This window comes from Muntiacus reevesi, chromosome 2 (assembly GCF_963930625.1).
Source record: "Muntiacus reevesi chromosome 2, mMunRee1.1, whole genome shotgun sequence".
NCBI lineage: Eukaryota > Metazoa > Chordata > Mammalia > Artiodactyla > Cervidae > Muntiacus > Muntiacus reevesi.
In genome coordinates, this window is record NC_089250.1 from 41098337 (window position 1) to 41371425 (window position 273089).

Here is a 273089-nt window from a genome sequence, read left to right on the forward strand (position 1 = left end):
TCGACGGCCACTTGAGATGGGAGATGTGGCTGCTGAAGAGATGCTGTACCCCACACTCTGCCTCCAGCGGGAGAGGTGGCCCTGGTTGTGCCAGGCTTGTACTCTGGAATGCAATCACTCCATTGGAGACGCAAGAGTAAAAAGGGTAGATGTCTGTTGGGTGTACTCAACACCTTAGTGCTGAGGGCTAAGGCAGCACAGAGAACTTGAGAAAGCAGTCCCTTGAAGGAGCATTCCCTGGCCTTTGTTACTTCTCTGGTAAACTCTGAACCTGTCTTCAGATCACCTGAGGATCTGGGCAGGCAGGGAAGGGTGTTTGGCCAGCATTGTTTATGCCAGGGAGTCTTGGGCCAGAGCCCAGCCTAGCATCAGCCATTACACAGCTTGGATATTTCAAGGAACCCTAAGAAAATCCAATTTCATGAGTAACAGAAAGTTTGGTTTCAGTTGTTACCCATTCTAAAATGTTGTGTGCTCAGTCGCATCCAACTCTTTATGACTGTGTGGACTGTAGCCCACCAGTCTCCTCTGTTCATGGGATTTCCCAGGCAAGAATACTGCAGTGGGTTGCTATTTTCTTCTCTGGGGGATATTCCCAACCCAGGGATGGAACCCATGTCTCTTGCATCTCCTGCACTGGCAGGAGGGTTCTTTACCACTAGCACCACCTGGGAAGACCCATAATGTTAGTGCTATTCTGAAGGAAACAGGGGTAGGATTTGGCTTCCCTGAGATTGAGTTCTTGTTCAGTAGATAAACCTTTATGGACGTTGCAGCCTCTGGAAGTGCGGGCTTCATGGGGCCTGGATGCTGGTGAAGAGCTCAGAGATAAGAGTGATGGACCTAGATAAGGCAGAATCTGCTCTCCTGCAATTAACATGGAGCCTGAGTGAGACAAGATAAGCCGGAGTGAGTCTTCCGCGGAAGCCTTCCTGCCACGGGCTGCAGCTGTAAGTTAGCATGGATTGGACTCGGGGACATGGTCTCCTGCAACCCAGTGCCTGGAGCACATGCACCTTCTGCATCTGACCAACCCTCTGTGCTTTTAGCAGAGAGTCAGAGAGAAGAGGAACCTCCCATCCGAAGGAGACAGGCCCCCAGAGAGTCACCTATGATGATCCTCCCCTCAACTTCCGGTTGTTGATTATGGGCAACTTCAGGACATTCAGGCCTCTCTGGACTCTCCACTCAGGTCAGGCCTGACCACACTGATTCAAAGATGCAAACCCTCTCCTGCATCCAGTCATCATTCCTGGGCTGCGATCTTTCCCACCTTAAGGCACATCCTTCTTCCTCTACTGGACAAGATCCGGAGTGCCCGGCACACAGGAAGTGCTCAGGGAATGTGAGCTGGGTGCATCGACAGATGTGGGTAGGGAACCATGTCCATTACAAACTTAGGTCAAGAATAGCAATACATTAAATGATGACTGTAACCAACGTAAAACTAAGAGGTAGGGAACCCAGGGGAGAGGGCCTTCTGAGTTCCATTAAAAAGTTGAAGATAAAAGAATACTCTGGATTGGCCCAGCTTCCTGAGTCTTGTAAACAATTTTATGGCAATTATTTGAAACTCAAAAATAATCATGTATCAAACACTAGTGAACATGATTCCTATTCATGTGTGTGTGTGTGTGCGCGCGTGCGTGCGTGTGCCTGAGCTTCTAGGATTTCAAACTGGGAGATGGGAAAGCAGAATCTTGTTTGTTCAGCAGTTACCCATTTTGGGTAAATACTGAAAACAAGCTTCTTGTTACTCATAGAAAAGTCTCTTCCTCTGACTTTTCCTGACTGTAGCAGCAGTTCTCCCAACTTGGAATCCTCTTCCATAATCTGAATGCTAGACTTTAGTGCTGTGTAGACTATGGATGGACTGATTGTGTAGGCAAGTCAGTATCAAGTTGCTCAGAAAATTGTTGATTTTTCCCTTGGGCTCAAGGTGTGTCATGTTGATTAGGATTAGGCCAGAACTATCTAGCCAGGCCACGTCTGCACTCTTGACCAGCAGAATTCATGAGACATAATAAATGATCATTGTTGTTTCAAGCCACTGAGTTTTGGGATGATTTATTAGGTGGCGTTTAGTAAGTAGGAGTTGACTAATTTTCTGATGCTGTTTCAACCACTCTGTGCTGTTCAGTGGAAGTTTATTTCTAACTCAAGAACTTTATGCTTCTTGTTTCCAAATCAAAGGAAATGTTCTAGCACTGCCATATCATGAACTCCCTCTTTGTTGCTGTATCTGTTCCAGTGTCAAATCCCAGGAGACCCCCCCTTCACTGTCCACACAGAAATGCCCCCTCTTGCCTCTACAATCATTTTCTGCCCATTTACCTTGTTATTTTTTTCACAGAACTTTACTGTATCTGAAACTACATGTCTATATATTTATTTACCTATTATCTGTCTCTCATTAGAATGTAAGCTCCATGAAGGCAACAATTTCAAAAGACTTATTCAACAGTAGGTCTTCCAAAATAGGACAATACTTAGGACATAAAAAAAAAGACTCCACCTAGTTTATATTAGATATACATTGAGATAACCCAGCTAGCTGGTCATTGTTCTCTCTCAAGATAAACAGAATTTTTCTCCAGAACATGTGAGGAATTATCTCAAATAAGAGAATGGTCATTCAGTTTTGCTTATATTTAAATATAGAGCTAGGCAATATATCTGTATCGTAGACTTAGATATATAGTATCTGACCATTATTTTAATTAAGGATTTTAAAGTATCTCCCTGGAACAAACAGGAGCAAATATAAAGACTTGACTCTAACACTTCTTGTTATCTATGAATCCCATGCAAAAGCAGACTAACTCAACCTGACCACTCCCTGAAATGACCAAGATTTTTGATGTGTCAGCTGGGAAACAGTAAGAGTTGGTCACCTGTTTATAGGGGAAATATTGCTACAGGAGAACATGCAGGATTAAAGACACCCACACACGCTTTGACCACCCCATCAGTGGGGAGGCGGAGCAAGTGTCCCTCTCTGAATTGGAGTCTGTGGACTCTTGGTTAAGAGATGATGCAGGTGTGACCCTGCATCAGGTTCTGAGGCCAGATTTTAAGAAATCGGAAGCTTCTGTTTCCCGATACCTTGAACACTTGCTCTTGGAGCCCCGAGCTCTTGCAAGAAGCCCAAATCTACTCCTACAGAGATCCCATGTGGAGATATCTGGATATGACATGAGGATGGAGAGGGATGGCTAAGCCCAGCCTCCTAGCCATCTGCACCAAAGTACCAGAGGCTGGAAAGTCACCTTGACCCTCCGGGCCAGACCAGCTGCCAGCTGAGCACCACCAAGTAGCTCTGGCCAACACCATACAGCACTGAAGAATCACCCAGCTGAGCCCAGCCAGCAGTCCCAACCCACTCATCACGAGCAAATCAGAACAACTACCTTGTCTCTATGCTTTGGGCTTATCTGTTGTGCAACAATGGCTAACACGAACCAAGGGCTTCCACCCTTCCTTTCTTAGATTAGTAGCAGATTCTCTTCCCTGAAATATCCCTACGCATTCATGCCAGGGGCCTGATGCCAAGGACATCCCCGGGAACCCCTCATAGAAGCTGCTGCTTACTGTGCCTGCCTGGGAAAAAAAACAGATACATCAAGAAATAATTAAAGTCACACTTTCAATTCTTAACTTCTTTTAATTGAGATCATCAAAGAGAAATAGATTTCATTACATACACAGCGTGAGGGCTGTACTCTCTGGAGTTCATGCTTTATTCATTCAAATGATTACATTTCACTTGTTTTGTTGCCAACAAGTGACTTAAATTGGAAAAGAAGAGAAGAGGGAATAATTTAAACTGAAAAGTAAAATTTAATACTTTGGTATGAGATGAGTCTGTCAAGAGACTCTACAACTAAATCTTTAATGACTCATGTAAAAATTTAATATACTTGTGTACCTCTGGTGGGACCACATAGTTAATTACTGTTGGGCAGTGGACAACAGTGTTCATAGTACTGATACATATCTTTCCTAAAGGAAATTTTGCCTTTGCAACATGTTTTCTCACTTTATTATTGTTTTTTTAAGCATTTTAAATTTTTTTATGTCTTTTGAGGGGATATTTCACTAATCTCTCTGGCATTTTAATTGTTAGAAATGTTGGATATTACTGAGCAGCCAAGGACAAGAGATCTGTTTATAATTCTTGAGCCAAGTGACAGCTACAGTTAGCATTTTGGTTTTTTCTTCCTGTTATATTTCTATGCCTTTTCATGTCTGTCCCTCTCCTCTTTCTAAACTGAAGCGTGTACGTGTGTTGTCTTAATTCATAAACAGCATCACTGGCTTTGCTATGATTTTTCCATTGATGAGATACATATTTATTCTATTTACACCAAAATAACTCAGGACAGGTTTCCAGCCAGGGAGATAATTTGTCCCGAGCTGGCAAATGTCAGCTGTGCCTGGGCTGCACTAGTGAACCAATACAAGGCAAGCACTGAGACATTAGTGTACTTAACACCAACTGTTGAGGTCTGTGTTCACGAGGAAATAATACAGAAAGATAGATATTTGCATAAAATCTAGCTCCTGCTAATAAAGGACTTGTGAGTCAGCAGGAAACAGACTATAATAAGAGGGTTTTATCTTAATATGATAAATGCACTAATAGACGTGTGTCCCAAGTGACTAAGGGGTGAAACAGGGGTTCATTTGCTGCCCTTGGCACAGTTAGAACATCCTGGCTTAATTATATTAATGGTCTATAATTAGAAGAAATAACTATTCCAGAAAGGGTTGAGGCTGGAAAACAAACGACTGTCAGACCAGAAAAGGAGGCAGAGATAAAACACCAGACACAGCCCACAACACTTTTAATACATGGAGGACCTGTCTTTCTGCCTGTCACCGCTCCACCTGTCGTGACCTGAGCAGCTACCAGCTCTCACATGAGGTGAGCAACAAGCAGCCCCAGAGAAATGCAGGTTTTTCTGGTCTGAGCAGGGACCACCCACTGTAATCTACAACCATCCCTCATTCAGCCCTCACCAAAATTATCTGATGGGACTCAGAATTCATAGCCCTCCACTGTGCCCTTCTGCTTTTCCTTGAAGCTGCTGCTGCTGCTGCTAAGTCGCTTCAGTCATGTCCAACTCTGTGCGACCCCACAGACGGTAGCCCACCAGGCTCCTCTGTCTCTGGGATTCTCCAGGCAAGAACACTGGAGCGGGTTGCCACTTCCTTCTCCAGTGCATGCATGCATGCTAAGTTGCTTCAGTCGTGACTGACTCTGTGTGATCCTATGGACAGCAGCCCACCTGGCTCCTCTATCCATAGGATTCTCCAGGCAAGAATACTGGAGTGGGTTGCCATTTCCCTCTCCTTGAAGCTGCTGACAGCCCCTCAAGGCCTCTCACCCATCCTCCCTCATCTTTTTCCTGACCACTGCCCTCACCCAGGGCACCCAGGAACTCAAACAGGGCAAACAACAAGGGCTTCTGCCCCCAGCTCAACCCTCTTCCCGCTGAAGCACAAAGCTATGCTTCTGTAAGTAGCTTTTGTTTCATGCCTTTTCAGTTAGATGGCAAATTCTCAAGGATAAGGATAAAGTCTCACTTCTTTTGTTTCTTCCTCAGTCCTAGAAACGTAATAAGCACTTAAAATGCAAGTAGAATGTAATAGCAAAATGAGCAGATGCATGCATTACGGGCTCAATTGGTCCTTGATAGAAATAAACTTCAATCCAAGAGTTTACTGGGATGTCAGGCCAGTGAAAAAAGATCTGTCATCAGAAAACTCAAGGCCCACTTTGGGCTTCCTTCCTGAATTATCCAACTATCAAGTGGAGGAAAGTGAAGCAGACGAGAGTCCTCGACACGTGAGAGGATGGACAGCATATCCCTGGACTGATCTCAGTGGGCGGGACTCTCATGGGAGGAAGGACTGACAGCCTGAAGCTTCTGAGCCTATAGTTTTGTAAATATTCCCTTTAACGGCCTCTCCCCAAAGGATCCTCATGTGACTATGTGTCACAACCATTCACTGCTAAGATGCTGATCTACTGACGTGAGTATGTTTTCATTCGGTGTTCTCATCCTACTTAATTACATTTAACCAATTATTTCACTGATGCATTTGATTGTTCTCATGTTTGAGATGTGTTTGTGAAGAACCTAAATGGAGACCAGCATTCCATCTTCCTCCCTGCCCTCCCTGCTCCCAGCTTCTGACACCCAGCCCATTTCCCAGCTGGGTGCTTTCCCCTGCTCTCCCGTAAAAATGGCCACCCTGCCACTGACATTAGGTAACAGTACTGACTCTCACATGCCTTCATCTTGGTCCTAAGGATTTTCTGTGTACAACAACTTAATCTTCCCAAAACAAATTGGTGGCGTGGGTCCGATTATTATCCCCATTTCACAGGTGGGAAAACTAAGTCATAAGCCATGGGATTTTTCCAAGATACCTGGCTAATTTATAGTAGAGGTGGGTTTTGAAGGTCAGTTGTTCCAGCAATGAGGACACATGTGATGAGATTTGGTGAATTCACATAGACACCCTCATCAGAGCCGCCATATACAAGGTGAAGTACCTGCTATGTATCCAGGATTGTATGAAGGATTGTCCTTGCCCTGCCCTGTTAGCAGGAAACCTAAGATTTTATCAGTAATTAAGGATATGCACAGATTAGTGAATTCCACAGATGTACTTAAATCTGATGGTATGAAGATATGATTTGTTATAAAAAAGAGAACTTATTTTGAGGTGGACAGCACAACAAGCATGATGGATGATACAGTTCTTGAGAATGAGGAACTTTTTCCTCAACAGAATAAAATCTCTTAGCTCCTAGTTACAATCTCTTGGATATCCCAATAATCAATTTGAATGTGAAAAAATTTTATATCTTGAACCACAAATTCTTAAAATATTATGTAGCAAGTAATGAAAATTTGGAGTCTTGAGCAAATCCCAAGACTGTATTTTGGGGATTGTTACAAAGTCCTTTGGCTTAGAATCTCTTTAGAAAATCACTCTGATAAATGAGGTGATGGCCAATGACTATGTTAATTCTTCCCAAAACATGAGATTCCTCATGTCTCAAACATGAGATAGTCCTACACATCCTTACTTCTCCATCAATCAGCTTAGCACATCTATGTCCTAGACATCGGGCTTCCCCTGTGGTGCTAGTGGTTAAGAACCTGCCTGTCAGTGTAGGAGACATGAGAGATCTGGGTTTGATCCCTGAGTTGGGAAAATTCCCTGGAGGAAGGGCACAGCAACCCACTCCAGTATTCTTGCCTGGAGAATCCCATGGATGGAGGAGCCTGTCAGGCTACAGTCCATGGGGTCGCACAGAGTCAACCACAACCTAAGAGTCTTAGCAAGCATGTACATCTTAGATTCCATCACCAATTGAGGAAATAAAATACACCTACAGGAACCTTGAAACCATGCATCATGCACATGAAAGAGGTGAGACCTGGACCAGAGTCTACTGCCTGGACCAGAACTTACTGACTGGACTGAACTCAGTGACCAAGTACCTTGAAGGCCAGTGTAGATGGCCCCTGAGAAGGAGGCAGTCTGTTTGTCATCTTAGAAACTAAACATTTACACTGTGGTAGTGCTGTTGGCAAATGTTCCTTTCCACAACTCCATATTTAAGAATATGACTTTGGAAGTTATAAATCGGTGGTTATTATTTGATGCTCTCAGCTTGGAGCTTGCTACATAATGACTTCCCCAGTTGGATGCTCAGCTGCTAATTCACAAACTCCTTCTCAAAAAAACTTTTCAGGAAATTTGTAACAAATCCATCAAATTAAAATGAATTTGTGCTATATTGAGAAGTAACTGAACCATAGGGGGCCAATCCAAATGATGTTCATTTTATTTATTTTCTCCAACCTAGGAGCACTCTATTTACTTATCTTCAGTGAGAGGGGCACACCCTATTCTTCTATGGTCAGGGTCCTTATGATCAGTGCAGAAGAAAATCACATCTCTTCATGGGATGCATTTGAAACTGTCCTCTTTAACTAGATATCTGTCTAGTTTCCATCTAGCTTTGTAGACAGTGGGCTGGAACTGCTTCAGAATTATAGACCTATTTCTGAGTTGGGGTTTCTACACTAAAGGACTTCCCTGGTAGCTCAGTGGTAAAGAATCCACCTGTCAATGCAGGAGACATGGGTTAAATCCCTGGGCCTGGAAGATCCCCTGGAGAAGGAAATGGCAACCCATTCCACTATTCTTGCCTGGGACACTTCATGGACAAAGGAGCCTGGCGGGCTACAGTCCATTGAGTCACGAAACAGTCAGACACAACTGAGCAACTAAACAACAACAAAGGACTGTAGTTTATAACCTTGGCTACACTTTAGAACTAAGGGAGCTTAAAAATTCAGATGCACAGGTCATGCTCCAGATCAAGTAAATCAGTGCCTAGCAGAGGACCCAGAAATTAGTAATTTTCTTAAAGAACCCCGGGTATTTCCCCATGCTGCCCAGGACAGTGGTTTTCAGTCCTGTGTGTGTGCACCAGCATCACCAGGACCATTACCCTCCCTCCCAACCCCAGGTTCTGACCCAGCAGGGCTCTGCTGGGGCTGAGAATTCCCTGTTGATCTGGGATCACACTCTCCAGAGGCAGGACTGCAGGCTTGTCCAAACCCTGGAAGTTCAAGACATCTGAGCCTCATTTCCAACATCTGCAAAATAGGCACAGTAATGAACCCTGCCAACATTTTCTGAGCAAATCCAGTGGAACATTTGTGAATAGCCTTGACAAAACCTCCCTGGTAGCTCAGCTGGTAAAGAATTCACCTGCAATGCAGGAGACCCCACTTCGATTAAGAACTTGGGTCGGGAAGATCCCCTGGAGAAGGGTTAGCCTACCCACTCCAGTATTCTTGGGCTTCCCTGGTGGTTCAAATGGTAAAGAATCCACCTGCAATGCGGAGACATGGGTTTGATCCCTGGGTTGGGAAGATCCCCTTGTTAGGTAGTTAGAATAGCGGAAAGGAGTCCAAAATGGCAGTGGCTAAAAGACAGGAAGGGAAAAGCCCATGAAAATAGAGCAGAGGAAGGTCAAAGCAAGGTCCGGGGACCAGAGTGAGGACCTCAGGTAGAACAGCGCTCCTGCCTAAGCCCAATTTGCATAGGACAGGTGCAGGGGGAAGAAAAAAACATAAAAAGAGGAGCCACAGGGTTCTCTCTCTCTCCCACGCATGCGTACGCTCTTTCTTTCTCTCTCTCTCTGTCTCTATGTGTCTCTCTATCTCTCTCTCCCCTGCACTCAATGGGGCGCTCCTCTCTTTGCGTCTTTGGGTCGACTTGCCCTCACGCCTCGAAGATGGATTTTCCTGCTATTATCTAAATAAAATAGAGCTGTAACACTGATTTATTTAAGAGCTATATCACGGTCTGTTTGAGACCTGAGAGCTATAACACGGTCTGTCCTCCGAGAGCTGTGACCCGCCAAGTGGGCTTTAATGTCTGTCACTCCAAATTTTTGTTGTGACGAGACAAAGAACCGAGGAGCATATATTCGCCTGACACCCTGGAGAAGGAAATGGCCACCTACTCCGGTTTTCTTGCCAGAATTCCATGGACAGAGGAGCCTGGCACGCTATAGTCCATGGGGTCACAAAGAGTTGAACACGACTGAGCAACTTTCACTTGGTAAAACTTAAGCTTTGCAATATCTGGGTTCTAGCTGGTGAGGAGTAGAAACTCTTAAAGGCTAGCATTCAAAAAGGTAAAGTCATGACTTTAACACTAATGTAAACATGCCTTAATAATTTTGATTCATTAGTTAATGATATAAGATACAAAAACAGGTTCCCCCCCAAAAAAGGAAACAGTATCTAAAGAACGAAATGTAATAGACAAGCAGGATGCTAAGATGAATTCACTCAAAGATGCAAAACTAGGTCATAATTCAGGCACTAAAATGTAAAGTTTGAAAAAAAGTAGAATGTTTGGATCATCCTTTATTCAGGCCGGAAATCAATTCCATTTCCACCGAGGAAAAACATTTGCATTGCTCTGAAAAGGAATCATTTGCATCACAATGGACACAAAACACCTGCCTCACCATCTGCCCTCCACAACCCACTTCTATTTTCAGGAACAGCAAACCAGCAGGAGAAAAACCACCACAGAGTCAGAAGTGCCTGGGGTGGCAGGTCCTCCACCCCATCAAGATTCCTCTGTGGACCCACCATCTCCTCTGCCCCCTTTCTAAAGATGGCCTTCAGGACAGAATCAGGTGGCTTAGATGGGTCACCAGAATCTGCCTGCAATGCCGGAGTCCTGGGTTCGATCCCTGGATCAGAAAGATTGCCTAGAGAAGGGAATGCAATCCACTCAAATATTCTTGCCTGGAGAATCCCATGGACTCAGGAGCCTGGTAGGCTGCAGTCCATGGGGTCACAAAGAGTCAGACATGACACTAACACTTTCACTTTCAGGACAGAATCAGAACATTTATACACTTGCGGATCGTGGCTCCTCCCTGGCTTCTGAGACGGTGGATGACCTTGGCTCTGTCAGAGCAGAGAACAGGTATGTGTATATGTGTACTAACCATGTGTTGTGTTGTGTGCTAAGTTGCTTCAGTTATGTCTGTCTGACCCTGCAACCCCATGGGCTATATAGCCTTCCAGGCCCCTCTGTCCATGGAATTCTCCAGGCAAGAATACTGGAGTGGGTAGCCATCCTCTTCTCCAGGGAATCTTCCCAACGCATGGATCGAACCTGGGTCTTGTGCATTACAGGCAGATTCTTTACCATCTGAGCTACTGGGAAGCCCATGTACTAACCATACATGTACATACATATATCTAGGGATACTGTTTGTATGACCACCTGCGTGTGTATTAAGTTAATCATGAGTTCACTCTGATGTCTACCTCTGAACTGATCACCCTGTGGACCACTGTTATCTCCCCCTCTGGCTTCCCTATAAGCTTGCCTCCAACAGGGAGAACTGGCTCCCACCACCCAGGGTCTGATCAGCTAATCACTCAGTTCCAGGCACATGCAAGGCATCATCAGAATGCCCACCATGCTCCCAAGGGAGTAGTCCCTTCACCTGTACTCCTAGAAATCGCTCACTTCCAATGTGACTTAGCATCTGTTCTCACCAGTCCCTTCATACATTTGTCATGCTTAGATTTTTTGTCACATCTGCATTCCATCCTAGAAATCTCCCAACCACCTAAACATTTTATTTTTCAATTTTCATACGTTGTTTCACTCTTTGGGTTTTGACAAATGCACGGGGTGGTGTAGCTACCATAGCTGTATCAAGCGAAATATTGATCGTTTTACTGCCCTAAAAATTCCCCTGTGCTTTGTCTGTTCAGCCCACGAGGAGCACGAAGGCAGGGTCTCTGGTGTGCAAGTAAGTGGTCCAGAGTCCAGAAAGGCCCCCACCAGACTCTCGGCAGAGAGAGGACAGCACAGGGGTGGCACAGCACCCACCAGAGAGGGAGGAGCCTGGCAGAAGGACAGCTTTGCCATCCTGCTGGGATGTGGATCAAGGCCACTGCACCCAAGCCGGCCTCAGTCCAGCAAAGACCTTGAGACTCGGAGGGGCACCGCAAGGTCTCCGAGAAGGATTCAAACAGAGGTCAGCTTGTTTGCAGGCTTTCGAGTTTATTTACAAAATAACCAGGCTCCTCACTTATGCTGGAGACAATGGTGGAATGTTACAAGACAATGGTGGAATGTTCTTACAAGACCATTACTTTGTAGTAAAGTCAAAAATGCTATATAATTACTTGTTTCAGCAGATTTCTTGGTGCTTTTATTAGAAAAGCTAGAAAGGAAAATACTGCCGTACTGCTGAAATTATGTGTAATCCTGTAAAAAGAATGTATGTACCGAGGTCGCTATGTTCTTGCTAAGTTCCCCCTCAATTAGTTTACAAACAAATCCTCTTTTAAATGTTCTAGAGGAACACATATTTAAAAGAAGGTCATGGCAAATTTTTTTATACAGCTAACACCTCCTTTTTAATGTGATTATTCTAAAACATATGAGAATGGAATTTAACATTTTTAGCCTGGTTCTGAATGTGTTTTTAACTTGTTGTAAACTAGGGCCTGTGACAGCATCTTCGAGCCTCCGTGTCCTCCTCTGTAAAATGGCGCCATTGGCCAGTTCACATCTCAGACACCTTCCAAAATTACCGTCCTAATGATGCTGATAAAAGCCACATGTCTTAGCCACAACTTAGAAACACTCTCCTGAGGTCCCACAGAACTATCTCTGCTACAAGTTTGTATTACTGAGCACTGAAGTGTTTGCTATATTTTCTGACACAAATAATGATCTAATCAACATCCTCAAAGATATACTGATGTCATTTGGAATTTCTTCTGGTGACTCGCAGGGACAGTTACAATATTTTCCAAAGTAAAGCAGTTGTCCTAAAGATGGTTGCTGAGCAATGTGACTTATTGAAATGCTCTCTTTATCACATGTAAGTGCTAGATCCTGGGACTTCCCTGGTGATCCAGTGGCTAAGACTCTGCACTTCCATGGTGGGGGACATGAGTTCTATCCCTGGCTGAGGAACTAGGATCCTGCATGCCATGCAGTATTGCCAAAAAAAAATTTTTTTTAATAAACACTAGATTCTGTTTCTGAATTATTCGCTCCATTAATTTCTATGTCTTATTGTGCAAATCATTATATCTTTATAACATGTCTTAATATCAGGTGGAACACACATATGATTTTAATATGATATTCTTGGTTACTTTTGTTTACTATTTAAAAGATATTGACATTACTTCAGAAAATTATCATGTGTACAATTGCAGCTCGTTGCCCAGCACCCAGCCCCAGGCAGCCCCTCTCTGTAATTCTGGATCAGCTTCTCTGTGTCGGAATTCTGTTTAGATGGAGTTACACTCTACAGCACGTACCTGTTTGGGCCAAGCTTCTGTGGCTCAACATAAGGGTACTGAAATTCATCTTTGTCATTGTGTGTATCACTACTTCACTCTGTTTTATTGATAACTTGAATTACAGTGTATGAACTTACTACAATTTTGGTGGACATTTGCCTGCTTTCCAGTTTTTTATGATTATGAGCCAAGCTGCTATCAACATTCTTAATACAAGCTTTATTATAAACATAATTTTACTTTATCTCGGAGAATATCTAGAAGGAGAAGTGCTGTGTCACAAGATACATGTATGTTTAACTTTTAACAATTTTATTGAGATATAACTCACACCCCATACAATTCATCAACACAAATGTACCCTTCAGTAAGTTTTAGAATATTCTTAGACTTTTTCAGCCACAACAACAATCAGCTGGTAGACGTTACCATCACTCCAAAGAGAAAGTCAGTCATGTTTCAGAGTCATTCCCTGCTTCCTCCTCACCCTTGCAGTTCCAGGCAATCCTAACCTACTTGATATCTCTCTAGATCTGCCTGTTCTAGAAAGAATTCACACAATATGTTTGGGAACTGGCTTCTTTTTCTTAACACAGTGTTTTCAAAGTTCATTCATATAGAAGAATGTATCAACATTATTCCTTTTTATGTGAAATAACATTCCCATGTATGGATAGACTACATGTATTTATCCATTCACCTGTTGAAGATCATTTGGTCTGATTCTACCTTTTTGGTTCCTGTGGGTAAAGCTGCTGTGAGCGTGTTTGTGTGTGTACACATCTATTTGCATTTCCCTTGGGCATCTGACAGGGAGTGGAATTGCTGGTCCTACAACAGCTCTTTGCTAAACAATTCAAGGATCTGTCTGACTAATTCCCGCCACAGCCACACTACCCACATCCCCATGAAGAACAAGAGCGAATCTCCCTCCTGCACAGTCTTGCCAACACATTCTAATGTTCATCTTTCTAATTTAGTCTTCCTAGCATGTACAAAGTAACAGCTCATTGTTCTGATTTGTATTCCTCTAAGGGACAACAAAGGGGAGCATCTTTCCAGAGGCTCCTTGGCCATTTGTGTATCTTCTTGAGAGAATTGTCTATGTGTAATAGATGCTTTGCCAGCTTTAGTTGGTTACATTTACTTTTATCATTAAGTTGTAGGAGTTCTTTATATATTCTGGATACTAAACTTGTCTTGGATGCAGTCAATCCTTATTAGTCACAGATTCTATAATTGCAAGTTCACCTACTTGCTAACATATATTTGTAACTGCAAGATCAGTAGTGTAGTGATTCACAGACATGCACGGGGAGGCAAAAAACAATTGTGTTGCCCGACGTATGTGTTCCCAGCTGAGGTCAAGTAAGACTTTCTCATTCCTGCCCTCATGCTGGAAACACGTGTCCTGTTTGTGTTTGATTAGTGTTGTGGCTTTTTTATCTTGTGAATTTGTGGGTGATTTCTCTGTTTTAAGTGGCCCTATCTTAGTGTTGGCCTTCCCTGGTGGCTCAGTGGTGAAGAATCCACCTACCAATGTAGAAGACTTGGATTCAATTCCTGAGTCAGGAAGATCTCCTGGAGAAGGAAATGACACCCCCTCCAGTATTCTTGCCTGGGAAATCCCACGGACAGCAGAGCCTGGTGGGCTACAGTCCATAGGCTCACAAAAGAGTCAGACATGACTTAGCAACTAAGCAAGAACATCAAGCCTAGTGCTTACACACTGCCTGGTGTCCCAAATGCCTCAGTGTCCAGCAGTGGAGAGATCACTGCTACTCCATGGTGTGATATGGCAACAGAGACACACAAAGTGTCATCAGTGGCTACTCCTAATCAAATGCTTACAAGAAGCAAGGAAGAGTCTGAATGACTGTGTATGATACTGTTGAACATTTTTGTCAAACTAACAAGGCAGTGAGATCAGCTGGTTGCCCCTAATGTCACTGGACAAGATAGGGAGCAATGAAATGGGCTCCAGAATCTGAAATTCCCTGACCAAGCACCATATCAGTGAGCTTCAGTGTTGCCCAGACGACACCTGTCTCCAGTAGCTGATGGGCTGAGATGGAGGAAAGGCAAACCCAGAAACCTCATCTTGGGAGAGGTGGACCCACAACACAAGTGAAGTTTCTAGTCCCACAAAGTATCTACCATTCAAATGGGGGACATTGATTGGGAAGCAATGGCATCCTGAGAATCAGAATGGGGGTGCGTGGGAAGATCATAGCCTGAAGATGAAGTTGGGAATCCTGAGCCCCTAAATTCCAATAGAAGCAACCCCTCCACACCCAGCAGAAGCAGAGTCTTCATCTCCACCTGAGGATATCAACCCCTTGTGAGGCAGATGCTTTACAAGACCCTGTTGATTCCCCCCAGGATGCTTGCCCCATCCCAGCCTCTTTCCCATCACCCTTCTTTGCTTCTAGACCCAGAACTGGACTCAAGTCCCAGCAGCCCCTAGCTGAGGGGTGACCCGGGAGCTGCCCTGATTGCTTTCTCACATGTGCAGACAGAAGGCAAGGAGTGCATGTGGTCAAGTGCACAGGGTAAGGTGGAAGGGACAAGGTCAGATCTCTCACAGCAGGGCGTGGAGAACTTTCTGCTACTTGTTGGTTTAATAGTTCACCATAATTGAATCTTTCTCCACCGAATAACTGACCACCCACAGACAAAGAAACAAAAAGCAAAAGACTGTTAGTCTTGGTGCCCCAGGGCTTTCAGAAGTTCTGTAAGTCTTTCTGGTTTAACTCAACGTGATCCCAAATGAGATGTTTGGACCAATTTTTCTTTCTCTCTCTCTAACACACTGTTTTGGCAGTCAGATGTATATCTATCAGAGTATTTTCTAAAGTAATTTAAAACCTCTTACAATCCTAGGAAATGGGGAATCACGGACCCATGAGTCTCCCTCATGCTCTCCAGCCTCAGTACCTGGCTAACTGTGACTTAAACACAATTTATGATTCCAGTCAAGAGCCTGATTGCATTTAGTTTGCTGGTGACAGGATCAATTCATTTCCTCCAGGAGAAATGATGCATTGACTGTCAGGTCCAGGGACGTCAGGTTGGTTCTCCCAGAGCCTCTGCTCTGCATCAAGGGCGCCGCCTCTGGCTCCTGCCCTTTCAAAACAGCAGCACTGGGCCCCAGCTCACCCGCATGGGGTCAGGGGCAGCGAACTGTGATCCATCATCCAGGGAGAGCCGGCAGGATGGCTCCATCAGCAGCTGAGTGGACGCCTTAAGAGGAAGCTGGGCAACCATGGAAAAAAACTGGTTTTACAGAAGTGGGGTCTGGTCAGGTTGGGATTCAGGCAGCCTGGGTGACAGGACGGTCCCCACAGCACCAAGGACAGGAGGTGGGCAGTGTGGCTGGAGGTGGGAGGTCAGGGGGGAGCACAGACAACCTGCCCTCTGCTCTTCTTAGATCCAGTCCTAAGGCAAGACCCCCATCACCACTCCTGCAATGTGTCAGCCCCCCATAGGACTCATCTGAAAACCAACCCCTCTGGATAGGAGATGAAATAGAGGAATTGCAACGTCTGGAGCTGTTAGCCCAATCATTTGCCCGCTGCTGTTTCTTGGTGCTGGTGGTCAGTTTGGTCAGAAGGCTTGTATCAGATGGAAGTCGGGGTCTGGGATTCCTGTTTTCCAGAGACAGAGAAAAAGAAAGTGTGTGAGTCGGACTTGCCAGCCAGCCACAACTTGGAGATCCAGCCCTCCTGTCTTAAGAGCTTTGCTGTAGGCTAAGGGGAGCCCATGGGCTCTCGGACGAGGGTTGATTTGGGCAGTTAATGGAGACATTTCAGTGTCCAGGTGTTAGCATCCTCTACTGTCTTCTTTCTTCGGAGTCTAACTAGGCAGAGAATCCAATTCCCCCCAGCCAGGCCGTATGCGTGGATGCCGCCTTTGTCCTGGGAGATGCCATCTTCTGTGGGGAAACAATGCTCACATCACTTCCTAAGCATCACAGGACCCAGAAATGTGATGCCCTGCTTTTCAGGAATAGTTCAGAGCACATTTAGGAGCACAGAACTCTCAGAAAGTGAGGGCGGGTGTTGGCGGCCCAGCCTCCAGGTGGCCACCAGTAGCAAGGGAGCTGCAGAGCAGGGGTGGCTTCATTTATGAACTTTGCAAAACTCACTGCTGCGGGGTTGATTTAAATTAGAAACAAGCTTCAGAGAACCTGCGTTTCTGTCTTTTCCAGGAAACCTGAGCACCCAGTGTGTGCTTAGTCACTCAGTTGTGTCCAACTCTTTGCGACCCCGTGGACTGTAACCCACCCAGCTCCTCTGTCCATGGGGATTCTCCAGGCAAGAATACTGGAATGGGTTGCCATTCCTTCCTCCAGGGGATCTTCCCAACCCAGGGATCGAGCCCAGGTCTCCTGCAATGCAGGCAGATTCTTTACTGTCTGAGCCACCTGGGAAGCCCAAGAATACTGGAGTGGGTAGCCTATCCCTTCTCCAGGGGATCTTCCCAACCCAGGGATGGAATCCAGGTTTCCTGAATTGTGAGCACCACCAGGGAAGCATCCACAGCTTGTGTGTTGGCCACTGATTTCTGTGGATTAAGAAAAACCACAGGTAATGGATTTCTGAGGATTTTATACATTCAAAAGCAGCAGAAGAATTCTCATGGACAAAGCCAGAAATTGGCTTAGTCAACCTGTTCACTGCCCGACTTGGCCATCATAAGGCCTAGTGGATTATCCCTTCTGTCCTAAAGATGAGCCTTATTCTAATGTCACCTCTGCTCCACATTCTTCCCAAGTGGCAATAGCTTGGAGGGACTCAAAAAATGACATGAGAAACATGAACTTTAGAATGGGACACACCACGAGGACCAGGCCAGCTTCTCAGAGGGGACCTGAGACCCTTGTCATGGAGACTGGCCATGGGTTCTGGTCAGTTTGATTCTAGTGGGACAGAACTGGGAGCAGGACCTCCGCTAATGGCCATCACTGGGTTTTCAGGGCTGGGACCACTGACATCCCACTCACGGAGGAGGAGACAGGACTGGAAGTGGCAGGCGGCTGCATCCTGGACTCAAGAGCAGGGGGAATGGTGGTCAGGCTCTGTTTTCTCTGCCTAGTGGGGCTCGTGGCTGTGGTTCTCACACAGATCCAGCTGTTAGATGATGGTGGGGCAGTGGAACAGTCCGCAGATAGGTAGCACTAAATACAACGAGGGAGACTGGTATTTATTCCCGGTGCATTATAGGCATGCTACATTATGTGAGCAACTTTCATTCCAAAAATCCAGGGCATTAACAGAGGCTGCAGGCTTCCCTGGTGGCTCAGTGGTTAAAGAATCCTCCAGCAATGCAGGAGGTGCAGGTTCGATCCCTGGGTCAGGAAGATCCCTTGCAGACGGGAACATCTACCCACTCCAGTTTTCTTGCCCAAGAATCCCATGGACAGAGGAGCCTGAGGGCTACAGTCCATGCTAAGAGTTGGACATGACTTAGCAACTGAACTACAATAGTAGCAGAGGTTGCACGCGTGCTGATTTTGACATTAAGACAGAGGGAGGACAGGTAACTTCTGAGTCTCAGATTATCTGAACACAATCCTGCCCTTTTTCTCTGACTTGTCTAGAATAAATACCACAAGACAGGGAAACAGGGAACTGCAGACCCTTGGTGCAAAACAGCAACAAACTCTGAAACCAGAAAGGGTATCAGAGGCCGAGCTATAATGGATCTCGAGGACACTCTGAGTTCTAGTCTTTTCTCCAAAAGTAGCCCAGGAGCTGCGGTAAGTTTATCAGCTGTGGTGACACAGTCGTGAAGCCAAGCGGCCCAACCTGTCAGGACCGGCAGGAGAGTGGGGGAAACGGAGGACTAGGACTAGAGGCATCACAGGGGAGACCAGAGGGCCAGAGACATAGACTCAAAGGAGCAGACAAAGAAGGAAGTGAATAAATCCAGGAACATCCTAGATTTTATGGTCTCAGGAATTCCCACTCCCCCTGGATAAAGACGCTCCACCCCATCCCAGGATGGGGAGCCCACGGGCTACAGACAGAGGCTGTCTCCTTGGCGCCATGGACACAAGCTCTCTGGTCACCTTTACTGACTCTTCTTATCATCTGCATGGACTCACAGTCTGGAGCAGCCTTGAACTGTCTGCTGGTCTCCAGTTCCAATGGAAATAAATCACCATAAATACGAGACCATTAGATCAGCAAAGAATGGATTTTATAGAACTGTAAAAGCTTGCTGACAGCCGTGAGCTCAAGGGTTTAGTTAAGTCAGAACATATTAGCCTCCAAGTTTTCAACAAAATCTCCCTTCTGAGTCCTCAGGAGCCCAGCTCATGTCTGGCCAAGGGGCCCTGGTAAATCCACCTGGACACCTCGACAAGGCTTCTTCACTGGAAATCAGCTCAGTTTTCAGCTCCCCAACTGCAGGTCAGTCTCCATAATCATGGGAGCCAAGTTCATTATTAATCAGTATACACATTACATTTCATATATTTCATATACATAGTTCTTATGTATACATCCTAGGAGATACACACACACACACACACACACACACACACACACACACATATATATAAGCCTGTATATAATGTAGGGAGGTTGAGACAGTCAGATTCAATGAGGCCGTGCAGTCATGTCTTTTCAGAGCCAAAGCTGACACAGGGCAAACTAGAGATGGTGATGGCTATCCCCGTGGGAGGTGGAAATGTTGGCTTTTATCGAGGAAGAGTGGCAAAAGAGATGTAAACTTGGCAGAAATTGAGACCGAGTGGTGCCTCTGGAACAGCAAAAAGGGACAAGAAGCCTAGAGTTTCCAGTTTCTGCAAGACACGCTTGCATTCCTGCAATTTCCCCATAAATCCTCCCAGGAAGCTCCCTGACCGATAGATGGCACGGTGGCTGCAGTCATCCACCTGTCCCCTGCCCTGCCTTCTGAAGCTCCTCCCGTCTCCCCATCCCTGCCATTTCAGCTCTCCTGTCATCATCTCTGGCTGCCAGAATGTGCCAGAAGCAATGCTGTCCCCCTGCACAATTCCCCTGGGACCCCAGCTCTGCCATGAGAATCAGCCAGGCATAGCTAAGGGGCCCAGCTGGGTCTAGCCAGCGACCTAGCTAGGTCAGCCCGGACCAGCAGAGCTGCCTGTGGATCCAGAGGCTGACAGCCTTGGAACTCCTATTTCGAGTTCCTGAGTTCCAGTGTGCTTGGTGATCACCGTGATGCTTCAGTAGCTCTCTGGATCTTGCATACAAGTGGTCCTTGACTACGAACTTGGTGCCCTGCTTTCTGCTCAGGAACTTCACAACTGGGTGAAGATAAGTGGGCTTTCTGATCCCATGGCCCTGTGTGGTGACACTGGCTGTTAACGTGTCCCCAAAAGACCTTAAACTGAACCCATCACCCCCCTACCCTGGGGAGAGCAATCCCACGCCTGGAAGCCCCTAGTCATCCAAAGCGCACTGTCACCACAAGCAACGACCCCAGTACGCGTGAGTCATTATTTCTTGCCTCTCTGATTGCACACACTTCTGTTCTGCCTCTATTTCTGTGACCAGAACAAGGTGGCCACAACACACCAGACTTCCCAGACAAGTCCAGCCAATTGTTGAGAAGAAGTAAACGGTCTGTCAGAGAAATCAGGTTTCTGGTTACTGGCAGTTCCTCCCCTGTGGTTCTCGTGGGTCTCACTCGACCTCCAGCTCTGATCCAGTCCTCCTGAAGAGCCAGGAACGTCTCGTTTCTTGGACTCTCCAATGAAGTCCTGAAGAGGCCGCAAGACCAGGTAACAAAAGTGATGCTTGGCCAGGGACTTCTATGGAGGTCCAGTGGCTAAGACTCCCAGCTCCCAGTGCAGGGGGCCCAGGTTCTATCCCTGGTCAGGAAACTTGATCCCACAGACCACAATCAAAAGCATTCACATGCTGCAGCTAGAGATCCAAAGTGCTGCAGTGAAGACTGAAGATCAGCGTGCTACAACTAGGACACAGTATGGCCAAGTAAATTTTTTATTTTTGAAAAAAGAGTGATGCCTGGCCAGGAACATAACACACCTCATTTGCCCATCATGTAACATGGCTCAAAATATTCTCTGCCCTGGTTACAGTGAGAAATAAATGAAAACATGCTTGTGGGAAAACCTGTAACCATACCTGGCCTACAGCAAAAGCACTTAAATCCCTTTCCAAGCAAGAAAAAATGGACAGAAAGGAGGGAAACATTAAACAGTGGACTTCACATCTTGAGAAAGAGAGAGAGGTTGGGGGGAGAGAGAGAGAAAAGTTTTTCCAAGAAGAAACTATTTCCGTGGCTTCCAAGGCTGTTCTGAGGCTGGAGGCAGGTCTTGTGCTCCAGCAGCCCATCCGTTGATCCCCACCGGTGCCCTTGGCAGCCAGGATGTGTGAGGAATCCGGGCCCAGAAGGAACGTCTGGCCAGGGGCAGCTCTTGTCCATTGAGAAGCTGTTCAGAGAACGCGAAGCCCCTGGATATAAAGGCCAAGGCCAGAGCTTCCCACACGTCTTTGTTGGTGTGCCTGCAGGACGCAGTTCCTCTTCCACAGCCCTGTAGCTTTGGGCCCTGAAGGAAGTGGATGGTGGCTGCCAGACCCCCGTCCAAAGAGGGTTAGGGAGAGAGAAAAAATGGTACGAGCCCCTCCGCTGGCCTCTGATCTTCCTGAGAGTGGGGTGTGAACGGGGAGGGCTTTGGACAGTGGGAGGCGTACCCTTTGGAGGTTAAACAACCCACATGTGCATAAGAAAGGCCCAAATATAGAAATCTGGCACCAAAGCAGAGGGTGAGTTTTCTGAGCTGCCTGTGGGCCTGTGACCCTTAAGCTGCTAGAACAGTGTCCTCACGGGGGACCCACAAGCCAGTCAGGCCTGCAGAAGACAATTTGCCTAAATATTGTCTTAATTATACTCAGGAAGGTGCAGGGCCAGTGGCAGTCTAGATGGAGAGATAAACTAGTCCTGCTTCAGCTGCAGTGGACCCTTGGGAAATCTAGGTGAGAGGGCAGGAACCCACGCAGCCACATAGGGCTGCAAAGAACAAGACGGCGCTCCTTCTCCACTGCCTTGCTGCGGGCTCATCCACCCCAGGAAGCGCAGGCGCAACTACAGGTAAAACAGTGCCCAGGAAGCCTTGTGCGGTTCATATTGCCAACTCTGGAGGCAAGCGCATCCACTTCCACGCACCCTCCTAAGTCTGAGACCTGCTGGTACATAAAACAGTGCTTTACGGTGTATCGTGACACTGTGAAGACTTTTTTTTAATCCCAATTAGCAGAGTTTATCCTGAAATATTTATGAATTTGGCAGACTCAGGGATAAAATTCTGCTGTTAATTATAATGATGGTCTCAGAGAAAGTAAATCATTGGATACCAAAGTTTAATTATTATTGTCAAAGGTGTGGCTGATTAATCACAGCCGTTCTCTCACACACAGTTGAGTGATTGTGTGTACTTGGAGCCTGGAATTTTTAATTCTACAAGACAGCTATCGAGCAGCCTGAATGCCTAACTTGTCAGAACCTTTGGAATAACCTGGGCTTGTGAGCAAGACTAACTTTGAATCACTCCACGTGTTATTTCTGCACTCCCCTTGGTGGATCTCAGAATTCAGCCAAAGCTCCCAAACCTGCAGCAGCACTCTTGAGGGGCAGCCAAGCCCCGGGGTGACCCTACATGACCTTGCATATTCCACTTCAAGTCATTTTTTTTTTCTTTCATCTGTTTCCACAGTCACCTACCTCCTCCTTTCATCTCACCTAGGACTCTGTCTAAAGTCTTTTCTTCCCCTCGTGGAAAAATGGCTCACTGCCCAGTGTCCAGGCCTCCTTCCTGCTTCTTAGCTTGCGTCTCCAAGACCACTCACCTGAGCACCTGCCCACCCCTGGGCACCCCTGCTCAACCTGAGCATGGCTCTCCACCCTCACCTGACCCAACAGCTCTTCCATCTGAGCCCCCACCTCTGCCAGAGTGGGGGAGGAGGTGGCTGGGGGCTTGGGGATCCCCCTGTTCTCTGTGAGAAGCTGATAACAGTCTAAATTAAGGTCTGCTACCCAGAGGCCAGGCTGAGTTTTTCTTTTACTTTTTTTAAAAAAAGTTTTATTGTATTTTTTAATCTATCTATTTTATAGGACCATAGTGAGAATCTGTTTATTTATTTAGTCTCACGGCTTGGCATGTGGGATCTTAGTTCCCTGACTGAGGGATCGAGCCTGCACCCCCTGCATTGCAAGTACAAAGTCTTAACCACTGGACCACCAGGGAATTTTTCCTGAGCTTTTCCGTCTCAGTGGAATCACTGACAGTCCCCTGGCCCAAATTTCAAATTTTAGAATCTGTTTCTATGCAAAGTTATGATCTGATACATAATGTTTGCTCTTTAAAAGTAGTTTTATTTCAATTTTTAAAATGACATACAGGGAAAATTAACTTTACACCACTTTTACGAAAGAGCCATCGTAGTGTCTGTTTTCACTAACAGAAAGCAGCCGCTGTTACAGGGGCAGCACACCCCAGGAGTGGGAGCGACCCCGCCAGCTCCTTCCCTGGTACCACAATCATCATCTCAACTTCAGCCATCAGAGCCGTGAGCCGTGTCTGTGGGCATCTGGGCCTGATCTCCATGCATTTTGTGCATCTGTCAGCAAAATGGGTCCTAAGGTAACTGCTTCTTGACTCTAGGCCATTTCTTCTGTGAAAGGTTTCCTAGGAACGCTCCACTTTCAGATAGCAGGGGAAGCCTGTCCATGTACACGGATTTTTCAAATGTCAACTAGAGCCCATGTGCATCCAATGGGAGGTGGTCAGCCTCTGATGGGGTTATAGGGTCCAGTCTCCTCCTCAACAGGAGTCCTGGCAGGCTTGCTTTTCTTCCTATTTCATTTTGCTTTGCTGGCTTATCTATGGAGGAATTATCTACACAGATACGTTTCTTCTTTTACACAAATGAAAATGTATTCTTTGTATTCTGCAGTTTCTTAGGCTTTAAACTACATTTTGGAGCTAATGCCATAGTGTCAAAAATAGGCAATTATTTCTATAAAAGATTCATGACATATGTTTGTGAGAACAAACCATAATTATTTAGCTGGTCCTCTATTAATAAATGTTCACTTGGGTCCAGGCTTCATCCTACAAAATCCTTACAAAGTCCTTGAATCCTTGAACTTGAGTAACTTTTTCTGCAGGTTTCATTTCCAGAATGAAAATGTCTGGGACAGAGTGTGATTCATTTTAAATTTGAACAGACATCTTCAAATTAACCTTTTGAGAGGTTGTATAAACTTGACATGGCACTAGCTACCTTATTCTTTAATTTTGCTTTTATTTATTTACTTTTTTTTGGCCATGTCATGCAACCTGTGTGATCTTAGCTCCCCAACCAGGGATCAAACCCCTGCCCCCTGCAGTGGAAGCACAGAGTCCTAACCACTGAACCGCCAGGAAAGTCCCCAAGCTACCCTATTTTGCTTTCTGGAAGGTTTTCAGCTAAACCTGAAAAATAACATTTTCTAAATATTGTTAGTAAATTCTTTTTGGTATTTTCAAATCTATAAGTCTGCCTTTTCCATTCCATGTGTTAGATGTTTTTTCTTGTCTGATATTAATGACTAGTATTTACAGAGCAATGAAAATACAAGGAAAGCTCGTGGATATTCTTGGTTCATTCTTGCCTTAAGAAGAGGAGCCAAGAGGTTCGATTTGTCTTCAGAAGTGTGTGTGTCTCTGGAGACACAGCTCTAGATCTGGATGGTCCCACCAACCACCCCTATGATCTTATGAGCCTTTCTCTAATTCACTTTTCCCCGGTGCTTTTTCAGTTACAGTCTGCATCCTTGACCCTGTATGTCCAGACACTTAAGAGATCTACAGATGCTGAAAATTCCTTAAAGTCTTGGGACGCATTGTGCCAATGGACAGTGGGTCCTATGGCTAATAACTACTCTGGACTTACCCCCAGAGGATCTGATATTTGAAAGTCCTGGACCTGGGGAGGCCAGGCCTTTTCCCCACCCCACCACTCATCACATCCCACATTGAGGGACAAGTTTACACAAGTAAGGTGCTTCCCGTGGTATGTGTGACACTCACAGTGCAGCCTGCCCCAAGGCTCCCAGTCCCAGGTCCACAGCCAGGCCTTCCTTTCTCATTTTCCAGGAAGTTAAATTGGGAGCAGACAAGCCCAGGCTTAGCCAGAGGGTCTTACTCTGACTGAAAGCACCATGAGAATGTGGACAGGCTGCAAAAACCCCATCTGCTCAGGCCTCTTTGCTCTGTATGACATGATCGATGAAGCTTTACCAACCTCTCTCTCAACGAGCAGACTCACCACCATCCTAGCCACCCTTGCAGTTGCCGACTCTTCTTTTTAATATGATTTTATTTATTTGGCTGTGCTGAGTTTTAGACACAGGATCTTTAGATGTGGCATCTGGGATCTAGTTCCCTGACCAGGGATGGAATCTGAGCCCCCTGCACCAGGAGCACAGTCCTAGGCACAGGACCACCAAAGAAGTACAAGTCAATTCTTGATCAATTGTCCCCACTTTTCAGACAGGACCTGAGGTTTGGGGGAGGGAAGTCCTCCCTCCAGTCACCACTTACATTTGTTGTGCACTTTATTTCTATTATTATTACATCAGCTTTACCTCAGATCATCAGGCGTTAGATCTCGGAGGCTTGGGGACCCCTGTCTAAAAGGGCAACAAATACATCACAAGTCAAAGAACAATCATGAGGGCAGAGCAGTCAACAGGGGTCATCCTGCCCTATTTGAGGGAATTGTTGTGTGTTATATTTTACAAAACATTTTAATATGAATGATCTAATATAAATAAACCCCAATTAATATTAAGGCACTCCTTCTTTGTTTTGGTTCTGTCTTCATTCTATAGACGTCAACGTTTTTTGATGCAACCAGTGCCTAAATAAGTGTTAAAGAATGCAACAAATAATACAGCTGCAGTTTCCATTTCAGAGTTATTTTATTCATTCGTGTGTCATTTGTCATTTCTGAATTAGAATGGACCACACCAAACTATGTGACCGTAGGCTTTACCCTTAGAACTCCAACCTGTTTAGAAAACTGCTTTCCTCAGTGCTACACTGCAGCACTTTCCCAAAGTAATTTTTTACATTGCTGTCATCATTTCCTGTGTCTTTTATATTCTTTCACATTCTTTTTCTCTTAAATATCCTCTGGCTTTCACAGTTGCACCACATTTCTTTCCATCTCTTTTTTTATCTTTAATCTCCTTCTGAAAACACCTCCATCCACGCACTGAAACATATATGAAAAAGCTTTCAGATTTGTTTTGTCCTTTTCATCTCCCTACATTTTAAAGCCAGAGTCTTCCCATTTTGATTTGTTTTTTGTACTGAAAAACTTTCCTTCATCACAGGTACCTTCTTCCTCTTTAGTCAGTTTCCTTTGGCTTTAATTTATTGGCTTTAAAGTTGGTTGTCTCAGATTTTTTGTTGGTAGTTTAATGACACTCTACATGAGAAGTCACACTATAATCTTCCAGAAGTCCTTTTCCTACAGGTTTTAATGAATTAAGGCACTTATTTTGGGTGTACAAGTAGGGTCCTGTGTTGGGGGGGAAGGTTGTGAGCCCCACCATGCCTCCAAGACTGAGAGTAGCCAGCTGGATGAATTGTTGTCTCTTCTCAAAAGCCCCTTAGCAACCTTCTCTAGTCCTGCTGCCCCTGGTCTCCTGGGAGGCAGCGTCATGGTCCCCACAGAGCATCCACGTCACGACTCCAGGGGACGTGGGCATTCTGGCATCATCAGCACCGCCCCTTGGCCTTGCTCTCCAAACCCAGGGGCTGGGCCTGAAGACACATGACTTTGTGCCCGAGACTGGAAACGGGAACTGAGTAGATAAAACCCACAACAGCACGAATAAGACTCCCACGAGGGACAGTCAGGTCCTTCTTGACACACTATAGATATGTCATACCTGACAAAGAGAATGGAGGAAATGGCAATTCATTGAGTTTTCATTCTCAGAGGCAGAGATTCAGCTCCCAGACCTGTATCTTCTACAGGTCGCTCTCCTAGCACTTGCAGCTAAGCAGCCCTTTGACCTCTGTCTGCTCCCCGCTGGTTTCATCTAGCTCAGGAAGGAAAGCAGGAGAAGTCACTTAGAGAAGACAGGAGAGGAGATGCAGTGCAGACGGAGACTCAGCCTTTGGAGAAACCACCCGCTGGGTGGGGCCCCCCATCCCTGCTCATCTGCTCCGAAGGCCTGGGGTGTGGTCACAAGTGTGCTGCACGTGAAACACAAAAGAACCCCCATCTCCACTGCCACCACTGAGAGAGCTTGTGCGGCCTCAGATATGTGACAGGGTGCAGCACAGGGAGGGGAAGAAGGATGCTGACCACTCTCTCTGCAACGATGTCCAAGTCCTCTCAGCATCCCTCCCACCCCCACCTCCACTGAAATGTTCCCACCACCATTTCATTCCTCTGGGGTTTTCACAAGCGTCCCCCGTTGAAGACTACAACCCAGGGTGAGCGAGGGGATGAGTGAACTATTAAACCCCTGCCCAGGCTTACACGGTGACTTCTGAACTAGGGACAACAAGCCACAACATCTCCCCCCCTTCTGTCTGGGCCTTAGTGTGGCCCAGCGTCCCACCTCACCCCGTTGTCCCAACCTTGCTAGTGGTAGCGTCTCTGACAGCGAAAGTGTCCTGACCTGGATGGTAATTATACAATAGTCCTACCAACCAGGGGTCTGTGCCCCTGATGCCCATCTGAGAATCCCATCTGTATTCCTAAGCCCGGCAGGCTGGGAAAAAACTCACGCATAAATAACTCGGGCTTCTCGGGTGGGTCCTCCGATGACAGTCCTGTTTCTGGAGACCATCTGTCCCCAGGCTGAAGAGCACAGAGAGTTGGGGAAGAACACCAGCTATAACACAGAAAAGTGCTCACTCACAAAAGAAAGAAAGTGAAAGTGTTAGTCGCTCAGTAGTGTCTGACTCTTAGTCCCTGGAATTCTCCAGGCCTGAATACAGGAGTGCCATTCCTTTCTCCAGGGGATCTTCCTGACCCAGGGATCAAACCTGGATCTCCTGCACTGCAGGCAGATTCTTCACCATCTGAGCCACTAGGAAGCCCTAGACCTTGTCAAAAAGAACAGACAATAACACCTGGCTTGGAAAATCGCAGCATGATTCTCCAATGTCATTTGGTTTAATCCTCACAATAACCCTATGGATGGAAATGAGCCCCCGTGGAGCTCAAGCTCCCCCACCTGTAAGTGGCTGGATGCCAGCCTTGGGCAGAGGTCACTGGACCCCTGCCTGGTCCTTCCTGCATGCTCAGCTGCTGGGCTAGACTCGGAAAGCGAGGAAGCTACAGTGCGATACCCCTCAGTCCCTCTCCTTTCTCCCCGCTGCTGTCTGACATCCAATCAATCTTCCAAATGTCTTGTTGGGGGAGGAGTGCACATGCAGAAGGCAAGGGTAACTATAATGAGGCATTAATAAAAGCCTACTTCCTCAAACACACAGCTCCCACCTTGTTTCAGGTGGGCCCATGCATCCCCGTGGCATTCCCCTGTGTGCAAACAGGAGATACTAGGAGGCAAGGTGGGCTCCGGATGTAAATTACCAAAGAGGGATTCTGCGGTCTTAATTAGTGGGCCTCACTGCAGGGAAGCAGGACTTATCTGCTTTTCTCAGCCCTGCAGGCTTTATTGGTTATGAAAAGACATTTGGCACAAATTAACTTTCTCTTATTGGAAAAATAGAGCATGGAGACAAAGCTCTTTCACGCACCTGAGAGTCAGTGTAATAGAAGTGCTGGCGGTGGCAGGGTGGGGTTAATCTATTTGGGCAGGTGTGACTGCAAACAAATGATTTTCAGAGGGGAAAATGGTCCCTGCATGCTGTGGAGTGATTTGAAAGTAAAACAAATAACTCAAACAACCCCAGTGACCCCCAAAGCTGGCAGAGCACAGAGTACCATTCTGGGAAGATGCCAACAAATGAAGTCAGCAGCTACTGGGCTGCATATGGGTTTTCCTCCAGGCTGACTGTTTTTGGAAGCTGGTGAAAATAGACTAAAGTTACAGATTATCCACCAGTCAGGCCGTTAGTCAGCGTGCACATGTGACACGCCAGCCAGTGGTCCCATACTGCACTGGGCACCATGGGAGATACACTCAGGGCTCCCAGGGCTTGAATCTGATGGCAGGAAAGTCAGGCGCAACCATCTGAGGTCCCTGAGAAACCGCTGCTGAGGGATGATGTGGTCTAGGCTCCAAGGGCTGTGGGAGGGCCAGGATCTGGGAGAAAGTCATAGAAAAGGAAAAAGCTGTGGTGGGAGCTCAAGAATAGTGTCAAATAGCACACTCAGCTGCCCCTTGAGTCCGGTAACTTGAGAAATAAAACCAACACCCTGACATCACGGGTGGGCTGCCGTCTACTCCGCAATCAGGATAAACCTCCAGAGCAGGGTAAGGTTCAGAGTAAGACAGAGGGGCCGGACCAGGCTGGAGGGGTCCTTCCTCTGGCCTGGCACTTCCTCGGGCAGGCTGCTCATCTGCTCCGTGTCCTGGCTTCCTCATCTGTCTCTGGAGAGTATTAGTATCTGCCACACAGGGTTCTCACCAGGTTAAGTGAGAAAATCCACATGAAATTCTTCAGGTAGGTCCAGATGGAGATACCACAGACAGAAGGGTGCTTGAGGGACCTAACACAGCAGCAAGCCTGGGAAGCAGGGGGCAAGAGAAGCCCTCTGGGTTTACAATAGTGAGCTCTCTTAAGACAGATGTCTCAGTGAAATGGAAGATTTTCCTGGGAAAAATCTGAAAAAAAATTTTTTTTCCCTCTGGGCTGAGAAATAAACAGGTCAGTGAGAGCAGTCCTGATTGTCCAGTGCATCAAATATCCAAGTATATGTTCATGTAAAGAAGAGTTGGGAAAAGATCCAGCAGCAGGCTAAACCAACAGGAGAAATACAGTGACAGTTTTGTGTATTATTGTTGTTCAGTCACTCAGTCGTTTCCGACTCTTTGCCACCCCACGGTCCACAGCACGTCAGGCTTCCCTGTTCTTCACCATCTCCCGGAGCTTGCTCAAACTCATGACCATTGAGTTGGTGATGTCATCCAAACATCTTATCCTCTGTTGTACCCTTCTCCTCCTGTCCTCAATCTTTCCCAGCATCAGGGTCTTTTCCAATGAGTCCGCTCTTCACATCAGGTGGCCTAAGTATTGGAGCTTCAGCTTCAGCATCAGTCCTTCCAATGAATATTCAGGACTGATTTCCTTTAGGGTTGACTGGTTTGATCTCCTTGCACTGTATAGTGGGAAAGAAGGTTTGTGCTTTTTTTTTTAATGTGAGAGACTTTGGTAAGTGTCTACATTGATGAGAAAATTCTAGTAGAGAAAAGACGTGTAAAGATTCAGGATATGAGGGCACACACTCAGAAGTCTGACAAGCTTTATCACAAAACTCCTCCCAGATCCCCATTAATCTTTTACTATTAGTTGGGAGGCGACCGACTTTAAATAATCATTGGAGAGTTTGGGCAGTTTCTTTGCTCCCTTGCAGGAAGAGCTCCAAATAGGAGGGTTATCACAGGACGGTAAAGGTCTCTGAGCAGAGGTCAGCCGGTGGAGGATCCACAACGAGCTTCTTACCAAGAGAGGCCTCCGTGGGGCATGAGGAGGGAGGGCATGGAAACTGGGCAGAGGAAGAGGACATTGGGACCCATTTCCTGGCTGCTGGGCTCTTGGAGGTGTGGTGAGTGGTCCTTGTTGTGGGTGGGCTTCAGGAGGGTGGGTGGCTCTAGCTGCTGAGACCCAGGGTCTCGTGGCTCCTGAGTGTCCAGAGGAGAGGGAGGAGTCATGCCTGGAGGGGTTTTTTTCAGAGCTCTGGGAGCAGGGAAGGCAACAACCATGGGAAGTAGGAAGAGCAGGGTGGGTGCTGGGCAGGCAAGCCTGCAGGCGAGAGGAAGGGTAGGAGCTGGCAGTTGGAGGGAAGCAGCTGGGGAGGGTAGAGAAAGCATTAGATTTGGGGTGTGCTTTGAAGGTAGAGCCAACATCACTTGCTGATGGATTGAATGTCAGCTACGAATACAAAGAATCAAGGATAACTCCATGGTTTTCAACTCAACCAACTGGAGGAAAAGAGACCCTGTGAACAGATACAAGAAGAAATGCAAGGGCAGCTGGTGTGCAGGAAGGAGCAGGCACCCTGTTTGGGGCATAGTCAGTCTTATAGTGATGGGATTTATCCCTGCAGAGGATTGGGAAGCTTTGCATAATGCTGAAATCTTCCACTTCATTCCCGAAACAGTCCCAACGTCTTGCCTTAGTTTCTTTACTTAGCTCAACATTATTCAGCTTCCTAACAATAACTCTAGGAGGTGCGTTCATATCCTGATGCGAGTCGAAATCTATTTTTCTCCTCTAAAATGATGGCCGTGAGATTCAGATCCCTCTGTGCTCCTCCTAGTATGGAGGAGATGAAGGCACTTGAGATTAAACACGTGCAGATGGGGAGGGAGCTTTGTCCCGAAGAATGTGTCCCCAGGATGGAGGGGTTTGTCCCTTAAGTGCTTGGCTTGTGACTTTACTCTGTGAAGAACGTATCATCGTTTGGATAAAAGTTGAGCTGGTAAGGCTCAGCACACCATAGAAGGTAGATGGGGTTAGAAACATCCACACACTGCCCCCACACCCGAGGAGTCTTCCCCGAGTTGGGAGCCTCGCTCATCTTTCCTTTGTCTGGTTTTCCCTGTGGGGTCAGACAGGGAGTACCTGGACCGACCTTGCAGAAACACTTAGGTCAGCTTCCCCGTGAGAGGCCCATGGTGTTCTCCACCTCCTGCTGCTGTTGCTGCTGAAGAATCAGATCCCTCAGAGGCCCCAGAGGGAGCCCAGGAGAATAATTCTGAGATTCCCTGAGTTTGCAACAGAAAAATGTAACTTTACTTTCACTTACATAACTGAAAAGGAGAATTTCCTCTTAAGCATTGGCTCAGGAATTCCCCGGTTGTTCAGGGGTTAGGACTCCTCACAGATCCTGCATGCCAGCATCATGGCCAAAAATAATAAATAAATAAACCTTAAAAGAAACTTGGCCAAAGGAAAAGAAACAACCCTGAAATATTAGCAGTACCTTTGTCTTTGTCACCCATAAAAACCACAGATATTTTCATGTCTCACCACAATTGTCATTTAATATGTTAACTTAAAATTGCATCTATTACTACACTGCAGCTTTTATAATAGTTTAGTAACAGTATCTCTACTACCATAATCCATTTTATGTTTTAATCTTATTTATTTTGTTTTATGTCTCTAAGAATACTCCTCTGAGAAAGATTGCACAGGCTTGGAAGCTCCTAGAAAACAGAGATGGTGTTTTGTTACTCTCATGACGCAGCCCAAGGACGGGGACCAACACAGTAGATGCTGAGCTAATACCATCAAATGAATAAAGGGCTGAATGGCTCTGTTACCTTAATTTTTCAAGATTGACAATTAATTTAAAAATTGAAAATTGTTGGAAACATAGAGTAGCTAAAGTAGGTCTTAAAAAGACTGAGACCTGACCATATTTTACCATTTTACTCATTATGACTTGTCAGCATCCTCGTGGCTTTAACTATAATTTCTATTTCGAGGTATGTTCCTTCCTGCCCACCACTCAGCTGAGAACTGCTCTCTACACTGAACTACACAGATTGGTTTCCTAGTCATTCTCTGCCTGGGGTGGGGAGGTAGAAAGAAGGAGGTTAATTTTCTCATTTTTTTCTCAGCTATGTGGGTTCCAATGGTGAATATCATCTCTCCTGCATACTTGACTTTATTCGCCTCTTTAAATGTCTTTCAGCTAAGATGAAATGTGCATTAATTGGTTGACATTCAAAGAGATTATGCATTTATGAAAGTAATTATGCATTCCTGAAAGTAATCTTAAATATCAATTCGTTTAGAAGAATATTTATGAAAACTGCTATTGTTTGTCTTTTGACTTGGGGAAAAAAGGGAAAACAAGACAGCCAGGGATGATTCTGTTTGCAGTGTTCATAACCAAACCTTCTTCATTAGGCAGTACACTTTCTGAGCAGGTGTCTTTTAAGGTACAAAATCACTCTGGGAGTTTCTCCTGCCAACAGGTGCAGAGACATGTGGGTAATTAATGTTGTTCAGTTTACCTGGGATGTAACTGAGGCCGCCTGCTCAAACAGTACCCAGAGCAGCAGCAACACAGAGAGACAATGGCAAGTTCCAGGGTTACAGCACTGAAAGATGAGGCAGGGCCAAGACCCCCATCACGTCTAGATGCCCAAGTGCCCATGTGTGTTCTTGGATCCACACCTTACACGCCAGGAGACAGCCCCACCATGGTCAGAGGCACAGGCAGCAGAACCAGGGATCTTGTCAAACACTTTCAATGGACTGTCTGGTGGACTGTGGCTTTGGACCCCTATCCACAGGCCGAATCCCCCCAGTCCCTGACAATCGGGGGACAAGAGCTTTAATAGACAGAGGGAGGGGGCTCCCTGTAGAAACAGCACAGTCAGCTTTGATGGTCCTCTTGCTATTGGCCATCCTTGATCTGAGCAGCAGTGTCTTGATTGTTTTAAGAACAGTTAGTCTTCAGTTCCAGAGCTGGTTTGTTCCCATTTCCTTACGGCCAGTTCTTGGAATTGCAGCAGCATATGTCCATGTCCACAGCCTGGCCATCATGTAGTTAACTTCTCCACCTGATGGGGTTTTCAGTATGTTTGAGACAGCTCACAGGATATGGCTTAGAGTGTTATGTATAACACTCGAGAAAGAAATAAATGTCCTTGATTTTGTGTACGGACTAAACTGTTATAGTTCGGTCCTGTTTGACTACTTTTCTTTGCTTCTGCGTTCTCTCACTTCTCTGGTTAAACTTATTCTTTGGCTAAAGTTTTTCCACAAATGAAAAGCAGGCAGAGGACATGGGGGGGGGGGTTGGTGGTGGTAAGGACCAGAGGGTCCTGCTCTTTTTCACTCTGACTGGATCACCTCAATATTCTCCCAAATAATTTCCCAGCCCTCAGCTCCACTCTTAATCCCCTTCTCCACCTGCATCCAGAGCTGTTTTCCCATAACAAAATCTGCTCATTTTTCTTCCAAGACTCAGTGTAGCCATCACCTCTCCAAGTCATCCCAAGGAAAGGCAAACACTTTGTGGTTCCCAGAGACCTTCTCCTCATGGCCTCATATCCTTCACTGGGCCCTTTTCTTGCTAAGTTCTGGCTCCACTGACTGTTTTTCACCCCTTATAGTCCCCACACTTTTATGGGTCTCACAGTCTCTGCATGCACTGTCCCCATTACCTGAAACCCTTCCCCTCCATCCTGCTCTTTCTTTGCAGCCCCAACTCGGCCCCTCTCCTCTGGAACTGGAGTAGTGAGGTCACCACCTTCAGTAGAAGATGGGGTTCTATTCTTCAGCCCTATAGCTCCCAGTAACATGTCTCCATGACAGTTCATACTTTGGGATCCTCACCTGTCTAACCTCTGTCCTGTTTGCTGGAGAACAAGACCCCTGAAGGCAGAGAGCACACCCGATTCCACGTCCTATTGCATCCCAACTCCTTGCACTGTTCTGGCACACAGTACGGGCTCAGCTGAGATTTGGTGAATGCAGAGATCAATAAATGGGGCACTCATGAGACCCCCGCCCCCTGCCTCCACAAGGCCATTCACAAGCGAACCCCTTTTTGCAGTGAGTCACCTGTTCTCTCTTTTGCTTCATTCCTGCCAAAGAAAAGAGAAGAGGATGAGACTGACTGTGTTGTGGATCCTTGGATGGGACCCTGTTCAACTGACACCAGGGCTTCACATAATCCACCTTCAGCTGGTTTAGAGCAGCAGCTTTGGGCTCAAGAGAATATTCCCTGGAGGACGTGGGGACACACAGGTGTCAGGGCCCCACACCCACCCAACCCTCTGACTCCGCAGGTGTGCCGGGAAGCCTGAATTTCTTCATTCCGAACAGGTTCCCCAGTGACGCTGACACTGCTGGTCTTGAGACCACAAGCTGGGAACCAGTGATTTAGGCACTATATTGAGAAGTCATTTGACCTGTACAGCCTCACTGTCCTGTCTTATCTTTAGGATTTTTTTTAGTCAAATCTTCAAAGAATAAAAAAGCTTTATTGCAACATGCTCATGTTTGACCTCCCTTGTTGATTAAGCAGGTCCTCTGTATGCTCAGCAAGGTCTATCAACAAGCCAAGGACATACTCTATGTGACCACAAAAGACAAGCTGCTAGTTCACTGCCTGGTAAGACTGTTTCACAGAACCAGGGAGAGTTGATATCAGTTTGGATTGGAACTGAATCCTTTCTGGATCCATGAGAGAAGATGAAGTCTTATCCTGTTGTTTCATAGTCATGTCTTGCTCCTTTTCCAAAGTATCTGAGGAAAAAAACAGCATACGTTTTTTGGAGTACTTTCCATATTGCTTGCAGTATTTGCTTTTTAAATTTACCTCATAGGGACAATTTGATACACTCAGTGTACAAAGCCAATCATCTTGTTAGGTTTGGGGTTTTTACTGTCATGCTGACCAGTAATTGTCTTTTAAGTGTTGCATACTGTTTACAGAATAACTACAGAACAAGTAGCATTTACCCTAAAGAAAAAATATTAGATCTAGAAAAATTTTAGGAGATGTTGGTCATTTCCTTTCTCTCTCAGTCCACAAGATTCCAAGAGATTTCAGTGTTCCTCTAACAGATGTTAAGAGCTACTAAAGGCTGAGACCTCATCTGTTAACTTATCCATTTGGCACTGATTAGAATTGGTTCACTAGTCATCCACCCATATATTCATCCATAATTCTATCATCTATCCATTCACCCATCCATCCATTCATCTACCCATGCATTCACCCATCCATCCATCCATCCATCTATCTATCCACACATTCACCCATCTATCCATCATCTACCCATCTACCCATCCATCCATCCACCCATCCATCAGCTCTAGCCATTTACCCATCAGTCACTAACAAAACACAACATAAAACTCAGTGTACCCTGTGTTGTGTGGACCAAATATCATCAATCAGAGTTATCTTAAACTCAGGGATCTTATAATTCTATGGGAAAAAGATAACACAAACCATTAGTGTCATGAAGACATATAATTAAAAAGTTAAATATGAAAAAAAAGTTAAACATGTCCAGAAGAGAGAATGTGGTGGCAGAACTTAGCTTTGAAAGCGGGAGATCTCTGCATCTGCAGTGCAGCCCTTGTCGGACAGGCAGGAGCTGGCCCTGAACTTCTGCTTCCTCATTTGTTTGAAATTTGAAAAGGAAGTGACAATATCCAGGCTTGTGTGTTTAAGGTTTAGGATGTTACAGGATGCTGCTTAGTGAGGACTACACTCTCAACACAGCTAGGTGCCGTCATCACTTTCAGAACTAAAGCTGGCAGGTCTCACTGGCAGCCTTCCTTTATCTCCCAGGATCAGGCATTTCTCTTTGCAAACCTCCCTCACACCCTCTGCCTGTGCTCACGCCTCCACCTGCATGACCTTCACAGCTGGCGAACCTCAGGAGGGCCATTGCTTCCTGGAAGAAAGGAGTAAGATAAGAAGTCCAAGTGCCCCTGGGGTCCAACTTGGACTCTCAATGCCGCCTCTTTTCCAAATGTAGAGACCAAGATCAAAGAATGTACAGGTGGACTAAGCCAGCACATGCAGTGCACACACACGTGTCCTTTGAAGGACTGAATGAGTGGGGCTTGGTGCCTCTGTGTGCTGGAAGCCACTCTGGGTTTGACAGATGCTGAGCAGAGCGCCGTCTGTTCTAGGCTGACACAGAGATGGGCAAGCCCTGCAAAGCTCAGTCTGTAGAGCTGATGGATCATCTAACCGCATGCCCAAGCTACGTCTGCCGACTCCATCTAAGAGAGGCCCCAAAACATCTGGAAATACACGCAGCATGTGGGAGGGAGCCTGTGGAGCAGGGCACTCCAACACCATGACCATCCTGGAAGATGTGCGCCCTCAGAAAGAGCTGTCAGCCAGCAGGGGAAAGCATGTCTTGATGGATTTGGGTTAGAGGAAGAGATATGAAAATGAATAACAACACACACACAAGTTGTATTTTTGTAACTGTGCAAATCCACAAAAAAGTCATATTCCCATCTGATTACAAGGAGACAGGTCTATTTCACTTAAAATGCAGGAGTCTATCTGCCCCTGTGTCAGCCACAGCGGGTGATGTGCTTGCTGCACTTTGGGGTGGTGCTAGCCTGTAAGGCATCAGAAACGACAATTAACCCACCAAGAAGTACCAGTGTGTATGGCCGCAGGTACCATCCACAGGCAATACCTCTGTCACATGTTAGGGAGTGGTGTGCAGGGGGATGATCACGCTGTTCTCAGACCACAGACAGAAGAAGCCAGCGCACAGCGGCACTCAGGGGACAGAGGAACGGACAGACCTCTTTTTGAGACCATCGTGCACAGAGAATGGGCTCGTCACCTGCCTCATCGGCTGTCCCCACATGGCCATGCTTGTCTTTCTTCTCTTTTCCATAGATATCGTGTGGGGCTTGTTTTGACCAGCATTTAAAAGTATATTAATTTCACTGATTCATTTGAAAAAAGTAAATGACATCATTTAAATTCAAAGATTTCCAAGATCCTGGAGATCCCATACCCACGCCACATCATAAAGACATTATCAGGTCAAGCGCTTCCCATTCACCTGGGGACTTCCCTGGTGGTTCAGTGGTTAAGACTCCATACTTCCAAGGCAGTGGGCATGGGTTCAATCCCTGGTCAGGGAAATAAGATCCTACATGCTGCGCAGCCCAGAAAAGAAGAAAGAAGTCAGGCATCCTATTGACTTTGTGTTCTTAGAGATGCCCAGGAGGTGCTCAGTCCAATAGGAGATACTTACCACTTGGGTTTACAAAGTGTGGGATTCACAGACTCATTGTCTGATGATTGTCCTGTCCATGACTACTGTCCATTCTATTGTCCTGCTCCTGAAGTTAAAGTGTCTCTGGTTGGAGAATCATCAGTGAAGTCAGCATTCCCAGGGGTTTTGCAAACAGTAGTGCTCAAAATCGGCAGTGTACCCCTTTTCCTCCCTGCCCCTGGGAATCAGGCCGAGTTTGGGGCTCCCCTTTCCAAAAAATAACTGCCTTCAAATGTCCACAGGGAGCAGGCATGAAAGGGTGATTCTCGGAACCCGAACTCTGAGTTCCTGGGACACATCGCCTTCTGAGTGATCAGGAAGAGAAGTTGACATTAACACAGGAGAAAACTGTTCCAGGGTGGCTTCTGGGGACAAGTTGTGAGTAGATTTGCAGGTGTCCACTTTCACTTTCCCAAGAAGAACTCAACCACTTGCAGCAATGTGACCGCCTGATGGACAAGTGCCCTCTTAGAGAACCGCGGGTCCTGGATGAGTTCACTGCATCAAGTCAGCATGCTTCTAAGTCATTTGTGTATCAACAGAGTAATAGGACACAAAATCTAATACAAACTAAGAAATTTAACAGGAATCCAAGCCTGCATGTGGAAGCACAGGATGCTCTGGCTGATGACTTCCTTGGTCCCCAGAGGAAAACCATGGCTATTTATTGGTTGGAGGGGGTTGTCACCTTGCACAGAAGGATGGATTGGGAGAGGTGTGAAAGGATGAACCCTGGTGCGAAGGGAGAAAGTCTGGCTTCATATCTGCTAGCTGCGAGTAGAGGGGCTCTGGGGAGTCATTTAACAATCTAGGATGGCCAAGACATTTGCTATAGAATTGACAAATTTATATCTTAAAAAAAATTGTTTATTTTATTTCTGTTGTGCTGGGTCTTAGTTGCTCTGCACAGGCTTTCTGTAGTTGCGGCGAGCTGGGGCTACTCTCTGTTGCAGAGCACAGGCTTCTCATTGTGGTGGCTTCTCTTGTTTCAAAGCACAGGCTCTAGTCCTGGGCTCAATATTGTGGTGCATGGGCTTCGTTGCTCCACAGCATGTGGAGTCCTCCTAGACCAGCGCTCAAACCCATGTTCTCTCCATTGGTAGGCAGACTCCCATCCACTGCACCACCAGGGAAGTCCACTAAATTTACAACTTTGTTGATATGAATTCATTAATGGAGTGGACATCGATGGAGCAACTATCACATGCTCCTATATACAGCATTTTATCTAATCTTCACTACATTTTGGGACTCAAATTTAGTAGCCCAGCATTTGTAGTCCTTGCAAGATATTAAGTCTATTCAATGATCTCATCCCAAAGTAATTTAATATAATTACTATATTCATGCATCAATATTTTATATTCTATAGATATATTATACTGAAGACATAGCGTATGTTTTTCAAAATAGGCAAAGTCATCTGCCAAATGGCTAACACTAGGGAAAAAAGAGAGAATGGGGACTTGAAGGACCTCTGATTTAAGATGAAAAATCAGAATCTTGGAAAATATTTTAATTCTAAAACCAGTACTATAGTTACTTTAGAAAATAGGATTCATAACTTTGGCAATAGAGGGTATATTAGTTAAAGGCATTAGAGTATAAAAACATCAATTAACAATTTGTTCTTTTCTAAAAGAGTTGGAGGAGATATATTGACCAGTGCATGTTTCTGGTGTAATCACATGAAAGACAAAACAAATATTAAAGGTGAGTTTCGGCCGTAAAACAGGGACTGACACTTTCCTGGAATCTCACTTGAGGCATGACACTTCACTGTAAATCTTGAAAATAGTCCCCGAGACTGTTTTTTTGTTTGTTTGTTTGTTTTTGTTTTTTGAGGTGGGGAAGAGCTGTTCTTTTTCTTCAGGGCAATGAAAATACAAATACAAACTGTACTGACTAGTTAAGGATCAACTTCATTGTCTGTTTCAAGTCAGACACATATCTGTGTTCATAGAGGGACCCACAACATGTGTCCATACTTGTCAACTTCCTGATAAATGTTGTTTACATGCAAAGAAGATTGTATTATAAATAGGGGTTTCCAGAAATAATACATTCTTCCTACTTTCTCCACCCTGCTGTGGCTTCTTGGTTCTACTCTGTAATAAATCTATACCTTCATCAGAGGGTACACAGAACTAAGTACAAGAAATGTAAGCTCAAAACCATCAGCATCTGACTGGGAACTTAGAATACGGACCTGAGATGGGAGCCCACATCCCAGGAGCTGAAATGCAGGTTCCTAGTACGCATGGGGTTTTTTGCTTTCCTGGCCCCGCCTATAACTATGGACAATCACAGCTGTGACTGCAGGGATTTATTGAATAAACACTTACCATGTTTACAAATCCAGAAAAGGCTGGTGTAACTGAGAAAGGAACTAGGGATCACATTTGAGTAGACAGGTCATATCTTCACTTGGATTGATGGTTTTTTGGAAGAGGATTTGGAGTCAATGGGGCCACAACCACCCCAAGCACCAAGCATCGTCAGTGCCTGCACTGGACCAGTCATGAGGGGTCAGAGTCAGAGTGGTCTCAGGTATCACTACAGCACAGAGAGCCTCCTGATCGACAGCATGGACCTGTTGACTCCCTCCAGCAGATTCCCAGGCCTGGTGCCCAGCTATTCCTTGATTTGTTTCTCGCCATCTTCTTTGGCAGCCCTCATTCTCATACCGCCCAGGCCTATGAGACTGTCAGTGCTCTTCTGTGACTCCATCCAGTCACCTAACTTCTCTTTTGAGTAATCTCTATGGCTAAGGTTGCAAATGGTTAAAGAAGAATACAACTGACAGTTTGTGATGGTGTGGCACCTTCAATAAACATTCTTCTCTTGATCTTTGTGAGGATGAACACTTCCCCTCGACTTCTCCATATTGTCATTTTGAAAATTGCCTTTTTGATTGAATCGGCTGCACTCACGTAAACTATGACTCATTTCGGCAATCACCAACAACGTTTATCACCGAAAACTGACAAAATTCTAAATCGACCTCAGGAAAAAAAATGTCAAGAGTCTGAACAGTGAATAGAAAATGGTAATTATGCAGTTTCTTGGACTTCTTTTAAGCTCACTGTATTGAGTCTTTTAAAAATAGATTACAAAATCTATCAGCATCGGCAAGACAAGGTCCTGATTCTGTGCCCCAAACTGAAACGTCCCTGCCTCCAGGAGGGCGGGTCAGGGTGACAGGGCCAGGCATCAGGCAGGCCCCTCCCCTGGTGATGGAGATACAGCTCCTGTAGGTGCGGGAGGCAGAAACCATAACCCTCTTCACTGCCAACCAGCAAGTGTGCTTTTAGGGCCAAGAGCAGACTCACCCGATCCCCTTTCGTGTTAAATATGCAGAAAGAAAACCCACACACCAAGACTTTGATATGAATCCATCCCATCTCATCCTGAAAATACTTATGTAAACATTTCTAAGCCTACATCTCCCAAATGTAGTGAGTGTGACTCTATGCAGTACTTTATAAAAGATCAACAGCCAAGAAGTTTCTAGTCAAGGGTTGCCATGCCTGTGTATTCGTCAATAATCGCTATAGGGAAGTGAAATTTGCCACCCCAAAATGTCTCTTCAGCATGTGGGGTATTCAGAGCTGGAAACTATCAAAGCCCAGAAAATGCAGGAAGAACCTTTGTCATTCTCCTAACTGCCTAAAGAATGCGGATGGGGCTGATTCCAAGAAAGAAGCATCACCATGGACCGCTACAGTATGAAGCAGTCATGCAGACAGGGAGGAACCCAGCATGGTGAGTCTGTTAAAAGTCCTCTCTGTGCCCCATTGTCTCTGCTGGCCCAGCAAACACTTGTTTATCAAACCTTTGCTTTCCCACCTCCACATAAATCGCCTTCTTCCCCTTTGAAGTCCCAAAACTCTATCCTCAATATCTTCCTTTCTCTTTGGCTGAAGATGACATTTAAAGGAGGACTTCAGTCATTTGCTTGCCTGGTAGCTCAGGCTGGTAAAGAATTCGCCTGCAGTGCAGGAGACCCACAGGTTTGATTCCTGGTTCAGAAAGATTCCCTGGAGAAAGGATAGGCTATCCAATGGCTCAGTTTCCCTGGGTCTCTCCAACATATGCACATTATTAAACTTTAGTCTGATTTTCTCCTGCTAATCTATCTCATGCCCCTAATTATTAGACCATCTAGAAGAACCTAGAAAGGCCAAGAAAGTTTCCTCTTCCCCGACATCTCCATGGGGATACTTTCCTGAAATGACAATTGCCTCATTGTTACATAAAGGCCCAAACCCATTATGTCCAGGCTGAAATGACCTCCTTGGTTTCCAGCAGAATGCTGTTTACCTGGGGACAGTACCGGGTTGCTGGGGATGGAAGGGTCAATGCAGCTATGGCATGGGAGCGGTCGGTCCTTCCCGCTCTTGTGTCACTGGGTAACAGCCACCACTGAGCTCTTGGGAGGTCAACATCCTCAGTAAATCATCCTCAGTAAATTATTGGGGACCAGCAATAATACTGGCCAAGAAAAAGTGCAACACACTGAGAGAAATGCATGCATCCCTCCCCCCAGACACAAGGTGGGACGTCATGGCTCTAGATCCCAACAAGATCTTGTTGTCCTGCCAATAGGCTCTTCTCCTTGACTGATTCCTGTAGGCGGCTTCAAGAGTTCCCAGGAAGGAACTTCCCTGGTGGTCCCATTGTCTAAGACTCCAAGCTGCCCCTGCACGGGGCCCAGGTTCGATCCCTGGTCAGAGAATTAGATCCCACATGCAGCAACTAAGAGTCCAAATGCTGTAACTAAAAGTCCTAAGGGCTTTAATGAAGGTCAGAGATCTCCAGTGCCACAACTAAGACCCAGTCCAGCCAAGTGAATAAATAAAACAAACATAAGAAAAAGAACTCCCAGGAAGACGAGGTATGAAGATCACCTTGCTACAGGGTCAGTGTCCACTTGGCAGTGACAAGGATGGGGCCTGGCTCCTGACTCTAAAACTGAGTCCTTACCACCAAAAGGGTCAGTCCAGTGCCTGAAATGCCGGTGCAGTCCAGGCCAAGCTGCCATCTCACAGACTAGGTAACAGCAGTATGGTCACCAAGACTTGGAGTTCCCCATGAGAGTCACTAGCAGAAAGCATTCACTCTCACACTCATCCTAACCTCAGACCCCTCATTACTACCCTGAGCCAGGTCTGAAGGCCCCTTTGTACGAGCTGCTAGGCGTGCCCCAGGGTCTCATGGAGGACAGTATGGTGGGCACATGGGGAAGCATCATGATAGGAGGGTGCCCCTTCCCCCCTCCAGGTCTGGAGGATGCTCATTTGCTGACTATCCACACTGCCCCTCTTCCTGCCTGCTGGGTGGCCAGTGGGCTGGTGTGAAAGGTCTTCAGAGAGGCCCTTCCCACACAGTCTGACGGAGCACCAGTTTCATGCTTGCAGATGTTTGTCCCAGACCAGCAAGAGAGGCTGCTGTGTCTTCTGCAACCATAGACAAACCAGCGACAACTCCGAAAGGCAGCCAGGCCCTGAAATCTGAGGAAACAAACCCCTCTCCCAGCCACAGAGTCCTGAAACAGGACATAGGTTGACTTGATCACATGAACTGGGCATCAGATTTCCTCCACGCTGCCTCCCTTTGCCCAGTGTGTCTAGACGACTTGGTCCATGACACGATAATCCGGGCTCTCGGCTCCTTTCCAACAGATAATGGTTGCCATGGAAACATGGATGGCGCCACCTTGGACAAGACTCACCGACGCTCTTTACAAAACGGAATCAAGCTTTCTCTTGGCTTGGGCAGCAGATTTGACACACATCCACCCCTGAGCGACTGAGCTGACAAGTAGCCTAAGAACCTCTGTGCTGACGTGGCATAAACACAAGGGGTCCCTCGGCTCTTAGACGGACTCCTCTGCTGCTGCCGTCCACCGTGGGAAAGCAGCCTAGGCAGAGAGTCTCCAGAGTTTTTTGTGACTCAGGAGACCTGCGAACTCAGGGGACTATTGCATTAGAGGGGAGGGGTTTCCACAGGGTGAAATGCCCCTGATTTATGATGACTTCCCACCCAAACTTAGCACAGTGCAGCCCAATCCAGGACAGCCGGAGTGAGCGTCAAGGGAGAAACCTGGACCCCTACCTACCCCAGCAAAAGTGACTCCTCCCTACCCTATGAAGGTTATTCGTCCAAGAGCAACGGGGGAAAATCTTGTCTCTTTGGAAATGTCCTTATGTATATTTGGTAAAAAATAATCCTTTCATATATACAGAAATGCTAATAACCATATCATTTTAAACTAAAACAGTTTAATTTTTTTTTTCAAGAACCTCAGATGAGTTTAGGTCTCAAAATGAGTCTGTAGTGAGACAGTGTTGTATTTCAAGGGTATGCAAAGAAAGACGTTTCTGGGGTGGGATTTACTTAGCTCCCAGCACCCTGGGTAACATCAAAGACCTGGGTCAGCCCCAAAAGGGCTGAACCAGAGGCTTCCTGAGGCCCAAGGTCATGCAAGGTCCCAGCAGCGTTGTGAGGTTGGGATGGGTATTCGAAGGCCAAGATGGGGGTTCTGGTGGGCTCTAGTGCTGCCCGGCTTTCTAGCATCAGTGATGAAGTCTCCACATGTCTGTCAGGCTCAGTTCTGTACCCACAAAAATAAGAGATCTGTATGAAATGAGTGCCAAGCCCGTTTTCAGACCTGAAATGCCAATTTGGGCCCTGCACAGAGACTCTTAATTGGGCAGGTTGGTTAAAATTGTGTTCTGTGGGTGAGCTAATCTCACCAGGGCTGATGGCGGTTGACAGGGAGGATGTCTGGGGATTCTAATTGAGTTCACTAACCTGCCGAGTGCTGCTGTGTCTCCCAGCATCCATCAATCAGCCTCGTTTGGGGGAATAAATGGCAGTGCCTGCAACAACCGAGCGATACATAATTGCTAGACTCCATGGTGCAGACTGCAAATACGGTGGCCGCAGTCAGATGGGATAAATTATCATGACAAATGGAAGTGACCACATTTTTTTTCTTTCTTTCAGATTCAGATGCTCTCACTGAGAAATGAAAGCAGATGCCCCAGGATGGCTCAGAAGTTTATTCTAAGACCCCTCTGTGTCTGATAAGCAACTTTGATGATGACCGACACTCTCTATAGCCATGAAAAGCTGTTATAGTTGGGTTTCTTAATAGAGCGACTGTATATGAAATCTAAAACAATAAAGCTATTGTTTTCATGTTAGATCCCATCTCTTCTCTCAATGGTTTTATTGAAATATAATCTACATCCCATACATTTTACCCATTTAAAGTATATGATTCAATATGTTTTAAGTTATATTCACAGGGTTGTGTAGCCACCACCTAAATTAAGTTTTGAGCATTTTCATCACCCCAGCAAGAAAGCCCATACCCGCGAGCATCACTCCCAAAGCCCTTGGGAACACTGCTCTTCTTCCTATATCTTCCTATAGATTAGCTTATTCTACACATTTCATACACACGGAATCATGCAATATGTTGTCGTTTCTGACTGGCTTATTTCACTTAGCATAATGCTTTTAAAGTTTATGTATCAGTGCTTCTTTTTCTTGTTGAATAATATTCCATTGGATGGATGCACCACACTGCTTATATCCATTCATCTGTTGATGAATATCAGAGACTTTTCACTTTTTGTTATGAAGAGTGTTGCTCTGAACATTCCTATTAAAAGATTTTGCATAGATACACATTTTCATTTCTCTTGGGTATATACCTGAAAGTGGAACTGATGAGTTATATGGTAATTCTGTTTAACCTTTTGAAGACGGGTCAGACTGTTTCCCAAAAAAATTCCACCATTTTATGTTTCCACCAGCAGTGTGTAAGTGTTCCAATGTATCCACTAAAGAAGCAGGGAGCTCAGTTTGGAGAAAGTGCAATAATCAAGGTCGAAGACAAGCATCCTGTTCAAGCCATCGTTGAGGATGGTGGGGAGGGGACACAGCCCCCAGGAGAAAGTGGGGCAGTGAGAAATATGGAGTGACAATGACTTCTGCTTCTTCATGGGTATCTTACAGGATGGTAGTCCTCTCTTTTACAAGAGGGGTTACGATGAAGTCAGTTATGAAATTCTGGAGACAGAGACAATGAGAGAGACAGAGAAGGAAGCCAGGATTCATGGATTCGTAGGGCAAAGTTCTCAGGTCTGTGTATATAAAACAAAACTTACATATAATCAAAATTACCCCAAATCCCATAAAATTCTTTTTTTTAATTTTTTAAAAAATAATATCAATCATAACAACAAATTGCAATTTTACTTTTTTGGCTATACCGCGCAACAGGTAGAATCTTAGTTCCCCAACCAGGGGTCAAATCCACGTCCCTTGCATTGGAAGTGTTGAATCTGAACCACTGAACTGCCAGGGAATATCCCATAAAACTCATAATTCACCAGAACACTGAAAAGACAACATAAATGTCTGCATCTCTCTGTATTTTATCTGCAAGCCCCTTTCTCTGGATCCTATAAAGGAATCCAGGAGTGTTTAAAATGTGAAAAGCACAAAAGAATACATGTTTCTCTTTTTTCTTCAGGATATAGTCAATTATAGTTGACTTCACGTTAGATATGATGTCATTCCTTTGCATGCCTTCAGCAGGATGCCTCGGGTGAAGGCTTGTGGGTGAACATGAAACCCTTGGTCATCTGGAGCCAACATAGTGTGGTGATGGGTTGTGGCCAGGGGCCAAGGGAGCACGTTCTGATTTTAGCTTCTTGGACATTTGTTTCTGGTCCCAGTTCCCCTGCTGACCAGGCATCTCTGGGGTCCTCTGGAATTATTGGTGTTTGAAAAGGCAGAAAAATGTGAAACCCCTCTTCTATAAACTTTCAGGAAAACAAAAGCACAGATTCCAATGCCTCCTCCAACCATCACATTCCAGCAATCGGGCTGGCCTAGGTGCAGTCACCTCTCGCCCAGCATGATGTCATCTAGGAATAAATTCAAGAAAACTTTCCTTTTCCCTTCCACTAAATGGAAGAAGTTTCCTCCCTAGATGGTGTGTGGCCTCACACGCTTCCTGCCAAGAATGTAGGAATCCCCACTTCCTTCTGAGCTTAACACATCTTGATCAGTAAAAGGACGGATCATTAGGAGTCAAACCCATAAAATTGAAGTCACTTAATTAGTACCCGACACAGTGTGCGCACTTAATTACTATGATTACCAAGCCCAAGAGTCATCGTAGTACATTTTAATGACTTGCCTTGACAGCTAATTGATGTCTCTGGATGGTTCTAGGGAGGTATGGCATTCCCCTCCCCAGAGGGTCCTCAGCGGGGTCACAGACAGAGATGCTCAGGCAGCCGGGCTGAGGAAGAGCAAAAACGACATCTCCATTTTCAGATGTGGAGACGAGCCTCCTGAGCCCCAAAAGCTGCCAGGATAGACCTCCCACTTCCAGGTCTGCATGATTCCCTGTGAGATGGCTCTGCAAAACTTTTCTCGTGTCAGATAGGTTTTTTCTCCTCAGCAGGATCTAAAGCCATCAAAAGCCAGGAACATGAGCTCTAAGCAAGACATCAAGAGGTGCCCTGGGCTTCAGGACCAGGAGAGGTTTCCAGAGCCTCTGGCAGGAGGCTCCGTTGGGCTTCCGCTGAGACTCGTAAGTTGAATTTGACGAGTGAGAAATTACAGGGTCTCACTCAAGCCTTCTCCTCCTCATCAGGTCCTTCCCAAGGACAGCACCTTTCCTCGCATCCCTTTCTCTTGATTTATTGGCTCAAACCTTAACACATTTCCACTGCCAGTATCCTCATGGCAAGTCCTAGGATGGCCAGGGCTGGGTCAGCCCAAGATTCCCGCTAAGTTAGGCTGGTCCTTCCCCTCCTGCCTTATTCTAACCCCTGAGTAAGGATCTGCCCTCCTGTCAGCTTCATCCCTCCTTCCCTGCGTTCCCCTGACAGGCTGGAAGACCCACTCAACTCACAGTCAAGGCCTTTGGAAAACTGGTAATAATGCTACACTTGTGGAAAACCATTCTAAGGGCCAGGCTTTCTCTTGTGTAACTATATCAGATCTTCCAGGGCAGACGTTATTAACCTGAGGATTTACAGAGTTCATGGATAGACTTCAAGGAGGTTCAGAAATTTTTAAATTACACTCTGCAAATAATTTAAAGTCTGTGAAGTTTTCTGGAGAGAACTTTTCCAAAGTACTGAAAGGAAAGCCTGAGTCAGGGGGAAAATATTAAGAAAAATGTCAGACACACTGTTTTAGACTAAAGCTGTCCTTGGAGCCCACATGCAGGCTCTCTAACTGCATGTTGAAGGAGCATGTGAAAGCATACGCACTCGCACGGGCAGAAGGTAGTTCTGTGACCCCAACAAAGGAGCAGTATTTGGTACCCAGTGGGCTCCCTAACCCCCTGGTCTGAGCTGCTTCTCTTTTCAAGATGACTTTCATCTTCTCCATCACTTGCAGATTTCTGGTGTCAGAAAGGGAAAAGCAAGCAACCTATGGTGGGTTGGAAAAGTTGGAGAGCACTACGGGAGATTCAATAACTTAGGCTCCAGCCTCCAGAGAGTTAAGAGTTAAAAGTGTCCATCTGTATTGGTCAGACTTGCTGCATAAGAAACCACCCCAAATGTTGTGGCTCAATGTCCATCTATTTAACTGGCTATTCTACAGGTTGGCGATGTGGTCTGCCGAGGGGTTCTGGGCTCAGTGGCCCTCAGTGAGGCCAGTGTATGCATCTGTGGTCAGCGGGTTGGGTGGCAGGGGCTCATAATGCAGGATGGCCTGGCAGGGATGGCAGGGACAACCCTGGCCTTTCTCCCTGGGGTCTCTCATCCTCCAGTAGGCTGACTCAGTACATTTGCAGGGTGAACAGCCTAAGGGCAAAGAGTAGGCGCTGCAAAGATGCTTAGACCTGGGCTTAAAACTGTCACATCCTGTTGTCCAAAGTACAAGAAGAACCCAGACTCAAAGGGTAGGAAAATAGATTCCACCCATTAAGATTCCACTTAATGGGAAGAGATACAAAATATCTTGGACCATTTTACAGTCTCCCAGACCAGGAAAAACCTTTCAGCTGAGCCCAGCACAAACCACCAAGCTGCAGAATTGTTAAGTTCAATAAACAGCAGCTGTTCTGAGCCACTAAGAGTAAGGTCATTTGTTTCACAGCCAAAATTAATGCATACTTGATCTTAAGTCAGATTTCCCTGAGGCAGATGCTGAAATAAGGGTTTATGTGGATGTGACTTGTTAGGAAGTGTGGCCAGCAAGGCAAGTGGGGGGTGGGAGATGAGGACCAGAAAGGGCCAGTGGTCCATCATGAGCTAGGTAACCAGCAAAGCCCGTAGACATGAAACCTCTGCGGAGAATCAGTCCCTCCTCTGAGTGTATCAGTCAGGGTGATGTCTCTGCACCCAGCGATCATTGATGAAGACTCAGGAGAGTGTGGCCCTCCAGTCAAGAGGCCAACCGGTTGGGAGTGACCCACATCAGGGTCTGCTCTGCACCAGGTGGCTTTAGGGACCTGTCGGGAGCAGGACGCCATCAGCCCCAGGGTCCAGGACAGGTCATTCTCCCTCCAAAGTCTGGAGTCTGCTCTTTGGAGTCTGTAGAATGATTCTAACTCTTTCACCATGTAGAAGTTCTTTCTTATCTTTCTAATGGAACATTTCTGTTGCTGCTGTTACAACGTCAGTTCATGTCTCACTGTTTGTACCTCCAGGGAGAAAGCAAATGGCTGTGAAGTGTCCTTACCACAACCTCTCAGACACTCAACGACCTTCACTAATCCACCTCCCGGACACGTTCTGCTGGAGAAGTGGCCTCAGCTCCATTAACCTCTCCCTGTAATTGCCAGACTCTCCCTTTAATCACTTGCTCCGTTCCTCTCTTAATCCTCTCTCCACTGCCCACCTCTTCCCCACACCAAGTTCTTTCTTAAAGGCAAAGACCCAAGCTAGACACTGAGCTCTCATAATTGTTTAGTCAGCGACAGGCGGTTGGAACAAGTCTGTGCATCCTGCCCTAGCGTCCCTTTCTACAAATAAGACCTTAGGCATTGGCAGGTTTGCTTTGATTTTTGAAGATGCAGTTATTTCTTCAACATACAAGTCATTAGTACTATTGTGCTTTATGAGAAACAAACATCTCAAGGGGAAAAAAATCAAAGCTCAAAAGATATATTAGGGACTTCCCCAATGATCCAATGGTTAGAAATCTGTCTGCCGACGGCAGAGACACAGATTCAATCCCTGGTCCAGGAAGATTCCAAATCCATGGGGCAACTAAGCCTGTGAGCCACAACTACTGAGGTCCATGAGCCTAGAGCCCATGAACCTAGAGCTCCACAATAAGGGAAGCCACAGCAATGAGAAGCCCAGGCCTGCTGCAACTAAAGTAGCCCCCATTTACTACAACTAGAGAAAGCCCACACATAGCAGCAAAGACCCAGTGCAGCCAACAATAAATAAATAAAGTTTTAAAAAGATATATTAGACTCCACGGACCCTTTGTGTCTGGAGGGGCTTCACTTGCCTAGTGACCCTCCCCTTGTAACTGCATTCAGGAGGTTAGAGGTTTGCTGGATACAGATACAACATTTGCATTTTCCCATGTGTTCTTTTGTGTCATTTCTAAACTTTGACTCCAAACACTCAACGTATGGGAACAAATCATAAGCCCCCTAGGAATGAATACATGTGCTTGCATATTAAGTCACTTCAGTCATGTATGACTCTTTGTGACCCCATGGACTGTAGGCCCCCAGGCTCCTCTGTCCATGGGATTCTCCAGACAAGAATACTGGAGTGAATTGCCATGCCCTCCTCTAGGGGATATTCCCAACCCAGGGATCGAACCTGCATCTCCCGCGATTCCTGCATTGCAGGCAGATTCTTTACCACTGAGCCACCAGGAAAGCCCCAGGAGTGAATATATCTCCTTCTAAAATATGACTGGGATATTTTTATTTGTAATAAGATATATATTTGGTCTTCATCCTCTGGTTCTATAAACCCTTGGAATTTCCTAAGCGTTGAGAGCCTTGAAGGTGTCTTTTGTTATGTCAACAAGGTGACGTCTGAATCCCACCTAAGGGTGGGAGCTGGCCGCCATGACAACCAACACTGAATAACAGAGGGTTAGGCCTTTCGTCTCACCCCCTTATTTCCAGGGAAGGGAGAGGAGCCAGAGGTTGAATCCAATCACCAATGGCCAATGTTTTAATCCATCATGGATCTGTAAAGAAGCCCCTGTAACAACCCAAAATGATGGAGTTTGGGGAGGTTCCAGGTTGCGGAACCAGAATGCTCCCACATGCCACCATGCTGGGCCCCAAATCCCATGGAGAAAGAAGGGACCTCATCCTATGTATCTCTTTATCTGACTATTGCTTCATACCTTTTAAAATCTTTGTAATAAGCTGGTAGACCTAGGGAATAAACTGGCTTCCTGAGCCCTGCAAGAAGCTCTAGCAAATTAATTGAAACCAAAGAGAGGGTCGTGAGAACCCAGGAATGGCCCTCAAGTTGGTGAATATCTTCTGTATGTGCCCTAGGGAGGGGGACTTGGCTTGTCCCCTTTGGTCTAGAGTTTGCCCCAGGATCAGCTGAGGAGGCCCTTTAGAGAGACAGGAGGCAATGACTGATGTTCTTCATTCAAAGGTGTTGGAAGATAGAGACAAATGCATCCTCAAAAGGGCCAGAGAACTCAGTCAGAACGTCTTCTGTGTCCCGGGGTGTGTATTACAGATACAGGTCCTGGAAAACCCTCTGCTGTGCTTACCTACAGCATCTTTTAGATGAATGGTTCCCAAACTGGCCAGCATCAGGGTCTCCAGGAAGGTTGGTGGAAGCACTCGTGATGGCCCCACCTCCCACCCCCAGGGTATGAATCTACGTTAATGCTATCTAGGTGATGCTGATACTGCTGATCCAGGAACTGGAGATGGAGGTCAGTGCTGTAGGTCACACAGTGAATTTCCTGGCGGCAAGGATGACATCTCTTATGGCTTTAATTACCCCATATTTCTTAGGATAGTGCCATTTCCTCAGCTAGGGTGCCCTAACTCTCACCACAGGAGGCAGCAAGGCTTGCACTGCCTGCAGAGGCTTAGCAAGGCCACAGTTTTTTTCTCCTTCACTCAAAATCTGAAGCAGGCAGGTAAGACTGTCCTCCATCCTATGCCTCAAGGATCCAAGCTCCCTCCACGGAGATGGGTGGCGTCCAGGTCACTGGACAGAGGAGAGCGGAAGGCTGCCCAGCAGCCCCTGAATGTTTTGGTCCAGAAGTCTCGGGCATCACTTCTGCCCACAATAAGGTGTATCTACCTTTTGGGGAGAGTCACGGACACAGCTGCTTTCTTTTGTCCCATCTCAGGGCCCTGCCGTCCTCTGGAAGTTCAAGTTCTTTACATCTTTACCTGCTAACATACCACCTTTCACCGGTGCTGGTGGACGTGAGTTTGAGCAAACTCCGGGAGATAGCTGAAGGACAGGGAAGGCTGGCGTACTGCCATTCATGGGGTCTCAAAGAGTCGGATACGACTTAGCAAATGAACAGCAACACAAATAGAGGAACAGCCATGGAGAATCTCCCATGAGGCAACTCTGACCGAGCAGGCTTAAACACGTTTCCCTGCAGTCAAAGCCGACCTGGGCTGAAGCCGTAAGAATGGGGAGGGAGAACTCCAATTAGGGGAGGATGGTCTGAGCTGTCCCCTCCTCCAGTGTACACAGTGAGTGCTGCCTTTGCAAGACAGCCATGGATTGATCCATATATCTAGGAGGATGGAGGATGAGAGTGAGTGTAAAAAGTTCTTCGCTGCTGTCTTGGGGGTGTAGCTATGGATCCTAATGTTTGTCTACTTTAACAACATCCCCAAAACATGCCAGTTGGACTGTGGACTCAGTTATAGGGGCCTTGCAAAGACAGAAAAAATATTCACCTCACTGCACTGTCTTTTCCTACTGTCCATGGGGATCTCCCATGGGAAATCAACCCTGAATATTCGTTGGCAGAACTGATGCTGAAGCTGAAGCTCCAATACTTTGGCCACCTGATGCGGAGAGCTGACTCAATGGATGGAAAAGACTCTGATGCTGGGAAAGATTGAAGGCAGGAGGAGAAGGGGGCGACAGAGGATGAGATGGATAGACGGCATCACCAACTCGATGGACATAAATTTGAGAAGTCTCCGAGAGATGGTGAAGGACAGGGAAGCCCGGCGTGCTGCAGTCCACATTCACACAGTCTGGACCAGCCACATTCTCTGGCCGGTACTACCCCCCTCCACAACCGTCACAGTGCTTGCCACCCACAGCAGTAACTGGCCACTCAGCCCTTCTTCTCATCCTGCTTGCCTTTTCTTCCTTTTGGGCAGAATCTGCTCATACTTTCTGAAAGCTTCATTTGGTTTCAGACAAATTCAGGTTGCTTCCTACTTAATTGGTCATTGGACTCCAATTAGTAGATTGTACCTAAGGAGAGAAAAGATAATAGATAAGAAAGCAGACATGTATTCATATGTTATTACTAATCAGTAGGATTTATTGACACGATTCTATCTCATCGGAGGACTTGGGCTGCACCCTTGCAGACAGAGAGCAAGAGGGCAGAGGGTGGCCCCGGGAACTTCCTGAGACCTGAGCTTAAAATCGACTCTGCAGTCACTGACTCAGCACCTGGGCTATGTCAGTGTTGCTACTCACAGAATACACAGTCCAGCCTTCAGGATATGCACTGAGGGGAGAAAACCCTGAAGACAAATCAGTATAAAACAACAGATGTGCTGAGTACTCAAACAGAACAGAATGCGGAATTACCTGTGTCCGGAGGAGGCTGGGGTGTGAAGCTCTTCCCAGGGCTGCTGACACTTGATTAGAACTTGGGGAAAGAACAAGGGCTTGTCTGGGGGCTGGGAGGTGGGGGAAAGGGGAGGCAGAATGTTCCAGAAGGGGCAGCAGAGATGCAGGACCTGGAGAAGCTGAGGGCACAGCCTCCCAAGAACTGAGAGGAAAATCTGAGACCCACCTCACTCTTCTCCTGTGATTATTGAGCTCCCAAAATGTGCAAAATTCACAATTAGAGGGACTGCTGTGTAGATGCACACTGGACTTGAATACTTAATATGAAAAAAGATGCACAATAGTTCCTTAACATCAGTTATAGATTAAAATAATAAGGTTTGGTATATTTTTTGTTCATGAAATAAAGTGCTACTTGCTCAGTCATGTCTGACACTTTGCGCCCCCATAGACTGAAGCCTGCCAGACTCCTCTGTCCAGGGAATTCTCCAGGTAAGTATACTGGAGTGGGTAGCCATTCCCTTCTCCAAGGGAGCTTCCAAACCCAGAGATCAAATCCAGGTATCCTGCATTGCAGACAGATTCTATACCATCTGAGCCACCAAGAAAGCCCCTTTCTGGGTTAATGTTACTAGAATTAATTTCATTTTTTTCTCTTTTTTTAGTGTAGCTGCTAGAAAATTTCAAGTTACATATGTAGCTTGTGTTAGATGTCCAGTGTTGGACAGCACTGCTGGCCTTACAGTGTATCCTCCAAGATTGATTTGAAAAAATCTATATTTTGGTCCCATCTTTAATGCAGGGTACTTTGTGTTCTTTAAAGAACATCACTCATTAATCTGCAAAAGTCCCCTCAGAGAAGCAGCAGAGTTTAGATCAAGTATGATGAGGTCAATGGAGCATTTGTCTCATGATTTGTTTTGCAGGAATGAAAGAGGATATCTTATTATAAAAAATCCTCATGAATTATTCTTGGAGAAGAGATGAAGTTACAGTTCCTTATTTCCAATCTTTGTTACCAACTTGCAAACATTTGATTCTAATAATTAAACAGCTGTTTGGAAAAGATTGAACATAATCTGGTCCAACAGTCTGATTTTCCTTGTAGCTATGACTTGTGCAAAGTGGTCATGGCTTAGGCCACACGGCTCAAATATGGGTCAAGTTCAGCCTGCAGTGTCTGCTGGCATATTTCCAGCTAAAGTGCTTGAGATAAAACAGGGAGGCTTCAACAGAACAGGACGTTTTCTTGTGACTCAAGACCTGGGATGCCCTCCAACCACACGTCCTCATGGGGCAGGTGTGGTAACTCATGTCTCAGGCGTCAGTCTTAATTCCAAGGTGGACAGGAACCTACATTGTCTTCAGAAAATCACTGCCTCTCCCACATAAACAACCACCATTCCTGCAGCCTCTGTGGGTACCAATCACAGCATCTCCCAGGGCCAGCAGCCCCTCCCACAAAAGAGCAACTCTGAATATCACTTAGTCCTAGGGATGGGGGAGTTGGGAGCTCTGAATGGTCCTGATTTTGATTAAATCCTCTTGAACAATGTCTTTGTCTCTTCCTGAAAAAAAAAGAGCTGACTTTCCAATATGTATGGTCCCCTTTGCCCCCGATTATAAAACCTCGGTGGGTGGACCCTCGCCACCACAAGCTAAGATGTAATGTGTAGACAGATATGGAACCTACTATTGGTCTATTAGTGCTATCGGTCATGACACAAAACAATTGTTGTGTCCCATTCTGTGCTGGGCACCCCGTCCCATTGGCTTATTTATCCCTGAAAACACAGGTACTGTCACGTCCTGCATCTTACTGACAACAAAACAGACACTGAGGAGTCCAGTCGCTCCTCCCACCTCCCCCCACGGCATCCCACAACCAACCAACCAGATTTAGTCTAAAGAGAGCAGAATTGAAGGTAGCAAGAAGAAAATATGAAAGTCAATATGTCAACAAAAACCAAGGCCGGTGACTGTCAGAAACTTCAGGCCCCACCAAGAGCGAAGGTCGTGGCGATGGTCCTCCAGCGCCAGCCGCCCCAAAGCCCCTTGCCCCCAAGAGTGCAGTGCCTGCTCGAGTCACAGGACTGCTCCGTTAGGAGGAGGCAAATTCTAGAAGCATAGACATAGCTTCACAGAGAGCCAGGCAGGTTAGGAGGGATTGTTTGGGGTAGTTGAGGGAAAAGCTTAATTCTAAAGTTTTCCGTGTTCATGTACCAACAGCTATATGCAAGGCACTCTCCTGTGTATCTCCACTGAAGCAGCATTTAGGTTTTAGCTGGACAGTTGTCTAATCCACACCTGCTCTAAGCCTGCACTGGCCTGGAGGGGGCTGGTAGAGTGTGGTCTTGTTGAGGGGGCACGGTAAGGAGACAAGGCTCTATTCTTCTGCCCTCCTGTGGCCCTCCTTTCAGGGGCGGGGGCGGGGGCACCTGGTGAGGGGCCAGACCCGCTTAGCAGAGAAAATCTGCAAACAGTGGTCGACGGCCTATAGGGCACAGACCGTCCCCCTCAGAGCTGAGACAGGACGGGAGGTGAGTTAGCTAAGGGCCCAAGGGACACTGCGGAAAGGACAAGCCTGCTGCTGGTGCGGGCCGGGGGATTCTTGGCACCCAGAACAAGCTGCAAAGAGTGCACATGTGTGTGATGCAGGAGGGGCATCGGCTCTGCCCTTAGACTTGGCACTGGGGCTGTGCCACCATCCCCTGCAGAGCTCAGGGGCTCCACACGGCACCAGGTGGTATTCCCCCCAATTCTGTGGGTCACAGCTTTGGGCAGGAGTGGAATAGGTGCCACCCGCTCTTTGTGGCTCGAGCTGGGACCGCTCACTTGGCTGCACTCAGTTGGCTGAAGGCCTGAGAAGACCCCCACGCCTGCCTGTCCCCTCCCTTGTCCTTTCCCCAAAGATCCTCTCATTCAGTCATCCAGTCAAGAGGTCCTGAAGGCATGGGGCTTGGGGTCCCCACAGGGTGTGAGCGTGGCTGCTGCCAGGCCTAAGACTGATGCCCAGAGACTTTGTTGGTCAAAGCAAGAGGAAAACGAGGATGAAACTTTGAAACTCAGAAATTTTGATAATAGGCCCAAGTGTGTGCGTGTGTGTATATGTTTGTGCATATATGCGTATATGCATATGTAAGTGTATGTGTGTGTGTCAGTGTATATGTGTACGTATGTGATATGTGAATGTATGTATATATGTATGGGTGATATATGTGTGTATGTATGCATGTGTATATATGTATATATATGTGATGTATGTATGTGTATATATGTGTATATGCATAGGTAAGTGTATGTATGTATATAAGTGTATATGTGTATGTATGTGATGTGTGAATGTATGTATATATGTGTGTGTATGTGTGTGTGTGTGTGTGTATGTGTGTGTTTGTGTGTGTGTGTGTTTTAAAAAGCAGTTTTTCCCACAAATAGAGGCACACTTGTCAGGATTCTGTTCAATTTCAATAAGCAAAGCCTTCAGCATTTCTAAAGTCAGGCAAGCTTTAAGCTGACACGGTTTTGGTTGCCTGGAGATTATCTTGGTGATATGCTGACTGGTTTTTCTATTTCTAAAGGAACTTATTCCGCTGCTCTTTTTGTAAAATACTGAGAGCTCTCTACTTCTTCACAAATTTCCACTTTGCTTTTCAAATGTGCCTGAATCACAGCTTATGCAGTAGCTACGACTGGCCTCTGATCTTCACCACTGGTGTCCAGGGCATGTAGAGCAGACACTTCTTTCCCTTCTTCTGCCTTCTGTGTTTCAAGATATGTGTATGCATCTACAGAAAGAAAAAAAAAAAAAAAGGAAAATAAATTCCCTCTCCTTAAAAAATAACCTTGAAAGAAAACTTTCAGAAAATAAGGTAGGAGAGTATTTTAAGGATTTCTTGAACATGAACAAAAACACATCTAGCAATAAAGAAAGGGACTGCCACATCAGACTGTTCCTTTAGCAGTTTGTTCATCAAAAAACACCACTGGATAAGTGAAAGGCAAATGACAGAGCAGGAAAATAAGGACAGAGGAGTGGACCACTAACATCTATAAATCAACAAAAGAGAGGCAACCCGAAGGAAAGTGGGTGGAAGGTGGAACAGGCTCTGGATAAGAGCGGTGAGCCAGGGGCTCATGAACGGGGGCTAGATGGCTCAGTCCTCGAGGAGGCGCAGACGAACATAGAGGAGAGGGGCCATTAGACACACCACAGAATGGCTGAAACGGAGCAGAATGAGTCCTGTAAGACTAGTGTCTGCAAGCAGGCAGCAACTCAAAAATACATTGCCGTGTGTGTGCTGGTGAGTGTTTTGGAAAACTGTCAGACACCATTGATTAATCTGACCACGTGTGCCTCTCATGATACAGCAGCTTATTTTCCAGGCATTTAGGACATGCACAAGAATGTTCACAGAAGCCCTGATAATAACAGCAAGAAAATGAGAAAATCCCCACACACATCATCGACACTAGAATGGATGAAAAGTATTGCTCACACAATGGGAAGCTGGCCCAGCACATAAAAGGATACACCACTGCTCTTCATGCCAACGAGATCAACTTCACAGACACAGGGAAGCCAGATTCAAAAGAACACATTTCAAATGGACTCCACTTACAGGAAGTTTACAAACACTGGTTTACAGTGAAGGAACTGGGAAAACTGATTGCCTCTGCGGAGGAAGAGGGTGATTGGGGAGTGCTTTCCTTGTCCATTCTCATCCAGAGGATTAGTGAACCAAGAAAACGTTTGACTCGGAGGGAAAGCACAGAGAATAATCCGAGGAGACAAACGCGAGGTAGCAGCTGCTCCTGGCTGCAGGGACGAGAGCGTCGAATAAAAACCTCCTGAAAGGCATCTGGCTCTGTGTCACCAAGCAGTGTAGCCTGGGCCCCAGACTGACTCCAGCAGAGCAGACATCCTGAGAGGTGTCAGTGTGCCAACCCATTCTGCTACCGACCTTCCCATCACAAAAGTGCATCTACAAACATTCTCGTAGGTATCTTTGGTGTAAATATGGTATGACTCTGGAATGGATTTCTGTGTCGTAGATTGTGGGTATGTCATATCTTGGTAGACACTCCTAAGCACGTTTCCAAGTAGTTTCACAGATTAAAATTCCCATTAGAAATGTGTCAGAATTCAATTTGCTTCACATGTTTTTCAACAACTGGCTGAAATACCACCATATTAGTCACTAAGGAAATGCAAATATAAATGGAATGTGATATATAGAGAAATATAATATATAGGTACAGAAATGCAATATATAGAGAGAAATGCTTAATATATATGTGTTTCCTTGGTGGTCAAAGTGGCAGTTTATCTTTTCATACGTTTATTGGTCACTAAAATATTCCCCTTAAAGAGGTACTTTTTCTAGGCTTCTATGTTTTTTATTCAGTTGTCTGTCTTTATCTTTTATAAAAAACACTTTTGGGGATCGGGATGGGGAATACATGTAACTCTATGGCTGATTCATGTCAATGTATGACAAAGCCCACTGAAATGTGAAGTAATTAGCCTCCAACTAATAAAAAAACTTTTTTAAAAAAAGAATTATAGATTTGAGGGAAGTTGCAAAGCTAGTACAAAGAGGTCCCATGTGCCCTTTACCCAGCTATCCCCAAGGGTTACATCAGATACAATTATAATACAAAATCAAAATCAGAAGAGGAAGACTGGCTCTTATTATTCAGCATAACTCTCTGCAGATTGATTCAGGATGCTTCTGTATCACATTCATTCTGTTTTATTGTTGAATTGAAGTCCATGGTATGGCTGTACCATCATTTATTTAACAACCATCTATTAGAAAAGGCAGAGGAACCAGAGATCAAATTTCCAACATCCGCTGGATCATTGAAAAAGCAAGAGAGTTCCAGAAAAACATCTATTTCTGCTTTATTGACTATGTCAAAGCCTTTGACTGTGTGGATCACAATAAACTGTAGAAAACTCTTCAGGAGATGGGAATACCAGACCACCTGACCTGCCTCTTGAGAAACCTGTATGCAGGTCAGGAAGCAACAGTTAGAACTGGATATGGAACTGGTTCCAAATAGGAAAAGGAGTACGTCAAGGCTGTATATTGTCACCCTGCTTATTGAACTTATATGCAGAGTACATCATGAGAAACGCTGGGCTGGAGGAAGCACAAGCTGGAGTCAAGATTGCTGGGAGAAATATCAATAACCTCAGATATGCAGATGACACCACCCTTATGGCAGAAAGTGAAGAGGAAATTAAAAGCCTCTTGATGAAAGTGAAAGAGCAGAGTGAAAAAGTTGGCTTAAAGCTCAACATTCAGAAAACTAAGATCATGGCATCCAGTCCCATCACTTCATGGCAAATAGATGGGGAAATAGTGTAAACAGTAGCTGACTTTATTTTTCTGAGCTCCAAAGTCACTGCAGATGGTGATTGCAGCCATGAAATTAAAAGACGCTTACTCCTTGGAAGGAAAGTTATGACCAACCTAGACAGCATATTAAAAAGCAGAGACATTACTTTGTCAACAAAGGTCCACCTAGTCAAGGCTATGGTTTTTCCAGTGGTCATGTATGGATGAGAGAGTTGGACTATAAAGAAAGCTGAGTGCAGAAGAATTGATGCTTTTGAGCTGTGGTGTTGGAGAAGACTCTTGAGAGTCCCTTGGACTGCAAGGAGATCCAACCAGTCCATCCTAAAGCTGGGTTGAAGCTGAAACTCCAATACTTTGGCCACCTGATGTGAAGAGCTAGCTCATTTGAAAAGACCCTCATGCTGGGAAAGATTGAGGGCAGGGGGAGAAGGGGACGACAGAGGATAAGATGGTTGGATGGCATCACTGACTCAATGGACATGGGTTTGGGTGGACTCCAGGAGTTGGTGATGGACAGGGAGGCCTGGCGAACTGAGGTTCATGGGGTCGCAAAAAGTCAGACACAACTGAGAGACTGAACTGGACTGAATTAGGGATATTTTTAGTATTTTCAGTTTTTAGCTACTACAAACAAAACTGCCATGAACAATTGTGTACAGGTTTTTCTGCTGACCTAGTTTTCATGTCTCTGGAATAAATGCCCAGGAATGCCATTAATGGGTTACATGGTAAGTGTATATTTAGTTTGGTTGGGTTTTGTTTTTTTTTTTAAGAAACTGCCAAACTGTTGATATTTCCCAGAGTGTCTGCACCATTTTACATTTCTATCAACAATGTATGAATGACCCAATTTCTCTGCATCTGCAACAGCATTTAGTATTGTCAGCTGTTCTTTTTTTATATATTTTAGTTGTTCTGATGGGTGTGTAGTGATTGCTCACCGTGGTCCTAATTTGTCTCTCTAATAGTTAGTGGTGCTGAACAATTTTTCATATGCTTATTTCACATCTTCCGTGAAATGTCTCTTTGCATCTTTTACCCATTTTCCAAAGAAATTAATGTTGAGTTTTGAAAGAACATCGTATATTCTTGATATTAGACACTTGCCGTGGTCTTCAAATATTTTCTCCCAGTCTTTAGTTTGTCTATTAATTCTTTTAGCAATTGATTTTTTAGAGCAAAAGGTTTTAATTTTGGTAAAACCTGTCTTTATCTTAATAATTTTTAGTCTATTATTTGGACAAAGGTACATATCAAATGTGTGTGTGTGTGGTGCATGTGTGTTTGAGTTGACAACTCTCTGGCCCAGTAGCAAGGCAATCTATTATCTACCTTTCTGGGCATCTGAAGACCTCCTGTCACCCACACTCAGCCCTGTGTGGACCAGTTACCCCTGAGCTGGGCTCCTCCACAGATGAGCACCCTGAGCTCCACGCTGGGTACCACCAACTGCTTTGGACTGACAGACGAACAGATGAGACAGAAGTCACAACCCAAATGTGGCATCGTTTCATGCCGTGTCATGATTCTAATTCTGAGTCCGTTTTAGAGCATGACCTTTTCAAAATTTTCAGTTGTCTTAATTATTTCCTGGAGAGTCTTTCTAGTGCTTGAGTCCTGTAAAGAAATTATATCCACCCACAAACTGTAACATTAAGAAATGAATTTAAACTTAACCTATGTGAGTTATAGGCTTCTCTGGTGGCTCAGCTGATAAAGAATCCACTTGCAATGCGGGAGACGTGGGTTAGATCCCTGGGTTTAGAAGACTACCCTGGAGAAGGGAACGGCTACCAACTCCAGTATTCTGGCCTGGAGAATACCATGAACTGTATAGTTCATGGGGTTGCAAAGAGTCAGACACGATTGAGTGACTTTCACTTTAGGCTTCCCTGGTGGCTCTGATGGTAAAGAAATTGCCTGCAGTGTGGGAGACCTGGGTTAGATCCCTGTGTTGGCAAAATCCCCTGGAGGGATTGCTGGAGGAGGGCATGGCAACCCATTCCAGTATTCTCCCTTGGAGGATCCCATGGACAGAGGAGCCTGGCGGGCTACAGTCCACAGAGTCGTAAAGAGCCGGACACAAATGAGCAACGAAGACCAGCATAGCATATGTGAGTTACAGCTGGAGGAGCTTCGATGCTCCATATCCTTTCTACGGAAACATCAAACAATGAATCCTTTTGATTGTAACCATCTCTACCCATCTTCTAGCGCTCTTTCCACCCAAGTTCGGGGCAGAGCCTTGCTTGTTCCTTCTGGGGCAGGAAGGGAGCTAGTGGACGAGAGCAGACCTGAGGGGAGCTGCTGCCAGGGGAGCGGACAGGCCCTTGCTCCCTGGAAAGACAAGCCAGCGCACACCCTGTTCAAATCTCCCTCCAGCAGACACTGGGCTCGCTGCCAACCAGCTCCCAGCATCCTAATGGGAACACTTGTCTTCATCTGACCCAGCACAGCTTTCCTGCTGGTTCCCTTCAAATTTCACCTCTCCCTGAAAGACACACACACACATTCACACACACTCACACTCACACACACATCTTCCCAGCTGCAGTTCCTATATCCGCTTTCTTTTTCTCCCTCCTTTTTTAAAATTTATTTTGACGGTGTCAGGTCTTCGTTGTGGCATATGAGATCTAGTTCCCTGACCAGGGGTGGAACCCAGGGCCCCCACATTGGGATTGTGAAATCTCAGCCACTGGAACCCCCCTCCAGGGAAGTCCCCACTTTCTCTCTTAGACCAGCTCCCTGGGTTCCTGGGGGGAGGCTGTCCCTGAACCCACTCTTCACCAAGATGCCCACAGACCCCTTCTCCAGGTGAGTGATGTGGCGGAGGCGCAGTGGTGGGAGTGGGGACCCCCCGTTCATCTCCTTTGCAGACCAACAGCTCATATTGATCCTCTGTCATCCTCAGATGCCCACACAGCCGGAGAAGCTCCAGGCCACCAGGCGGGCAGCCCTGTCCCAGTGAGCAGGTGTGGGTTTCGAGGTGGGAGGGGGACTACTGGTGGCCACATCTCCTCGGCCGCCCAGGAGGGACCCTGTTTGAGGCAGGATGCCCGTGTTTTAGGACTTTACCGCCCTTCATTCTGCTCTTCCCTCTTCTGAGAATCCTCTCATTCTGTTTATTCTTTCAATAAAGTTTGATGTTTGTGGGCAGCAAAGGTCAGAGTTGACTTTTTTTGCTTTTGATTGAACTGCTTTGAGGTCACTAATTCATTTGGCTGGAGCAGCTTTGGGTCGAGACACGAATGGATTTAGAAGGACTTTCTGGAGCCTGAGCTCATCTTTCCCACTTAACTAAAGTGAAGGCTCAGGACTGAGAGAGTAGATCTCAAAAGTCTTCAGCCCAAGGAAAAAAATTGCAACTGCAGTGATGGTGCTAACTAGACTTCTCAGGGTGGTCATTTCAGGATGTATACACACTTCAAGTCACTGATGCTGAACAACTTAAACTAATATACTCATATGTCAAATGTACCTCAATTAAAAAATAATTTGGAAACTATGTTTTAAAAATGGAAGCTGAGCTATGGGGTGCAGGAGGCAAGCCCCAGCTCAGCCATCAGTTGAGGACAAGTCTCTGGCTCTGGGTCACGTGTGTGGCTCGTTCGGCAGATTTAAATGCAGCTGCTGTGGATGCAGCTGGTGGGGGAGCTGTGTGCATCCCTGGAAATTCTGGGGAGGTGGGGGTGGGGACTGTCCAGGACCGTGGCCCCATCCTTGGGGTAGGCTCTGCCGCTCCAAGGAGTAGCACTGGACTCCCCCAGTGGGCTCCCATTCCTGACCCTGGGGACACAAACTTGCCTTCCCCAGCACTGCCCTCATTCCTTGTCCTCCCCAGACACCTCCCAGGGTTTCTGCTTGCTCTCTGTCCAAAGAGGCTTATCCCTGAGGACCAGGCGACTGTCACCATGCAGCTGCCTTTCTGGTCGAGAGTGAACAGTGGGGATGGGAGGTTAGAAGTGGAAAGAAACTGGGTGCTTCTTCTCTAACATCCCCAATTCCAGCACCTTGTTCTGGCTGCAACTGTGCCACCTCCAATGACGGTGTCGCCAGATGACCTTTCTCCACACCAACATCTGAAGTCCTCACCCTCCTGTCCGCATGGTCTTCGGGACCACAGTATCCCTGCTGTGAGCTCCAGGGCCTTCGCCTCCCCTGGTCTGACCTGCAGCCCCTCCCCACCACTACTGGCCCTTCCATTGGAACCTCTTCATCTGAATTTTCCAGGGCGAGCTCTGATATGGCATCATCTCTTGGCCCCTGGTTACACCTAGCTCTACTGGTGGACCCCCTCTCAGTCACAGTCTGGCTATGGGCCCTGGGATCTACTCCAGTCAGGCACCCTTTGCATTTGACCCAATCCCTCCCACACCCCTGTCAGAGAAAAGAGCCAGAAAGAGTTGTTACATTTCTTGACCTAAAAAATGCAAACTCTTGGAAGCTTTAGGTAAGGAGGCTATCTATCTGCAACCTTCAGTTAATTGGACAGTGGATCCCATCCCACAGGTTTGGCAGGAAACACACCTCATTTCATTTCTGGATGCCTCCCACAGGAACACACTGTGTTTCTAGGGTCTGGAGTTGCACCTATCTCAAAGGGTCCAACTGGGGAGAGGTTTTTGGGCAGCAATTACCTACCTGCTCAGTACTTCTGGTCCCAGGACCATCGCAACAGTGGGGAGAGGAGCCTTCCACCCCCATGAACGCACCTTCTTGAGGTCAGTAAACTCCTGCCCTGCTTCACTGCCTCCTCCTAAGCCCTCTCCTACCCATCAGTCCAGGAAAACCTCCCTCATACCAGTTTCTTCCAGCATCACACTTCCCACTGTGCTCTTCATCAGCCCTGAGAAATCCCCAGGATCTCAGGGCTGTGGACACAAAAGCTAGGAATTCTCTCAGGCTCAGAGCCCCTCCAACACACACCACACAAGGCACAGAACCAGATCCCAGGGGTGCTAGAGGGGCCTGCAGGAAAGGGGAGCCTTTGAGAGGAGATGATCATTGGATCAAGCACCTCAGGAGGCTCCTGAGCCCCCCAAAACAGAAACTGCAACTGCTGAGCAATCCCTGTTCTTGGAAAAAAGGAACAGAGGCCTCACTCAGGTGTGGAGACTGGCTTCGGCCACCCCAGCATCAGCCTTCACTGGGCCTTTTGTCCACTTTCCCTCAGTCTGAATCTTCTGAGTGGACATCTTGCCAAGAAAGCATCCAAGGAAAGAAAGACTCACACAGTAGTCTCAGGCACCTTCTTTGGAAAACATTTACAGACACCTACAGAAGTGTCTTTTCCTTAAAAGTAAGGGGCCCCTCTTCACCATGGACCTCACCATTCCCCACACTAGCTGCCTCCTCCACCATCACCGTGGGCAGGACCCACAGACTCCCTCCTGATGGAGGCACGAGACCCAGGCTCCTGCAGCCTGGCAGCCTGGGCTGGGAAGGGGGTCCCCCAAACTGAAGAGCTCAGTGCTGACCAGGGTGCTGGCTTGGGCTCTGAAATGAGTGTACTACTGCAAGGACTGGAGAGAAATTTCTATCTGACAGCACGGGACACTGGGGAACTATAATAGAAATGGGCCACCTCCAAGAAAATGATTTGTGTTCTGATTTCTGGTCGGGGTGTGCACAGCCCTGCCAGGCTTCCAAGTGATTTACAGGGTGAGAGCTTTTTGCTTTTTCTTCTTAAGAAAGATTACTTTGTTGTTTTCTTGTAGATGTTGTTTGTGGTCCTTGGGTGGGGCTGGGGCAAGACAGAATGTGTGTGATAGTCCAGTTCATATGCTGAATGGAGAATGTTCCCTGTGGGATGAAGCAGGGAGAATCATATATTGATAAGTATGGATAACAGTCCCAGGGCATGGTTTGAGTATCTGTGAGGAACCTCTATCTTGACCTGCAATTTGAATGAATTTGGGGCCAATTTGCCTTCCCCAGCCCACAGGCTACCCAAAGTTTGTCAAATGGCATGTCACTGTGCCTGGCATTCAATGGTTTTGCGGGCTCTGATCTGATCTATCAGCTCTTGAAATGTAAACTTGCCCATCAGGATAGACCCACACTAGCAAGGCTCACAAGATACAAGTGTATAAACAAGGATACTATTGAGAAAACTGTAATGGAAAACGTACTCCTCAGGTTGACAAGATAGCTCCTCTTGACATCCTTGGCATATTCCCTTTCTATAGACAAGAGAAAATAGAATCCCTATATGATGTCTATGCAGAGTCTGTGACATCAGAAGAAAGGGTTATTTGGATCATTCAAGCTGAGTCATTAGCCAGAGACCATGTCCAGGCCTCAGGCAATTCATAAACGAATACTTTCAATGTTCATTTCTGTGATTCTTGATTCAATGTTCATATATTTTCTGATGACTGCCCTTCCCTTTCTTGACCAACTTATATGTTTTTAAAAATCTGTGTTAATATCTTAGGTCAAATTTTGCACTGACATGCAGCCAATCTGTCTCACCATCTCTCTAGAGATGCGGATTAACTTTTTCCAACATCATTCATATTGTGCTGGTTTTACTCACTGACTTTCAGAGGGGAATCTTGCGTCTCTTACAGAGAAAAGGTGTAGAAAGTCTCCTCACTGTCCCCCCAAGAGACACTCATGCCCACAACATTGTCCAAGGTTGGCATTTCTCTCTTCTCTGTCCCAGCCCTTACCAGGTATTCCATCTCCCTAGGTACCTCTACAGGGACATAAATAAATAAGCCTTCAAGATATAATATGAATTAAAAATAAACTGCAAGGTATTAGCTTATAATAAAGAAAATCACAATAGCACAAAGAAGGTAATACTCCTTGCATTATTGGACCAAGGCATAAAAATCCAGTTTAATGGTGAATCATTTGAGTCAAAAGTCAAGTCCCACACCAAATTGTTACTCCCTGCTTTAATTAAATTAGAAGTCATTTCTAGATCTTTCAGTAAACATATGGACCAGAAATTTGGGGAGATTCTGTATTGTCTACTTTGACTCAACTAGACTAGAAGATAAAAAACATTTCCCCTTTGAAGCTGGACACAGGAGCATTTCACTTTGGAAGAGCAGCAGATGATTCTAACCTACTCTTTGATTATGTTCAGTGTGGGGTACCATCTCTTTATTTTCTCTTTCAATGTTTTCATACATCAGTTGATTTCTTCACCAAATGAAGAAATTTTCTGATGTTGGGAAAGAGTTAAAAAAATCTTGGTGTTTAAGTCATGCACTCTTCTTAAGGAATTCTTGTCCTTAATACAAAAATTCTGCATCATCTAGCCTTAATGCATTGGCTTCCAGATACTGAAGAAATATACCCAGAGTGACACCACTCAAGCAAGGCACTTGAAATCGTAAGATCACCTTCATGCATTGCATGCTGGGAAGAAATGGATTTTGCTTTCATCTCAAAATCCCAGGTGAGTACCTTACTCTTGAGAGACCAGCAGTTCCACAGTGGAAAGCAGAAACGTGTCCTCACTGCCTACTGGGGCAGGGTGGAGGGTAGCCACAGAAAGAGGACTCCATGGGTACTACCTGGTGGGGTGCGTTTGCGGGAATGTGGTTGAGCTGTGAAGCCAAGTGGAGCCCCAGACATTGACCACATAAGGACCCCCAAAGGGGCCATGGGACCCAGAGACCCATAGCAGTGGTGATGCTTCCTGGATGCAGCTGAGGGTCCCCAGTCAAAGCCAGAACCACAGTGGCTGCCACCTGCTGGAGGGGGCACCCAGAGGGGTTGAGAAGTCCTTGGGGGTCCCACAGAAAGCAGAGAGAGATGAGAAACCCCAGCTCCTTCCTCCCTCCTGCCCTCCCATCTCCCATCAGAACCTTCACTGCCCAGACCAGCCGGCAAAGTGTTGTGCAAAGTGCACTCCCTGAAGGACCCAGGGAGTGAGGGAGAGCCAGGGCGGGCCTGGGCAAGTGGGGGCTGGCAGACTGCCCATCTCTTCACAGCTCTTAAAGGTGTTTCTCCTGGCTGAAGGATGACAAGTATCTCACTGTCCCTTTAAGCCAGAATCAAGACTGATTCTCACCCTGGAAGATCAACATTCTTTGAACAGGGCAGCTGATGGGGGATCGCCCAAGGACCCTCCTTTGCCCTCCGGCCTTTGCTTGTGTCTGAAGCAGCTGATTTTGAGCTTCCAGTGGACATCGGCACTCAGATACCTTGCCTCTACCTTCTACAGTAGTGTGTATTTTGAGGGAAAGAATGAGCATTTCTACCCATCCCAGCACCTCCCCTCAAGAGAAGGGTACCCTGGCTCTTCCCAGCAGCACATGGCATCTGCCAGGATGGATAAGAACCACTGCTTCCTCCTCCTTCTCCATGGGGACCATGGGACCAGGGGACCTGAGGGAGGTACAGCAGAGCCGTCACTGATGGAATTTTGCCCTCACCTGCTTTCTCATTAGTCATCGATTGGGTGGCTGGTTTTAATGCTTTTTTCTGATCAATGCCATCTCTCAATTGGACTTAGCCCTCAAGGGGTTGTTAGTGGTGGCCCACGGCCAGCTTTCTTTCCTGGAAGGTCACAGGCTGGACACCAGCCTAGTGGATGCAATGGGAACCCAAGTGTGCCTGGCATCCCAGGCCAAGGATAGAGAGCTGGAAGCATCAAACCCTCCGCCGCATTTAGTGAACTCAGAGGTAGTCATTCCCAGATCCCAGGAACCCTCCCCTTCCACCAGTGCCCAAAGAGTCCCGGCGAGGACAGGACTCCTTCTGGCCACCTGGACCCTGCCTCATTTGAGGCCTGTCCCCACTGGGGCTCCGGGGAAATCAGGAGGTTTCCAGCTCTCCTCCCATTTATCTCCCCCATGTGGGAGACCATCCAGCTCTGATGGGAGAGAGGCCGGAAGCAGAGTCATCGCTGAGGTCCCATTCAGTCCTGAGTGCAGCTCCAGGTCACACCTGCCGTGAGGTGCAGGGCTAACGGCATTTGGAGACAGAGTGTCCCTCTCTTATCTGGCCCCAGACCTCAATCCTGATCTCAGGCACAGAGGTGGGTGGGTGGAGTCTGTGCAGGGGGAACTCTTCCCCAAGGCCAAGCCCCCATCACTCAAGATCTTTTTTTTTTTTTTGGTCCGGCTAGCATCTCAAGGCTGAAAACCGGAGCCCTTAGACATGAGGGGAAAGCTAGGGGAAGGAGAGAAGGAGAGAAGGGAGAGGAGGAGGGACCACTAGAGGGAGAGGGGAGGAAGGAGGGAGCTGAGTCACAACTGGCCTCAGCTACCCGCTTCCCTGCACCCTGGACAGGACCCCACAGTCAGGGCACCTGGGCTGCCTCCTGGGGATGGGAAAGAAGTTCTGGGGACCTAACCTTGGGAGGACAATGGGCTTTATGATGATGACTCAGGAGGTCAACCCCCACCCCTCCCCAACTGTGAAAAAGAAAACGCAACAACGTGAGCACCGGATTTTCACGAACAACATCTGGGCACAGTTATGGATATGACTTAGATGTATAACCACAGAAATTAAAGCACAAATGTCAAGATCTGACTCTCTCCCATACTTTTGTGCAGCCAGCCCATAAGAGGGGGAAATGGGTGACGTTATCATTGATGTGCTTTATGGTTGCAGTCGTTTTACTTCACCCACTGCTTAGAATTACATGATTAAAAGGGAGTTGCTGTAATTAAGTCACTCAACAAATACCCACTCTGCCCTGGGCCTTTGGAGGACAAAACACAAAAAAGATAAAAAGCATATGCGTCATATTATTTTAGTTCTTCCAAAGCAGAGCTGGAGACAGATTTGGAGGCAGATACTTTATTTGGAAGCTGATCACAGGCAGCAGGAATGAGACAGAGAAAGGATAAAAGCCAAAACTAAGGATGCTTCAAAGGGCAGTCTCTGTGATGGGCTGTGGGGCTCGCCTCCCCTGGGACCCCTTGAGAAGCACGCAGAGCTCCCCACTGCAGGCCTTTGCAAGAGGAGCAGGGAGCGGGGGAGGCCTTTCTTTGTTGACCCTGAGCCCTCATTAGTTGGAGGCTCCCTGGGGTGCTGATCCTGGCAGGATGCTGCACAAACTTCTTTGGTTCCGGAGAAAGCAAAGAGTCTGGTGCCTGAATGAATGGGTTGGGTGCCAGAGATGCCCGCATCATTTCAGGGGTTCGGAGTAGTGGCAGAGGGGAGGTGGACAATGCATGGCAGCCCCTGCCCTTCCAGATCTCAGCCCCTCAACTTCATGCCTTCTGGGAGTCCCTTGGGCATGTGGCCTGGGAAGGCACAGGGTGGGTGTGCCCAGGCTGATGGCTTCTCTGCTTCCTGCCCATCCCCCAAGAGAAATAAGTAAATGACAGGGTTCAGGTCCAACAGGAGGGCCCTGGAAGGGAATGACCCCTCAGACCAGTGTTCACATTCCTAAACTGGTGCTTCCAAGTCTTGTGGCTCTGGGCAAATCTCCCCAGGTTTGTCGGTTGTAGCTTCTGCTTCTAAAGCTTTCCTCCTCTTGGGGATATGTTCAGGACCAAAGATGAGTTACGTGGACATGCCAGGTGAATTCTGCAGGGCTTTACAAAGGGAGGTGAGTCAGTGTCCTGAGCCCAGGGCTATTTCCACTGTTTTGTTTTAGTTGATGGAAGATAAAAATAAAAAAGCAAGTTTTCCATCTTCATAAAGTAAATGCCTCAGGGAAATCTGGAAAAATATCTTCATTCAATTTGGGCCAAAGTGCACGATTATCTTTTGTTTATGTGTGTGGTCAGGAGACTGGTGAAGGCTTTATCCCTGATATTTGAGGACGTGTTTTATTTGCTGTGAGTCAGGGCAGGGGGTTAAATCGTGTTGTCCACGTGGGTCCAGGAATAGTGGAAAGAACAACTCTCTTCAGGGAAGCTGTTCCCTGCATGTCAAGCTAGTTCCTGCTGGGAACACCCCTGGTTGCCTGTGACCCTCCTTGTATTTTTAACAGCTGGGATGGGCTGGAAATGGGAACAAAGAGCACTTTGGTTTCTCACTCCTAACAAGAAAGGGAAGCACTCACGGGTTCTGCCCTGGCTGCTCTGATCATCTCAGAAGCTGCCTTCCCAAAAATGCTTCTTCCCAGGAACCTCTCCCATCACTTTCCTGATGAGGACCAAGTGTGGTCCTGTGTGGAACAGGTACAAAAACGGGCAGGTGCCTGGCCGCTGGCAATTTCTGGTCACACTCAGGAGCTCGAAACAGCAGTGTTTTCAAGTTTGTAAAACTACAAAAGGAAGCACTAGGAATCCATTATTGTAGTCAGTTTGTTGAGAGTTCTTCCAGATTTTTTATGCATTTACACAGACTCTTTTGACAAATTGGAGGGGGTTGTTCATTTGGGGAGTTCTGGGAGTTGGTAATTGGTATCATAGCCAACTTACTATTTTCCATTTACTGTGTCTTTTTCATTTAATATTTGTCTTGGACTTGTGTCCACATTGTTACACAAAGATCAACCACATTCTTTTAAAGTATTGCCTTTTCCTCCCATACATCAATCTACAGAGACATTTAATAGAGTCATGTTTCCCATTTTCTTTACCATGAACTGTCTGTTAGTATCTTTCTCTATTGAATTGTTTACTTTTATGTGAAACTAATTAGAATTTTACTCTACATTCTGGACATGAACACTGTGTTATATATGCCACAAGAGCTTTTTCCCAGTCTCTCACCTTTCAAGGTATTTTATGTTGATTTTAAATATGGAGAAAATATTAATTTTGAAGTTGCCAAATTCATTTTCTAACAATTATGTTAGGTGCGCTTTTAAAGAAAGATTTCTTTACCTCCCCCCCTCCAATGATATATATGTTCTCTTATTTTGTATTTACTTAATTTTTGGCTTGAAGATAGGGTTAGACTTGTTTAATTTGTTTTCACATTTAATTATTTAATATACCTTTAATTTGCTTTTATGAGTAGTGTTACAAAGAGTCTAACAAAACAGAAACCAAATAGTCCAATATAGTTTTCATGATGGTTATTAGGTCAAACCCACAATCATATAATTTGTTAGGTCAAGGCCACAATCATTATATAGTTTAGTAGGTCAAGTCCACATTCATTATATATTACTTGAAATCTATTCTGACTATTCGTATGCATTATCTTTTCCATATGAACTCTAGGATTAGCTTGTCCAGGTCATGATAATTACTGTTGTGGTTTTAATAGGATGGTGGTGAATCTATAAACGAATCTTTGGAGAAATGACCTTGTGAAAAAAATTGAATCTTTCTATTCAAGCCCATGATAAATAACTTATTTTTTTTTTCAGACCTTCTTGGAGATTCTCCAAAAGCTTAGTAGCTCCAGAGGTATAATAATTGCACATGGTTTCTAGCTTTAGGACTACCATTTTATAATTTTGCTACTCTTATTAATGCAATCTATTTTATTATATTGTCTTTTAATTTTTTTTCTACTAGATTGTTTTTAGCAATAAAGTACTTCACGGGTGCTGAAGAGGGGGAAATGCGCAGTTCCTGTAACAAGTTGAACAATATAAATACAACAGACAGTTTGCCCTGGGGCACTTAGACAAACTCCCTTCCCAGGGAGCAAGGTGGGAGGTTTACTCTCTGCATGAGTAGCTTTCCTTGTGTGTCAGATCCTCTAATAATCAGAATTCAGTGAGCCAGCTAACTAGCAGTTTTCTATTCCTGTCTATCGACTTGGCCCCTCAGTCAGCTCTGGTGCAGGAAGAGTCCTGGTTTAACATCTGTTACAAAAGTATAAACATGATTGTACTGACAGCCTGCATACTTGGACTCCACACACAATCCCAGCAGGTTTATTTTCAACCCAGAGCTGAGTATGTGGGGAGGGCCTCATATCCTTGGGGGTCACACTCTGTGGGGCTACAGGGAAAGGTTGCGACACCCACCTGGGCAGTATTTTCCTTCCATCTGTCTTCCAGGGCCTGTTTCCCTCTGAAATGTTCCCTCTTAAATCGTTTGGGGGGTGTGTGTGTGTGTGTCTGTGTGTGAACATAAGCTCAGTCCTGCTGGCAGTGGGTAAAGGCACTTAATTCTCAAAACCAATTGTCAACATAAACCTTCATTTGTTCTTGTCGTTGTTCAGTTGCTCAGTCGTGTCCGACTCTTTGCGACCCCAAGGACCGCAGCCGCCCGGGCTTCCCTGTCCTTCATTATCTCCCAGAGTTTGCTCAAATTCATGTCCATTGAGAATGAAATCCAACCATCTCATCCTCTATCATCCCCTTCTCCTCCTGACTTCAATCTTTCCCAGCATCAGGGTCTTTTCCAATGAGTCAGTTCTTTGCAACAGGTGGTCAGAGTACTGGAGCTTCAACTTCTAGCATCAGTCCTTCCAGTGAAAATTCAGGGTTGATTTCCTTTAGGCTTGACTCATTTGATCTCCTTATTAATCTTTCATTTTTACCCATCTCATGATGCTTCAGGGCTACTGTCATTTTCTGGTGACGGTGAACCTGAGGCTGTTTCCACCTGTTTCTCAGCCTCTTGGTGTTTATTCTTCTCTGTTTCTCCCATTGACATTCTTCACACAGGTTTCATTGTCTTGATTCTTTCTCTGTCAGCCACTTTTAGATATTTATATTTTAAGAATATTATTGTCTACTGTAAGTACTGCTTTAATACTTTTTTCACATGGCATTTTGTCTCTATTTTACCAGATTTATGAAAGTATAACTTAAACACCGTAAAATTCACCCTTTGTGAAAATCAATGATTTTTAATAAGTTTACGAAGCTGTACAACCTTCACCACAAGTCAGTCTTAGAACACGTCCATCTTCATGAAAAGAACCCCCATGACTATTTTCCATCCATTCCACCCTGGTCCCTGCACCAGACAACCACCACCTCTTCTGGACATTTCATACAGTGGAGTCATTCAACATGCAGTCTTTGAAGTCCGATACCTTTCATGTCCAGGTTTATCTGTGTTAGAACGTTTGTCAGTATTTCATCCCTTTCTGTAGTCAAATAGTATTCCACTGTATGGATAGCCAACATTTTTATCTGGTCACCAGTTACTGGGCACTTGGACCATCTCTACTTTGTTTGTTACAAGCAATAGTGCGATAGAAATTTGTAAATGTGTCTTTGTGTGGACATATCTTTTCATTTTTCTTGAATTGTTGCCTAGTTATAGAATGACTGAGTCATATGTAAAATCAATATGTGACCTCTTAAGAAGCTGCCAAACTGTTTTCCAAAGTGGCTCTGCCATCTTGTAACAGAAAGTGAGCCCTGGCCCTTTGGGGTCTGCACAGACCCTGAGTAGCTGCTGTCAGAAGTGGATTGGATGGTATGATGTCTAACAGATGTCCAGAGAGTTGGAGAGTTGGTCTATGTGGGAAAACCTCACCCATTTGGTGTCATAAGTATTAGAAGTAGTTCAGAGGAGAAAATTCTTACTAGTCTCTCACCATTAAACACCATGCCAATTGTTAAGTTTTTGATTGGTTTGCTCTATCAAATTGAGAAATTCCGTCTATGTTTTACTTGTTGATTTTAATCAAAGATTTATTATTTCTTTTCCTTAAATTTTTACCAAAAAAAAATTAACTTCAGTTGTACCAAAAAAAAAAAAAAAAAATGAGGTTTCTGTTTCTTATTTACCTCTTACATCCCTTTAAAGGGTGTTGAGTCTAGTTTTACTCTTTCTGGAGTACAGCCTATAATCAGTTTAAAGAATGACTCTTTTTTTTTTTTTTAAGAGATCTTTTAAAGTGGTGATAAGTTTTCTGAATTTTTTTATTTTGAGCAAATTTTATGAACACTTCTGTTGGAGTAAGTGTTCTTACTCCAATTCCACTGAGTTACAGTATTTCAAGTTCATGGTCTTGTTTTCTTCCCCACCTTGTTTGGGTGTATTTCTCTGTTGTTTTCTTGTTGATGAGAGGGATTCTGATGGTAATCAAAGCCCCACTTGTCTCTTACCACCACCACCACACAGAGCACTTAGGGTATCTCTCTATTCCTAGTTTTCTAAACTCCTGTCCACTGTATCTTATTTCATGTCCCACACACAGCATTCAGTGGGCCGTTTTGGTCTACGTCCTACCTTGTCCAGCTCTGGAAATGTTTAATTTTGAACATTCCCCTCCATTTTTTTCTGTCCTCTTCCTGTGAATCTCCTATGGGATCATTTAACCTTAATTAACTGAAAGGTGACAGAGTAGCAAAATATTTCAAAACTCTGTGCCATGAGAAAGAACAGGCCAATATGTCTGGAATCTCTATCAATTCAAGGCAATAAGCCTCAACCAAATGTCCGGGGAAGGGTGTCAAGAAGTAATTAAATTCCCAATCATAAATTGACTTGTGGAAGATTAAACTTTCAGGGACAGCTTGAGATTGATGTTACGGTTCATAGGAAGCATGATCATTTTTTTTTCTTTCAACCATTTATAAACCACCCACTGCTTCCTGGGGCTCTTGCTCCGATAGATGAGTTTGCCACAAGGTGTGTAAGAATTCTCCAGATTATTGCAAAATTTCTTGATTACTGCCTCTTTCTTAGTATTGGTGCCTCTTTCTCTTTGTGGTGGATTTGCTTTCATTTCCTTTGTGAGATACATTCGTTGACACATGGAAATACATCACCAACATAATTCTATAACCAAGCTTCGGTGGTGAAAAACCATTTAGTCATTCTATGACATGTTTGAGGTTTCAACAAGAGGCAGCTGGAGATTTATTAAGTACATCGATTGTTCATTTATCACACTTACAGGTCCAATCTGGTTACTTTCTTTCTTTTCTCTTTTCTTTTTTTTTAGCTACATTGTGTGGCTTGCAGGGTCTTATTTCCCTGACCAGGGACGAACCCACTGCACTGAAAGTCCTAACCAGTAGACCACAAGGGAATTCCCTGCTAATTTCAATATTGCCTCTCTCTGGGGGTTGGACTGGGCTGCTTTTTACTGCATCCATTCTCACAGAGATAATGAAATGCAGCGACAGTGGTGAGGCCTCCCACCACTCATGGGTGAGCCAGGGTCCATGGTGGTCAGAAGGGCAATCCAGTCTTCCTGGCCTCTTGACAGCCCCCTTACTCCCGCCCCAGCACTTGGCCTGCAGCCCCCACCTCTGCCCCTCATGCTCCTTCTGCAACCTTTGCCTATAATTCCAACTTGATCCTGTCCTTGCTGAGCCAATGCTTCCTATAAGGCACACTTCAAAACCCTCTTGCCCAGAAAGTCTTCTCTGAGTTTGTTTCTCTGGAATTTCTCTTATCTCAACTTGCATAACATTTGCAGGCTTAAAAGCAACACAAAAACCTGATTCACAATATCTTCTCCCTGTCCACAGACAGTGGACCCAGAGATCCTCACGTGGGTCTATCACCCACTGTGTTTTCTACATAAAACATTTTGGACAGTTTCCTGTTTCCTCTCAAAGATCTTGTTTCCTTAACAGTTTACTTTTACAGGGAAGAAAGCTCAACTTTTACTTGAAAGATCTATGTCTCAAGCCCACCTCCACCCTTACTAGGTGGCAGGTTATCTGGGCCTCAGTTTTCTCATCACTTGATGAGAAAACAAGAGAAACTTCATAGGATTATTGTTAAAAATCAGAGAAAAGGATGCATGTGAAGGATCTGTGTGAGCTACAATGGGTGACACATATGGGACATCTTCAGGTCTCCTCTTACGCTGTAGAGAAAGGGCACCGGGAGTCCCATGCTTCACCACACGTCCGCATCATGTCTCCTCATCACATCTGTAGCAGTTAGTACTGCAAGGCAACGTCTCTCTCCACACAGCATTGAGCACATGCACCATGACAAAGGCTCGGGGCCCAGAGTCATCTGATGGTTCATATCTTAAATCTGCCACTTCTCCGTGTGTGATCCTGCAAAGTTGCTTGACTCACCTCAGTTGATTCATCTATAAAATGGATGTGACAGCAGCAAGGCTAAGTTGGACAAACCTAGACTGAGGACAAAGCTGCCCTCCCAGCCCCCTTGCCATGATGCAGGGACTGGCTCCTGGGAAGCAGTGAATGCTACTCTCTGGTCATATATTTTCCTCCAAGATCTCAGAACTTCCTCCTTCTCCCCCACAAAAACTGCATCAGTCAGCTTTCCCTGCGTAACAATTCACCCCAAATTCAGGGGCCAAAGTAAGTCCTGAGGCCAGCCTGGATTCAAGCCTGGGGAAGTAGTATTCTGCTACTGATGGGCAAGTGGGGAAGAATCACGACCATTTCTGCAATTGACCACAGCTTTGGGGACCGTGCATTGAAGAGGGCGGTGCCACAAGCCTCCCTGCTAATGCATTCGAGTATTGTGTGCCCGGAGGGTGGGGTTATTTGTCAGAGCATCCTAGGTCTCCTGATAACTGCGGTGTGAAGGAGAACTCTTGGCTCATAGAGCTTTCATCAGAACTGAATAAGGCAAGCTCTGGCAAGCTCTTAGCACAGTGTCCTGCTTACACGAAGGACATGGTGACTATCTGATCATTTATTTTATTCTTGCTGTTTCTATTATTAGTATTGCTATTAGAGACTTATGATAAACAGGCCCCTAACAGAGCCTTAATTATGTATCTTGATGGTCATGTGGTTCTGGGGCCCCACACCCGGCAAAGTTTACATGAGGTGCTTGATAAATGCTCTTGGGCCGGCTCTGTCTCTGCTACTTCAGGCCCAGAGGGCATCTGCACAGCAAACTTTCTCCAAAGCTGTAAGGGCTTTGTCCTTCTCTCACTACAAGCCCAAGACTCTCCCCAGGCCCCCTCAACTTTGCTGCTGACCCAGAGAAGACTTCAGCAGCAGGTTACGGAGAGGAGAAGTTAGACCACTCTTGGTGAGAATCAGCAAGATGTTGGGGCAGTAACATAATTTCTAAACCAAAAAATAAGTAATGTTGAGCAAAAGTTAAACAAGCATGCATACACAGGGAAAGACTCCAGGGGACATGCTAAATGCATCCTTTTATATAAAAGCAATCTGTGCTGTGCAGTCGAGGCTGCGATGCCTTCCTAGGAAGCAGGGAGTTGGTGGGGGGCGGGGGGCACGAAGCCTCCTGGGTGCTACTGATGTTCTGCCTCTTGATCCGGGTGCTGGTCAAGCAGCCGTGCCCTGCTTGTGAAAACTCATCAAGCTTTTCATTTACTATCTGGGCACTTGCTGTATATATAATACATATCAGTCAAATGTTGAAAAAGAATGTATGCTTTGATCATTTGTAACTCATAGAGTTATTTGTATATTAATATTAGTAATGCATTAAATAGAACTTCCCAGGGGGCTCAGTGGTAAAGACCCCGTCTGCCAATGCAGGAGACAGGTTTGATCCCTGGGTCCTAAAGATTCCCTGGAGAAGGAAATGACAACCCTCTCCAGTATTCTTCCTTGGAAATCCCATGGACAGAGGAGCCTGGTGGGCTACAGCCCATGGGGTCACAAAGAGTTGGACACAATTGAGTGACTAAACAACAATACACTAAATATGTGCATTAGTAAAATACTTGTGAAATTATATTAATTAAATCATATTTAATCCTGAATTTAATCATCATTTTTTAAAGATAGACTAATGTCCTAAGGCTTCCCTGGTGACTCAGAGGTTAAAGCGTCTGCCTGCAATGCCAGAGACCCGGGTTCGATCCCGGGGTCAGGAAGATCCCCTGGAGAAGGAAATGGCAATCCACTCCAGTACTCTTGCCTGGAGAATCCCATGGATGGAGAAGACTGGTAGGCTACATCCCAAGGGGTCACAAAGAGTCGGACACGACTGAGCGACTTCACTTTCACTTTCAACTGTCCTAGAAAACCCAGAGGGTGTGATGTTTGTTGCAGTTCACAAATCAGGTAGCTCCCTGCCAGCCGTGTCCATCCTTGTCTTCACCTGTACACAGGCAAAGTCAGGCATGACAGACAATTATTTGGAACTTTATAAATTATGGTGATTTTATTTATTTACTTTTGGCCACGCTGAGCCACTTGCAAGATCTTAGTTCCCAGACCAGGGATTGAAACCCAGGTCCCAGTAATGAAAGCACCAAGTCCTAACAACAGGACCACCAGGGAATTCTCGAAATACGGTGATTTTAAAGAGCACAATTTCTCCCAAATCCCAGCTTCTGCTTTCAGTTTTATTCCTCGATTTTTTGTCTTGTGTTTTTCTTTGCCTGAATTTGATTGATTCCGTTGTTGTGTTTGGCCTTAGCAGCATAACCCTTTCTTTTCTCAGTCCCCTTTATGATCTGGGAAGTCACCCAAAAGGCCATATTCTGGTGGATTTCTGAGCCCCGCCCCCAGCAGTGTCTGGCATGTAGCAACAAAAACAGGAGACAATCAGGCCAGCTCCTGGAGGGAGGTTCTTAAGGGAAAATTGGCACAAGCAGGCCAACACCTCAAGGTCAGCAACCTGGGACACACAGCGGGTTTGGGAATAAATCACTGTGGTAATCCTACAAGCTCCCACTTTCAGCAAGAGTGCATCTCCTCCAGCTCTTTTTCCATCACCTCGTGTGAGCAGGTGGAAGAAGCGTGTTCTTCAACATCGAGCGGTTTCTTCACCTTCAGTCTGCATCCTCCAGGGCTATGAAATCCTGGGGGTTTCCTTTCCGGGGGACAGGGGAGCCAGGTAGACATCCAATGACTCCTGGCCCTCATGGACTGAGGGTTGTCCCTGGGGGCATCAACTCCTTGGTCCTTCCTGGACGCCCCGCCGGGCTCGATCAGCTCCCCTAAAGTGGCAGGAAGCCCTGAGGCAGACCCCTGCTGGCGCGAGGGGCGATGCTCAGGACACGTGGAACCAACCGCAGCAGCGGCAGGTGAACTCGGGGTGCAGGTGGGCTCAGGACAGTTTGGCTCCAGTTCCTGAGCTGAGCACAACCTGGATGACACCCGCCTGCATATCCACATCTGCTCAGGTGCCCAGCCTGGCATAGAAAGTGCCACTGGGGCCGCAGAAACCATCTGGCAGCCGCCTCACACATCCCACTGAATGAGCCAATTATGTGGGAACCAATACTGCAAGCTGGTGGACCCGTCCCCAAGCTTTACGCAACATGTGTGTATTTACTCAGAGGACATCTGGACCCCCCTGAGTCACCGAGTCCACTCAGTTACCAGCATGAAACATCACGCCCGGGAGAACGTGAGCCTTCATATCTGAGCCAGGAAGCCAGCCTCTTCCTGGGTTTACAGGTGACAAGGGACAGGAAGAATTCTGCCCTGAGCCATGCTCTCCGGAACTGAAAAGTGATATTTATGCCAAAATAATCGATCCGAGTCCCTGCCTGTGCAGACTGGGATTTTCCCACTGGTCTCACAATCAGATTATTCATGATTTTTGGCAGCTCTCCCTGGCTGCTTTTCTAATTTTTAAAACCCAAACGTTGGCTGTCTATTTTGGGGGATAAAAGTGTGCATGAGGCGCTCAGGTCCTTTGCACTGACTCTATGTCTTCAGGCTTGATTGGCTGACAGGGACCCTGAAGTCCGAGGTGATGGGAGGAAGGAGACATGTGGGCAGTGATGAAGGAGAAGAGTAGCTGGAGACCCTCAGGCCTGGCCAAGTTCCTGCCCAGGTGCCAGGACACCTGTGGAGCTCAGGTCCTTGCCCCCAAGGCCAACCCACTCCCAGCCCATAGGACGCCCCCCTAGCCCCCAATGATTCCCAGGCATCGTTCCAGGGGCTGCATTTTAAGGCTCCTTTGTTGTCAGCTTCCAGCCTGTGCGGTCCAGAATTCCTCCAGCTCTGTGTCAACACAGCAAACAGTGGAGGGTCTACCAGCCCTGAACTACCTGTTTAAGCAGACAGATCCTTGGCTGTATCTAGGGGATGACAGAGGATGAGATGGCTGGATGGCTTCACCAACTCGATGGGCATGAGTCTGAGTAAACTCCGGGAGTTTGTGATGGACAGGGAGGCCTGGCGTGCTGCGATTCATGGGGTGGCAGAGAGTGGACACGACTGAGCGATTGAACTGAACTGAACTGAACTCCTAAAACAGCTCACGTGAAAGATGGCTCTCGGGTCAGCCCTAAGTGCAAAGGCTCGCCCAGCCCCAAGCCAGCAGCACTACCCTGGGCAGATAACCTGTCCCTCTGGAGCTGCAGGGTCCTCACTGGCAGATGGAGGGATGATAGGGTTTACCTCACCCAGCAGTTGCGAGGATTCGATGGAAGGCAGCCTGGAAGGCACGTCTGCTGAGGAATCACATGAGGCCCGGAGCGTCCACTCCCGCCTTCTTCGCAGTCCCCGGGCTGCCCACGAGGCTCCTGCACACGGGGCATCAAGGGGAGGGCCGGGCAGCCCACTCCTGTTGTGCAGCTGCCGTCCAGCCCCTCCTGGGCTGGCTGGCCTCAGGAGGATGAGTCAAGTCCACTCCTGCTCGCCGTCAGGCTGATGACCAGCTCCAGAGAAGAGGCCACGCCCCCTCAACCGCGGGTCCCACCTGCTGGGCTGAGGTCTGGACGGGGCCGGCTCTCTGGGGATTGCGGGAGAAGAAAACCACTTCCTCCTGGAACCCAAAGCCTCCCTCTGAGCATCCACGGGGCCTCGCGGGAGGCAGGAGGGGTCAGGGGCCACCTGCTCTATAAGTTCTCCTTCCACACCACTGGAAGAAAGTGGTTCTCACCCAAACGTGTTCATTAATAGAACAGAAGAGCTCTGACACAGGACAGTGTTTTTAGATGGTGAGCTCGTGACTCATGGGGGCGGGGCTCCTGTTAAAGTGCAGGTTCCGGTTCAGATGCAGGTGGGGGTGGAGCTGAGGGTCTGCTCGCCCAACGAACCCCCAGGCACTCCATCGAGGCGGGTCTGGGAACTGCACTATGACTAACGGAATTCCAAGACCCCAGAATCTAACACAGGTGAGACACTGTTATGGATGAGGACTTCACTGGGAACCTTCTGGAAGCAAGATTCCAGAAAGATTGACAAAGCTGAGTGATAATAGTATGGTGGTGGTGATTTAGTCGCTAAGTCGTATCTGACTCTTTGTGACCCCATGGACAGTAGCCCACCAGGCTCCTCTGTCCCTGGGATTTCCCAGGCAAGAACACTGGAGTGGGTTGCCATGCCCTCCTCCAGCAGATATTCCCAACCCAGGGATCGAACCCCAGTCTAGGTTAACCAAAAAGTTCGCTAGGGTTTTTGCAGTCAAAAACATGGCAACCCACTCCAGTATTCTTGCCTGGAGAATCCCATGGACAGACGCGGTGGTATGCTACAGTCCATGGGGTCACAAAAGTTGGACATAACTGAGAGAGTAAACACAGCACACAACCCAAGATTTTTAAAATCGAAGCTGGATTTGGGCTTCCCTGGTAGCTCAGCTGGTAAAGAATCTGCCTGCAATGCAGGAGACCTGGTTCAATTCCTGGGTCGGGAAGATCCCCTGGAGAAGGGATAGGCTACCCTCTCCATGGGCTTCCCTAGCGGCTCAGATGGTAAAGAATCCGCCTGCAGTTTGGGAGACCAGGGTTTGATCCCTGGGTTGGGAAGATCCCCTGGAGAAGGGCATGGCAGTTCACTCCAGAATTCTTGCCTGGAGAATTCCACGGACAGAGGCGCGTGGTATGCTACAGTCCATGGAGTCGCAGTAGTTGGACATGACTGACAGACTAAGCACAGCACACAAGCTGAATTTGGAGATCATTTCAGAAAGAGAGACCAATCGAAGCAGCATCCAGCCTTCAGAGAGAACCAAACCCTCAGGATTTACCGCGGACCCTGGCAGGGGTCCTGAGAGTCTCTTAGCAAAGACTCCAGTTGAGCCTGGGAGGGGAGCTTCTGTCCAGAGGGAGTCTTGGATTTTTCCACTGTGTCTCTGGTGGGCGCTCATCTGTTCAGTCCTAAGAAAATGCATCAACATGTGCCTTGGCAGGACAGGGTCAGGGATCAGAGGTCAAGTGAAGTTCAGAATGAGGCTCTACAGAGGTTCAGAAAAGAGATGACTAAACCTGCCAGGACCAGGAAATGGGGAGCACTTTAAAAGTGAGGGGAGAATGATGGGGGAATCTGCCAGAGAGGAAGAAACAGCGCATTACTCCCCATCTGTCTTTCAGGTCTGAGTTCTGTCCCCCAGCCTTCCGGGGTTCATATTTCTTAGGAAAAAAAATGATGACTCGCTGTGTGTTGCTTTTGTAATAAATGAGGTATGAAAGTACTTCAATAACTTTAAAATATGATGCAAATGCCAAGTGGAGCTATTTTTATTTGCCTGCATGTAACTTACAGATTGTTTGTGTTCTTCAGTAGGTAACACAGATTAAAACGCATTCCAGAAGAATTTGCACTTGTTCTTGCTAATACAGTCAATTGAGGGCCTGGGTTTATCTCAGCATCTGAGGGTGAATAAATCTTTCATTACTGTTGTTTCCATTCTCAGTCACTAGAATGGAAACAGTTCATTCCAATAGTAGAAGTCAACAGTCACTAGATGCCTGTAGCAGATGCTGCTGGGGCCCTTTAACTGAGCTTGGGCAGCCAGGTCCTAGCTGCATGAGCTTCCCTGGGGGGCGGCTCTGGGCTTAGGCAAACCTGGAGGGGCCCTGGGATGCTGCCCCAGCACCCACCAGAAGGGCCCCCAGCCCCCAACTGGCGATCTGGGGTTAGCGGCCCAGTCCCTTCCTTCTGGGTGGATGAGCTGCCTTGGAACCACTCACAGCCCAGAGTTCTGCGGGATCAGGCTGAGGTCACACCTCTCTCTCTCTTTTTTTTTTTTTTAAATTTTTACTGGAGTATAGTTGATTTACAATGTCGTATTAGTTTCAGGTGTATGGCGAAGTGAATCAGTTATACTGACACACATATCCATCTTTTTAAAATTCTTTTGCCATATAGGCCATTACAGATTATTGAGTGGAGTTCCCTGTGTTTTACAGTAAGTAGATCCTTGTTAATTATCTATTTTATACATAGTAGTGTATATATGTCAGTCCCAGTCTCCCTATCACCTGATAACCATAAAATTGTTTTTTACATTCATGCCTCTACTTCTGTTTTGTAAATAAGTTCATTTGTGCCATTTAAAAAAATATTCCACATATAAGCAATATCATGTGATACTTGTCTTTCTCTGTCTGACTTAACTTCACTCAGTATGACAATCTCTAGGTCCATCCATGTTCCTGCAAATGGCATTATTTAGACTTTGTAATTGCTGAGTAATAATCTATTGTGTTTCACATCTTCTTATCCATTCCTCTATTGTTGTACATTTAGGTTGCTTCCATGTCCTGGTCATTGTAAATAATGCTGCAGTGAACCCAGGAGGTATGTATCTTTTTTAATTATGGTTTTCTCTGGGTACATGTCCAGTAGTAGGATTGCTGAATCAAATGGTAGTTTTATTCCTAGGTTTTTAAGGAACCTGCATACTGTTTGTTCTCCATAGTGGCTGTACCAATTTACATTCCCACCCACAGTGCAGGAGGGTTCCCTTTGCCCAGAATTCCCCCTGCTTCCCTCCTCCGCTGCAGGCTTCTCCTAAGAGCCTGTGCTCCATAAACCACGTGCTCAGGCTCTGCTTCTAGGGAACCGACCTCGGGCAATTCTAAGAGACTTTACTGAAAGATCTCCTTTCATTGTGAAGTGCATACATATACATAAGGTATACATACATATATGCGTGCTGTGCTATGCTCAATCGCTCAGGCATGTCCGACTCTGCAACCCCATGGACTGTAGCCTGCCAGGCTCCTCTGTCCATGGGATTCTCCAGGCAAGAATAGTGGAGTGGGTTGCCATTCCGTTCTCCAGGGGATCTTCCCAATCCAGGGGTTGAACCCAGGTCTCCTGCATTGCAGGCAGATTCTTTACCAGCTGAGCGACCACGGAAGCCCCATTTCATATATATATATATATATTTTTTTTTTTTTTAATGGAATCTTGAATTTTAGGTTGAAAAAGATATCCTGCCTCCTCTGTGCAGTGTGCAGCATGCAGCATGGGGATTGGCTGGAAATGGTCCCACAGAATCAGAGAGCTTTTGGTAAACAGGGCCCTGGACTCCCACCAGCCCCTTTGCTGACTCTGCTGTTGTGGGAACTTGTGAACCTTCTCAGTGTTCCCCCAGCTGTTGGTAATATGACGCGAGATCTCCCACCCACAGCCCACCACCCAGAGCGCTCCCCCCGCCCCCCACCGCCAGGGGGATCAGACCCAACAGAACAGTTTCTCTCAAATCTCTGAAGCCTGTGCTTTAGGCCTTGCAAGTGACAGCAATGGAATTCCAAGCTCTCCATTTAAGTGAATGGTAACAGAATCACTGTTTGCTTTTCCTTGGGCTCCTTCACAATGCACTCGTCCCAGGACTCAGAAAAGGGGGTCTCTTTCTTTTCTCCTCAATTCCCAGGCCACATCTGCAAACTTTGCCACAATTCTCCTGACTTCACACATGACAGATTGTCCTCAAATCTTCCAAATATGACTCCAGAAGGTGGATGGGGAGTCCACGCCTGGTCAGAGTGATCGCAGGGACAGTGACTGTCTGGGTAACCCCAGGCTGCAGCTCCAACGCTCTTGGGAAAACCTTTCCATCTCCTCCCACTCAAGGGAGCCCTGTGGGAGTGCCCAGTCCTCAGTCCTGATGACCCTTTTGGGAGTTTAAGGCACCACCGGATAATGCTGCCAGCAACTGGACCACTGACCTCAGCATCCTGGGCTTCCAGGATGGCGGTGGCAGACCACACTTCACTAGCCCAGTAAAGCCGACCCCCTTGATGGAGAAACAGGACCACTCCCCAGGGACAGCCAGTGGAAGGCACTTTCAGGAGCTTCATGCCAAATGGAGGGTGAGGAAGGAAGTTGGAAAAGGGGGGAGTTGCAGGCAGTCCCGGGTGCTTTCTGACCCTGACATCTCACTCTGATTCTTCTTCTGGGAAGGGCTCCTTGTAGACAGCAAGGAGCACGAGCACCCGCCCAAGAGCAATGCGGACATTGCAAGAAGGTACTGATTGGTGCTTACCCACCAAGGGAGGTTTGGCTTCCCTTCTAGGAGCTGAGAAACCTGAAGACAATGGCCTAGCATACAATAGAAAATTATTAGATATGTGAAAAAGCAGGAAATCATGACTTAATCTAAGGGGGAAAGCAGTCAATATAAAACACCTCGAAAGCTAACACAGATGTAAAAATTAGCAATAAAAGCATTTAAGTAAAGCTTATAAAAGCACTGGAACATTTAAAAGAAAAGTTGAATTGTAATGGTGAAACAGAGAATCTCAGTAGAAACGGAAATGTAAAAGAAAACCAAATGGAAATTCTAGAACTGATCATTACAGTATATAAGTTATAAATTCCCTTGGGTTATGGAAGCAGGTTATAGATTGCAAAAGATAAAAGTCATTGACCTCAACCAAGGATCAGCAGAAATTTTGTAATCTGAAGAATAGAGAAGAAAAAAGTTTGAAAAAATATAAACGGAATACAAATGACCTCTGGCATAATATCATTTGGGTGATTGGACTTTCAGAAGGAGAATAGTGAGAATGAGGTAGAAAAATATTTGAAACCATAAGGACCAAAAAGTTCCCTAAAGATGGAAAAAAAAAAACCCCAATTTACAGATGAATGAATCTCAGCAAATCCCAATCAGAATGAAAGCAAGGAAAACCATCAGACCTTAGGTACACCTTAAAAGCATCTAGAGGAAAAAGATGTATTATTTATGACCCTAGTGGTGCAAATAATGATGACTTTTTATCATAGTCATAGATCAAAAGGCAATGCAATGGCAACTTTAAAATGCTGAAAAAATGCATCAATCTATACCCTGGTAGCTCAGTTGGTAAAGAATCCATCTGCAATGCAGGAGACCCTAGTTCTATTCCTGGATTGGGAAAATCTGCTGGAGAAGGAATAGGCTACGCACTCCAGGATTCTTGGGCTTCCCTGGTGGCTCAGCTGGTAAAGAATCCACCTGCAATGTGAGAGACCACCTACTCCAGCATTCTGGCCTAGAGAATTTCATGGACTGTATAGTTCACTGGGTCGCAAAGAGTCAGACAGAACTGAGACTTTCACTTTCACTTTCATTTTATATGTATATACGTATATATATATATATATAGCAAAAAATCCTTAAATATGAGAGTGAAATAAAAACATATGCACCTAATTAAAAATCTGAAAAAAGTTGTTAACCAACAGACTTTCACAATATTAAATAGTAAAGGAATTCTTCATTTCCCTGGTGACTCAGATGATAAAGAATCCACCTGCAATGCAGGTGGGCTTGATCCCTGGGTTGGGAAGATCCTCTGGAGGAGGGCATGGCAACCCACTCAAGTATTCTTGCCTGGAGAATCCCCACGGACAGAGGAGCCTGGTGGGGCTGCAGTCCATGGGCTTACAAAGAGTCAGACATGACTGAGTGACTAAGCACAAAGAAATTCTTCAGGCTGAAGGGAAATAATACTGAATGGATAAATGACTCCAAAGGAAGGAAAGAAAGCATTGGAAATATTAAAGGATTAATTTGAAGATCATATACTTTTTCTTCTTATAACTTTCTTAAAAGATACTTGAATGTGGGGAGGGTGCAGAATAGGTGAAGAAGAGATGCAAACTTCCAATTTAAAATAAATAAAGCTATGGGGATGTAATATATTGCCTAAGGAATACGGTCAAGAAAATTATAACTTTGTATAGGGACAGATGGTTACTAAAATTATTGTGGTGATCATTTCATTAAGTATGCAAATGTCACATCACTTGTAGTGCCCTGGAGACTAACATAATATTACGTGTCAACTGTATTTCAACTAACAAAACATACTTGAATGTTTAAAGAAAATAGAATAACATGATACTAAGGGCTATAACATATTTAAAAGGGAAAATGTGATAAAAATATGAATTATATGGTGTAACTGGACTTATTCTGCTGTAATATTAGAACATTTTCTATAAAATGATGCAAGGCTAATTATATGTAGACTGTGGCAAATGAAAATGCATAGTGAAATTTCTAGAAAAACCATTAAAAATAAAATTATAGTAGACAAAAAAATAATATACTAATAATGTGATTAGCTCAAAGGAAACTGCCTAGGAAGGAAATAAAAAATAAAAAATGAGGACCCAATAGTAAAAACACAATTAGTAAAAGTGGTTAAGGTGGATAAGTATAATATATATATTTATAGTTATAAATATGTTATACATGTATATGAATATGATAGCTTACATCATATAGTTATATATACTTATATATAAACATAATGTGTATTATACAGAAGATAATTTATGAAATATAAGACTTTGTCACTCAAAGAGAGGAATCAAGCTTCATCCAATCAACCCACTGAAACTATGTTAAATGTAGGAAAAATGCAGCCTAAAAATACTTCTAATTGGTGATCAGTGGTGAGAATAATAAAAGCATTGCATCCATAAAACAAGTACAGGCTGCTATAAAAAAGATACACTCAGAGAATAGCGGGCAGGAAAAGTTAAACCTCTATTGCTAATAGTTTATATACATGTACATATGCGTGTGTGTGTGTGAAAAGCAAAACGGACAGTAGTGAACAGGGTCACACAAACACAACCAGGAATATTCTTCTAGAAAGAAGAACATCAAGGTGAAACTGTATGTTTTCCAAGGCCCTAGAAACAGAGCTCAGTTTAACTGAGATCTTAGACTCCACCCCATCCTGCATCCTGCCACCACCTGGGAAACTGTCCTCTTTCCTCCCAAGACCCTTCCACTGGCTTTCCCTCCATGTAGATTTCCCTTAAGCAAAGTAACAGTTCTGCCCACTGACTCCTGAATAGAGCTGCAGTTTACATCCTACTAAGATGCAGGGGGTGGAGGCGGGTGCAGATAGGGGGATACCAGGGTAAAAACGCCAAGGAACTCGTGACATGGGAGTTCTTGATATTCTATTCAGATCTAAAGCAAAACAATGCACTCCATGCTTTTTCTAATCACTTCCGAGACAGGTAGAGACAGCCCAGACCCAAGAAAGGTCAGGACCCCTCCTCAAGAGCCCTGAGCTCCTAAGAACCCACAGAGAGACAGCCCTGAGCAACTGGCCTAGGAGACTGGCGAGAGGCAGAGGCGGGGGCATTGGGATCCCTGAGCAGACAGAAGAGCGTCCCCTCTGCCCCCTCCCTCACTCACCAGACTCCCCTCCCTATGGGGAGGCCCCAGTAACCCCCCCTCCCCTTCCCCACGTTCATTCTGTTTTTCTCATGAATAAATTGGGAGTGGGGTGAATGAACCTTCTTTGAAAGAAATTATTTAACTCTGCCTTTTTTTCTTGACTGCAAAAAAGCCTTAGGGCAAAATTGTACGATGAAAAGGAAATGATTAACAACCATAATTTGTGCTTCTGAATTCTAATTCCAAATATTTGTCCGCTTAAGAACTCCGATAGAATCAACAGACCGAGTGGGGGGACTAATGAGGGCACCAAAGGCAGCTTGGTAACAACTCCACACAAAACCCAGCCAAGCTGCCACTGGCAACAATCAGGAGAAAAGGAGATGGCATTCAGAGTGCAAACATAATAAAATACCCAGGAATAAGCCAATTAAGAAATGCATAGACAGCAGGTTAAAAAAATCCATACACGCATGATTTGGTCTCCCTTTACAGAAGGACAAGGACGTGAAACATGCTGATATGCCCAGTGCTATAAAAGTGGAAATACTTTTAAACCCATCAGTAAACTTACAAATTGCTATCAAAATCCTATGGTGATTTTTAATGAACCTTGGCAAGGTGTCTATAAAGTTCATATGGAAAAGAGAATATAAAAGAAGAGTAAGAATTTTTAAAACATCAATATTAATGAGATACCTGCCATACCAGATGTGAAAGCAGTCTCAGCAGTCAGAGTAGTGAAATCTGGGTGGTGCTGACACAGGTCTAGACAAATAGATGAGCCAGAGAAGACAGATATTCCAGGAAGAGATCCCTATGTGATACAGACAGGATGCGCAAAAATGGGGAAAAGATGGATCCTTCATTACATTGTATTTTGGCAAATCCATTCCGTTTGTGGTAAGCAGAATCATAGCCCCCATGCTACCCCCTATACTTTATGACCTTTCACAGCAGAAGGAACTTCAAAGATTCTATTAAGTTCATGGACCTTGAAATGGAGAGCTGACCCCAGACCCCTGGGGCTCAAACCAAACCCGAGAGCCTTTGAAAGCAAAACTGTCCTGGCTGATGTCAGCCACAGAGACACTGAAGGAGGAAAGGTCCTGAGACAGAGGAGCAGTGGCCCCTCCAGGAGCTGAAAAGGTGAGAGCTTGTCTTCCCCGAGGCCCCAGAAAGGAAAGGTTTCCCCCAACGACCTCATTTTGGTCCAGTGAGCCCTGTGGGACTTCTGGTCTACATCGCTGTGACACAGTAATTCCAGTGATGTAAGCCACAAAGTCTTTGGTAACTTGTTACAGCAGCAACAGAAAACCAATACAACTTTGAAAAAGTACGGTTTCTATCATTCTACATATAAAGGTAAATTCTAGATTCATTACTGAGTAAAACATAAGGCTTCCTTGGTAGCTCAGATGGTAGAGAATCTGCCTGCAATGCAGGAGACCCAGGTTCGATCTCTGGGTTGGAGAAGTGAATGGCAACCCACTCCAGTATTCTTGCCTGAAGAATCCCATGGACAGAGGAACCTGGTGGGCTATAGTCCACAGGGTCACAAAGAGTCAGACACAGCTGAGCGACTAACACTTTCACTTTTTCACAACAAAACATCTGGTTGGAGAGTTACAAACACACATGTCAGTGAGATGTGCACAGTGAGGCCGGAAGAGAATGAAGGCAGCTTCAGCAGAATGTGTGTACACCCTTGAGGTGAGAGAAAGCCCTCTCAGCCACACAGGAAGCAAGATATACAAAAAGATGGATAAATTTGACTTTGAAAAAAATTTTAAATGGTCTCAGGGACAAAACAAAATGAACAAGAGCAGCCTGGCATATATACTTGACAAAGTGATTTCTAGCATATGTAATTGGCATAGGAATAGTATCTTTATTATAAAAAAAATTGTATAATCTTTATCTATCTTTATAGTAAAAAAAATACTGTACTACAATATTGAAGAAAAATAATAGTAACTGGATGGAAAAAATTATAGAGTATGAGAGTAGGTAATTCCCAAAATAAGCAATTTACATAGCTAGGAAATATATAGAAAAGAATGGAATCCAGGAAATAATAATGAAATTGACAAAGAAAATCAAAAGTGCCATCAAATGGCCAAACTTTCAAATATTGATAACTGTTACTAATTGAACATTAAAGATTTTTCTTTTTTCTTTCATGGTGTGTAAATATATGAAAAGATATGAAAATGAAATAAAGTAAATCATTGTTTTATCTGGTTTATGCTATGGTTGAGTCAACCCTAATCCTTTTCCTTCTATTGTACAAGACAAACACATGTGCACATGCACGTACATGTCCGTGCACACATAGGCATGCACAGACATACACACAAAGGTCAGAGCTGCTGAGCTGAGTCTGAAGGATCTAAAATCCCAGAGGTGATAAATCAGATGCCCAAGGCTTAATTCTGCCATGTCTGCAAAGTGTGTAAGCCACCTGCCTGGACAGACCTCAGAGCACATCCAGGGGAGACCTGCTTTGATTCTTGCTGCCCACCTGCCCTTGCCCTATTGGCTGATGGGTTCTTCCAGCCACTAGTGGAAATACTTTGCTTTTGTCCTTTTCCCTTGTCCAGGGAGCTTTCAAAGGGACTTTGTGGGTGGGATAAAATAAAACTTGAAGTTTATTCAATTGAAACATTTCTTGTGAGATTCTCTGCCTGGGACACAGCACCTGAGTCTAATTAAAGGACTCAAAGTAAGAAAACCATAATTCAAAAAGACACATGCATCCCAATGTTCACTACAGCACTATTCACAATAGCCAGTATGTGGAAGCAACCTAGATGTCCATCAACAAATAAATGGATAAAGACCTTGTGATACATATATACAGTGGAATATTACTCAGCTATAAAAAGGAACAACATTGAGTCATTTGTGGTGATGTGGATGAACCTAGAGTCTCTCATACAGAGTGAAGTAAGTCGGAAGGAGAAAAACAAATATAGCATATTAATGCATACATATGGAATCTAGAAAAATGGTGCTGATGAACCTGTTTATAAGGCAGGAATAGAGGCACAGACGTAGAGAAAGGACTTGTGGACACAGTAGGGGAAGGAGAGGGTGGGACAAATTGAGAGAGTAGCATTGACATGTACACACTACTGTGTGTGAAATAGACAGCTTGTGGGAAGCTGCCATGACAGCCTAGAAGGATGGGATGGGGTGGGTGGTGGGAGGGGATATATGAAAACTTTAGAGCTGATTCATGTTGCCGTATAATAGAAACTAACACAGTACCGTAAAGCAATCACACTCCAATTAAAGAAAGAAAATAATAAAAAATAAAAAGGACTCAAAGTAAAACTTGAGAACCCAACCTCCAGCCTCTCCACACCGAAAAGAGGGAGAAGTCAGCTCCTCTGGGCAGTGTGAGTCCGCGCGGCATCTGGCAGAGTGACGGCATCCCGGCTGTTCCTGCAGGAGAAGAGAGATGTCACTGCAGCTTGGTTTATCCCAAGAAGGAGGAAACTGGAAATGAGCCAAATGTTCACGGATGCAGCGAAGGCTGAATACATGATGCTCCAGCAGTAGATCCTACATGGTGTGCATGCGCCACGGGCCTCCTTCAACAGGCTGCCCACCCGCCGTGCAAGGATGGAGGGAGGGGGCCTCCACTGCAGCCATTAAACATACTCAGTGCAGATGGCAGGGGCTTCAGCAGGTGCTGGCCCAGGGCTCCCTCACCTGCCTGCAGGTACCCTTTTCTCCTCAAGCAAAGCCATTCGTCAGCAGGTGTGTGGGAGGAACAGACAGCAGAGTCCCTTTAACAAGAAATCAGGAAGGGATCTGCTGCATTCTGTCACTTCCAAGGATGGGAAATGGGAATTTTCCCAAATGAGCAGAAGACGCAGTGTGAAGCTTCAAGCTTTGGCTTTGAACTGTTTGTTAAGCTTGCAGCACTGGATGCTGTATGTGACTCTCTGAACTTGCTGTCCATTCTACAGAAATGTGTAAATGATGAAAGTGGGTAAATACATGTGAAACACCCGATGGTGCAGAACATGCAACAAAAACCTGTTGCCTTTTCTCCCCCGGAGTCTATCTCTGGAGTCAGCCATGGGCCAAATCCCACCTACCACCTGTTTCCAATAATATTTTATTGGAACACAGCCAACCCCCTTGTTATGCGTTGTCTATAGCTGTTTTGAACTATGAGGGCAGAGCTGAGAGTTCACATCAGAGAACATCTGGCCCACCATTTCCCCCAGAAATCTTGTAGCAGCCCTTCACCTCACCTCTTGTTGGTCAGAACTGAGTTACCTGATCCCTGCTGGCTGCCAAGGGTGCTGGAAATTGGTGTCTGGGTTGAGACAGGGACTTGCCTATTTAGACGAGGATTTACCTATTTAAATAGGTATTTGCAAAAAATAAATAAACAGGTATTTGCCTATTCAGGAAGGTTTTTGAGTTTGATGACCATCTGGGTTGAGGGAGGTACAGATGCCCCTGTGAGCAAATGAGAAGAGGTCCATCCGTGTCTGCTGAGATGCTGACCTCTGGTTGGGCAACACTATGCAGGTGGACTCACATCCTGGGTTATGAGGCTGCTAACCCTCGTCTTGGTGGGTCCTAGCCTCCACTCCCCTATGCTGTCCACATGCGGTCATTGGAAAGGGGTATTTTCAAAGGTGTTTTCTTAGAAATGGAACCAACTGTGATGGTCTGTCCTGTACTCAGAAATTGGGAGCCCTTGGGTGTGCTCCATGTCCCTCCCCCTCTTTTCCCCTCAGTCCCCTGGAATGATGGAACTCCTCACCTAGTGACAGGGCCCCAGCCAGAAACCACCACACTCTGTTCCCTCCTCCTTGAGCCCAGCTTCTTCTCCAGGTCGAGGTGGACAAATGTTTCCCCTTCCCACTGAGCATCGGTCTCATCCATAAGTGAGGCTTTTATTGCTTTTGGCCAAAGGCCTGCTGCAAGATGTATCAGACTGCTTGTGTAGTCTTCAGAGCTGGAGGGAATTTCAGAGCCGGGAAGTAGCTGTATTGCAGAAGTGGTGTTGACTCATACAAGGAAACCCTGAGGTCTGGAGCCCCACTTCCCCGAGGCAGCTGGTGCATCATGTCAAGTTGCAGTCCCGATATGTGAAGAGTCCTCATTATACTGAATGTCAAGTTCCCTTTGGGGTTCCCCAGTAGCTCAGTGGTAAAGAATCCACCTGCAGTGCAGGAGACACAAGAGACACAGGTTCACTCTCTGGATCGGGAAGATCCCCTGGAGGAGGGAATGGCTACCTACTCCAGTATTCTTGCCTGGAGATTCCCATGGACAGAGGAGCCTGGTGGGCTACAGTCCATAGGGTTGCAAAGAGTTTGACATGACTGAGTATGTACTTACACACACAAGTTCCCTTCTGAACAAGTGGTTACACAGACAAGGATGACAGCCGCGCCCCAACATACATCCACAAGGAGGAGACTTATGTGATGTGAGAGTAACCTGACCTCTACCCAGGTTAGGGGAACACGCAAATTTAGAAAACAGTTTTTTCAAAGAAAGAGTCACAGAGCCTCCAGACCCCCACAAACCACTGTTATTAGATATTGATCCATCATCACTTTTACCTCCTTACTATGTGTTTCATAAGAGCATTGTGTGTGTGTATATATATATATATATATGTCTGGTACATGTATATGTTCAGTTCTGTTCAGTTCACTGCTCAATCATGCCCGACTCTATGCAATCACATGGACCGCAGCACACCAGGCCTCCCTGTCCATCACCAACTCCCAGAGTTTACTCAAACTCATGTCCATTGAGTCAGTGATACCATTCAACCATCTCATCCTCTGTCATCCGCTTCTCCTCCCACCTTCAATCTGTCCCAGCATCAGGGTCTTTTCAAAAAGTCAGCTCTTCACATCAGGTGGTCAAAGTAGTGGAGTTTCAGCCTCAAAATCAGTTCTTCCAATGAATTTTCAGGACTGTTTTCTTTAGGATGGACTGGTTCGATCTCCCTGTAGTCCGGGGACTCTCAAGAGTCTTCTCCAGCACCACAGTTCAAAAGCATCAATTCTTCAGTGCTCAGTTTTCTTTATAGTCCAACTCTCATATCCATACATGACTACTGGAAAAACCATAGCCTTGACTAGACAGACCTTTGTTGGCAAAGTAATGTCTCTGCTTTTTAATATGCTATCTAGGTTGGTCATAACTTTCCTTCCAAGGAATAAGCGTCTTTTAATTTCATGGCTGCAGTCACCATCCACAGTGATCTTGGAGCCCAGAAAAATAAAGTCAGCCACTGTTTCCACTGTTTCCCCATCTATTTCCCATGAAGTGATGGGACCATGATGCCATGATGACAGATGCCATGATCTCAGTTTTCTGAATGTTGAGTTTTAAGCCAACTTTTTCACTCTCCTCTTTCACTTTCATCAAGAGGCTCTTTAGTTCTTCACTTTCTGCCATAAGGGTGGTGTCATCTGAGGTTATTGATATTTCTCCTGGCAATCTTGATTCCAGCTTGTGCTTTATCCAGCCCAGTGTTTTTCATGATGTACTCTGCATATAAGTTAAGTAAGCAGGGTGAAAAGATATAGCCTTGACATACTCCTTTTCGTATTTGGAACCAGTCTGTTGTTCCATGTCCAGTTCTAGCTGTTGCTTCCTGACCTGCATACAGATTTCTCAAGAGGCAGGTCACGTCATCTGGTATTCCCATCTCTTGAAGAATTTCCCACAGTTTGTTGTATTTCACACAGTCAAAGGCTTTTGCATAGTTAATAAAGCAAAAAAGGTTTTCTGGAACACTCTTGCTTTTTCAATGATCCAGTGGATGTTGGCAATTTGATTTCTGGTTCCTCTGCCTTTTCTAAATCCAGCTTGAACATCTGGAAGGTAACGGTTCATGTACTCTTGAAGCCTGGCTTGGAGAATTTTGAGCATTACTTTACTAGCATGTGAGATGAGTACAATTGTGCAGTAGTTTGAGCATTCTTTGGCATTGCCTTTCTTTGGGATTGGAATGAAAACCGACCTTTTCCAGTCCTGTAGCCACTGCTGAGTTTTCCAAATTTGCTGACATACTGAGTGCAGCACTTTCACAGCATCATCTCTTAGCATTTGAAATAGCTCAACTGGAATTCCATCACCTCCACTAGCTTTGTTCGTAGTGATGATTCCTAAGGCCCACTTGACTTCACATTCCAGGATGTCTGGCTCTAGGTGAGTGATCACACCATCATGATTATCTGGGTCATGAAGATCTTTTTTGTATAGTTCTTCTGTGTATTCTTGCCACCTCTTCTTAATATCTTCTGCTTCTGTTATGTCTCTACCATTTCTGTCCTTTATTGAGCCCATCTTTGCATGAAATGTTCCCTTGGTATCTCTAATTTTCTTGAAGGGATCCCTAGTCTTTCCCATTCTATTGTTTTCCTCTATTTCTTTGCACTGATCACTAAGGAAGGCTTTCTTATCTCACCTTGATATTCTTCAGAACTCTGCATTCAAATGGATATATCTTTCCTTTTCTCCTTTACTTTTCACTTCTCTTCTTTTCACAACTGTTTGTAAGACCTCCTCAGACAGCCATGTTTCTTTTTTGCATTTCTTTTTTTGGGGGATGGTCTTGCTCCCTTTCTCCTGTACGATGTCATGAACCTTGTGAATAGTTCATCAGGCACTCTGTCCATCAGATCTAGTCCCTTAAATCTATTTCTCACTTGTAAGGGGTTTGATTTAGGTCATACCTGAATGGTCTAGTGGTTTTCCCTACTTTCTTCAATATAAGTCTGAATTTGGCAATAAGGAGTTCATGATTTGAGCCACAGTCAGTTCCTGGTCTTATTTTTGCTGACTATATAGAGCTTCTCCATCTTTGACTGCAAAGACTATAATCAATCTGATTTCGGTGTTGACCATCTGGTGATGTCCATGTGTAGAGTCTTCTCGTGTTGTTGGAAGAGGGTGTTTGCTATGACCAGTGCATTCTCTTGGCAAAATTCTATTAGTGTTTGAACAAAAACATTTTTCCATGATACATTGGGTTGGCCCAAAATTCTGTTTGGGTTTCTCTGTAACATCTTACAGAAAAAACTAACTTCTGGGTAAACCCAATATAATAAGAAGTTTCCTAACATTACTACAGAGATTGTTTGATTTCACACACCATAAGGTACTGATTCCAAATCTCTTTGGAGTTGAGGCCACCAATTTGGAACAAGCTTAGGGGAGATTGACGTTTTCCATGAGGACATAAGGCTCCCCTGTTTTGTTCAGTCCAGGCGTCCAATCTTCTGAGATGGGGTATAAAACCACACCTTGAAAAATCATTGTCCTAGAGCATTCAGTTAGTCATTTTTTCTGTTTATTTTTTATTCTCGAAACTCTCCTCTGTTTTGAATAATCAGTATGTGATGATTTGTTGGTGAAGTGATGTAGCAGAACTCAGGAACACAGGTCCTCTTTAGCCATCTCAGGTGGAACAGGAAGCAGGCAGGACAGAACTTGCCAGTAAGTGTTGCTCACAAACAGGAAAAAACAGTTTGGGAAGCCGATTCCTGGAGAAAAAAATTATGAGCTTCACCACATTTGGGATGAAACTAAGACAAAAACTAGAGAGTCTTAGTGTATTCCTCGATCCAAAAGAAACTATTTCTGCCTGAGAATCAAAACCTCTGCTCCCCCAGGTGCATCTGTATCACAGGACCTGCTGAAGCAAAATTCCATCCTATACCCATGTCAGCAAGTCTGAGCCACACACGGTTTTTACTGAATCTACCTATAGTTCAAAAAATAATCTCTCTCGTTTGCTGAGGCTTCAGCTAACACCAGGGTGATGCTTACCCTGCATCCATAGTCCTCTGTGCTTCACCCCTGGAGGTCAGATGTAAAGTAACTGACCACCAACTTGTGAGCAATTCAGCTCAGATATAATGCTTTCTCTACTTATTCCAAAACCCACGTTCTCTCCCCAAAATGCAAAGTGGGCTTTTAAGTAGCATCCCAGTAACATCTTTAAGGTGTCTCACTTTGGGGTTGAATGTCACGGATTTGGTAATAGTCAGTGTTGATTCTTTGCAGTATAAGCCAGCTTACTTGGAATAGGTGTTCTCTCCAATGCATCTGTACTATAGGTATTGCTGCATGATGTGGAGACAGGGTGTAACCAATCCCCCATTTTGCTGTGACTATCAGTGATGACAGTTATCATTTATTCACTCTTTCATTCACTCAGCAACGCTTCCACTACACCCTGCAAGGAAATCTCATGCTTCAGCAAGCTTCAGATGGCAAGGAAGATGACCATAGCCCTGGGGTCCCACTAGATTGTCAAGTTAATGTTTTCAGTTACAATGGCAAAGAAGTAGAGTTTGGTGCAGAATTCAACAAAATTGCTTTAAAATGAGACTAAGCCCTCTGAATGATGATGGCTATTTGGTCTAGTCCATGTGGATTTCCACAGATTGTGACTCTCAAAAGGTAACTTTCTGTTACATTTAATGATTAGTTTTTATTTTACTCTATCTGGAAGGATTTTTTTAATCCTTTAAAAAAGGATTTTTTAAATCATGCAATTAATCACTTCAGCGTAGAATTTGACCCCTGAATAAGCGTGAACTTGTGGAAGGTTGACTTTTTGCATCTTGGGGGATCAACTTTGGGAAGGAGGCACCTGCAACAGGGACAGCAAACCTGGGCTCCTGGTAGGACCCCGCAGGGCTGAGTGACCTCAGCCAGGTCAGGGTGGAGGCAGTCATCCTCCAACTGGCTTCTTTGCCAGCCTGGAACCCCTCCCTGTCCCCACAGCCCCACCCCAGCCTCTCTCTCTCCTTCAGCTTCAACTTTTGTTCTCACTCATCCCTAACCCCCACTAGTTGGCTCTTCCCCTTCAAGTCCCATGTGAGCCAGCGGCATCTCTCTTCCCCGCCGCACCCAAAATTCCTGTTCCCCCAAGTTTAGAATGGAAACCCTCTCCTTGGGCTGTGTCCCCACACTCCCATCACCACTGCCAGTTAAACTGTGTCTCTGGTTATGCCACCCACCTTTATTGTGGTTAACTATACATGACACAGGACTGGAAAAGGTCAGTTTTCATTCCAACCCCAAATAAAGGCAATGCCAAAGGATGCTCAAACTACCTCACAACTCCACTCATCTCACACGCTACTAAAGTAATTCTCAAAATTCTCCAAGCCAGGCATCGATAATACGTGAACCATGAACTTCCAGATGTTCAAGCTGGCTTCAGAAAAAGCAGAAGAACCAGAGATTAAACTGCCAACATCTGCTGGATCATTGAAAAAGCAATAGAGTTCCAGAAAAACATCTATTTCTGCTTTATTGACTATGCCAAAACCTTTGACTGTGTGGATCACATTAAACTGTGGAAAATTCTGAGATTCCTCTTGAGAAATCTGTATGCAGGTCAGGAAGCAACAGTTAGAACTGGACATACAACAATAGACTGGTTCCAAATAGGGAAAGGAGTATGTCAAGGCTGTATATTGTCACCCTGCTTATTGAACTTATATGCAGAGTACATCATGAGAAATGCTGGGTTGGAGGAAGCACAAACTGGAATCAAGATTGCCAAGAGAAATATCAGTAACCTCAGATATGCAGATGACATCACCCTTATGTCAGAAAGTGAAGAACTAAAGAGCCTCTTAATGAAAGTGAAAGAGGAGAGTGAAAAAGTTGGCTTAAAACTCAACATTCAGAAAACTGAGATCATGGCATCTGGTCCCATCATTTCAATAGATGGGAAACAGTGGAAACAGTGGCTGACTTTTTTGGGAGGGGGCTCCAAAATCACTGCAGATGGTGACTGCTGCCATTAAAATTAACTAAAAGACGCTCCTTGGAAGAAAAGTTATGACTAACCTAGACAGCATATTAAAAAGCAGAGACATTACTTTGCCAACAAAGGTCCATCTAGTCAATGCTATGATTTTTCCAGTAGTCATGTATGAATGTGAGAGTTGGACTATAAAGAAAGCTGACTGCACCGAAAATTGATGCTTTTGAACTGCGGTGTTGGAGAAGACTTTTGAGAGTCCCTTCGATTGCAAGGAGATCCAATCAGTCCATCCTAAAGGAGATTAGTCCTGAGTGTTCATTGGAAGGACTGATGTTGAAGCTGAAACTCCAATACTTTGGCCACCTGATGCAAAGAGTTGACTTATTGGAAAAGACCCTGATGCTGGGAAGGATTGGGGGTAGCAGGAGAAGGGGACAATAGAAGATGAGATGGCTGGATGGCATCACCGGTTCAATGGACATGAGTTTGAGTAAACTCCAGGAGTTGATGATGGACAGGGAGACCTGGTGTGCTGCGATTCATGGGGTCGCAAAGAGTCAGACACGGCTGAGCGACTGAACTGAACTGAACTGAATAAGGCGTGGATTCCTTCCAGTAAGTGGGGCTGTCCAGCTCATCAGCTGCTGGCCACTGTCAGCCCTGAGCTCCAGGAGTGGCCAAATATTCACGAGATTCCTCATGGGACATGCCTGAAGGTCCCTGTAGAGGGTGTTTTACAGGCATCAAGCACCATAAGTGACATTACTGTCCAATCAGTAGGGCCACAATGGATGAAATAAAGTTACAATCAGACAACACAATGTAGCCTGAGAATAAAGCACACGGGGAACAAGAACCAGGCCAGTTTGAAAGGGACCCTGAGACACAGAGACGGATCGTGTGGACCTGCTGTCCTGCCCTCTGTCGTCTCCCCTTCGGGTTGAGCACCCTGAGTCATGCCCCTTCCCCAGAGCCCACACGGTGCACCCTATCTATCAGGACAACACTCCCCTGCCTGGCCTCACTTCTCAGGGTGTGATAATGTGATGTTCTGGGAAAAACAAAACTACAAGTAGAAGTCTGATTTAACTTAAGAATATAAAGGCAAAAATTGTAAAAGTGCTAAGTGTGGCTCTACCTGAATTTTACTTTCTCATAATTTTCCACATTTATATAGAAAATATAAATGGCTATGCACTGATTTTCACATTAGAAACAGAAAATGTTTGTTAAAAGAATGCACCCTGCTCCTCCCCTTCCTCCTTCACCGTCCGCTCCCCTAAGGGCTGGGGCTCTGCACAGGACCTCCCGGACTCTGCAGCCCCCCCACTATAAGAAAGAGACCAAGGACCCTTCATGCAGCCCTAGAAGCTGGTGCTGTCACATTGGCAGAGACACAGAAAATGCAAGGATCTCATCCAATTTCACCAAGGAGTAGCTGTGAAAGATGTTTTAGGGGGACTTCCCTGGAAGTACAATCATTAAAACTCCATGTTTCCAATGCAGGGGAGGTGGGTTCAATCCCTGGCCAAGGAACCAAGATTGCACATGCCACGAGGTGCAGCAAAAAAAAAGTATTTAATTGCCATAAGGTATGTGCGGGTGTACTCAACCACAGCAAAAAAATAAAAAGATACAGGGTGTAAGAATAACATACTAAATGTATTTTTTTTGGGGGGGGTCCACTTATTTCTTCAGGAGTCTACCAGAAAGCTTACCTACATTTTCTTTTGTTTCCAACCCCAGCCTCCAAGTTCCCTTTTAACTACTGGAGGCTGAATAAATGCGCAGACATGTGTGGTTTTCAGACAAGAAATCCATGTCCTTGGCCCCATGCCACTCTCCTGGCCATCCCAGTTCACACCTCCTGTGATGTGACCCACTGACCCTGTGGTGTGCGCAGGCCAGCATGCCCACGGGGCCACTCGGCCTCATTTCCTCCATGCAGGACACCTGTGCCCTCCAGCCTGTGGTCCCCGCCTCAGGGAGGGTGGGCCCCTCATCCTCCCAGGTAATACAAACAATTCTGGCCTCATTACTTTCCCAGAGACTGGTTTTTGCTCCAGAACCTACCACAGGTCTTCATTTCCCTGCCATGTTTTCATGCCCTGGAATTTATGGACTGAAATGTGCATGTGATTATCGCAACTTCCCACCTGGTACCTCTCCCTCAAATGATGATTAGGGTATTAAATTGATTTGAAATGTGAATTCTTTGAAATGATGCATGCATATGAGTTGTATCATCTAGAAGCTTCATTTTACAAGGTTAGAGTGGATGTTAATTATTTTTCCTAAAAGTGATCTGAGGACCAATGCTGTTACCGAATCACCCTGACTGTCTGAATCAGTTCCCTTCCTGGGCGAGAAGTATGAGGCCTCAATTCAGCTATGTTCTCTGGGTTTCATTTACCCACAAAACGTTGAGATGCTATCCAACAGTTCAACTGGGGTATTGGTCAAAATGGTCCAGAAACCAGGAGACTGGGTCTTCCAACCAGCCATGTAAACCGGGGTCATCGGACAGCCTACAAGGCCAGCCAGGAAGCCTTACTTGCAAAGATGTAAGGTAAAGAAAGTCTAACCACCCCTTCTCTTGTCTACTATTGTGCCTGGTGGGGAGCGAAGACCCTGTCTGGAATTTTCATGGCCTTGCTGTAACCAAGCTTTTCTTCTCTCTTCTGACCTTCTTCTGCAAAAGTGCTGGAAATCACAGCCACGTCCTAGGATGAGGAAATGGAGCCACAGAGAGGTTAAGCAACTTGTCCAGAGTCACACAGCTTGGATGTGAATCCAAGACTACTCCTACTACATCCTGCCGAGGGTGCTTTCACAGGTTCCCTTTCCAGAATTCCGGCTTTCTCGCTGTGTTCAGGTGACAGTAAAGACTCTTCATGGAAGGGAGGCAGCACACTGGGCCCTCTGCCTTGCCCCGGGGTGTATGTGTGTTTGGCAGGGGGTGCAGATTATAGACCAGAGGTGCTGGGGCAGCCCCTCCCACAGGAGCTGTTCTCCCCTCACTTCAGGCACTTCTGACCCTACTGGAGACATAGAGATGGGTCCTGTGGACTTGCTGTCCTGCCCTCTGTCGTCTCTCCCTCGGGCTGAATACCCTGAGTCACGCCCCTTCCCCAGAGCCCACACGGTGCAACCCTCTCCATCTGGACAACCCTCCCCTGCCCGGCCTCACTTCTCAGGGTCCCTTTCAAACTGCTGCAGCCAGGGCCATCCTGCTGAATTTATTATTCTCAGTTTGGGGCCAGTTCCTGGCTTTCCCAGGCCATTTGGAATCCTGCAAGTTTGTTCAGAGAATCAGCAATGTCTGTCTGTCCTTGCACGCCCAGAATGTGTGTTTGGGTCTGAATGTAAGAGCAAGAGCCAAGTCGGCAACATGAGGACAAAGATCCTCCCCCCACCCCAGCTGATCCCCGCCCCCCGCCACCTGCGCACTCACACTTACACACTCACACACTCATACTTTCACACTCACACACACCACTCCCAGCACTGTCTCCCCCCACCCACTGCCCCTCCTGGACATGCCCACTCCTCCATCCTCGTGGCCACCTCTGCTCTGCCTGCTGTCCCAGGTCCTCTGCCAGCCTCACTCAGACTTATCTTGAAAAAAATCCAACACCTAACCCACTTTCCAAGGGCAGGTCTAGGAGGGAATAATTGCTGTTATATAGGGCGAGCCCCGGCGGCTCTCGGGAGATGCCCTGGTTTCCACAGAGCTGGTGCTCTGCTCACCCCCTGCATGGGTGCTCCAACCCCACCCCCACCCAGAACCCACTGTTGAGAACAAAGATAGAGTCCCCCCGGCAGGAAAGGGGACCCTCCTGGCCAGCATCAATGCTCAGAGGGCAAAGTCTGCAGACACTGCTCATTGGCAACCGGGCCCAAGTGCAGGGATTCTTGGCAAGTGTTGAAAAGTGAGGAAGTGTTGGAACTGGGCAGCACATCTGATGAAGCAGCCTTGGCTTCGGTGGACACAGCACAGGGAAGATCTCAAAGGAGTCCTGAGAGCAGAGTCTCTGTTGGGACTCACCTGCTAGGACCAGGGTCCCCCCACACCCCGGGAGCGGGTACTCTGTGTTGTTTCATCTGGTGGTTTCTGTGCTCGATTCCAGTATGGTGTAACACGGGGTCAGGAAATCCAGTTGGTTTCAGTGCTCGGTATTAATCCGAAAGAAGGCAAGCTTGAATCCATGAAAAAGAAAGTCTATTTGGGAAGAGGTAGATGACAGTCCATACGTCCACAAGGAAAGAAGGGATCAGGGATCCAGTGGTTAAGACTCTGTCTGAGCTTCTAATGGTGGGGGCACAGGTTCAATCCCTGGTCAGGGAACTCAGATCTCAGCCAAGGAAGCAAGGGGATCAGACGAGAGAAACTTAGTGGCCTCCACCGTCACAAGGGAAGCAGACCAGAAAGCATCCTGCTCCTCCAAATTAGCTACTAATTTTTATTTTAATGTTAAATCATGGCATTATTTACCATTGAATTCCACCTATTAAGCACAGTTTAATGAATCAATCCAATATTTTTACAACAAGTGAGACATACTAAGAATATGAATGTAATAGTGAATCAAATGATTTGTTCAAAATAATGCGACATGATGATGGTGCATCTAATTAGAAATTAAAATCAGGAACCTGATTAGAGGCAATTGTAAAAGTATGTAGATTTTGTTAAACAGGTAGAAGGTGGTGGGCTAGGAGAAGACACTCAAACTGTTCAGAATAGTGCTTTGCCAAAGGTGAGTAGGAGCAGGGGTGAACCTGAGGCTGTGAGCATCACCTGTGGGCCTCACATGGGCCACAACCACAAACAGCCCCAAGGCTGACCAGGAAGATGTTGATAAATGCTTTCTCCCAGTCTAGCCACCACAGCTAACTAACCACCTCACTGAGTCTGGGCACCAAATCAAGCGTCTTAATTTTCATCCCTTCCTCTGCAGATTCGTGAGGTCATAAAATAGAATCTTCTTTCTGGGGAAAAAAACAAAACAAAACTTTTGTATCATGAAAATATTTACATTGATCACAAGGTTATATGGAAATAAAATGAAAAGCAATGTGTGCAAGTACACCTAGTATTCAAGTTTTTTAGACCAAATATTTAACGTTCTTGTGAGGAGACCATTGACCTCGCCACATGGACCTGGAACTGGGCCCGAGGCCACCCCCTCGGCGGGCAGGGCCCATCACACCAGAGCTCAGATGTTCTGCAGAGTGCAGCTCTCTTCGCTTTGCACATTCTTGGTCCTGTCTCCCCAACCTCAGCCTCCTCGATTAGGAGCCCTCACCAGGCAGAGGCTGAATGAACCATGTCTGTATCCTCTGCAGCACCTAAGGAGACACCCAGAACCCCTAAATGTGTGAGGGGACCGTGTCTCCCACTGCCCGCTGGCCTAGAGGAAGGAGGGTTCAGTGGATTCAGACCCACCTCCAGTCACAGCCCGGAGGTCACTCAAGACGATGAGGACTCAGCCAGCCCTTCAGGAGGATGGCCTGACTAGGGGCTAAGAAAGGAGACAGGAAAATATAGTAGAAAAGAGCCTATGTCCCAGCCAATTGAAATTCAACAGATCCCCTGGGGATTCATTTTCTAAATGGCTTCTAATTTCCCTAAGTGTTCTGTCCTTTTCTGTCTTATATTCAGGCATCCAATGAGCAGGCCTTGGTGCCATAAATTTCTGACATTCCCTCCCTGGCAAAATCCGCTAATTATAAAGCACCGCTCGCCACCAAGAGCCTGAGGGAAGAGTAAATGACTTCACTTTTGTTTTTACCATCGACTCCAGAGATGCCTGTCTTCTCATCCCCGCAGAGCAAGGCCATCCTCCTCCTTCACTTTGTAGCCGCTGCCGGATACCTGCGCTCAGCCCACATCCCTGGCGATAGGCGGCCTGGAAACTGTCCAGCATCTCCCACTCCCAGTGACCCTCTGCAGAACGTCAGACAGTATCCCCCCAAGGATAGATCCCACCACCTTCTCTAAGCCCTGGGCAGCAGGAGAGGGGTCCTCCCAGACATAGGTACCCTCAAGGGTTATGACCTCAGCAAGACACGTATGAAGGACAGAGGGTTAAAGTGAGTTGAATGCCAGTGGGGGGTTTAAATGATGAAGACACACTGTTACTGCCCCCATTTTACAGATGAGAGCCAAGGCTTGGAGAAATTAAGTTTTCGCCCAGGGTTTGTCTTTCTCTCTCTTTCACAGACACACATCTGTGCACACAGATGTGCACACACGCATACACACACACACATGCACACACATATATACAGAGTCGCTAAGTGCCGGCACCACCTTCTGACTGGGTACCTTCCTCCTGAGCACAATGTCTTACCCCTCATAGCAGCCTCCTTTTGGGATCGTGGCCACAGAGCCTCAGGAAGTTAGAAACTCTAGTTCAAGTGAGAAATCCAAGCCTGGGAGCGGGTGGAGAGCACCAGAGGTCACTTGAAGAAGGTTTGCCAGAGAGACTATTGGGAAGGTAAGCAAGTCCTGAAACCCAGCATCTCAAGCGGGTCTCCCTGAATCAGCCCTGAGATGAGGCCCCATGGGCAAGTGACTGATAAGCACAAGGTCCCGTCAAGGGTCAGGAAGGAAGCAGGAGAAGGGGTGGGAAAGGAGGCAGGTCCACCAGGGCAGGATCTCAAGGAGGGGGAGGGCATACTGAAGCAGGGAGCCTCATTGGGACTCCTAAGGCTCTGGAGGGTGGGCAGCACCTCAGGCTTCACCCCACGTGGAAGTATGGGAGCCAGACTGTGCCTCCTTTCATCCCCACCAGCCTCCAGGGAGGACGTCGCCCTCAGGCACGTCCAGCTCTCTGCGTTTGCAGGGCAAGAAGTCCCTATGGCCTGAGTCCTCTGAAGACAGTACCCACGCTGGCTTTAGGAACGTGGTGGAGGGGGTTCTTGTTACAGCCATCTCAGTGGAGGAGCTTCAGTTCAGTTTAGTCACTCAGTTGTGTCCTACTCTTGGCAACCCCATGGACTGTAGCACACCAGGCTTCCCTGTCCATCACCAACTCCCGGAGCTTGCTCAACCTCATGTCCATGGAGTCGATGATGCCATCCAACCATCTCATCCTCTGTCATCCCCTTCTCCCCCTGTTTTCAACCTTTGGAGGGTCTTCAGTGCCTGTCTTAGACCCCTCCCACTGGGAACAGCAGCAGTCATGCGGAGCCTTGCCGTGTGTGGCAGGAACACAGATGCCATCAGAGCCCAGAGCAAACACTGGCGGGTCTACCAGGATGGCGCAAAAGGAGAAGCGCAGGCCTAGGCCCAGTGGAGGGCAGCACTCATTGCCGCTCAGAGGGATTTAAACACTTGTCTGCTCAAGCGGGAGTCATGTCGAGTCAACGCAGTGGTGTGAGGGGTCCTCCCGAGGCACCATGATGATGAACTCTACTGCTTCTGTTTCTTCCAGCCATTGGAGAGGCACCTTGATCACCTCAGGGCCGTGTGGGTCTCAGGCCCATCATTCCTCTATTGCCCTGTGGGGACGGCGGTGAGGCACAACCTGGAGACTAGCACCTCCACTTTACAGACACAGAGCCCAAGAAAGGATGGAATCGCCACTTCCTGAATCCAGAGCATGAGCAGGTTTCGCGCCTGCTCCTCGCCTCCAGTCTCACGCTTCCGCTCCACGAGCCAAGTCTCCAGGACGCTTCCCTCCTCTCCCTGTTCTGACTTTTTTCCCCTCAGACCCAGTTCTCCAAGGTCAGCGAGTCAAGGTGCAGGCCATGGTCTGGAAAAAACCCAGAGTCAGGAGGCCCAGATGCAAGCATCAATTCTGCCACTTGGTAAATGTGACCTAGGGGCCCGGCTGGGATCCTGAAGGCCACAGGGAGCTCCAAGGGTGGCCTGTCCCACTCCCAGGAAGAGGGCTGAGCCCCTAATTTGCAGGCAGGATGGTTGAGGTCCAGCCCCAGACCTGCAGTGGGAGAAGCTGAAGTCTGCAGCCAGAACACAGTTCTAGGCCAAAGACCAAGGAAAAGGTGAGATAAGTAGATGGGTGAGTTGCCAGGAGAGAGACTAGCCAAAGGAACAGGGGCCACACTGGGCCTAGGGTTGTGGTTCAAAGCCAGGTTCCTCCTCTTTGCCCCACACAACAACCCAGGAGCCAAGCCTATGCACGCAGGTCACGATGCCTGCAGAAGAGATGGCCTGAATGCAGCCACGAGATGCCCCGGAGCCCAGAGACCAGCCCGGTGCCCAGAGCAGCCCAGCGCCTTCTCCCGAAGTGGTCAGCAGATCTGCTCATCCATGTGCCCAGGGCTGGGGTTCATCCATGCCTCACAGCAATGCAGAGCCCGGGGAGGGGAGGGAAGGAGACACAACCCAGCTGACACTGCGCCCACAGCCGCTGGACCACTGCCTCGGCCAGGGTCCACCTGCCCCTGGGACAGGGATGTTATCTCGGCCTCCTCCCGATGACGGCGGGAAGACATCGGGTAATTCTCAGGTCACCATCTTGGTTTGGTGAGCAGGCTATTTATAGGAAGGTGAGGGTTCATGAATCTGAAGCCTGGGGCTGGGCAGGAACCGAGGAAATGCAGGGACGCACTGCTGGCCTGGCACCTAAACTAGCCGGGCGCTCAGTGTGGAGGGGAGGGCCGGCCCCCATCACCATGGACGCCGGAGGCAATGGGCACACCTGGGCTCCTCCCGCTCCTCCCCGCTTGAGCCGCTCGGAAGGGAAGCGGGCTGAGCTGAGGTGACCTGGGGCAGCCAGAGCCAGAGGCAGCAGAGCAGAAATAACCAGAGAGGAGATTCCAGAGGGAGACGGACTAGAACAGACTGTCTCAGCACAAGCCGCTGCTCATTCGGGAAGGACGGGCCGGCCTGTCCCGCAGAGACGGAACCTCCCTCCTCTGCCAGGTGCCACCCCCACCTCTGGCCACCCCAGCTGTGCTGGGATATCTGTCTGTGAGATTGTGGTGTCCAGTCAGTGGAAGCCATGTGACCCAAGAGCCACTGCCAAAAGCTCACAGCAATTAAAAATCTCCACAGAATGTTTCAAAATTATTGTTATGGCTAATTTAAGTTTTTAATTATCAAATGCATTTGCGTGGGAAGGAAAAAGCCCTATAATACACATAAATTCTAGGACATGCATAATTTTGCAGCAAGAACTCCCCATAGTGTTGAAATTGTGTGCACCCAGCTCTCTTCTGCTTCTCCGCTGCTACCATGGACAGCACCCGGGCAGCCACAGAGGGGAACCCTGGGGACAAACAAAGGCCAAATACCCCATGCATATGGTCCTCCCTATAAAGGCCTTCCAGGCCTGCAAACAGAGCAAGTGAGATGGATAAAGAGCAGAATAGTGCTGCAGGCAGGAGGCAGTCTGGGAAACAGACACGGAGGAAGGGGACTCTTTTCCTGAAGGGAGGACAAAGCCCCAAGGTTGTGTCCAGGAACTGGGGATATCAGCAGTGAGCCTGCCTGTGGGCGGGTGCAGCGCAGGCCGGGGGTGGGTGGAGATGCACGCCCAACCCAGAGCACAGAAGCAGCCAAGGGAACTTGAGATCTATCCTGATCTAGGGGCTCTCATCATGGCACCTGGTCCAGAGAGGACTCTTTCCTTGTGCTGCCAGCCCCAAAGTGAGTTATTGTGGCCACACTCAGCCCCTGCTGTGGGAGGAGACCCTCCTCTCCCCACATGCCCTGATATCCAGCAAAGCACGTCCAAGGCACCCCAGGAATGATCAGCTGCTGATGCGTATGACAGTCACCCAGGGGAGCAGAGCCGGGCACAGAGGGCAGGTTCCAGCGTTTTTCCGAATGAGTTCCTTTTGTTCCAGAATGGAACATTCTTTTCTTGAAAAATGAGTGATAAACTGGGAATCACAAAGATGAAATTGCTTACCTTTGTGGGTTTTCCCCTCCAGTTCCACATCCTGCAAAATTACAGAAGTGATTATTTTTGCCACAGAATTTGCTGCTTTTTCTTCTTTTCTTTCTTATTTTTTTTTGCAGGAAAAAAGCACAGGCAGCAATATATATATATATATATATATATATATATACATATATATTCTTGAACCAAAAACGAGTTTGTAGGCCTTTTAGAAATGCCAGAAACCAACAGTATTTTTCACAGAACTAGAACAAATAATTTCACAATTTGTATGGAAATACAAAAAACCTCGAATAGCCAAAGTAATCTTGAGAAAGAAGAATGGAACTGGAGGAATCAACCTGCCTGACTTCAGACTCTACTACAAAGCCACAGTCATCAAGACAGTATGGTACTGGCACAAAGACAGAAATATAGATCAATGGAACAGAATAGAAAGCCCAGAGATAAATCCACGAACCTATGGACACCTTATCTTTGACAAAGGAGGCAAGGATATACAATGGAAAAAAGACAACCTCTTTAACAAGTGGTGCTGGGAAAACTGGTCAACCACTTGTAAAAGAATGAAACTAGAACACTTTCTAACACCATACACAAAAATAAACTCAAAATGGATTAAAGATCTAAATGTAAGACCAGAAACTATAAAACTCCTAGAGGAGAACATAGGCAAAACACTCTCCAACATAAATCACAGCAAGATCCTCTATGACCCACCTCCCAGAATATTGGAAATAAAAGCAACAATAAACAAATGGGACCTAATGAAAATTAAAACCTTTTGCACAACAAAGGAAACTATAAGTAAGGTGAAAAGACAGCCCTCAGACTGGGAGAAAATAATAGCAAATGAAGAAACAGACAAAGGATTAATCTCAAAAATATACAAGCAACTCCTGAAGCTCAATTCCAGAAAAATAAATGACCCAATCAAAAAATGGGCCAAAGAACTAAACAGACATTTCTCCAAAGAAGACATACAGATGGCTAACAAACACATGAAAAGATGCTCAACATCACTCATTATCAGAGAAATGCAAATCAAAACCACAATGAGGTATCATTACACGCCAGTCAGGATGGCTGCTATCCAAAAGTCTACAAGCAATAAATGCTGGAGAGGGTGTGGAGAAAAGGGAACCCTCTTACACTGTTGGTGGGAATGCAAACTAGTACAGCCACTATGGAGAACAGTGTGGAGATTTCTTAAAAAACTGGAAATAGAACTGCCATATGACCCAGCAATACCACTTCTGGGCATACACACTGAGGAATCCAGATCTGAAAGAGACACGTGCACCCCAATGTTCATTGCAGCACTGTTTATAGTAGCCAGGACATGGAAGCAACCTAGATGCCCATCAGCAGATGAATGGATAAGGAAGCTGTGGTACATATACACCATGGAATATTACTCAGTTGTTAAAAAGAATTCATTTGAATCAGTTCTAATGAGATGGATGAAACTGGAGCCCATTATACAGAGTGAAGTAAGCCAGAAAGATAAAGAACATTACAGCATACTAACACATATATATGGAATTTAGAAAGATGGTAACGATAACCCTATATGCAAAACAGAAAAAGAGACACAGAAGTACAGAACAGACTTTTGAACTCTGTGGGAGAAGGTGAGGGTGGGATGTTTTGAAAGAACAGCATGTATATCATCTATGGTGAAACAGATCACCAGCCTAGGTGGGATGCATGAGTCAAGTGCTCGGGCCTGGTGCACTGGAAAGACCCAGAGGAATCAGGTGGAGAGGGAGGTGGGAGGGGGGATCGGGATGGGGAATACGTGCAACTCTATGGCTGATTCATATCAATGTATGACAAAACCCACTGAAAAAAAAATTAATTAATTAATTAATTTAAAAAATATATTAAAAAAGAAATGCCAGAAACCATGCTAATAATTAGTGATACATTTGTGTGCTTAGTTCTCTACCAGCAATGTTTTCAAAGACCCCAACCTCTCAGCTTTTCATTATGTTAGATCAGTACACACAGTTCTTTTGTTCTGCAAGGAAAACACAGTCTTCTTTCATCTGAGTGAAGAAGGTGCAGTGTCCACTTTGGTGCATGGATCGAAGTGGATTTATGAAGCCTCGTTTTGGGGCTAGTGTTTCTGAACACATTGATGTAAATTCTGGCCTCCCAGTCCATCCCAATAGTAAAGTTTTGTAAAGATCAGCTTTTCCTAATTATTTTTCTGTCCAACCATCCTGGAACCAATCCTATTTCCAACCTTCAGCTAGAATACATTTTCTGAAAGATACTGAGTATGCTGATACTGTCCTCTGTCATGATAACAGATATGGGTTATGGATCATTAACTGGGTCATGGAAATGAGTCCCTAGAAGAAGAAGGCACCTGCGAGGCAGATCAGGGGGAGCAGAGAGAACCAGCCCCACTGGCCACAAAGATGTGACAGGCTGGGTCATCACCTGACACCACGTATCCAGGAGAATGTGAGGCCAGATCTGTGCTCAAGTCAAGTGACAGTCCAGGAAGAACTAACCTGTCAAAATCAGGAGACAGAATGGGTGAGGGTGGGATACTCTTAGTGGAAAGGGCCCATGACATCTGCCTGGAGAAGAGGCAGGCCCTTGAACTTGACCTCTTTCCCAGTCAGTCTCTCTGCCCGGTGCATATGGGCTGTTTCCTGGGAAAGGTGTAGAATTGACCCCTGCCAGACAGTGTCACCAGGCCTGCCCCTTCATGTCCCCCCATGAGTCCCGTGTGTGTCCTGTGGTCCTAGACTCACCTGGTTATCTCTCCAGGCTCTGACTTTAAAGTCTGGAGCTGACTGGAGCAGGAGTCCACAGGTTCACACTCTGATAGGAGAAATGAAGGCCGTCCCAGGAAGAGAGACTGAGACATACGTCGGAACGAGTCCTGAGCAGCAAGGCCCATGGAGCCAGGGGTCGGCAGAGGGACCCGGGGGATCTGACAGGTGCCAGCCTTGCTCAGACTCTGTCCCCTGAAACGAAGAGGCACTTGGTTGAAAGAAAACATCAATCGCCCTCTCATGTGGCATCTGAAGGCCTTCCAGCAGCAGCATGCTTTGTGCTGAGAATCTAGATTTTGCCATTCCCCTCGACTTCCTTGAGAAAAGTCCCCAGCAGCCCTGGCAGTCTTGCCAACTGCCTTTAAGAACAATACCCCACCATCCCTGCCCACGGGACAGCTGGTGCACTCTGTACACAGCTGGGCAGCAGATACAATAACCACAATCATTAGATACAAGGAAACCAGGCTCCCTGTCTGAGGACAGGCGACAGCAGTGGCAGACACTTACTCCCAGGTTCACTGAGCCCTCACCATGGTAAACTGCCAGCCCACCATAACGCACACCCTGGGTGAAGGTTGGCTGTTCACAGAGCCAGAAACAAACCAGACCTGAGCCCCCTCTTCACTCCCTGGCCATGAGACCACCATGCCCATCACTCAGCCTCTTCCTCTCCTGGAGTCAGTTCTGCCACCCCACCAAGCTCAGATCAGGATTCAGCAGCAGCTGATTGAAAAAACGGCCTGAACGCCTCCCATCCCCATGCATCCAATCTCCAGTGGGACCTCAAGGCCCACCATCAAAGGCTTCAAGCCATCTCTTACCTCTCAACCTTGGACCATGTGATGACTTTGGTCAGGGAGACCTCACTATACAACGTGAGCTTGGAAGGCCGTGTGCACTGGGCCCAAGGGGCTGGGCACCGCCAGCCTGGACCCATCACCCCAGTCTGCAGTCACCACCCCCAGACACATGAGGAAGGCCTGGTAGGCAGCAGATCACGGATGTCTATGGGAGACCAGGCGACACCATGGGAGTCAGAGGCGCCCAGCAGTTCAGCCGGCACCGCCACCCTTAAATATGTGAGCAAATGGAGGGTTGCCATTTTCAACCACAAGGTTTGGGCTGGTTTGTTTGCAGCAGTGGGTAACTGATCCACTGGACTACAGAGGTGGCTCACGATGTATTAGCTTCCTGCCCTCCTCGATTCATTTCCAAATGATACAAGAAAATGGCATGGATAGACGGGATCGATGCAGAGTTCCCTCAAACCTTCAATTTGTAATTTAAAAAAATCTGTGAAGCACAATAAAGCTAAGCCCAATTTTTAAAAAGTGATGCAAGGGATCCAGGGGCCAGACCACAGATCTGAAAGTCAGACCTGGGTTTCACACCCCACTCAGGCCGCCTGAGGACCAGAGGCCCATACCAGGTGGGCACCAGGAACTCCATCGACTCCCATATTCTGGAGTTCTGGTGCATCTTTTCCTGGTTTAAATTCCCACTTTGACGTTGCCTCAAAATTTTGTCTAGGTTCAGAATCTCTCTCCCTTTACTTCTGATACCAAATTCACCTTTTTCTTAGAGCCTTGCCTATCATTCCTACAATACTTTGGCCACCTGATATGAAAAGCCAACCCACTGGAAAGCACACTGGTACTAGGAAAAGACTGAAGGTAAAAGGAGAAGAGGGCGGCAGAGGATGAGATGGTTAGATAGCAGCACCGACTCAATGGACACGAATTTGAGCAAACTCTGGGAGGTAGTGGAGAACAGGAGAGCCTAGAGTGCTGCAATCCAAGGAGTTGCAAAGAATCAGACATGACTTAGCAACTGAACACCTGACTGGTCATCCTTCTGTCCTTCTGAGTCCACAAGATTCTCCTGGGACAAGACATTTTCAATTCCTGGATGTCATCTATCAAGACAATTTATGTAATAACAGATTGGAGGACTGGAACAAGATGAATGACACTGCCTTAAAATTGGGTATACCTGCTCTATTGCTCTATCCTTAGTATTACAATCGGCACATAATAAGGCTGAGCACGTCACACGTTTGATCTAAAGGTGGTTTAAAAGGAGCCTGCTGAGGTGCAGGCACCATGCAGGGCACTTTGGAAGCTCTGCCCGGGGTCTGGATGCTTTCAGTTCAAGACGTGCTGAGGAGTATCTCCTATCGGTAGACCTCCAGTCGGTGCATCCTTTCATCCTCCCGCCTGCCTCTGGGCACTAACAGCTTCTCCTGAAACTCGTGCAGAGTCTGACTGCCGGCTGGCACCTGAGCGACAGTTCACAGCACAGGAACTGGCCCCCCCGACCTCTCTTAGCTCTGCAAGTTCTGTAATCTCTCCTAAGAGATAAGCCTTGTTGAGGTTATTTGATACCCAGGAGATTTGGTGACTTCTGCTGTGTCCCGCTGTTCCGTACGTGACAGTCCCTCTTGTCTTCCTATCTCAACACTCATCATGGCACTAACAGAGATGACATTCTGAGCAACACCTCGGGATCCAGGCTCAAGAGAAGCTACCCTGTAGGTGCAGCTGCCTACCATTCCAGACCAGCCAGGTGCACACCTGGCCCCTGGTGCCTTCCCCAAGCGGCCACATCTGCCCAGAGCAGGAGACACCCATCTTGTCATCTGAGATTCCTGGCCCTGGCAGGTTTTTCATGCAGTGAATGCTGACACCCAATGGAAATGCAGACAGTAAAAGATGTCTGTGCACGTGTAGGGGTGGGGTCTAGAAAAGAATATACTTCTGGAATCCTTGAAGCTATGTGAGTGGCGTGGGAGAAGTGAACAATAATAATAACTCACCACATCATCAACTTTCCCCTTTTCCTTCAAATTACCCTCTTTCCTCAGAGACATCTAATTTTATCTATACCACCCCCATCTAGTGCAGTCAATCACTATTTGTTCAGGACCTGGGATGCACTGGGACCAAGAGCCTTATGAGAATAAAACATAGTGACCTAAGGGGCCCACCGTATTCACCCCACAATAGAAGACCATTAGACTGTTTAAATGCTAAACTGAGTAAGGTGTGTTCTGAAAATGAAGCCTTGGAAAATGCTATGAAATGCACCACACTGACCCCACGTACCCACTCTCCACACGTCACCTGGAAGAGCTTGGGGACTGAGTTCCAAAGCACCAGCCTGGAATGTTCCAAAGTACCAGGGACACGACACACAGGTGGACCACAGAACTCCACATGGGAGGCCACTGAGAAGAGACTCCCTTCCCTGCTCTCTGCACCCCTCACTTCTGGAGGGAGCACCACACAGGCAGTCAGCACAGCCAGGGGTCACATGTTACACCACACTCACGAGGTGCCTGCCTGCTCTATCCAGAAAAGTCCAGTAGAAAAGACATGTCGTGCCCTAGAGGCACGGGCAGGTGCAACTGCACCCCCACGCTGGTGTTCTCTGGAGCAGAAAACAAAACAAGCCCCCAAAGTCAAGGCAAAGCCTGGACAAGTACAAGTGCAATGAGAGGTGAGAACCCAGGTCAGCTGTACTTCGGTGGCTGCAAAACTTCCAGGCGATAAACAGGAGTCATGCTTGTCCACGTCCAATGAGTCTAATAGTATCTGCTCAGCCCAGCGGTTCAGATGACAGAATGTTCTAGTCAGGAAAAGATCCACTAGGATCACTAGGCAAGTTCACTAGGGTAAGATGGCATCTTCCTCCCATCCAAGCAGTTCTTCTAGCCGGGAGGAGTGGACCCTGCCCTTTCCAGAGAGTTCCAGACCACACCCCTTGCAGGGACATGGAGGAAGAAACCTGGCTGCACTTAGCCACCCGGCAAAGATGGAGAGGGGGTGGCTTTCTGGTGGATAAAGACAGAGCACAGATGGAGCCGGGTCTGCTGACCCATGCCCCCACCCCCGTACTCACTAGGAGCCTTCTCTCTGGGCTGCCAGGGACCCAACAGGAGTCAGTCCCTCAAAGGGAACGCGGGGGAGAGACCTATGTTCTGGCCCAGCCTCCCATCCCAGCCCTCCAGAAACTCCACCCTAGGCTCCTGGCAGAGGAAGAGATGCCTTCTTGGGGGCAAAGGTTTGGTGACCAGGCAGGGACAGACAGTGCACCGTGGTGGGTCTCCTGGACGAAACAGACCATGACCACCAGCTCGAGGCCAGTGCCTGCCTGCCTGGCACCTCTGTGCCTGGGACAGAAGTGGGTTCACAGATTCTTTCCCTAAATCACTCTTTCTGGTATTTCTTTCTTCTTCTTTCTCTGTGAAATCCCAGCTGAAAACACCACTTCCCCCGCCTCCCCCAACCTTGGAAATGCAGACTATCTTGGGAGGTGCCCTCCCTCGCTCCCTCCCCACTACCCACTCTCCTCATCAGGATTATGCCCACCCACCGCCATCTCCTTCTTCACCCGCCCTAGTTTCCCCTCAATCCCCAATGCCCAGGCAGACGCTGGGCCGGACCCGAGTCTCAGCCCCGCGCAGGGTTTTGCGGGGGTGGCTGGCTGGTCAGGACTCGGGCAGATCAGGCCTGTAAAGGGGTCCTTAGGAACCTCAGAAAGAACGAACCAGAGCCTGGGGAGGCCTCTAGGACCGAGGGGAGCCATCGCTCCTCCCAGCCAGGAGGCAAATCCGCCCCACTAGTTTCCAGGGGCCTCCCCCTTCCCCCTCAGCCTCCGTCACCCACATTCCCAGACACTGGCCCGGGCCACCTGCCAGAAGCGATCCCCCGCGGGGCCCGGCCGCCCGGGGCAAAGTTGGCGGAGCCTTCACACGGAGCAGTTCCCTCCTTCCTCCTCCTCCTCCCTGCCGCCCCCCGCGCCCGTGGCCGCCGCCTCAGGCACGCGTGTCTCCAGGCTCTGCAGACGAGCCAAGCGGCGCGCCCCGGACGCCCCTCGCCCACCCGCCCGCCGGGCGCGCGCTGCGGGAGTCTCCCCGCACCCTCTTCTCCCGAGGACCGAGGGCCGGGCTCCGCCCCGCCGCCGCCGCCGCCCGCTAGCTCAAGCCGCCCGGGCCGCCGCCGCTGCCCCGCGCCCCGGCGCTCCAGGACGCGCGGGGCAGCCGGGGGCGCGGGCGGCGAGCGCAGGGCCGAGAGGCGCGGAGCTGACGGAGGGGAGGGCCGGGCGACGGAGGAGGGAGCGGGGAGCAGAGGCGGGCGCAGGATCCCCGGCGCCCCGCGCGCTCGCTCGCTGTCTCCGGAGACGCGCGGGCCGCCGCCGAGCGCACTAGCGGGTCACCTTGCCCAGGAGGTAAGTCCCGACCGCCCCGGCCGCGCGGGCAGCGGAGGGGTCGGCGGGAGTGGGGCGGGGGCCGTGGGAGGCGGGGGGGCGGGGAGGCGGCCCCAGCGCGGGAGAGAGTCCTGGCTCCGCCTCGGAGCGCGCAGACCGGCGGTAGCGCGGCTCCGGGGTGAGTCCGGGCGGTCCGGGCGGCGGGACCCGGGAGGCGCGGGGTCGCCAGGCGCCTGGGAGAATCGGAGCAAGGGAGGAAGATGAGGAGGAAGGGGCCGGGCGCCGGCAGTCCGGGCTGCAGCCTGGCGCCTCGCCACCCCAGACGCCCCGGCGGCGCCGAGGGGCCGCTGTGCAAAGTCGGAGGGAGCTGCTGATATTGAGACCCGGGAGCGAGGTGGAGCAGGGATGCCCGGGCGGTGGAGGCGCGCGGCAGGCATTGGCTCTGCGGGTCCGGGAGACCCCTTCGAGTGACTCATAGGAGACAGACCGGGGCTGGTGAGCGGGGCCGCGGCGGAGGTGGGGACCGAGGTTCATCTGGGACCGGGAAGGGAAGCGGGCTTCGCTTCACCAAGCGGAGGGAAAAAGGAAGGCGAGGGTGAGAGCGCGCTGGGGCCCGGGACGGAGACCGGGACTCCGGGAGCCCCTCGCGGCCGCTACAGCCCGCAGCCCCGGGAGCCGCCAGCCACCTCGCGGAGAGGGCAGCGAGTGGATGCATTTGGGGGTTCAAGTTGTGGTCACGATTTTCCTTGGTGCGATTTCTGTCTCTTCGTGTGCGCTCTCGGAGGTGAGGAGCGAGGGAATTGGGTTACAGGGGAAATTGGGCACTTTTCCTAGCAAAGGGGCTTTGATGGCGATGCGTTTGCAGCGGTTCCAGTGTAGTGGGCGCTTCGACTCCTGCTTTGGGAAGGCTGCCAGTGGGGTCGCTCGGCTTTTCTGAAGGACTAGAGTAAGGGGTCCTCTGGTCGCCTTCGTTTCCTGGGGTGGTCCCCGTGCACGCAGAGCCTTAGGCGCCTGTCACCCAGACTTCAGGTGCGCACAGCCCTTCTGCGGCGTCAGATGCGCTGGCGCCCGCCCGGCTGCTGGCCGGACTCCTGTCTGCGCCTTCTCGGCCGCGTCCTGGGTTCAGGTTCGGTGCGGCAGACACTGGCCGAGGGTATGGCCGATTTAGGGGCCGGGAATAGGTGGCTCCGTGCTTTAGTTAGACCCAGTCTCAGGCGGTGGGGTGAGCCCCCGGGTCTGTGGATCTTGTTGACCCCCCTCCTGCTGGCCAGTGTGTTTGGTCAGAGCCCAAAGGGAGCGGCTGCTGCGCTGCGCAGACCTGCAGCCCGTAGGGTGAGCCGCGGGTAACAACACCGGGAGCCGGCCAACTTTTCCTTGCTGAGGAGAGATCGCTGGGCAGTCAGAGTTGGTTCTGAGATGTGGTCTTCTGAGGGGCTTTGGCTCGCAAAATGCTCAGGGCAACCAGAGTGCGAAGCCTGCCCGGGGGTGGCCTGATGTCCATTCTGGCTAGGACAGGAAGTGGCTGGAGCAGGTTTGGGATGAATTATTGCATGCTGTGTGCCTGGCGGTGGTGTGGAATGTCTTTCTGGAGATCAGACCACAGGTGCTGGCCTGTGAGCCGTTTGAGGGCGAGTCCTCACCTCTCTCCCTCCCTCTCTCTCTCCAACACCCCGGGGTCCCTCTGCTCCCAGCAGAGGTTAGTCTGTCACTCATCCGCTGCCCTCTCCCACCCTGCCCCCACCTACTGCATGAAAATGGAATCGTGGTCATCAAGAAGGCCTTGTCAAATACAGAAAAAACTGGGGAAATCTATGTCTGAAGTTTTTTATGATGGAGAACATCAGTGGTTCACAGAGGGGCCGTGCCCCTCCTCCAACCCTGTTGCCTTTCCTCCTGTTTACGACTCTCCTGCGAGTTGGAGGCCATGTCTGAAAAAGGGTTTGGAAATCCATTCGCAGCTCCCTTCACTGCTCAACGCGGCCCCATGAATCTCCAGTCGATGACGTTTCATTTCATTTTCACGTAACCAGAGGCAGAAACAACTTCTTCGAATGATTCTATGAGAAATAGGTGATGATAAAATAGAAACAAAGATGTCCCCATGTCCATTTTGGGGTAGAAAAGAAACCTGCTAACCTCCTGGAGGCCCAAAGAGGGGAACTGAAGGAGGAAAGAAAAATTCAGACGCTGAGAAAAGAGACATGTAGAACAATTGCATTTGGCTTGTGCCAGTGACCGTGCAAGGGGTAAACAGATCCCAGTTTAAAACGGGATAAGCAAAAGAATATGTTTTGGTTAAAAAAAACCAAACTTGAATCATTAAGCAATTTCCCCCACATTAGAAGTGCTGCACTGACTTGGCCTGAGATCCTCATTAGCTCTAATGCATATTTTCTCAGGAGTTATTACTATTGTAATAGAATAAAAAGCTATTTCTTATGTAAGTTTTCTATGGGAGACACTAGTCGGTGCTATTCTGAGGTTCACGAGAGTGCTGACGTTTCATCTCTCAATTAGAGAGCATGTGCTGGTCACCTGGCCACATCTGGAAACTGCTCGCTCGGATGGGTTCCAAATGTGGGGTCTGTGAACTGGAGAGAGTCACCTGGGGCCAGCCTCCAGAGACCGCGGGAGGGAGCCCCCACACCTGCACACCCTTCACACTCCCTACGCCTCTGCTGACTTTAGAGAAAAGCTGCTCCTAAAAATTGCCAATAATGCGCTTGGAGGACTGGGCGGGCTTTCGGACACCTTGATAAGGTGCACTCTTGAACAGGATCCTCAGCCAACCTGCTGTGATGTGAATAACCAGCCCCTAGGCCAGCACCTTTATGTCCTCTGCCCCTAGCAGACAAAACCAGCATGACCCCCAGCGCCTCCCATTGGCCTTTTCAGGACCCACGCACAATGGGAATCCTCACAGCCACATGGGCTGATTGAAGCACTGCGACCTGTAGTCACAGCAACATCCTCGGACTGGGCAGGCAAAGGTGCAAAGATTGAAGGATGGGGTGTTGGTTTGTCAGCATCAGCACAGCCTTGAGCTAATGAGAAGCAGAAATGCCTGGTCCTTCAGTGGGAAGTCACATGAGGCTGTTTGGGGGGAAAAGGCACTAATCGGGGTCGACATTGGGGCCACAGCTTTGACCCAACATCACTACGCTGGAGGCCTTGTGCCAACACGTCAAAAATAAAAATAAAACATGAAAGGTATTCAAATATTAAATATTCCAAACATTGACCCAGTTCCTGCTTACGTCACCAGAATTGGAATAAGGCAGGTAGCACCCAGTGGTTTAAACAAATGTGATTTTTCTACATTCTCTGTGCAAGATATTAGGACATTTCACATTTTTTTCAGAGAGCTTATGTTTTAAACAGGAACAGCTGTAACTCTTTCAGGCACTGGACTACAGTTCAGGTCAGAGAGCCTGAGGACTTGGGCTGGGAGGGAGGAGGAAGGGGAAGTGGAAGGGGGAAAAAGCTGGAGGAGGTGTGGGTCTGCCCCAGGACACCTTCTGGAATTTCTGTGCTGAAACAGGCTCTGCTGCTTGTCCATTGGATGAGCTGAGCTCCCTTAACTTTCCTGAGATTCTGTTTCTTTCCCTCCGTGTTCTTCCCTGGGTTTTGAAAACAAAATATTAATGGTTGCCAGCGTTTTTAAATGGGAGTGACTCTGGTTTAGGAGTACTTCGGTTAGAGTGTTTGGTTGTCTCTCTGGGTGAAGTTTGCGTCCCCTTGGTTCTCAGGACACAGTTTGAGCCCTGGCCTATCCTTGCTCCCGCATCCTCCAACTTCTTGTTGGCAGGAGTCAGGATAAGGTTGGGGAGGGGGCCACCGATCCACAGAGACATATCCTCAAGTACGAACTGCCTGAGCACTGTCAACATTGCCGCTCTGTGGGTTCAGAGGATGTATATGGAAAAGGCTCATGAAGGATACCTCTAACACAACTGTATTTAGACTCACATCAACTTAGAAAAGTCACCTTAGAAAAGTGAAGTTTGTTCTCTAGGATGAAACATTTAAAGCAGATCATCAACCAACCATAAAGCATTGCTTATCATACACGATGATTTAGTTACAAATGTTTTGGCCAAAAGTACAAGTCATCTTCAACGATGTTATGACAGATAACCTGTTAAATTGCATGAAATGAAGTAAAATCAAATACTAAAGGAAAACAAACAAATAAGCCTTGGGACCCAAGAGAAACGTTAGAACTAAGACTAACACAACCAGGAAACAGTATGTGTGCATAGAAAATAATAAACAGAAAAGCTGCTTCTGAAAGACCAGCCCAGGGGACAACTCTGCACATTGGCTTGCTTAAAAAGATCTTACCACCCAGTTCAATTTACATTATCCTAGAAAGGTGGGAGTTTTGCTCTTAGGGGTCAAGTCAGTGTTCAATGTAAAACATTTTGAGTTTTTAGCTTCCAACTTCATCTTGTGTTCATCACAGTCATTTTTAAACATTGGTCCTAACAATGCTACAGTGACATTTTGGGGCTGTGACTCTGAGGGAGAGAACGTGGGTGTTAACTGATTGCAATCTGAGTCTTTCATCAAGGGCCTGCTTAGCTTAAATTCACATTTTTAAAACATATTACTTCTCAAACATTTGACCTGATTGAGTAATCACTTTTCAAACCTGTCTTCCATTCCTTCCTTAATCCTTTTTGTTGGGAGACATCAGTGCCCAAAACAAAACCAAAAAGCAAACAAACATTTCAGACAATTAGAGCCACAAAGGTTTTATTCCATTGCCTCAGTTTTAAACCAAAGATACTCCTGAAAGAGAAAAATCCCTTACCTCAAATATATTGAGGCTTCAGCCCTGCTCAGGAAAGCAGATAAACAAACACATGACATAAACTTAACCTTCCTGCCCTGGTACAACATGCGGTTTTTATGTGACCCTCATGATTCTGGCCTTCTCACCTTGGTGTCACGGGCTCTCAACTCTGCAATGTTTGAAATAAAAGTGTTTGCTTTTGAGGATTCCAGTGTGATTAAGTCCTAGGTCAGGGCTGGGAAGGGCTTCCCAGGTGACGCTAGTGTCAAAGACCCCACCTGCCAATGCAAAAAATGTAAGAGATATAGGTTTGATCCCTGGATTGGGAAGATCCCCTGGAAGAGGCCATGGCAACCCACTCCAGTGTTCTTGCCTGGAGAATCCCATGGGCAGAGGAGCCTGGAGGGCTACAGTCCAGGGTCTCAGAGTCAGACATGACTGAAGTGACTTAGCATACATGCATGCAGGGTTGGGAAACCCAGCGCTAAGGGCTGGGCTTAAGTTCCCTTTAGCACCAGAAGGGCTCCACAGATGTCCAAATCATGCCACCAAAGATTGCTACCCGATCTCTTGTTGGCAATGTCTCAGGTTCCCTTTATCTTTTTTTCCCCCAATTATTTTTATTAGTTGGAGGCTAATTACTTTACAATATTGTAGTGGTTTTTGCCATACATTGACATGAATCAGCCATGGATTTACATGTGTTCCCCATCCTGAACCCCCACCCACCTCCCTCCCCATCCCATCCCTCTGGGTCATCCCAATGCACCAGCCCCGAGCACTTGTCTCATGCATCCAGATTGCCTTTAAATAAAATATTCACAGGGACTTGCCTAGTGCTCCAGTGGTTAAGATTCTGTGCTCCCAGTGCGAGCACAGGTTCAATCCCTGGTTAGGAAACTAACATCCCACTTGGCAAGTGATAGGGCCAAAATAAATGTTCCCCAAAAAAAGAGTGGGGCAGAAATTTTTTAAAGATGTAATAGTAAAGGTAAAGTCTTTGCATTTCTGTAGCCAATCTTAGTATCTGAAATTTCAGCCCCGACCCCTTCCCTCAGGTTTCCTTTAGAAGGAACATTTCAGTGCCACTTGGGGTGAGGCTGCTGTGTCCTGCAGGTCAGCAGGAAAGGTGAGCTGAGGCGGGTCAACAGTGTGCTTTGGGTCTGAGACACCATCTGAGGCTGGCCCGTGCCCACGGCTCAGTCATTGGTAGACTCAAGAGCCAGGCATGTGCTCCAGACTGTGCCCAGTGGCGCGAAGACAGTGGAGAGGATCCTGCATTGGGCAAGCCCACCCCTCCCAGCCCAGCCTGGAAAGGCCTTCCAAGACCCCTGGGCTGCAAACAATCCCGTCCCATCTTCTCTCTCCCACTCTCTTCCTCTCCCCTCATGTCCTCCCTGCAAGCAGCTGCAAAACACAGGCTCCAAGCGGACGAATTAGCACGCTCACTGCCCACAGCTTTGCTTTTCTACACTGAACCCAGAGACACAGCACGCCTGGCTCAGGTCTTGGCGCAGGGCCATATCCCCAACGCCATCACTAAGGGATTCCTGTTAAACTCCACTTTTAACTAAAAGGACGTCATCTCTTTTGTTCTAAGTCCATTCTCTGCCTTTCACCCTTGATATTCTGTTGGCTGTGGATGGAAGGTCCCACCCAACACGTGGGCACCCTCTTCCTTGCCCCCTTTGCTCAGAATGAGATCTCAGGGCTCTTGCTGGCATCAGCCCTAATATCCCCCGGACTCAGCACAACACACCTGCCCAGCGGCTCAGAACACGAGGACCACCAATGTGACCGCGTCCCAGACCCTGTCGTCCCCCTTTGACCCCAGTGTTCTTGGCAGGATTGTTGATCTGAGTGTTCGGGGTATATGGTCCTTAGCTGTGAACAGGGCCACTGAGTTTATTTGAGGCCATCACAATCTGTTCTGAAGCCATGGAGGAAAATGGGCTGTGGACGAATAATGCACTTTCCTTCTCCCTTGCTGGACTCCAGCAGTGATTTTCCAAGTCCCTTTCTGGGAAGAACACGTACTTCAGGTTCTTGGGTGGTAGACATGAGATCCTGCCTGGATTCTCTTTGTCTCTGCTTGTATGTAGGACAAACCCACCCCCCAAGGTGAGTGGCTCCAGTGCAGCTGTGACCACTTGGCTGTGCCCACTGCCCATGGGTGTTTGATCCTGGTCCAAAGTAGAGAGGTTTTCATGTGTTCACGTCCTCGGCCCCCACGCTCCATCCACCAGGAGAGTGGATGCTTTGGACACACCACCGTCCCCCCTTCCTGTTCCCCTCTTTGGCCCTCGACTTAGAAGCTCCTTGGTGAGTGCAGCTTGGGGGGCTCTGAACTCGTCCTGCCCGGAGCTCTGTGGACAGACAGCAAGACAGTGGCAGCCAACCTCCCAGATGTGTGAGCAAAGGGCTTCCCAGTGACCTTGGTCAGGGTGGGCTCCGGAGCTATGGCCCGTCTAGAGCCACCTGCACGGCACCCCAGCTGCCTCAGGTTCCTGGGCTCCTACCTGGATGTCCAGTCGCTTTCAGACAGTCATCGCCTAGTCCAGTTTAGAAGTGCAGCCCCATCACACTGTGGACTGGAGAACGCTGCCCACTGGGAGTGCAACCCGTCCGTCTGCCATCAGCTCTTCTGTTCCATTCGGGCCTTGGAACACCATGGGGGATTGCTGGGGGAGGAGGGGAAGAGGGCAAATAGCTGTCTCTTCACTGGAGCTGTGGTCGTCCCCTCTCTGCTGTCAGGGAGGCACCACTGATCTGTCCCCAGGACCTTCCCAGGGCACATCTCCCTCCCCCAGGCTCAAAGGTCTCTGCTCCATCTGTGGAATGGGAGCACCATCTGTAGAGTGACCTCCACTCTTATAGCCACCCCAGCCTCAGGATCCGTGCTCCTGGCTTGTCCAGCTGGCCCCCAGGATAAAGTGTGTGACCTCTAGGGAACATGAACCCAGCCAGACCTGTGAACGTCTCTCCATCTTCAGACTGAGGGCCTGGGAGCTTGTGAACACGTGTGGGGGCTGAAGGCAGTGTGGGCCTGACATAGGGCTACTCCAGGAGGGGCTGAGCTTGAGAGGAGAGCAGCGATCGGGGTGCCCGGGGCCTTCTGAACTGTGAACCCTGATCCACAGTGAGTCCCACAGCCCTGCCCTCCTGGCTGCAGTGGATCCAAGACGCAGGGGAGCTGGCAGCCCTTCAGTGGAAATAAGGGCTACCGGGGGAGGGAGGAGGGAGGCGGGGCCCAGGGAGGCCAAGAGCCAGCCGGAAGGGCCCCTCCTCCACTTCCGGTGGCAAAGGCTGGGGGCGGGGAATCTGGAACCGCCACCGCAGGGAGTCCGCCCTTGGCTTCCCCTCCCCGGTTGGCAGCCCTGCTCTCTGTGTTTTCCCGGATGGAGCTGCTGTGCCCACCTGAGCTACGGTAGACTGGTTGCACCAAGGGGGCCCCATGGCCCAGTTGCCGAGTGAAGTAAATTGAGTTCACGCACTTGGAGGAGAAGCAGCAGCGCGCGTCTGAAGCGCCAGACGGAAGCTTTCACAGCACAGCAGCTTCTTCGGGGCTTCTTCAGGGAAACCCACCCACAGAAGCTTCTCCTGTTTGTCCCATGTTGCATCTCCCTCCCAGGCCGGGAAGAGAGACTGACCATGGGAAGTGTGTGTATCACGCGGTTTTATCTAGATCCCCTGTCTCTCACTTAGTGGGGTGAACCCCAGGGGGTTCCCAGCCCGCTCTGTGGCACTCCGGTTGCCAGAGGAAGGGCCCAGTGCATGAACCCTTCAGGGGTCTGTTCCTTTGCTGTTTGTCTCAAGGTCACGTTTGCCCACCCCCACACTCAGGTTTCTTGGTGCTGCGCTTAGTATAAAGAGCAGGACAATTGCCCATCCTGTGTCATCTTGGACTGACAGACACAGACAATTCCATTTTGTGATAAAAGCCAAGTGGGACAAGCATCACTGGGTCATCTGTCCTTCTGTGCTGGGTGGTGGTTTCCTGGGAGGAAAGTGTCCATGCGGGTGAGCAAACAGTGACCAGGGGTGAGGGGAAGGCCAGCTGTGGACTGGTCAGGGGGTGTGTGCCCACAGACCCAGGAGAACGGGTGTGTCCAGTACAACACACGACACTCGGAGGGGAAACTGCGTCCTCTATTGCGGCAGGCTCCAGATGGCACGGAGAATGTCTAAAGACATAAAACAGGGCGGGAGGTCACCTGGCGAGACCTGCTTTCTGCTCTGGCACAAGGCTTTTCCCAGAAGTTAGAAATGTCCTTAGATACTGCCCAGAAAGGCTGGTCTTCCTAGAATTTGTATTCAGAGCTTCAGATGTTTCAACAATGCATTTCAGTGAGATGGGACTCTGCTTGTTGCTTCCTTTTCTCCTTAAGACCAAGTTGGTCCCTTTCTTGGAGAATGAAACCAAGATGAGCTCAGTTGTTTCTCGGGGGCACAGATCAGAGGGCCATCGACTCTGCTGGAGTTCAGCTCAGCCTTAGAGGACATCTTGGGAACACAGTCCTGATCTACACCTCTCTTTCCTCTGAATTCTTCTTCCCCACCTTGACCTCCTTAGATTCCCCGACCAGGTCCTCTGGGCCAGGACAGGTGAGCCTGGCAGGAGCCCACTCTTTGTACCCTCCTCATACTCTGAGCAGCTGAACTGTCCTGGAAACATCACACATCTTAATTTCAAACTATACTACAAAGCTATAGTAATCGAAGCAGTATTTATTGACATAAAAACAGACACATAGATTGATGGGATAGAAGACAGAGCCCAGAAATAAGCACATGTGTATATATATGATCAATCAATGTATGACAGAGGAGACAAGGAAATGCAACGGGGAAAAGACAGTCTTTTCAGTAAATGGTGTTGGGAAAACTAAATAATCACATGCAAAAAATGAAGCTGGACCACTATTTTTTACACCACACACAAAAAGTAACTCAGGATGGGTTGAAAATTTGAATGTAAAACCTGAAACCATAAAACTCCTAGAAGAAAATGTAGGTGCTAAGCTCCATGACATCACTCTTAGTGATGGTTTTTTTGAATTTGACACTAAAAGCAAAGGCAACAAAAGCAAAAATAAGCAAGTGGGACTCCACCAAAGTTAAAAACTTCTGCACAGCAAAGCAAACCATTCATTGACAATGAAAAGGCAACTGACCTACTGATTGGGGAAAATATTTGCAAATTATGTATTGATAATGGGTCCGTATCCAAAATAGATAAATACTGTACAATTCAATAGCAAATAATAATAATGACCTTATTAAAAATGGGCAGAGAATCTGAGTAAAGATTTTTCCAAAGAAGACCTATAAATGGGCAAGTACCTGAAAAGGTGCTCTACTCACTAGTCATCAAAGAAATGCAAAAGCTAATAGAGATTTGCCAGGATAATGCACTGGTCATAGCAAACACCCTTTTCCAACAACACAAGAGAAGACTCTACACATGGACATCACCAGATGGTGAATACTGAGATCAGATTGATTATATTCTTTGCAGTCAAAGATAGAGAAGCACTATACAGTCAGCAAAAACAAGACTGGGAGCTGACTGTGGCTCAGATCATGAACTCTTTATTGCCAAATTCAGACTTAAATTGAAGAAAGTAGGGAAAACCACTAGACCATTCAGGTATGACCTAAATCAAATCCCTTACGATTATAAGGTGGAAGTGACAAATAGATTCAAGGGATTAGATCTGACAGACAGAGTGCCTGGAGAACTATGGACGGAGGCTTCTGACACTGTACAGGAGGCAGTGATCAAGACCATCCCCAAGAAAAAGAAATGCAAAAAAGCAAAATGGTTGTCTGTGAAATAATAGCTGTGAAAAGAAGTGAAAAGCAAAGGAGAAAAGGAAAGATATACCCATTTGAATGCAGAGTTCCAAAGAATATCAAGGAGAGATAAGAAAGCCTTCCTCAGTGATCAATGCAAAGGAATAGAGGAAAACAATAGAATGAGAAAGACTAGAGATCTCTTCAAGAAAATTAGAGATACAAAGGGAACATTTCATGCAAAGATGGGCTCAATAAAGGACAGAAATGGTATGGACATAACAGAAGCAGAAGACATTTAAAAGAGGTGGCAAGAATACATAGAACTATACAAAAAAGACCTTCACGACCCAGATAATCACTATGGTGTGATCACTCACCTAGAGCCAGATGTCCTGGAATGTGAAGTCAAGTGGGCCTTAGGAATCATCACTACAAACAAAGTTAGTGGAGGTGGTGGAATTCCAGTTAAAATATTTCAAATGCTAAAAGATGATGCTGTGAAAGTGCTGCACTCAGTATGCCAGCAAATTTGGAAAACTCAGCAGTGGCTACAGGACTAGAAAAGGTCAGTTTTCATTCCAACCCCAAAGAAAGGCAATGCCAAAGAATGCTCAAACTACTGCACAATTGTACTCATCTCACATGCTAGTAAAGTAAAGTAATGCTCAAAATTCTCCAAGCCAGGCTTCAAGAGTACATGAACCATTACCTTCCAGATGTTCAAGCTGGATTTAGAAAAGGCAGAGGAACCAGAAATCAAATTGCCAACGTCCATTGAATCACTGAAAATGCAAGAGGGTTCCAGAAAACCTTTTTTGCTATATTAACTATACAAAAGCCTTTGACTGTGTGAAATACAACAAACTGTGGAAAATTCTTCAAGAGATGGGAATACCAGATGACGTGACCTGCCTCTTGAGAAATCTGTATGCAGGTCAGGAAGCAACAGCTAGAACTCGACATGGAACAACAGACTGGTTCCAAATAAGAAAAGGAGTATGTCAAGGCTGTATCTTTTCACCCTGCTTACTTAACTTATATGCAGAGTACATCATGAAAAACATTGGGCTGGATGAAGCACAAGCTGGAATCAAGATTGCCAAGAGAAATATCAATAACCTCAGATAACACCACCCTTATGGCAGAAAGTGAAGAACTAAAGAGCCTCTTGATGAAAGTGAAAGAGGAGAGTGAAAAAGTTGGCTTAAAGCTCAACATTCAGAAAACTAACATCATGGCATCCAGTCCCATCACTTCATGGGAAATAGATGGGAAAACAGTGGAAACAATGGCTGACTTTATTTTGGGGGGCTCCAAAATCACAGCAGGTGGTGACTGCGGCCATGAAATTAAAAGATGCTTGCTCCTTGGAAGAAAAATTATGACCAACCTAGACAGCATATTAAAAAGCAGAGACTTACTTTGCCAACAAAGGTCCATCTAGTCAAAGCTATGATTTTTCCAGTAGTCAGGCATAGATGTGAGAGTTGGACTATAAAGAAAGCTGACTGCCGAAGAATTGATGCTTTTGAACTGTGGTGTTGGAGGAGACTCTTGAGGGTCCCTTGGACTGCAAGGAGAGCCAACCAGTCCATCCTAAAGGAAATCAGTCCTTAATATTCATTGGAAGGATTGATCCTGAAGCTGAAGCTCCAATACTTTGGCCACCTGATGCAAAGAGCCAACTCATTGAAAAAGACCCTGATGCTGGGAAAGTTTGAAGACAGGAGGAGAATCGGATGACAGAGGATGAGATGGTTGAATGACATCACCGACTCTATGGACATGAGTTTGAGTAAACTCTGGGAGTTGGTGATGGAGAGAGAGGCCTGGCTTGCTGCAGTCCATGGGGTCACAAAGAGTCGGACACGACTGAGTGACTGAACTGACTGACTGATGAAGCATCACCTCACACCTATCAGAATGGCTCTTATCAAAAAGACAGCAAATCAGTTGTTGAAGATGTGGAGAAAAGGGAACTGGTGCACTGATGGTGGAAATGTAAATTGGTACAGTTGCTATGGAAAACAGAATGGAGATTCCTAAAAACATAAAAATAGAACTACCATACATTCCAGCAATTTCACTTCTGGGTTTATCCAGAGAAAATGAACACAGTAGCTCAAAAAGATATATGCACCTCTGTATTCATTACAGCATTATCTACCATAGCCAAGATATGGGAGCAATTGACAGATGGATAAAGAAGATGTGATATATGTATAGCTATAGACACATATATAGCTATAAATATATACACACATATATACAATGAAATATTACTTAGCTATAAAAAGAAGGAAATCCTGCAGCAACTTGGATGGAACTTGAGGGCACTATGCTAAGTGAAATAAGACAGAGAAAGATAAATACCATAGGATCTCACTTGTACGTGGAATCAAAAAAAAAAAAAAAAAAAAATGAACAAACTCCAAACTCATAGATACAGTACAGACTGGTGGTTGCTACAGGCAGGCAGTGGTGGAGGGGTGGAGAAAATGGGTGAAAGGGGTCAAAAGTTACAAATTCCAGTTGTAAGAATAATGTTATGGGATGTAATGTACAGCATGGTGACTGTGGTTAACAGTACTGCATTATATATTTGCAACTTACTAAGAGAATAGATCTTAAAAGTTCTCATCACAAGAGAAATGTTGTAAGTATGCCTGTGATGGATGTCAGTTAGACCTATTGAGATCATTTCACAATATATACAAATGTTGATCATATGCTGCTCACTTGAAAGTGACATAATGTTATATGTCAATTATGCTTCAGTAAAACAAAGACACAACTGTGGCAAGGGTTGCTTGGCTGCTTCTTGTGCTCAGGAGAACCCCACTGGGCATGAGTGGGGATGGGTACCAGATGACCCAGAAGCCCAGGGGGTTCAGGTGAGGCCACCTGACTCTACCACTGCCTTCACAGATGTAAGATGAAGAAGATGCTTCCCCACTTCCTTCCTGGAATTACTGTGAAAATGCAAATAAAGGATGAAGTGGAGAGAGAACTTAGGTAGGGAACTGGGGAGGTTTGGAACTGAGGAGGTTCGATCCTAAAAAAAAAAATTTTTTTTTGAGAAATTCTAGAGATCTGTTTGACAACAGTGAGAATACCCTTAGCACTACTGAACCATACACTTGAAAGTAGTCCAGATGGTAAATTTTATGTTGTATATTTTTACCACAATAAAAAAAAGACCTATATTAATTGGAGCGCTAAGGTTCTAATTGCTAGCAAATAATTGATGTGGACTCTTCTGATATAGCCTCAGGAGTAACTCCTGCCGCATCTCATCAATTATGTGTGAGTCACAAGTCACATTGTTTCTCAAAAGTATCTTCTAGAATGTGATGCTATCTTAGGCCCATAGTCAGAAACTGGGGCAAAGATTAATAGCACTGATTTTGCACATTATGTGGGTGCATTTGTTATTATGTGATTGAATTCTTGGTGTTGGGAATTTTGTTCAATTCCATCATTCTCCAGAGATAAAAGGGAATAGGTGAGAAAAACAGAAGTTGCATGTCCTTACAAGCCTAACAACTTCTCCAAATTTATGCAAAAATCAGTGGCAACGCTGATTTGGATCCAGCCTTTTGCCTTTACATGTCTTATTTTCTCCTTTTCCTTATTTGTGTGCAAAATGAAAAGACCTGTTTAAAGAATTGTGTGAGTTCATAGGTTAGAAATGAAGCAGCAACAATAACAGAGAACCAGGGGCATGGGAGCTGAACTATAGGGGTTATTTTTCTGATGTGATATAAGCGAGGTGGGAGGTTGTGACTTGGCAACTCGGTGGGGTCAGGGCTATGTCTTTCCCACTTCTTGGTTCCCAGGCGGCTGCTTCAGCTCCAAACATCACGTCTGAGATCAAGGCAAGAGGTGGGAGAGGTAGACACAGACCCTCCAGAAGACACTTGCCCACAGCTGTCTTGGGCCTGAAGCTGTGTGTGTGGCCTCTCTCAGTTATAAGAAAGCCTGGGGTAAGGAGGAGGGTTTAACTTTTCCAGCCTCCAGGTGAAGGTGGGCAAAGGTGATATCCTGTGGTGGATTCTTCACCCAGCCAGTGACTGTCATCCACCGGTCAACAAGAAGAGTGCCAAGGGGTATTATGGGATGCAGTGGGATGGGAAGACCAGACCGTGTGTACACTAAGTTCCCTACACGTGAACAAGCTCCATTCCAAGAGTGCATTTGTAAGTCCAATATCTTCATAAGTTCAGCAAACATAGTTTAAGTACCCAACTAACACAGTCAGCTGTGCAGTCCTGTACTGTAATAGTTTATGGTGCTTTTCACACAAATAATACATAAAAAAACATTAAATCATGTTAAATCTTATAGTACAGTACCTTGAAAAGTACATCATGCTTTCATGCTTGCTTTCAGATATCCTGGACTTGAAATAAAGATATCATATTACTGTACTCTGTACGTAACATACAGTGAAACACACAAAAGCCCAACCACCTGTAGAGGATGCACGCACGTGACAATGTACAGCAGACAACGTGAAGTAACGTACGTGATTGGACATGCAAATGCACCTTTGCTTCTTTGAAAGGGAGCAATCTGAAGGTTCATATGTAGGAGACTTACTGTACGTGTGAACACAAGGGACCACGGTGGTTTGCTGGTGACAAATTGCGTGTAGTGTACAGGGGAGGGATGGCAGGCAGGTGCAGACAAGGGAGATGACAAACCTTGGGCTTGAGCCCAGCAGACAGGACCAAGGCTGAGCAGAGCTGGCTCAGCTCAGTGATCACACACATCTCCTGGGGGCTGGTAAATGCAGGCTCTGGGGCAGCAGATTGGGGCACGGGATGCTGCGTTCCCACCAGGCACCGAGCTGATGCTGTTGCCTTCTTCTGAGTGTCCCAGGTCCAGGTGATTCTCAGAGTAGTTGGCACAGTGGATTCACCAGGGGATGCTGAAAACTGTTTTATCCACTAATAATGTACAGAATACAAATTGAGTTCAATAATGTTAAAGGAGCAGCTGAGTCGGCTTTTCTTACCGAAACACCTGTTAAAGCCACACTCGCCAAACTCTAATGCACATGAAACCCTCAGGGATTTGCAGACAGCCGAGCCGGGCTCAGCAAGTCTGGGTCAGAGCTGGAGATCTGTGTTTCTAGCAAGTGCCCTCTGCTGCTGCTGCTGGTGGTCCCAGGTCACAGTTTGGGCAGGCAGGTGAAGGGCTGAGGGGGTGGGAGAGGGTGGGGGCACAGAAGAGGCGGACTGTATTCCCTGTGCCTGTTGTGAGCTGAGGAAGGGTCCCAGCTGTGTAGCAAGAGAGGCCAGCGTGCTGATGACCCTTACATGTGGGCTTATTCACCATATATAAACTTACATGGGGCTTCCCCGGTGGCTCCGTGGTAAAGAATCTGCCTGCCAAGCTAGGAGACGTGGGGTCAATCCTTGGGTCAAAGAAGGAAATGACAACCCACTCTAGTATCTTGCCTGGAAAACCCCATGGACAGAGGAGCCTGGCAGGCTACAGTCCATGGGGTCGCAAAAGAATCAGACAAAACTGAACAACTCAACAACAACAAACTTGCACAGCCTGGATTTATGGTTGAGAAGTAACATATATTTAAAATTTATCTTATGTAATATTTTTTTAAAACCAAATGCTAAAGTTGGCAATTGCTGTGCCTCTGGGTTGACCAGGATGAGTATTGCAGGTCGCATGGCTATGGCCCAAGCCCAGAGGGACTGTCCATACCATCCTACAGCCTCTAACGTCTGTGCTCTGCTCTCTCCATTTCCAAACCAGAGACCAGTGTTGTTAGTGCTAAGAACATGATAGAATATCTCACAAAGGCTCCAGAGCACTCCTTGACCGGCAGTGGGTCTAAATAAACAGAGGACTGCAAATGTGTAGACACCCACAGTGTGTATGTGTTCACATGTGCACATGTGCACATGAGTGAATCATGCATGTCTCCTTCCTTCCATATCTTGACCTGTGGGAGGTACAGTAGCTTGTTTGCAGACATGGGTTACAGCAGGGGTCCCCACCCCCAGTCCTCAGCCTGTTAGGAACTGGGCTGCCCAGTGGAAGGTGAGGGGCTGGGAAGCAAGCAAAGCTTCCCCTGTGCCTCCCCATCCCGCGCCGCCCCCCCACATTGCTCCCCATTGCCTGCTTTACTGCCTGAACCATTCCCCCTTCCCGGTTTATAGAAAAACTGTCCCACAGAGTTCAAAAGTCTGTTCTGTACTTCTATGTCTCTTTTTCTGTTTTGCATATAGAAATGGCCTCCAACTAATAAAATAAAATTAAAAAAAAAAAAAAACTATCTTCCACAAAACAGGTCCCTGGAGCCAAAATGTTGGAGACCACTGGGCTACCAATCCCTCTCCTCTCCCCACGCCCCTCCTTTGCACGGTGACACCTGTCCCTCCCACTGAGAGGAGGAGTCTCTTTCTCCACTCTAGGGTGGGGCCTGGCAGCCTGCCTGACTTTGACCCACACTGTCATGTGGAAGAATGATGTACCAGTTCTGAGAAGCCCTGGCTTCTTCTGCACTCACCCTCTGGACCTTGCCTGACTGGTGAAGGAGCCCTGGCCAGCACGAGGTCCAGCCCACAGCCACCAGGAGCCACCCCTTGCGCCGGTGGGGCTGACCAGAGCTTCCCGGTCCCAGTGGAGTCCCAGTGATCACAGCCTCTTGAGTGACCCCAGAAGAGACCAGCCAAAAACCAAGGAGCCCGGCTTAGCCCACCTGGTCACCCAGAGGACTGTGAGCAAATAGAACAGCTGCAAATAGAACAGTTAGCATTTTAACCTGCTAACTTTTGGGGTGTTTGTTACACAGCGAATAATGATTGACATCTGTGGCTAGAAAAACATGGGCTGGAAATATATCTGCATAAAAATATGTGTTTGAACTGCATTCAATACTGCAGCCCTGTTTTGTGTTTTTTAAGTTTTGGCCATGTTGCACAACTTGCAGGATCCTGGTTCCCCAACCAGGAATTGAACCCAGGCCATGGCAGTGAAAAGGCGGAATCCTAACACTGGACTACCAGGAAACTCCCAATACTGCAGCCCTTGAGCAAATGTCAGATGGGAGTTTAGCATGCCACTCGCTACCCTGCAGAGAGGAAAGGTGGGAAGTGACACAGCCGGCACCCCTGCAGAGGACCTGCCCCAACGTGAGCTGCTGCCTCCTCAGGGTGCTGGACCTAGCATCCCGGGCAGACATCACTCCTTCTTCATCCACACAAAGTGCTCAAAACTGCCGTGTGGACTGACCTCCCTGTCAGTGACCTAATTGTGGCTCCACTGCCCCAGGGTGGCTTGAGAACGGGTAGACCAGATGGATGAGCACTAGAGCGAGGTGGTGATAATCATTCCAGGTTCCAGACTGTCCCCTGGGCTCCAGAACCAGCTGAGGAGGGAACCAGTGTCCTCTGTGCTGTGACCCGAGGATGTGGGTGCAGGCAGCCCACCCCGTGGGCACACTGGCTCTGCCTAGAGAGCGGCATCCCCCCCGGTCGGCCTTCGCTGAGGGCTCTGCATCCTGGGCCCACATGCCTTACCGACGAGCTGAGATGTTCTGCAGAACAAGTGTTGAATATGGAGACACCCTCTCTGCCGGGATCCCCAGCTAGAAGCACGGCTCCAGGTTGGCCAGAACTGTGCCAGGGCTCTGCTGGCTCTGGGACAAAAGGGGGTGACATGTAAAAAGTCTCCTGTGTTGACACTGTTTCTCCGGCAGTGACTCAGCCTTGTCCATGGTCTTGGCAAGTCTGAGCTGCCTGTAGAGGCCGAGATTCCTGCTGGTGCCCTGACCTAGAACTGGATGTCCAGCTCCTCCTAGAAGACAATACGGTTGGCAGACAAAGGTCACATTCCTTCCCTGTTCCTTTATACACACACAGACTTGCATATGCACACACTGACCTATTCATACATGTGTAGACACACACGTAACGTACCAACATAAACATGGGTACATTCACTTGCAGAAACACACACACTCACACCCTGAACAGTAAACTCCACCATGTAAACGTCACTGCTGGACAGAGCTGTTTGGGCAGGGGGTGAGCCAGAGGACAGTTCTGGGGACACAGAGATGCCTCAGGGGGCTACTCAATTCCTCGTCAGGCAGCGCTCTCTCCAGGGCACCAGAGCCCCTGGCTCGTCCGGCTAGCAGATCTGAATGTGACCCCCAGGGGTGGATGCCTGCAAACAACAGCAGAGGGGTGGTGGGAGAGAGGGGGCAGTGGGAGCCTGAGAGCACATGTCAGGCAAGGATGTGGGCGGATCTGGGGCCCAGGTTTTTAGGTAAACGGATTCTCTCTGTTCTCCCCCTATGATGAGCAGTGGCAGGCAGAGTCTGCAAGGGGGTCTCTTCTGTTGTGCTTGGACCTCCTGGTGGCTGGTCTGTGTTCACATGGGTTTGGGGTTGGGGCGGAGGGAAGAGTACAGTTCCTAGAGGAGTTTATGTAAGGCTTGTCTTTGCAGCTTCTTGATTTTTATAGAGTTATTGCACCTAAAATAGCAGTCATGCTTTGCCTGTGAGCTCTTGGGATGGGGCTTGCTTGGGGTGTTTGGAAACTGGAGAGAGGCTGAGCTGGAGGGGTGGTGATGGGGAGGCGGGGGTGCGCAGGGACTGTGCTGGGGGCTCTGCAGTCCATTTGCCCAGGGCTGAGCCCTGGCTTATCCCGTGCCCTTTGCAAAGGTATTCAACCTCTCTGCCTCGGTCTTCCTATGAATGAAGAGGAGGTCCCAGTTGCCCCCGCTAGGGTTGTTACGTGAGCTGAGATGAGGCAATGCTCAGCGATGTCAGCTGAAGTCAGGGCCAGTTTGAGGGGGCATGCACTGCCTCGTATGGGGCCTTGACCAAGGGTGGGCTTTGCATGGGGGGTCAGGCCATGCTGGGAACCTGGGTAGCCAGGGCCCAGGTGGGCACAGAGGAAGGCGGGGCAGATGCCAAGTCAGCAGCCACTTCGGACGCTCTGTAAACTTGAACCGTCCATGTGGGGCCAAGCCAGGGAGGAGGCAAATCCCAAGGGATCCTGACCACCTCCCAGGCCTGGTAGGGGGTGCCCGGTCCCCTGGACTTCCTAAGAGCCTGATTGCCATGCAGGTGAGGGTGGCTGTTGAGAGCAAGTGCCAGGAGAGGGCTTCTCAGGTGGCACTAGTGGTAAAGAATCCACCTGTCAATATAGGAGATAGATCTGGGTTCGATCCCTGGGTCGGGAAGATACCCTGGAAAAGGGCACAGCAACCCACTCCAGCATTCTTGCCTGGAGAATCCCATGAACAGAGGAGCCTGGCAGGCTATAATCCATAGGGTCACAAAAAGTCGGGCAGGACTGAAGCAATTTAGCACATACACACGCCAGGAAAGGCCAGGTGGAGTCCTGTGTAACATGAGGCTATGGAGGCATAGTCCTCACAAAAGTTAGGGAAACCCTGACTAGTGTGTAAATATCATTCTGTTTCTAGTTGATGTGAAATTGGTTTTGTTGGAAAAATTAATTACACCAGCAAACCTGACCACACAATCTTCCTTGCTCAGAGAGTCTGTACATTCATAATTATCTGTAAACCTTGCTAAAGGTTAAATGAACTCACTTCCTAGGTCGAGTTCCCCTTGGGGCAAGAAGCCCACATGTGTACACACTTCTTGAAGATTGGTTCCTGATTTTAGTGTATTTATTTTAGCTGTATTTTCCTCCAACTCCAAACTATCCTTGAAGTGAAATGAAAGTCGCTCAGTTGTGTCCAACTCTTTGCAACTCCATGGACTGTACAGTCCATGGAATTCTCCAGGCCAGAATTCTGGAGTGGGTAGCCATTACTTCTCCAGGGGATCTTCCTCCAGAGGATCTCCCCAACCCAGGGATCGAACCCAGGACTCCCGCATTGCAGGCTGATTCTTTACCAGCTGAGCCACATCTCCTGTATTAATATAAGTTCTGGAAGTGTTCAGATGACCTTTCCCTAGAGTCTCCATGTGGAGCTGTGGTTGGTCTGACTTCCTCAGGCCACTCTGCTGACCAAGGACCCAGAGCTGGTGCTATTTCCTGGTCGCTGCTGAGTCCGGGATCGTGGACAGGGTGAAGCCAGAGCCTGGTAGCAGAGGCGAATTGCCCACTCACAACCAGACCAGGTCAGAGCAGGCTGAGTGTGACCAGTGCCCTCCTTCAGGCCCAGCAGTGGCTGGTCTGGTGGTGAATCATGAACAAGCAGATTCAAGCAAATTCTCGGGTGTGAGTGATCATGGACATGAAGCAGGCACCTGGAACAGTGTGAGCTGGAAGCTTCCAGAAAGACCCCTTCTCCATCCTGTGGACCACTGAGCGTTTTTATGAGCCAGGCTCATATGATGTGAGCGACCAGAGAGTGAGGCTGGCGTCAGCTACTGGGACATGCATTCCTGGGCGGCATGGGGATGGGTAGGTAGTGTAGACTGTGGAAGAAGTCTGCAGGTTCACATGACAGGTAGACAGGCCACTGCTGTTCAGTCGCAAAGTCGTGTCTGACCCTTTGCGACCCCATGTACTGCAGCACGCCAGGCTTCCCTGTCCATCACCAACTCCCAGAGCTTACTCAAACTCATGTCCATTGAGTCAGTGATGCCATCCAACCATCTCGCCCTCTGTTTCCCTCTTCTCCTGTCCTCAATCTTTGCCAGCATCAGGGTCTTTTCCAGTGAGTCAGCTCTTCACATCATGTGGCCAAAGTATTAGAGCTTCAGCTTCAGGATCAGTCTTTCCAATGAGTATTCACCGTTGATTGCCTTTAGGATAGACTGGTTTGATCTCCTTACAGTCCAAGGGACTCTCAAGAGTCTTCTCCAGCACCACAGACAGTCCATTGGAATGGTATCTATGTGGTGGCCATGGATGGTATCTATAAGAAAATGACTTTGGACCTGAGACCCTAAGGACAAGAAGGATCTGGCCAAGACCAGACGTGTGTCAAGGGTGTAGGTACAGCAGCTGAGACCGAACAGACCTCACAGAGCTAGCCTCACTGATGGAGAGGTGGGATCACGTGGCATCTCCAGGCGGACGGGCCGGAGCCAGGCTGTGTTCTGAGTCCATTAAGACCCTCACAAGTGGTTGAAGCAGGAGAGAGAGACTCTGATTCCTGAGTGGTCCAACTCTGACCATGAAGGGGAAGCAGGTAGGTGGGGCGGGGCCAAGGATGCCCGGTTGGGATTGGACTGCCAGTGTCACGGCAGGAAGAGACAAGTGGAAGATGGCTCAGGTCTGGGACCATGTGGCTATGAGACTTGGATGCCCTCGAGGCAAGGCTCCAGTCCTGTTTGCTCACTGCCCAGTGTCCAGGGCCCAAAATTCATCTGAATCCCAGAGGGTGTTCTGTGCTGTGCGGAGGTGGGGGAGGAATGCAGGGAGGGCGGGCTGATCCCATGAAGTACCAGGAGGTGTATCCAGCTGGCTGCCAGCTCAGAGGAGACATGGTGCCTGCCAGTGTGGACACCCACCAACACCACCAGGCTCAGTGGAGAGTATTGAGCCTGAGGACTGGCAGAGCCTACCCGGAGGAGAGGGAAGAAAGGAAAGATGAAGGAAGGAGTTAAGTTCACCTGGCTTGTAGAGTCTGAATCCTGAAGATCCAGGATCAGCTCAGGAAACAGAAATCAGGAGCCACAGACTCCTCAGGCTCGGCCCTTCGAGATCTAAGGCCACAGGGGCCCAGGCTGGGGGCTCAATCACCCCTTTCATTTACCGAGTGTGGGGCCAGGGAGGCTGGAGGGGAACAGAGGCTTCTCCAAGAAGGTAAGGGAATTGTGCATGTGAGTGTGGTTTGTGATGGTGCATCAGAGGTCACGCTGTGGGGTTGGGGTGTGAGGTGATCAGACAGTGAGAGACATCGGGTCCCTGGGCTGGAGTTCAGCGCTGGGGGCGATGGTGGAGGCTTGATGCTCTGGAAGGAGAATGCGGAGAAGGGAGGGAACCCCTTGAAGAAGCCAGGGAGCTGGGTGAACCCTGAAACCACAGAACAGTGATATAAGGGGTGGTTGGTGGAGTGTGTGACGTCGCCCACTTGTGAGTGGTTCCTGCAGGTGGGATGAGGGAGCAGGCAGGGGAGGGGCTGCCAGGACCAGCCACCGGGAGGACCCAGGGCTCCCGTCTGGTCACCATTCCCTCTGCTGTGCAGAAGCCCAGAGTGATTGCCCAGCGGAGTGCCTGTATGCAGAGGAGGGGACCCTGAGGAGGCACCATGTGGTTCTGGCTCTCAGGACGCCCCTGGGGTGGGAGGCACTTGGGAGCCCTCCTCCCCCTCCAAGGTGGAACCCCAGATGCCCTCTCTCCCACGGGTGGGTGTGAGGTCCCTCCCAGCACCCAGAATGTCTGTGTAGGTGTCCCTGCTAGGAACAGTTTACACTGCTCAATTCAAGGTCCCAGAAATGCCAGTTCTCATTTATTACATAGCATCAGTCAGTTAGAAAGAATTTCTATTTATTGGAACAGTCACTCTTGTACCTGCTATGATTGTGGTCATTGACACTGTACTTATTACACTTACCCTGAATAAGGTAAGGCACGGATCTTGCCTGGCAAAGAACACGTGTATCCGAGTTCCACTAAGATGGAATGTGCCAGCTCAACTCTATGACCTGAGGCCAGGGAGAGCAGGTCTCTCTAAGCCGCTTCAGGTGACAGGCCTCCATGGGCAGGAAGCATCTTTCACACCCACCTGCCTGCTGCCCCACCTTGCTGGAGGTCAGCTACATGACCACCTTTTGGGGGGTACCCTCCCCATCACTGCCTTCGGGGGAGATACAAGCACTCATCCTTTCTTGCCCTCATCCCACTTATGTCTTGAGCTTAATCCAGTTTATAATCTGAGGCCATGTCATTCCATTCCCCTGGTTACCTGGTTTACAAAGGTTGATGGCAGAGAGGCTGGAGTGTCACCTGGATTGGGACCGGAAGGCACCTCATTGACAATGCTAGCCTCTGACAGTGTTGGTTAGATTGGAATAAACACAGTAAAGAACTTTCCTTTATAACAAACCAGTGGGGTTTTACTCAGACCTAAGGTCAAATCCTAAAACTTGGCCTTCACTTTCTTCAGACATAAAATGGGAGTGATTCCCATTTTAATCCCAAACTTTTGAGGGCATTGAACAAGATCACCTGGGGGAAGTATATGAACCCCTAGACTAACAGTAGCTGCCCGATAGGTGGGACTGTTACTGTTTTGTGTTCAGTAACCATCAGGTTGCCCTATGTTGCAGGAGCAGCAGGAGAGGAACCCTATGTCTTGCATTTCTGTGTGCATTTTTCGGTCAGCCTGTCACTTTCTGCCCAAAGCCCAGCTTCATGCTGACAGGGTTGCCCAGAATCTGCTGGCTGACCTGCGGGCCCTTCCAACCATGCAGTGTGCAGTCCATGAACACACAGTCTCTGTCTTTACTTATTTCTGCAATTGCTTTAATGGTGTCTCGATAGTTTTGGGTGTACACATTTCAGCTTCTTTTGTTAAATGTATTTTATGCTTGATTCTCAAAGCATGGCATTGTGTGTGATGGTGTGAGGGTAGGCTTCCAACAAACCTGGGTGTAAGCTCTGCCTCTGTTCCTGACCAGCAGCTTGAGGCAGCTTCTCTCTCGTCTGCTTCCTCCTCCATAAAGTGAGAGTCAGGTCCATTAATAGTGGGGTCGGCAAGGTGATCACCCAGGGTAATGAACGCGAGAGTGCTCAGCACTGAGCAAGTAAATTCTAGCTGTACCCTTCCTTTACTGAGTCTGCAGTAAAAATTATGTTTTTTTTCCTACATTTGACATCTTGCCCCCATGCACTAAATTAAAAGCCCCAACAAAGTCAAAGAAAAAAAAATATGCTTTTGTACTTCAGATATTTTAAAATATTCTTTCCCTTTTTTCTTTTGAGTGATGTAATTTTTATCTATTTCTAAGGTTCGGTTTCTCTTTATCTCCCACTCCTGAAAAATTCCTTTGAGGTTTTGGTTTGTGTTTTTTTTGTTTTTTTGTTTTTGTTTTTGTTTTTGCCCTTGATCCAGCTTTTATGGTCTGATTAAAGAGTTTTCTCTCTTCCAAGTAGCACGAATACAACTTTCTCTGTTTACTACCTCCTTGCTCGCTCATGTGTTCTCAGAAGCGTGGAATTTTTACAGGACGTAAAATCCAGGGCAGCACTCGCGTCCAGGCCCCGCAGGGCGTTGTGTTTCCCACAGGGCTTCACCGTCTGGCTCCGTGAGGCGCTTGGTTAAACACGGCTTTAAAGATGCTGACACAGATCAGCGTGTCTATCTGACATCAGCGCTGCCCCGGGAGAAGCACAGGACAGAGGATGTGGGATCTGTGCTTGGAAGCTGCTGCTGGGGGAGATCCATTTCCCACAAAGCAGAATAAGCCACACCCCGGCTCTGCCACGCACAGTGGGGACCTGTGCTCAGGACCCCAGGGAGGCCCACGGGAGCATTTTCTAATTAGTGGAGAAAATTAAAATGGAAGCAGATGGTTTACCAACTCTACCATACAAACACTAAAAACACAGGGAAAAAATGAGATTTCCTCAAGCTAGCAAGCATCTGGAATAATTTGGAGTGGCTTTTAGGCAAAGAAATATATCTAGGTCTCCTGATCTAGGTACTGAGGGTATTTGCATATTTCATATATTTAAGTATGTTATTTATTTTATACTTTAAATAGTAGTATCTATGCTTTGCTTTGTATATAGTTTTATAGGTAATATACTAAAACTCTTGAAAATTCCTAGTAATGGTGGTACAGGCTGAGTGTTTGTATCCCTCCCAAAATTCATGTTTGAAGCCTCAACTTCAGATGTGATAGTATTTGTGGGTGGGGCCTTGGGGAGGTGATCAGGGAGGGATAAGGTCTTCCCCGGTGGGTCAGCGGGTAAAGAATCCACCTGCAATGCAGGAGACGCAGGAGACATGAGTTTGATCCCTCATGATGGAATTGTGTGTGCGTGCTAAGTTGCTTCAGTCATGTCCAAATCTGCAACCCTATAGACTGTAGTCTGCTGGGCTCCTCTGTCCATGGGATTCTCCAGGCAAGAATACTGGAGTGGGTTACCATTACCCTCCTCCAGGGGCATCTTCCAGATCCAGGGATTGAACCCAGGTCTCTTACGTCTCCTGCAGGTTCTTTACCAGTAATGCCGCCTGGGAAGCCCTCATGATGGGGTTAGTGGCCTTAAAAGAAGAGGAGGAGGCAGGTCTCACACTGTGTAGTACAGGCACCCAGGAAAGGTCATGGGGAGAAAGAAACCATGGCAGACAAGGAAGAGACCCTCGCTGGAAACCCACCACACTGGCCCCTTGATCTCGGCTTCCAGCCTCCAGAACTGTGAGAGGATGCGTGTCAATCACGTAGGCTGCCCTGCCTCTGGTGCTTTGATGGCAGTTCAGCTGACTTTGTACCGCCCTTGGCACCAGCCCCAGTGACAGCTAAGATGTCATCCAGCATTCATGTTTGTTCCAGGCCCCAAACAAGTCTGTGCACAGCCCAGCTTTGTCCGTGTCTGTGTCCAGCTGCCTTCCTGACATAGTAGCTGCATGGAGAAGAGGATGAAGACAGGCTCTGAGGCCACATGGGCCATTTACAGGATGTCCAGGACAGATAGGCTATGAGGAGCTTGCCCACTTACCACCCACCACACTTCAGCTGTACCCATGGAGATAAAGAAAACAACCACTCGAAGTCTCGTCCTGGAGTCTCGTGTGCAGGTGCCTTTGAACCTTCCACTCTTGTAGTCCAGGCTCCTTAGAGCAAACACCTGCCACTTCCTAGCTGTCCAGCAATAGAAGCTCTCAGCCTGCGGGTTCACAGGGCCAGGGAGCAAGGGCTGGAAGTGACCCTGGACCAGTGGTGGACGAGGGTGAGTGTGCAGAGGCCCCTCAGGTGGGATAACTCCACCTGCAGGTTTTATACCATCCCTGGACTCCCTGGTGGCATGGGATCCAACCGCCATCTGCGGGAACAGTTTAACAATGCACACCTTCTTGCCTTCTGCCTTGCTCCCCTCTACCTGCTCCACATTTCTGGAACCTCCTACCTGATATAAACCCTTTACACGCCAGTCCTTACCTGCCTGGCAGACTTGGGCATCACTGTGGACGTGGAGTTATAGCCCTACTAATATGGTGGTACTGCCAAGATTACGCTTCTCCGCTGCTCGGGAGGTGAGCTCTGTCCCGGGCCAGTGAGGGCAGGACTGGTCTGTCATGGGAGGCAGTGAACCTTGGGAAGTGGCCTTGCTTGTGCACGATGCTGTTGCTCTGATTCACAGCCTCTCAGGATGAATCATCTCCCGGGCACAGATGAGAGTGGATCTGGAGGAGACAGAACCTCTCCAGATCCCCACAAAGGAGCCTTCTCCTGCAGAGCCAGCATGACTGAAACAACCATTCCCTGGCCTCTGCAGGCATTTTAATGACTTTTAAGGGAAAGCATCAATCCATGGGTGGCCCAGCCAGAATCCCTTAAGAACACATAGCTTGCGTTTCCAGATCAAAACCGCATCCCTACCTGCAGGACCATTTGTCCTCTGGTTAGGAAGGCATGAAGGCCTGCCAAACTGTCCTAAACCATCCAAGGTGACAAAAACCAAAGGTCATAGAAGAAAAAAGAGAGTGCCAGCAACCGTGTTACAAAGCATCAGCAGACACCTGCTTCCAGCATGTCTGGAAAGCACCTCAGAGAGTTTTATCTGTATCTGTGTTTATTCCACTTTCAATTCTGACTAGTTAAGGTTGTCTCTGGATATTAACTCTGACAGATCCACTCCACACTCATTCAGAAGTCATGGCATTGAGCATGACACACCTGTGCTCCAAGTTTTGAGGTTATCCTGGATGTGTGAACCATTCTTTGCCCCAGATTTGTAGCCGGGGTCTCAGAAGCTCTGTGGCCTTGAAGCAAACCTGGTCAGTGAATCACCCTCATCCCTCCCCTGAGTTGCTCTTCCCTGTGGACCATGGAGTGGGGCTGGCTTCCCTGCTGCTGGTGGCCAGGAATCCACCAGATGGGTCATGCATGTTATCAATCACCTGGGCATGACAAAGATGCTTGGCAGTTAACAAGACTGGTTAACCAACCATCCAGCTAATCCATAGGTGATACTAATGAGTAAAGAAAAAAGATTAGGGGAAAAAATGAGACAGAGCCAGGACAGAGGTCAACGCCCCATATCCTATCATGGTGTCCAGAGTGACCGAGAGCTCACAGCCACAGTGCAAAGGAGGGAGACACTGTGAGCAGCATGACTCACGGTGTCCAAGTGGTAAAAATAGCCTGGGCTCATGCGAGGCTCATCTATTTCTGCTCCTGCAATGAGATGCATAGTTGTCCTGGAAGCAACATCACGCTGCGATGCACAGCATCTCCCAAACACCCCCGGGTGCCTCCCCACCCTGCTCCCAGGCCCCCTGCCCTACTCCACCCTGCCCACAGCTCCCAGCCTCATCACTCAAGTCTGCCTCCCACCCTCAAGTAGAGCGTGGGCTTCATAAGGATGGGGCTTCCTCACTTGGGCCCCCATGTGGCCTTCAGCACCAAGGACAGCGTCCACCCATGCATGGGTGCTCGCCGGGTGTTACTAACTGGATTGAAGAACTCCCCTTCCATCAGGTCTGACCTCGCAAAGAAGACCCCAGGCTCTATCCGGAGTGCTGTTCCCACAAACCCAAGAAGCCCTAAGCAGGACGGTCAACTAAAAGTGGTTCCTATTAAGAGCCCTGGCCTAAAGGGGGCCACTTAGGCATAAATAGAGAGAAGAGTCTGGGTCTCCCAAAGGCACAATGTGGGCTTAAATACAAAGGCCAGAAACAAAGGAAAGAAAACCCCCTAAGAAGAGAAAGAGATAAAACACTGTGGGGGCCTCCCTGGTGGTCCAGTGGCTAAGACTCTGCACTCCCAATGCAGGGTGGCTGGGTTCAATCCCTGGTCAGGAAACCAGATCCCATAAGCCACAACTAAAGAACTCAAGTGCCTCAACGAACATCGAAGATCCCAGATCCCACATACCACAGCCAAGACTTGCCACAGCCAAATAAATAAACATTTTTATAATAAATAAATAAAATCTACCTTTTGGGGAAATTTTAAAAAAATAACAAACTAAGGAAGTGGGAAGGAGGTTAAGAGGTGACTCAATATTAACAGTGGGGAAATGGAAAGTTAGAACTAGGGATGATATTTAACCATCAGATAACTTAAAGCTCCAAGAAGAAAAAAAAAATCAATGAGTTAAAAAAAAAATATTGAAAATAGATGTGAAAACAAGCAAATATAAAACATACAGGTCACAAAACTAATAAGAGGAAAACCAAAAGTTAAAGATTAAAATTTTAAATAAAAACAAAAAATAAATGAGCACACAAATGCTAAAGCAAGAATAGAAAGTGAAAGCTAAATAGATACAGTTCTTCAAAACAATAAATTTTTTTTTAAAGGACATGATTTTTCCAGCTCCCAACCCCACCTCCCTGCACCCTGGAATGATTGTGAGAAATTGAAGGGAAAAGAAAATAGAGGTAGAAATAAGGAGCCTGTAGATTAACTAAAGAGTACTACTACCAGGCCAATAAGAAATAAAAACACAATTGCCAGGATGCCAGGTCCTACAATAGAATGCATTCATTGTGATTCAAGAAAGTAACACAGCGTAAAAAGACCATAAATAAAATATATGAAGGACAGCACAGCCTTGAGGAGTAAATCTCTCTCTGGAGTGAATATCAGTTTACTCTATGATGTCACTGGGTCCCTGTAATTTTTGCAGAAACCCCTGGCACAGACACCAGTCACTCAATTTATGACCCACTGGGCTGCAGGCACGTTATACTCAGTCCCAGAGGGATTTAGCAAGTGCATGCACGTGCACACACAGACACACACAACTTCAACTCGTTGTCATTTTAAAGTAAATCTGGGTCTCTGCATTCTTGTGAACTATTTATTCTTTTCTTCCCCCCCTCAACTTATTTAGAAGGTATACGTTTTATTCACATTGCTATGTGATTCTTAAAATTTTATATGTACTCCTTAATTCGTTAGTGCTACCATGATCCTGCTCCTTAATGATGTAAGGATCTTAGAATTCTCCTCCCATCTTGCGTGATTGTTCAGGATTTCTGGCCCCTCTCACTCCTCTCAGAATCTGCCATTACTGCCGCATGGTTGTAGTCATCTTCTGGAGTCAGTTCTTATTAATGACTGACCACATTTCTCCCTTCCTTACATCTACATTTCTTTTCTTGATTCTGTGATCAGTTTTCTTTGGCTGGAGGACATGCTGCAGTAGCCCTTTCAGTAAGGGTCTGTTGTTGGTTCTCAGTGTTTGACCAAATGCAGTATGTTTTCATTTGTGAAGACTAGTTTAGGTATTGAATTCTAGGTCCAGTGTGTTTTCTCACTTTCTCTGACATCTTGTTGATTCTTTTTTTTTTTTTTTTTTTTTTACCATTTCTATGACTGTTGTTGACACATCTCCTCTTGGTTTGCCTTTTTCTTGGGGACAGTCTATATATTTTCCTCTGGTTAGGATCATCTTTCTGTGTGGTTTTTCTCTAAGATGTATAGGTGTGGAATCACCTGCATTATATGCTTCTTTCACTAGTTCTGTGAAAGTGAAAGTCACTCAGTCGTGTCCGACCCTTGCGACCCCATGGACTGTACCCTGCCAGACTCCTCTTATACATGGGATTCTCCAGGCAAGAACACTGGAGTCGGTTGCCATTTCCTTCTCCATCACTAGTTCTGAGAAAATCTCAAATCTCTTTAGACATTGCCTCCTCCTTTCTCAATATTCCCTCCTCCTGGAATCCCAATCTCTCCCTGCAGCATTTCTATCAGTTGATTAAAGGACATTCTCATTTCATCTGCCTGCCTTCTTGTGCCTCCCGTTTCCCACCGTATGCTGACTGCAGGCAGTGTCAGTACTGCCTTGTTTCTGGTCTTTAATTCTCTCATCAGATACATTCGATTTGCTCATTAACTCATCTGTCCTGTTTTAAATTCAGTGCGTATTTTTACTTTAGGAAATTCCAATTTGCCTCGTCTCTTTTGAAAGTGTGCTTCCCCCTTCATGATTTATTAATGCTTCCTCCTTGCATGCCTTGAACATCTTGAAAGAGATTTACCGAATCACTTCTTACTGTCCCAAAGTTCTTGGAAGGCAGCTCTGTCCAGAGACACAGGTACATGGTGGGTGGTTTCTTGGTAAATTGTAAATGTTTGTACTGTGATCCTTCTCTGTGGAACTCTGAAAATTCTAGCTGAGGATTTCCTGATGGGAAGGTGTGTCTGGCAGGTGCCTCAGGGATCCCTGACCTGAGACCATGTTGTTGTTTTTTTTAATGTAAATCTCTCAACTTGAGAGGTTTCCTGACCACGTGCATATTAACATTTCAGACCTCAGTTCTACATGACATGGAATTTCCTGCAGAAAACATGCCCCAGTCTCAGGTCCAGAGGATCACCCCCATTGTCCCCACTGTGCCAATGAACAGTGACTCTAGGCAGCACTTTCACTGGATATGTCATCCTTTGAGAGTCCCATCTTTATGTGGGGTGTCCGTTCCTACTCCTCCTGGAGGGACCACTACAACCCAAGCCTTGCTGACCAAGACTGACCTCTCCACAGGGAGGCAGCAGCCCCAACTCGGGTGTCTGGTTCTGTATCTCATGTCTGTCTTTAACATCTCTGCCCCGGAACGTCCCCCTTGCTCTCTCATGTGCTAGCTCTGCCTTTGGCAGCGTCTGCTGCTATGCAACGTGGTCAGAGGCTCTGTCACAGGAGGTCACACGTCACACGCATGGTCTGTCTCAAAGCAGATTTCTCCCAAGAAAAACAGTGATCTGGTGACACCAGGACTGAAATAGGCAGAAATGGGGTGGGGCAAGTGCCCTGGGTTCAGCCTCTGATTTATCACTCTGAATATGATCCTGGTCCCCGTGCTAGCGTCTGTGATCCAGCCTATTGCGGTGCCTGCTTTTCTAACTTTGAGGCTCACTATGTCCGGGTCCACCAGCTAAGGCCAGAAGGAACACAGCCTGGGATCCAATGAAATTGGCCGTATTCAGCCACGGCCACAAGTCAAGGGGGCTGCATAGACTGGTGGGGGCACGCTCAGAGGAGGAGGCTCCTGAGGACTGGGGTCGGTGCTCAGTGCTTCTCAGGAGCAACTGGGGAGGGGGCAGCGATGGATGTGACTTTGCAGAGAAGCCCAGACTGTAATCCGTGTCCAGGCAGCCGGGCTGGGTGATGGGAGAGGGCATCACTCGGAAGCAAAGCTTGAGGCAGGTTTTGGGGTTTTTTTAGGTTACATTATTATATTTTTATTGAAGTATAATTGCTTTGCAATGCTTTGTTAGTTTCAGCTGTACAGTGAAGTGAATCAGCTGTGTGTATACATATATCACCTCCCTCTGAACCTCCCCCCAACTCCACCCTCCATCCCACCCCCCTAGGTCATCACAGAGCACAGAGCCGGGCTCCCTGTGTTATATGGCAGCTTCCCACGAGCTATCCGTCTTACACACGGTAGTGTATATTTGTCCATGTTTTTAAAATTTATTTAATTGGAGGATAATTACAATATTGTGATGGTTTTTGCCATACATCAACATGAGTCAGTCATAGGCATACTGTGTCCTCTGCTTTCTGAACTACCCCCCACACCTCCCTCCTCACCCCATCCCTCCAGGTTGTCAGAAGTGCACCAGCTCAGGGTTCCCTGCATCATACATCAAACTCCCACGACTGTGTTTTACATATGATAATGTATATGTTTCAATGTTGTGTCTGCAGTGGATTTCTCATGCAGAAACAAGAATTTTTGTAGGACTTCTCCCTGTCCTAGTGGAAACATTGTTACCACCAACAGGGCTGATTTTTCCTTTTCTGGTTTCCTGGGACTTAGCTAGCCTTTCAGGGAAATGTTTTCCACAAAGAGAAACTCCTTGTTCTGAAAGAAAGCCTTGCTCTTCTGAAGTTCCCGGCCCTGCCCGTGTCCCTGCCTCTGGTTCTTGCTGCGTTATGTGTGTGACCCCACTGGGAGCTCTGCGTCTTCACTCCATATAGTCCCAGCCACCGAACTTTGAAGAATTCCCCTGGGAAATGCCAGTTCTGGTCTGCTGAAAGCTAATGAGATTGACGGCGCAGCAGGTGACCTGTGATGAGGATGTCCCCACCCCAGTCTCCTAAGATCTTCACCTTCTGTCATTGGTCCAGACCGGCCCAGCCGGTTCCCTCACTCCAGTTGTGTTTGCCAGGTCTGTGAGGATGCCAGACTGGCAGAGAGACTGAAAATACATGGCAGGGGAAAACCTGAGACATCGCCTGGGAAGGCTGGGCTGAAAGGTGGCTTGCTGTCTCTTAGGCAGCCTCTGGTAGGTGCACTTCAGCTACAGATGAGCTGGTCAGTGCTTCCCCCATGAAGGTCCGAGGCAGCATGAATGTTTACTGTGTCCATTAACTAGAAGGTGGGCCAGGGACGCAGCGTGAGATGGTGCTTCCATTTCTGAATCTTTGTAATCAAGTGTGTTTCTGAGTTGAAGAAGCCCTTCCTTCTGAGGAAAATGTAAGGGGATATCACTTTTAGTTTTTATGCTCTTAGTGTACTTTAGCAAATCTGAGGTTTAGGAAAACCTCGTACAGGAAAAAGCAAACCTCGTCTGTTTTCGTGGGTCCCTGAGATCGTGTGCTGTCCTATAGGTATCTTTTAGTAGCTGGTTTACGGTGTGAAGGAGGAGCTGGCCGTGTTCTCCTTCTGGATTTATTGCTGAGAACTTGGGAAGGTAAGAAGCATGTCATTGTTGCAGCCTTCTTTTTACCCTTTTCCATGAAATGAATCCTAGCAACAGCCAATCCACAGCCCACTTCAGTGTGTGTCTTTTCTGTGGATACGGATGGGCTGCTATGCTGCTGCTTTGATCCCTTGGTAATTTTATTCCTCGTGAAACTCTGGTCTGCTGGGTGCACGGTCGAGTTCTCTCTCCCTCTGTCTCTCTCCCCTGCGTGCATGCTCTTACACACACACACACACACACCAACACACGCACACACACACCCCTGCCACCCCTCTAAGCACAAGATGTAATTCCTGCAGGTGAAGCCCATTTATTAACCGGCCAGCGTGGAAGGATTTTCTGGGAAGATGTTGCAGTCTGAGGTTCTCTTTAATATTTTATTTCTCCAGTTCTAGCATGCACAGTCTTCACACTTTAATGTTTTTCTGAAATTCTGAAATAGGGATGCATTTTACAATCAATGGCTACTGAGACCTGCTGAGTTATGACAGGGATCTTCCCTGAGCATGTCTTTATGTATGTGGGCAAATTTAAGTGAATATTGACCTCATGAAATAGCAATAAAGTAATTTAGGGTTTAAAATATATGTACTTCATATAATTATATATTTTTAAAATAATATTTTGTATGTATTATATATACATTTTAAAATAAATGCAATAATAGTACTAAATTGGGAGGTCATAATCAGAATTAACATGTTCTAGAGTTCTTGTACTTTCCAGAAAATGATAAAAGAGATAATTTATTTTAAACTCAAATAACTTTAAATCTACCATGTCTTATTGGTTAGGACGCCAAAGTCACTGCTTCCTGTTTTGAAGAAAGCAATTTTTTAAAGTTGTTTAAAAAAATATTCGTTTATTTATTTGGGTGCATCGGATCTTCGTTGTAGCACACGGACTCTCTAGTTATGGCCCTCAGGCTCAGCAGCGGGAGGCAAGCAAGACCACGGGCTTCAGTAGTTGTGGCTCGTGGACTCTGCAGTACCCAGGCTCAGTAGTTGCGGGATAGGGGCTCTCTAGTTGTGGTACACAGGTTTAGCTGCTCCACAGTTCGTGGGATCTTAGTTCCCTCACCAGGAATTGAACCCACGTGCCCCGTACTGCAAGGGGTATTGGATGACTTAACCACTGGATGACCAGGGAAGTCCCAAAAGTCATTTTTTTTTAATATGGTAAAATGCACATTACTTAAGATTTACCATTTTGACCATTTTTAGATATGAGCTTCGTAATGTTAAGTATTTTCACATTGTTGTGCAGTCATCACCTCATCCATCTCCAGAACTTTCTCATCATCCCAAATTGAACTTACATCTATTAAATAATCATTCCTCATCCTTCTCCCCTAGCCCTTGGTAACCACCATCCTACTTTCTGTCTCAATGAGTTTGACCAAGGTATCTCATAGAAGTGGAATCATATGGTATTTGTCCTTTGGTGTCTGGCTTATTTCACTGGGCATGATGTTCTGAGGTCTCCTCCGTGTTGTTAGAATCTCCTTCCTTTTGAAGGCTGAATAATATTCCGCTATATGAACATAAAACATTTTGCTGATCCTTCATCTATTGATGGGCGCGTGGGTTGCTTCCTCTTTGTGCCTGTTGTGAATAATGCTGTTACAAACACAGTGTACAGATACCTCCTAGAGACCCTGCTGTCAGTTCTTTTGGGTAAATCCCCCAAGTGGAACTGCTGGATCATCTGCTAGTTCTAGGTTTAATTTTTGAGGAACCACCAAACTGTTTTCCACAGTGGCTGCACCATTGTACACTGCCAGCACCCATGTACAAGGGTTCCAATTCCTCCACGATAAGTGACTTGAAAATTATCTTTGTGGTTGTTTTGACTCGGATAACAAAGGCACGGCAAGATATTAAGTAGTAGACAAAGATAGCAGTGAAAAATTCAGACCTGTCACCTTGAGTCCTAGCATATCAGCCATATCCCCAACCTGCTCTCCAGAGGCCCCCTGTCCCTCTCGACAGCCAGCACCACACCTGGACTGCTGGGTGCTTCTGGTTTTTTCTTGCTCTGTTGGCTTTATATTCTGTCCAGTAAACCTCTTGTTTTGAAAGGGGAGAGTTTCACTTACTTAAGGCTAGAATGTAGATCACTAACATTACTGCCCATCTCCTTCCCCCAAGCTTTCTGGTGTGTGATTTTGAGTCCTTCCATCCATCACTATTGTATCTATAAAGGGACTGAATTAAACCCCCATCTCCCATCTTCCTACCAGGCAAGGGGAGGCGATGGGCAGTGCACTTGCCCACTCTTCCTCCCTCATACCATGTGCCTTCCCATGAGCTCAACTGTGTCCTGACTTTACACCAGAATGGATGAGTCTCGCTTAATGGCTGTGAGTCAGACCCTGAAATCAGGCTTCCTGTGATTCTGGCTCTGCTCATAGGTGACGGCGTGAAGCAAGGTACTCATCCTCTTGGTCCTTGTCAGTGGAATGAAGATAATGGTAATACTTACCTCAAAGGGGTTATTTTGAAAATTAAACAGGATAATCATTATAAATACTTTAGCACAGTGCCTGGTGTTTAGGAAATGCCCAGCATTTCTTGGCCAAAATGATGATGGTGATAACGCTGATGACAACTTTGTCAGGACTGGTAACCTTTAAAATGTGTTTTTTAATTATGTACATTCCAAATGTTGAATTATAAAAGTTATCATCATAATTCTTTAAACATCGTTGGCTGTAAACCCAAGTTGTTATGATAAAATACTATTTCCTCTACACTAGTTGCCAGTATCAGACCTTAGTACTAGGAGAAGAAATATTCTTAGTGTCCAGGTCAAACAGGATCTGCCTTTTTATATTCCATAGCTGCCCAAAATAATGGGAAGTTTAGGGGGAGTGGATTTTTGTATTTAGACTCACAGAACTCTTGCAGTTTTTCTGGTTGTGCATTTCTCCTGGAGTTTCTGAATGACCTTCTTTTAACATTGAGGGAAGAAACCTGTGCCTTCCTCCAGCATCGCTGATGCCTTCCAGGGTCGTGTTTGTTCTCTTTCCTGTTGTTCACGGAAACAACACAACGAGCACAACTTGCCTTTGTGAAGCCCACAGATGTTCGTTATAAACTGGACAGAATGCTGCAGGACAGCTGCTAGACAGGGATTTCTTTTTATCATTTCTGGATATTCACTGTTTCTTTCATCTCTGATTTCCCACTTCTTTGGTTTTCCACTGTCATTTTTTTTTTTTTTTTTTTTTTTTTTTTTTTGTGGAGTAAATTTGTGAGCTACTTATTTAGAGAGGGTGTGAGTGAGATAAATGTTCTGAGTGCTGAAAATATTTACTGTTGTTGTTTGGCTTCCTTGTTGTTTTTGCTCACACTTGAGTGATCGCTTGTGAGGTGCATAACTCAAAGTTTGTCTCCCAACTTTGAAGGCACGACCCCACTGTTCAACGTGTCCTGTCTTAATGGGAAGTCAGATGTCAGCTCGTGTGCCTGTCCCCCCGGCCGCCACTCACCTCCTCTCAGATTCCAGGCTGGGGCCACCTCGTCCCTTCCAGTACTTTCCTTCTTCAGGAAAGAAAAAGACATTTTGCTGTGGCTTTTCATCCTTTCACTATTTGCTACTATTTTCTCTTCTAGTAAGGCCTTTCTTTTTTAAATTAAATTTTTATTGGAGTATAGGTAGTTTACAGCGTTGTGTTAGTTTCGGCTGCATAGCAAAATTAATCCGTTGTACATACACGTATATCCTTTTTTAGATTCTGTTCCCATGTAGGTCATTAGAGAGTATGGACTAGAGTTCCCTGTGCTATAGAAGCAGGTCCATATTAGTTATCTATTCTATATAAGTGTGTGCATATGTAATCTCAAATTTCCCAGTTTATCCCTGCCTAGATCTTTCTCATTCTTTCAGTAGTATTTTAATGAGGTTTTCAAGACACAGAAGACAATCAACATGCCAAATCCTCCTCCCGGAGTCAGAAGCCCGGCTCCATCATAGCCTGTCATCCGGGCCACCAGAGGCTTCTTTTCCAAAGAACAGACTGGCTTTGCTGGTTCCCAGTGTCAAGTCTCCGCTTTCCATTTCACTGTTTTTGCTCTTACCTTTATTACTACCTGTCACATGTATCTTTTCACTTCATTATTATTATTTTGACTAATTTACCAATTTGGATGTTGGTTCATTTATGTTCTAACCTTTATGGTCCTCATATGTGCATATAAAGCTGTTTTGTCTAAGTACTTCTTCACCTGCACCCCTAGGTTTTGGTATGTAGTTTGCTTTAATACGTAGTTTTTTCAACAGGATTCAGTTTCTAAATAATTTCATTCTTTGGTCCAATGGTTATTAAGAAAGTGTTTGTTTTTTTTTTCCACTTCTAACTGAGAGTGGCTTTTGCTAAATGTGTTGACTTTTTTTTTTTTTTTTTTTGGCCGCACTTCATGGCTTGCAGGATCTTAGTTCCCTGAGCCGGGCCCTGAGCAGTAAAAACACAGAGTCCTAACCACTGGACCACCCTGCATGCTTGTCCAATTCTTTGCAACCCCCATGGACTGTAGCCCACCAGGCTCCTCTGTCGATGGAATTTTTCAGGCAAGAATACCTGAGTGGGTTGCCATTTCCTCCTCCAGGGGGATCTTCCCGACCCAGAGATCAAATCCACATCTCCTGGGTCAACTGCATTGGCAGGTGGATCCTTTACCACCAAACCACCTGGGAAATTTCCTAAACGTGTTGACTTCTGTATCAACCGTACTGTGGTTCCGAAACACAATCTGTAAGGTACAAAATGATGTGAGATGTGTTGGTGCTTCATGGCTTAGTTACTTGATCCACTTATGGAAGGGAGAGAGGACGCGAATGGAGAAAGAGAATGAAGGAAAGATTAGGAGAAAGAGAAGAAGACAGCATACAAGTGCCTGGAAGAATCTATAATTACTGGATGCAGAATTTTATATGTGCTCATTGCTTAAAATTGCTACTATTGCTTTTTGAATATTCCACATCTTTCTTATTCTTGGTCTGTTTATTTCTTAACATGGTTTAGAGAGTGTTTTGAAGTTTCTTGTTCTGCTGGTGAAGATATTACATTATCCCTGTAATTCTACCAGTTTTGCTTTGAGACCATGATATAAAGTGATTGTGTGCGGGGAAGTCGAGCATTGAGCCGGTTGGATTAAACCCCTTACTATGTAGCATCTATGTTACCAGGTGGTAGTTTTTTTACTCCTTGATGTCTACTTTGTTTTATTTATCTTTTTAAAGATTTTTTTGGACAGTGGACTGTTTTTGAAGTCTTTATTGAATTTGCTACAACATTGCTTCTGTTTTATATTTTGGTTTTTTGGCCTTGAGGCATGTGAGATCTTGGCTCCCTGACTAGGGATAAACCTGTATCCTCTGCATTGGAAGGCGAAATCTTGGCCACTGGACCACCAGGGAAGCCCCTTCTACTTTGTTTTAGATTCATTAAGCTGTTCCAGGTTTATTTCCTGCCTAGGATTTTTCTTGTATACATATTCTTCATCCTTCTGTTTTCAGCGCTTCCACTTCCTTATGCTTTAGGTATATCTCATAAATAACATATGTCAGGATACTGTTTTAAACCCAGAGTGAAAATTAATTTTAACTAGCAATTTCAACTAATTAATGTCTATTAGGAGTGCTAATCTATTTTCACTTGTTACCTCAATTTTTATTTTTATTTTTGTCCTGCTCTATTTTTTTTTCAGTCTTACCCCCTTTATCTCTCTCCTAATTTGAAATGTGTATAGTATTTTTATTCATTTTGTAGTTATCCTTGAAATTTACCCAGGCATATTTAACCTAAGCCTAAAACTGAATAATTTAGCACATTTCTGGAACATTGAAAAGATGTTAGTATCACCCACCTCCTGATTTACATACTATTGTTTTCCAGTGTTTAACTTCTTTAAATGAACCTCACAGTTTAGGGGCAGGGGTCATATAGCCTCATTATTTGTTTGGATTCATGAACAAGGTGTTGGTTTCTCTGTTCACCAGTTCTTGCCCCCGAAGCTGCCCACCAGCATTGTCTCTCTTCCTCCTTTAGAATTGGTTTTGGCTCAAGTCTCTTCATTTCTTAATCTATCTTATCTCACTTTGTTCATGAAAGACAACTTTCCTGTGTTCAGAGTTGGCAACTCGAGACATGGATGAACCTAGAGGCCATCATACAGAGGGGAGTAAGTCAGAAAGAAAAGCAAACACTGTACATTGATGCATATATGTGGAATATGAAAAATAAACTGGTGTAGACAATCTTATTTATAAAGCAGAAACAGAGACACAGATGTGAAGAACACCGATGTGGACACCAAGGGGGAGACAGAGGTGGGTGGATTGGGAGGCTGGGGTTGACGTGTTTATACTCTTGATACTGTGTGTAACATAACCAATGAGAACCTACTGTACAGAACTGGGGACTCTGCTCAGCACTCTGTGGTGATCTAAACAGGAAGAAAATCCAAAAACGAGGGAATCGATGTCCACAGATAAACAATTCACTTTGCCATGCAGTAGAAACTAAGATAACACTGTAAAGTAACCTTACTCCAATAAAATTTTTTTAAAGACCCACAAAAAAATAAAGTCGGCAGCTACTTTCTCTCGACACAGTGTCATTCTGATGTTTGTTGCTGAGTAGATCATCTGCCTTTTTCTTCTGACTACTTATAAAGTCTCTTTGAAGTTTACATTCATCAGCTTGACTACAGCATGTCTGTGAGGCATTCCTGTGTTTATCTCTTCTTTCTTTCTGGAACTCTTACTAGAAATGGGTTGAACCTTCTTATTCTGTACTCCACACTCTTAACCACCTTTTTATATTTTCTGTCTCTTTTTCTTTTAATAGTGCAGTCTGAATATTTTCCTCAAAAGTATCTTCTAGTTTTGTTTTTTTTTTCTTCAGCTATGTCTATTTTGCTATTTTTAATTCTGTTGAGTTTTTCTGACAACTGAAATGTTTTCACTTTTTAAAATTCAAACTTTTTATTTTTTTCTGTTTATTTCTGATAGTCTCTTGTTACTTGCTCATCTTTAAATATTTCTATTTCTTTCATAAATATTTCACAAATTATTTCTATCATTTAATTCTGTTAACTTCTATAAATATTTCCATAAATATTTTATTAACAATTGTTCTATATTCCTACTATCTAATATCTGAAGTTCTTGATTGTCCAAACCTATTTTTTTCTATTGATTCTCACTCACAAGAGCATGAAGTCTTTGTGTGGGAGGAACCTTAATTGTCAGCTTATTGTGTGGCCTTATTTTTTTAATATTTATATTTTCTGGCTGGGTCAGGTCTTAGTTGTGGCATGTGGGATTTTTGCTGCATCATGCAAGTTCTTCTGGTGCCAGGTGAGGACTTAGTTGCCCCATGAAATGTGGAATCTTAGTTCCCCGACCAGGAATCAAACCTGTGTCCCCTGCACTGCAAGGCAGATTCTTAACCACTGGACCACCAGAGAAGTCCCTATTTGATACTTTGTTGTTGTTGTCTAGTCACTAAGTGTGTCCATCTCTTTGCAACCCCATGGACTGCAGCAGACCAGGCCTCCCTGTCCTTCACCATCTCCCTGAGTTTGCTCAAACTCATGTGCATTGAGTCAGTGATGCCACCCAACCATCTCATCCTCTGTTGCCCCCTTATCCTCTTGCCCTCAGTCTTTCCCAGCATCAGGGTCTTTTCCAATCTGTGGGCTCTTCACATCAGGTGGTCAAAGTATTCGAGCTTGAGCTTCAGCACCAGTCCTTCCAATGAATATTCCGGGTTGATTTCCTTGAGACTTGCCTGGTTTAATCTCCTTGCTGTCCAAGGAACTCTCAAGAGTCTTCTCCAACACCACAGTTCGAAAGCATCAATTTTTCGACACTCAACCTTCCTTATGGTCCAACTCTCTTATATGCTTAAATTAGGAGAGCTTTCCATCCCAGAGCTTTGATTCTATTTCCGCCTGGAACCAGGGGTCATCACTTACTTGACACTACGTCAGAATTTATAGAACAGCGAGTCTCAAAGTGTGGTCCATGGATCTGCATATACACATCCCACTGGATAAGAAACTGCTGGGGGCCTGGGAATCTATGCTTGGTGATGCTAGTCCTTACACTGAGGCCACTTCCATCGAGCCTCAGCTGAGAGGTCGGGTATCAACTTCACCATCCTGTGTCTCTACCAAAGCTGTGTAACTCACTGTCACTATTATGGTTGGCATCCTACATCAGTGCAACGCTGCCCCTCCCAGTAGTTCTTCATGGAAAGGCAGTGGTCTTTGGTGATTTTCCTCCACAACCAGCATGTCTCCAGGTGTGTCCTAATCCTGGGTCTTGTTTTGCAGTAAGAGAAACCCTTGGAGCATGTTGTCAACTCTAAAGTCAGAAGGGATGGTCTATTTGTTGAGATTTTAATTTCACAAATATATTTTTTTACTTTTAAAGTTTTAAGTCCTTCATTTTTAAACACAGTAAGCATGTTTATCCTGTACCTGTATCTGACATGTGTGGCCCCAGTTCTGCAGTGTTTGCTCACTTCTGCTAAAAGTGAAAGTGAAAGTCACTCGGTCATGTCTGACACTTTGTAACGCCATGGACTATACAGTCCATGGAATTCTCCAGGCAAGAATACTGGAGTGGGTAGCCATTCCTTTCTCCAGGGGATCTTCCCAACTCAGGGATCAAACCCAGGTCTCCTGCACTGCAGGCAGGTTCTTTACCAGCTGAGCCACCCACCTCTGATGACTAGCATTTGTTTCCTCAAGTGCTTAATTCCAGACTAGAGTTCCACAGCATGACCTGTGAACATTTTCTGAGATCTGTCTTTAGCACATCCTTCCAGAGGGGATTTTCATTTGCTCCTGCCAAGAATCGGAGCAGAGGTGAGTGGGATTTCCCAGCCCTGGACACTCCAAACTGAGTGTTCAAGGCACACAAAGGGTGAGGGCTTGGGGTTCAAGTGAAAGCTTGTGGCTGCAGGTTCTCTGAGTTGAAGTTGCCCCAAGCTACAGGTCACTCGCAAGATCTAAGGAACAAGAATATTTACTTGCAAGACTGCTGTCTCTGTCACTCACTGGTGAGGAGGAAGATTCTTGCTTGAGTCTGTGTCCTCATTCACAGCCCTCTCGAGGAATTCTTTGACCGCACAGGTGGCCTCCATACCTCTGAACCACAGAGTTGTGTAGGGGGTGGGGTGTCATTGCTATTGATGGTGACGGTAGTGTCCACATCATCTTGTGCTGTTGGTGGTAGTGATGTTAGTGGTAGTGGTGGTGGTGGTATGGGAGGGGTTATGGTCAGGAATCAGCTTTTCCTTTGAAGAGCAGATAAAAGCTATTTTAGGCTTTGCAGATCATATGGCTTCTTATTACAGGTGTTTAACTGCTCTTTTAGTGCAGAACAGTTAGAAGCATATGTGAATGAACGGATGTGGATGGGGTTCAATAAAACTATATTTATGGATACTAACAGGCTTCCCTGATGACTCAGGTGGTAAAGAATCTGCCTGCAGTGCAGGATATCTGGGTTCAATCCCTGGGTTGGGAAGATCCCCTGGAGAAGGAAATGGCTACCCAATCTAGAATTCTTGCCTGGAGAATCCCATGGACAGAGGAGTTTCTAATTTCTCAGTTTTCATGTATCATGGAATATACTTCTTATCTTCAGTCATTTAAAGATGTAAAAAAATCTTTCTTGCTTGTGGGTTGAATTTGTCCGACGGGGTATAGTTTGCCAATTCCTGGTGATGGCAGTGGTGGTGGTAATGTGATGATGATGGTGAAAATGGTGATGATAGAGGTGATGGTGATGGTGGTGGTAATGATGGTAATGATGGTGGAGATGGTGGTGGTGGTGATTGTGGTGATGGTGATGATGGTGGAGATGGTGATTGTGGTGATGGTGATGATGGTGAAGATGGTGATGATAGTGGTGATGGTGATGGTGGAGATGGTGGTGATGGTGATTGTGGTGATGGTGGAGCTGGTGATGATAGTGGTGATGGTGATGGTGGAGCTGGTGATGATACTGGTGATGATGATGGTGGAGATGGTGGTGATGGTGATTGTGGTGATGGTGGAGCTGGTGATGATAGAGGTGATGGTGATGGTGGAGGTGGTAGTGGTGATGGTGGAGATGGTAATGATGGTAGTAATGGTGATGGTGGAGATGATGGTGATTAAAAGCTAGAGGTGGTGAAGGTAGACATGGAGGTACTATTGGAAAGGAAGACTCTTCCCACAACATCTTCCTTAAGACTGAGATAGAGACCCACAAAGCTAAAGGAAGTTAGCACAACTTTCACAAACAGCAGAGTCCTTGATACACAGGTTTACACACTTCCGATATCACAGCCTTGCCTCTCCACAGTCATGAATCAGGCTCAGATTCCTGTGCTCATCCCAGAGGTTCTGTGACAGAGCCTGGCTCCCCACAGGAGTCTGAATCAGCTGTGTGATCAGGAAGTCCCCAACCACCTGAAGTGATGAGTTGGGTGATGCAGCATTTTGCAATTGTAATGTGCCATTTAAACGTTAAATAACAATAACCGATCTGGTTCTAATGCTTCATTAACTTTCTCCACTGCCAAATCACAGGCTTTTCTGTGTGTTTATGCTAAAGGCAGATTTTAATTGTTTTAATGAGGATTTGCAAGCAGATCTCTTCTCTCGACACTTGGGCACTGGTGAGAATGCATCTATTATTTGCTTAGCAGGAGGGAAGTATTACTGTTGACACAAGAGGCGTCTGACAGTGTTGGGGTTTAGGGAAGACCCCGTACCTGGTACCCTCCTAACGCTTTGCTGATTGAGCCGTGTGAGGACAGATTGTGTGAGGAGCAATCCAGACCTGTCATAGGGCCCAAGCATCGTGCGAAACGAATCTGCTAATTAGTTTTGTTTTCCCCATCGACTGCCTAGTTAGTTTGTTCTGTTCTCCTTTGATTCAAAGATGCTGCTCTAAAGGTAGTTTTACGTGTTAAATGTGACTCTTGCTGCACAAAATCTGGCACAGATAAGGGTGTTAATCAGCCGCAGAGGCACAGACATCAAGTACTACTCTACGAAATTCCTTGCTCCCCCAATAGACACACATTAACAGTGCAGATGCTCCTGTCTTCCAGGAGATGCGAGAGTGAGTGAGAGGAGGTGGGGAGATAGATTTTTTTCCAAAATCTAGAATTGTTTACAGGTTCAGAGAAAAAGACAACTCATAGGAAGAAGGTTTAGTTCTTCACTTGCGTTTACTTCATTGCTCATACTTCCGGAAATTATTACACGTACTACTCTGGTTCTCAAAACTTTCTTTAGATTTTTTTTTTTTCTGAGTTACTTCCTCAGAGTAACACATTTATGAAATATTGGAAACAAGGTTGAGAGAAACACAACCTGAAATATGTAATCCCAGTTTCTCCACGGAGAGGTTCATGTATAATTCTGCCATATTCATAATTAAGGGTCCCGGTGGTGCGCGTGTGTGGTGGGGCCAGATGCAGCAGAGCTCAGCATCGCTCAGACCCTGTTTCTGGTGAGGGAGATGGAGGCTTGGGCCGCAGTCTGTGCCGCCTTGTTTGAAGCCCCTGCTGTGCTGGGGTCGAGCTTTCTGTCCAATGAGGAGGCAGGCTCAGCCCGCGGTGTGCCCTCCGTCAGCAGGTCACATGGCCTGTCTGCTCACGGGCTTTCTTTGGTCCAGCTGAGGTGGGGGAGACCCTGCCTCTGCTCTCCACACTTCTAGGGCATCTGTCACTCCATGTTCTGGGGCCAGACGTGAAATGCCTTTCTCACACTCCAGAGGCGCAGACTGAGAGTTCATTTTGCTTTGTTCTGTTTTGAAGACGTTTCCATTCTGACTTGGTTTCCCTTGTGGTTCAAACGGTAAAGAATCTGCCTGCAGTGCTTGCAGCCCAGGTTCGATCCCTGGGTCAGGAAGATCCGCTGGAGGAGGAAATAGCAACCCACTCATGTATTCCTGCCTGGAAAACCCCATGGACAGAGGAACCTGGCAGGCTACAGTCCATGGGGTCACAAAGAGTCAGACGCGACTGAGTGACTAATGCAGTCATCTCCATTCTGACTGCGCATTTTCCAGAAAGAGAAAGCTCCATTGTACTAACAATGCAACAGGAGAGGTGCGGTCGTAATTAATCCAGTATTACATAGGATCTCAAGGAGAACAACCACCCCCTCCAACAAAATGCCGTGCAGCCACACAACGGATGACCCCTCGGCCTTGGAAGGAACGAAGCACTGCCACGGACACACGAATGCACTCTGAACACATGATACTCAGTGACAGAAGCCCGTCACAGAGATCACATGCATGATTCTTTTTATGTGAAACATCCAGAGTAATCAAACCCATACACACAGCAGGCAGACTGGCAGCTGCCAGCGGCTGGGGGAGAGGGCAGTGCTTGCTGTGTAACAAGTGATGGAAATATTCTGGAAATGGATGGGGGGGGAAGACTACACACCTCTGTGAGTATGCTACAGGCCTGGGAATTGTGCACTTTAAAAGTCAGGTGGGGCCTTCCCTGGTGGTCCAGTGGTCAGGAATCCGCCTTGCGATGCAGCGGGTGTGGGTTCGATCTCTGGTCAGGGAGCTGAGATTCCACAAGCTGCGGAGCAACTAAGCCCATGTGCCACAACTACTGAGCCCGCGCTCCGGAGCCTGTGCGCCACAACTCAAGTCCGTGCACCACGACGGAAGAGCCCACTGACACTGCCAAGATCCCTCGTGCTGCAACTGAGACCTCGGGCAGCCGAATAAATCAATTATTATTTTAAAACTAGTTTTAAAAATAAAAAAGTAAAAGTCAGGTGAACATTATGATGTTGGCACGTGTGTGCTGGATCGTGTCCAACTCTCTGCAACCCCATAGGCTCCTCTGTCCATGGGATTTTCTGGGCAAAAATACTGGGGCAGGTTGCCATTTCCTCCTCCAGGGGATCTTCCTAACCCAGGGATCTTCCTGACCCAGGAATTGAACCTGTGTCTCTAGATTATATCCCAATAATGTTGTTATTTTTTTTTTTAATGAATGAAGTTACCAACTAAAATGAGAGAACAACAGAACTGGGATCTTCCTGAAACAGCACGCACCCCTCAGCTGTGAGGGCTGACAGTGGGGTCCACAGTCTGACAAGCTTCCCCAATTTTCTGGGTGACGTGTGGGTGTCACTCCAGCTGAGCGAGGAGAATGTACACCTTGGAGTCAGACATACCTAGTTCAAATCCCACCTGTTTCTCTTCCTGGCTGGAGCATCTTTTCTCTTTTTCTTTGCTTTTTAACACACTGTCTGGGTTTGTCATCACTTTCCTGCCAAGAAGCAATCATCTTCCAATTTCATGGCTGCAGTCACCATCCAACAGTGATTTTAGAGCCCAAGAAGAGGAAACCTGTCACTGCTTCCACCTTTTCCCCTCCTATTTGCCATGATGTGATGGGACCAGATGCCATGATCTTAGGTGTTTTTTTTGTTTTGTTTTGTTTTTAGTTGGAGGCTAATTACTTCACAGCATTTCAGTGGGTTTTGTCATACATTGACATGAATCAGCCATAGAGTTACACGTATTCCCCATCCCGGTCCCCCCTCCCACCTCCCTCTCCACCCGACTCCTCTGGGCCTTCCCAGTGCACCAGGCCCGAGCACTTATCTCGTGCATCCCACCTGGGCTGGTGATCTGTTTCACCATAGATAATATACATGCTGTTCTTTCGAAACATCCCACCCTCACCTTCTCCCACAGAGTTCAAAAGTCTGTTCTGTACTTGTGTCTCTTTTTCTGTTTTGCATATAGGGTTATCGTTACCATCTTTCTAAATTCCATATATATGTGTTAGTATGCTGTAATGTTCTTTATTTTTCTGACTTACTTCACTCTGTATAATGGGCTCCAGTTTCATCCATCTCATTAGAACTGATTCAAATGAATTCTTTTTAACAACTGAGTAATATTCCATGGTGTATATGTACCACAGCTTCCTTATTTTTTTTAATATTTAATTTTAGGTCAGTCTCTTCCTTCACCCTCATCAAGAGGTTCTTTAGTTCTCTTTGCTTTCTGCCATTAGAGTGGTATTATCCACATATCTGAGGTTGTTGATATTCCTCCCAGCAATTCACTAGAGAGCATTTCCTAAAAAGTGCAAAATAGCCCTTGTGTTGTTCATTCGGATCTGAGTCAGTAGCTCCAGGTGGTCAAGACTCTGTCTTCCTGACTGAATCCCAGGGGGTGCTGATGCTGCAGGTTCTCAGCCGACTCTGGGTGGTGGAGACGTAAGCTGTGCCTGCCTCCAAATGCCACGATTTCAACCGACTTCGGGATTGGTACAAGGCAAGGAGATCCCTAAGTAGGGTTAGTCCAGTCCTGTAACCCTTGAGACTGTTACTTTTGACAGACATTCACTGAACACTGGCTGTATACCAGGGCAAGAACAGGGAGGGAACTGTGGTCCTTTAGTCTCGGGCTCTGGGCAGGGCAGGGCTGAGGAGGTGGTGATGTTGAGTAGCTGTCACATTGGCAGAGAAGGATACACCAGGAGCTGTAGGAGGAACCGGAGCCCAGCGGCCGGGAACACACCAGAAAAGGGAGGGTCACACTGGCTACGCTGGAACAAGGGACTCCATCCAAGAAGAGGAATTTAAACAAATGCAACCACATGTCATTTGTAAGATACTCACTGCAGATCCTGGCAGAAGGAGCTGAGTCTGAGAAGAAGGTTTTTCTGGTCTTGGTGGCACATCCAGCCCTGCACGAGGGGCCCGTCAGCTTCTCTGTGGAAAGATGGAGATCAGAGAGGCTGGACGTTTGGACCAGAAACACCTGGAGGAGCTGGGAAGGTGACCAGGTGTGGAGGTGATGCTCACACGCAGGACGTGCTTCACAGGGGCTCAGAATTCCTGGTTTTAGCTCTTGGTTGTTACTGGGCCCCGGAGCTGAGGGCTCAGAGGCCCAGCAGCAGAGCCGGCACTGTGTTCGGACCTCTCAAACGTGTCACAGTGTCAAGTGGTGACACCCACACCTCTCAATGCATACCCTGCCCTCGACCAGTCATCTGTCGACATGATTAAACTGCTATTTTCCCATTAATCGCAAGAGTGTCTTCTTTCTCTCCTCCTCTGCTCGGTGTGAAATTGTAGATTCCTGTGCATGTGCATGCTCCGTCGCTTCAGTTGTGTCCAACTCCTTGTGACCCTGTGGACTGTAGCCCCCCAGGCTCCTCTGTCCATGGGATTCTCCAGGCAAGAATACTGGAGTGGGTTGCCATTCCCTTCTCCAGGGGATCTTCCTGACCCAGGGATTGAACCCGAGTCTCTTATGTTTCCTGCATTGGCAGGCGGGTTCTTTACCACTAGTGCCACCTTAGATTCCTGTAGCTACCCCCAAACAAAGCAGTTATAATGTAAGACAATTCTTAAATCTCCTAGAAAGCCAGAACAGCAAAAGCCTCGAGATGGAATGTTGCTACATAATAGTTATTAACTTGCAAAGAGGAAAAGCTGTCTCCCCAAAATCGTAACCTTTGGTGTCTTCTTCTTAACATTTGAAACTCTAGAAAGGAACCTGATCTGGGGGAAATAGTTTAGAATAATTCTTAATTGTATCCCAGATGCACAGGTGTTTCTGTAAGCCAAGCACCATTGAGACAGGGAAATTTTCAGTCCACTTCCTGTGACCCTGCTGAAGGCTAGTGTGAGTGTCAGAATAATTCTAACATGTGTGTAGAACATACTAAAATTTGCATGTAAGATTTCCTCAGCTGGGGAGCTTAGTCCATGTTGTACATGGACTTCTTATGTAGGTCTTCTTATCACTTACCTTCTAAATCTGTGTGGGGCATTTTTGTTTTGGTTTTTATCCTACAAAAGCATTTTATGGTAAGTTATATGCAAAAGCAACTTAGTTCTTAAGGAAAAATAAAAGATAAAATAGATCAATATTTAAGATATACTAGACAAAACATCTGAAGATATAAAGATAAAAATACATTACCCAAAAATCTTGAATTTATTAGAATATAGAGCTTTTAATCCCTCTAGTCAAAATTTCATTCACAAGAGGTTGTAGTTTGGTTGCTTGTTGAAAATCTATTTGAAAAGATCAAAAGCTAAAATAATTCTTTATTCCTTTGCTCCATTAGTACTAAGTCACAAGATCTTTGTAAGTCAGCCCTCTCTTCCTTGGTGCGAGTTTTTCTGCTGGGATGAGGAGCCTGGGAGAGTTGAATGAATGGCCCCACTCGTCCCGTGGTCAAGCTGGTGTGGATGGGCTTGCCTGTGGGTTTCAGGAGTCAGCTGAAATCCTGGGGCTCTCTGCGGCGGCAGTGGTCCTAATTCCTGCACAGCCTCCTTCATTGGGAAGCAGAGTCTGTCCAAAGATGTACAGGGTCTATCTCTGCCTCCCTCTGGCCACTGCCCCCACCGAACCTGTCTAAACCATGAGGGTAAGTGGGTTCAGATCAGCGACCGTCCACCCCAGCGACCAGGACACCCTGGGACAATCAGGGCCTGATTGATGAGCTTTTCAGGTGTGATTTCCTTGTCTCATCTCCGTTTATTCCTCCTCCAGGAGAAATGGGCCCCATCAGGCAAGCGTGACCCTCGAGTCCAGCCCGCCAGCCCGACGACCAGCCGGGAGGACAGAGCCATGGCTGGAGTCGTGGAGCAGAAGAGCGGGCTGGTGCACGGCAAACTGGGCGAGGCTGGCAAGAGGAACGGCCTCATCAACACCAGGAGCCTGGTGGCCGAGAGCCGGGATGGCCTGGTGTCCGTGTACCCCGCTCCCCAGTACCAGAGCTGCCGGGTGGTGGGCAGCGTGGCACCGGCTGGCCCAGACGGCGCCAGGAACGAGCCGCTCCAACAGCTGCTGGACCCCAGCACGCTCCAGCAGTCGGTGGAGTCCCGCTACCGGCCCAACCTCATCCTCTACTCGGAGAGCGTGCTGCGCCCCTGGGGGGACGGCGTGGCGGCCGACTGCTGTGAGACCACCTTCATCGAGGACCGCTCGCCCACCAAGGAGAGCCTGGAGTACCCCGATGGCAGGTTCATCGACCTCTCGCCCGAGGACATCAAGATCCACACGCTCTCCTACGACGTGGAGGAGGAGGAGGAGTTCCAGGAGCTGGAGGTCAGAGCGCGTGTTTGTCACGGGCCCTCGGGAGTGGGACGTGGGGCCCTGGGGGGACGAGAGCCAGGCCGGTGCAAGTCAGGACATGAAGCCAGTGAGCGAAAGTGCAAGGACACCTCAGCCTCCTGGGCGCCCTTCACTCAGAATCTGTGTGAGAGATACAGGGATGGAGAAGGAGGTGAGGACTGGGACCTAGGGCTTCAGCGGGGATTCTGCTTAGGGGACACAAGGTCGAGGCCATCAGGATGGCACTGAGACGTGTTTAAGGGCTGACCGTGCTGGCAGCTCACGGGGCTGGGGGTCTCTGCTGACCGCCCGGCCACAGGGGAGAGTGCTGTACTGTGCCAAGTGGCTTCAGCTGTGTACGGTTCTATGGATGGCAGCCCACCAGGCTCCTCTGTCCAAGGGATACTCCAGGAAAGAATGCTGGAGTGGGTTGCCATGCCCTCATCCAGGGACTCTTCCTGGCCCAGGGAACAGTGGCCACTGGCCAAAGCCCCCAGGGGAAGGGGGTTCCGCACGAGCCTGGAAGTGCACACTTTGGGACAATTTGGGATGTTTTGGTTGCCACATGTGGTTTCCTTAATTTGACATTCTGGAGTGTTTACTAAGGATTGTTGGAACAGCTGAAACCTAAAACCGGCTGGAAGAAATAGTTGAAATTGATAGCATAAGGGGCAGACAAGCTGAATTATTGTCGAGTCCCGTCTCCCGCAGGGCAGGCACGGGCGTGGGATCACACTCTTAGAAGCATGCGAGTTGGCCATGCTGTGCCGCACAGCTGCCCCCATGGCGGGGTGAGAGCAATGCCATAGGGGTCTGAGCCCAGGAGACCAGCACCTAGGCTGGGGGGCAGTCGTTTCATGGCTGTGGGGATGGCTGGAAGAAGGCTGCTCCACTGGGCTCGCCGGGTTCCCCTACTGGCCTGAGCCTGAGAATGCGGGCTGGCCACTAGCCCCGGAGACAGACCCACACACCTGTCATCACATGGCGGCCACATGAGTCCAGCAAGCCAGAGCTCTCCAAGCCTGTGCATGGAACACACGTTACATCTGACCGTCCCAAGCAAGTCATGTGGCCAAGACCAAAGTCGGTGTGCAAGGGGCTGCTCAGGGTGACAGGACAGGAACATATCAACCGGGGGCCAGGATGGCAGCAGCCCCCAGAGAGCAAGGGTGCAGACCACTGAGCATCACTCTTTAATCGTCAAACTGAATGGAATGAGACCAGTCCTGCTCCTTTTGTGAATGAAACAAAAAACAGCCCACGCTGACCTGAGGCTCTTCCCAGGAAGCGGCTCTACTTCGGACAAAAGAGAAAACATGGTTTTGCATCCTTGGGGAATGCCATAGCATCAATGGGTCTACAGCAGAGCAATTCTTTTTCCAGGAAATCGCAGTTTGCAGAGAGCTTTTCCCAGGTAGGAGCAGGGTCTGTCGCAGGAGCTTCCCCTCTGCCCTCATCTCCTGCCTGATTGGGCTCGCCCTGCACTTGCAGCAGAGTGTTCCTAGTGCAGATAGGTCTGTTCTCCGGGCACGCATCTGCAGGAGCTCATGTGGTTTCGTCCTCTGGGGTCTGGGGTCGGCGGTGTTAGCAAGCAGATCTGCAGCTCTTTGAAAGCGTCTCACGGAGGGGCCTTGGCCACAGCATCTGCCCTGCACTGTCTCACAGTGGAGAGTAGTCCTGGGGGGCTCTGGAGGTGCACAAGGATGGAGGGTGGCAGGGGCCCTGGGCATTCTCCATGTGTGTGATCACCAGGCTGGGGCCCTGCAGCCCTGGGGCCTCCTCCTGGTTCCCAGACACAACAGCTAAACCTCATCTCCAGGACCCCAACTGCTGGAAATCACATTTCCTTGTCACACAGACAAATTTAAATGGAGAGATGCAGGCACACCTAATAAAGCAGTTCTGCAAAATGTCAAATTCGGGTTTAAAGCTGTGAAAAGAAGTGGCTGCAGGTCAGGACTGGAGGGCCTCGCTGCGTGTTGAAAGGCTGATTGCCACCCCTTTGTGACAAAGCCAAGTCTGCACATCCATCAGAGAGCCCATGGAATGTCATCACTGGGAACCAGTGACGCAGGAGGAAAGGGGAAGGAGATGCACGCTTTTGGAGCATCTTCCCTCCCTCCTCTCACCATCCCGTCTGACCTCAGCAGCCACACCAGATGGCAGGCTCTGTCCCTGACACTGCACATGGGAGGCAGAAGCTTGGAGGGCTCCCAGGTGCCTCTGCTGCCTCCAGACGCCTGTGTGGTCCCCAAACGGCTGTTTCAGATACAGCCGCCTCCTCACATCTGAGCTCTCAGCTGGACCTCCCTCCCGTGAAAAACCAGAAGTCCCAGAAACCTGTCGGGAGAGATAGGATTTCACACTACAGGTAGCACCTGCAGAGGCTTCTTCACACACAGAAGAGCTGGGAGGATGCGCAAACACTGGACGAGAACCCCAAAGTGAGAATGAGATAGAACAACAAAAATAGAAGAGGGGACCCAGAGGAAACAGAAATCACTCAGAAAAAAAGCAGGCAGTGTTTTGAACACAATCTCATGTCCTGTGAGGCTGGGAGAGGCTGATCTGGGGTGGGGTGAGGAAGCAGGATGCGGTTCGGTTGGTTTGGCTGGCTGTCCCAGGCTGGACCCTCACACGCAGTGATGACAGAGATGGTGAGTGGGGGTCCTCCCTTCACTCCTGGTTCAGGGGCAGCGCTCAGACTCTCAAATGAGTGACCAAGCACTTCAGGCTCTTTATCAGATGTAGAAAGTGGCCTTTGTCAAGATGTGGTTGAACAGTTTTTTAATATAAAAAACAGGTGCTTAACTTTGCCAAATGTCCATTTAGATCATCATATGTGTTGGGGGGTTGTCTTTATCCTATTGATATGACCTATTACATTAATTGATTTTCACATGTTGGACTATCCTTTCATATACTAAGCTATCCTTTATATTTGGGGATAAATTGGCCATGGTGTTTGCGCCTCTTTAAATATTGCTGGATTCAACGTGCTAACAACTTGGTAAGGATTTTTATTTCTGTGTCCATGAGGACCCTTGGTCTTTGACAACTGCGGCTTTCTTTTCTTGTGTCTTTCTCTGGTTTTGATGTCAGGGTGACACTGGCCACAAAGGATGAGTTGGGAAGTGTTCCCTCTTCTTCTGTCCAAAAGATGCTGCCCTGCGCTGGGACTTTTTCTTCTCAGATAGTCATTCATATTCACAGTGAAGCCACCTTGGCCCGGGCTCTTCTTTGTGGGAAGATTTTTTTTTACTACTGATCAGACCTGATTTCCTTATGATTTGAAAGAAAATCTTTAGGTTTTCCTTTCATCTTGACTCAGCTTTATTTTTTTTTTTTTATTTTTTTTTTTTAAATTATTTTATTAGTTGGAGGCCAATCACTTTACAACATTTCAGTGGGTTTTGACATACATTGACATGAATCAGCCATATAGTTACACGTATTCCCCATCCCGATCCCCCCTCCCACCTCCCTCCCCACCCGACTCCTCAGGGTCCTCCCAGTGCACCAGGCCCGAGCACCTGACTCATGTATCCCACCTGGGCTGGTGGTCCGTTTCACCATAGATAGTATACATGCTGTTCTTTCAAAACATCCCACCCTCCCCTTCTCCCACAGAGTTCAAAAGTCTGTTCTGTACTTCTGTGTCTCTTTTTCTGTTTTGCATATAGGGTTATCGCCACCATCTATCTAAATTCCGTATATATGTGTTAGTATACTGTAATGTTCTTTATCTTTCTGGCTTACTTCACTCTGTATAATGGGCTCCAGTTTCATCCATCTCATTAGAACTGATTCAAATGAATTCTTTTTAACGGCTGAGTAATATTCCATGGTGTATATGTACCACAGCTTCCTTATCCATTCATCTGCTGATGGGCATCTGGGTTGCTTCCATGTCCTGGCTATTATAAACAGTGCTGCGATGAACATTGGGGTGCACGTGTCTCTTTCAGATTTGGATTCTTCAGTGTGTATGCCCAGAAGTGGTATTGCTGGGTCATATGGCAGTTCTATTTCCAGTTTTTTAAGAAATCTCCACACTGTTTTCCATAGTGGCTGTACTAGTTTGCATTCCCACCAACAGTGTAAGAGGGTTCCCTTTTCTCCACACCCTCTCCAGCATTTATTGCTTGTAGACTTTTGGATAGCAGCCATCCTGACTGGCGTGTAATGGTACCTCATTGTGGTTTTGATTTGCATTTCTCTGATGATGAGTGATGTTGAGCATCTTTTCATGTGTTTGTTAGCCATCTGTATGTCTTCTTTGGAGAAAAGTCTGTTTAGTTCTTTGGCCCATTTTTTGATTGGGTCGTTTATTTTTCTGGAATTGAGCTTCAGGAGTTGCTTGTATATTTTTGAGATTAATCCTTTGTCTGTTTCCTCATTTGTTATTATTTTCTCCCAATCTGAGGGCTGTCTTTTCACCTTACTTATAGTTTCCTTTGTTGTGCAAAAGCTTTTAAGCTTCATTAGGTCCCATTTGTTTATTTTTGCTTTTATTTCCAATATTCTGGGAGGTGGGTCATAGAAGATCTTGCTGTGATTTATGTCGGAGAGTGTTTTGCCTATGTTCTCCTCTAGGAGTTTTATAGTTTCTGGTCTTACATTTAGATCTTTAATCCATTTTGAGTTTATTTTTGTGTATGGTGTTAGGAAGTGTTCTAGTTTCATTCTTTTACAAGTGGTTGACCAGTTTTCCCAGCACCACTTGTTAAAGAGATTGTCTTTTTTCCATTGTATATCCTTGCCTCCTTTGCTTGACTCAGCTTTAGTAATTTGTGCCACTCCAGGGATTTTTTTCCCCCTTTTATCTTAGTTACCTAACTTGTCAGCATAAGGTTGTCCTAATAGTCCACTTAAATATTCTTGCTTTCTGCACAGTTGGTGATGTTTCTCTTTTTCCTGCCTAATTTGGTGATTTTCCATTTTTTCTTTGCTCAGCCTAGCCAAAGGTTTATAAATTCTGATGATCTTTCCAAATATCTGTCATCTGGTTCCATTGGTTTGTCCTTCATTTCGGTTTTCCATTTCAGTGATTTTCACTCAGATGTTTATGATATTTTCCTCTCTGTTTCCTATAGTCTAAATTTGCCCTTCTTTGTCTAGTTTCTTTAGGCTGGAGCTTAGCTGTCGCTTTGAGATTTTTCTTCCTGTATAATATATGTCTTTAAAGCTGTAACTTTCAAACACTATTTCAACTGCCTCCTATAAACTGTGATATGTTGTGTTTTCATTTCCTGTTCAGTTCAAACTGGGATGTGAGGAGAGCTTCCCAGGCACCGCGGTCCTCTCCTTTCCAGGAACTCCTTGTTAAATTCCCGGGTCATCCAGCTATCTGCCACTTGGCCCAAACAGACCAGAGCCATAAGGTGGGAGCACTGAAAGCTTGGGAATGGAGCTTCCACCCTCTGCTCCCCAGTCCACCCAGCTCCATCTAGCAGCAGAGAATCTGGTCTCCAAGAGGAGCCCCTCCCTAGCAGAAACACTTCACGGCCAAGCTGGTGGTGGGTCTGGATGAGCTCAGGGCAAGAACAACCAGACTTACACTATTCTTTTTTTTTTTTAATACTCCATGATTTTGTTTATAATATTCTTTTTTAAATTAATTTATTTATTTTAATTGGAGGCTAATTACTTTACAATATTGTAGTGGTTTTGCCATGCATTGACATGAATCAGCCATGGATGTACATGTGTCCCCCATCCCGAACCCCCCTCCCACCTCCCTCTCCATCCCATCCCTCAGGGTTGTCCCAGTGCCGGCTTTGAGTGCCCTATTTCGTGTATCAAACTTGGACTGGTCATCTGTTTCACATATGATAATATACATGTTTCAGTGCTATTCTCTCAAATCATCCCACCTTTGCCTTCTCCCACAGAGTCCACGTTCTTTATATCTGTGTCTCTTTTGCTGTCTCACATACATATACAGACTCACACTACTCTGACTCAGGATTCAGCGGTGGTTGTAAGCAAACACCCCTCCATTTATCACTGACCCGGAGTCATTGCTGAGCCCTCCAAGAAGGCTGTTTTGAAAATTCTCTTCAGTCATTTCTCAGGGACAGGATTTGCCTGCCTCCTGGCTCTGTCATACCAGAAGTCTTACAGGATATTATCTGAAGTGCTATGTGTGTTTTCCAGCAGGCGCTAGATGTGAACAAAGAATATGCCCACAGATGGCTTTTACTTAGGTTAAGAATCTTAATCAAATTAATTATCTTTAAATAATCTGACATATATCCACTTAAAGCATTAGGGAATTTAACTACTCATTTTCCTCCCTTGAGACAGTATGTTCTGTTCAGTTCAGTCACTCAGTTGTGTCCGACTCAGTTGTGCGACACCATGGACCGCAGCACACCATGCCTCCCTGTCCATCACCTACTCCTAGAGTTTACCTAAACTCATGTTCACTGAGTCGGTGATGCCATCCAGCCATCTCATGCTCTGTCGTCCCCTTCTCCTCCTGCCTTCAATCTTTCCATAAATAAAAAAATATATTTAGACATCCCAGTTTCTTATGGCTCTAAGTGCGGATCATTCACCCTTAGATGAATGATCTGAAAATCACTCAAAATGATCAGATCTGTCTTAACTCTCCTTGTAGTCACATCTGATCTAGTGCTATCCAAACTCCTCTTTCTGTAAACAGGCCTATGTGAATAACTTCCTATCTGGAAATTAAATTTACCTTTATGGAATAAATATTTTGAAGGCATCCTACATACTGACAATTTCCAAAGACAAATTCAAAAATATCATGTGCAATATAAGCATGATCGGAATAGTAGTGTGCCATTTACCGTTTTCATTTTCTGTGTCAAGGGGAACTCTCATTTAAATGTGGATTCACAGCATGTTTCTTAAAAAGTAAAAATCAATATCTTTATATTCTCATTTTACATTTGCCAGTAAAAGGCACTGGAGTGTGTAATTATAGCCATTTGATGAGGGGAGAATCTCTGAGATAATAAATCCATCTGTCATAAGAACACAAGAGGATCGTTCGTCATGTTCCTCTGAAATACTTTACAATAAGCAGAAGGATTGGGGCATCAGATTGAATCTGTATGCCAAGGAAATAAAACCTTTTTACTTTTTCAAGCTCACACTGATCAGATCTCTCATCCGTGGCTTCTGAGCCCCTGCTCAGAATCACAGTTGGGAGAAAACTGTTTATCTGTTTTGACAAAGGAAGAATCTTTCTTCATTATAAGACTACAGTTACTCTGCAACTTCCCTGGTGGTCCAGTGACTAAGACTTCACACTCGCAATGCAGGGGGCCCGGGTTTCATCCCTGGTCAGGGAATTAGATCCCGCATGCCACATCGAAGTTCAGAGATCCCACGTGCTGCAACTACGACCTAGATCAGCCAAATGAATTTTTTTAAAAAGACTACAGCTATTCTAATATTTCCAGGAGTAATATCAACAACTTCAGATATGCAGATGATACCACTCTAATGGCAGAAAGTGAAGAACTAAAGAACCTCTTGATGAAGGTGAAAGAAGGGAGTGAAAAACTGGTTTAAAACTCAACATTCAAAAAGATAACGGCATCCAGTCCCATCACTTCCTGGCAAATAGAAGGGGAAAAAGTAGAAGCAGAGACAGATTTTATTTTCTTGGGCTCCAAAATCACTGTGGATGTTGACTGCTGCCATGAAATTAAAAAACACTAGCTCGTTGGAAGGAAAGCTATGACAAACTTAGCATGTTAAAAGGCAAAGACATCACTTTGCTGACAAAGGTCAATATAGTCAAAGCTACAGTTTTTCCAATAGTCACTTATGAATATGAGAGTTGGGTGACAAAGAAGGCTGAGCACCAAAAAATTGATGCTTTCTAATTGTGGTGTTAGAGAAGACTCCTGAGGATTCCTTGGACAGCAAGAAGATCAAACCAGTCAATCCTAAAGGAAATCAACCCTGAATATTCATTGGAAGGACTGATGCTTAAGGTGAAACTCCAAAACTTTGACTACCTTATGCAAAGATCCAGCTTATTGGAAAAGACCCTGATGCTGGGAAAGATTGAAGGCAGGCGGAAAAGAGGGTGACAGAGGATGAGATGGTTAGATAACATCACCGATTCAATGAACATGCATTTGAGCAAATCCCAGGTGATGGTGAAGACAGGGAAGCCTGGTGTGCTGAAGTCCATGGGGTCACAAAGAGTCAGACACGACTTAGAGACTGAACAACAATCCTAATGAAATCAGCTCTCATAAGATTACAGATAGCTGTGAGTCAAACACTAACACAGTAAATGTGATTTGAATGACAGTGAAAGGAGAGTCCATGACTTTGGTGAATCTCTTTCATACTCAGTTTGAACAAACACCAGTGAAATTTGATTCTAAACCACCTTGGAGTTTAATAAAATTTCTCCAAGCTTAACCAAAGGTCCACCTACTTTAAGCAATCTTCATGTAACAAAACCCAGTACCAAGGGCATACTTTGAGGTCCCTGAGAGACAGATTTGCTCAATGCTTCATGAAACGTCTCTCCTCAATTCGTGCCCCTAATACCCATGTTCAGTGACTGCCATGCATGCAGAAAACACTCGTCACGGCCTGGAGCCCTGGGGAGGCCATTTAACCTTGGCCCATGTTGACAAAAACCTCATCTCCCACTTACTACAGTATAATGTTATCAGAAGAGGAAAGTGATCATAAGCATTCAAGTGTTTTAGAAGAAGCATATCCTTTGAATTTAAAGTTTTGGTGATAACAGCGTGCCCCACCCTTTTTTGGCTGGATTGCGAGGCATGCAGAACTTCCCAGACGAGAGATCAAACCCATGCCTCCTGCAGTGGAAGCTCAGAGTTTTAACCCCCGGACCACCAGGGAAGTCTGACAATGCCCTTTCTAAGGGAATCTTGGGAAGCATCACCCCTATATCATGGTCTGTTCAGCTTTTTGTCCATCGTGCTTCTGGGGAACAATGGGAGAATAACCACAGAAATCAAGCATGAGCCCAGCTTCATGATTGCCAATATTTTCCTTTTTTTTTTCCGTTGGCAAGCCATTTCACAGCATTTCCTAAAAAGATAAGGAAAAGCTCACAGGGCTGACATGCAGATGGTTGTTCACAGACATACTGTGAATTCTGAGATGCAAAAAGAAACCAACACAGGGGAAATAGTGCAGGTGGCTGACCCTCGTGTGCTGGAGTTATGCTAGATTTCTGTAACAAAGAGGCATTTGGCCAGTGCAAGGATCATCAGATCATTCTGACTATTAGCAGGTGAGAGAGACTCCATCCTTATGGACAAAGAGCCCACATGTTGTCCTTGTGGTCCCGGGCATTGGGTCCGTGGTGTTCATACTCACCAGGAGGAAACAGACACAGAGAAGGCAAGAGAGAAGCCTCACTGTGCAAAGTGCTGAGGGTTCCTGACCGGTTGGTCTCCAGGGAGGGTGCTGTCCCTATTCAGAATTGGGATGGTCCCATCTTGGCTGTCCTGGATGTCAGCTGAGGGCCCCCGAAGGAAGAATCTTTTCTCCTTGATAATGAAAACCACACCACATATCACACCCCTGTCACCAGAGAAATGTGAAACTGAGATAGGAAAGCAACCTCTGTTAAGAAAACAAATCCACACAGCAAGAGGTGCATGCTGCTGACGGCAGTGTTTGTAGGAAAACACAGGAAAATGTCCCCTTTGCATGGTTCACCCGAGGTGCCCATAAATATTCACCTGATATCTGTCAGCAAAACATCCGCCAGCCTGCAATAATGCCAAGCAGACGGCTCATCAGAAACCTCAAGCCTGGAAAAGTGAGAACCACCAGGGGGCCTGGGGGATGGCCATGTCCTCCTCAAACAGGTAGAACCTGAGAAGTCGGAAGACACTCCTCAGAGTGGAGAGAAGTATATTTAGAAACAGAACACGTTGCTTGGAACCGTAACCTTACATAAGGCGCTGCCCACAGAGGTCTACACCGTGACATACGGATTCAAGAAGGATTTAGCAGAGAAAGCAGTGGTGTTTCGGGGAGGCTTGGTGGAGGAGGGTCCGGGTTGTGAAGGGGGAGCAGCTGTAACTTGAAGTCAGATCCCAGACGACGGTGGTCTTACCAGCACACCATCCAGTGCTCTGCTGGCCCAGGCTGGGTGAAGTCTGCGCATGTTTCAGCATGGCATTGGGTGGATTTTCCTCTTGTGTTTTTTCTTCTAGGAAATAGGAGAAAGATCTAGCTTTTGATAGGTTAGCCAATTCCTGAGTCTCCTCTTCTAGTCCTTTTGTTTTTATCCCTTTTGAAATGTCAGTAAGCAGCAGATCACTGAAACAGAGTTAAATAAAGTGCGGACACTCGAGGGTCCTGTGAGCAGTCCCCTCCCCCGTCACCTCACTTCTCATTCATTCCCCCCACCCCCAGACTCCTGATCCCCTTGACTTCACAGCCCCCAATATGGCTTTGCAGCCTCTCCTGCACCCAGAATGTTCTCTCCTCCCCTTCGCTGAGCTAGTTTCTCGTCAGCATGCAGGTCACAGTGTTCGTGCCCCTGCTGACAAAGTCTCTGTGTTTGGCTTGTTTATATCCTGTCACACTGGACACCGACGAGCCATCTTAGGTTGAGTTTCCCAGAAGCGGTCAGTGATGTGAGGACTGAGAGCACCTGATTTGCTGGGAAATGCCCTCTGGAGACCAGCTCGTCAGCAGGGGGAGCAAGATGGGAGGCATCCAGGAGGCACGGGCTTCAAAGCACAGAGGCACTGGGCCTGACCGCAGGACCAGGGGTGTGAGTGATGTCCCCATGGACACCGTGGACGGAGTGGGCCATTGGTGAGTCGTGTATAGCCTCCGAGGTGAGGACCGGAGGCAGAGTTCCTGGATACATCCCCAACTCAGCGCTGAGTGGGCGCCTGATGACCCATCACGCTGATCGGTCTATCAGTGAATAAACGACTCTGTCTGAGGGCCCTCCAGGTCAGTGTCGTCCTTTTTTATAATCAAAATGCAGTCAGACTCTCCCTGTGTGAGCACCCATGCTCCTGGAGCATTTATGCTTCTGGTGAGCACTTATGTGACCTGGACTTTGTTTAATAGGTTGCTTTAAAAAGTCTCCAACATCAAGTCCACGGGGCAGACATGGGAACAGCGCTCCACAGGGCCTCCGGTGGCCCCAGGGCCTCCTGGCAGCGATTGGCTTGGTGCTGAGACACAAGAGCAAACTGTGTTTCCAGCAAATTACAAAAACAGGATGGGCTCCAAACAAGGAATAAGGAGAAAGCAGAACATGAAGACTGTTATTGGCATTTTATTAGAGAAGAGAGAAATCCCAAGGTCGTTCTAGCTAATAGACCTTCCCCGTGACTGCAGAGGAAAGAGGAGAGGGTAGGGGGGCCCCACCAACCCCACTCAGACCCCTGCCCATCCTTAGAGTGTCCATGGGATTGAGTAAGATCGAAGCTCCCAGGGACAGCCATGCAATCCCTCTGGAGGGGACGGAGTCAGAGGTGCTTCATGTGAACAAGCTTGGCAAGGCCACTGGGTCGCTGTCCCCTGCAGAAGATTGTGCATCTTGAAACAAGATGAAGAGCCTCGTGGAGGCTGAAGAATCCAGGAGAATCGAGGGCAGAGAAGAATGAGTGACGGTGGGCTTGTCATGGTTGTCGTTGCTGCATATTTGCTGAAGTAGACGTTGGTCCAGAGGTAGGTATCAGGGCAGAGAACTTGCAACATTCCTGACATGCGACGGTGAAGAGATGCCCTCAAGACAGAATCCCCGTGACTCCCCATCCAAACAGCTCTCTTGAGCCCAGCGGCCTCTGTGTAGGTAGGTCCCGGCTCTCCAGGGTGGGGCCTGGGCATCTGCATTTCTGACAGCTTCCAGTGAGGCCAATGTTGCTGCCCCTGGACCACACTGTGAGCAGGGCAGGCAGAGAGCATCACTGCTTAGTGGCCCAGGCAGCTTCTAAGCCACTTCATGGAAAAGCTACAAGAAGGTTTCTCTCGCTAAAGAGGGGCTGCCCCCAGTGCCCCCTTGGGATGCCTGAGGACCCCTCTCTCCTTCTAAGGAGGGCCCTTAACCCATCGACAGAGCTCACCCCTTGAGCCCTGCTCAAGGACCCTGCTCTTCCCAGTAAGGCATCACTTGACCCTCCTCATCATCCTGGTCGATCTGGATCCTTCTTGAGATGAGGTGAGAAGTAGATCACCCAGAGGTGATCTGCGCAGTGTGGGGCAGACTGGAGCTCCTGCCCCTCCTTCTAGAACCTCCCTCCCCGAGGCCCACCGGTACTGCCAGGCCTTTGGCGTCTGGGTGGCACTGGCCTCACTCGCTACCTCTGCCCAGGCACCTCCTCCTCAGGCTCTTTCCACAAGTCCTCACTGCCTCACACTTAGCCTCAGCGGGTAGTGAGGATGGCTAAGGATCCTCACCATATGTCTTCTAGAAACGTAGCAAGGAACTGGTGCAATCTCACGGAGGAGGCAGGTGAGCTCCTTGCCAGGCGGATGCCAGCAGCTTGGGCAAGGTCCTGGCATCGGGTAGTCTCCACTGGAGGCCAGTATGCTCCTAAGGGGTTCATGGCTCTGTCCTCTGTTCCAGCTGGAACTGCCCACCCACCTCCCTGTAACTGCCCACCCCCCATCTGCTGTCCTTAACGTGGGCTGGGGGTCAGGTGTGAGAATGTCAGACTTCTGGCAGACAGGAAAATGTCAGACAGGAGGCTGACCTCTGATCCACCAGTTCTGAGTTCCTTCCCATAACACCCGGGGTCCACCTGGCGGGTAGGACGTCTACATTTGGGAGGCAAAAGCTAAGGGAAGGATGCCAGGGACTTGGAGGAGAGTGTGGAAGGAGCCAGCTGCCACATCAAAGAGAGAACAGATGCCTCCCCAAATAGGAGATACAAATGGCAAATAAGCACAGAGAGATGTCCACATCACCACCTCGGGAAAAGTGCAAACTAAAGCCAGCACAAGCGAGTGCTTCAAGGATGCAGAAGCCAGATGGCCTCCCCGGAAGACAGTTGATCGTTTTCCTGTAAAGTTAAACACCCTGCAACCCAGCAACCTCATTCCTGGTATTCCGTAGACACGAAGTCTATGTTCAAGCAGAAACCTGCACGAGTGCATCACAGCCTTCTTTAGTAAGAATCAAAAACTGAAAATAAAAAGCCTTTGGTGGACAAACGGACGAACGCACAGCGGCACTTCCTTATCGTAGAAAATCACTCGGGAATAAAATGGAGTGAACTGCTGACACTCCCAGCAGCCTGGGTGACTTTTGGGGCCTGGTGCTGAGGGGACTGGTCAGGGGTCTTGCCCTAGGCAGAGGCTGTGTCCTAGTTTAGGCTCTGGGCCACACTTATGTAAGAGGTGCAGTCACGGGTGTGAGGCTGCGTTCTATCTTTGCAGTCCCTACAGGAACTCTGTTCTAGTTTCAACACTTTTATGTGAGTCTAAAATTGTTTCAAAGGGTATGTGTGTGTATGTCTGTTTGTGTGTGTATGCACATATACATCTCTGTGACCTAGACTTAGTTGAAGAGTTTTTAGATGCGACCTCGCACACAGACACAGTGAGTGAAATAATTTATTCATATACATACGTACACATATTGTACAAGACCATCTTCAATGAATTTTAATACTCTATAACCTTCAAACTAACTAAAATATAATTTAAATACATGCCTTCCTTTCAATAAAATGGAATATTTCAGAATAGTAAAGAAACTTGGGAAATGAGTGACTGATTTTTTTTATTTTATTTTTTAATTGAAGGATAATGGCTTTACAGAATTTTGTTGGTTTCTGCGAAACAACAACACAAATCAGCCATTGTTGTTCAGTTGCTCAGTCGTGTCCAACTCTGAGACCCCATGGACTGCAGTCCACCAGGCTTCCCCTTCCTTCACCATCTCCCAAAGTGTGCTCAAACTCACATCCATTGATTCGGCGATGCCATCCAACCATCTCATCCTCTGTCATTCCCTTCTCCTCCTGCCTTCTGTCTTTCCCAGCAAGAGGCTCTGGGGAAGCATACAGATGTCCCCTCCCTCTTGAACCTCTAGTAACTGATGACTTTGAACAGCCCAGCCAGTGCCTTGATAGGTTTACTGCGATGAGACCTTGCATAGAGGCATCCCTTGGTTTAGAAAATACTCTCATTTTACAAACTAGGGAGCCCACCTGTGCCACAGGCGCATGCAGACGAGGGGCGGTGGCCACACTCAGTATCAAGGGGTTGAGGGACACCAAGTAGGCAGGCCCTGGGGTCCCTGTTCCTAGAGAGATGGCTTTCTTGTTGCTGCAGAGGTGGGGCATGGAGCTCTGAGGACCTCGACCTGCATAGGGGCTGGTGTCCTTGGCCAATCCCTGATGCTACAGGAGGAGGAAGGAGGCATCAAACAGGCAGAGGGGCCACAGTCAGAGCCCGACAACCATGGCCCCCACTCCAGCCAGAGAGGCTTCTGGAGCCTGGCCAGGTGGGGGGTCCAGGAGGGAGGGGGCAGCTGGACTCTCAGAGGAGGGCCCTGCGGTTCTCACTGGCCCCTCCCGAGGCACAAGTAACTCTTGCACTTCCTTGGGGGGGCAGATCCTCTGTGGTGGGTGGGCAGATGGGTGAGGATGGCTGGATGGATGCTGTGTCCCCATAACTTATTCCCAGGAGGCGTGCATCCCACCTCTCTGGGCAGACAGATGGGTGAGGACAGTTGGATGGATACTGTGTCCCCATAGCTCGTTCCCAGGAGGTGAACGCTCCACCAGGGCCCCCGCTTCCCGCCCACCCTCCTCACCTCTCAGCTGAGAACATCATCTTCACGGGCCCAGGTGAGCTGTCCGCCACCAGGTTCCCCTGCGAGCCCTTTGTCACTGGCCCCGGGGGTGGACATGCAGCCACCCGTCAGCTAGGTGACCTGGCTTTGTTCCAGGAGATGCCTTAGGCTCCGCATATCTCCAAGCTCCTGAGAGAGCAGGTGTGTGACACCGACACTACTAAATGGCTTCTCTGCAGAAACACGAAAAGGACAAACTTGATGAAATGCCAAATCGCAGTGTAAAATGAATTATTCATGTGTCATAAAAAGAGTGAATTCGATATTTTTCCATTTCCCCCCCATAACTTTCACAGTGTTCCATTAAAGCGTAATGAAAAAAGAGGGAAAAGTGAATGCAATGTTTAATCCCCAAAAGAAAGAATTCGATTTAAAGTATAATTTTTTTTCCTTCTAAAATGGCACGTGTGAGGGAATTTTTGACTTTTTATTTCTGAAATAATTTCAGACAGAAGAATTGCAAGAGTGGTACGAAGAATCCCTATATGCTTGTCACCCGGTTTCCTTTGGTCTTAACCGTTTACCGTTGGGTGCGTTACTGTTCTCTCAATGTGCATATATGTTTTCCTGAGCTCTTTGCAAGAAAGTGTCAGGCAAGATGTCCTTTTATCCCTAAACAGGCCAGGTGTGTTTTCTAAAAACAAGTGCAATTATAAAAATCAGGAAATTAAAGTCATTCCAGTACTATCATCTCATCTATAGACCTTATGTACATTTTTCCAGTTCTTTCAATATTGTCCTTATAGCAAAAGGGAGAAAAATCAGACCCAGTTCTGGACCCAATCTTGCATTTTCTTGCTCTTCTCTTTTTGTTGTATAGTTGCTAAGTCGTGTCTGACTCTGCAACGCCATGGACTGGCTCCTCGGTCCATGGGATTCTCCAGGCAAGAATACTGGAGTGGGTTGCCATTCCCTTCTCCAGGGCATCTTCCCAAACCAGGGATCCAACCCACATCTCCTCCTTGGCAGGTGGATTCTTTACCACTGAACCACCAGGGAAGCCCTGAGGCTATTCTCTGATCATAGTCTTCTATAATCTGGAACCTTTCTTCTGCCATCACCTTCATGTTCTTGACATGTTTTGAGAGTCCAGGTCGGTTGTTTCAGGGTAGCCCTCCTTCTGGGTCATCTGGTGATTCCTGCTGGTTGGATTCAGGTGATGGTGCTGTGGGAAGGGCCCCCACAAGGAGACACCTGCCTCCACATGTCCTGTCACCAGCGTGGCATGTCTGTGGGACACCTGACAAGTGGTGATTCTATCCCCTTTTGCAAGTGGCATCTGCCAGGTGCCTCCCAGCCAAGCAGCATTTCTCTGGAATTAATAAGCATCTTGCGGGGAAGTGCTGTGTGAGAATGGAGCATCCCCCTTAGCACTAGTTGTTCACTTACTGGTTTTAAAACTCTTTACAAGCTCCTAACCTCATGGCTCCTTCTGTATTCATTAGCTGGGCATTCATCCATGGGATAGAGTTTTCCCTTCCTCCATATTTATTTTTTTACACATTTATTGCTTCAGACTGGCTGGACCATTGATTGTTACTCTGTGGGTTCCTGTCCGTCCTTACAGTATTCACGTTGTGTTTATGCTCACTTTGTTACGGATTAGACAGGTGCCCCTTCTGGTTAGTTCTGTGTCTCTTTGACACAATTCGTCGTCTCTTACCCGTTTTATCATCATTTTGTATGCAGCGATCTGTCCCAGGTCTGTTTTGGATTTGGCAGCCCTGACCCTGAAATCGGTCCTTTCTTCAAAGATCCCTGGTTCCACATATTGGAGAACCATGTTTAGAAACCAATGTCTAGACACTGGGTCTGCTCATCACCTGGGAGTGGGTGTGTTGTCCCAGCCCCTCTCCACAGACTGAGCTGGAAGAAACATGTAGCACATATGTACATAAACAGATCTGTGTAACTGTGTGTGTACACAGTCCGTGTGTATATGGACATACTTATTTTTTTAATCTATTTATAGATAGATGGAAACCAACATCCTCAGTCTAATCCAGTCTGCTCACATCACTGCTCACATCAGTATCAGCGGCTTTTTTCAGCTGCTCTTTATCCCATGGGGTGGACACCTCACCATTTATGTAACCACTGTCCTTTGAATGAGCGTTTAGGTCATTCCCAATATTTTGCAATTACATACAAGGCTGCAATAAATAACCTTGAGCATATATATTTTTCTATTATCGGAGGTGAATCTTCAGGATAAGTAACCTAGAAGTGAGGTTATTGGGCCAAAATTCAGCACGTATTTAATTGTGCTGCACATTGACAGATCTGCTTCCTAAGGTGGCACCAATTTGCATCTAACCAGCCGGTATCCCCACATCCTAACAGACAGGATGGCTGGTTTAGGTAGAACATGGTATCTTCTTGCGATTTTGCTTCTCCTTTCTTCAAGTGAGGGTGGACATCATCCCGCTTGGATGAGACGAGACCATCAGAGCACCCAGCCAGGAATTTCAGATGCTGACCCTGTGCCCATGTGACTCTGAGAGTCAAGTCCTAGTTCAAAGCATTCCCAGCCCACGGTGCCAAATCTACCTTGGACTTTCCACCTGCAAAGAGTAGGGAACCCAGTGGGTAAAGTGTTATATTCCCCTGACAGGTGTAACATCAAGGGGAAGAAGATCTAAAGGAATAACCATTGCTTTATACAATTACATGAAGCTCTTATGTGCAGAAAGTCAGACACAAAGAAAATCTCACTGGAAGGGAAGCTATGACAAACCTAGAGAGCATATTGTTTTTTACTTACAAAAGTTATATTTACACATCTAGTAAGTAAAGCAAGTTATACCCATTTCAAAATATATATTTAAGCACACATCTGAGTACCTTTCAAAAGGCAAGATGTTTTTAAGAGAACTTCAGTTTAATAAAGCTAAATGGGAAGAATTTAAGGTTGCATTTGACATAGTATTTAAACAAAACCAAAGTGCTAAAACTCAGTATTTAGACAAAGAATGCAATTCACTAGTCTCTAGGCAAAGAAAATGGCCCATAGCAGATGGCACACAGAATGCCCTCCAAAGAGATAGCACTCTGCCGACAAAGGTCCGTCTAGTCAAAGCTATGGTTTTTCCAGTAGTTATGTATGGATGTGAGAGTTGAATCATAAAGAAGGCTGAACACTGAAGAATTGATGCTTTTGAACTGTGGGGCTGGAGAAGACTCTTAAGAGTCCCTTGGACTGCAAGGAGATCAAACTAGTCAATCCTAAAGGAAATCAGTCCTGAATATATATTGGAAGGACTGATGCTGAAGCTGAAACTCCAATCCTTTGGCCATCTGATGTGAAGAACTGACTGATTGGAAAAGACCCTGATGCTGGGAAAGATTGAAGGTGGGAGGAGAGGGGGGCGACAGACAGTGAGATGGTTGGATGGCATCACCGACTCAATGGACATGAGTTTGAGCACACACCAGGAGATGGTGAAGGACAGAGAAATCTAGCATGTTGCAGTCCATGGGGTCGCAACGAGTCAGACACGACTGAGTGACTGGATAACAACAATAGTAGACAGTGAGGCAGTGGTGCCATGATGGTCAGTGTAGACATGGGCGCTGCGGGCAGTCTTAACCCTCCATGGCCTGGTGGGTCAGACCTGCATCTCAAGGAGCTCCAATGCTGTGCTGAGTTCTGATCTGTTCCACTGCCTGCTCCTTGGGCCCCCAATGCAGTGTCTCCAAGTGGACCGTATCCCACATGCTCCATGTGAGGATGAAGGACGGGGGAGCCCCTGTCAGCACGTCTGCTCCTTTATAAGTTTCATCACCAATAACCTTGCTTCTTGTAGGAAAAAATAGAAATGCAAAAAGAAAGAAAACATCACTGATGTGCCCCCTCATCTGGAAGCAGCTTAATTTCTGACATTTTGGAGGAAATATAACTTGTTTCACGCTCTACCTCTTTCTTTCCCTCAGTTGTTACAGGCATCTTTCCAGGGCAGTGAATAAGCACTTACATCACCATTTTCCATAACTGTGTAGAAGTCCACATAGAGTCCTCTGTGATTTTGGTTGTTTTGAAGCAGTGCTGTCGGGAGCACCATACAGGCTTCACAGGAATTCCCGATTCCTAGTGTCTCTTGGCCTTTGCCTCCCAACCCAGGCCATGCAGAGATGCTGCCCCCCAGCAGAGATGCTCCCCCCTAGCAGAGATGCTCCCCCCAGCAGAGGTGCTTCCCCCCAGCAGAGATGCTTCCCCCTAGCAGAGTTGCTTCCCCCCAGCAGAGAAAGCCAGGGGATGAGGGGGCAGTGGGGGCCCAGGGAGCTAGTGTGGGGGTGAGGCCTTGAGAGAGATGAGTGACAAGGGTTGCATCCCCCTGCACCCTTGCACCCTCCGTGGCCATGCTCACAGGGTTAATACGTATCCAACCGGGCTCTGTGATTATCCTATGAAATCTTCCCAAGGAAGATACGTGTATCTTCTATGGCTGATTCATATCAATGTATGACAAAACCCACTGAAATGTTGTGAAGTAATTAGCCTCCAACTAATAAAAAAAATAAATAAATAAAAAGAAACCTTAGGGGCGGAGAACCAGCTCTCTGCATGGAGGTCACGGCTGAAGGCAGACTGCCTGGCCACGGGGAGGGAGTCCAGACCTGCCCTGCCCATTTAAAGCATCTGTTCCTCCAACCACATGGACGGTGAATGCCTTTGGATGCTTGCATCCTGCCTTGCAGATATTCTAATCTAATGACCCATGAAGAGGATTTTCAGAAACAGTTGCTGTGTGTGGCTCGTGCCTTGGTGGTGGCAGTTGTGTCTTTTCTCTTCTTGTTTTGTTGGCGTCCCTAGCACCCCCCAAGACCCCCACCCCCATCTGATGGCACAATGTCCAGGACCAATTGTATATCCAGCACTGCTGTTGATGGGAGGGAGAATGTACCAAGAGCTGGGCTGCTTTTGTCTGCCCTGTAATTTATCTGAATTTTTAAAAATCAATCTTAATCAAAATTGACTTGTTGTTTTGATGCCATGTAGCCACAACTTTGTAGTTTACAGAAGTGGCCCCCTTATACTCTAAATAACACTCTGTGAAGATTTTGAAGAGTGACCCTTTACATGGTTGTGTCATCAGAAGCTGTTTCCAGAGAGCGGGGTCAAGGCCCAGGCATCTCTGTGGGGTCTGTGGTCACAGCTCTCACTGCAGTGCTCTTTGATTGGAGGACTTCCCAACTGACCCCTCTGGCCGCCAACCTCCCCTTCGCCACCGTGAAACTGAGCAGTCAAGAAGTGGTCATCAGAATCCCAGGGCGGAAGGGTGTGGAGAAGACACCCCAGCTTCAGATAAGAAGCCACTGAGGCCAGTGAGATTGGCAGATGACCAGACACTGGTGTTCAGACAGTGGGGAGCACAGAGGTCTAGGGTGAACTGGCCAGCTGGCCAGTTCTGTGGTTTGGGGACATTGTAGCCTCCCAGAGGCCAGGGTATCCTTTGCCAAATAGAAATAACAGGAAAAATAGCCACAGCCGCTATTTCCAGAGGGGCTGTGAGAATCCAGCCAGCCCACATACTTAAACTCTTAGAAAACTAAAACAAAACCAAAACCTCCACTGAAGCCCAAAGTCTGAACAAGTACCCACGGTCAGAGCTGTCACACAGGCGCCAGGATTCCCACCTGCATAGACTGACCTGTCACGTGACGCATATCCTCTCTGCATCTGGCCTTCGGCCCCATCCTCTGTGTCTCTCCCAGGCCCTCAGGTCCTGCCCTGACTGTGGGGTCCCTTCCCCAGACCCCATGTAGAGGGCCACTGAGGGCAGCGAGGGCAGCCCAGTGCTGAGGTTCCTGGAGACCCTACCTGGCCTCCCCATTCCAGATTGAGGGCTCTGGCCTCCCTGCAGGGGGGCACATGTGCACCTGCCCACAGCCCGCAGTCCCAGACCCCGCCATGTGAGACGCCTCCCTGGGGCTGCTGGTTCCACCTCTGCAGGAGTGAGGATGGGCGCCCCGCCTTCCCTTTATTCTTTGGGAGGCGATGCTACAGAGGAAAGACAGGAGCTCTGCAAACCTGGCCCAGTGGAGGGGAAAGGGAGGGGTGCTGGGGACCCGAGGAGGGTGTGTGTGTGTGTGCATCTGGATGTGTGTTTGGGTGTGTTTGTGTATGTATGCATGTGTCTGTGTGTATCCGTATGTGTCTGTGTGTGTTTGTGTGTCTGTAACTGTGCGTATGTGTTCGTGTGTGTGTGCATGTATCTATGTGTGTGTTTGCATGTGCATGTGTCTGTGTCTACATGTGTCTGTGTGTGTGTAACTGTGTCTCTGTGTGTCTCTGTGTGTTCAGATGTGTGTGTGCATGTGTCTGTGTGTATCTGTATGTGTCTGTGTGTATGTGTGCTTTTATGTGTAACTGTGTGTGTGCATGTGTCTATGTGTATCTGTGTCTGTGTCTACATGTGTGTGTAACTGTGTGTCTGTGTGTGTCTCTGTGTGTTTGTGTGTGTGCATGTGTCTGTGTGTCTGTGTATGTTAGTGTGTCTGTGTGTGTAACTGTGTATTTGTGTGTGTCTCTTTGTGTTTGGATGTGTATTTGTGTGTGCATGTGTCTGTGTGTATCTGTATGTGTATGTGTGTGTGTCTGTGTGTGTTTGTGTGTGTATGTCTGTGTGTGTGTCTGTGTGTGTAACTGTGTGCATGTGTTTGTGTGTGTTTGGATGTGTGTTTGTGTGTGTGCATGTGTCTGTGTATGTCTGTGTATGTTTGTGTGTCTGTGTGTGTAACTGTGTTCATGTGTTTGGCTGTGTGTTTGTGTGTGTGCTTGTGTCTGTGTATATCTGTGTGTCTATGTGTGTGTTTGCGTGTCTGTGTGTGTATGTTTGTGTGTCTGTGTGTGTAACTGTGTGTCTGTGTGTGTAACTGTGTGTGTTTGTGTGTGTGCATATGTCTGTGTGTATGTTTGTGTGTCTGTGTGTGTAACTGTGTTCATGTGTTTGGCTGTGTGTTTGTGTGTGTGCTTGTGTCTGTGTATATATGTGTGTCTGTGTGTGTGTCTGTGTGTCTGTGTGTGTGTCTGTGTGTCTGTGCATGTGTTTGTGTGTGCCCATGTGTCTGTGTGTATCTGTATGTGTCTATGTGTGTGTCTGTGTGTGTGTTTGTGTGTCTGTGCATGTGTTTGTGTGTGCCCATGTGTCTGCATACGTGGAGGCCAGCTGGGTGCTGTGTGGACAGAGTGTCACCCGCTCCCACCCTGAGGGCCCAGGAGAAGGTCACTCCTTGCCATCGGGGTGAGCCCCTCCCCGTGTGCCTGTTTTCTCCCCCAGACAAGACACAAACAGGCCAGCAGGAAGCTTCCTACGCAGGCGCAGCGGAGGCTCCAATTTGCAGTTTTATGTGCGTTTGACTAACCAAAACAGGAGGGACACCAGGGCTCAAGACCAGGCCCACGACGTCCTTATTTAGGTCACAGTCCAAGGGAAAAAGGGATTCAAGGCAGAGTCCGGGCCCCAACACCAGCCCTGCCTCGACCTGAAACCAGGTTGACATCTTAGAACGAGGAGTGGACTCCACATGCCACTGTGTGCTCCCCCCAGCCCCGTTCTCCAGTGGACACCCCGCTGTCCGCACCCATCCCAGAGGTCCACTTGTCTGTGGGTTTAATCTCCCTGGAACAGCCCAGAGCCCATCCTTGGGGTCTTTCTCTTCCTACGGGGGACAGCACTTGCTGGGCAGGCTTGCAGGGCCTGACCCCCGCGTCAGTGATGGTGGGAGACCCCTGCTGACCCTCGTCCTCCCATCCGTCTCTCCCGGCAGAGTGACTACTCCAGCGACACGGAGAGCGAGGACAACTTCCTCGTGATGCCCCCGCGGGACCACCTGGGCCTCAGCGTCTTCTCCATGCTCTGCTGCTTCTGGCCGCTGGGCATCGCCGCCTTCTACCTGTCCCACGAGGTAAGGCCTCCCGTCGGCCACACGCACGCGGCCGGTATGCCCAGGCCGGCGAGAACAGGGTGGGGATGCTGAGGGGGGAAACCTGGTCTAGGGGGCCCAGCCTTACCCCAGCAGACCCGGGCGCATCCTCAGATGGCGGCCGTGGGGAAAGCAGCAGGTTGGGAGCCGGGCCTCCGAGCAGACACTCGTGGGGTGCCAGCAGGACAGACCGTGTGTTGGGAGAGTCCGTGGAGGGTGCTGGAACAGAGGCAAAGTGGGTTCTATTTTCTTTGTAAAAGGCTCCCACATAAAATAGGGTCCCATGACATGGCGCCTGTGCCCTCATCCCAAACAGCCTGTCTTGGCCAGTAACTGGGCCCTCTGTCCAGTGGCAAGGCTCTAAGAGAGTCAGTTCCTGGCCCTTTTTCATGGCAAACCTCCTCCTTGTGTTTCATGGACCCCAGGTTTTAAATACTTCCTCTGTGTTCCTGTCATTCAGAAATTACCTATGTTCCCATTCTTATTAATCAAAGGAAGACATGTACTTGTCAATTAGAGAGAGAGTTTCAGCCTCACCCGTTATCCCCACCAGATGGAGGGAAAGGCAGCCCCTTCTGTTGCTCCAGAGCCCACAGCATCCTCAGGGCCCCTGGGGCTCCCTCTCCAGTGTCCGGGACCCTGGGGCCATCCAGCCAGGCCTTGTGCTGGAAATGTTCCTTCCTCTTGCTTTGAGAAGGACCCTGGCCTCTCACTGCTTCTTGCCATTGTCTGTCCCTATTCAGTGTGTTGGGTGAGAGTCCCCATGAGTGCTCCTGTGTCCCCTGCCCCCCTTTCCTGATCCTACAAGGAGTGAGGAGGGAGGGGAGAACCCACTAGCGGCCCTCGAGGGCAGCCCCTCTTTGCAAGAAAACCAAGAGGCCCCAGAGGCCCTTCCAGGGGGGCATGGCGTGGCCGCTTCTCTGAGATCTTGGTCCCAGAGGATGGACGGGTGTGGGGAGGGGTGATGGAGCCATCCTACTTGGCCAGAGTTGTGCCCAGTGGTTATTCCACATCCAGCTTTGGCCTGGAGGGTCTGTCTGAGCATCTCTTTGGTGAGTTGGTTCTACACACACCAGAGGCCCCTACTCTGGGGTGCACAAACCCAGGTTGTAGAACTAGACTCTGGGCCACCAGGGGCCTGGGGGTGGTGGGTGGAGCGAGGCTGGGAGCTCCTGGACACAAGCAGTGGCCATGGGGGCTGCGTGCACCCAGGATTGGGATACACAGTGGGACCTGGTCAAAGGGCACGTGGGTAGATGGGGCCCCCAGAAGACCTCAGGCTCAGACCCTACTGCTCAGTGTCAATAGCACCCTGACCCTGTGTTCCTGCAATGCTAACAGGTAAGAGGGTTCCACCAGGTGAAGGAAGGTCCAGGAGGGTGGAGTCAAGGGAAGTCGGCTGTCCGGGAGCCCGGGTATGACCTCAGCGCCCCCTGCATCCAGTCCTGACACATCCAGAGTTGAAGGCGGGCGGCCTCCTAATAGGAGGCCCACCCCCAGCCTCCTATTCTGGCCTGCTGACTCACGTCATCCCCCACAGAGGGTGCCCTCCACACTAGAGCTATGTTTTAATTGCCAAATTGTAGAACCGGACCAATATTTTCACTCTGCAAGTGGACATTGGTGTCACCTGCCAACAGGGGCTGAGTGAGCCCCGGGTAAGCAGAGGCGGGGTCCAGGACAGGTCGCCTACAGACCAGGTTGTTCCTGATCTCAGCTTCTCCCTGACCCTGGGGGAGGCCCGTCTCTGGAGCAGGGCAAGGCAGGCATAGAATCTTTGTCTGAAAGATGGTAATACAGCAAAAATCCAGCCACAATTGAGGAGACTGGCATTAGATCCTCCTTCTCGGAGAGTAATGTTATCCTTCACACCTTAAGAACCTCCTAGACTTGGGCCTGACCAGTCAGGATGTTTAATACCTTCGATGGAAAGGATTCTGATCATTTATTAACAGCAAATGAAACACCGTCTCCATGGAAGCTGCTACCCACATTCTTGGAGTGAAGAGCAAGTGTTTAGAGGCCTGTGGGATTGCCTTCACTCTTGGAATAAGAGGAGGGGTTCTGAGGTCCCCCGCTTTCAGCCCCTCTCCTATTTGTGCTATGAGCATGAATTGCCCCTTGAGGAACATGGGTCCATGGGAGCTTGTGGCTGAGACCCGGGCATTGCAGGCTTGGGAGGCAGGCAGCCCCAGGCACCCAGCGCTCCAGCCCAGCCCTGAGGCCCCCGGGCCTTCTGTCCCTGCCTCTAAAGCCCGACTGCAGACACTGGAAATGGGAATTGTCAGCACACACCTGGGTCCCCAGGTGAAGGGACAGCTGGACAGAGACGTGGGGTCTTTTCTCCAACAGATTTTATGATTCGAAATAGGCCTTAAGTAGCAGTAACAGCAGTCAAAGTATCAGGTGGGCAGCATCTTTACCTGCCGGGTCCTGGTCCAGGTTAAACACCCTACACCTGCCTTCTCAGGCAGTCCTGGCCAACAGCATCGACAGCCTCAGTGGGGTTAGAAAGTCGTGTTGTCTGGCCCCACCGACCTGCTCCATCAGAGCCACCAGAGTGGGGCGTGGAGCCTGCATTTGAACAAGCCCTCCCTCACTCCTGATGCTGCTATAGTCTGAGCTGTTGCACATGCATGTTCTCTTGGGAAGTCCGTGACAGGGCACTGCCCTCACATTGCTTGGTAGCTATGGTATCAGGGAGGGCGATGGTGTCCCGAGGCCAGACCTGACTGGCAGTGAGCCTGGCCCAGAACCACCCCCAGAAGAGGCAGCGAATTGGAGCTGACAGTGTGGAGGACTCAGCGTGGAGGCCCAAGTGTAATATTTGTCCACAACTTCATTTACTCCAATGCTCATCATTTGATCCAGCCCCCAGTGCAGGCGTGGTTTATGTACCAAAGAGAGAAGAGAGTGTTATGTGTAGTTTTGGTGGGTCCACCAAGGAACCGATGCTCTGAGTGATGATGAGGGTGGAGAAGAACCCAAATTTGCTGAGCGATGCTAAGACCTAGTTGATGTGCTCACTTTATCTTATTTCATCTTTGCAATGAGTCTGAAAGCTGGGAATTTATTATCCCCATTTTATAGATGAAAAAACTGAAGTTTCAAGGGATTAAATAATTTCTTGAAATCAGAGATGTAGCAAGTATGGTACATGATGCATATATCAATGTTTCTAACCCTCAAAATCAAATTTCCTGCAATATAGCTTTTTTAAGACTTTTTTTATTTTATTTTTTGGCCATGAGGCGTGCGGGTTACCAGCCAGGGATGAAACCCACACCCCTGAAGTAGAAGCACAGAGTCTTAACCACTGGGCCACTAGGGAAGTCCCTTCCTTCCCCTCTTGCAGTATAACTTTGACTTTTATCTGCAAACAACAAATAGAAGCACAGTTCTCATGTCTAAATCCACTCTCCCCACTTGCTTGGAGTGTGTTACAGTGAGGCAAAGAACCCTGCTAAGAAGGGACTGGGCATTTACCTAGGCGCCTTCACCTGCATGGCAGGTTCGAGCTTGAGACTGGAGCTAGAAGACCCTTCCCTCCCCCCACCGCCCAGAGGCCCTGAGTCTGGAGCCAAGGGAAGCCTGAGGGCTTCATGCGCTGTGTCTGCCTCAGGCATCGTCTACATTTGAGCATCTATCATGTCCTGATTTCATTTCATTTCACAAAATGTTTCTTTCCTTTATTAACTGCACTATTATAACAATAATTAAATGAGAAAAGGGAATTAAGAGCCAGATTATGAATTTTATGAATAGCATCAGTGCTTAAAAGTATCATTTAATATTTCATAAAGAATCTGTAGCTGTCTTCTGCAGAAGACTTGTCGCATCAGCAGAAGCAGAAATCTGTATTTCTCTCCTCCCTTAATTACTTATACAGAGAATGTGTTCCTCTTACAACAGGAATGTTTTTAATTAGCAAACTGAAGGCTTGACTGAGGAACTTAGATGATCTGTCACTTGAGTTCCATTCCTTCCGGCACCAAGTGGAACTCACCCTGGCTCTTTGGGTGAGTGGTCAAGTGCACTGGGACATACAGACCAAAGCCCATCAGAGTCTCATTCAGACTCAGAGAAGTGGCAGCGCCGTGTGAATAATGGGTGGAAAGCCCCAGGCCCAGCCCTTCGAGGGGCTTGCTGAGTCCTAGGTGCATGTGTGTCTGATGCAAACACCTGCACACCCATTTTCTGTTTGGTCGCTTCCTAAAGATGAACCACGTGGCTTATAAACGTGGCGTCTCCTGAGGGTATCCAGACACAACCAGGAGGAGTTGACATGACGAAGATCAAGTCAAGCTACCAAATACTCTGGGCACGCGCCCTACTCAGGGCTGTGGGAGCCAACACGAACCCCCCACCTCGGGCCCCCTGGAGGCAGTGCCATCCTCCGAGTTGCCCACCAAGGAGGGGCTTCCATCGGTCATAGACCGAGGGCTCCCCACTGGAGGAAGCCACAGAGACAGAGGTGATTTTAGGGCCCAGGGAGGGCAGGGCAGGGCCCAAGAGTCCTGAACGCACACTGCAGTCGGTCTGTTAACCCAGGTTTTAAACCAGAGGATGAGGATGGGAAATAAAACAGGTGGCAGAGGACACCACCCAGAAGCAAACGCTCTGTAACAGTCAACTCAGAGCAGAAAACCTTTTCACAAGAAAGCTAGCAGATGCCACCCTCCGTGGGTTTCTGCTTTGCTCTCTGGGGGTCGCCGGAGACAGATGGAGGGAGACGGGGCCCTTCACCTCCCTCCCCTCCCCGCGTCAGCCAGGAGCTTGGTTCCAGCAGACTCTTGACTGGCAGATGCCGCAGGCGTTTTGAGGAGCTGTCACCTGTCCATCTCTAGCCATTCATCTCACCAGAGGGACCGGCATTTCCATGCTCTCCCAGCTAAACCTGTCACAAACAAGGACAGGTTTCTGAAATGCTCTTGTTTGTTCAAAGCTGTGTGCTTGGAACAGGTGCATCACTAAAACTGGACCCTTGTGTCCTCCCTGCACTGAGTGCTGTGGTTTATAATCATCCACAGGTCTGGAGGTAATGTTTTATGTATGTCACCGCGTCCCTTTTTTTGTCCTCAAGTTTGTTATCCCCAAATGCCTTCTGATTTATAGGAAGTTGAGTACTGTGGTGACTGCATTGGTAAGTTCTAGCAGACTCGGAATTAGCACAAGACCCAGTTTCATATATGAGAGTCCCAGGTCTTCTAACAGAGCTACCATCTGGTTCAGCAAGGCAGCAAAGTATTGGTAACTAAATACTACAGCCATGAACCCTCTGGAGTCACAGAGAATGACCTGGCAGGACCCCCTTCCAGTCTCAGCAGGTGTGGAGAAGCAGGAGTGACCAGACCACCTGGAAAGGAAGGAGGCAGAGGGGTGGGAAGGATTTGGACAGACCAACCTCTTCCCCCACAACCGCCAAGGTTATGGTAAAGAAACTACTGGGGCTGCAAGAGTCCCACCAGGCCCAGGAATGGTGTTGACTTTGCAGAAGTGGAGTGAAAACATGACGAGAAAGATAGCCTAATATATCAGACGGATATATTTTAACCTGTATCTCCCCATCCACCCCTCCCCCTCCCCCTCCACCCCTCCACCCCTTTCCCTCTCTTCCTCTCTCCCTCCCTCTCTTCCTCCCTCCTGCCCGAGCTCTCCTCCTCCGTCTCTGTCTCTGTATGTATATTTAATATGCTGATTGTAGCTTCCGAGAGCTGTTTTGCAACTTCTGGATCTAAACAATTCTTTATAAATATTAATGATCCGGTGCAGCCAAGACAAACCAGATTTCTGATCTATTTTTCTTCCTTGGGGATGCATGCTGGAGTTGAGTCACTGATCTCAGCTTGTTTTGGTGGATAAATGAACAAACGCATCATGTCTGTTCTGTTCCCTGGAGTAGGTTAGATGAATTTTTTTTTTTCAGTTATAGGATGTGTATTGTCTCAGTAATTAGTGTCCTGATTTTGTGCTTATTTGTTCGGAGCAGAGAACCCTGTGTGTTAATTGTCCAAGGGCAGAGCCCGTGCAGTGCCCGGCAATCTGGAGTGAAATCACAGCAGGTGTTACATTCTTCCCTCTGGCCTCATGCTCACCTCCGATTATATTGGCGAATGCGTGATCTTTTTGCTCTGGGACCATGTGTCAAAAGTTCTGAGGACATAGCCTCTAAAAGCAGGGCAGGTCTTTTCTTTCGCCTCTCTTCTGAGGTTGAGGCTCTGCAAGGGTCCTGTGACAACTTGATAATAAACAAACCAAACAACTGTGGTCTCAGGAGCTCTAGCCTCTGTGCAGTGGCCCGTGACCTCCGTGGCCTGGCTTGTGAAGGCTGAGTCCAGCCTGACCACATTCAGCCAAGAAGGCCCTGATCTGTGACAGACACCAGTCTCAGCACAGGCGTCTCTGGGCCCGGCCACAGGGGCGGCCAGGCCACTGAGTCGTCTCACTGTCCGTAGCACAAACAGGCTGGACAGTACTTCCTGTGTCTGGACTCATGATACAGTGACGTCAGCAGGACATAGAAATCTGGGGGCCGTTGTGATGACTCACTGCTCAGTGAAGTCCGCCGAGTGGACTCTAGTGGGAATCAGGGCCATTGTTGGTACATCTCTGACGCTGTTGGCATTAGTGGAACTTAGCCTTTTGCGTTGAGAGACCCCTAAATGGGCTGCCTCACCCAGGAGGCCAGCTGTACATGGATGTTAAAGGTCCTGATGACGTTACACGGGTACCTCGGGCCTAGGAATTGATGCAGCAAGAGGACGGGACCTCGGCCCCTGACTCAGGGTCGGGGTGGGGGTGCTGCTCTCAGCAGGACTCCTCTTTTCTTGCTTCCTTGATGAGCTTTGGCATTTCCTGGTGCTTGAGAGTTGCATGAATCCCAGACAGAGAGCTTTAGAGGATGCTGAATTTAGAGCTGGGAAATTACCTTGAGCACAGCATGTACTGTGACCTGCAGAGCATATGTGGAGCGCTCCTCGTTCTTATTTTCCCTTCTCTCCTTTTAGACGGGGGATTCTTCATCCTTAACCTTTAATTTTATTTAAATTACAAATAAATAGGAAGGAGTCCTTGAAACACAGCTGCAGCTTGTGTTTACATGGGTCTCAGCTTTTTGCCTCACAGTTATATCCATGCACATACAAGGGCGGGGTCTAAGGAGCCCTGTGTGCCCAGCCCAAGCTGGTCAGGGAGAGCCGTGGGGCCGGCTGCCTAAAGAGGAAAGCAAAAATAAAGAAGCAGTGAGTTCTTAGGTGATGTGCTGCAGATGGCTTAGGGAATGCAAGATGCATAAGTGGAGAGTGTCCTTTAGAACTGGTCCTGCTCTGGGGGCAGAGAAATGCAGGTGGTGAATGTGGCCCTGGGCCCCTCCCATCCCCGCTCTGGCACAGCTTGGGTTCTCCGGGAAGCTTCACAGTCTAGGGACACTTTGACCCACCTCAGTCCCAGGTGGATAGTATCAAAGCCCAAGCAACTGCCCTCTCCGTCCAAATTAAGTGAGGTGTTCAAAGCCAGCCTGAACCCCAAAACTTCCCTACTACCCACATTCTGCCCTCACCCCCCGCCTCCTGCCACTCCCTCCAAGACCTCCGCCCCATCCCAGGCCTGCACTGCCCACCACCACCAGACTGGGTCTCTGGTGGTCCCCTTTTGGTCACTGAGAGCCTCAGAACCTTCCAGGCTGTCCAGGATGGGTTTACAGGCACACAGAGCCGTAAGAACAGGGACTTCCCTGGTGGTCCAGTGAGCTAAGACTCTGCGCTCCCAATGCAGGCGACCTGGGTTCCATCCCTGGTTCGGTCCCACACGACACAGCTAAGACCCAGTGCAGTGAAACAAATAAAAATAAATAGATAAATATTTTAAAAGGGAAGAGAGTACTGAGAACAGACTGGCAGTACTTTGTGGTCATCCCAGGAATCTAAGCACAGTGAAGCCGTGTTAAGTCCATCCTGAGACCCTGCCCCTGGAGCTCAGTTCTAAAATGAGTCTCTGCCTTCCTGAGATGACTGCATCATCTTGCCTGGTCCTTAGAGGTGTATGAATCGCCTTGCATTCCTCTGGAAATGACAGGCAGCCTTTCAAAACCACAGTGGAGCTTGTAAACGACGAATGTTCGTCCAGCGCCGTCTGTGTCCACGTAAGGCTTCCTGGGCCTCGTCCGTCTGGGGTGCTGGGAGTGCATTTGTGCCCGTCACATCGCACAGGAGGTGCATGCTGATCCAATTCAGAGAATACACCTGATTGCTCTAGCCCTTCAGCTGGTTTTCAGATAACTGGCAGGTATCTTACAAGGACCGCTCACTGTGAAAGTCAGTTTATTATGCATGAATTTCGGATCAGGAGAGGGGGTGCCAGAGTTCAGCTGACCCACTGGAGTCTGAAGGAGGCTGGAGCCCCAAGAACACGTGGCCTCTCTTCCCAAAGCTGTCCTGGGGCTTCCCTGGGGAAGCGGGTGCCCCAGGTGCAGGGAAGTGCCGTCCGCAGCCTGGCCTCCCAGAGGCGTGTGTGTCCATCTGCAGCAGCAGGTGCAGGAGCTGGCGGCTTGGTCCCTTGGTCTAAGGGCTGTCTCTGCCCCGGGTCGGCTCCCGTCACCTGTCCAGGAGGCGAGTCTGGAATCTGCTCCCAGGCCAGGACCTGGAGGTGCTCAGGGTGCTATGGATGCAGCGGAGAGTGTTTTCTTTCCTCTGTGGACAGACGCAGCATTGGCCCACGGTCAAGGCTGCAAACAGCACACAGATGCCCAGGCCTCCCCACCCGCCTCCCGCCCACTGCATTCACTGGGCTCTGACTCCTCACACCCTCCGGGTACCAGCCTCATCCTCACCACTCCCCACTTAGCCCCTTCGCCCGACTCCTGATCTCATGGCCCCTTTTCTGAGGCCTCCCAGCTCAAGACCTGTTTCCAGCGCCTCTCCTCCCAGGGCCCTGTGTGCAGATGGGCCCAGGCTGGTCCCCAGCTCACAGGCCTCAGTGACTCCACAGCCCACAGAATAGCCAGTGCCCCCCACCTGGAGCCCAGAGCCCCTTGGGCCCAGACTCAGGTGTCTGCTCCCCAGGACCCCACAACCCACCCCCACAGCATCACCAGGCACCAGCACCTCCCAGGAGGCCTCTCTTGGCCCGGAGGACCCCTCAGTGTTCAGAGCTCTGAGCAGGCACAACCCCGATACACAAGGGGGACCATCAGGGAAACGTGCTGGGCATTTCTGGCTGTTTTGCTCTGTGGCTCCCACCTCGTTGGTGTGGGGACCAGCTCTGAATGCAGGATTCACAGGGAGTCAGGCCAGACCTGCACTTTGTCAGCATCCGAAGAAATACAGTCCAGGAAGAGATGACTGTAACTCAGGAGTTCTGGGCTATAACCAGATGTACCCATGGATCCCTCTGCTTTGTCCGAGTCTGTCGCATCTGTGCTGACAGCTGCATGATCACTTGATATCAGTAACAAGGAAATACTGCCCTGTGGATATTACATCTGTTTATCTTCAAGCTGATAAGCACCTGATTGGTTAAATGCAGACAAATTCCACTTGCCTCCATTCTTGGCATAAGAGCCTTTCATGAGAAACGCCAGTTCTTTCTGAAATTTCCCTGTTATATCATCCCCCTGAGACCAGGGAGACCCAGAGTGACTGGGTTCATTTCCCGAGAAATGAACAGCAGACAGGAGCTGTCTGGCTCCAGCCAAGAGACTGGGGAGGACTGCCTTTACTCAGGAGAGAGGACTTAGCCCTCTGGTGCCAGGACAGGATCGGGTGCGCCCTAAACACCCCACCCATCTAATCAGGAAGACTTCAACCCCCACCGGAGCCCACCTGCTGCCCTTGTCTCCCAGCAGAGAAATGGGACATCCCAGGCACAAGGCGGGTGCCCCACAAGCCATAAAACTGAAGAATTGCCTGGGCGGCTGGACGTAAAAGTGCTCTCGGCTCAACCTTTATGAACCTGCAAGACGAGTAACTTTATTTCCCAGGAACTTAACAGAGTTCAAAAGCCAGGGGAAGGCTTCAAGCAGAATCAGGCTTAACTATATTTCTAAATTTATCTAAACTCAGAACTCTTCCCCCTTAGCTCCCAGCATAGAATTATAGTGATAGTCTGTCATCAGAAATCGTGGCTGAAGGGTTTCAGCTCACAGTGGGCTGTGGATGGATGGGGGGCTGTCTCTCTCTCCAGTCAGCTACATCTCCAGGGTGTGGTATTTGTGGTCTGTGGCCTGAACAGGAGTCTCGTAAACACACTCCAGTTGTCTGCCTCGTTGGTGTGAAGACAGAAACAAGGGAGCAAGTCCAGGAACAAGGGGCCTGAAAGGGAGACCTCTTCCCCAAGTCGCCCACTCTCCTTGGCTGAAATGAGTTCCTGAGCTGAGAGGATGCCCTGATGGGGACAGTGAGTTCACTGGGAAACAGCTGAGAAACGGGATGAGAAGGGGCCCCTGGCCTTCAGAAAACAGTCAGGCTTCCTCAGTCCTTCTTGGAGGCGGTCTGTGAACAGATAAGACAGACACATAGTTCAAGTCCTCGCTGACAAGCTGTTGTCAAAGAGGAGTCCTGCTTCACCCATTTAAATGCTCGCAATAAAGTTATTTATTACAGGCAGATGAGTGTAGCCCAACAGGCATGTCAGGGAAAGAAATGAACAGAAGGTAACAATACCTTAGGAGAAAAATCCTAGAAAGCATGAATGCTCAGACATTTCCACTACAGCAGTGGAGTGGCTTCTCTGAAGTCGTAGAAGTCAGTGGCTTATTTTTTTAAAGAGTTCTTTCAGTGGCCTCTTTATCAAATTCTTAATGACACTAGTACCTTAAGTAGGTGATGCAGTGTCTTTGTGATATTTTAACATCTGTTTAATCAGCCCCCATGTCTCTGTCCATCATGCTTCCCCACAGTCATGCGACACTCCTTTAAACACCGACACCCTAACACCGAGGGATGTAGCCCGAGGGGACGCTCCTGAGGAGGCCAAGCACCGGGACCCCCCCTGAGCCTACTTGTCCTGTTCACAGACCCGCGGCTCAAGGGCCTCCCCTCATAGGCGGCTTTGCTGGGGACACAGCACGCTGTCACCCCCACACACCACCCCTGAGGTAGCACCCACTTTCACCCCCACCTCCTCCTTTCCTCAAAGTCCTGGATGTCCTCTTTCAGCTCAGGCAGTGTGGACAGCTGGGTGGTCTTCCCCTCCCCACCCTCCTCCTCTAGCGGAGGGATGCGCCTTGTGTGTGTGTGTACACGCTATGTCGCTTCAGTCGTGTCTGACCCTTTGTGACCCCATGGACTGTAGCCTTCCAGGCTCCTCTTCCATGGGGTTTTTCAAGCAGGAATACTCAAGAGGGTTGCCGTGCCCTCCTCCAGGGGATCTTTCTGACCCAAGAATCGAACCCATGTCCCTGTCGTCTCCTGCATTGAATGGCAGGTTCTTTACCAGCAGTGTCACTTGGGGGCTGGCAGGTCCTAGACCCCACCAGGGCAGGCAGCAGGCCAGCGGGGGCATCCATGGGCTTGGGTGGGAAATGAATTCATTGTGATGTTCACCAACTTCCAACTGAAAGTTAGCTTTTCTCCCCATTGTGAAAATGGCCCCCAGCCCCAGAGAAGCCAGAGGGATGGTCCTGGTGGAGCCCTGAAGGGGCTCCCAGAGGGGCCAGAAAAGTGGTCCTGCAGCTTGACTGCGGGTCAGAACTGGGACGACAGTACCAAGAGCTCAGCCTGAATGTCCTTTTCTTGCCAGGGTCACTTCTGGCCCACATAGTATGCTCCTTCCAGCCCGTTATTCTGCCAGCCCACAAAGCCCCGAGGAGAGAAAGACATCATCCCATTATCTTCATATTTCACTCTCATCTCTGAAGCTGGCAAAAGAAGCTCTGTATGAAAATGTCCCTTCCCGCCGCGCATAATGCTAATGTCTTCCACATAATAAAGCTAATGGAATATGTTACATGCTGGAAATAGCTCCAGTGACCTTTCTTCTTTGTGGAAGATGCTCTTACTTCTTTCCCTCTCATTCCTTCCCCTCCTAATTTGCTTTCCCCGCCCCCTACTCCCACCACCCTGCCTTTGCATGTCAGCTTTCAGGAGCCTTTTCCAGAAACAACAGCAAAGAGAGTCATCAAATGACATGGAGGAAACACTCCTTTCCTCCAGTTACTTACGGTCCCTGCAAAGTCCCAGATTCTTCCAGGAGGAGGAACAGACCTTGGGGTGTAGTTGGGGGTGCAGGTCACACCTGAACCCTGGGGCCCTTGTTTGAAGCCCCTATAACTTAGAATTGCCAGAGGGTCTAGAGGGAAGCTGTGGTCTTGGGTTTATCACTTTTTCCAGCTTTATTGAGGTATAACTGACAAAACTACATATTTAAGGTGTATAATATATCACTTAACACTGCAAAAGTGAAAAAGTGTGTGTTTAGAGCAGGCATCTGACTTGTTGGAACCCCCAGCTTCCTGGTGGCTGGGAAGGACCTGGACTGGTCGGGCCCCTCTGAGCCGGCACCCCGGGCCCCCCAGGTTCCACGGTCCCTTGTCAGGGTTCAGGCTGTCCGCTTGGTGCAGCTGTTCTTAAGTGAACGGAAGGTGGCAGGTCCCTGCATGCACGCCATTCATCGGTGTCCTTTCCTCCTCGGCTTCTAGGAGGTGATGAGAGAAGAAAGACAGAGGTCAGCCAGATTGTACCTGACCCAAAGGTGGGACCCAGCAAAAGAAATTGTCTGGAAGGGGTGGGCAACAGGGAAGAGTGAAATTTGAACTAGTCTGCTGTTTCTGATTCCCCAGCCAGAAAGGCACTTTCCTCCAAAAGATGTTGCTTGTTTCTTACAATGGAGAAGAGGATGGCAAGACTATTGAAAAAGACTGCTTCCTAAAGGGGCAGACACATCAACGAAAGGAAAAGCAGAGGTACTTCCCTGGCAGTTCAGTGGTTAAGACTTTGCCTTCCAGTGCAGGGGTTGCAGGTCTGATCCCTGGTTGGGGAGCTAAGATCCCACATGTCTTGGGGCCAAAAAACCAAAACAAAAACCAGAAGCAATATTGAAACAAATTCAATAAAGACTCAAAAAGAAATAAAGTGAAAAAAAATTTTTTTTTAAAAATAGGAGGAACCGAGAGAGAGTCTGTGAGCCCAAGACAGCTCTCCCCTCCCTCCTCCATCTGCCTTTCCTGTGCTCGTGTCCACCGACAGTTTCCCAGGAACTGGCCTTTACGTGGCATAAATGAGGCCATACATGCGCACACACACACATGAAGTTAAGGACCTTACCCATACATTGTGCTTGCAAGGTTTGTAAAGTCAGAGAGATATCACATTGTCGCTGTGTAATAGTCTAACCCCTGTTGTCGTTGTATTGGTGTTTAGCCATGTTCGGCTCTTGTGCGACCCCATGAACTGTAACCCGTGTCTCCTGCATTGGCAGGGGGATTCTTTACCACCGACCCACCAGGGAAGCCCCCGTCTAGCCCTTACTGGCTAACTTTTCTTATTTTCATGAGCTTATCAGACTACAAACCTCCAGAGATAAAAGGACCATCTCCAGGGCAGTGACCAGAACACGCCTGACGCCGAATCCCTGCGGTGTGACCCAGCCGCACTTTCTTGTCTAAACTCACAGAGGGTGGAGTTTCCAGTGCTGGGGCAGAGGAGAAATGACCCTGAGCCTTCTTCAGGGATTCAGACCCTGCAGGGGACACAGAACACTGGCAAGTTCTGCCCATGAGGAAGCTGAGGCCCCCATGTCTAAGTGGACTCATTGGACGTGCACCAAGAAATACGAGGTACAAACCCAGGCCTCTCCAGAGAAATGCCCTGAGACTTCTACAGAAGGGGAGAGTCCTGCTGCCTCAGGGAGGCTGGTATGGCTTTCTCAAACACTCACAGCCTCCATGCCTCCTGCCTGGTTCTACGGTGAAAGTGTTTGACACACCATACCTACCTCTGGTTTTCTGAGAAGCCTCTGCCTTTTATTTTGGGTGCCAATCCAGTCATTTCTGCAAAGCCAACCACCCTGCGCCTTGTGGCATAAAACAACCTTTACACCGTGCTTATGGCTGGGATCCAGGACACACTATGGGGAAGGCCTGCCTCTGCTCATCGTGTCTGGGGTCACTCAAGGCCGGGACCTCTGTGGCTTCGTCACACCCACGTCTGGGCACTGATGCTAGCTGTTGGCTGGGACTTCACATCTGTCCACAGGAGCACCCAGTACACGGCCTTTCCATATATTCCTCCATGTGGGCTGATTTGACCTCCCTCACGGCGTGGCAGCTGGGCTCCCAAAGCGAGTGTCCCACAATAACAGGACAGAACACAACACCTTGGTAAGACCCAGCCTCTGAAGCCGTGCCGCATCACCGCCACCAGACGCTGCCGGCTGAGGCCTTGGTAATGGTCCACCCAGACTCGTGGGAGGGAACATAAGAGTCAAAGCTCCAGAAGACTGTGAGGAAGGGAAAACATTGCAGCTACCATCCTGGGGAAAGTACAGCCTGTCATAGCTGCATTGACGGGGATGAAAGAAAATTAGATACATAACATTGTGATACTCTTAGGAAAGAAACAGCTTTCTTTCCTGAATACTATATTCAGAAAGAATACATCAAATTAGCAAACTCTCTGAAACCTAAAATGCCTTCTAGTTTATGAGGTCATGGCATTATTACAGTAAAAAGTAAAGGGTATTTTTACCCCAAAGCAATTAAACTTATCAAATGCAACTTGGCACGCGTGACACTGATGATAAACACACTGCCTAGTGAAGACAGAAGGGCTGAGAATCTTGTGAATTTTCAATGAGCAAGCAGCACTATGGTGGTAAGGCGAAGTGACAGTATTAAGTATGCTAAGTGATTTCTTCTGGCTGTGCTGGGTCTTCACTGCTGCTCGCAGCGAGCAGGGGCTACTCTCGAGTTGTGGGGCATGGGCTTCTTGGAGTGGTGGCTTCTCCTGTGTGAAGCACAGGCTCTAGAAGGTGCAGGCTCAGTAGTTGTGATACAAGGGCTTAATTGCTCGGTGACACATGAAATCTTCCCAGCCCAGGTGTTGAACTCACGTCCCCTGCATTGCCAGGTGGATTTTTAACCACTGGACCACCAGGGAAGTCCCTACATGATTTTTAAAATAAGTTAACATATTTCTTCAGATATCTACAGCCTTCCAGTATGTGTGTGTAGGGAAAGAAATAGAAACTGTCTCAACAAAAGACACTCATCTTAAAACGTTTGTTTATCTTCAACATGCATCTCATTTGTGATTCTAAAAGCAGAGTACTGGGAAAGCTTGTCACATTTACTTTTGCACTTAAGTAAAGAATTTATTGCATCATAAGTGCCTTGTGCTTCAAAGGTTTGAGCTTGGCTGGGCATACCGGTAACACTGATTTGGTTCCCTTATGCTGTTAAGTGGCCGTTTACAAGATGTATCCTCTCAGATTTACTCAAATACTGCATTTCTAAGTCAGCATCCTGCTTATTCATATTTTGAAATAACTCTTTTGTGATTTGGCTTCATTTCCCTTTGTTGGTGGTTCTGCTGGAATCTCATTACTTCCTTTGTAGTCATAGCTGATGCCAGGTGGTCTCTGGCAGGCTTTTGATGTGGGAAGCGATCCTACTCTAGAGGAGGGACAGAAAGATCATGGAATTCATCCCACTTTGTGGAGTACATCCCTGACCAACTGCATGCTCCAGTTACAAGACTTAGTGGATCAGAGGGCTTTCCCTCCCCCACACCCTTCCAACTTGTGGATATAAGCTTCCAGTATGATAACCATGGATGTGAGCAGGGGACATGAGACATATACTCTGTTTGAGGAGCAGGACACAGCAAAATCCCAAAGCCAAGAGGAAAGACAAAAATAAGGACATTAGGGTTTCCCTGGTTGTCCAGTAGCTAAGACCTGAGCTGCCAATGCAGGGGGCCTGGGTTTCATCCCTGTTTGGGAAACTAGATCTCACATGCCACAACTAAAACCCGATACGGTCAAACAAGTTAATCAGAAAATAAATAAAAAATTTTAATGAGGACATTAGAAGACTGTAAAGTTTTTGGTACAACAAAATTTTGAGCTACAACAAACATCAAACACATTCCACGTCTGGCCAGATTAACATAAACACTCACACGAAAGACCTGTTTGCTTTAATATCTGCTTCCCTATAAAGATGTCTTTCAACAAAATATCACAAGGCATACTGGGTGTCCAGAAAAGTCTGAAGAGACAAAGCAATCATTAGAATCAAACTTGATTATGGCTCAGATGTTGAAATTATCAAACAGAGCATTTGCAATAACTATGTCCAATATGTTAAAGGGTTTAAAAGAAAAGGTAGACAACATGCATGAATATCTGGGTAATGTCAGCAGAGAGATAAAAACTAAAAGAAGTGCTAGAAGTAAAAGCCAATAACAGAAATGAAGATATCTTGTTGGTAGACTTGATGCAGTTGAGAAAAGAATCAGTGAATTTGAAGATGGGCCAAAAGAAATTACCCAAACTAAAACATGAAGTGAAAAAAGAACACAACATCCAAGAACTGTGGGCTGTGAGACCACAGGAGATGGTGTTGCCTGTGTAATTGGAATACCAAAAGAAGAGGAAATAATACCAAGAGTTTTCCAATGTTAGTGACAGATAGCAAATCACTGTTCCAAGAAGCAGAGAGAGAGCATCAAGCAGAATTAAAAACAACAACAAAATCTACATGTGTTATATTTAAAGTGTAAGAAATTGAAAACAAAGGGAAATTTTTGAAGATGCCCAAAAAGGAGAATAAAACACCTTACCTACCAAGAAACAAGGATTAAAAGTTGTGACCAAAGGTCTTCCCTAGTGGTTAAGACTCCACAGTCCCAGTGCAGGGGGCCCAAGTTCAATCCTTGCTCAGGGAACTAGATCCCATAGCCCGCAACTAAGAGTTCTCATGCTGCAACTAAAAATCCCACTTGCTGCAATGAAAATTGAAGATCCTGCCTGCCACAGCTAAGACCTGGCACAGCCATATAAATAAATAAGTATAAATTGAAAAAAATAAAATCTCTCCTTTAAAAAAAAATATATTGTGGCTGACTTCTCTTCAGAATTTGCATAACTAAGAATATGAACTCAATATTGAAAGTGTTCAGAGAGTAAAACAAATAAACAAAAACCTGCCAACCTGGGAGTATATCCAGGGAGAATAGCCTTCAGAAGTCAAAGATAAATAAAATTGATTTTGAATAAACAACAGGGGGAATTCACTGCCAGCAGACCTGAGGTCTAGAAAAATATTCAAGTTGTTCAGGCATCAGGAAAACAATATGGGTCAGAAAACCAGATCTACATTGATTTAAAAAAGAACAGCAGAAAGTGAATAAATAAAAGTGAGATATAATTTTTCTTTTTCTTTTTCTTAATGTATCTAGAAGATTGCTGCCTGTTTAAAGCAAGAATGGGGGGGGGGTGGGAAATGCAGTAATAGTGACCATGCTCTGTCAATTAGGAAATATGTAAAAGTTGAAAAGTGACAAAGGTTTTGAAGGAGTGACTGGAATGATTTTGGGAATATTCCATCATAAGGTACTGGCACTATACTTGAGACAACGTGGTGCTGTTTTTCAAATAGTAGGCTTAGCAGCTGAGATATAAATTTTAAAAGGATGTATAAATGATAAGGCAATAGGGGAGGTAAAATGGAATCACAAAATGCTCAGTTAAAACCAGACAGGACTGAAAAGAATGAAAAAAGAAATAAAGCAATGCAAGAATATACAATGATGGTAAATATTAATTCAATTATCGCGTGTGTGTGTGTATGCTACGTCACTTCAGTCATATCCAACTCTTTACAACCCTATGGACTGTAGCCCACCAGGCTCTTCTGTCCATGGGATTCTCCAGGCAAGAATACTGGAGTGGCAGCCATGCCCTCCTCCAGGGGACCTTCCCAACCCAGGGACCAAACCCGCGTCACCTGCCGCTCTTGCAATGAGGCAGATTCTTTACCGTTGAGCCACTGGAGAAGTCCTCAATTATATTAATATCATTTATATGTTAAATGATTTGTCTGGTCTAAACACACCAGTTAAAACACAGAGATTGTCAGACTGGTTTTTAAAAAATGAGATCCAACGATATGCTGTCTACTTGTAAACTATATGCGGTCTACATTTAAAAAACTTGTATATAAAGCCCAGACAAATTGAAAGTAAATGTTAAAAGCAATGACATGGGAAAAGGTATATACAATGCTAAAACAAATCAAGATAAATCTGGAGTATCTTATGTTAATGTTATACAAAGTTGACCTTAGAACAAGACAGATTATCAAGGATAAACAGGTTATGTTGCATAATGATAAAGAGATTCATTCTCCAAGAAGAAATAACAATTGTAAACTAAAGTGAATGCACTAACCACAGAGTTGAGATATAAGGTAAAACTACAGAACTGAGAGAAGAAACAGATACAGTTATAGTTGGAGACGTCAGTCCCCTCTGTCAGTACTTGATAGATCAAGTAGACAGAAAATCAGTAAAGATATAGACAACCTGAACAGTTGTCAGTCAGCCAACACCACCAAATCCATATGCTTCTGAAGAGCATATGGGGTGTTCACCAAGATAAGCTGTGTTCTGGACCAAGAAACAGTCCTTAAAAATTGTTAAATATATGTTAACACATACATGTGGAGTCTAGAAAAATAATATAGACGATCTTATTTGCAAAGCAGAAGTAGAGACACAGATGTAGAGAACAAATGTGTGGGTTCCCAGGGGGAAAGGAGGGGAGGAGTGGGAGGAATTGGGAGATTGGAACTGACACATATACTCTACTATGCATAAAACATAAAACTAATGAGAACCTCCTGTATAGCACAGGGAACTCTTCTCAGTGCTCTGTGGTGACCTAAATGGGGAGGAAATCCAGAAAAGAGAGGTTATATGTATACATATAGTTGATTCACTTCTCTGTACAGTAGGAACTAACATAAAATTATAAAGCAACTATACTCTGATAAAAATTGATTTCTTAAAAAACCTTAAAGAAAACAATATAAAGTTCATTCTAGACCACACAGGAATTAAAATAGAAGTCAATAACAGAAAGATAGCTGGGATTTCCTGAATACTTGGCACTTTAAAAATATGCTTCTCAATAACTCGTGGGTCAAAGATATCTCATGACAAATTTAAAGATATTCTGAACTAAGTGAAAATAAAACATTAAAGTCTGTGGGATGTAGTTAAAACAGTATGTAGAGGGAAATTTGTAGCATTAAATGCATATATTAAAAAAAAGAAAGATCTAAAATCTGTAACCTAAGGGGCCACCTTAAGAAGTTACAGAAACAAGAGTAACTTAAAACAAACAGAATGAAGGAAATAGCTACAATTAGAGGAGAAATCAATTAACACTGAAAACAGGAAAACAGAGAAAATCAACAAAATCAAAAGCCAGTTCTTTGAAAGAAATCAAAAAGGAAAAAAATCAATGCAATTTGAAAAGGTCAGTAAAATTCATAAACTGCTACCCAGGCTAACCAATAGAGAAAGAACAAAATTACCTGTACCAGGGAAGAAAGGGTCGTCACTACTGATGCCCTGGACTTTAAGAGAAGAATAAGAGATTTCAACAGATTGAAGAGTTCTGTGCCCATGAATTCAATAACCCAGATGAAATGGACCAATTCCTTGAAAGCAAGGACACTTGACTCCCCTTGAATTGCCATCTCTCTGTGCAAACCATGGTTCTCTCCTTGGCTGCATGTTGGAATCACCTGGAACCCTTGACTGCATGTTGGAATCACCTGGAACCCTTGACTAGCTCTCAGCGTCTGGGCCCCATCTTAGGCATTTTTATGTAATTGGGATGGGGTCTGCATGCGGCCAGGACCTTCAGGTGTCTCCATGTCCTGAAGTCCTTTGAGGAAGATGGTGTTTCCCTGCTCTTACAAAGTCTTTCTCTTGGTCGGTCTTCCAACAGCTAAAAAGTGTGACATCTCCCCGATCCCAGTGCCTGGAGCTGACACTGGTTTTCATCTTCATCCTTAGAAATGGAAAAACTTTCAATTCTCAACAGCAAGATACTTTGCTCCCAAAGTGGAAGGGACCTTTGTGAGCTTGTGCTTGATATCCAGATGAAGGAATCTTAAGGAATGGGCCCTCAGGACTCCAGAACTTCCCCAGGAGCGGGACCCCCAGCCAACAGTGTACATGCTTGCGGAGGATAAAGTGCTCACATCACTGGGCACGGAGTTCCTCCAGGCTGAGAGCAGAAGTGGGAAAAAAAAAAAACGGAAGAACGGCGCTCTCCGCTGTGGTGTATCTTTAGATCTTTTATTCATGTCCTGGGTGTACAATGTGGATATTAAACCATTTTCGATCATTTGTACTTAACACGCTCGGGTGAGAGAGGAGAGGTCCCCACTGGGAACCAGGGAACTGAGGGAAGGTGGTGGATGTGGGCGAATCATGGACACAGCTTCCCTGTTCCAGCTCCCGAGCCATCCTTAGCTGCTCAGCCCCCTTCTGATGGAAAAATCCCTTGGGGAAAAAGAAGAGGAATTCGCCCCAGCTGCCAGGGCTCGTGGGAAGCTTTTGGGGGTGGCCAGAACTCTTCTGAAGCAGACGCCGACTGTGAACCTAGAATCCAGGTGGGTTGGAGCATCTTCCTTGTGGAGTCCCACATGGCCTTTCTTCCCGGCCCGTGTGTTGATAGGGGCCATGAGTGGGGGTCATCCCCCTTGTTCTGAGGCTTCAGGACCAGTTTTGAGCACCACCTACTCCTAGAACCACTCCTAGCACCACTTGCTTCTAGACCCCCCGGACTATGGAATCTCCTGACCGGAACGCAGATGATTCTGAAGCAATCAACTGCAGTGATTTTACTACTAGACACACTGGATTCAAGGGAAAAGCCATAAAGAGCAACAAAGAATAAGACTCCACAGAGATAGAGGACAGCAAGATGGAGCAGTGAGCAAGGTCTGGAAGAGTAACGACTGAGGCTCCTGATGAGTGGGGAGAAGGTTTACTGGGGAATGTCAGTCACACCCATGTCATCCACGGGGTGAGGCTGAGAATTAAAGGCTGGCCTGGGAGCCCCTGTCTGTGAAGTCAAGGAAGGCTGGAAACCCAGGAAGAGATGTAGTGTGCAATGGACTCAGTCTTTCTGTCATGTCCAACTCTGCAACCCCATGGACTGTAGCCTTCTGGGCTCCCCTGTCCATGGGATTCTCCAGGCAAGAATACTGGAATGGGTTGCCATTTCCTCCTCCAGGGGATCTTCCCAACCCAGGGATCGAACTCAAGTCTCCTGCTTTGGCAGGTAGATTCCTTACCACTAAGCCACCTGGGAAGCCCTTAAGATGTAGTGTGGGTAGCTTCAAACTGACATTTGGAGTTACCAGGGAAGAGCAGCAGGACGTTGCCCTTTCCCTCGGATAGTTCTCGAGTGTTTGGAGGAAAGAAGGCAGCAAACAGCAGTGCCTCCAGGAGGAAGCAGGTCTCCTGCAGCCGAGTGAGGATGAGGGTGTGGGAGAGATGCCCAGGCTTCCAGAGACAGGGGCTCTCGACCATCTTCCTCCTTCTGAAAATGAATCCATGAGAAGCCATGGCATTTTGGAGGTCCCTGGAGTGTACACCAGGGTTCTTATTTTCTTCTTGGTTGGTAAAGTGGCCATCGGCATCCACAGCTCAGAACAATCTTTCCCATCGTTTCCGGTGGTTCTTCGTATTTCTGCTCTGGTCCTCGTCCCCCCAGGAAATCAGGAGCGAGGGATGGGCTGAGGTTAATGTGAACATGGTGTGCTCGGGGGCCTGCAGCAAGCTCCTTGCCATTGTAAATATTCACTGAGGAGGCAGGCCTGGAAATGGTCCGCCTGGCGAGTTCACCTCCAAACAGACCCAGCACACCTTTCCTTCAGTCTGGACAGATGTCACAGCCCTGCATACAAACATGGGGCCTTGGCCTTCCACTCTGTGTGGCTTCACCAGCGGCTGCTGACCCCGGGCTCTGCCACCTAACTTGCAGCCCCCACCCACTGCCACCCTAGTGTTCCTTTCTCTGCAACCCCAAAACACCCTGGCCAGGAGTCAGGCAATTGTATTCATTATAAGGGGAAAAGTGATATTATTTTTGTCTTTCTCATTGAACAGATGTCCTAAGAACCTAAAAAGAGCCGGTGGATTATGGTAAAGGCGGAAATCAATGTTTGGGTCATTAGTGAGACTTTGAACAGGATGGGCTCCTCTGCTATTGAGTTTGAGGATGGCAAAGCTGGACTGACTGGGGCAGGGCTGGCCCGAGTCCCTGGCAGCATGCACTGGAGTGCAGTTGAGGCCAGGTTTGCCCACTTATGGTCGGCATCTGGCGGTGTCCCCGGCACCAGCAAGCTCGGGGCCCCTGAGGGCACAGGCATAGATGTCAAGGCTGGCCCTTCCAGAGCGGGTGTTTCCAGATACTCTGCTGACTCACTTCTAGTTCATCATCCTAGATGGAGCCCCAAAGCTCAGTAGGACATGCTCACTTTACCAAGCACCACGGTGGGTCTCAAGGTGCTTTTCCCTGGACCAGCAGTGAGGCCACCCCCAGTGCCCTCTGAGAGATGCTGGCCATGCCCTGTAGCAGGGATGGGGCACTGGCCTGCCAAGGGGTCTAGGCTCAGAACCTGCTACACACAGCATAACTGCCACCTACGCAGCGAACACACCCGTGGGTACAGAGCAGCCCCAGAACACAGTATATATGTGTGTGTCACATGTTTCTGTTCATCTCTCACTTGCGTCCAACACTTTGTGACCCCGTGGACTGCAGCCCTCCAGGCTCCTCTGTCCATGGGATTCTCCAGGCAAGAATCCTGGGGTAGATTGCCATTTCCTTCCCAACCCAGGGATCGAACCCAGGTCCCCTGCATTGCAGGCGGATTCTTTACCATCTGAGCCACCAGGGAAGCCCAGTTAAAATAAGGCAACATAAAATCCCTTCTACCCAGAGCAGGATTGGAGTCCCCCATGTTCCCTTCCTTTCACTCTAACAATCTCTCCCCTGAGACAAGCAATGATGCTGGCGAGATGGGGAAGGTGAGCCTGCCATTTCAAAGAGGTCTGTCCTCGGGATCCCATCTGGCCCTTGGATCCTCTTCGTGAACCCTCTTACTGACCTGGAAAACTCGAGCATGATATGGGCTCCGGCCACGGGGTGAGTCTTCTCCAATGCTTACCTCCTAGATGTGGTACCAAACAAGTCACTAAGTTTCAAATCAAGGGAACGAGAAGCAGGTGTTCCAGAAACAAAACAAACCAGCAAAAATCAGAGCACATGTCCCCCCAGCAGGCACTGTCCAGAGGTTCAGCAACCAGCAGGGCAGGTCTCACCAGCTGAGCACCTCCAGGACCGGCCAAGAGGATCAGGTTGTGACAGAGAGGCTGGGATGCAGTGGGACAAGCCAGCCATTTCACGGGAGGGGAAGGGGCTGCGAGCCCTGCTCCAGACAGACGGGGAAGGCTGCAGACTGGGCAGAGAGGTGGCCACAGGTCACTATGAAAAGACTTGGCCAAAGGGCTGGATGTGGAACCAGACTCCCAGTGTGGCCACGCACCGAGAAGAGGGGGCTTTGGGGGACTTGGCTTCCTGAGTGAAAAGACAGAACCTGCCCTCGCTTCCCCTCCTGTGACCGGGGGATAGAAGAAATTGCCAGGGTTCATCAAAGGACTGAAAAACAGACCCTCCCGACCGGCCTTGGGAAGACGAGCTGAAAAGGGAACAGCAATCCCAGCAGGTTGCAGAACTGCCCCGCCACCCATGGCTGAGGACTCAGGAGTCTGCTGGTAGCCCTCACCTCCAGCTGTGGATGCAAAAGTGGATTGTTTAAAGGAAGGACAATCACTGATAAACGTGCAACTATTTAAAGCAGCAATATGGTGGCAGGTAAAAACAGAAGTGTATGTTTTTCTAATTCGCCACTGGATGAATATCTGCAAAAGTGATGGCTACTGAAAACAAGCAAATGGACAGACTAGCCAAGGGAGCTGGAGGGCCAAGGGGCAGCTGTCAAGATAAATGGCGGATTAAGTGTGAATCCAGAACTCCTGGCTCTGATGTTTTTGTTCTGAAGAATTTTTCTTGTCCCCAAGGGCTATTTAAAGAGAAAGGTCTGATTTTCCCCTCTTGGGTTTTAAAGATCTTTAATCTCCTCTGACCAACCTGCCTACCTCCGGGAGGTGATGCTCCCAGGGTCTGGCACTGGACTGAATTTCCCACAAGCTTTTGCCAAAGGAGGGGCTTTCTATGGCATCTGAGAGCCCCTGTCAGCAAGGTCATTTTGTAGGGAACACGACAAAAAGTAACGGCCCCTGTGCCATCTGTGTGGATGCCTGAGTGGCTTTGTCTCCATCCTCCATCCTTCAGCTGAGCTTTTACCTTTCCTGTGTGTTTGAACATCTTCATAATTCATTGTTGTATTAAAGGTATATTCATGGAAACCAATATTAACAACAGTCATTCTCTGTGGTGTCAGGAAGGAGGAAGTAAGGACAGGCAAGTAAATTGCCTGTGTGGCTCTTAATGCATAGCAGTAAGTCAGGGTATCCTGTGCTGACATCATCACGTACCCACTAGACAAGTGTTATAACTCTGCTTTAGGGAAGAAAGTAGAACCAGACACTCAGAGAAATAGTAACTAGTTCAAGGGCTGAGCGAGGTCCCACCAGGGCTGGATTTGAGCAGGTATGTTCGTCCCAAGCTCCCTCTGTCTCCCCCAGGTTCTCAGGGATGGAGCCCGGGTAACATGCACCTGTCGGGCATCTCACCTGCCCCATCCATACCCTGCCTTTTAAATAAATGGCTTATCTTAGGCCAGTTTAGCTCGGCAGGAAATGGACAGAGGTGGTGCAGAACTGACGGCTTCCTCATCAGCATCTCACGTGGGGTTCATCTGTCCCAGGTGATGACCGGTGTTACCACAGCATCGTACTCTAAGCACCCGGTCCAGATCGCCTTAGCAGCTGCCTGGGGCCCTCTTTCTGCCCCAAGGTCCCATCCAGGATCCACCCAGCACTGGGTGGTCAGACCTCCTTGGGTTCCTCTGGGCTGTGACCGTGTCTTAGGTGTCCCTTGTTTCTGATGACTGACAGCTGCCAGGAGCCCTGGTTGGGTACAGCATGGGATGCTGTGGGATGCTCTCCTCCTGCTCAGACTGGGGTTACGGGTTTGGGGAGGTGGAGCGCAGAGGTGAAGGCCAGGGCTGTACCCCATCACCATGACCTGTCGCTGAAGATGCTGACCTTGGTCTCCTGGCCGGGGTCATGACTGTCGGATTTCTCCACCTCAGAGTCACTCTTCCTCCCTCTCTGTTTCATCCTCAGCCCTAGGATGTCACTGTGCTGCCCACTGTCCACAGGTGGGGCTTGTGTTTCACTTCCCTGAGGGTGGAGGAACTGCTTAGATGATTTGGAATTTATCTGTATGGGAGATTTGTCTCTTCTCTCCAGGGAACTGATCCATCCGATCATTTATTTATCAGTATGGATCAAACATCCATACCAAACATCAGTATGGATGTTTATTTGACACTTTGACTTATAATCCAATACTACATTATTGGGTTGGCCAAAAAGTTCATTTGAATTTTCCATGCTGTCTTACAGAAAAACCCAAGCAAACTTTCCAGCCAACCCAATGTTTTGTCATTTGACCATTGGGAGCATTTCCTATGTCCCCCTGACTTGCCCCTCTCCTTTTGATCTTGGAGTATTTTTCCTTTCCTGTACTCTAAAATGCCACCCTAGGCTCGTCTTGTATATTTCCTGCCCAAGTTGTAAAAGCAGCTGCTTCCCCATGGAGATCTAGTCCCTCCTCTTGGAAAAATGGTTTTAGAAACCGCAGTCTAGATTCTGGGTATGCTTGTTGCTACTGGGGTGTCATTTGTTCTGGATTTTCTTGGTAACAGAGCCAGGAAATAGGAAATACACATGTGCATACTCACATGTTATTAGTTCTATATGTAGAAATACATGTGTCTACCCCTGGAGAAGGAAATGGCAACCCACTCCATTATTCTTGCCTAAGAAATCCCATGGACAGAGGAGCCTAGCAGGCTGCAGTCTGTGGGGTCACAAAAGAGCTGGACACAACTTATTGACTAAACAATGACAACATCTTTGTATATAGAAGTAGTCTATTTGTAAAATTATTTTTGTTTGTATCCATCTGTGCCTATATTAAGCTAAGCATGAGTTCATAATGATTCGTCCCCAGGGGTAACCAAGGCAGGCTTCTGTCCAGCAGGGCCCGTGACCAGCACGGGGAGAGGCCTGCAGGGAGGGAGGGACAGCATGGGGAAGGGGGTGCCTCTCAAGGAGCCATGAGGTCTGGGACTCCTCTAAGCTCAGCTGAAGGATGGAGGATGGAGACAAGGCCATTCAGGCGTCCACACAAGATGGCACAAGGGCCGTTGCCCCTCTGATGTTTTTGTCGTATTCCCTACAAAACGACCTTGCTGATGGGCCCACAAACACCACCATAGGAAGCCCCTCCTTTGGCAAAAGCTTGTGGGAAATTCAGTCTAGTGCCAGACCTTGGGAGCATCATCTCCCAGGGTTAGGGGGTCAGGGGAGGTATCTCCCAGCAGAGATGGAGCTCTGGGCTTTGCCACGTGTCACTGAGACTTGAGCCCAGCATCAGCCCCTGAGAGTTTCCATCTGTGAGCAAGGCCAGTGGACCCTGGCCAGGATGCCCACTCCACGCCCTGGTCCTAAGGCCTGGGTTCCATCTGTGACCCAAGCCAAGGCCAGGTTGGGGGGCGGCCTTGCAGTGGACAGGAGGGAGGGACTGTGTTCCCATCAGGTTTCATTCATGCATGGGGGATACATTTGTTTCATAGCTGATATGTCTGCCATTGAGACCTAACTAACAACATTTATTTTTCTTAATAAGTTAAAATAGAAAAGTTGCTTTATATGGATATATGGAGAAAGTAACATGGAAACAGACATCACCCTATGTAAAATAGATAGCCTATAGGAATCTGCGATATGACTCAGGGAATTCAAACCCGAGCTCTGTGGCAATCTAGGAGGGTGGGATGGGGAGGGAGGTGGGAGGGAGGTTCAAGAGGGGGGTCATATGTCTACCTATGGCTGGTTCAGGTTGATGAATAGAAGACACCAACACAATACTGTAAAGCAATTATCCTTCAATTGAAAATAAATAAAATTTTAAAAATAAATAAATAAAAAGGGGAGAGAGGGGTCATAGCAATGCACGTGGAACTGAACACACATAAGAAATGCATGTGTGGGGCTGAGTGAGACGTGACCAGAGAGGGTCTCCCTCCCCAAAGGAGCCTGTTAAACTGCCACACGGTCGCCTCCTCCTCCCACACAGCTCCTAGTGCCCGTCGGCACACAGCGAGCAGGAGACAATAATAAATAAGGGAAATCAGCTTTGCGATAATGCAAAGAAATGTAATTCAGCCCGACAGATATTGGTGCTAGAGGAAAAATGAGCCATAAAGCACCCAGCGTGCTCTAGATTTCCAGAGAGATGGTTGTGGAGGCAGAGAGTGCGTCCCTCACGCTCCTTGGAGATGGGAGTCTGGCACCAGCCTTGTGTCCTGCCCAGTCCATCCCAGCTGTACCTGGACCTGGCCCCTCAACCCGAGCAGAGACTCATCCAACCTTAGCGGTTCCTGCCCCTAAAATAAGATATCATAGAAATAACATTAATAATAAAAATACAAAATACCCTTAAGAAAAACAAAGCAATGGGAACTTTTGGTGGTCCAGTGCTTAGGACTCTATGCTTTCATTGCTAGGGCCCAGGTTTGATCCCTGGTTGGGGAGCTAAGATCCCCCAACCCATGTGGTCAAAAAAAGAAAAAAGAAAGAAAATCAAAGCAGGGATATATTGCAGAGAAAGTCACATTTTTCCTGAACCTCAAACAGCAGTAGATATTTTGCAGCCAAAGGAAATGAGGACTTTGGCAAAAGCTTGTGGGAAAGTCAGTCCAGTGCCAGACCATGGGAGCATCATCTCCCAGGGGTTGGGGGTCTGGGGAGGTACCCCAGCAGGGATGGAGCTCTGGGCTTTGCCATGTGTCACTGAGACCTGGAGCCCAGCATCAGCACCTGAGAGGTTCCATCTGGGAGCAAGGCCAGTGGACCCCGGCCAGGACGCCCACTCCACGCCCCAGTCCTAAGGACCCCATCATCTGTGGATTTCACGGGCCTTCCCCCCTCACAGGGTCACCCCAGCCTCTTTTATCTTGCTGCTGTTTCATTATCTCTGCCTGACACTGAGCCACCAAAACAAATGCACAGGTACATGCAGAGGCAGATGTGTATGTGAAACTTTCTGGTTGCAGGGACACCACCACCCCCCGACCAGCTCCCCAGCACTGATGCCTAAACCAACCCTCTGGGGTTTCCACCTCCTTTGGGTTCATCCCGCTCTCTTCCTTTGGGCTTCCTCTCCTCCCTGCTCCCTGTGGGACCCTCTGCTCATTTCTTCTGGATGTCTGCTACCCAACATGATGGCCTCCAACATTTGGTTATTTACATTTAAATTCATTTAAATCAGATGATATTAAAAGCTCACAGTCACACTCACCACAACCCCACCGCTCTGTAGCCGCAGGTGGCTCGTGGCCACCAGGCTGGGCAGAACAGACTTAAGCGCCTCCATTACAACAGAGCTGCCCTGCCTTAGGCAGATTTTCTTTCCACTGAGCCACCTGGGAAACCCACTGCCTCAGGTACCATTGCTGTCTATTCTTCTGCTGTGGTTGGATGTTGGGATGACTTCCAGGTCAGGGCTACGATGGTCAGTATGGCTATCCCTGGGGGGCCTCCACCCTCATCTGCCATCACTCAGGGGGCTGGCCCTCGATGATGTAACAGTTGAACCATATACGGTCCCCACAGCCCAGTGCCCCGCTGGTCACGGGGACAAGGAGGACGGGGCTGGCGGTGGGGAGGTGGGCACCACCACAAAGCGCCAAATCCAACACAACACCCAAAGCCTCCACGATCCCCTCCAACTCATGACCCCGCGGAATGTGAATCTAGTGAAACCAACATGTCGTTGTGCAACTGGGTGACCAGAAATAGAGGCGTTGGTCTCAACCAGAGTCATTTCCCTGGTGGGTGAATTTACCACCCCCTCCGTGGCGGGAAGGGAGCGTGGGGCACCCAGATCCCCGGCCACTGGCTGAAGAGTCTCAGTGTCCTCAGCAGACTGGACGATCTTAGATGGCAGGCTCCTCTCCAGGTGTAAGAACTACAGTGTCCTTCCCCGTGGGCCCCTATGCTGTAAGGACTAGAGGAGGTGAGTGTGAACACACTGTAGAACTATCATTTGAGTGTCTACCAGGCAGAAGAAGGCACCAAGTTATAATGTCCCCACCCTCCATCCTGGTGCCTGAGACCCAGGACTCCAGGGGCTGGTGCTCAGCTGACCACTGCCGGCCTGGGCATCCCTGGGGCTTCGCTGTCTTTCTTTTAAGCTTTGCCTGCCTTGCAGGACAGGGGCAGGAGGGGAGGGGGGAACAGTGGTGAGTGACAGCCCCTCTGACTCCCCTCCCATAGACTGGGGGCATGCATGGCCTCCCATCGGCCAGTCCCCTCTCTGTGCCCCTCACTCATCTTGGCTCCCTTTCTCTTCTCCCTCCTCCCTCTGCAGACAAACAAAGCCGTGGCCAAGGGGGACTTCCACCAGGCCAGCACCAGCTCCCGGCGGGCCCTCTTCCTGGCCGTGCTGTCCATCACCATAGGGACCGGCATCTACGTGGGGGTGGCCGTGGCCCTCATCGCCTACCTCTCCAAGAGCAACCACCTATGAGCTTCCCCGGGCGCACGAGGAGCCTGGGCCAGTCGTGTGTGGATGCAGAGGAGCAGGGCTGGCCAGGGTAGACACACAGGTGGAGATACACCTGTGTGAGGCTATCACGGTGTAAGTCATCGCCAATGACGCCACGAAGCCCTGGGATTTATGGATTCCCTTTGTTTTCACCCTTTCATATCATTTTCACAGCACTGTGTAGAGCTTGGGACAGATGGGGCACTGCTGACCCATTCCCAGTGGATGCTCCGAAGATCCTGACCCTCAAGGCCATCTCCGCAAGGATCCTGGTGGATTAATGGCCATTGCCCAGGATGCCAGAGCATTAGCAACAGACAAACAGGAACACGTGTTCATTTATTTATTTATTTATTTTGGAATATGGTGCAACAGGAAGAGGGCAGGGGACACATGCTATCCTGCCGGTGGCCCTGCCTGAGAGCACCGCCCCCTCCGTCCATGCACTGTCCCTGCAGGAAGGAAATAGGCCAGGCAAGGGGAGAGATAGAGCAGCTGCTGGAAGGACCCCCAGCTGTCACAGGTCTTCAGACGAGTCCAGCCCTGAGAATGCAAAACCAGAATCACCCCCAGGCCCAGAACGTCACTCCCTCCACGCTGACCCCGGCCGAGGAATGTCAGGCCTCCTCTGGAACACGCCCACCTCCGCAGCCACCACGCAGCAATATGCAGTCCTGGGGTCCTCGTTGATCTGGGGCCAGGGGCAGACTGGCCCCTCCCCGGACTCTTCCCCGGAGGACCCAGGTTTGCTCCAGGAACTCCAGGCCCAGGAGCCGCGGACACCCCGGGGTATGCTTCTCCCCACCTGCTGACACCTTGGTGACGACAGTGACACTAGTGATCTTACTGAGGACACGACTAAATGAATAGCTATTTTCTTGTCATTTTTTTAAGTGCAACTATTGCTTCCTGCTGCTTCAGTTATCAGATGAATGCTGAGAAATAAGTAATCACAGACATTTTAATACCATTTCATGGCTGTTTCACGAGTGTTCATTATTTAACAAAAATTATCTTCTAGATTTTTTGTTTTTTCTTTTAGCTTAGACTTTCTGATTAATATCAATCCTGGGGTTTCACCGAAGCTTTTTCCTTGTTGTTTAAGTGGCTACAGAGCCACCAGGAGCAGTAGCGGGGCGTCCTGGGGTTGGCGGGGGGGTCACAGCATCCCCAGGCACTGACGTTGCCACGTGAACATGTCCGTAAATATTTTATCCTGATACCTCAGCGCATGCGGAGGACTTCGCTCCAGAGCAGTGGTTCCGCCCATGGCACTTAGGATGGCCCTGCTGCCTGGGTCCCAGGCGCAGAAATCTTAAATGATTGATCAGGGATGCAGCCTGGTGATTTCAGGGTGCAGTGGAAATTAAGAACCACAGTCCTGGGATAAGGACTCAGGTTTGATCCCCTCACCTGCTGCTCTTCTCGCCGACCTTAAACACTTCCTGGTAGCTCAATGGTAAAGAATCTGCCTGCAATGCAGGAGACACAGGTTCGATCCCTGGGTCAGGAAGATCCCCTGGAGAAGGAAATGGCAACCCGTTCTCGTTATTCTTGCCTGGGAAATTCCATGGACAGGAATTCATGCAGGCTACAGTCCATAGCGTCGCAAAGAGTCGGACATGACTGAAGCGACTTAGCACACACCCATTCTGAAAATTATTAGCACTGCCTTCCTCGGTCAAAACTGAGATCCATCAGGTATTTGCATCTATGGATGCTCCAAACACATGCCCTAGGGACTTCCCTGGTGGTCCACCAACCAGCGTGAACCAACGCATGGGGCACAAGTTCAATCCCCGGTCGGGGAGCTAAGATCCCATAAGCCACACGGCGTGGCCAAAAAAAAAAAAAACCAACCACACTCAAAACAGGATATGTGGAAGAAGCCCAGAGAATTCTGGAAGAGTTGCAGTAATCTGATGAGAGAGACTGGATTTGGGACCGAACCAACCCAGGTTTTAGCTGTGATCCTGGGCAGGTGGGCACACTTCTTGGTCCTCATCTCTCGGGGAAGGTGATGAGAGAGGATGCTGGTGAACACAGGCTGAAGGCCAGGTTCAGCCACCGGGTGCAGAGATGGGTGGTCACAGGCCCCAAGGGCTCGTTCCCCGGCTTGGTGCCACCCTCCCATCCTTTCAACCTAGCCTCTCCAGTTCATTCATCATGAGCCATTGTGTAAAGTGCTCTTTGTATTTGTCCTAAAATGTCTATTTTTCACTCAAGCGGTGCCCAGAGTTGCCTATCTTTGGCTTTGATTATGTCCCTCCCACCGGCCCTGCCACCATCCGGGGCTCTATTCCCCTCAGGGCTGCTGCCGCACCTACATCCTCTGTCCCCTCAGCCTCTGTCAGAAACACTCAGGCCTCCCCATGCCCTCTGCTCCTCCAGGCCTTCCCAGGGCCAGCACCATGACCACGCACGGTGCCTTGTAGCCTGGAGGGTGTGGGGGTCAGGGCCAAACCATCAGAGGACGACTGATGATCGGCCGCATGTGGCCCTGAAGCTCACTTAAGGATGGCCCCTGTGGCCCCCTCAGCCTTGCTGGGGAGGGGACTGTGTCAGTCGCTGCTGCCCCCATGCCATCTTCTAAGAGTATGAGGCTGCCGTGCTCCCTAGACCCAAGCTGACCCGCAATCACAGGCAGGCCTTGCCCCAGCCCTTGGCCCTCTCCCCACAGAGTCCTGAGAGCGCCAGAGGTTTGGGAGTCAGAGCTGAGGGTCAGAGAAGGTGACGCGCCCGGCACCACCAACGCAGCAGCTGTAGAGTGGGGACAGGCCCACCCCGGTGGCCCCTGCAGGCCACAAAGTGCCCGGTGGAAGTCGCCTCCTCGGTCTCCCTGAGGGCACAGCCTCCCGTTGACCAGCTCACTGCATTCTTGTCAAAACCCTTTCTGCAATGGAGACCAGAGCCTGTAATCTCCCCAGAGTCACACTCCCCGGAAACACCAAAGTCAGGCTGCCCCTGAACAGCCAGATCCTAATCCGTCACCCCTCTTAAGGCACATGGCCTCAGCCTTGGTTTTCAAAGAGTGAAATCACATCTGGGCCCAGATGTTAGTGGGTCAAGACTCAGGGATCCGAAAAGACTTTGGTGTATGTTCTCAGCATGTCTCTGGCAGTGGTGGTGGGGGGAGTGGGGCAGGGTGGGCAAGAGCCTAGGAGACCTCCATGGAAATGTCGTCTTCACACAAGTGAGGCCCTCCCACATCCTTGCAGATGCCTGTGGCCTGCTGGTCTCCTGCTGCCCCAGACCCCTCTCTCCCCTGCTTCCCTGGGCATCCTGATTCACCAGGTATCCCCACCTTACCAGGTGTCCCCACCTCACCAGGTGCCCCCACCTCACCAGGTGTCCCTACCTCACCAGGCTTCCCCACTTGCCCAGTTATTCCAACTCTGTCTAGGGAACGAGGCTGAGTCCCAAGGAGAGCCTTGTGGGGGAAGCCATGCCCCTCAGTCACTGCGCCCTTAGCACTCACCAGAGACGCCACAGCGGGGCCACACGGCCGCCTGGGAACAGGGCCCACTGACACCGAGAGCTGAGCAGGTCATCCCTGCCAGTCGTCCTGCACCTCTCCAGATGCTAGAGGCCACCTCACATTTGGGGCAGACTCCGGGTTTAAAATCATCCATGGGCCGCCTTCTCATCGACCAACAGCTGCTGTCCCTTCCAGACATGAATGCCCAATGGCCACTGCACTAAGCTGCCTTTCTAGGGCCCCTGAGACTTTGGAGGAGCCCTCAGGGGCCCTGCAGACTGGATTCAGCACCAGCCCTGAAGACAGTTTTGTTTCATCCCCTCAAAGTCCACCTGCCTTTGTTGCCACGGATGTTGACATCTGTTGACCCACTTTGTCAATAAACCATTAAGTGTGAATTCAGACCCTGAGCTAAGGCTGACCTCTCTGAAAGGCAGCTGTCCTATCTCTGACCAACTAGAGACCACGCTCATGTCGGTGCTCTGCTGTCGATGACCTTGGCACCAGAAAAGGCGTGAGGCCTGGGCTGTGATGACTCCCCCTGGCCTCTTGAGAGCCCCTCCCTGGTCTTCAGAATCAGCTGAGCTTCCCCCCAATGATCAAGGGCCTCACCCCCTGGGATTCTTACCCCCTGAAGATTCTGCTCCTGGTAGCAAAGCAAAGGCAGATGCCAAACCCACAGACACCTGGGCCTGCGGACAGCCAGCTCCCCACTAGACAAGGGTTCAACTCAGGTAAAGAATTTGTCATCTCGCTGACCCACGGGAAGGGGCCAGAGTTCCACGTGGGTGAGGATGCACAGGGCATTTGAGGAACGACAGGTGGGGTCTGCCTGCCGCAGCCTCAATGCAGGTTCCAAGGTGGATGACAAGGGCAAGTACAGCTGTCCCGCTCAGCAGGGTGTGGTGACCCCTGGGATTGGGGCTCCCTGCGGGTGTCCTGAGTGAGTCACAGGGCAGGGAAATCCCTCGGGCTCTGAAGATCTGACCGAATCTGCTGGATGGAGAAGGTAACACGGGGATCAGGATGTGTGGTTAGGGTGACAGGAGCAGAATGTGGGGACCTTCAAGGAGAAGCCCCAGGTGGACACCCTCAGAGGTGGGGATGAGGGGCAGCCCGGGCTCTCCAGGGGGCGGGTATACTGGTCTGAAATGGCTCTGGCTTCCTGCCCCCACCCAGCCCAGCAGCAAGCAGCCTCCAGATTACTCCGGCCTTGGGTCACAGTTTCTCTTTGCCTCTCTGCACCAGCCCCTGACCACCGAGATGACTGTCCCTTTAGCTGAGCACAGCCCAGCATCCTCGTCACCCAGGGGTGCACTTCCCACCAGCAGCCAGCAAGGGGGGCTGCGCATCCCTGCCAGAGAGAGAGAGTTTGTCGAGCGCCTACCATGTACAAGGACAGCAAGGGGTCCTCGGGGGACCGAGGCAGAAGGAGATCAGATCTGGGGATGTGCTCAGTCTAGCTTGACCAGGCCCACTGTAGTTTTTGTCCATCTGTATCTGGTGGACATGCATCCTGGAAAGGTCTTGGATGGGAAAAGGCCAAGGACGTGGACATGACCCAGGCCAAGCAGAGAACCAGACAAGCCCACCTAGAAATGCCCTGATCCTGAGACATGGAGCTCACTGGGGGGCCTGGGCGTGGGCAATTCAGCCCTCACTTGGGCGGAGGCCTCCTCTGAGGGTGAGAGGTGGAGGGGGGCAGCTGTGTGCTCAGGGACTGATTCCGGCCTCGGCCCCAGGAGGCCCGTCCTCGCCCCTGCCCTTGCTGATACCCCAGCATCCTGCACCCGTCTGGTCGGGGCCCCCAGCTTCCACACACCGCGGCCCCACCCACACTGGCATCCAGCTGAGACAGGCGCGCCCTCCAGGGTCCAGGCGGCACAGCTGTCACCAAGCCTGGCCTTCGGGCTCCCACGGGCTCCCAACTCTCTTCTCAGCTGGGCACACAGGGTCTTTGCCCCCACACCCCTTGCTTGCACTCAGCGGAGTTAACTGCACCCGCCACCATCAGTCCTGCCCTGGAGGGAACGTTAACTAACTGACTCTCAAGTTAGAGATGGCGGAGAGCAGAAACACACATCCCAGAAGATGCCTGTCAATGTCCATTCAGACCTGGTTCAAAGGAGGAAAAGCTAAACAGTAGTAACGCTTCCTTAGGTGATGAAGAAGATGGGAAGCAAGTGGAGGCGTGGGGCGGGGGCTGTGGTTCTCAAACTGTTATACTGGTCACTATGCGTCTAGTTTGTTTCATGGTTAAAAAAAGCTCAGAGGTTGAGCTTGTGCCAGGTACTCTGCTGAGCTTGAGGCACCAGGAGGTTCAGAAGACATAGCCCCTGAGCCCAGGGGTCACCGTCTCCACTCCCAACAGGACGGGCTGGGTTCTCCCCTTTGCGGGTATGTGATGGACCCTCATCACTTGGGGGCAGGGTAGGCACAGGCCAGCAAGGGCACAGCCTGCTATGGAGACGGGAGTCCCGGGGCCGTGGTCGCCTCAAGATCACTAATTCAGCCCTGCATCCTGCTTGCTGACATAAGTGTGCCTTCCTCTGCGTTTTCCATTTCTTCTGAGAACAGCATCTCATTTTATGCACACGTGTATTCCCTCAGCTCCAGTCATTTGGGAAGCAGTTTAAGTGTTGTATTAATACACAGCTTGTTGAATCTGATTAAATTTGATCCTCTTGAGAAAGCCCTGTGATGCAGTTGCAGGGGCAATTAGTTCTCTGTTTCACAAACAGGGAAACTGAGGCTCAGAGGCTGAACGGAGCTCATCTCAGCAGACAAGGCACTTCCTCTTCCTACAAGCGACACAGGACAGCCACTGAACCAAGATGTGGGTTTTCTCTGCATCTGAGAACCCAACCACCCACTTAAAAAGAAACATTCAAGGTGTTCTGTAAGGGAAGCCCTAGTCGCTCCCCCACCCCTCACTCCCATGTGCTCTGGCCCGCCAGCATCCTCTGAGAACTCAGAGCTGCAACGTGGGGGAAAAGTTGCCTTTAAAATTAGAGAAACCTCGGTAGAGGCATTCGGGTTTGTGGCGCTGAGCTGAGAGGGTCCGCCTGGAATCTTCAAGAAGGAGAAAGTATGCTCCTGGCGCTGCTGCAGGAAGGAGTGGCGGTCTCCGCAGCACCGGTCCTCAGGGCAGCAAGGACACAGGGGCAGCCAGATGGGGCATTCAGCTGTGCGTCTGACAGGTTCTGTGCCAAGAGACCTGACCACAGGGTGGTCACCTCCAGGGACAGCAGGCCAGGCAAGTGGCAGCGTCTGCTCTCTCCCCGCAGATGCTGATAACACAAAACAAAACAATTTGCAGCTTTCGCCTCCAGACAGGGGCATAACGTCTCCCAGCTCCTGTCTCCCCAAGGCGGACACGTCCTCACCACTCTGCCCTGGGACTCTCATAGATCCTTTGGGAGCCGGGCGGGGAGTGAATCCACGGCGCTGTCTTCATGTGGGCCGGGAATGACTCTCCTTGGACCTGGGGCAGAACCGAGGCCAAACATAGGGACTAGGACGGTTGGACCTGCAGGACTTGTTACATCTGCAGGCGCCCAGGTCCCACCTTGGGGTTGTGAAGCAGCACAGTGGGACCTGGGGCCAGGCGTCCATGTCTCCAGAGAACTGTGGTGATTCTGACGCACAACCAGCTTGGAAATGGCCAGACATCTGAGGAGATGGCCAAGTCTGGGACGAGCTCCTAGAGGGTCACAAAGAAGGAGGATATGCAAGGAAGGTGCTGAGGACAGGCCTGTCCCGGGCCCCGGGAGCTCCCCTCTTCACTCACACCTGTGCCTGAGGCCCCCCCAAGGCTGTGTCCCCTCTTCCGCCCAGCTCCCAGAGCACCGCCTGCCACCTCCCTGCAGGCAGCAGTGACATCTGCATCCTCACCCCGGGGACGTGGGCCAGCAAAGCCAGTCAGCACCTGGTCCAGGATTTGGGAAGTGGCTCTGCCTTCCCCATGCTCCTCACCACCTGCAACTGGATCCAGGGACAGGCCACGAGGCCTGGGGCGAAGGACACAGAGAACACACCCCCGGGAGGAGCCTCCTGATGGAGGCAGCCGCCTGCCAAACTGCTCAGTAAATGAGCACCAAGGTCTGTGCTTTAGAGTCTGGACATTGGTCTTTCTGCTGCAGCAGCCCGCAGCCCCCCACGGAGACAGACCTGGGTGACCTGCAGAATGTCTCACAAGGAGAAGGTTGTCGCGAGACCCACCCGTGTGAACAAAGCCAGTCGTTCAAAAGAGGAGAGAGGACTGCACACCAATTACCAGGTTGAGTCCAGGAAGGCACATGCCTAGGGTGGGAGAAGCAGCCCACCAGGGTCCTGGAGCCTCCTTAAGTCTCGCTGGTTAGGAGCCTCCAGAACACGGACAAGGGGGAGAGGCGACAGTCCCACACTCTGAAGACCCAACTTCCCAGAATAAACATCTGACCACGCGTGACCCGTGATCATCTACCGTGATGAGGACTAACAGCCCTGCCTCTGCTCAGCTGGGTGAAAAACAGTCCGGAAAAGCTGCAGGGGATACAGATGACCATGTTTTGCTCTAATTAGGAGACCGGGAACAGCAGGACAGGCGACATTCATGACATTCATGACGAGGACGGGGACCCAGCTGTCAGCGCCCCTCTGGAGGGCATCGGGCGCTTGCTGCCCCACCCCCCGCGTGCCCTTGGCATGTCCACAGCTGGCATGGGATGCGTCACGTATCTGGCCTGGCCCCCAGATCATCATGTGCGCTGACAGGAGCCAGGAAGACTCAGCCCCCTTTGAAGGAGACTGTGGGAGCTGCTGGGCTGAGGCTGGGGACAGTCTCCATAGGGCGCTGAACAGTGAAACCCGCCCTGGGATGCGGGTGCCCATGTATGGAGCAGCCTGTCACCCCCACTTTCCCTGCCTCATGCCAAGGGGCCACCACAGGGCCAGTGGAGGGGGCAGAAGGGATAACTTCCATGCTCCAGGAAGGCCCAGAAACTGCAGCAAACCCCGGGCCCTGCCTCTGCTCCCGAGAGCAGGCACTGGCAGCCCCGGAAGCCCACCTCGACCTCTCACTTGCTCCATGACCTGGGGCAAGTTACTCAGCCTCTCTGAGCCGCTCACCTCACCTACAAAGCAGGGATGGCTACCTGCACTTACTTCACAGGCTGCTGGTATTCGGGCCACGAGCCCACACCTGATGCCATGGAAGTGCCATCACGTCCTCACCCGGCACAGGGCGTGGACCGTCATCACTGGGCTTGGGTACGTCACTGGTCCTCTGTGAACTTCTGTTTCCTCTTCCACCACCCCCAGTGGTACTACTGGGAGGGCCCAGAGGACACACCACGTCATAGCCTGTGGTGATGGGTTCCTACCAGGATCACCCAAGGAACCTCGGGTGTCACAGAAGGAGAAGCTGCCAGGAGCTCCTGGAGGTGCCCGAGGCTCGGAGCAGAGCTGCCCGAGCTCCACATGGGCGAGGTGACTGATGTGAAAGTGTGGAGGGCCCTTCACTCTCCAGAGCCCTGTGGCCATGGCAACCCTCATCAGGAGCTCCATCCAAGGATGATTAAGGAACATTCACACTAATTAAGGGTCCAAACATCCCCGAGCCATGTCCAGGGAGGGCTCTGGCTCACACAGGCTCCTTTCCAGCCTCTTGGGCTCAGCTCGAGGCTCGAGTGCTGGGTGGAGGCTGACCCTGAGGGTGGAGTTCTGACTCTGCTCCCAGCCTCCTGAGCGCTGGGGGCGTGGGGTGTACCCAGAAACCCTCTTGTATTAACATGCCCCCATCTTCCTCCTTCCTCTCACCAGCATCCTTGCCCCTACCTCCGCCTCCAAACTGCCGCCTCAAGGTCATGCTGGTGCCCCTATCTTTCCATCACGAACAAGAGTCACGCTCTGTTTGAACAAAAATTGTGCCAAGATAGAGTCCCTTTTAGTCACCTGAGGACGCGTGACAAGTGAAAAGAGAAACCAAGTCCCAGAAACTCCCCTCAAACAACAGCAGTGAGCTTGGGTGTGTGGGCCTCCAGAGGAGGAGACCAGAACACAGGGGATGAGGGTGGGGGTTCCAGGGGGTTCCTGAGTCTATAGTGGGGTCACCTGGACCCCAGACTCCACCTGAGAAGCCGAAGCCACACCCATGGCCCCAACAGGGCAGCTCTCTATGGAGACAGTGGGTGTGAGGGCAAGAGCCAGGCAGGTTGGCACCCGTGTAAGTCGCAGCAGCTGGTCCAGGAATGGGGCTCCCCTGGGAGGGAACAGCCCAGCCCTTCCTCCGAACCCAGGCTGCAGTCTCTCCCCACCAGGGTCCGCCCTGCTCGGGGTACAAGTTACGTAAGCATCCTTCCCACACGCTGGGGTAACAGCCACCAAGCCTGCAGCCCCATTGTCCCAGGGTGGACGTGGGTGAGCGTGTTCCTGCCCACAGGACCAGAGCCAGGAGCCAAGGGCTCAGACAGGCTCCCAACACGTGCTGTTACCCCTTCCCTTGGGGTGTGCAGGACATAACACCTGTCACGCCCAGCACCCCACCCCCTGCATGGTAACCACGGTCTTGCACCCTCCGCCCAGCAAGGCCTGCAAGGGGGTCTGGGCTCCGCTGTGCCCCAGACAGCACCTAGTGCCTGGAGGACTTGACCACATGTTCACCTTGGAACAGTGGGCACTCAGGTCAGAGGTCGGAACCCTGTTTGCAGGAAGTCATGGAGGGCTTCCTGAAGGAAGGGGAAAATGGGGGGAAGAATCCTGGGACGTTTTTTAGCCCGGCTTCAGGGCAAACCACTGAACCCTGGCTTTCAGAGCCACATCTCTGCAGGGAAGTTTGTACTCTCGGGAGCCCTGCCTCCACCCAAGTTTCATCTGAGAGATGACCATCTCCTTGGACACAGGACAAGGCAAGCCTCAGCCTTCCCCACCCAGCAGGGCTGCTAGAGGCCCCAGCCTGTCCTCCCAGCAGAAAGGCCTCTGGCTCGCTGTTGGATGGCTCTTGGGGTGGGGAGGCTCCCTGGGCTAAGAGATGGGGCTGATGGAAACCTTGCCTCTTGCCTGCATCCCACTACAGAACTTGGTTCCAATCTTGATGGTGTGGTTCCCTCTCTACCCACTCCCTTTCTTCATTCTCTGCCACTAGCTGGCCTCCTGGTCAGAAGGAACTGATGATCCACAAGCAACAGGGGGCCCTTCATCGCCAAGATCCACTTCCTCCCCTGCCTGGAGCCTCCAGTCATCCTCCTCCACCTGGGGTATCACCAAGGCCTGGGTGGGTCGAGGACCCTCCAAAACACCCTGGGTCCTCCCTGGGACAGTGCCCGGCCCCAGCCTGTTCTATCCCAGCCCAGCAACATGGTCCCTGAGTGTCCAGTTTGCACAGCTGCTGGGGTCACCTCTGTGAAACGGCATCCTGGATGAAGAATTTCTAAAGGCAGCCGTGAAATGCATCTGACCCAGGTGCCCCTCACAGGAGGTGATGCTGACGTCCGAGGCTAAGCCGCCTCTCTCTCCTGGGGCGTAGCCTCCACATGGGGGCTGGCCCCCTCCACCTCGGAGCTGGAGACCACGTGGAGAGCACTGTCCTTGTCCACATTCCTCACCCACATGCTCAAGGTCAACAAACACTGTTGTTAAAAGCTGCTGAGGCCTGGGCTGGTTTGTTGTGAAGCCATAGCAACTGAAACAATGGGTGTGTCTCCAAGGATGACTTTGCTTAGGCTAAAGCCTGTGGGAACACAGTGAGTGAGGAAAGCATTACAGGCCGGGGGCAGCAGCTCATCCTTCAGCCTCTGCTGGCCCCCCTTACATCACATCTCTTGGTCCAAACATCGCGGGGGCTTTTCTCAGGTGACTTTAGAGTCCCTGATGGCTGACAACAGCCAAACAGCCAATGTGCCAAACGGAACAAAAGGGCAGAGCATCCCTTTCAGGGCTGGTAATGGGGTACAGAGCACTGTTTGCAACCCTATGGACTGCAGCCCGCCAGGTTCCTCTGTCCATGGAAATTCCCAGGCAGGAATACTGCAGTGGGGTGCCATTTCCCTTCTCCAGGAGATCTTCCTGACCCAGGGATTGAACCCACATCTCCCATGTGTCCTCCATCACAGGCAAATTCTTTTCCACTGAGCCACTGGGGAACTTTATATAATATATGAATATGTTGCATATTAATATTACAATAAATATATATGGGAATTTAGGATTTGGAGAAGATATTAAAAGGTTTGTAGAAAGCAGAACTTTCCTGTTTTGGTCACTTTCCTAACCCTGGGCTCTCGAGATGATCAGGGCTATTGCTCCCCAGCTCTTGGATTTCATCCTGCCTGAGGCGGGTCAGGCTGCAGGACGGGGCGCTCAGGCCCGGATGTCCAGCCAGGGCAGAGACACTGGACCCTACACCCCACGTCACCACCAAGAAGGAGAGAGGCAGCACAGGGGGACGAGCGGGGACCAGGACCGGGTTCAATTTCTGTCCCTGTAGAGCAGTGCCTGGGACAACAGCCTCACTCTGATACGTTTCCTGGAAATGTGCCTGTAGGACGCAGCAGTGAGGCAGGGGGGCCCAAAGCTGGGCAGGGGGCACAGGTCTCCTGGGACTTCTTTGGGACCCTCTCCCGCTGATCCAAGCTCACCCAGGACACGTCCAGTTGGCACCGTCTGGATCCCAGGTGCACCCGGACGTGGGGGCCCTGCCGCCAGGTGGCGCTGGAGCTCCGGGAAAAGATGCACCAGGGATCTTCCCCAGGCCAGCGGCCATCCACCGGGGCCCTGGGCTCCGTTCCAGACACCCATCCCAGGCCTGGGCGGGAGTTTAGCCTCGGCTCCCTTCATCCCATCGGCCCAGCAGCTGTGGTCAGGAGGGGTGGGCCAGCCCCCGACACCCCCCAACCCCCACCCACCCCTACGCCCCTGTGAACATCCGACCAGGGTTCCCGGGCTCCGCCAGGCTCGGTTTAGGGAGCTGGTGGTTAAGCTGTTGGTGGCTTGGAGTCTGAGCTGGTCAGAGTGTTCTAATGGGAGGCATTAGGGGACACTGCACGGCGGCGGGGTTGTGGGTTGTTGCCATCTCGCCTTGCCAGTTCACAGCACACTGAGCCTTACTGCTCAGGTTTAATTAGGAAGGATGGTCCCAGAACTGCCTGTCAAGACTGCAGGCCCCGTCTCAGGTCCACCCCAGCTCCTGGAGCAAGGTCTGCACCAGGGGCAGGACCTGGCCTCTGGGTTCTGACCAGAGATGAGACTTCCAGCGGCCACTGGGCCAGCCTTTCCATTGTATGACCAGCATCTCAGAGACGTGGAACCCTCGCCACCAACGCCCCTCCGCAGGGCCCCTCGCAGGCCATCACCTTCCCGGCCGACACAGTGCCTCTGCATTGGCAGTGAACAAAGACCCCTCTTACTGATCTTTTCTGAGGACGGCCACATACCTAGAAACGTGTGCTCCTGGTTGGGAACATGAAGGCTGATTGTTCAGGGGGTGTGGGGAAGGGTTGGGGGGGGCAGGGTGTTGTGACACCTTCAGCGGATGAATCACTCCTTCGCAAAGGTCTCCAGGGAGATGGACATCTCGAAATCCATCTGCATACATACAGATGGTCATGACCTGCTCACTGCCCAGAGTGTGGCAACCCTGGGGCTCACAAACCAGAACCCAGGCCTCTGAGACATGAACCTCCTCATGGAGTGCCTAGACATCATGTGTAGAGCTAGGTTTCTGGGGCAGGTCCCCAAGTTTGGGGTTTTCTAAGAAATGAACAAGCTTCCAGAGCATGTCAGCACCGCGGTGTGGGGACCACACTTGAGCCGAGTGGATCTTGGTTATGCTGTCACCCAGAGAGTCCTTGTGAAGCAATCGGAGTTCTGATGGCCTTACAATGACAGGATCATCACTCTCTGCATTTATTTCCTGCACCTGCTCCCTTTCCTCCAGGTGCATCTCACCTCCGACCCTAGCCCTTGTCTAAGCTTCACAAGATGCTTCAAAACTTAGCAGCTTGAGCAACGGTAAAAATTTGAACCTGGGCTCATCTGGGCAGTTCTTCAATCAAATTAACGCACAGTTGGGCCACAGGGCTTCAGCCAGACCAGCTGACCCAGCCAAGAGCTGATGGCACAGAGCTCTTTCCATGTGACCTACTACTGGCCAGCTTGGGCTTCCTGACAGCAGGTGGTCTCAGGCCACCTGAGACCATGGCAACTGGCTTCCACAAAGCCGTGTCCCAGGAACACAGACCCCAACACACAGGCGATTAGCAAGTTCACTGTTGTTAATACCTCACCCTGAACAACCACATGGTCAACCTCCAGGTCAGCAGGGAGTGAGGTCACCCTGGGGGCCACAGAGACAGCAGCATGCCATGGTCTCTGACTTTTTCACCCATGTTCATTAGTCTCCAGATCAATTCCCTTGGAGAGTATCTCACCAAACAGCTCCTTTAGGGGAGTCTTGTTGTTTTTCGTTGTTCAGTCGCCAAGTCATGTCCAACTCTTTGCAACCCCATGGACTGTGGCACAACAGGCTTCCCTGTCCCTCACCATCTCCTGGAATTTGCCCAAGTTCATGTCCATTGAATTGGCATTGCCATCCAACTAGGGAGTCTTGGATCTTAGCAATTATTATCAGAGAACCAAATTCAACTCAAACACTTTTAACAGTTCATTAGAAGTTCAGAAACCCTCATTGTTATGCAAGAGCTGCTTGCTTAAGTCATTACCTTGAAAATGAATTAATTCTTTTTGTCATACTTTTAATGGAGGATGGATTTAATTCTGTGTATAATATGACAAATTTCTGCTAAAGACTGACAGCTGTGGGCATTCATCACCATTCTCATTTCAGAAACCGTTCTGCCAACCCAATTTTATCATTTCGCCATGAAGGGAGGGGTTAGAACTGCTACTGGCCAAGAGACCTTGGCCACAAGCCCAGAGTATTACCACTGCCAACAGAGTACTTGGCCAGTGGGACACATGGGGTCATTACAGGAGTCCAACATCTACACTCCAGTCAGGACACTCTGCACCCTCAGCTGACGTCCCAAGCTCCCCTGAGGCTTGTATCTGAGGGTGTTTATCAGAAAAAGGTATGGAGAGATCTCTTTGGCATTTTTCCATGGAACTTCCCTCCTCCCCCCCTTTTTTTTGCATTAGGAAATGACAAGAAGTGGTAAAAATCAGCCAGCCGGATCAAAAGGATGTGCAGTGGAAATCAATTTCTTCCCACCTGCACACCCGAGTGCCCCAACTCAATATGCCAGGGTTGCTCCTTGGGTGCCCAGGAAACAATGGTGCCCGGCGTGCCCGTGTACTCAGGTTACAGCCGGCCGCACACACTACATGTGGGCGTTCACCAGTGTGCCGTGTTACTGCAGCTCACAGGGCACCTTGGAGATATTTCCTGGCCACGGCCACCCCTCTCACAGCCCCTCTCTTGAAGGTCATCTGAAGGACCGCTCAGCTTCGGACGTGGCCACTGACCCTTTAGTTTCCTGGGTCTTTTGGCATCAGTCATCTAATCCACAGAGTTAAGCAAAGTATCCTTTTCCATTTGAATCTGACTGTTTTTTTTCCCTGCATCTGTGGTTTCTTCAACTTTCCCACCCTGAATTGTCCTTTGAGGCTGAGTTTACTGAGCGTCTGTACGTGTGCATATGTGTGTGTGGCAGACACAGAGCTTGTGAGTGCCACACACGTGTATCTTCAACTTAAGATTACTATTTACTTCTCATTTTCTGTTTTCAGATTCACCAATTCCTGCTTTTACTGTTCTTCATTTCCTGTCTTGCCTGGTGTTTTTTTCCCCTCTTTGCCTAAAATGAATGCTCACCCTGTTTATTTTTCTTCAGACTTGTCAACAATTCACCAGGAGAGCCATCTGGTTCTGGGGTTTGTATGTGTGTGTGTGAAGCTTTTTTATTACCAGTTCAGTCTCCAGTTATAAATTTATTGATTTTCTATCTCTTCTTGAGTCACTTGTGGCTGTCTGTGTCTTTCTAGGAATGTGTCCATTTCCTATAAATCACCTAATGTGTTGTCACACAATTATTCACAGTGTCCCCTTGTGATCTTTTTATTCTGTGTGTTGTCACACTGGTATTCACAGTGTCCACTTACAGTCCTTTTTATTCTCTGTGGCACATAACAATGTCCCTTTTCATTCCTGATCTAGTATATGAATCTCTCTTCCTTTCTTGATTAGTCCAGCTACACAGGTTTGTCAATTTCGTTCTTCTTTACAAGGAACTGGTTTGAGGGTTTGTGCGTCATTTTCTCTGTTTTTTTCCTATCCTCTATTTCATGTGTTCCCATCTGCTTGATTTACTTCCTACTGTGGCTTTGCTTATTCTAGTTTCTTAAGTTGAATGGTGAGGTTATTGACTTCAGATATTTCTTCTTTTTTAAAGTAAGCATTTACGGGTATAATTTTCCTTCTGGCACTACTTTCAGCATATCCATAAATTCTGGTATGTTGTGTTTTCATTTTCATTCATCTCAAAATATTTGCCAGTTCCTTGCGGTTCTTTTTGACCTATTGATCATTTAGAAGTATACTGTTTATTTTCCACATTTTTGTGAAGTTCTCAAATTTCCTTCTTGTATAGATTCCTAATTTCATTCTATTGTGATCAGAGAACACACTTTGTATGATTATAGTCCTTTTAAACATACAAAGACTTGTTTTGTGGCCTGATAAACTATCTGTTCTGGGAAATGTGCTTGGAAAGGATGTGTCTTCTATGATTGTTGGGTGGGGTGTTGTACAGACAATTGTGAGGAGTCATTGTTTCATGATGTTGGAAGTCTATTTGCTAATGTCTGTATAGCTATTCTATACATTATTGATAATGAGTTATTGTAAGTCTCCAGCTATTATTTTGAATTGCCTATTTCTTCTTTAAATCTGCCTGTTTGGCTTCATATATCTGGGACTCTGTTGTTATCATTGCTATGTCATTTTGATGGATTTTCTATTTCATCATTATAAAATGTACTTAACTTTCTCTAGCAGCAAGTGTTGCCTGGAACTCTTTTTTGTCTTCTTTTAGTACAGTTACTCCAGCTCTCTTTGGGTGGCTGTTTCCAGGGAATCTCTTTTCTCATTCTTTCCCATTCAATTGATTTGTGTCTTGAAATCTCCAGTGTGTCTCTTCTTCGTTATCGTATCACTGGATCATGGTTTTTGTCCTGTTCTTCTGATCTCAGCCTTTTAATTGGAACGTTTGGCCCATTTACAAACCTGCCTCCAACTGGAGATACGAGAGGAGGGGCCTTACTTTACCTTCTACCCATGAAGCATAAAGGATTGCTTGTTCTACTCCTTGCCAAGGCATCTTCAAGAAAACTGCCACCCACCTACTTGGTCACCTTGCCCGGCACTTTACCCCTCTAGCTCAGTTCCCTCCTTTGTAAAATAAGAAGTTGCGATGGATGTTTGCTATTCTTTTGACAAGCCCCCCTCTAAATGAGACCTGCATCCCTGCCCGGGGAGGGACCTATCCAGCCCTCTCCTCCTGCTTCCATCACTGAGAGTAGAGTTCAGAGACCAAAAGGAACATTTGTATACATGCAGCAAAATGCTGGTGGCTGTGATGAGACCTCATCTTTCTTTAGGCCCAAGAGAGCTGGAGGTGTCACCTGAGGACTCCGGTTGTGCTACCATCCCCCGCACCATTTGTGCTCAGAGATGAGTCACGAGCCTGAGGCTGGACCCGCCCCGCCCACACCTCTTCCTTGTGAGTCACAAGCACCTGTCAGTTCTACCTGCCAAACACGCGGGCTGCCACCTCCCTCCTGCTGCTGCCTCCCCGGCCTGAGCGCTCCTGCTCCCTCAGCCCCTGGGGCCTGATCCGCCGTCCTCCCCACACGCGGTCGGCCACTGCCTGCATGGCCTCCACCATCACTAGCCTGCCACCCAGACACTCCCGTGGCTCCTCACTGAGGACTTCAGAGACTCCCCCCTCCCCCCAGGGCTCCCCGTTACCCTCCTCACCTGGGCACCCCGCTGTCTACACCCAGGCCATGCTGCAGCTTCCATGATGGTAATGCACCTCTCACGGCGCTGGCTTCTCAACTGTTTTGACAAAACTGTGATGCTCCCCTCATGTACATTTAAGATTACATGTGCTTTTTTACCCAAGTGTATATTTATAAATATATTTATATATTTGTAAATATTAAATATAATATAATTATAAATATTTAAATAAATTATATGGATATACTATATAAGTATATAAACATAAATAAAATTTATAATATATTATAAATTATTTTAATGTAAAACTCTCAGATCTCTTTAGAATGTGCACTGTAGAAAGCAAGTTTCATATCATTGTAAGACCCACCACGAATGGTAAAACATAAATGAGGACTTCCCTGGATACGAATCCACCTGCCAGTGCAGGGGACACAGGTTCGATCCCTGGTCTGGGAGGATTCCGCGTGCCAAGGAGCAACTAAGCCCATGTGCCACAACTACTGAAGCCCGCCCTCCAGAGGACACAAGTCACAACTCCTAAGCCCTCAAGCCTGGAGCCTTGGCTCTGCAGCAAGAGAAGCAACTGCAATGAGAAGCTTCACAACAAAAGAGCAGCCCCCACTCGACATAACTAGAGAAAGCCTCCGCAGAGCAACAAAGACCCAAAAAATTAGTTCTGTTCAGTTGCTCAGTCGTGTCCGACTCTTCTTGATCCCATGGACTGCAGCACACCAGGCCTCCCTGTCCATTACCAACTCCCGGAGCTTGCTCAAACTCATGTCTATCGTGTCAGTAATGCCAAAAAATAAAGCAAAATAAAAGATAAAGCATACACGAGCAGGATTTCCCAGGTGGTCTGGTGGCTACAACTCTGCCCTGTTGATGCAGGGGTCTCCAGTTCAATCCCGGTTTGCAAACTAAGATCCCGCATGGCCAAAATATAAAAGTAAATAAAATAACAGTGAGAATAATTAAATAATTTTTAAAAAGAAGATTATACTTAATAAATACACTAAGTATTAAAAAACATACATGAGCAAAAATAATACTACACAGGCAATTTCTACTCCAGTAGTTAGAAATTCTACCCCTTCTTCTTTTCTCCTTAAACATAGTTTCATTACATTCCCCTCCTTAAGAATTTTAACTTAATATTATAGAATTTTATGCCTGAACATGCTTTATTATCATCCTCATAAAATCCTGCAACAGAAACACATGTATAAATGGAAATTATTTTGGTTTCTTATGATCAAAAAGACCTAGGTGTTTTAAATGTTTTCCTTGAGTTTCATTATGATTATTATTGATATTACTGAGCAAGTCAAGACAGTAGAGATTTTGATAAGTGATTACATGTAGAAAGTGAGGCTGTGCTGGGAAAGCATCTCTAAACGAGATGGTGGTTCTATAGTTGTTGCTCTGTTTCCTGAGGCGGTGCCCACTGTCTACACCCTGTAATGAGGCCAGTAGTGGCAGCAGATGGGTACAGAAGCCCCTTGAGCATCTTCTCCTGTGTCTCATGTTAACGCAAATCCACTTTGCTGGGGGTCCTGTCGTTGTCTTTTCAGCTGGGGCTTCACTATAGGCGGATATTGCTTCATTCTGGAATTAGCAGGGCAGGCTTGGCGTTCCCTTTATCCTCACTTTTTGTTTTCAGGGTTTTATGTTACACCTGTAAGCACCAAGAATTGTACTCACCACGCCTCCTTCCACCACCAGCATCACCCAGTTGGAACCCCTTCTGAGTTACAGCAGTTATGTCTCCTTTTGACTTTGTTGGAAGCCGAGAATTAGAAAGCCCCTGCCTTAGCGAGGGACTTGCTAGCCTGACACTAAAATCACTTTTATACCTTCTCTGGAAAGTCTGCCCCAAAACCCCATTATAAGATTCCCAGGGGACCATCAGTTCTGCCCACTTGGTCCAAGCCACCAAGAGAAAGTTAGATTTTGTTTTATCATAGGCTTAAATCTCTCAGCCAACCCAAATATGAATATGCCACCCACAGGTGCTTAGAAAGCCAGGCACTGTGGCTGCAAACAGCTCAACGAACTGCCAGCCAGGACTTCTCCCAGTGATGGCGCAAGACATTTCGCAACTCAAATGAGTGTGTGAATGTGTGTTTCAAGAAACAGTATGAAAATCATTGAGAAATAAATTGTGAAATGTATCTTACAAAAAAGATTACTAACAGCCATCAAGATTAAAATGATAATATCTGGTAAGGGATTAGTATCTGAAATATAGAGAGAACTAAAACTCAACAACAACAACAACAACAACAAAAAAAAAAAAAACCCTGATTCAAAAATGGGAAAATGGGCAAAGGACTCGAATAGACATTTCTCCAAAGAAGCCATATTAATGTCCATATACAAAAATAATGCATATTTTAGGTATAAATTATAATATCTTGAAAGTATATTTAAAAACAATGCAAAAACTAATACAAATAATTCATATTTATGATAGATTGTGAAAATAAGTCTAAAGGCTGTTTCTCATAACTGGATTTGTCATATGCAATATCATAATGTCAGATGTAGGAAAAATTACTATTTATGAAATAAAATATATGATAAAAGCCTTGAGAACAATTTAACATAATCTATTAAAATCATAAATAGCTTTATCTACCTTATGCAACTTAGTAACCAAAGTTTCCTTTTATATTTAAAAAAAAGAGAAGGTGAAAATGCTAAAAATCTAAGAATCTATTGGTTGCTTACAATTTTTTTAATGAAAATATGAATTTATAAATTTAGTAAATATTTATTTTGCTAAATATTTATTTAGTAAATATTTATTTTTGAGGATTGACTATAATTCAGATAAATATTTCACTCTATGATTATTCCTTTAGAATAATGCACACAAAATTTTAATCAGCAAATTTCAGCCCATGTTTATATTGAAAGCAATGGTTATTCCTCCCTAAACTCAAAATACTTTTAAAACCATAATTTTATTAAGCTACAAGCATCCCTGCTCCGCTGCTCAAAGATACTTGTCTTTCAGCCAAGTGACATATCCAGATGACAAGCACTGCCAAAGTCAGGGAGAAAGCTGATATTTTTAAATTCATGAAAGAAGTTGACTTCGGTGTTTCTCACCTATAATCTCTCTGCCTCCCTCCCATGTGACTGTCCCCTGGAACCGATGCTGACTTTGGCTATACATGCACAGCCCCACTGCTCCACTGACTGCATCTCTGGGTGCAGACCGTTCCAGCACTTCTCCCGACAGAGCAGGTTTCATGTGGGAAGGGTCCCCACACTCACCTGCCGTCTTCCAGCAGCCCTGATTTCCAGAACAGGAGAGATGAGGTATCAGTGGGCACCGTGAGTGGGGAATGGGACAGGGGCCCTGCATGCCCCCCGGTCGACTTAAGAGGCCAGCATGTGGATGCCAAGGATCTGGGAATCTCTCCTCTGTGTCTACGTGCCCCAGGCTGCAAGTGCCCAGATGAGAATTCACATCTGCTGCTTATCCCCAAATTAACGTTGAGTCCGCATTGCCCTCTGGGCCATGACTTTCTCAGTATCTTATTCAAGGCCCAGCCAGCATCCAGGGACTGTGTGCAGAATCACTGAGCATTGAAAACAAGCCCCATTTGCTAAGAGGCCAGAAAGCCCTGCCCACCCCCGGGGAGATCTGGGCTTGGGACCAGGGCACCCCAGCTCTAGCTAAGACACACACCCTCCCTGGCAAGGCAGACTCTGAGCCCACAAACAACCTGGGTTTCCAGGCCTCAAATCTACATCTCCAGGGAGGCCAGGTGAGCACCCTTCCCTCCCCTGAAGGCCACTCAGAGCCCCAGAAATCCTCTCTCTTGCCGCTAAGAAGCTCATAGCTTGTCAAAATGGAGTCATCTCGTTAATCATTCACAAACTTTCATCTCCACTGGTATTTGCTATTTGTTAATTGAATAATTAGGTATAATTAATAACCTCACATATTAGCATCATCACAACATTATGGGTGTCAGGAGGATAGAAGTTAATTAGAGGTTAATGGTGTTGGCTCCAAATCAGATGCTTAAGCTGTGCATTAGGCTCCTGCCAGCTGGGGAAACATGAACTGTGCCCCTTTAATTAATTTTTCAGTGTTTCTAGGGTCTAGAAAAGCCGATTTAAAAAAATCTACTGATGTCTTTGGACTTGGGGGTTTAAGAGGAGTTCCCAGAAAACCACACCAATGTTGTATATCAATACTTTCACCAAAAACCTTCCTTTTAGGGGACTACATGTAAACCAGCATGGGGGACACAAAAATCACTCAGATGCAGACCCCAGTGTAATGCCCGCAGCCAGGAAGGTAAAATCGGCCGGCATATGGGTCCCTGCAGGGGGAGGTAGAGAGAGCCGATGTCTGTGGCTGAGGGGTGCTGAGCGGCTCTGGGTTTGCAATGAGTGCACTCAGGGAACAGTGGTTCTTTCACAAAGGTGACTCTCTAATAAACCACTAATTTCCTGTAATGAAGCATTCAAGTCAGGAAAAGAAACTCTGTGTCGAGGCATTGATCAGGATTTCAGACTCAGAAAATCCAGTCTTTCAAGGGATATATGACAGACATAGGCTGTGGGGATTGTAGGGAAGATGAGGTTGTCTCTGCTTGGACGTGTTTAGAATTCTTGGTTGTAAGTGAAGGGACCCCAATTCAAGTTGGCTATATCACCTGGTCTCCCCAAGTGTCGCTAGTGGTAAAGAACCTGCCTGCCAATGCAGGAGATGGAAGAGATGTGGGTTCCATCCCTGGGTTGGGAAGATCCCCTGGAGAAGGGAATGGCAACCCACTCCAGGATTCTTGCCTGGAGAATTCCATGAACAAAGGAGCCTGGTGGGCTACAGTCCATGGGGTCGCAAAAAGTCGGACATGACTGAGTCAGGCATGACATGCAGTGGCCCACAGCACTGAAAACTCCAGGAGTGGATATCAGGCATAGCTGCCTCTAGGAACTCAGGAGAACTCAGGAAGTGTCATCAGGAAGCTCTTTTTGTCTTTTCATTTTTTGAATGGGTGAGGCTTATGAGGAGGCTTCCCTGATGGCTTAGATGGTAAAGAATCTACCTGTAATGCGGGAGACCTGGGTTCAATACCTAGGTCGGGAAGGTACCCCGGAGAAGGAAATGGCAACCCACTCTAATATTCTTGCCTGGAGAATTCCGTGTACCTCTGTGTTGGCATTTTCTCAGCCAGGCTCTCCCTTCCTGTGGCAAAATGCCCCGGTTTAAAACTCTGCCCCCTCAGTTACTCCAGAATCAGCGATGGTGACAGCAATGCGGAAACAGCAGGCACTTGTCCACTGTGCTGTGAAACGCAGCACCTAGGGGGTTTATGTGGACTGATTCCTTTAATCTTCAACTCCTGGAAGGAAAGGGGTCATGTAAAGGGATGATAAGAATCTGGATTTAGAGCCAGAGACTTGGGTTAAATTCCAGGTCTTCCTCTCACATCTGGTTGAACTTGAACCATGATTTCACATCCAAGCCTCAGCTTCATCACCTACACAGCAAACACCTCATTCAGATGAGGCCACTTCAGCCAAGCCTGTGATCCAGGCTGGCTTGTGTGTACTCAACAAACATTGGCTATTTGCTTTACCAATTATTTGTAGCAATGATGACAGGGGTCATGTGTACATAGCAGCCGTCAGCTCGGACTTTTAAAAATAGGCCCCGGGTCAAATCTTCCATCTTCCCAGAAATTTTAACCAATATTTTGAAGTCCAAACAGCATCCTTCGGACAGACCTTTGAACTGGGGAAGCCACACAAACTCCTTTATAAGACGTGATACAGGCCGGAGTCAGGACCACAACAGAAGAGTCACATTCCTTTGGGGCCACCACCACTGTAGCTGATCACCCTTGTACAGAAGGTACCGGACAAGCCACGTGGCAAGGGCAGCAGTCTCTCTGAGCAGGTGAGGAACGAGCTTGGCCCGAGGTCCCCACAGGCAAGGACGCTGGGCCGAGGCTGAGCCCGCGTCCTGATGCTGCGAGGCCAGCCTTGGTGGCACCTCTTGAAGGCTCCAGCAACAGTGCTGGTCCCCCAGCAGTGGCCTCCCCGTGCCGCCCCAGCCTCATCTCGCGAGTGATGAGAGAGCTTGATGCCGCCTATCTTCTCTGCTGGTTTTCCTGGGAGAGTGCCTGCTTGCCACAAAATGGCCATCTAACGGCCACATCTAAAGGAGAGAGGCACCATCAGAGCCAGATGCGGGCGGGTCACGGGCTTCCTGCAGATTCCACCTGGCTTTGCAAGGTAATCACCTCATGATGTGCAGACTGGGATCTACAAAGACCGGAATGCTGCTGTCGCAGGAAGAGAGGTGCTGATAAAACGTGTCTGGCTGCACGTGGAAGCAAGCGCCTGCGTCCACATTAGTGCCCTGAAATGTACACCTGCCAGGACAGTGAGCTGGGCTCTGTCTAGACCGCCCTCCCCAAACAGTCCCTGCCTGGGCCAGCAGCCGGCTGCTCCAAAAGGCCGCAGAGCCACAGGCAGACAGTCCTTAGGCCCCATCTCGAAAGATAATTGGACATTTGCTTAATGGCCTCAACTTCTATTTCTGGCTCATGGATGCTTTTTCTGGTTTTTCCTTGGCTAAGAGACAATAAGAGCTCCCCTAAGAGACAGCAGCCCAGGCTCCTGACGGCCACACAGACGCCAGCCACCTGGAGCGCTGCTGCAAAGGGATCCCAGGCCACCTGGGCAGCAAGAAAATAGAGTGAAAAATTAGCAGCCTCCGGGCTGGGGCCTGGCAAGGTGTGGGGGAGACCCCCTCCACCAGCCCCGGGCCAGAAGGTGACATCACCCAGCTCTAGCTTGGCATCAGAGGCCCTGCTCAGCCCCAGACTTCTCCCAGTCCACCCTCTGCCAGTCAGTTCAGTGGTAACACTAGACCCTCTGAGGACCACCACTTGAGGGTTCCTGTAGCCTCCCTAGGGGGCTAGTCCACAGGGAGCCCCACGCCCTTTCTTCCCTCAGCCCCCAAGTCCCTGAAAAAGTGTCATGCCCTTAGCTGATTAAATAAGGACCCTGACCTGAGTCTTCCATGAGCACGGGTGCAGGGTTGAGCCTTCTGTGTGCAGAGGGTGCTCCCCCACTGGGACGCAGCTTCAGCCATGCTTCCTTGAAATGAAGGGAATACAGGACCTTGCCCACCCCCACCCTGTGGCTCCACGTGCAGGCTCACAGCATCCATGTCAACCCCACCTGTGGGCCACACCGGGAGATGCTGATTCACAGGAGTTCCTCCCATCCTAAGGGTTGACTGTTTCCTAACGAGTCTTTCTAAGGCCGCGTGTCAGCAGCCTCGCACCCCCAGACTGTGCGCTTCTGGCCAGGCGGACCTGGACCAGCCCCCTAGGCTGCCATGGGGCCTCTGTTCCTCCTTGGTCGCAGCTCTGGGGCAGCACTTGGACCCACACCCGCTCCCTCCCCAGCTGCCGGGCAAGGAGGCTTGGGGTTGGAGATGCAGGGTGGTTAAGGTAAGGGGTATTGATGCCCACGCTCACAAGGCTCCCTGAAGACACAGAATGGTGACTGGACCCAAGGGCCGTGGGAAATGGGGTACACACCCCTCCCCGCAGTTTCTAAGGCCTCTCTGAAGGTGTCCACCCGCCCAGTGGCCCATTTGCTTGTTCCCCGCCTTCCCTCCTCACCCACACTGGCCTCACTCCCCCAGGATCACACTCCTCTGCCCCCTACTGCACCCCTCTCTAATCCCCTCCCTGTAAAAGGGGAATGCGGACTCTGTGTGTCTCAGGCTCTGCTTTCTGAGGAGCTGAAACCAGGATGGGCCCCACCGAGAAGTGACCCCACACTGGGAGTCACTTCCCTCCAGGAGCAGGGCTATGACTACCCCCCACCCGTGCTTCCTCCATGCTGGACACAAAGGCTAGGCCAGTACAAAGGCAAACCGCTCTGGTCAGGATAACCCACAGACAGCCCCCTACCCCAGCTCTCCAGAGCATGTGGATCCCCCCCTCCCCAGAAATTCTGGCCCATATCAATTCGGAGTCCAGCAGAGAAGCTGCCCCAAAACCCCTGGAAAGAGGGGACAGGTTTGAAAAGCAGTTGATGAAATGGAATTTAAATCATTCATTTGAATGTTAAATCATGAAATTGGTTATTTTTATCACATACCTTGGGAGCTGAATATTTTGACATATTAATCAGTTCTCCAAAATGGCATTTACATCAAAATTCTGGTTGCTTTTGCTGAGCTTCTGTCCTGACTGTTACAGTTTCTCTCCGCCCCAGCTGGGTGAGAGAGGTGGATGCCAGTGGTGACTTGAAACCCATCCCTCAGCTTCCTAGGACATCTCCAGCCCATGAATGGGGGATGTGGTCCACTCCCTGGAGTTCCTTGGAGAAGTTTCCCAAACTTCTGTTCAGAACTGGGGGAGGGGATGGGGGGGCACCTGCACCTGCTGCTGCTCGGCCTAGACCGCACCCTTCACCCTTATCCCTCCCCCATCCTCCCTCCCTCCCTCCCTCATCAGTTCTCATCTCCTTCCTCATTCTCCTCCCTAGAACTCACCAGCTCCCAACAACCTGTGCCATGTTCTTATCTGTCTTGTCTATAGCCTTCCTCTTTTCTCACTGGGATGAAACTCTGAATGGACAAGGAATTTTGGCCCTTTATCTTACCACTTTCTCCCCAGGCACCCAGAAAATTTCCTAGCCACAAGGAACTACCCAATATATATTTGAACAAACAGATAAACTAGGTACCAACAAAAAAAGATAGCTGAATTTGCACATTATCAAAGGCCAACCCTTCAGCCAAAAGGAGGAGACTGTAAGGATGCGAGTCCACGCCAGTTTCCGCCCAGCGAGGGCGTGTCATATCCCAGCCTCTGAGTGACTCTCTACTCACAGTTTGGAATGAACAAGCCCTTGTTCAGAAACACCTGAAACCTCAGTCTCCAGCCCTGCACTGGGGCCAGTCCCTCACCTCTGTGCTCCAGCTGCCACCCTCATCTACAAGGGAGTCGGGCAGAGCCTTCTTTCCCAAACTGCTTCCAGGGGTCCAGGGTCCATGGCGCTGCCTCTGCAGGGAGTGTCTGGAAATCACCACCTGTCATCACTGAAGGAGCAGAAACATAATGACCAGTGAGGACGGCCACATCCATCACCCACACAGTGCACCGGAGCTTGTCTCTCAGTGGAAGCCCCATAGCAACCCTGTGGCTTGAGGACAATTATTAACCCATTTGTTCATGAGAACCTAGGTGGTAAGAGTCTCAACATCCTAAATGAACAGAGAACTGGCATTGTGTTCACTCCTGTGGATGCCTTGGGGTTGGCTTTTGAGCCCCAGTCTAGCCTGGCCACTTCCCACTGGGGGCTTCCACTCGGTCCCATGACCCCTCGGCCTCGGCTCATCCTGGGGTGAGCCAGGGGTTCCCTCCATGCTCCCAGCTCCCATCCCTCTGCCCTTGTTCCAGAAGCCAATGCAGCCCAGCAGTCAGCCTGAAATTAATGGTGGGAAGCACCACTCCATTTTGCTTCACTCTGTTAATTTCAAGATGGTCGCTGTGGTGCCTTAGTACCCAGACTTCAGAAAGGGCACTGTGGGGCTGGCCGTCTCTCCCCTACATCATCTGGGGCGCCTGGGATCGGGGTGACTGGGAGATGCAGATGCTAGCCATGGAGTCTGGTTGGCATGAGCTGCAGGGTTCAGGGCAGGCCCCCGGCAGCTTCTGGCACAACATGAGTCCTCAAAACTAAGTCACAGATGGTGCATACTTTGTTGATGAGATGTGAGGAGGAGGGAAGGACCATCATGGCCCGAGTTAAAGAGCAGCTGGTGGCGGGGAAGTATATCAGCTAGAATGTTGTCCTTGTAAGAACTGCTCCAACCCAGAGAATTCACCAGAACATATAGGAACCCCATAGGTTCAGGGGCAAGACTGGGGACAGGTCCCCCAGAGACCAGGAGAGAAATGAAAACTCACTACAGTGGGCAGTCTCTCCCGGAAGCCACTGTTGACACGAGATGCAAACACCATAGGGGGAATACCTGGTGGTTTGGCCTGAACTGTCTGCTACGCCAGCCCTTTGGAGACAACATAGTTCCTGAAAAGGAAACCAGGCTGCAGAAAGGACGGAAAGAGGGACACGAGTGCACAAAGTGATATAAGGCGGAAAGAATTCTCACTGGATTCCAGCTCTGTTCTTTTCCTCCAGGCATGCGCTGGACCCAGAACTGCCTCTCAGAGGAGAGATCTCAGGTTCTACCCCCCACAAAGCAACTAAACACTTGTGGGCAAACACCCGAATACATGTCTCTCTTCTGAAACAAACAAGCAATTCCTTGCAATTTTTGTGCCTACAAAGTGCCACACAGTCTTTGTTTACCGAGGCACTTAAAAATGGCTGATTTCCTCCAAGCTCCTAATAGTGTGAATTCTTTTACCACTTTAAATAGAGTTTATAATGTATTATTTTACATTTCCAGCAACTATATTTATTTAGCAATTAAGGGTATTAGTGCTGCCAAGTGATTTTGAAAAATGAACGTGGTGGCTGGAATAATGCAGTGCAAAGGCTTGTTCTGTTAAACGGGAATCCAGATCACACAGCTTCATCCCAGTCCTCTAGTCCCTGAGTCCCCCAGTTAACTAGAAACACAGACAATAAACTTCTTCCCATCCTAAATAGATTCTCCTCTCTATTAATTCCAAAAAGTTTTACACTGGTCACTATATTCCCAAACTGTCCAATGCAAACCATGGTACCTTGGGCGCCCTGGCCACAGACCCCAGCTCTCAGGGCTCAGGGCATATCCTCAGATTCCCCTGTGTGGCCTGGAGACTCTGCCTAGTGGCTTTCCTGCCATGGGGTCCAGCAGGAAGGGACAGAGGGTGGATTCCCAGAAGCAGACCTTAGCCAACAAGAAATGGGGGTTGGGGGGAGATAGTCCAGTTTCCTGGTCCCTCCATCCCTTGGCTGGGACAGCGCTGGCAAGAGGGAAGATATTCTGAATCAGGAAGCCAGTGGCTCCCATGGGAATCCACAGATTAAATCTTAGCCTGGGTCTTAGGTATTTCCCAGGGAAAACTAAAGGTCAGAGGGTACAGGAAACAGCTGCCAATCCCATCAGAGGTGAGGAGTGGGCACCTGCGGGGCCCTCCCTCACTTTCTACCCCTCCATCCTCCACCCACCTCGAGTGGTCCAGGTGACAGGACCCACCATCCTCCCCTGGCCTTTGTTTTTGAGGCACCAGGAAGGGAAAAAAAAAAAGCAAATTCCATTCAATCACCATAACCTGTCCTTGCAGGAGCATAAAAGTAACTGATTGCTTATTTTAAACACCTAACCTATCTATTGCAGCAGCAACTCAGAAAATCTGATAAGGTGCTAATGGAAAATGTGTCACGCATGAATATCCATTTTAAAAACATGCTTATGTCACACTTCACATAAAGGTCAAAATTAATGTTATGTTGGAAACATTTTTCAAAGTACAATTATCTGGACTCGTGAAGTGAACCAAATTCCTGTTTGGTTTACCGTCTTGGATTTCAGCCACACACATTTCACCAGAAGGGCCTCGCCGTCAGACTGTAGGCTAAGTTAATGTGCTACTACAGGACCTCGGGTCCCCCAGCCTCTGTCCAGGGCCCTGCTTAGCCACCCCACCCTCCATGAGAAGCAAGCACCCTTCCTCTGCCTGGCCAGATGTACCCCTTCCCCGCTGGTGTCATCAGCTCTGAAGCCCCTGACCTGGGAGCCACCGGCCTCACGTCCTGCAGCAGCGAGGAGCCCCGTGGCATCCCAGTCGCACAGACGAGCGCTCAGCTGCTGATGGGCGTCCAGCTGGGGGACCATCTTCCAGAGACAGATGGGACTCGCTTCCCCCTGAAACAGTGTTACCGTGTTACCTGGGGTCTGCAACGGGGGAGCTGGTGAAGAAAGCAAGAGCTGTTTTACCCTCTCTGATTTCTAAAATTCAAGTAAAACAGACAGGCAATGAGGCCAAAAGCATAAGAAACTATAGATACCCATCTTGAGAGACGAGTTGCCCCGGACCTTCCTGAGCAAGGTAAGTGGAATAGAAAAGACGGCAGGACACCCCGGGGCCTCGAATTTGGTGGTTAAATGCAGGTGGGTACCCACACAGGCAACCCAGGGATTCTGATGATCAGACACCCCCACCGCGCCCCTCGCTTCTGCATCCAGACCCTTGGGCTCAGGGGGCTCTGTCCTCTGCTGCCCCCTGGTGTCTGGAAGATTGCCCACATAGAACAGACACGCCAGAGATACTTGCTGAATTTGGAGCCAAAGAGAACAGCCAGCCCTACAGGAGCGAGTCTTCCACCTGCCATGGATCAAGCAGGGGACAATTCCAGGGCACATGCCCACCCCCTCCACCCCAGCAGCCCCCACCACTGACAGGTGGAGAAAAGTTAAACAAGTCACCTTGGATTCCACCTCCTTCTGTAGCGGCCCTAACAACCTGCATCGTGGAGCTATTATCCCCAGCAGGGGTCATCCCTGCAAGAGCCGTTCCAAACCCTAAGGTGTTGTGCAAACGAGCTGGTGATGATGATGGAAAAGACACAGCAGGTGTTTCAAGTTCATTTCAAATAAATAAAGGCTAAAGTTCAAAAAGACAGGACAGATTTCTGTTTATGGAAGGTTCAGAGGACAGAATAGACTCTGTTATCAGAAATGGCTGGGTTCCAAACCAGCCCTGACCCTAACTCCCGCTTCTGGACGGTATGTCTTTGGGGGGTCCAATGTCCCATTTCAAGTGAGCATGCTGAGTTTTAATCAGACAATCAATTGGCGGAGTAACAGCCAGACTGGCATGGACGAGGCCGATGTCTGTCGCCGTCTCTCCGGTCGGCAGGTGATGTGCTTAGCTAAGCCTCTTCTACCTTTGGTTCCTTGGTGTGAAGAGAGAGGAGGACATGACCTCGGTGTTTGTCTAGTGTTACAGATGCAGCACTGTGTTTTCAAGCAAAGCCCTGCACACACTGAAGTCAATGTGGCTTATCCATGGCAGGCACCACGTGAACGTTGTAAATGGACACCTCTGCTACAGTGAATGCTTTCCCCCACCCACCCCAGCCCATCCCCTTCAGTGTCACCCTGAACACGTCTGAAATGCCCGAGCAACACGACCCCTGGCACTGCTGTCCTGCTGCAGAAAGTCTGGGCACACGAGACCCCAACCAGCAGGTTTCCCATCTGCCAGTCTGTCCTCCCCGCCAGACACAGTCCTCAATTTCTTTGGAAATGTCTTCCCGCCCTTGTTTGGACAAGATGGCCTGAATGTATGTGCAAAAATCAAAAGATCATAAAAAAAAAAAAAAAAACCTCTCCAGAAACTGCTTGAACAGCCACGAGCCCCATCTCCCATGACCACAGAGATTCTTGTTGGATTTTCCTTTTGAAATCACACCTGGCACAACCACAGGAGTCCAGAGCCAGCCGCCTCCCAGCTCAGAAACCATTCCAACCATCTGCTGACGCCACCTGGCTGCAGGGCTTCCAGAACCATGTGCTCTGGGTCGTGACCAACATGCGATAAAGTCCTGCTTATGTTGGGAAGATCCTGTGGAGAAGGGAAAGGCTACCCACCCCAGTATTCTGTCCTGGAGAATTCGATGGACTGTATAGTCCATGGGGTCGCAAAGAGTCGGACACAACTGAGCGACTTGCACTTTCTACACAAACGCCCACCAGTGGTTGTAGAGCAGGTGAGTGTGTCAGTTTGGGGCACCTTAGAGGGAGATGAAGGACCTCTGCTCTTCAATGTTATTATTAAGGTGGCTCAGACAGTAAAGAATCTGCTGGCCATGCAGGAGACCCAGGTTTGATCCCTGGGCCGGGAAGATCCCCTGGAGGAGGGCATGGCTACCCACTCCAGTATTCTTGCCTGGAGAATCCCATGGACAGAGGAGCCTGGCGGACTATCTTGCATGATGTCACAAAGAGTCAGAAATGACTGAGAGACTAATGCTAAGGTGCCATCCACCTAAGTCTTTGTGTCTGCTATTGGTTGATCTTCCCCAAGAATCAATCATGAGCATCAGTCAACTTAGGGCCATCCTCACAGTTGTCCACTTGCCGGTGTCACTATGGCAGGTGAGGGCAGTGGGCAATAATTAGATAAGAGGTGACCAGCTTCTCCCTAGAGAAGACCAGGATCACCTCCTTACTCTGCTCTTATGACCAAAGACAGGGGGAACCCAGGCCAAACAGAGTTCCACATATAGTCAGCCCACACCAGCAGCCTCTCCCCTCCCACCCACCTCCCCAACTCCCTGCAACCTCACCTGGGAGCACTTCCTTAGAAACTACCTGCCTGTGAACCATCTACAGGGTCTGGTCCCAGGGCCTCCTCTCTCCTCAACCATGGAGTATCATCCTGAGCTGACGAAGCTTCTGGAGACTTTCAGAGACTGTGTCTGCATTAGGGGCACTGCACCCCTGGACAGACACAGGTATAAATCCTCTCTCCCTACATTTTGCTCTGCTGGCTGTGGGGACAAGCTTTTCTCTCCAAAGAGCAGCAGGAGCTGTCTTATCATCTTTAGCAGCCCCAGGAAATCCCAGTGCCTTCCCTCCAGCGAGGGTCCCATGGGACAGAGGCAGAGTGGGGAACAAAGTCTCCAGGTCAACAGATGTGGCTAGTCAACAGCCATCCCAAGAGTAAGTGCAGAGATCTGGGTGGATGCCGGGCAGGAACACTCGTTTTACTGGGAAAGCGAGCCTCATCTCATCTCATCTGGTCCTTAGGGCAGGATGATGCGTTGTCCTGTCCACCAGGGTCCTCTAGGTCACCAGAACCCCCGGCACGCATGCCTGCCAAGTTGCTTCAGTTGTGTCCGACTCTTTGTGACCCCATGGACTGTAGCCCACCAGGCTCCTCTGTCCATGGGATTCTCCAGGCAAGAATACTGGAGTGGGTTGAGCGACTTTCACTTTTGGGTCCTGGGGGAGAAGCAGGGGTGATGGAGGCAGGCCCTGGCCCTGGAGGAGCCCCACTGTGACAAGGCACCTTGTTCTAAGGGCAGTCAGCCACGGCAGGGTTCCCACATGGAGGCAGGATGAAGCACCACCTTCTGGATGCCCTCAGCCTGGAGCCTCCAAAAAGAGACTCTGAGTCAAAGACTCATGGGGCTGTGGTCCCAGGAGCAGGGGGGCGGGACAGGGGTGAGCAAGGCAAGAGGAAAGTCCACCTCCCCAGCTCAGGCCCACAGACTCTCAATCAGAGGGCACATGACAACTAAGAACCCTCATGACCCTCCTCATTTACCCCTTGGCTCCCTGGAAGGCTGACCTGCCCAGGGGTCCAGGTGGGATGCGTAGGGCCATGTGGGACAAGGATGTCTGGCACGAAGGCATCGGGGAGGACTGAGCAGGAGAGGACAGAGCCCAGGCCCAGTCGGACTGCACAAGGCCACAGCCTGCCTGACTCCGGTCTTCACAGACATGGCTGAACCCGGACGGGGGCCAGGACTGAATGGGCACCCAGGAGGGTCCCATCCAGTGACGGGAGGGACATGGGGAGAGCCCAGACACTGCCTCTCCAGGAGCAGACCTCTGAGTAGGCCGACATGTGGTGGACTGACAGAGGTCTCACAGGTATATTGTAGAAGTAGGTAAGAGCTACTACAGGTCAAAGAGGATAGAGTAACTCCAGACTCAGAGAGGCCTCAAAGAACCAGAAACAGCTAAAGAGAAGGTAGAGAGAGCATTGGACTAAAATTTCTCCAGCTTCTGGAATTAACATATTTCTCCAAATTTTACTTGCCATCAAGCCCAATTCACGACTGATTTCTGCATCCACCTACCTCACCCACTGAGGAGCGGGACGAAGAGCTGAATGGCGATGTTGACAAAGAGAGAGCAAAAGGCTTGAGCAGATAGTTAACAGGAGGTTGTATGAAAAATGACAAGCACAGCTGAGAAGCTGGACAAACTCATGACCAGTAAGCACAACTTAAAGCCACAGCAAACTGCATGGAAAGAACACACTTCAGCTTTCAAATCTTTTCTAAGATTAGAGATAATGTTCTATGCATGCCTGCTCACTGTGTCTTTCTATTTTGTGAACCCATAGACTATATCTCACCAGGCTCCTTCTGTCCATGGAATTTTTCCAGGCAAGAATACTGGAGTAGGTTGCCATTTCCTCCTCCAGGGGTATCTTCCTGACCCAGGGATCAAACCCAGGTCTCTTGCACGTCTCCTGCACTGGCAAGCGGGTTCTTCACCTCTGCATCACCTGAGAGTGCCTGGAAAGAATTTGGAAGCAGTCAGTCTTCCTACCAGTAACATATTGAAAAATCAGCACACACTTGCAAATCTTAGGTTATTCCCCAGTAGTATTATTAATTAATCAAGCCCATTTTCAGTATGAATGCTGAAGTACTTTGTCATTCATTCCTCATCTCATCCGTCTCCTTGTGTGTTTCCAGATTACTGTAGATGCTTCCTTTCAAAGGAATAAGCCACTGGACAAAGAAAAATAAGCACATACCACATTGGGACACAAGGTATGGGTTGCAGGGTCAATAAATTTTGACATTTTAGGTTTCCAAGTAGAGAAAGGAAAATAGGGAGTGGGAAGGATTAAAAAAAAAAAAAAATTTTAAGCTGGATATGAAGAGCTCGGTGACTTGGGGTGTTAAGTTCTTAGTTTCCAACTGAAAATGGTGTTTCTGTCTCTATGAATTTCTGTTATATAATATAACTTAGGATTTGTGAACAGCTTTATTTTCTTTTTAAATTAAAGAATGTTTTATTGCTCTAAAAGATTAAAAAAATAAAGCCAAGGGCACGATTCCACTCTATCCCCCAGTGCAGAAAAACAGACATTGTCAAATGCCAGCAAGGTGCCAACAGAGGGGAGCTCCTGTCTTGGGAACTTTTGACAACAAAACCACCTGGAAACTGACATTTTCCTATAAAGTTATACCTCTGTTGTGGCTGTAACCTAACAGCCCACACCTGGGCATGTATTCAAGAGAAGAGAAAACCGGTGTCCAGAGACAAAAGTTCCCAGGATCTGCATCACCATGGGGATGACTCAAAAGGAGGGTTCTGATCTCAGCCCCAGCCTGGACAAGGCAACAAAACATTACTTGGAGCAACAGCAGCCTGACAAAAAAACACCACCACCTGTGAGGGCAGGAACAAGAAATCAGTCTGGGCTGAAAGATCAGAACTGGGATCCCAGGGTGGGGAGCAGGCTAGGTGGGAAGGATCACAGGGAGACTCCCGGGATGATGAAAACCTCCTCTATCTTGTCTGGGTGATGCTCACACAGATGCGTGATATTATCAAAGCTCATCAAACTGAAGGATCTATGTATTTTACTCTGTCAATTTTGTTTAAATTAAAAAAAAATGATAAAGGTGGGCCCCTGACTAACCCAGGCACAGACATGTAGGCCTGGACTGTGTCCTGCTGATGAGGCAGGTTTGCACAGTGTTTGCCCGGCTGTCTCAGGTCCCAGGGGAGCAGCTTCAGTTACTGTGTGAACAAATGAAGTCAGGATCACCACATCCCCTGGTTTCAGCCCCACGCTGCTTTGTCACTGCTCCCACCGATTTCATCCTGACCTTTCCAAGTCATTAAGTATTGGACACCAGGTCTGACGGCAAGACCATCCATCCCACTGGACGGGCCACACCCTGTGTTGGGGGAGGTGGTCTGGGTCTGGGTCTAGTGGCCACGCTGCCCACGTCCAGAGTCAGCTGAGGTCCCTTCACTGCTCCATGCCCCGGCCTCCTTACGTGTAAGGTGGGGACAATGTGGGTACCTACATCACAAGGGCTGCAATGGAGGTCAAAGTGGATCATTTCTGCTGAGGGCTTATGAAGCTTGCTCAGTAACATTTAACTGTTTTCCTCTCTGCTGGGCACGTCGTGTCTTTCCAAGTTTCTATAAACAAGGCTGCAGTGAACACCTGTGATTTTACTTGTTCTGAAATATTTCCTAAAGACACATTCCTGGAAGTGGAAACCCTCTCCCACAAGGCGCACAGCTGCTTTCCAGGAGGAGTCTTCTAAGTTCTGCTGTGACCAAAAAGATGAGACAGAACCCATTCCCCATACCCATGCAAGACTGTGCATTGCTGTGGGGTTTTTTTGTTTGTTTCGGGGTTTTTCAGCTATGTCATGTGGCATGCAGGCTCTTAGTTCCCCCATCAGGGATTGAACCCGTGCCCCCTGCATTTCAAGCACAAAGTCTTAACCACTGGACCACCAGGGAAGTCCCGACTCTGTGTTTATACTTGTTTGCAAAGCTTTCCCATTGTTGGCAAAAACACTTCCTCATGCTGCCTTCTTTTTTATTAACAGTGCTTTCCAACATGAACTGACCATCTGTTTTAATCTGCATACACAGTACCTTTCGTGGCTTTCCTCCACATTTCCATCTGGGTGTTCACCCATTTAACACAGAAAGACTCTTCATATGACACGTATTAACCATTTCAGGATAACTGTGGGATTTATCATCCAGATGAGGGCACTGGGTGAGTACAAAGGTGGCAACGGATAATGTCACAGGACCACAGGCATGAACCAGCCTCTCTAGAGCAGATCAGGGCAGCGGCCATCTAGCCATCTGCCTCTCACTGCAAATGTTCCTATCGTTCTGCAGACCAGGGCTCATGAGGCGCTCCGTCAGCTCGGGGACAGAAACCACAGCCGCCGCCACATGGGCGCCTGGCTCCAGCCAGCTGGGCTTGCAGCTGGGCTGTCGCCAACCAGGCTGAGCCCCCTGCACAGGATGCTCTGGGTCAACGAAAATGCTTGAGGAGAAATAAATGGCCCTCCTCTGAGATGTCATGCAAGCCTTGTGGACCCGCAACCCAGACGGCACTCCGTCCTCAGTGTCACCCAAGCTAATTACAGTGTTGGGGGGGCAGTTACAGAATGAGCTATTGATGTACCATCCCTCAACTCGTCAGTGCCTTGGAGACGGCCACTAACATCTGAGAACAGGGAGGGCCCACTCCGCAGACGGGTGCGGGACAAGCCCTGCCCAGCAGCTCATGGAGACCCTGTCCATCTGTCAATTTCATGGTAGGAGTGTCACGTGGAGTGTCTCCTGGTGGAAACTCCAGCCTGGTCTCTCTCTACCGGCACCCCCACCTCCCCAGGGTCGTCCCCGGCTCCAAGCTCCAGCAGACTATACTCCTGGCCAAGCTTCCTGCCATGTCGGGACCACAGTCCTCCTCCCCAGGCCAGGGCGAACCCGAGGGAGATTCTTGCTCAGGGAGCCCCAGGGAGAAGCTGAGCTCAGATTTCCTCCTCAAGAGCCTCTCTTATTCATCTCTTCTTGTCAAAGGTGTCTTTAGTGTCTCCAGAGCAGAACATTTTTTTAAATGCCCTTCATCTTTACAATAAAATCAATTTCAAAGATAAGCATGACCGCAGAGCTACAGAAGTAAAGACAGTGTGGACGGGCGTGCAACCTTGCCCAGCACCCCTCCAGCACCGAAACCCAGACAACTTCCTGTCTTAGGGAAAGCCTGAGATGTCGCAGAAACTGAGAAGGCGAAAATGCCCTGAGCACATGGATTTAGCCCTTAAGTTTTGAGCCGAACTCTCAGGAAGGACATGCCCGGAGTGATGGGGTGGGGGCCACACAGAACCAACCGGCTGGCAGGAACGCCATCCACAACTGAGGAGACCCTGGCCCATTGGTCCACGCCGGACGCCTCCCCTGTAACCACAGAAGCACCTCCCAGAACCTTCCTCACCCACCCCGCTCCCCAGCAGCACCTCTCTCCAGAGCCCTCCTGAAGCCCCACCCTCCCTGTGCGGGGCCAGAGTGTCCATCAGGGGCTCAGGTCCCTTTAGGAAGACAGCCCGAGGCTGAGCAACCCTCTGAGAGAGGGCCAGACGGGACCACAGCTTGGTGGGCAGCATCGACGGCTGCTTTGGGGAAGTGGCCATGATGGCCAACCTCATCTGCAGGAGCAAGGGCATAGCTCCCACCCCAAGGGTGACGCTGCACTACTGCCCAGGTCCGAGTGGACGGAGCAAGACAACGGGGGTGGCCCCCGGCCAAAGGCGATGGGGTAGACTCAGGGTTGGGGATGTGCAGGAAGGGCGGGCTGAGGACCCACACGGGGGCAGCTGCTCCTCTCAGCTCATCGGCAGGTCTCATGGTCCCCGTGACACACAGACTGAAGAAGAAACTGTTTATCCCTGACACGTAGCTTTTTAACCTGCTAACCGACCACAGGAGATCTTCCTTGCTGACAGTACTTCTCACCCTGATTAACGTAAAACAATTTAACATTGAGTGAAGAGGCGGTGGGAGCCCCTTGTCGCAGGTTCCAGCCCGCCGCCTGGAAGGTCTGAGCCAATCACATCCTGCCCCCCACAACCAGGGCAGGACTCGAGAGGACAGACCCCCGGACCCCAGCGAGTCTTGTGGGGGCGTCTTACCCTGGAACACGTGTGCTGCTGGGAACAGACCTCACAGCTTCACACTGGACACCCACATGCCACCCACACACACACACTTCCCTTCAATTTGCCTGCCAGTCTTTGAAAATCTGCTATTTGACAAAGATGAAATAAAATATTTTAACCACTTAATACAATTCCTCTAAATTCCTCACCCTCTTTCCACAAATAACAAAGAAATTGTCTTGTGAGTTGGGTTGAGACAGCCCCTGGCAGAGAGGGGGGCTGGGGTGGTTTTCCATCTCCTGTTTGCCCCTGAACACCGCAGGCCACCAAAGTTGCCTTCCAATATAAAATTCCAGGGACAGGAAGTGAGGCCGAAACCTCAGTCGGGCGGTGCATCCAGGATGACTGACGGCACGTGGTTTGACCTCTGCTGACACGCTCACGTGGGGGTGTCATGACAGTGAGCACCACCCATCCTGCAGGGGCCGCTTTGTGCCCCACGTGCAGAACTCAGAGGCTCAGAGCAGCCAGGGCCCTGTGCCATCAACAGCCCCCTGGGGGGCAGCAGCAGAGACCCCGCCATGGCGGCAGGAGCCATGGGACTCAGGGGCCAGCAGCACGACAGCCAGGCCCCAGAGGCCAGGGTCAGACCAGAAATAACCAGATGGAAGGTCATGCGTTTGAACTCAAGAGATCAGTCACTCAGAAATGAGATGGCAGAGACTGGAACCATCGGCACGTCTGATGGGAAAGTCCTAGGTTTTTAGTCCACCACAAGCTTCATGATGTGCTAGAGAGATATTAATTAATAAGCTAGGCCCTTCACAGAGGGCATCTGAAGAATCTCTATGGCACATCACCCCTGCGTCTGGAGTACCCATCACCCCTTGTCTGTCCTGCCCATCACCCCTGAGTCTGTCACTCTTCCTCCTAAGCTCAGATATGTTCACAACTGTCTGTGAGGCCTCCTCACCTCAATGCACATAGACCCTTAAACCTGAACTATGCCCTAATACCTGTTACCCACCCAGCACACCCACACCCATACCGCCTGCAGCCCATTTTCTGGGTCTCCAGGCGCCCCAGCTTCAGTTGCTGAACCTCATCTTGCCTCCGTCCATGTCTCCCCCTCACCTCCTGCCAAAGCCTCTTCCCAGGGAGCCCCTGCTGACCTCCACCCCACCCCACCCCGGGCTCAGCATCAGCACCTCCTGCCTGGACAGTGGCTTCCCACCTGGCCCCTTTGCCTCGTCCACCAAAGAGCATCCAGAACAATTTTTCAAAATGCAGCTCTGATTGTTATCACATCCCTTCACAAGATCCCAGCTCCTGTAGAATAACATGCAAGTCCTGTAGCCAGGCCCCTGGGGCACTCACGATTGGCACCTGCCATCTCGTCCAGGCTGTAGGCCACACTTTCATCCAAGCCAGACCCTCCTGGGGATTGCAGCTCAAGCCCTCCAGCCCCTAGTCCAACACCCCGTGTGAAGGTGAACTCTGGCGCATCCCTGGTCACCCAGCCCGACTCCCGAAGCTCTGCCCTCCTTTCCACCCTGATGCACTCACCGGTGATGTTCACACTGGGCAATGAATCTGTTTATGGGTCACTCTGGCCCACGAGACTGAGCAACGTGAGGTCAAGACATGTCCTGTGTTTGTAACTCCAGCACCAGGCTTCGAGCTGTCACATGCCCTCTGAAGAGAAGAAAAGGATCTAATTAAGCCACATGTAGTGCATGAGTGGATGGACAGATGGAAAGATGGGTCCCACCACCATCCCTTTGCGTATTGCATTGCTCCCTCCTGCCTACACCAGTGAAACCTCCCCCCGGCATCTTCTCGGGTGCCGTTTACAGCAGCAGGACTCCCCTTCCAAGGCTCCCCTGTGTGCAAGCGTGTCTGGAGGTGGGGGGGGGGGTGGGTGTTTCCAATAATATTCTTGAAGCAGAGAAGCCTCCGGACACAGCAACATTGCCTCCTAAGGTGCCACTGCTAAAGCAGAGGCCCCAACTGCCAGAGGATAAAGGGGCCTTATCCAGACGGGTAAGTGAGCGCAGGACCAGAAAGGAGTCATCGTGTGTCATCTCTTGTAGGAAAACAAGGCCGTGACGGAGAAGGAAGTGAGGGGCCTGCCAACCAGAGAAAATGACAAACAAACCTCCTGGACATTCATAGCTGTGACCGCCAAGCAGCTCTGACTAGGCAAGGAGAGGAATCCCAGGTCCTAGAGCCATCACAATCAAAATGCGAGGGAACTTCACTGACGACAAGTTAATGTTTTATCCCCCTTCCAAGCATCTGGCAGTGGAAGCACAGGCTTTTATCACATGCAAGGACTCAAGATAGATGAGCAGTCAGCGTATGTTATCTTTTGAGAAACTTCAGAGGACACCCCAACAGAGCTTAAATACGAACTCTGAGAACACCTTCCCAGGACAGCCGCCCTAGGGACTGTTCCTCTGCTCTGCCCCCTCCCCATCATGACTCAAAGGCGACAATTACCTGAATTTCAGTGGAAGATTTATTACACCTGCAACAAGAGACTTTATACTGAAGCCTTTTGTTTGATTGTTCTAACCTCTTGACAAATCAGAGAATCAATAAGGCAACAGCAGAAGAGACTTCTCTGGACTTCACCAGGGAAGACACTTCACCAGGACTTCCCTGGTGATCCTGTGGCTAAGACTCTGTGCTCCCAATGCAGGGGGCCCAAGTTCAATCCCTGGTCAGGGAACTAAAATGCCACGTGAGTTTGCATGCCACAACTGAAAGATTCCACATGCTGCAATGAGGATCCTGTGTACTACATCTAAGACGCCATGCAGCCAAGTAAATAATAAAATAAAAATATTTAAGAAAAAGTTGAAATATTTTCAAAGAATCATTGTTATACTGTAAGTAGTGCTTCAGCCTAATTTAATACACAGTTCAGAGTTTCTAATAGTCTTGGCTTAATAGTCACTCTAAGTGAGAAAAAAGTGGATGTAAAAGAAGAGAGAAAGGAAAAGGGAAGAAATAATTTAACTGTCCTCCGGGTGCTGACTTGTGACCATAACAGATGAGAAAACTGGGGTTTAGAAAAGTTTTTTAAAAGCTAACCGAGGTCATAGAGTCATTGAGCTTTGATGGCAAAATGCAAGCCTGTGTATTATCAGAGGGGATGAGGGGACAAGGCCCCAGGACTGCAGAGGCAGAGGCACCTGGCAGGCAGAGGGGGTGGCCTGTCCAACACAGACCCCACCAGAGAACAAGGACAGAGGTCTGCCTCCCCGCAGGGCACAGTGAGCATCCCTGATGCTCGACAGAGACTTGGGAGTAATCATGAATGAGGAAACCAACCACTTCAATCTAGAATCAACGACAACAACAAAAAGTGAGGAGAGAGGATCTGTGAAGACAAAAGAGAAGGAAATTATCAAATTCAAAAATATAAAGGTGCTCAACATGCTGAAGTGGACAAAAACCAAAGGAACGAGAGACTCTCCAAATTGGCCACAGAGTCCTAATAAAGTACAAAGTGGAATTTCCGAAAATGAAAAATATAATCGTTGAGATTTAAAACTCCGTGGGTTAAAGAGCAGACTAGATTTAGCTGGAGGGAGAAAAAGTCAACTGAAGAGCAGAGTGACAAAATTACGCAAAAGTCACACCTGGGAGAAAAGAAATGCAAAATAAGAAAAGCACTAATGGTGGAAATCCTACCGACAAAGATAACAAAATAGTCACGTCTGGAATAGGCCTGTGGACCTGTCCACAGTGAGGCAGGCTCAACTGGTGAGAAGTGTTTTTAAACAGGGGTGACTGTACCAAGTGCTGACAGCACTGCTGCTGGGGATGAAGATCAGTCCAGCTGCTCTGGAAAGCAGCCTGGCCGTTTCTGCAGAAATTGAAAACACACCCACCCAACGACTCACCAATCCCCCCGCCCCAGGAGAAGCGAAAACAACGTCCACACAGGGAATTGCGTGAGGACATTTACAGCAGCATTTTTCATAACGGCCAAACCTGGACAAAATGTAACACACATCAGCAAGTAATGGACAAACGGACAGAACCCTCCTCCTCAGTAAGAGGAAAGGACACAGGAACCGCAGGGTTCACCCCAGGGACATCACATGACACAGAAGAGGGGGGCTGGGAAAACTGTTCAGCTGCGCAAGTCCCCCACGCAGAGCTGCGGGTGGCCGGGCCAGTCTCTGGGGACAGGATCAGAGCACAGTGCCCAGGGAGCCGGTAGACTGATGTGGGGATCGTGGGAATCCATGGCTCTGTAATGAGTGCATGTATCTGCAGAAGCTCATGGAATCACCCACTTAACAATCTTACATCCACTACACGTAAATGTGCCTTCAAACAGATCAAAGTAGCAAGCCTCAAAGTTCACCATTTGGATAAATCCGGATTTGGAGACAAGGGGGAGAAGCGGCCCGGGGAAGTAGGCCTGACAGCCTGGGATGCCCTCCTTGGGCAGACCGCCACCTCCTCCACCGCAAGAATGATGAAATTCAGCTTGTCGCCCTTCGACCCTTCTGGTCCTGTGGGCAGAGGCAGGGGCTGCGGGTGCAGGTGGAATGGGCAGGTAGCTGCTGCAGGGGCCACATGCTGACAATGTCTGTCCCCCTGGCTCCCACCTCAAGAGGCCAGGCAATCTCAGACCCCAGACCACCGAGCCAGTGGAAGTCAGCGGTTCCACCTATACCTGTGTCCATGAAGATGCCCCCGCACCTGACCCTCTAGGGGCAAGGTTCCCACCCGGGCCTTCAAATGGAGGGAAAGGGAGTGGGAGGTGGGGTGACTGACCCTCCATTCCATAGCTTTCAAGCAAAGGTCAGGACCCAGACTTGGCCTTCCCAGACCCCACCCGGTCTTCGAGGTTATGGCCAAACTCATATCTCCAAGCTCAGCCCCTTGGTTCCCTTATTTTTTTTATTGGACTACAGTTGATTTACAATGTTGTATTAGTTTTTGTTGTACAGCAAGATGAATCAGTTATACATATACATATATCCACTCTTTTGGATTCTTTTCCCATGAAGACCATTACAAAGTATTGAGTCAAGCTGCCTGTGCTATACAGCGGGTCCTTATTAGTGGTCTATTTTATAGACCTATATGAAGTGGTCTATATAGTAGTGTGTATATATCAATCCAACCTCAGACCCTCGGTTTCTAAAGCAACAAGTTCTGACTCCCCAGAGCAAAGTGTTCCCCACCCCACCCCAGTTATCATCTCTGATGGACACGCACTGCCCTTGAGCTGTAACCCATAAAGCAACGCAATCCACTCCTGTCGGCCCGGAGCATCGGCCTCCATGAGAGCGGCTGGGAACATCCGAGTAAATTAGTCATGAGGGAGCCTGTGGGCTGTGGAAGGTAATAAAATATATTGACACTGGCAAGAGTTAATTAAAGCTTTACAAGAGTTCGCTCAAGAAGGGCCTTTGAGTTCAAGCCAAACTCCAAAAGCCTGGAGAAATTAATGAAATTCACACACGTCCCCAGCCTGGCCATCCACATAGGTACTAATAAGCCATCGACAATTAACATGAGTTTACTCTTTTGTTAATGATTTAATTTGCAACAGCAGAGTGTGAAAGGCAGCGTTGTGCGGTCCGCAGAAGGAGGCAAAGGCATTCTCAAAGACACACACTTGCTTTCTTACAGCACATTTTACTTTGGGTGATGAGGAAATAAGAAAAGAAAGGTTATTGGTGCCATGGTGCATGCAGGTCTAATGATGACACCTCTCTCTCTGGGGCATGGCTGAACTCCCTCCTCCATGGGTCAGTGGAGCCATGGACACTAGGAGAGCCACGGAGGCGCTGCAGGTGTGGCCTGAGGCAGACCTGCAGAGACACACAGCCTGCAGAGGAAACACACCCAGAACAGGATCAAGCCACCGCCCTGAAGGTGCTGTCCCAGAACCAGCATCCAGGGGCAACTAGGCCAGGGGAGAGGCCGGCCTGGCCTCCCTTGGGAGTAAAAACTGTAGCACCCTTGAGCCAGAAGCATGTTTCCATCTCTATTCCAAAAGGACACCCCAGACTCTGACTAAGCCGTTATTTTAGGGATCATTGGACTTCTAAGGAGCCGTGCCAGCTTAAACCAGATGTTCTCAAAGTGGAGCCTCACCTGCCAGCTTGTTAGACCCACATATTCTGGGCCTGCCAGAACCCTGGGCCAGGGGCAGGACAGGCCCAACTCTGGGCTCTAACTCCCCCACAGGTTCTGCCTCTTGCTCCCCTTCATGGCCTTCTTTTAAAGAATGACCCTGGAGAGGGTGTGGAGAAAAGGGAACCCTCTTACACTGTTGGTGGGAATGCAAACTAGTACACCCACTATGGAAAACAGTGTGGAGATTTCTTAAAAAACTGGAAATAGAACTGCCATATGACCCAGCAATCCCACTTCTGGGCATACACACTGAGGAATCCAGATCTGAAAGAGACATGTGCACCCCAATGTTCATCGCAGCACTGTTTATAATAGCCAGGACATGGAAGCAACCTAGATGCCCATCAGCAGATGAATGGATAAGGAAGCTGTGGTACATATACACCATGGAATATTACTCAGCCATTAAAAAGAATTCATTTGAATCAGTTCTAATGAGATGGATGAAACTGGAGCCCATTATACAGAGTGAAGTAAGCCAGAAAGATAAAGAACATTACAGCATATTAACACATATATATGGAATTTAGAAAGATGGTAACAATAACCCTATATGCAAAACAGAAAAAGAGACACAGAAGTACAGAACAGACTTTTGAACTCTGTGGGAGAAGGTGAGGGTGGGATGTTTCGAAAGAACAGCATGTATATTACCTATGGTGAAACAGATCACCAGCCCAGGTGGGATGCATGAGACAAGTGCTCGGGCCTGGTGCACTGGGAGGACCCAGAGGAGTCGGGTGGAGAGGGAGGTGGGAGGGGGGATTGGGATGGGGAGTGCATGTGACTCTATGGCTGATTCATGTCAGTGTATGACAAAACCCACTGAAATGTTGTGAAGTAATTAGCCTCCAACTAATAAAAAAAAAAATTTTTTTTTTAATAAAATAAAATAAAGAATCACCCTGGGAACAAGGGAGCCTGTCCCTGGGCCCCTGGCGCGAAAAGGGGCCTGGTGGCCACTGGAGTGGTAGAACTGGGCTGCAGCAGGTTTGGGAGGCTTTACTGACTCTGGGAGAATTTAAACCAAGTCCCTGATGTCACTGGGCAGGATGGGGTCCCCAGAATTCAATATCAACTGAAGTGCAGTTACTTTGTGAATAATGTGCAAAAATAGCAAGAGGAACTGAGGGATGATGGATGGATGATTGATGGATAAATGGATGGATGGCTAGATGGATGGATGGATAGATGGATGAATGGATGGATGGATGGATGGAAGGATAGATGGATGATGGATGGATGGATGATAGATGCATGGATGATGGATGGATGATGGATGGATGGATAGATGGATGGATTGTGGGTGGATGGATGAGTGGATGGATGGATGGATGGATGGATGGATGGCTAGATGGGTGGGTGATGGATGGATGATGGATGGATGGATGATGGATGGATGGATGGATAAATGGATGGATGGTTAGATGGATGGATGATGGATGGATGGATGGACAGATGGGTGGATGGATGGATAGATGGATGGATGGCAGGTGGATGGATGATGGATGGATGGATGATGGATGGATGGATGGATGGATGGGTGAGAGGATGGATGAGTGGATGGCTGAATGGATGGCTAGATGGGTGGATGATGGATGGATGGATGATGGATGGATGATAGATGGATGGATGGATGATGGATGGACAGATGGATGGATGGATGGAGCTGAAACTGTTAGGTGTCATTTCAGGGGCTCCAAAGAGCTCCATTACCATAGTCCTCTATGTCTTAGCACGGAGAAGAATTCAGTGAACGGCAAAGTGATTTATTAAAATAGGACATTTATGAGGCTTGCAAGCAGATGGGCAAGGAGGTACCACACCCCAAGAACTTACTGGGCCACAGTTTTATAATCAAAGGAAAAGGAGGGAGGGGGAGAAGACCTTCTTTGTCTTTCTTGAGTAGACCTCATGCCTCCATCATCAGCTTCCCCTCCAGGTTGGGCAGGGGAGTTTTTTTGTCCCTAGGTCCAGCTAGGTCCACAAATTATTGTTTTTATGTGAGCAGAGAGCATGTCCTAGGGATCATTAACTTATTGAGCTCACTGGGCAGGGTGTGGGACTCATGCCACTATTGTTTTATTGTTTGGGGTCATGCCTCGTGCTTCTGTTGTATGGTTTTGTTGAGAGGCAACCTGCTTTCTTGAATAATCATTAACTTATAGGGGTCTTGCATAGTTTTCCTACTTGCAATTCCCTAGTGGGATTAAATATTTAATCATCCAGTTTGTGCCTTTTCTCTTTCTCTATCAGAGCCAGTATAGAAGAAGTTAACTGTGGCATCTCAGGGATGGCATGTGAGTATCCACAGGACAATTCATTCAGTTTTTCTGAAAAAGCTTGAACATTTTTCTACTAAAATGTTGCAGAAGAAATCAAATGAGAACTTAATTTCATGACCATCCCTTTGACCCTGGATTTGTGGTTCTGTGACAGCTGCACCCACCACACACACGACATGCTAAATCCAGCCAGCCCCAGGTTGGGCCGGTCCAACAAAGTTAAAGGAGGTTGCAAAACCAACCCTAGCTCACGACACAACTTGGGGTCAGGAAATTGCTATGTGGAATTTTATACAAGGGCTGTGGAAACTAACGGCAGAAGGAAAGTCAGTGACTTGTGTTATCCACGACACCGTGGAGTCAAGAAAATGAGGCCCCAGAGTTACAAAAGCACAAGGAAAGGTACGCCTGGTGCCTGCTTGTGTGTATGTGCTAATCACTTCAGTCGTGTCCGACTCTTTAGAAACCCATGGACTATAGCCTGCCAGGCTCCTCTGTCCACAGGATTCTCCAGGCAAGAATCCTGGAGTGGGTTGCCATGCCCTCCTCCAGGGGATCTTCCTGACCCAGGAATCGAACCCTGCATTGCAGGTAGATTCTTTACTACTGAGCCACGGGGAAAGCCCCACTCGGTGCCAAATTAATGGTAATAAATGGATCAACAGACGCCGAGGGGTGGGGACTGAGGCAGAGAAGCCACCTTCACCCATTCCAATCCTCAATCATCCTAAAATATGAGGAGGAGGGATGCAGGGAGGAAGGCAAACCCAGTGGTGGGATGGGTGGTGTGTCTGCCTGAGCAGAGTGTCTGGTGTGTCTGCCCAGCAAGAACCTATGCTTTAACCTGCGCAGGCCGTGTCCCCAGTCCAATCACCACCCACATCTCCTGGTGAGAAAATAAACAAGAACCACCCAGACGAGAGCAAGCAAAAGCCATCTCCCTTATTCAGAACGTGTGACAACCAGGGAACTCAGTCACTGACATGTGGTAGGGACAGGCATGCAGGCCAGGGTGGGGGACATGGAAGGTTTCAGGTTGGCAGGGGGACGCTGGCGGCAGGTGACCAGAAGTGGGGCCCAGCTGGGAACACGTTCTGCTTTCTTCCAGCTTTCGACCCACAAAACGTAAGGGCAAAAGCAGCAGCAAGCGCTGCTCCAAACCAGGACCCTGCATGGCTGGTGTGGTCGGCTGACCAGGCTGACCCACCAGGGCCCTGAGTTGAGAGCCCCACACTTCACCCAGAAGAATCGTGTGTAAAGAGCTGGCAAGTCTGTCCTTCTGACCAGGTCACCAGGCCAAGCGAGTGAAGGGCTGCCAGGGTTAGCACATAAAAATGCACGGAATTTGACTTTTAGACGTGAATGATTTTATTGTGTAAGTATACCTCATGCAATACTTAGAATATGTGTGTGTGCTCAGTCACGTCCAACTCTTGCAACCCCATGGACTGTATCCCACCAGGTTCCTCTGTCCGTGGGATTTCCCAGGCAAGAATACTGGAGTGGGTTGCCATTTCCTCCTCCAGGGGATCTTCCCGACCCTGGGATTGAACCTGTGTCTCCTGCATTGGCGGGCGGGTTCTTTACCCACTGAGCCTCCTGGGAAGTCTACTTAGGTTTTATTACACTGTACTTATACCAAAATATTACTTTAATTTCTTTAAAATTCAAGTTTATGGGGTGCCCTGCATTTTAACTGGTAACCTTAGGTAATGGGCATCAGAAGCCAAGCCAGGCCTTTAGGTGACCTCTGGACAGAAGCCACAGCACTGCCACGAGTAAGGCAGTGTCCAGGAGCCAAGGCCCACTGTGCCTGCGGTCATAACTGGAAGATCTAGCAGCATATGAGCTTCAGGGTGGGTTTGATCCAGGAGTTTGTTACAGCTGAGTCTCTAAAATTCTGCCGTTAGAGCTTCCTCCTCAGCCAGGCTGTCCTCCTATACCAAGAAGGCTACCAGCAGCTCTGGGGGGCTATGTGCTGCTTAACTGATGTACATGAAGAAAGAGGGGGGAACAGGATCGTAAAGCAAGACACATTTTCCTCCCCCCGCCGCCCCCACCACAGGCATAAGTCCTTTGGTCATTTGTCCATCTGTTAACCCACTGAGCTAACACAGGCCAATCAGAGACCACTCCAAGAGCCGGTGTCAGCCCCTCCTAAACAGAACCCCTGGGCTGTGGGGCCCGCTAGCCCACTGCCCCACCACCCCACCGCCCTCTCCTGACCATGCAGGCAGCAACAGGTGTGGTAAAGTTTCACCTGCAGGCTTACCTGCAGCGGGTGGTAAAGTCAGGGAGGCAGGGTCCCTTCCAGAGAGATTTAGCCTTTTTTGTGTGTTTGTTTTTGTTTTGTTTTGTTTTTCCATTTATTTTTATTCGTTGGAGGCTAATTACCCTTTGATTCTCTCTGGACACACCCGAGGCAGACATGTCCCCTCCCCCACGCTCTTCTTACAGTGACCCCGCCCCGAGAGATGGGGCCGGCTTTGTTTCCTGTCCTTTGAGTCTAAGTCAGTCAGCTTCCCTCGTAGCTCAGCTGGTAAAGAATCAGCCTGAAATGCAGGAAATCCTAGTTCAATTCCTGGGTTGGGAAGATCCTTCGGAAAAGGGATAGGCCACCCACTCCAGGATTCTTGGGCTTCCCTGGTGGCTCAGATGGTAAAGAATCCACCTACAATGTGGGAGACCTGGGTTCAATCCCTGGGTTTGGGAAGATTCCCTGGAGGAAGACACGGCAACCCACTCCAGTATGCCAGCCTGGAGAATCCCATGGACTGTATAGACCATGGGGTTGCAAAGAGTCAGACACAACTGACTGATAAGCACAGCACAGGTCTGTGGTTATGACAGAAGTAACCCCGTGTGACTTCGAAGGCTAGTTCATAAAAGGCAATGAAGCTTCTGCCTGCCGCTTCAGGAGCCACCAGGCCAACAGCCCTGCAGAGATCTGTCCAGACGGGGTGTCAGCGTCTTAGGTGACTCCAGACACCCCCTGGGGATCTCCCCAGGGACATCCCAGATCTAGTGGAGCAGCTGTGTCCAGTCATGCAGCCCCCATGTGCAGAAGCGTGGCCTTGACAAAGGGTTGTGGGCGGCACTGGGTGTGGGAACCCCACCCCCACGAGCACCAAAATCCCCCAGGATGAGGCCCAGCCTGGGGAGGGTGAAGAGTCCCCAGGCCGAAGACCTGCAGAGTCCTCCCTGCTAAGAACTGCGTTACCCCAGAGAGGGCCAAAGTCTGCTGAAATCCATCACCAAAACAGTGCAGACATGAGGACAGGAGCAGGGGGGTCCCAGAGCAGAGGAGGAAGCCCCCAGGCCCCAGCCCCAAGCCTGGGAAATGCCAGGCTAGACCTGCTTGTTTCTTGGGTCACAGCACCACCATGTGGACAAAGTCTGCTCGCCCCCCACTCAGACCAGCAGCTCTTTTTGGACCAAAAAGCACCCTCCTGTTTCTCCATTCAGACAACTACTGTGGACTTTAGAAAATAAAGTACATGCAGACATAAAGGGTCAGAGGCCCATTGGATATTCTCCAGGGGCAATCTGTTTTCGTGTTTCTTCTGTACATTGTTTGGGTGCACAAAAGTCACACACACACACATACACACACACACACACACACACCCCCAGACTACTCCCAAGGCTCCCATACTCCCTGCTCTGCAGGGTCTAGTAATGCTTTTGCTAACAGTCGTGCTGGACAGATGGCAGCCCCCTTGGGCCTCCGTCAAGGACCCCCATGGCCAAGCTGACGTCTGTAGGCTTGCCAGCACTTCCGGCTCAGGCCCCTGGGCAGGGTTGGGGGCAGGGGGTGCAAGACAGCGGCCAAGACCACACTGCTTGCCTGGGCCCCAGCTCTTCAGAATGTCCTGCAACTCCTCAACCCGTGTGTCTGTCAAACAGTGTGGGGATTAAAAAAAACGGAGTTTAGAAAATGGCTGGGCACAGAGCCAGTGCTGGAACACACCCTCTAATCGTCACCACCACCGTCCTTAGAACTAACGCAGCAGCACTGCAGACAGAGCCCCGGCTCCCTGAGCCCAGGCATGGCCAAGATGGGCAGCACGAGGCAGGAAGCTCAGGACCCGAGAGCCGCAGGACGGCTCTGGTGTCCCATTCACTCCATGGCCATGTGCCTGGGCTGCCCGGGAAGGACAGTCTGAGAACTGGATGGCTCCAGCCAATCAGGAACGGGCACGACGTGGAAGTCAGAAGGACACCATGCATGCCAGTGACCCTCCAGGCCAGAAAGCTTGACCTTGGAGACCAAAGGTCTCGTGGAGGGTTTGTGGAACATTCCTAGGCCCCCCTCACAGAGCCTGATCAGGAGGAGAGCCTGAAAAGCTGTACTTACATCCGGGGCAGGGAGTCCTGACTACACCAGGCAGGGGACCACACACCACGCTTCATGCAGGAAGAAGTGGCAGGAGGTGAGTGATGAACGGACCCTGAAGGGATGAGTGGGGCTCAGTGCAAAGTCCGAGACCCCCAGCAGCCAGGCCACAGGTGGGGCAGAAAGAGTGCATGTATACACCTACACACAGTCACACGTATGCATAGACACACACACACACACAGGAACAGGCAGACTCTCAAGCTGTATACACTCTCACACAGATACACACACACAGACACCTGCCCAAGGGTTTCAGTCAGGTTCTCCAGACAGACAGAGGCAGTGGGGAGGGATTTATCGCAAGGAATTAGCTTGTGGGATCAAGGAGGCTGAGAAGTCTGGACCCAGGACAGTCCCAGTCCAATTCTGAAGTCTGGAGAAGACAGATGACCCAGCTGGAAGACAGGCAAGCAGGGAGGATTCCTATTCCTCAGCCTTTGTTGTATTCAGGCCTCCAACTGATTGGCCAAGGTCCACCACACAGGAGGGCTGGGTGCCTTAGTCAGTTTACTGGCTCCAACGCTGATCCCTTCTAGAAACATTGCTTATGAACACACAGGGGATCATGCTTGACCAAGTGTCTGGGCCCGCAGTGGCCCAGTTAAGTTGACACATAAAACCAACATCACAGCATAAGCCCTCACACACTCACACAAACTTACACACATTTGCTTATAAGCACATATGCACCTTTCATTCACACTCAGAAACACATGTTTACACATGGGTTCACATTCAGACACATGTTCACGTTCAGAGAAGGAAATGGCAACCCACTCCAGTACTCTTGCCTGGAAAATTCCATGGACAGGGGAGCCTGGTAGGCTACAGTCCATGGGGTCACAAAGAGTCGGACACAACTGAACGACTTCACTTTCACTTTCACGTTTCACATGTCAAGACTGAAACAAAGACTGCTGAATGTGCATACACAGTACACACACACACACACACTTCCCTGGGGTGCACATGCATACACAGTACACACACACACACACACACACACAGAGACACACACTTCCCCAGGGTGCACATGCTTACACAGGACACACACACACACTTCCCAGGATGCACACGAATACACAGGACACAGGTAACACAGTACACACACAGAACACACACACTTCCTCAGGGTGCACATGCATACATAGTACACACACACACACTTCCCCAGGTCCTGTAGCACACTGTAATCCCCACTCCTTCCTCATCTCCAAGCCTCTGCTAACCCACAGGCCTGGGCGGTGAAGTAGACCATCACCCACATTCACAGACGACAGGGCCGAGGCCTGGAAATGGGCCGTAGGCAGGTCCCATAACCACTCTGAGCCCCCCTACCCCAGAGCTTCTGAAAGTAGGAATGACCCCTGGCCCTGAGGACTGGCAGCAGTGACCACAGGCTCCTGAGTTACCTCAGGGTCAAGGCTGTGAGCACAGGGCAGCCCGACTCCCTGCCACACCTGGGGGAAGACACAGGTAGTTGGTGGCTCAGACGGTAGAGTCCATCTGCCATGCAGGAGATCTAGGTTCTATCCCCAGATTGGGAAGATTCCCCTGGAGAAGGTAACCCACTCCAGTAT

At 48.2% G+C, this 273089-nt stretch overlaps 1 protein-coding gene and 1 long non-coding RNA gene across 2 annotated transcripts; both read left to right on the plus strand.

Annotated features, from left to right (window-relative positions):
- Positions 1-117646: 117646 nt before the first annotated feature.
- SYNDIG1 (synapse differentiation inducing 1) lies at positions 117647-220789 on the plus strand. The gene is made up of 4 exons (XM_065919601.1): positions 117647-117724; positions 167674-168231; positions 190823-190960; positions 220631-220789. The coding sequence occupies exons 2-4, from the start codon at positions 167752-167754 to the stop codon at positions 220787-220789; spliced, it is 777 nt and encodes a 258-aa protein (XP_065775673.1). The 5' UTR covers positions 117647-117724; positions 167674-167751.
- A 15638-nt stretch (positions 220790-236427) lies between these two features.
- LOC136157843 (uncharacterized) lies at positions 236428-239069 on the plus strand. The gene is made up of 3 exons (XR_010661284.1): positions 236428-236479; positions 237879-238000; positions 238558-239069. It is a non-coding gene; the product is annotated as an uncharacterized lncRNA (long non-coding RNA).
- The last annotated feature ends 34020 nt before the right edge of the window (positions 239070-273089 follow it).

Coding starts and splice junctions, on each gene's coding strand:
- SYNDIG1 (XM_065919601.1), top strand. CDS start 167,752: ATGGCTGGAGTCGTGGAGCAGAAGAGCGGGCTGGTGCACGGCAAACTG. Junction 168,232..190,822: donor AGGAGTTCCAGGAGCTGGAG/GTCAGAGCGCGT, acceptor CTCTCCCGGCAG/AGTGACTACTCCAGCGACAC. Junction 190,961..220,630: donor CCTTCTACCTGTCCCACGAG/GTAAGGCCTCCC, acceptor CTCCCTCTGCAG/ACAAACAAAGCCGTGGCCAA.